Here is a 288,358-nt window from a genome sequence, read left to right on the forward strand (position 1 = left end):
GAGACTATGTAGAAAAATAGTGCAAAGATGTAGTTGTAAGATGTATATATTAAAATATTTTTATTTAACTTGGTGTATTTTTTTAAATCAACCGGAGGTTACTTTCTGAACGGCCCTCGTACATCACATGTACCGATTTCCGTCCCATTGGGATAATTCCGTGGTGGTGCGTCGCTTTTCTCTCTCTCTTAGGCGTATTATCTGAAAAAAAAATTGTTGGATTTTAATTACTGAACGATCCCTGTATAAGCTGCTTCCAGCTGTATGCTGAGCCTGTACGGTGAAAGCGAGTGTGTTGTGCCCGCAGGAGACGGTGCGGATGAAGGTGGCGCTGAAGGGCCAGGCGGCGGGCGTCGCGACGCTGAGCTGGAACGCGACGGCCTTCCTGCGTGGCCACGAGCTCCGCCCGGAGGACAACCAGCGGGTGGGCGCGCTGCGCCTCGACGCACCGGCGGGACTTGCGCTCACCGGGTAGGCCTCGCCTGCGCTCCCCGACAGTCCCCAACTCCACACCGTCGCACGGTTGCCTCCACTCTCCGTTAGACTCCTATATAACGGCCTCAGTCGTCCGCCATGTGCGCGTGATTAGCCGAGCGGTCTAAGGCGCTGCAGTCATGGACTGTGCAGCTGGTCCCGGCGGAGGTTCGACTCCTCCCTCGGGCATGGGTGTGTGTGTGTTTGTCCTTAGGATAATTTAGGTTAAGTATTGTGTAAGCTTAGGGTACTAATGACCTTAGCAGCTAAGTCCCATGAGATTTCACACACATTTTTTTGTCCGCCATGTTTTCCCCGTCTCTGAGGATTCAGCAGTGTTTACCTTGTTGGTGGTTAACCTATTCGCACAACGTTTTAGAGTATTTCATTAAAATATTTGATATTGCTTGTACGAGGTAAACCAAACAGTAATTAATATTAATAGAAATATATAGAATGTCGTTTCTATATAGAAACATAGATTTGGAACTTGTAAATATTAAATGTAGTGAGTTAGGATCTCGGTACCAATGTCGTCACATATGGGTGTTACACAGCAACAACCTGTGACTATTTATTAACTTTTCCTGTATATAGCCGCTTGTAAAAGAGCTGTTTATTTTTTATTCAAAAGGATGTACATTACGAAATGCCGCATCTTCATTGTACAGAAGTGTATGGGGCGAGTATAATTCCATCTTGCAGTGAAACGAATTTTTATTAAAGCACCACTAACCATTAAAATTGCTGCACCACGAAGATGACGTGCTACAGACGCGAAATTTAACCGACAGGAAGAAGATGCTGTGATATGCAAACGATCAGCTTTTCAGAACATTCACACAAGGTTGGCGCCGGTGGCGACACGTACAACGTGCTGACATGAGGAAAGTTTACAACCGATTTCTTACATACAAACAGCAGTTGACCAGCGTTGCCAGGTGAAACGTTGTTGTGATGCCTCGTGTAAGGTGCAGAAATGCGTACCATCACGTTTCCGACTTTGCTAAGGGTCGCATTGTAGCGTATCGCGCCGGCCAGAGTGGCCGAGCGGTTCTAGGCGCTGCAATCTGGAACCGCGAGACCGCTACGGTCGCAGGTTCGAATCCTGCTTCGGGCATGGATGTGTGTGATGTCCTTAGGTTAGTTAGGTTTAAGTATTTCTGAGTTCTAGGGGACTGATGACCTCAGAAGTTAAGTCCCATAGTGCTCAGAGCCATTTTGTAGCGTATCGCGATTGCGGTTTATTGTATCGCGACATTGCTCCTCTCGTTGGTCGAGATCCAACGACTGTTAGCAGAATATGGAATCGATCGGTAATACGGAGGGTAATACGGAACGCCGTGCTGGATCCCAACGGCCTCCTATCACCAGCAGTCGAAATGACAGACATCTTATCCGCATGGCTGTAACGGATCGTGCAGCCACGTCTCGATCCCCGAGTCAACAGATGGGGACGTTTGCAAGACAACAACCATCTCCACGTACAGTTCGACGACTTTTGCAGCAGCATGGACAATCAGCTCGGAGACCATGGCTGCGGTTACCCTTGACACTGCATCACAGACAGGAGCGCCTGCGATGGTGTACTCAACGACGAACCTGGCTGCACGAATGGCAAAACGTCATTTTTTCCCATGAATCCAGGTTCTGTTTACAGCATCATGATGGTCGCATCGTGTTTGGCGACATCACGGTGAACGCACATTGGAAGCCTGTATTCGTCATCGCCATACTGGCGTATCACCCTGCCTGATAGCATGGAGTGCCATTGGTTACACGTCTCGGTCACCTCTTGTTCGCATTGACGGCACTTTGAACAGTGGACGTTAAATTTCAGATTTGTTACGACCCGTGGATCTACCATTCATTCGATCCCTGCGATACCCTACATTTCAGCAGGATAATGCACGACCGCATGTTGCAGGTCCTGTACGGGCCTTTCTGGATACAGAAAATGTTACTGCTGCCCTGGTCAGCACATTCTCCAGATCTCTCACCAACTGAAAACGTGCCGAGCAACTACAGCGTCACAATACGCTAGTCACTACTCTTGATGAACTGTGCTATCGTGTTGAAGCTGCATGAGCAGCTGTAACTGTACACGCCAACCAAGCTCTGTTTGACTCAATTCCCAGGCGTATCAAGGCCGTTATTACGGCCAGAGGTGGTTGTTGTGGGTACTGATTTCTCAGGATCTATGCACCCAAATTGCGTGAAAATGTAATCACATGTCAGTTCTAGAATAATATATTTGTCCAATGAATACCCGTTTATCATCTACATTTGTTCTTGGTGTAGCAATTTTATTGGCCAGTAGTGTAATTTCATGTCATATAACCAGCATTCATTTTATGTACTTCATGACAGATTTGTTGCTTGCTGAGTTATGGTAAAAAAATTATTCTTTAAAGTAATGCTACTTGTGCAGGTACCCTCACAATGACCAATCTGCTATAAAAATATCAGAATTTTCACTCGTTTTACCGTGCCTATATAAGAGATTGCGTTAAGCGTTATTCAGTTTGTTGATGTATGTTTATGATAAGACGTATAAATACATCAAAAATATTCCTATCCACTTGACCAATTGCGAAAAAATCTGAGAAATCGCTAAATTTTGAGACGAACTGCTTCAGTTTTCGACTGGGAAGAAATGCAACTGCATACAGCTGGTTTCATGTTTATAATTACTTCTATTAACTTACATTGAGAATACACAACTTAGCGTCGAATGGTTCCAATTGTCTCTCCGTCAGTTTATGGTCCATATTTTTCTTCATTCAGGGTGACTGGGAAATCTAAACACGTGAAAACAATTTTTTCATTAGTTAATGCAGTTCACAGTTGTGCAACTACCGTTATTTACGAAGTATTTTTAAGTACATTTAATTAGAAGTCTCTTCTCGCATCGTGACTCGTATGTAAATGAGTACGAATATCCTATACTTTGGGGAAAACATGGCGGACATTTTAGCTCACGTTGTAGGAGTCGTACTGTCGGCCTTCCAGCTCACATTATTCGGCCCAAGAGCCAGATCGCTATAAACAACGAATTCAACGGGAAAGTCATGTGGACCGTGACACCTTCCAGACACCAGTTTACCAAAACCGTTTATCTTCGTGAGAATAAAGTGAAATACACTCAATCAATTGCAGAAATCAAAGGTTTATTCAGGACCCCTGACCTAGGTTTCGATGTCTTTAGAAACTTCCTCTTCAGAAGTATCAATGTTTAACTCTACAATAGTTGATATTGTACACATGTTGAAATATAGATACACAGAAAAAGTGAAACATAACTCACTACCTTACAACGGATTACATTATCCAACCAATAAGTGTGAATAACACTGGTCCACATTGGGTTTTTTGCAGGAACCAAAGTAGACGGTCTTTGTAGATTTCAATGCCCTTAACACGAACATGTGGATAAAAATTCTCTGCTACCTCACGGTTACGGGATTCTACGTTGCACGTATATTACTGTCGTAATGAATACAATATATATACATCAGTTAAACCTCACGAGTTTATTCGTGCCGCTTATATTCTTTCCTTTTTGGATGGTGTCTGGAGCATCTCTCTGTAGTATCTTGCAGAAAAAACCAACATAGCAGTAGCCCATCATCCTGTGTACCGCTGTTCCATGAGGGAAATCTCCTGGTGGAACCGCTCGCCCTGATCTTCACTGAATACACCATACTTTACTGAGAATACATCGAGGTGGAAGGACAGGACGTGCATCTTCAGGGTCATGTTGCATCAATCACCTTATAAGGATGAATTTGTTTGTCCACAAGATCACTGTATTTTTCGGTTCTAGTGTTTCCCAAGAACAATGTCGTCATGTTACGAAAACACTGCCAGGCGTGCAGCTGATCAGGAATTAGAGTGGACTCAGTGTGCATCCGCAAACAGCTGTCGTATCTGTGGATCAATTAATATTCCCTTCATGATCTTCTCTTTGCTGGATAGTGGAAACTTATATAAATAATGAAATGCTGCTCCATTCCTGTGCACAGTCTTAATAAATGCTGTCATGAGTCACAGCTTAATGTGTAATGGTGGGAGAACATTTTTGTTTGGATTCCGTAGAGATTCTTCGGAAATATTTTTTGACCTAGGCGCCAGAGTCGTTCCTGAAGGCCATCCCTTCTGTATTAATATTTCTCTCTTCCGTGGCTGTCCCGTTCATACAGGTAGCAGCAATTGTTATTGTAACCTCCTTGTAAAGCCAACAGCATTACAATGACTATGAAATCTCCGTGTACCAGCCATTCACGCTTACTGTAATTAACACAGTTTACAACTGCTTTCAACATGGTGTAATTTTCCGTAGCTAAGGTAACATATGTGACAGGAATGATGGCCCTTAATACTATTCTGTAATAGTGCTGCCCTCAGGCTTGTTTTTAAGCCATCTATAACGACTCTCCTCTTGCCTGGTTTGTATGTAACGTTGAGGCATTTCAACAAACCTTCAATGTCACTGCATAATGTGGTGTCATCCTCAGAACTGAAATGACACTCAAATTTTTATGTGACTCTCCCGAAACACACACATGTACTGTGACATCGAGATGGCTCCACTGCTGCAGTCGTGAGGCCCAGAGTTCCGTTTTACGCTTTGGAGGATCTAAATCCCTAATGAGGTCACTGAGTCCACATTGCGTGGCTTTGTGTGATTCTCCAGGTGACGAAGTTGGTATAAATGTAGGGTTAGTGTCACTAGAAATTATTGCACTTTTTCAGCTCAGTATGTCTATTCAGTATCACCACTATCACTGATTGTCATTGGTACATGTGGGGGAACAGGAACTAGTAAATGGCAGATGGGATGTCAGTATATCTTCCTCTTGGTATTGACTCCTTTCCTCAGGAGACGTAACATACAAAAATAAGAATCCCATGCATGATTTGTAGGTCACCCCAAATAGTAGGCACACAGAACTTAATGTAGACTTTTTACCATTTACCCAAGCATTCAGTGTAGAAAAACATGTGGCATAACACTTGTATGGAGCCCACAATTTATCTTGCCCCCCAACTCGACAACCTGAAATACAAGGAATATGCTTCTTTCACTGCATTAGTCAATGGTCGCCTTCTTGAACCTCAAATAACATCGGCACAAATGTAATAAAAGTTATCTGGTTTGTCACTGCAGGTACGGCACGTTTTTGTGAAAGCACACATAGGCAGAATAACAATGTTCTTGAATTTCAACGCTTTACCTGACATAGATTCACCTCCAACCACAACGATGCTCGTTCCAATAAGAAGTGAACTAACGCAGTACAACAGCAAGCAACTGTGACACACGACAACTAATATCGCGTCTGGTTTCTACATTCGACAATGCTCATGTGACTGGATGGTGCGCATATGAGTCATGGTATAAAGCAGTGTTGCCAGTTTATCGTGGAAGCGTCCACCTCACTAACTCACAGCATAGGAAACCTTGTCACAATGCCCTTGCATGTAGCTCTTATAATGTCCCATAAGTGTGATTGTGAAATGTAAACACATTATGTACTTCTAACCCTGAGATAGGAGACAAGTTTAACCTTGATATACGTTTTCAGTGTACATAAATCTGTAACCCAAAAAATAAAAGGGGAAATTTGTGGACCAGTGTTTTTGTTGTATGGTAGTGAGGTGTTTCACACTTTTGAATAAATCTTTCACTGCTGCAACAGCTTGGCTGTATCTAACTTTATCTTCATGAATATTCCATTCTAAAATTATAGCATTTAGCCAAATTCAAGATTTTAGAACCGTTTATACTTTATACGTATTGTTTCCGAACTTTTTAGTCAACATGTAGAGGATGTTGGAATAAAAGAGAGCTCCAATACTACCTGTCGACTTTGACCACTGACGTCTTCACAAGCCCCGAAATGTAACAGAAGCATGTCTTCTAAATGGTGACCAGGACATCAATAATTCTCATGCAGTGAAAATACGAAACATGAATTACGGAATTTTGTAAATTTTGCATGGTAATAAATATTTAACATAATCGGATAACTGTAGGAAGTTGTAAGTTATGGGCGGGAATGAACTAAAATCTAAAATAACAATAAAATCACAAAAAACCGAAAATATACACATAAAAAACCGAAAAACGTAATACCATGGTTGATATAAAAAAACGCAAAAAATTAGCAAACTATTGAATCTAAGTCGCACTGAAATCATTACTTTGACCTATGCACTCAACTAAAAAGCATGACACCAGTACAGAAACCGAAAATCCGTCACTAATCCAGAAAGGAAAAGTGCGATACCAACACAGTTGGCTAAAACCCGCGACAGTTAAGGAAACGCGGTATTAGTAACATCACTTGACCTACTCAGCTCCACTAAAAAGCCGGATGCCAATACAGAAATCGAAAAACCGATACCAATACAGAAACCCAAAATGCTGTACCAATACAGTTACACAAAACTCGCGACAGTTAACGAAACACGGTATCGAAAACAGCATTTGACATACATATTCAAATGAAAAGACCGATAAAAGAAAAGTCTGTGGCGAAAGCCCGTGACCGGGCTATTGGTCTCGCTCTAGCATGAGTACAGCTTTCCATCGCCGCGACACAAAGAAATAATAGTTCAACAGCACTATAACGCACAAACTGAGCCTCTATCTCTCAAACCGAGTATCATGCCGGGCAAAAATTGTATACCGGGAAGGAAAATATATTTATAAGAAATTACAAGTACACGTAAGTTATAATCACTGTTTAGGCTCGTGATTAGGACAACCAAACGTAGTCTCGTTGTCGTCTGTTCAAATAGTTAAATTTGTAAACGTAATAATATCCCCATGCCACCACAATTCAAAACGCCCTCTACAAACTCAATGAAAACTACAACTTAGAAACTACAAGTACCGTCAAGTAAAAAGACCCAACGTTGCGCCGCTCAAAGCCGACATCAACATCAAAGGCTTAAATTGACCCAAATAACGTAACGTGAAAGGTAAGGGTCTCACACGCTCATGAGTCCATGAAGGTTGAGTAATGCAAGACAGACTTAAACGAAGAAAAACATCAAGATTTCTCGTTTTCAAACGTGGGCGGAAGTTCAAATGGTTCAAATGGCTCTGAGCACTATGGGACTTAACATCTGTGGTCATCAGTCCCCTAGAACTTAGAACTACTTAAACCTAACTAACCTAAGGACATCACACACACCCATGCCCGAGGCAGGATTCGAACCTGCGACCGTAGCAGTCGTGCGGCTCCGGACTGAGCGCCTAGAACCGCGAGACCTGGGCGGAAGTGATCGAAACAAACAGTATTCACTCAAATGACATCCTTGCATAGCCCTAGTCTGCACACTGTTACAATCATACTGGTAAGTGAAATGCTGATAATGTTGAGTGCACACTTTGATTTTATATCGTGTAAATTATGGCTTTATGAAAGCAGGGGTTATTGTTATTTTAAAATGGTTACTGTCATTATTACGAAAATCCTTAGTATGTGTGTTACTTTAAAATGTTTACTGTTATAATAACGAAAATCCTAAGTATATGTGGCATGTTATTACTGAGGTGAAGGGGTGGCAGTTGTAGTGGACATGGATGATCTGTACTGAAAGTAAAGTAATTTACATTTTGAACACCTACAAAAAAAATTCTGGAAGGGATGAATGGATGTAGACGCCTCTCTGATCTCCCTCCCCACCGCTCCCCCCACGCCACCGACGCGCCTTACCATATAAGATGAAGGTAAATCATGTTTTCACATCTGTAAAAGTATCCTAAAATACGAATACACTGCGACCACCCACAGAACTGAAATCTATATCGGCACCTGCTGCTGAAGACATGCGATAAGGTTCGGCGCTGTCGTTTAATAAACAAAACAATAGCTTACTCAACAAAATTTGTGATTGTATTCAGGACTTCCGAGCAGATAGAACACAACACTTCGATTTTAACGGTACAAAATCGACAGTAGCCCAAGGGAATGATATAGAGTCATTACTGTTTAAAATACGCAAGTTTATTCGAAAAATGAACACGTTTAATTAATTTTTATTCCGCAAAATATGATTTGGATGTGAATAATCTGCTGTCCGCAACCGAGAAAAATGCCTGCGAGAGGAATGCGGCAGCATGTTGGGCGTGCACTGTGGCGTAGTCTGTAGCAGAAAATGCCCGGAGTTCTAAAAATATTGTCGTCAAAGCAATTATGTGAACATTGTGTAGCTTACTTGTTTACATGTATACTATGTGATTATACTAAATCGTCATACATATTCACTTTGCTCATACTTCTGTAATAATAAAGGTCGAATTCTTCATTTGTTTGGCCATTGTATTAGTAGCTGCTGAACAAATAATGCATTAATTCAGCTACTGTGTTATGTTTGTTCTACCAAGGTGGATCCTTTCCCTCCCCTATACTTTTGCTAGTCATATACTTCTCCAGCATATGGTGGACAATACCTTTAAGTTCCGACCAAAGATGCTCAATGTCTTTGTGTCCCGCGGTGAATACTGGTACTTGGAGCTGACTATGAAGATATTCCCGGATGGTGCAGTGGTTAACGCACCTGCCTGGCAAGCAGCAGATCCCGGGTCTGAATCCGCATGTGGTACACGTTTCCACTCGTCCCACTGAGTCCGCTTAATGCCCCGCTGCAGCGGACACCAGTGATCCCCTTCGATTTACATATAATGTTTCACAGCTATAGAGTCTGCGTTTTGTCTGTTCTTTCGGACATAGAATTAATAGGTGTCGGTGAAGCACGTATAATTCACGATTTACGTGAACAATTACGCATCGAATTACACATGTTTGGTATTTAATGTATAACGCCCTCAGACCACGATCTTAGAATAATCGACAGACTGGAGCTGCGGTCACTGCTAGACTCTCGCTGGGTGACAGTGTACTGTTGGCGCTGTTGGGCGGGGTTGCCTTCAGTCTAATCTCGTTCAGATATAAAAAAATCCAGAGAGGGCAGTTGTTTATAGTGACTTGGTCGAATATTGCAAGGGAACATACTGATTGAATGCGAGCAACGAAACATGACACAGCAGGGCATCGGGTCTGCTAGTAGGGCAAAATTTTTAGGTTAGCCAATATCACTCACCCTTGGAACTCGCAAGGCGGAAAGAAGTGAGGGTACGGACTGTTTCCTGCTTCCCCTCCACCCCCCCCCCCTCCCCCGCGCCGCAACTCATCCCTCACTCGTAATTTTCAGAGCAGCTTCAGTAGGCACCACTGAAACGATAAGGATCTAAGAATCTGTTTACTACTGCTAGAGCGCAGATACTTGGCTAATCGACCACTAGAGTACTCGCGGGAACAGACAGCCAGTCCGTGCAATATGGCTGCCATGCAACGTAAGGTTTTCTGCGTTTTGAGTTTGGAAGGAGTAAGTTCGCAGTTTCAATGCAGAGGGCACTTTCCCTCCGATTCTGTATATTGATCCTCCAACTAAGAGAAACAGAAGCTGTTGCTTTAAGTAATTTCAGCAAACTGGATGTCTCTCCAAAGGAAGACACGCGGGTCATCTGCATGTGTCAGATGAGGACAATTCGTCAGCTGGAGAAACGTTGAAACTTTATAAACTGTTTTTTGTGATGTTTTTAACTTTATGTTTCCATCTGATATAGATTATTCGTATCCGCTTTATATTTAGTGAAATAAAAATTCTTTAAAATAGGTCCATCGTATTGAATAAGCCTGTATATAAATTTTGTAATGGAAGCTTCACCAGACTGAGCGCATATGATGCCCTTCTCTGGAGGAAGAATGCAACGTGAGAAGTCTCTAGCGAGACGCAGGACAGGAAGACTGCAGGGGATCGAAGATTTGTGTTGCAAATGTTAGTTGATCCTTAAAGTAAATAATTATGAGATATTGTGCACATTTAGGGGTAGGAATCCGAAGCTGTCCTATTACATTAAAGGCTATAAATCACTTAAACGAATATACAACAAAAAGTAAAGTATAACAGTAAAATACCGTGAAAGAAGTGGCTTATCAGACACTCGTTTGAACCATTTTGAAGTATTGCTCATCAGTATAGGACCCTGATCGGGCTGGATTAACGGAGACACAAGTAGGAGCGGCACTGTACACGACAAGATCTTTTGGAATGAGCGAAGTGGCAAAGGCTACAAGAGAGGTGTTTTGCATTATGGAGAGATTTACTGTTAAAATTACGATAACATAGGGACCAAGAAGAATCGGGCAGAATATTATTTCCTCCCACAAATGTCTCACAAAATGACCACGAGGAGAGAATCACGAGAAATTAGAAGTCATACGGACAGAGCGTTAACAATGACTACGTAGTTGCGACACCATTTTAAAAAAATGACCGCTTTTAGACCCGTCACGTCTAGAGACTACAAAGGAGCACAGCTCTAGAAATTAAAAAAAATTGAAAAACCACTGTTTTGACAGCAGTTTACCAAAAATATGATCGGATAGTAGTCAAATACTATGTATTTGAATGTTTGAGTGATACTGTACACGAATCTTCGTTATTAATCATAAAAGAAGCACCCATGACGAATTATTACCCACCCCCAGCCCACATGATGCTAAAACCATGTAACAGGTTCTAACACCGAGTAACACCCTCTCTAGCCTTGATAATGGTCTCAGTTCCGCGAGGTAGTGTGTCCACAAATTTCTTTAAATACACCATATCCACCCGAAGCGACTTATTGATGATTAGATTGTGGGGTGTTGAGTACTACCTTCAGCCACTGTTCCAAATAGCTCCCAGACATTTTCTGTGACATTCAGATCGGGAACTTCAGCGGAACAATAGAGGTGCGACAAGTTACCTGTGTGTCCTGCAGCGCAGGAACGTATGAGTACAGCTCAGTCATCACGACTATTGTCGTCTTGAAAGACTGAAATGTCCACAGCAAACCCGCCATGAACACGTAAACGAAGTAGCAACAGCTGGTTGCCAAGAATACTGAAATATACCATCCTAATTCATATTCACAGTTACCTGAATGGGTGGCCCTAAGTTATGATATGAAGAACCCCCGCGCAAAACAGTACAGTACCACAATGAGATTTTCACTCTGCAGCGGAGTGTGCGCTGATATGAAACTTCCTGGCAGGTTAAAACTGTGTGCCGGACCGAGACTCGAACTCGGGACCTTTGCCTTTCGTGGGCAAGAGCACTTGCCCGCGAGAGGCAAAGATCACGAGTTCGAGTCTCGGTCCGGCACACAGTTTTAATCTGCCAGGAAGTTTCAGTAAAGTACGACGTCTGGTCTGTACTACACCCAGCACACACTGCGGGCTGAGCATCTCATTGGGCCATATATGCAACTGACGATTGGCATCGTTTTGGAAGAGGCAAAATGGCGACCCGTCGGACCATAGTACCCTCTTCCAGTCAGTCACTGTCCAGTTCCTGCGTTATTTGGCCCATTGAAGACGAAAAGCTTTTTGTGCCGCCATGAGTAATGGTCTTTTACGATTTACCGACTCCAGATGACAACTGCATGCACTTTCCTTCCCAATGTTCGCTCGGAAACGAGTTTAGATACTCTTGCATTTACTAACAGCAGCACTTCCTGTCAGATCTGGAATTGTCATTAAGAAGGCGTGAAACTCGTCTCCAGTGCGGATGTTTTGATGACCACTGATATGATGCTGTTTCAAGCCTGCGAATAGCACAATTTGGACAGTCTGCGTTGATAAACTAACAAACGGAGGATCAATTCAAGGTGTCGTCGCTTGCACATACAAACACGATGGGTCTTTTCTGCCATTCTGTCATGTCTCGCCGTCACCCCATCTTATGCGCTGATTCCATAAAACCGACTGGCGTGTTCATAGCATAGCACTGTCATTACTTACGTCAGCGGTGGAGGGTCACATTACCGCACGGTACCAGTTCGACACTGCACACAGCGTTTCAAAAGCCCCAGAGTGCTCTTTTAAGAGGGGTGGCTAATATATTTCTTGTAGTCTTACGTACACCAGCATTTATAGACAGGTGCAAGTAGGTAACCAGTACAAGGCAGTCCATCGTAAGTACTGTATGTGTTCAACCAAAACAGAATTACAATATACACCGTGGTATATGTTACGTACGTTTAATAAACTGATTACAACAATGAGCCGAAACCAGTTACTGGGAATTGTGCAGCGTTTGTGATCAAGACGGACATTTATGAATAAAGTACCAAACATAATCACGGAATGCTTTACAGACTTTACGACTTCCGTTAGTAAATATCGTAGCATTAGATTTCCTCAGCAACATTCTATGTCAGTTTATAATTCTTGTGCTAAGTAGAAATTACACAGGTGTGCAAGAATATGTAATGGCTTGACGTTCCGTTTGCATTGGATTCCAGCAGTGAGTCACAGCATTAGTCCCACCCTATCTGGCCTTCGATGTGTCTGCCCTAAACAGAGATCGCAGGCCAAATCGACTCATTTGGGGGAGAAACAAAACTTCACAAATGCACGAGCGTAATAGAGTTTTCGCATTATCAGCCTGTCGACCTATGTGTTGCTTAAAAATGTTATCGTTTGCTGCAGTACAGTTGTCGTTGAACTTCGATCGTTTTAATAATAAAACTCATCTACAGAGAGGAGTTTGAGGAGCCGCCAGGGCAGCCAAGAGCAGTCCGCCTTTAGCCGCGGAGCAGCTCGGACTTGTTTACGTCCCGGCTGCGAACGTTCGCGGAAGTAGCGGTGTTTACACCGTCGTCACTCGCGTGTGTTACTGTTTGAATCGAACGCAATGACACACAATTTCGGAAAAACCACGGCACAGTTCACGTTCTGTAACGAGTATGCAAGACGGAAGGCTTTCGAAATCGAACGTTTCTTGAGGGACGAAGTGCATCTTAATTACACGGAGATTATTGGAATTCATTTATCAATCGTGAGCAGCACTCTTTACGTAAAGATGATTGATGACGCAGCATGCGATAGGATCATTGAAGCCGCCAAGCGAGTATTCCAGTTCCGACACTCCGATGGTCATATTGGCGAAGTTTTAGTTGCTCATTCGGACCTGGGCGTGCGTGCGATTCGAGTCTTCGAGCTGCCTTTCGAGGTACCCGAATCATTGGTCACTGAATCACTCCAGCCATATGGCAGAGTTATTGGTCATACGGCCGAACGTTGGGCAAGTTTTAGCACGTATCCAGTGCTCAATGGTGTCCGACAGGTGCGAATTGCCCTTACGAAACATGTGCCATCGTACATAAACATCGGCGGCTGTAGAGCTATTGTCATCTATGATGGACAGCTCCGGACATGCTCTGGGTGTGGTGGTGAAGGACATCTTCGATCTGCGTGTATGCAGAAGAGACTCGTGCAACTCCCCAGCGGAGACTTCCAGCATCCGACTACACCAACGTCACTGCCGATGACTTACGTGACGGCGCTTCGCGGGGAGGCGACGCCGAGGTCGGAGCGCACTATCGAACCGACGCCGCAGTTGATTGAGGCGCCTTCGGACCCCACTGACGACGGAATGGCTCCGACCAACCTCCAATCTCAGACACTACAGGTGGTGCAGAAAGAGGATGACAGCATCATAATAGGCATGGAAGCTGAAGTGGAACGGCTCCAGGGCGTTGTGGCGGCGGCGAGAACGCAGGAGATGCAAGATTCGCGAACACCAAAGGCCGAGGTTAGGGCCCGCAAACAACGCTCGCCAAAGCGCCGCAAGAAGCGCCGACTAAACTCTGCGGAGACGCTCCCTTCTCTTCTTGGGAGCCCAGATGAGTCTAACACTATGGACCTGTCTGACTTGGAACCACAAGCTTCGGATGTCGCAGACCATATGAATTCGGACAGTGAAAAGATGTCATGTCGTTCAGACGACGCACCCGCTCAGGGGCCTGCTACCCCTTCTGCGGCGGAGTCTAAAGCTGCGAAAGAACAACAGATGTCACACATCAATGCGCACAAGAAAATTTAGAGCACCCCAATAATATCAGCTGGTATGAGCAGGACGACGAAATCACCGATGTGGACCATTCTATTGGTGGGGACTCGCATCCGTCCGCATCTCAAGAAACCTAATGCCGCAGGTACACGTCCGTCGGGCGACCCTCTGCGGATGTTCAAAGGGACTATCGACACGGTGAAACTTTGTCATTTTAACATCATGTGGAGATGACAGCTACTCGATCCCAGGCATACAGAATAGGGACAGTGAATGTAAATACCATTAGATCGCCCGTGAAACAGCAGTTGTTTAGGGACATGGTATACGCGTCGAATGTGGATATACTGATGGTGCAGGAAATTTACATTCCTGAGTTCCAGGAAGTACATGGATACATCTCCTACACCTCGCCGCACTCGAACAACGACAGTGGAACGGCGATATTGGTCCGGGCCGGGATTCCGGTTCGCGACCTGGCTTATCTACCTTCGGCACGAGGACTGGCGATAACTGTTAATGGAATTCGCATTCTCAATGTTTATGCCCCTTCCGGCACAGACAACAGACGGGCGCGTGCGAGATATTATTCGGAAGAGATTGTGCCCTTATTTACCGGCAGATTCGATCATTTCATTATAGGTGGCGACTTCAGTTGTATTTTAGTCCAAAAAGACCAGACTCCACATTACAATACCTGTCGTGAATTGCATGTGCTATGCCGGGATCTGGAGTTAAGTGACACCTGGGACATGATTCATAGGAACCGTGAGGGATATACTTTTTTTATCAATCACTCAGCGAGCAGACTCGATCGAATATATGTTTCGGTTGGCCTACAGGATAAGATGGTCGACGCGGAACGATGGCCTGCGGCATTTACTGATCATCTGGCTTACATTTGTACCATATCACTCCCTAGGCAAAATGTGTGGAGAAGCCGCGGGACATGGAAGCTCAATTCGTCACTTTTGGCGGACCCAGAATGTCGTCAGAGAGTCGAGGAGGTATCGGCCACATGTCAACGCCGTCTACCAACATATACCTCCGTGCTTCAATGGTGGCTCGAGTTTACTAAGCCGGCAATAAGAAGAGCTCTAATACACTATGGTCGGGATAAGACGAGATGGCAAAGAGACACTCTTGATTATTATTACACCATGCTTCGTGAGCTGTCCTTCCAGGTGCCGTCTGCAGAACATCATGCGGAAGTTCATCGTGTCAAGGCACAAATCCTATCGATCACTCGACGACGACTGGGTGGCATCCCAATACGGGCAAGATGTCTCGACACCATCTCTGGGGAACGTACCTCGATGCACCATGTGTCGCGGGAACACAAACGTTACCGCCGGGCATTGGTAACAGTGCTCCACGGTTTAGATGGCCGTCAACTGACAACACAACAGGACATTGCAAATGAATTTTTAGAGCATTTCCGCCACCTCTATGCCGGTACACCGACGGACCGTCGGATGGGGGAAGAGATACTGCAATATCTGCAAACGACACTGACAGAGACGGATAAGGCAGCGCTTATGGAGCCACTCACAGAAGACGACATAAAGGTGGCACTCACAAAAGGAGCGGCCTATAAATCACCAGGGCCAGATGAGATTACGCTAGAGTTTTATCGAGAATGATGATGCCACAGTTGGTGTCGATGTACAATGAGGCGATGCGTCCGGACATGCGTCTACCGTCGGATTTTGTGACGGGCTTTCTTCTTCCTATCCCGAAGATGGCGGGGAGTCGCAGTGTTAATCAATGTCGGCCTCTCACTATGCTAAACACCGACTATAAAATCTTTGCACGACTACTAGCGTCTCGTCTCAAGCTGGCGATATCCAGGACAATATCCCCTGATCAGGCTTGCCTAGGGGTGCGAAGCAACATCTCGGCGTTAAGTGAATACCGTGACGTTATCACCCTTGCGGAAACGTGTAAAATGCGAGCAGCGATGATATCTGTGGACTTCGATCGTGCGTTCGACAGGATAAACCATGACTTCTTGGCGTCAGTCACGAGCCGAATGGCAATTCCACCTGTTTTCATCTCCATCGTTATGAGGCTAATACGAGGGGCTACATCAAAGGTGATTGTAAACGGTCGGGAAGCGGGCTCGATTCCTATTAACAGCTCAGTCCGACAAGGGTGCCCACTCTCCATGATGCTGTTTGCGATAGCGCTTGAGCCGCTGATGTGTGTTATGAGGCGCTCACTTACTGGGATAGCGCTTAATGAGAACTCTTTCGTTTGTCGCGCATATGCGGACGACCTGATCCTTCTTGTCAGATCAGGACATGAAGTGCGTCAGGCTGTTGAACATCTAGACTCTTACGGGACGGCGGCAGGCAGTGTCGTTAACATGACGAAATCCAAAATTATGCACATTGGACGGGGTCTGGAAGACGTACCGGGACCATTTCAGGCGGTGGAATCGCTGAGATGTCTGGGGATCACATTTACCCGTTCACTACGGCGGTCAGCGGCGGCGAGTTCTCGGCGGCTTCTGCAGAATGCTCGTCTGACGATACGCAACAACTCACTGAGAGCCTTTGACATGATCCAACGTGTGGCATACACTAACGTTCACATAGCGTCACGACTGCCCCATTTAGCGCAGATCCTACCAACACTGAAGGGTATTGCAGACCGCCTCATGGCTGCCTTTGGTTACTATGTTAGTACTGGGATGTTATTTAAGATCTAATATGACACGTTAACGCTACAGTTCCGGAACGGTGGCCTCAACCTCACAAACGTGCGAAACAAAGCTCTGGCGCTTTACATGCGAGCGATGATACGAAATTGGCAACAACGAAAGCATACTATAACGTCAGCTCTGATAGAAGTACTTGTTTCGCCGTCATACGAACCCCCTATTGCAGTGGGCAATATTTCACCTTCTCTTGTACACATTGCCTCATTTCTTCTTGATTACAGTTAAGTTCGTCTGAAAGTACCTTCGACGAGAATATCCATGACTCAGGAGATCTATAGGTGCTTGATGGATCACCATAGCCGCAACATAATGGAATTCAAATACCCGTCGAGAACGTAGAACCACATTTGGTGTGCAATGCATACTCCATTATTGTCAACAGCCGCGAGATTGATGTGGTATATTCTTATAAACCGTAAACTTGTGACCAGGAGTCGATTACATACAATTCATATGGTCGATTCTCCCCTTTGCACAAACTGTGGACTGTTAGCAACGGAAGACATTGGTTTAGTGTGTGGCGCAGCGAGGGACGTCTGGATGCTGACGCGTCGAATACTGGCCTTCCTTCGGCGCACTAAGTACACAGAAATCACATCGGATGTACTTTTTCTACCAGACAAGACCTTTTTTCCCAAACAAAAGACATATGCGGTCAATTGGATCGCTGGCCATGCGACGAAATATTTGTATTCGTACGATATTAAGTCCGTGATGGATTATTGGATGTATTTACAAGAACAACACAAGTTCATACGGAGTCATACGAAATACAGGACTTACTTTTCCAATTTTTTAGGAAGTGTTTTTCACAATCCACCCATCAACTGGGTGTCCCAGAACTGAGAAGTCTCCTGTAGCAGAACGACTAGAGACAGTACTGCGCGGTTCAATTACATCGGCATACAGCACACTGAGAAGACAACTGGCCCCTACCTGTTGGCCCCAGTTATGACTAGATTATGTTAACTTGAAAAAAAAAACACACACACACACACACACAGACACACACACACACACACACACACACACACACACACACAACGATGGTAAACACCTAAACCCCCTCAGATAATGGTCCTTCGAATGGTCGACGCAGGAGAAATACATGCCGCCCACAATGGCAGAAATGGTCAAGATTATATGGCTTTCTGCCAGATTTATGATGCGACACCGCTTGCTGCAGGGATTGTGATGCAGATGATAACTTCATTTTCACTCCCGCCCGTGACTAGGATTGTCATTTAATTTATTCATGCTACAAACAAAAAGAAAAAAAAAGAGGGCGGCCTTTACGTTGATTTTATGGTTTCCAAATTGTTTTTGCTGTCTCGATACTTTTCTTATCCGTAGGACAGCACAATCGTACGAATAAAGATTGTTTGTGTTGCCTGCCTTCCTGTTCCCCCCCCCCCCCCCGCCCCCCCCCAAAAAAAGTGGTCGCATTGTTGGACCATAAAGCGGAGGAACCGCGTTTTTATTTTTATTTTATTTTTTCTTTAAAAAAGTTGGAAAAAAACCAAAAACAACAAAAAAGATAAAAAAAGTTGGTAGAGCACTTGCCTGCGAAAGGCAAAGGTCCCGAGTTCGAGTCTCGATCATTACTTTAAAAAAAAATTAAAAAAAAGAGCGCTAACTCGCTGCTTCCTGGACTTGGGTAGGCGCGCCGACCCTGGATCGAATCCGGCCGGCGGATTAAGGACGACGGCTGGTGTGCCGGCCAGCCTGGAAGTGGTTTTTAGGCGGTTTTCCACATCCTCCTAGGTGAATACCGGGCTGGTCCCCACGTCCCGCCTCAGTTACACGACTCGTAGGCATTTGAAACACATTCACACTATTTCACGATTTACACTAGAAGCAGACAGCTGGGGTACACTACTTCCGTCCTGGGGGTATGGGGTGGCAGCAGGAAGGGCATCCGGCCACCCCTTAAAATTAACAATGCCAATTCCGTACATAACCCCGCCGACCCTGCGCACAATGTGGGATAAATGCAGTAGCAAAAGAAGAAGAAGAAGACAGAGAGGAGTTTGAGAGATTGCCACATTGCGATCATTCCAACCCACCGCTTCAGTTTGCTACATACATAAACACAAAATGGTTCACACCTCCACAGAAACAAAAAAAAAAAATCTTACAAAAATCGAAAATTGATTTTCTAAGTTTACTGTAACTACTGCTCTGCAGAACGTAAGGGCGAAATAGATGAATTAACAAGTCGGTGGAAGTGAATGAAAGTGTAGGAGCATGTTTCCAGAAATATCCAGCTCGTGCACAGAAAGGTGGACGGCACATAACGTGAAGTCGACATGACTTTAGCGCCAAATGCGGCTGGCCCCGCAACACCAAACCGGTTGAAGCAAGTTGGAAAAGATACTGTGTGTCAATCAGGGAGCAGTTACGGTGCACCGTCGTGCTGTTCTTCATTACAACATGGCCTGTAGACAGTATTTGGATGGTTTCCCAAGGGGAAGAACCATCGGGAAACGAAGGAGTGTGATATGTGGCGACTGGTATTGTTCACAGCGTTGTTGCACATGTATGGGGAGCGTTCCGAATTACAAGCACCGCTGCCCGAAGTCGACAACGATGAGCTACAGCAGCAGATGACCACTACATTGTGCAACAGGCAAGAAGGGACACACGTGAAACACCGGATGCAGTTGCAACTTCACTGAATAGGAGGAATGCATGACACGCAACCTCGCGCCCCAGAGTGGCACGGCGACTGCATTGGGGTGGTCTGTCCGTCGACCAGTACGTTGGCTTCCGTTGACACTCGCACATCGGCGGTACCGTTTGCGATGATGCCAAGAGCATAAGGACTGGACCAACGAGGACTGGGATTGCGTGTCCCTCTCGGTTGAGAGCAGATTCTGGACGTACCCTCATATGAGGAGAGATGGGAACACTTAACGCATCCAGGAGCATTGCTGAACGTGATCGTTTTGGTGGTCCAGATATTAAGCTGCGGTGTGGCGTAATGTTGCACAGGTGTGCTGACCTCCAAATCTTTGAATACGCTAGACTCACTGGTCAACGGTATTGTGATAATGTATTCCTTCCCCCTACGCGTCTTTTCAGGGACACATTCAGTGCTCGCTTCACTTTTGTGGATGACAATGCGCGACAGTATCCAACAGCGCAGGTGGAGGCGATCCTGGAACGAGAGGATATTCGGCGAATAAACTGGTTCGCCCATTCCTCCAATTTAAATCCCATTGAGCACGTGTGGGATGTGATGGGAAGACGTATTGCAGGACGTCCATATGGACTGGCGACCGTCCAACGGTTGTCAACCGCGCAGCTGAAGGAATGGCGCCTCCTACCACAAGAACTCCTTTCCAACCTTGTGGCCAGCGTGGGAGCACGTTGCAGAGCATGCATTTCTGTCCGTGCTGTTCACACATCCTATTAAGAATCTTGACCCATTTTCTATCACGTCCAGGGTGCCTTTATGAATCACTGTGATTTAAAAGCAATTATTGTGTTTGTATTAAGGTGTCATTTCTATTCGTCTCACTGCGAATTTATTTCCGTTACCTTCTAAATTATACCGTAACAGTTCTTTCTATGTATGGCCCAAGTTCATCGAGCTATGTTGCTTGGCAGTGAAACATCATGTGAAAGTTACTTTTGTCATTAAGTTTTGCACACCAGAGTCCGCAGCTCGTGGTCGTGCAGTAGCGTTCTCGCTTCCCTCGCCCGGGTTCCCGGCTTCGATTCCCGGTGGGGTCAGGGATTTTCTCTGCCTCCTGATGACTGTGTTTTGTGTGCTGTCCTTAGGTTCGTTAGGTTTAAGTGGTTCTTAGTTCTAGGGGACTGATGACCATAGATGTTAAGTCCCATAGTGTTCAGAGCCATTTGAACCATTTGCACACCAGAGTATAACATAATTTCTGTTACGTTCATTTAAATATGAATTTAGACAGCAAAATGATATTCAAGATGCAGGAGGAAAAATGACTTCATAGAAACCGCTGTATGGTTGAAACTTCCTGGCAGATTAAAACTGTGTGCCGGACCGAGACTCGAACTCGGGACCTTTGCCTTTTGCGGGCAAGTGCTCTAGCACCTGAGCTACCCAAGCACGACTCACGCCCTGTCCTCACAGCTATACTTCTGACAGTACCTCGTCTCCTACCTTCCAAACTTTACAGAAGCTCACTTTATGGTTGATGAAATTAACAAACTTATCTTTTCTCATTCCAGAGGCACAGAGCCACGCTACATTTCTGCTGTTTCGGATGGCAGGGAAAGTTACAAATTCACACAGTTCTTCAGGGTAAGTATATCACGTAAATAGCCGTCTGCGTAACACTTAAAAACTTCATTACATTGACTTGCCTAACAGTGTCCCACAAGCTACTATTGTTCATATTTATATATCAGATTATTTACCCTCCTTGGCTCTTGCTAGTAAGGCAGAAACGAGGCTTATATTACGTTGGTCAATTTCATGTGTGCTTTATATGTGGGCAAATCACAGATCAATACAATACGTTGCGACTGTTGTTGAAACATACGAACATGGTTATGTCTTTCCTCATGACAATGACGATAAATAATCCGAAAGTTATCAGTTTACCCATTCGATGTGGAATGGGTAATCTAGGGTCACATTCAATATTTACAGAGCGAGTAAATATACCGACATGCGATTTTCACTAAGTTATAGCGTACGTCTCTTGGCACCCGAAAATTTTTTTAGCTTTTGTACCTGTCGGTGTATTAAACTGACTTTTTTTTTTAATGGACCTGTACACTTTTTTCTATGGCACTGGAAAGAGCCTATGGAGAGAAGTTCAACGACATAACATGTGTGAAACTTGATGAAATAGTAACAAGATGACAGCGTCGCAAACGCAGACCGCTGTCCTGCCATCAGGAGAAGGGGTCCCACTAATGTTTGTTCTTTAATGCAAAATGAATGCGAATAAATAATTCAGGAACGGTTCATGTGTTCACTAGTGCACTTGAAGCGCATCAGTCGGTGCTCTGCTGTTGCCACGGTCAAACAAGATGTTCGGATTTCCACAATGTATAGGGCAGTTAAAATGTCATTATGGTCTTCGTTTATGGCGATTATCGGCACACTATTAGAAAAGCGGTGCAACCGTATGCTAAATTATATCCTGTACTCACCGAGATGTCACGATCTACCTTGAAAAATACTATTTGAAAAATTCATGCAAATGGATGTTTGACAAACATAATGCACCATCGCAGAAGATGAGCCTCTGATGAGAAAATATGACTAAGCCTTTAATAGCGGTACCAGGTAATCCATTTCAGTACGAGGCATTCCGACCGTGCGAGCGGTATCAATCAAAACAGTCGTCTGCGAATAGTACAGTCCAATGCATTTTATCTTGTCCACATTTCTTTTGATCAACAGTTTCATGGTAATGACTGCCAAAATCGGTTAGAGATCTAGTAATGATGTCAACGATAACTGCAACATGATGCGGCGCTTCTATTCAAAACTTTTTTACAGGTGAAGCATCGTTTACAAATCAAGGGCAGTTTAATCTTCTGGTAATATAAAAATCCATGCTGGCTGAGAGAAGTGGAGAAGCAGCTACTTTGACCTGTCAAAGTGTGGTGCGTGCATTTCAAAAATCGCAGCGTTGGTCTCTGTTTTACTGATGAGACTCTAAATGATCACAGGTGTCCCTAACAGGTATGTCGCAGTTATTGGATATCCCACAAGACATAAGACAATCCATATGGTACCAGTGTTCCTGGTTTACCACAAATTCCTCACAGAACATTTGGGGACTGTCGGTTCGGTCGTTTAGGAAACACAAAACGGCCTGAACGTTTAGCAGACATATCGCCTCCGCACTTATATCTGCGCGGAAAACTGAAACTAGAGTGGGCAGTATCGTCAATGTGGTATCGATTTGTAGTACGCATCCATGTTCGAGGTCAACATTTCTAGCACTTGATATGAGTGATAATAATGATCACACGAACCTTCACTAGTAGGAAAAACTTCTGTGAGTTTTTTCCGCTTGACGTCACGATAGTGGCCTGCGGCGTTATTGTCTTGTTACTATTTGATGAATTTCCACTTGTAATATCTCTTTATATTCGATGAATTATTCTGATACAATTCTACCCTTGAATGACGTTTACTAATTTTCTATCTTCATACTCGCAGAATACATGAGCAAAGTAGTTTCATACAATAGCTATGCCATGAGCGCATAATTATTCTTTGTAGTACTCTCTCTGGTGGTTGTTAGAGATTGTCTTCGTGCCGATTAGCCTGAGCATTGTTTGAAGAATTGTAATCTGAATATTGAGATTTATGACAAAAGATAACTAATACGAAATTGTACGAGTTAAAGGGATATATATATATTGCTCCTTCATACAAAAGGTCTGTAACCATTTACGTTATTTGACAGTTGAGAATTAATGATATTCTGATATTCATCGATATATTGCGTAGTGGTTAATCAGGAGGGAACTTCCGAAAGACTGGATACGAACCTGCATTTAATATTCCAAGAGCTCCATTACTTCTTCGGAAGGTTAAACTTCATCAAAGCCAAATATCCGCTCTGAGGTTTCCCGACTGATTATACAACGCTCCCAAAAATACGAGGCATTTTATTTGTACAGATTAGCAGACTGCTGCAAAGCACGAGCCTGCAGAGAAGAAGAATCATCGCCTGATTTCATTCCAACAAGTAAAATTTCTGAATCATTTTGAGTGACTGAGCTATGACTGTGTTTTCTATTATGAATGACTGATTGCTCGAACGAATTGGGAACTACATAATTACATAGATAGGAGGAAAAATTGCACACTTATCTCGTCTATCCAATTCCACGGAAAACATATAGTTAGATTAAATGAAGTCAATTCAAAATTAGTTAAAATTAGCTTAAGTTACTACACGAAGTCGCACAAGGAGCCTGTGACCAATATCTAAACTCTGAGCACGTCTTATTTCTTTGGATTCTTAGGTGGTTAAAATCACCAGATTACTTGCTGCTAAAAATTATATTTGCTTACGAGTTTCGGGCATACACTATGTGATCAAAAGTATCCGGACACCTGGCTGAAAATGACTTACAAGTTCGTGGTGCCCTCCATCGGTAATGCTGGAATTCAATATGGTCTTGCTCCACCCTTAGCCTCGATGACAGCTTCCACTCCCGCAGGCATACGTTCAACCAGGATGACAACTTCCACTCCCGCAGGCATACGTTCAACCAGGTGCTGGAAAGTTTCAAGGGGAATGGCAGCCCATTCTTCACGGAGTGCTGCACTGAGGAGAGGTCTCGATGTCAGTGAGGCCTGGCACGAAGTCGGCGTTCCAAAACATTCCAAAGGTGTGCTATTGGATTCAGGTCAGGACTCTGTGCAGGCCAGTTCATTACAGGAATGTTATGGTCGTGTAACCACTCCGCCACAGGCAGTGCAATATGAACAGGTGCTCGATCGGGTTGAAAGACGCAATCGCCATCCCCGAATTGTTCTTCGTCAGTGGGAAGCAATAAGGTACTTAAAACACGAATGTAAGCCTATGCTGCGATAGTGCAAACAAGGGGTGCAAGCCCCCTCCATGAGAAACACGGCCACACCCTTAACACCACCGCCTCCGGTTGGTACTACACACGCTGGCAGATGACGTTCACCGGGCATTCTCCATACCCACACCCTGCCATCGGATCGCCACATTGTGTACCGTATTCGTCACTCGACACAACGTTTTTCCACTGTTCAGTCGTCCAATGTTGACGCTCCTTACACCAAGCGAGGCGTCGTTTGGAATTTACCAGCGTAATGTGTGGCTTACGAGCAGCCGCTCGACCATGAAATCTAAGTTTTCTCACCTCACGCCTAACTGTCATAGTACTTGCAGTGTATCCTAATGCAGTTTGGGATTCCTGTGTGATGGTCTGGGTAGATGTCTGCCTATTACATATTACGGCCCTCCTCAACTATCGGCGGTCTCTGTCAGTCAACAGACGAGGTCAGCCTTTAAGCTTATGTGCCGTATGTGCCCCTTCACGTCTCCACTTCGCTATCACATCGGTAACAGTGGGCCTATGGATGTTTAGCAGTGTGGATATCTCGCGTACAGACGTACGACCCAAGTGACACCCAATTACCTGACCACGTTCGAAGTCCGCGGAGTGTACCATTCTGCTCTCTCACGATGCCTAATGACTGCTGAGGTCGCTGACATGGAGTACTTGGCAGCAGATGGCAGCACAATGCACCTAATATGAAAAACGTATGGTTTTGGGGGTGTCTGGGTACCATGAAAGTGCAAGCACAACGTGTAGATGACATTGAGAGTGAAACAGTTAAAAACTTTCACACATAAATTTACATACCGTATAACGCGCCTTAATTTGTAGTACAGCCCCACATAATCACATTCTTCTCATTGATGTTAAATTTATGGTGGGTTGCCGTTACAAAAAACTAACTACAAGTACAACACCTGCGACAACGTGGCATACTGTGTGGTTGACAGAGCGTTGCCTCTACTGTAATGTGGGAAATTCAGAAAACATTAATCAGGCTGCTGTTCCGCAGTGCAGATCCAGTATTTTCATCATTGTGCCACTTCACTTTTTCTCTATTTTCTCATTGACTTCGACAGCTTGTTTGTTGACATGATTCGTTTTTGGCACATGCATTTGAACTATAAGAACATTTTAATTTACATATAAAGATCATCTAAACGCTGTTATACGAGTAGCTATTTAATAATTTTTCTCCATGTTAGTTGCTCTTCTTCCAGCATATTTTCTATGTTTAGGCAGTACCCGTTGTTCCAATGATATTTTAAAAGTCTTTGAACAAACTGTGTCTGTTGTAATAAATTGTAGCTATTTCAACAACTTTTTTTTTATCTTTCGGAATGATGTGCTCGTATCTGCTTTTGATTTAGTCCTATTATAGGATGTTCAGTGTTGTGTATACGCCTGGATGTTTTATTCGTATATGTATGTAATGGCAATGTACAGAGTTTAATTCTTTACCATCTGTAAATTTAAGCTGCGGGCTGCATGTGTGATTTCAATACATGAAGTGAATCTGTAATTCATTTGTCAACAGGTTATTAACGCTGGCGCGTACCGTCTGCAGAGTTTCAACTTCAGCTTGCATTTACCTCTGGGGCTTGACTACGAAGGGCGGCAGTACGGTGGGATCCACTACGAAACGCCGAAGGTAATAATGAGCCCTGAGCAGACTTACCCTCTTGTACGTCTGTGAAATTCTCTCTCCTATGCTGAAACAAAAAATATGGCATCAGGTCGGTAAAGAACTTGCGATTATTTCCCAGGCCTTTCTAAGAAACAAAACTGAAGTACTAAGTAAAACATACCGGAACGTGAATAGTTCTCGGATAAGTAAACAAGTTAAAATGGAAAACTGATTGTTTCATAATGATTATTTTGTGAATAATATGTGTCTCTTCACGCCATGACCTCAAAATAAAGACACCTGTGACGTGTTTCTGATTCTCTGACCACTAATTCACATCGATTCAAATACCCAGCTCACTGATATTTAAGGGAACTGAGAAGCAAATCCTTTCCGGATGCTTCTGTCGTAATTGTAGAACTTTCGGCGCACTAGTGAATCAGTAAGTTCAGGAAAATCAAAGATGCTGGTATAAATTGTACTGGTGTGTAAAGTGTTATGGTGAATGACGACATTTACAATGAATGTGATCGAGCGATACCATCGTAGGTATTAGAAATCTTGCGGGCACCCCAATTTGACGCTGGGGTATGCCAAAATAATACAGACAAAGAAAGACTCGAATTTTGATACAGATTACCAACAATCAGAAATAAATATTTATCAAATTTTCGTCCACGTAAGACCAATCTCTGCTGAAACAGGTGTCATAAGTGGACAATAAAAACAATAAGATGTTGTCCATAGGAGTACAGTGATGGGCAGTCCGTCGGTTGAATGATGTGAACTCCACACTGAAATTACTTTTGTCCTGTTCCAATACTTTTTATCAATGACGGACACGTAATTGCTGATCTAGCGAATCTCTCCAAACAGTCTTTTTCCCTAGCGTTTATCCTGTCTAGTACACAGTGCAGTGTTTGAGGATTTGTCAAGGAGAGTCGTGTGCACCATTTGTGTGTTCTGTATGTTATCGTATTTTAAGCGTTTTTCTATCGCATTTCCTGAGACAGTATGTGGGGAACAGCACAGCGTTCGGCTAAACGAGCATGCGAAACGGTCGTTAATCCGCCACACAGATTCAATGCTGGTCTGACCAATGGCCCTGTTTCTCAGGTATTATGAGCAGGTCAGAATTTCCACATAGCACTTTTCGAAATGTGTACTCCGCGGAAAATCTTATGTATACTTATAAGTGGCGCTTTTTGCACAAGATCCAGCCTCTCAAATTATGCTGCGCGAATTCTTTTCTCTTCTTTGACAACAGTTCCAACTTTCTGTGACTTGAAGATTCCACTCTTTTGAATCTTGTTGGAAAATTTTTATCTGTACATTCGTTCGGGTTGTTGGTACTACATCCTGCTGCAATATACAAGACTGTAAGTTAATGTGACTCATATTTCTCTCCTTTGAAAAAGTCATGAGTGACGAATAGCGGCAAACTCCGTGGACATATAATCGACGATTGTTATCGTCTCCCTACCCAGGACCACCAAAGTCAGTGCGCCGGAAAGTTGTTTTTTTCTTTTTTGTACAAATTGAATCAGTTGAAACATACGTTTCGTACACAAATTATGCTTATAAACCACCTAATCAGTAGAATGTGGACAGCCTAAAGTAACTTGAAATTGGCCACTATCTGTCACGAGAAACGGACCTGCCGGAATAAAAGGAGACGGTAGTATGGGTCACCAGGGGAGAAGCAGTAACAGCGGAATGGATTGGCCAGTAGAGCTCAGTGACTTCACCTGAGTAACAAATTCATCAGGGATTTTTCAACCCCTCTAAAGCTGCCCAAGTCGACAGTTGGTGATGTGATTACGAAGTGGAAACGCGAAGAAACAAACACACCTAAACCAAGGCCAGGCAGACTCCGTTTAGTGACCGGCTGGGACCGTCGAGTACTGCAGAGGGTGGCTGAAACCAGAGGGAGGCACTCGTGAGTTCCAATGTGCTGCCAGCAGCCCAGCTAGCAAAATGACTGCGCGTAGGGAGTTAAAAAGAATGAGACACACTTTTCGAGCAGCTCATAAGCCACACATTTCTGTAGTCAGTGCTGAGCGACTCCTTAGTGCAAAGAGCGACGCCACTGGACATGGGCTGACCGGACACTAGTGATTTGGAGAGACGGATCACGCTACTCTCTGACTTCTCTCCAGACCACAGCGTTCAGCATCACTGCCTTCTCTCGTCTCTCTTGAGGTACAATGGACAGCCATTTCTCCACAGACATTCAGTAACCGCACTGAAAGCGTCCCTAGCAGAGTTGAGATCGTCATAAGAGTGGAGGGTGGATACACCCCATATTAATGTCCTCTAATACACTATGTGATCAAAAGCATCCGGACACCTGGCTGAAAATGGCTTACACGTTCGTGGTGCCCTCCACCGGTAATGCTGGAATTCAATATGGTCTTGGTCCACCCTTAGCTCGACCATGAAATCCACCTCTCGCCTATCTGTGGATCTTGCTGCAGTTTGGAATTCCTGTGTGATGGTCTGGATAGATGTTGCCTGTTACACATTACTTCAACTGTCGGCCGTCTCTATCAGTGAAGAGACAAGGTCGGCCTGTACGCTTTTGTGCTGTACGTGTTCCTTCACGTTTCCACTTCACTATTACATCGGAAACAGCGGACCTAGGGATGTTTAGGAGTGTGAAAATCTCGCGTACAGACGTACGACATAGGTGACACCCAATCACGTGACCACGTTCGAAGTCCGTGAGTTCCGCGGAGCGCTCCATTCTTGCTCTCTCACGATGTCTAATGACTGCTGATGTTAAGAAGTACCTGGCAGTAGGTGGCAACACAGTGCACCTAATCTGAAAAACGTATGTTTTTGGAGGTCTCCTGATACTTTTGATCACGTAGTGTAGGTATTCGGTAACTTTTGATTAGATAATCTGATAATGTACGTACCACTACGTAGCTTTCCAACGCAACAGATTCGATTGATCAAGTATGTCCGTGTTCAACTGCCATGAATGTACTCCTACCGCAATGTTGAAAGATGACGGAAAAGGTATAAAAATTTAGTCAAAATAAATCTTCCACTTCTTCCAAATTTTTAGTTATGATTCCTTTAATTAATTGCTCTTTGCTTCCAGCATTTCCTTTCATGTCAGACGCATTTAGCTGTACACAGACGCTTCATTTACAGTTCTTGCTTTCTCTAACAGACGAGCACGCCAAACAAAGTGACGTGCGCTACCTCATCTGGTTCTCCGACGAGCGGTGCGCCATCTTCCCAGGGGTCACCGGGCTGGATCTCTCAGGTGAGACCAATTCTTAGTAGTATGGAAAAATACCAAATTTCTTGCATAAAACATTTTTCGATGACCGGAGAGGAACCAACGCGGTAGACACGCCGGATTCTTATGTATGAAAAATCAGCGTCTGACCATGCAGGTTTAGATTTTCTATAGTTTTGCTAGTTCCTCGTTTCTTCTCAGTTCCTCACATCTAAAAAGTGGGCCAAAAGAGCTTTCTTTCCCCACCCTTCTCCATGTGTATTTTGTAAAAGTTGCTGCGGAACTGCAGGGGCTACTATACCTTGATTGTAAAAAGCAGTCTAAGTCGCGTTTATTTAATGTTGCGTTCACTTTCGGTCAGTGGTTAGTATTACTCATAAAAGTACAAAGGGTCATAAGACATAAAATAACATCACAACAACAGCATAATACAATAAAAAGTGGGAAAAGGACTTGAATCCTGACATTTGAGGCAGCATCGACGGAGTCGTCGAAGTAATTGCTGATGGTATCAGTCAAGTAATGAGCAGGTATCATCTGAATAAGGACTACAGTCTGGCAGTTACAAAGGCCTAGCCATGCCTCCGTTACGTCACGTGGAATGTAATTTAATTTAGTAGAACATGTTTGTTGGCGTCCAGCAATCCACGCTACTCTATCCTGTGCAAGCCTCTTCATCTCCAAATAACTACTGCAACCCACAGCAGCTTTAACCTGCTTACTGTACTCGTCTCTTGATTTCCCTCTGCAATTCGCACCCCCTATCACCTCCCAAACAGAATTCCTCCTAACACATAACTGCCGAACTCTTGTTGTCTCAGAATGTATCTTATCAACTGATCCGTCTTTTTTTACTCAAGTTATGCCACAAATTTCTTTTCTCCCCATTTCAATTCAGTACCTCCTCAGTAGTTATGCGATGTGCCCATCTAGACTTCAGCAGACTTCTTTAGCACCACATTTCAAAAACTTATATTCTTTTCTTGTCTGAACTGCTTATCGTCCACATTTCACCTCTGTACAAGGCTACAATTCAGATAATACCTTCAGAATAGACATCCTAACATTTAAATTTATACTCGATTTTAACAAATTTCTCTTCTTCTGAAATGCTTCTTTTGCCACTGCTAGTCTACACTTCATATCCTCGCAACTTTACCCATCATCAGTTATTTTGCTGCTGAAATAGCAAAACTTTTCTATTACCTCTAGTAGCTTATTTCCTAATCCAGATCCTTCAGCATCTCTTGAATTAATAGGACTACATTCCATTAACATTGTTTTGCTTTTGTAAACTTTCGTTTTGTATCTTCCTTTCAAGACACTGTCCATCCCGGTTCAACTGCATTTCAAAGTCCAAAGTTGTCTCTGACAGAATTTCAACTCTATTGGCGAACGTCAAAGCTTTTATTTCTTCTTCCTGACTTTTAATTCCGTTTCCAAATCTCCTTGTTTTCCTTCACAGGCCGCTCAAAGTACACTCCGAATAACATCGTGGATGAGCTAAAATCCCCTCTCACTTGTTTCTCAACCACTGCTTCTCTTTCATGCCCTTTGACTCATGTGACTTTAGTGTGGTTTCTGTACAGCTTGTAACTAACCTTCCTTTCCCTGCATTTTGCCCCTGCTACATTCTGAAATGTAAAGTGTGGATTCCAGTCAACATTCTCAAAAACCTTCACAAAATCTACAAATTGTATGTGTGGGGACCTGCCCACTCGTCTCGTATAGTGTGCCTAAAGGATGCTGCGTTCTCGGAATGCTATACAACAATTCGAGCAAATCACATTAACAGATTTTATTCCAAAAAAAGAAGGCTGACAATACTTAACTTTCAATTTACAACGGTGTCACAAGCAATGGGCGCCATGTAAATAAGTCAGAGTCCTTTTCTATATACACACACATCAAAAAAGTTTTGCATCACCCCAGTTCCCTGAACTCCTGAAAGTACGAGGGCTGTTTTTTAAGTAAGGGCCGTTCGCGCGTATAGGCCCGCAGTTCGCGCGGACGCCGCAACAAGTCACCGCGCCACTTGCCGGCATCCTTCCCGTTCACACCGATGCAAGTTGCAGCTCTGTAGCTGACGTGTACGCATCGCTGTGCTACTTTATAATGTTTACGATTATTGAATCGCGCGCCGCGTGTGAGATACGGTCAGTGATACGTTTTTTGACCGCGAGAAGCCTATCAGCTGCAGAAATTCATCGTCAGTTATCAGAAGTTTATGGCTTGAATGCAATGAGTGAAGGTAAAGTGCGTCAATGGGTTAGAGAGTTTAAAAATTGCCGTCAAAACGTCCATGATGAAGAACTCTCAGGCCGGCCCTCTGTGATCACTGATGATTTGGTGGCTGCAGTCGAAACAAAGATTCGTGAGGACAGAAGATTCACAATTTCCACTCTTTCTTTGAAATATCCACAAGTTTCAAGAACGGTTTTGTACAAAATTGTGTCTGAAAACCTAAACTTTAAGAAACTGTGTTCTCGGTGGGTACCCAGACTCCTCACAGAGGACCACAAAGGGAAGAGATTTGCCACTTCATTGGACTTTTTGATTCGTTACGAGGAAGAAGGGGATGACATGTTGAGTCAAATTGTCACTGGAGATGAAACATGGGTATCCCATATCACTCCCGAAAGCAAGCGACAATCGATGGAATGGCGACACACAACCTCACCCGTCAAGTTCAAAGCCAAACAGACGCTGTCAAAGCGCAAGATTATGGCAACTGTGTTCTGGGACCGGCGCGGTGTTTTGTTAGTGGACTTTATGCCACGAGGAACGACAATCAACTCAGATGCCTACTGTGCAACTCTAAAGAAGCTCCGCAGAGCAATTCAAAACAAAAGGCGCGGCATGCTGAGAAAAGGAGTTTTGCTCCTGCACAGTAACGCTAGGCCTCACACCTCACGAAAGACTCGGGATTTGATTGATTCTTTTGGCTGGGAAGTTTTGGACCATGTACCATACAGCCCCGACCTTGCTCCTAGCGATTTTCACCTTTTCCGGTACCTGAAACACCATCTTGGCGGGCAGCGCTTCAATGACGACGATGAAGTGAAAGCGGCCGTGAACTCTTGGCTGTCGGAGCAGGCAGCCGAATTCTTTGAAGAGGGAATTGAAAACTTAGTTGTACGGTATGACAAGTGCTTTAATAAACAAGGCAACTATGTAGAAAAATAGGTAAAAGTGTGTAGAATCAGAAAATAAATGTTTTTTTACAAAAGTATTTGTATCTTTTTTTAAAAATAAAAACGGCCCTTACTTAAAAAACAACCCTCGTAGATGCTGACTGTGGATATTGTATCACAGACACAGTCCTGTTGACTGTTCAGAAATGTCACTAAACCGTCCCAAAGATGTAAACAACCATGCATAAGTAGCACCTATTAGACAGAGGGGGTCCGACAGCCTATCAGTTCCAGTCATTCCACCAGAAAGGAGGTTCACGGCTCTTGTTGTCTGTAGTTCAACCATGCCTAAACAGTCAATACCGATCGCGTCCGCATTGTTACTTTGTGCCAGGAAGTGCTCTCAACAAGGGAAGTGTCCAGGCGTCTCGGAGTGAACCAATGCGATGTTGTTCGGACATGGAGGAGATATAGAGAGACACGAACTGTCGATGACATGAATTCCTCAGGCCGCGCAAGGGCTACTACTGCAGTGGATGACCGCTACCTACGGATTGTGGTTCGTATAGCCACAGGGCGTCGTGTTACGACTCAAACTGTGCGCAGTAGGCTGCATGATGCGCAACTACACTCCCGACGTCCATGGCGAGGTCCATCTTTGCAACTACGACAACATGCAGCGAAGTACAGATGTGCCCAACAGCATGCCTAATGGACCGCTCAGAATTAGCATCACGCTCTCTTCACCGATGAGTGTAGCATATGCCTTCAAACAGACAATTATCGGAGACTTGTAGAGACAACCCGATCAGACTGAACACCTTAGACACAGTGTCCAGTGAGTGTAGCAAGGTGGAGGTTCCCTGCCGCTTTGGGGTGGCATTATGTGGGGCCGACGTATGCCGCTCGTGGTCATGGAAGGCACCGTAACGGCTGTAAGATACGTAAATGCCGACCACCGACCGATAGAGCAACCATTCTGGCAGCATAATGGCGAGGCATTCGTCTTCATGGACGACAATTGGCACCCGCCATCGTGCACATCTTGCGAATGAATTCCTTCAGAATAACGACATCGCTCGTCTAGAGTGTCCAGCATGTTCCCCAGACATGGACCCTATCGAACATGCCTGGGATAGATTGAAAAGGGCTGTTTGTGGATGACGTGAGCGACCAAGCACTTTGAAGTTCAAAATGGTTCAAATGGCCCTAAGCACTATGGGGCAATCTGGACTTGATGAACTTGTGAATAGTATGCCACGACGAATAGAAGCATGCAGCAATGCAAGAGGACGTGCTACTGGGTAGTAGAGTGTGTACAGCAATATGGACCACCACTTCTGAAGATCTCGCTGTATGGTGGTACAACATGGAATGTGTGGTTTTCATGAGCAATAAAAAGAGCGGAAAGGATGTTTATGTTGATCTCTATTCCAATTTCCTGTACAGGTTCTGGAACTCTCGGAGCCGAGGTGATGCAAAATCTTTTTTGCTGTGTGTAGATTGGTCACCATCTCGATATGGACAAGGGGGAAAAGGAAATCGATAGCGGACTTTGTAAAGGAACTATGTTGACTTTTGCCTTTAATGATTCAGGGATATCGGAATACCTAAATCAGTGTGCCTCGCATTTTGTTTGGGATGCCCATGTCCTGCATGCAGGTGTACGGCTATACTCACTGAGTTGTATCTCTCGATCAGCCCTTTTTCGGGACGAGTTAATGAAACATCCATATACTGGTTTGAAGACAACAGTATTTTTATCTAAATGGTCCTTTTCGAGGTTGCATTTCCTTCCTTCCTTCCTTAAGAGATGTGACATAATCTGCCGCAGGACCGTAGCTAGGATGTGTAGAGCTCTAGGCTGCGGGCCCTGCCAGCGTTAACTAAACCGCAAAATTTTCATTTTAGAGCAGTTTTTGGAATTAAAAAACCTGTAACACAGCGTATCAGTATTTTCATAATTAACTGTATAAAATTGTGCTGCTTTTAATGAATTGCTGTGATAAAGGAATTCAAATCATTGAGGTATTAAACACGAATTATTAACTGCGCTGTGAAGAATTATATGTTTAAAAGATCGACAACAAAAGTGGAAATTTATGTGCTTGTAAAAATCACTATTTCAATATTAAAAGTGATGTATTATAACTATAAGCAATTGGCAGTAGTATAAAAACTACTACCAAAAAAGATGTTTATAAAAATGAACTCATCTTAAATCTTCAGAATTTCATGCTACAACGCTTACATGACCCTGCAACACCGTCACGAGCCGTTTAACTATTTCGCACACATATGGATCTTAAGACGATCGTTTTCTGGAGTATTTCGTTAACGAACAAAGTTATCTGTAAAGTTTGGTACCTCATTTGTGCATTTTCCAATTTTCGCTTAGCTACGAAAATTCGGAGAATAGTCCATTGTGGAATTCTCAGTCTTGTTTTCGCCCCGCTTAAACACTTGGTCAACAGCTGTCGCGGTTTGCATTGTCCTCAGTCAATCTATAAAATAAGCGGCTTTTTTTAAAAGAAACTAATGCAGCCGTTAACATAAACTTTTTGCACATTATTTATTGATTCTTGGAGAACGTTTTAGGAATTTTTTAAGAGATTCAGTCATCATTAAGCCCCACATTCGAGGTGTTTAAGTTGCTGTGTCCACAATGAGGTGTGTCTGTAACGGACGTCCTGCAGTTTGCAAATCTGACCTGAAATTAAAAAACAACCATACTAGTTTCTTAATCTCTATCATATTGTGCACGGAGTAATAGCACAGTTTTTTTATAGATTTGACCAAATAATTAACTGACGTATGTTTGAATCAAAGGTGTAGTTTTGTCGTTTTCGCTCGGTCACGTCTTGAGCAATAGCTACTGAGTAAATAAAAAAAATTACCGTATTGCTCCTTGCGGACATGTCCCAGGAGTAATTTAGCCAAATTTCAGAAAAATATCTTTATCAGTGTGCCCGCAATCCGTTCCGTCAATTACAGATACAGTATATTTTAAGCTTACGGAAGGGATCGCGGGAACGCTAATAATGACATATTTCTGAAATTTGGCTGAAATACTCCTTGGGCGTGTCCGCAAGGACTAATAGGCTACCTTTTTATTTTGATTTGTTCATTATGAAATCGCCCCTTAGAAATTTTAGTGAGTTACTGTGCTGGTAATCCTCTTACGTTATTTGATTTTCAAACAGCTGAGCAGAACTGGACGTACTCAGACATTTATCTCTTTACTTATTCTGATCAACACTAAACTGACACACAATATTTTTAGCGCAACGCAATCTGACTTTCAAAAATCCGTACAAAAGAATGGCCCTGACTAACAATAACCTATACCTTTCATGAATCACTTACCTCACAAAAATCTTCGTTACTCGAACTACTGCAATACAGCGAGCGCCAATACTGCCAGCTAAATTAAGGATTCTAACTCCTGAAGGCACTTACTACTGATAGGCATAGTTAGCAAATGAAAGATTTTGATAGAGAGCACACAATGTATTTACCTTAATAATGTTCAAAAGTGATCATATATATATATATATCAGTTCATGATATCCAGTATTACAAATTTACTCTTTCTGATGGACACACATCCACATCGTCCGTTCTCAAAATTCTGCCATCTCTCTTCCCACATCCACCACTGCTGGCGGCTCACCTCCAACTATGCGCTGTTCACACCCAACTGCCCAACACTATAATAGCAAATATTCCAACAATGCAAACCAGCCACAGACGGCACACAGCACAGTCAGTGATTTTCATGTAGAGCGCTACGTGTCGTTACCAACATAAAAACCTAAACAGCCTATTTACATAGCCCCAATGCTCCCCACAAAAAAATTAACAAATTGTTTTGGGCAGTGGGCAATAATGATTTGATACAATTTTTCATAATTACAATAACAAAGATATCAAATGCACACACTTATTGATGCAATGTTGGTCAAAAGCAAAAATTGTTCTCATTAAGACAGTGCTGATCATTCATCACAACAGCAATTACAGTTTTCTTTCTTTTTCTCAAAGTCTGAGCAGTAAAGGAAAATGCACATGGAAGTAGTGGATTTCTATGCAGTCTTGAAGAAGCAGTGTTGTGCTTCCAACGGAAAGACAGTGCTGTCTCTTGACATGTAGACAGGTAATGGACCACAACAGAGCAAACCCACAACAGAGTCAGTCGAAGTTTTGAAGAATATTGGTAGGTAGGTCATCACAGAGCAGACCTACTGTAGTCCTGGTAAAGAGTATGGTACCGGTGGGCCATCAAAGGTGCAGACCCACTGCAGTCCTTGTAGAGACGGGCAGCAGCCATCTGTTGCGACTGTGCAGGTGCACAATCACCATCGAAGAGTCTTGCAGACAATATAGCAAGTGCATAAACCACCACTTGTGCACTCACAAAGTTTTTGGAATTGTCCTTAGAACCAGCAATGCTGTTAACCAGTCCCTTGTTGAATTATTGACACACGTGCAAACACTAACAGTCCCAACTTCTCACATATTGTGCATATACTATGACCAACAGAAAGGTGTGCAGTGAAATGAAACTTAATTTGAAGCACGGGTGTCTATACAATTATAAATTTACAATGTAAGAATACAATTACAAAGGTACAAAATACATCACTGAAGTACGTAATAGTACAGATAACATTTGTAGTTGGTTGGTTGGTTTGGGGAAGGAGACCAGACAGCGTGGTCATCGGTCCCATCGGATTAGGGAAGGAAGTCGGCCGTGCCCTTTCAGAGGAACCATCCCGGCATTTGCCTGGGGTGATTTAGGGAAATCACGGAAAACCTAAATCAGGATGGCCGGACGCGACATTTTTAGTAATATGGGCTTTACAGATGAATAGAAATAAACATATACATCAGGTTTACAGGGATTATGACATAAGTAAATACATAAAAGATCAGAATAGCTTTCGAAAATAATGTCTAAACATCTTTAGAAAGTAAATAACATATTATTAATGCAAATTATATTTGAGTATAACAGTATTCCTCATCATAGTGAATTTAGCTTAGTGTTAGAAAAATTCTACAACATAAATCTTATTAGCTAAACACATAAAGACAGGAAAAACACAAATACACAAGGGTACACAAACACATAGCGGAATAACACAAAAGGAAAGGACAGGGTTTGTTTTCAGTGTAACATTTGGTACTGCAGTCCAACCCAAAACTTCATTCCATAGACCCTTCATCTTATTTCAACATTTGTTCCTAAAAAAAAAAAAAAAAAAAAAAAAAAAAAAAAAAAAAAAAAAAAAATCCTATCCGAGCATGCTTTCTGTATTTTATTCATATCCTCTTTCAAAATAATTATTTCTCATTTTACAATACTCATTTTGGCCCAAATCTTTTTCATATAACTTCTCACTGCATTTCTTCCAATTCATCACAACTCATTCTCTTATATAGCCTATCCTCTCTTAAGCTAACTTAATTTACTGAGTTCAGAAGCATAAACTAAGGGACAAGGCAATGCAGCAGTACAAAATAATTAACACGACAGCAATGACAAAAAAACAATTTAAATAATAATCTTTTCTAAATGTCGTAAGGAACCGCGAGGTGAAATGTTTTGTGCAGATCAGCACGGCAGCGTTTGGAAGCGAGCTGCGCGCCTCTGCAGACTGCTCCAGGCTGGACAGGACGCGCTGCCAGACGTTCCAGTGCGTCGCGGGGCCGCTGGAAGCGGACGGGGACAGCGTCGACGTCAGCGTCTCCGCCGTCCTGCTCCGACGCTCCATAGGTACGTGCTGCGCTGCACACGAGCTCTCGCCTCCCCCCTACTGTAGTGCGAATGGTAGGGTTTGGGTTCGATGAATGCCTGGAAAACATTACGAGCCGACATAGCTTGTAATACAACAAATAAAATCATATGCCCACCGGATCAAGCGTACGAACATTTAATAAATGGGCAAAAAGCTATAACCATGCCTTGACACGTATCAGTGGACACATGAAGGCATAATCTGAAACTGCCATGGGTGTGCCAAATGACTGGGAAACTAGCTAGTAATTTGAAGAAAGGACCACAGAAAAGCAAGTATGAATACCAATAGATTCGCCAAAGTGCACGATGGGTGCTACTAGCTGGATGCTAACGTTAAATCTGTGCAATTAAACCCTAATGCAAATTAATTTGCTTTGGATCCACCTTGGCTCACTGATTGAATCGCTGGCTCAAGCTTACCATTATTGGATGGAATGAATGTGGAACCCAGCTGGAAATTCTGAGTCCAGCTTGCCCTCTGTAGTCTGCTGTCAGCTGGAGACATCTCTCTCTCTCTCCGACACTCTGGAGCAAGACTACTCGTCAGTGTCCCTGAGGCAAGTGCGTTCTTATCAATCTTTCTTTACCAAGCGTTCTTTTTTTCTGGTGCTTTAGGGCGCAAAACTACTAAGGCCGTAAGTCCCCGTATCCTAACGTAAGAAAAAAGGTGTACTAAATAAAAACGTGAGGCGACAAAGAAAAAAAACAACCTACTAACTTTAAAAGAGAAGCAGCTAAGTCAAGGATGTCCACGGGTAAAATTTCTCAAAACCTCGTTGAGATGGCGGAGGTCCATACGGGACGCTTGAAGTTTGCTTCACCATACAGCTGCGGCGAAGCGAAAGTAAGACGCAATAAATAGAAAGCATATCATCCGTTAATACATCGGAAAAAGTAGACTGCAAACATAGACGTAAAAATAAACAGTGAAGAAATGGGCAACGGATCAGAAAGTGGCGCATCGTCAAGGGCTGAGAGTAGTAGTGGGGCAGGGTCGCCACTTAATAAATGGTGGTGATTGAAACGACAGTGTCCTATACCATGCCAGGCTAGAATCACCTCCTCGCGACCGTGCTATTGGGAGAGGTTTAATGTCCCGGAGTTTGTTTCCTTGGAGAGAAGACTATTGTGCACTCCAGAGTAATACTACACGCCGACAGACAGCGACACGAAGATCATCCGAGGAGAGAATGACTAGCAGGCCGAGGGAAGAGCTGCAGCCTTTTCTGCTGCAGCAGCAGCCTCGTTCCCTGGCACACCGACATGACCAGCAACCCACATGAACACCACATTGTCTCCCTGCACAGTAAGCGAGTGGAGGCTGTCTTGGATCCGTTGTCCTAAAGGGTGGACTGAGCACGCACGCGATGGCCCTGAAGAGCACTGAGAGACTCTGAGCCGATGACTCAATTTGGAATGTACTGGGTGGCCTGGTAAAAGTCGCAGAGCTCTGCGGTAAAAGAGCACTGCTCAAGAAGCCAATACTGATAATGATCATCGCCAAGTGCAAAGGTACACCCGACACCATGATCAGTTCTTGGAACCGTCGGTGTATCCGAGGACACTGTGCGAAGTGCGAGACTCTCGCAGCGATACACTAGACCAGGAGTAGTGTTCTTAGCAAGCGAGTGGAGTCTGAAATGAACACATACCTCTGCACACAGTCAGGGAGTTGAAGAACTCGTGGCACCCATGGCAACGTGGCAGGGAGTGTGAAGAAGAACTGTCGAAGAAGCATACGAAAGTGAAAGGGAAGGCAACAGGGAAGATTGGTGCAGTCAATACTGGAGATCGAGGGAATCGTCAAAAACCGGAGCATAGGATGGGTGGACGGGCATAGAAGGTCTGTCTTCTACAGATGGCTCGCTTAAGGACTGACAAGAACATCCCGCCAGTAGGACAACGGTAAGTCAGCAGCTTCAGCATAAAGACGCTCAGTGGAAGGCACCAGGGCTAAACGTATCCCACAATAGTGGATGGTGTTAAGGCGACGTAAGATAGACGGACGTGCGGATGAATATACGATAAATCTGTAATCCACTTTCGAACAAACAAGGGACCGGTATTAAGGGAGGAGGATGGTCCGATCCCTTCCCCACGAGGTACCGCATAAAACACGTCGAATATTGAGGGAGCGAGTACAACGAGGTGCCAGATAAGCGTGAAACGTGAGTCCCAACGAACGAAAGAACGAACGAACGAATGAAGGAATGGGCCGAGACGTAGAGATGGGGGAGGAACTCTCGGCGCCGCTGGAAGTTCGTACAGACAGTCTTATCAGCGGAAAAGCGGAAGCCATTGTTGATACTCACGAGTAAAGATTATCAAGACATCGCTGACGACGCTGCCCCAGTAGATCGGTTCGATGAGAGCTGCAGTAGATCGCAAAGTCATCATCGAAACGAGATCCTGAGATATCTAGCAGCAGACACTCCATAATAGGGTTAATCACTACGGCAAATAAGACGACACTGAGCACAGACCCCTGAGGCATCCCGTCCTCTTGAATAAAAGTGTACCTTAAAATCACGGTCTTTTAAAAATTCCCAGATAAATGGAGGCAGGTGACCCAGGAAGCCCCACTCGTACATAATACGGAGGATACCCGTCCTCGAACAGGTGTCATACGCCTTCTCCAAATCAATAAACACGGCCACAGATTGGCACTTCCACAAAAAATTGTTCATAATATGAGTTGACAAGGTTACGAGATGATCAACTGCACAGCGATGCCCAGGAATCCACACTGGACGCTAGTGATGAGATTCCGAAACTCGAGCCACTACACCAGGCGACCATTTTTCATGCGTTCCATCACCTTGCAGACGCTGCTGGTGAGGGAATTGGGCGGTAGCTGGAAGGAATGTGTTTGTCCTTACCAGGCTTAGGTATGGGAATGACAATAGCCTCAAGCCAGCTCATAGTTCTTAATGCACGAATTTTAGAGTCCATGTTTACTAGACTTTTTTGCTTGGGATGATTGTTCTTGTCGTATCGCTGATTACTGACCACTCCTCTTGGGATATACTGTGTGGACAATTCACTGCATCCAAGTGGCACAGGTAGTCCCTTACAAATTGGCTATTCTCTTCAAATGCAAACTGTGCTGTTAATGTATCGATTTAACCTGACTGAAAGGGTCTGGAAGAGATAAAAACGTCAAACTAAAAATCTATCAATGTTTTTGTGATGTATATAAGTTTATTCCGTTTGATCAGAGGATTAATAAATTTTAATTGGTTTTTGTCTAGGAAAAGTGTTGCGAGAGTTATCAGTGTGTATAGATTGACTTTAATTAACTGATAGTTATTAAAACATCATGTTTTAAATGAAACTAGTTATCGGAATCGAGATACTTTGAGCTCGAGCTCTCACTGAAATACCTCAATAGCTCCAAAAGGCTCTTATACAACAGTATCGCCGGCCGGAGTGGCCGAGCGGTTCTAGGCGCTTCAGTCTGGAGCTGCGCGACCGCTACGGTCGCAGGTTCGAATCCTGCCTCGGGCATGGATGTGTGTGATGTCCTTAGGTTAGTTAGGTTTAAGTAGTTCTAAGTTCTAGGGGACTGATGACCTCAGATGTTGAGTCCCATAGTGCTCAGAGCCATTTGAACCATTTTGAACAAGAATATCGAAATTAAGATGTGGAGTGTTTTCGTATCAGGGTTTGGGGGATTACTTCTTGGAAGCTACCCACCAAAACTTATTACGTCACTACGAACAAGAGCTGGTTCTGACCACCAATACACTGCAGTAATGTTAGCATAATTTCCAAATAAGAAATATATATAAAAAGTTGAACTACTCGAAGAAAGCTGACAAACACAAGTTCGATACGGAAAGGGAGGGATAACTGCAAGCAATTTTGCGTAGTACCTAAGAGTGTGTTATGTTACATCAAAACCAACATTTGTTACGTACAATTTTTTACAAAGGACTTTTCATCTGTAGTTCGAGAAATTGTAATCGGTCTTAGACTGACAAAAAGTGTGGATAATTCAATAGAATTATATCACAGTACCATTAAGTACAAGTGGATCTTCCTCTTTTGTACCAAATACATATACTCTTCTGATTTACTCGTATGAACTATATTTCTTTGGTGAGCACCATCCCATAATGTTCGCTACTAACAGCCCTGCAGAGTTCGGGTAGTCAAGAATTTCTAAATATTGTTATTGTGTGGGCTTATTGTTCAGCAGTACACTCGTCTGTAACGTAGTCTCTTTGCCATTACCTTTTCTCTTTCCGTGGTTGAACTATCCACCAGTAAAGTTGTGGCCAGCACCTCAATTACGTACGATATTACAGTGCCTGTGTTGTTCACATTTTCGACGCAATATTCCTTTGGATACGCATGCATGTCCGAAGGAACATGCACTGCGGCGGCTACAGCCGTTTTCAAATATGCGAAATGAATTCGCAGCTGCGAATATGGTCAACCGTCAGCTTTGTAATGGAGTGACCACAATGGAGATTTGTGCCGCGTCAGGACTCGAGCCCGGATTTCCCGTTTATCACGAGCAGTCGTCTTACCATTAGGCTATCCGAACACGCTCCATGGCCAGACCCAATCTTCCTCATGTCTTCAACCAAGTGTCAACACGCTGTTCTTTTACATTCATTGTGTACGATGGTTGGAACTGACAAAAGTGCGGATAATTCAATAGAATTAGTGGCAACTATTTATTCACAGCCGATACAAAAGAGTTACAGGTTTGCACCTTTTACTGTCCTTCAAAGTAGTTACCAGCGTCGTGTAGAACCCGTTGCCAGCGATGTGGAAGGCGTAATATACCGTTACCAGAGCCTGTTCTGCTGATGGTGTGAATGGAGCCGTCTGAAGTTATGGTGATTCTCGTGTACAACTGTGATGGTGTTATCCTAACGCATTACGTTCTTCCACGGCAGACGGTCAATGCACAATATTACTGTTCGTTTCTGGAGCATCACCTGCGACCAGCTTTGCGAAAGAATCAGCAGACACTTTCTGCGCAACCCACCCATCATTTTGCACGATAATGCGCAGGAGCATACAGAGCAAGCTGTGGCTGCTCTGTTCGGTCGATGGGACTGAGAAGTACTGTACCATCCACCATACCCCCCGGACTTAAGTCCTTGTGACTTTGATTTGAATCCGAAGATGGAGGAACCACTTAGTGGAACTGGCTTCATAACTGTTCCAGAGATTCGACAGGCAGTAGACCACTCCATTCGCACCATCAACAGAACAGGCTCTGCTAACGGTACACTACGCCTTCCACATCGCTGGCAACGGGTTCTACACAATGCTGGTGACTACTTTGAAGGACAGTAACAGGTGCAAACATGTAACTGTTTTGTATCGGTTGTGAATAAGTAGTTGCCACTATTTAAGTTCCAACCCTCGTATATTCCAGTAGAGAAGAGACATTTTAATTGGAAATCGTATAAATTATGTACGATTAATTGAAAGTCATTTAGATTATGTATGATTATCTGTGACTCGACCACCATCACATTGCAGGTACTAACGTTATACGACCATTTTTTGTCAATATTGCCACATACCATAATCAAACTCCATTAAATTAATAAAACCAGCCGATCTACATTAGTGCTCAGTTATGAGGGTAACGTAAGTGATTACCGGATCTAGTTGCTAGATTTCTATATTGATTTCTTATTCAGGAGGATTGTTTAAATGTGTAGTTTGGAATGCTATAGGCTTGCCTATCCTTTGGACAGACACTGCCGCCACATCAGGGGAAGGAGAAGCCAGGTGGAGTTGAAACCAGTATATTACGTTTGGCCAAAGCTCCGCTGGAGAGCACCATCCGTTCTTGCGTCCTAAATGACGGAAAGCTATTATGTACTGTTTCTGAATTCGCGAGTCCGCTGGCGCCAAGGAGGTGCGTCGCGAGCTGACAACGACGGGGAGTACAGTCTCGGAACGCCCTGTGCCCTGCATGTAGCCTGTATCCTGGGAACCGCTAGGCTCATTATGGTGCAAAGAGAGGACTCCTGAAGTGGAACCAGAGTAGAGGTCCATCAGCTCTTCTGTGCTTAAGGACACGCCACCCGCAGAATCCAGGCAGACGTTAAGTTAATCGAATTGTTTTCGACCCAACTAAGAAAAAGTAAAAGCAGCTACTGTGAATAATACACTGAGATGAGAAAGTAATGGGATAGCGATAAACACATATACAGATGGCAGTAGTATCGCGTACTGAAGTACAAAAGGGCAGTCCACTGGCGGAGCTGCCATTTGCTCTCAGGTGATTCATGGGAAAAGGTTTCCGACGTGATGCTGGCCGCACAACAGGATTTAACAGACTTTGAAGGCGGAGTGTTAGTTGGAGCTATACGCATGGGACACTTGATACAGCAAATCTTTAGGGAATTCAATATTCCGAGCTCCACAGTGTCAGGAGTGAGCCGAGAATACCAAATTTCACCCCAAGGACAACGTCGCGGCCGATGGCATTCACTTGACGACCAAGAGCAGGGGAAATTACTCAGAGCTGTCAGTGAACACAGACAAGCAACACTGTGTGAAATAACCTCAGCAATCAATGTGGGGCGTACGACGAACGTATCCGATAGGACAGTGTTGCGAAATCTGACGTCAATGAGCTCTGGCGGCAGACGACCGACGCGAGTGCCTTTGTTAACAGCATATCACCTGCAGCACTTCTCCTGGGCTCGTGACCATATCGACTGGACCCTCGACGACTGTAAAACCGCGCCTAGGCAGATGACTCCCGATTTCAAGTGGTAAGATTTGATGCTAGGGTTCGAGAGTGGTGCAGACCCCACGAAGCCATGAACCCAATTTGTCAACAGGGCGCTGTGCAAGCTGGTGGTGGTTCAAAAATAGTGTGGTGTGTTATGTTCAGCTACTTGGAGACCACTTTAAGCCATTCATGGGCTGCACGTTCCCAACCATGTCACCAGGCCGCAATTGTTCCAGATTGGCTTGAACATTCTGGACAATTCAAGCGAAAGATATGGCCACCCAGATCGCCCAACACGAGTCCCATCGACCATTTGTGGGACATAATCGAGAGGTCAGTTCGTGCACAAAATCCTGCACCGGCAACTCTTTCACAATTATGAACTGCTATAGAGGTAACGTAGTTCAATATTTCTGAAGGGCACGTCCAACGACTTGGGTTGTTGCACTACCCCGAGCAAAAGAAGGTCCGAAGGATATTAGGAGGAATCCCATGACTTATCACCTCAGTGCATAAATAAATTCTTCAGTCGGAGAATTGAACTCGTTTGTGTGTACTTGGAGAAGGCCTGGTTGGCTGCAACATGAAATAGAGCAGATGGTGGGTGTCAGACATTGCATATTTCTAAGTTCCACCACTAACAAACCCAACAATTGGTTAATCGTATTAAAATTTAGTATGTAACGGAGATTGCTGGATCGTTAGAACGGACGTGATAGGTCGGCGCTCGAAAGAATCACTGTCATTTGTGAGCAAAATCATGAACAGGGCTCACACGTAACATATACAGTAAAAATCTATAGAACTTACTTACAAACGAGATTCCCCAGGGGATGCTTTAGCCGACAGAGGTACCTCTACTCTGGGCTCCGAATGAGAGCATCCTTCGCTACACGCCGGACGACGTATAAATTTCTGCCACCAGAGCCGTCACTCGTGGGTAGCGATAATGTGTTATGATGAGCAATTTACATATCGAGTTATTGGATGTATGTGAAGATTTTAGATTGACATTAGGGTTTTCACCCTTTTTATTCATGTACGTTTATTAGCAATCCTGAGCTGAATACGTGCTCAATCAAGATACGTAGCTGGTGCATACACGATTCTTTCCGTAGTTTTTTCTTTCCTCTCTGATTAACATTCGGGAATCACTGTGTGACTTCTGCGAAGTTAGTTGTTTTCCTAGGTGTTCTGTTGACTTCAAAACATTCACTTCCTCTCATTATCCCATCTTTGCCAAGGTGCTGGTATTTTAATCCCATCGTGATCTGTTTTACGACTAAATGAACGTAACAGTTTCCTGTCTTCGTGCACTTGTGCTTGACTTGAAATCTACAGGGAATTGTAATGAATGGGGTTTTATAGTAACCGTTCGTTTGTTTGATGAACTCCCGATTTTTATCATCTTGTGAAATACAGCTACTATATTTTACATATGTTACGTCTAGTCCTGCTTAATAAATTCAATTCACTAAATTATCTATTGCACGACACCTGCAGTCATCCAAAGAGGAGCGATCTGATTATCAATAATGTCGGAAGGTGTAGATCACTCAGGTGCATTGAGGCCTCAGCCATAACCTCACATTAAGTAGACTCGGTCTCGCAGATCATAGGAAACTTCGTTACTCAAGGGACAACTTGTTGGGACTAGAAAGTCAAGTAGGATCGACATCTGATTTCCTTCTTTAAATGTGCAAGGGCTCAGCTGCGAGAAAGTGGGGGCAGAGTGGGGAGAGTAGGCAGTAATTTGCCCCCTCGTTTGACTATTTTATAAACTGTTCATTTTCTTGACTTTTGTTTGCTGTCATATTGATTCGGAATGAAACTATTTCTAGACAGCATTTCCAGACATCTTAATTGCCGAGGTGCACATGTCGCTGCAATAAATGGTTCAAATGGCTCTGAGCACTATGGGACTTAACTGCTGTGGTCATCAGTCCCCTAGAACTTAGAACTACTTAAACCTAACTAACGTAAGGACATCACACACATCCATGCCCGAGGCAGGATTCGAACCTGCGACCGGAACGGTCACGCGGCGCCAGACTGTAGCGCCTAGAACCGCTCGGCCACTCAGGCCGGCTCGCTGCAATAACCATGTGCCTGTGTGACATGTGTCGTGCCAAGTCTGCTACTGCATTTCTTAAGTGTTACTCACTCATTGAACACATTATGATGAAAATGTGTCTTGAAATTAAACAGTTTATGAATAACACAGCTTTTATTACGAGTGTACTTATTCGCCGCATGATGCGATATGGCAGACCAACTGCCTACCCGTGTTTTCGACAGGCACCAAACGCTCGCCACACTCCGTAACTCACGGGGGATTTGCACGTCATGTGGATCTTGGGCTTAGCGGAGAACGGTAGGGATAACTTCCGATCTATCGAAGCGCCGTTGATATTTGTACGCTCACAAGGCCAACTAAAGCAAATGAGCGAGAGGGCTCAAAGGAAATTTGCTTATGAGGCCTCTGCAGGGGATTTGCCTTTTTTATGCACGCCTCCCCTAACTGTGTTACCAAACGGTTAATTCGGTTCATGGTCGATAGTTCACTGGGTATGGCCGAATGGTAGGTTGCTTATATAACGGTTTTCAGGTGCAGCAAAAATTTGAGTTGCTATATTTCAAGTCATTACGGCCTTGCCGCAGTGGATACACCGGTCCCCGTGAGATCACCGAAGTTAAGCGCTGTCGGGCGTGGTCGGCACTTGGATGGGTGACCATCCGGGCCGCCATGCGCTTTTGCCATTTTTCGGGGTGCACTCAGCCTCGTGATGCCAATTGAGGAGCTACTCGACCGAATAGTAGCGGCTTCGGTCAAGAATACCATCATAACGACCGGGAGAGCGGTGTGCTGACCCCATGCCCCTCCTATCCGCATCCTCCTCTGAGGATGACACGGCGGTCGGATGGTCCCGGTAGGCCACTCGTGGCCTGAAGACGGAGTGCTATATTTCAAGTCATTATTGACCAAATTTAAAAATTTAAATTCCGTTCATAATCTACTCATTAAGAGGTATAATCATACATTAAATTTTTAACACAGCAAGACAAATATTACAACTGAAATTGTATATAAGTCTTGAGGCAGCATTGCTCATGACACGCAGATTAACCAGACTATATTCACCCAGTATTTGTGAATGGGCGCAACTGGCGACTTCCAACAAATTTTCTACATAATTTCAAACATTTTCGAACTATTTTCCTTCTGTCACCCTGCCCCTCCCCCTCACAAAATGGCGAAAGGATAAATTTTGTCGATTATTACATTTTTATAGCATCAGGCATGACTTTTAAATTTATTGCTCCTTCACTACTAACTATTCGCAACAAAAAAATGGCTCTGAGAACTATGGGACTAAACATCTGTGGTCATCAGTCCCCTAGAACTTAGAACTACTTAAACCTAACTAACCTAAGGACATCACACACATCCATGCCCGAGGCAGGATTCGAACCTGCGACCGTAGCAGTCGCGCGGTTCCGGACTGAGCGCCTAGAACCGCGAGACCACCGCGGCCGGCTATTCGCAACATTTTGCACACATTAACCATACATACCATTGTAAATACCTGCAAACTTATATCACTGTGCAACACATAGTTCAGGAGATAGGTGCCATAAACACTGATATGCTTGAAAAATTAGCTTGTGCTTAAAACACAGTGCAAATTACCCACACTACATCCAGTATTTCATATTGAGAGCACTTTGTACACAATTTCAATCCTTTTCTAAACTTTTTTGTCGTTTACCTTCTCTTCAAATACTTAACAACTTAACTCATTATTTTGTGAAACAATGTGGCCTTCGAATTCTTCTTTATGCGGGGATTCGATTCTTTAAAAAATCAGCGTTTCCTCGACGAAACTAAAATGATAACGAATGTATTACTGTTGCAGAGGACGTGCTTTCCCGCGCTGACGTGGACGTCATTGGCCGCGCCAGGCTGCACATGCCACAAGGTGTGCTGCTAACTTCAGAACTGTAAGTATTAACGGTTTTCTTCAGGACATTACATCAATTTAGATACCCGTAACAGTCGTTTCACAATCTTTGCATATAGAATTACGGATGGTTTGCTTACTTTTAAGCATTTCCCATGAAGTATTCCATGAAATTCTCTGCGAACTACAATTTGCTGTCACTATATATCGGCGCAGAGTCTTGTGACGGTATTTACTTGTCCACTGGCAAAAAAGCACACTGACAAGGGAAGCGTGTCACCTCGCACGCTCAGAACGCACAAAAATGTATTTATCATATAAGCCTCTCATCCCGATAACAGTGTTAGGAGACATTCATAAGCAAAACTGCACTTCCTACAGCGGGAGACGTTTGAATGATGACCCATTCCAGGGCTAAAAAAAGAAAACTCCACTCGGCCCTTCGAGCAACACCTCAGTGGAGAGCTGGGGTTTATCCGTTTCACGATACTTGAACGACCTCTAAAGTGAGGAACCAGAACCAACAACCAGCTAGTGCTGTTAAGGGACTCTGCAAGGCTTAGGGTTATACGTGGTTTACAACGTACTTAGAAGTGCGTCCCTGTTCAGCTTCATGCACGCTAAAGTATTACTTATATGGAGACCACAATCTAAATACAGTAAGTGAGAACCCTTAACCGACATAAGATACATCGGTCATTAACTACGATTCAATTTGGGATTACTTTAAGGCCTCTAAAGGTGAACTGCAAATGACAGCCACTAACAGATTAAAAAGAGAAAAACAACATTAATACTACAACAAAGTTAATCTCCTGGATACTCCCATAAATGTCCAATTTAACAACATCGAAAACCAGTAACCCCCCAGATAAAACTAATCTGGAAACCCACTGAGACACAAACAATTATTCAAACTTAATAGTAAAATAATAAATATAAGCACCAACAACTAACGACATATTAAAAGAAATTGGTGATCTAAGCTTACTCAATTCCGGATGCGCTGGAATATAAAGACGAGCAACGTCACTCTGTTACTGTTTATAAACACACAATAAGGAAATTCTTGCAACCAAAGGCATGCCCCTTCAACTGATACGCTTATATGGGAATCGAACCAACTCCTCATGAGTATTTCTACCAGCGACGGACTTGTACCAGTAAAATGGCAGCGATGTATAATCGCACCATATTTAATAGCTGCCAAACGAATCGGTGCATCACTTAACACTACTTTGCAAAACCACTGTAAAATTTACAGTTACAGTAGGGTATAAAAAAGGCATTTTGTACTTAATCTGTATGTACCTAATAATTGTAATCAGTTAATGCGCAACCAATAAATTGTATCTTGTAAGAGGTCCATGATTAAGGAATTTATTGCTAGCGCACTCGAGCAGATGTAATTTCAATGGATTGCTCATGCGCTGCCTGCGATATGTAAGCTATAAGAGAATCTAAGACCAAAGAGCAGTCTTGACTGCACTAGGAACTGTGTGTTAGTTGTAGTCGTAGTAGTAGTAGTAGTAGTAGTAGTAGCGAGCAGTCTGGTGTATCGTGTTGGCTGGGCAGGTCGTGTAGAGCGATGGCGGAGCCTGAGCGTTGTAGTATAAGGTAAAAGCAGCCTCGCGCATATGTAGCACTGTTATATCAAGTCCATGTAAATGTTTTTAAAAAATCTCTTAGTAATAATCTTTCTCATAAAAAGTAACTTTTGACAATCATTCATTTCAATTTAAAGAATTTACTAATTTCTCCAAACCTTCGTCATCCCGATTATTGAAAAGAAATATCAGTTGTTTCTTTTTATACATGACAAATCTATCGGACAGCATTGCACTGAGCTGCGCCAGAAAAATTTCTTATAGGAGCAGATATATATACGCGTTATCCGGCGACCTAATTGAAGTAAGATTTTTCAATTTATTCAGAATGAATTTTCAGGGCCATGACGCAGCACTGCTGACGTCCAAAATTTCCCAGTTTAAATTCACAGTCAATTATTGAAAGGTTATAAGTGAGTCGCAATATAATTGAGAGGTTAGTCACATTTTATTATTGATAGGTTACGCAATTTATTTTTTGGGAGGTTACACTAAATGTGAATATTATTCATAATATTTATTTTGTGGGAAGGTTACAATCTTCCTTTGAATAAAAAGTGGATTAGTAATATTTGGGTTGGTTTAGTAGCAATATAACATTTCATCCCCTCAGTATAGTAGTGTTAAAACACATAAATATTTAAAGAACAGCTAGAGCTACGCAAACCACAGAATAACATTGTCAAACGAATTCCTCTTAAGGAAAAGCACACAGGTACAACAAACATCGCTAAGAGTGGCAAATTCTTAGTCCCTGCTTGTATTCGTTTAATAACACCTAACGTCAACAGAAAAACACAACAATGTTGAACCTGCCAATATGACAGCTGGAAGCATATTGTAGTAATCAATGATCTACGCGGTTCTTTCGTGGACATCGACAAGAAAACATCAGAAAACAAAACCACTCGCTTCAACTCATCATCATCATTTCCTTGGGCCTTTGTCCCACTCCAACGCGGGGTCAGCCATGTTACTATGGATTTGGCAATTTTAGTGTCAGAGGGTGGCCGAACGCCCTTCCTGTTGCCACCCCATACCCCCCAGGACAGAAGTAGTATACGCCAGCTGTCTGCGTCTAGTGTAAGCCACGAAATGGTGCAAACGTTTTCAAATGTCTGCGAGTCGTGTAACTGAGGCAGGACGTGGGGACCAGCCCGGTATTCACCTACTGGGATGTGGAAAACCGCCTAAAAACCACATCCAGGCAAGCCAGCACACCGGCCCTCATCGTTAATCCGCCGGGCGGATTCGATTTGGGTCTGGCATGCCTACCCGAGTCCAGGAAGCAGCGGATTAGCGCTCTCGGCTAACATGGGGGGTAAAACCGCTCACTTCAACTCTAAAAGACCATACAGTGCCGACAGCCCACGGCACAGACCACCGCGAAGGCTCCGGCCGACTCACTGGCCATTCTCCTGGCTAACGCAAAGGGCACTGCCTGCTTACCCACTACGCAACAGTTTGAACAGTTTGAAACAGCGGGTCTTTTAAATTAACGCTGCAGCACACTATGGCAGATGGGCGGTGGAAAATGGCATACAGCACAGTAGGAAATTTGGTACTGTAAAGAAACAAAATATCGATATATGGGGCCAGAAACACACATATTTCAGTGTAGTGACATGTTGATGTATATTTGCAGGCTGAAGCGATGAATGAAAATTTGTACCAAGAGTGGGATTCGAACCCAGGTGTCCTGCTCACTAAGCAGATACGCTAACCACTACACCATCCTAGCAAAGTGAGTTTCGACAACTGCATGGATTGCCCTAGTATGCCACCCTCTGCAATCTAAATTACCATTCACACGTCAGGTCACTTGGCATTTCCCTTAAATTCGAACAGCATTAAATTTGGGTTGATTAGGGGGAATACTACAGTAGTGTGCGCAGTTGTACAACGCCACTGTGCCAGGGTGGCGTAGTAGTTAGCTCATCTACCTAATGAACTTGAGAAATGATTTCGAATCTCGGTCTCGGTACAAATTCTCACAACTGCATGGTCTACCCCCTCAGTTCAGATTGCCATTCACGCCTCAGCCCATTTGGCTCTCCTCCAAACTCGAACAGCATTGAATTTGGTTTTTTTTTAGAAAGGTGTACTAGGATATTCCTTGCAGTTGTAAAACGCCAATGTGCCAGGGTGGCATAGTCGTTAACGCATCTGCCTACTAAGCAGCAGATCTCGATTCGAATCCCGAGCTTGGTAATAATTTCCGTTTGTCTCTTCGGTCTCCATATATACATCATAGATGTTTGAAACTTGGAAAGTTCTCTGGAAACGTATAGTTTCATTTGACATATTGCTGTGTTTCCCTCTGCTGAAAATGATTCTGCTATCTGAAAAACAAACTTTTTCTACTGACCTGGTAGTATTGCGCAGCTGAAATGGAACAGAACATATACACGTTTGACTACAAGCACTTTTCAATAGTCACATCACTTTTGCAATGAAGCAGCCCAATATAAAATGCCACACTAATTATGTTTTGAAACGATGGTATTGGTTGCCTTTTGCCAAGCATATTGTAACAGATGGTTATACTTCAATGCAGAATGTTGATGATATAGATGTATCACACAGCGAAGCCTGATGATGGAATGACAATCGGGTAATAACTTTACGTGTGGTTTTTCATATTAAGAGTCTTGTAGTTTGTTGTTCGAATAGCATAATTATTTTAAGCAGAGGGAAATACAGCAATAAGTCACGACTTTGTGTGTTTTTGGCTCTGTTATATTGATATTTTGTTCCTTCCCAGTACCTAAGTTCCCTTCTTAGCTACAGAATGGGTAATCATTCAAATGCCTCTCCCAGTAAGACGCACAGTTCTTCATTAGAAAAATAGTCCAGTGGAGTTAGGAGGAGGATATTGGTGTTTAACGTCCCGTCGACAACGAGGTCATTAGAGACGGAGCACAAGCTCGGATTAGGGCAGGATGGGAAAGGAAGTCAGCCGCGCCCCTTCAAAGGAACCATCCCGGCATTTGCCTGGTGTGATCTAGGGAAATCACCGAAAACCTAAATCAGGATGGCCGGACGCGGGGCTGAACCGTCGTCCTCCCGAATGCGAGTCCAGTGTGCTAACCACTGCGCCACCTCGCTCGGTCCAGTGGAGTTAAACCTAAAAATTATACAAATCGGAAATAATTGCTACAAAAGGTTTTATTTTAACGGCTTCATTTGTGGTCCAATATGACTGTCCTAGGTTTCCCCCACGGCGGAGTTGTGGAAAATTGGTGGGGGGCAAAAATTTACCCGAAAAAGGGGTATTTTTCCGGTTTTGTGATTATATCTCGTAAATGACTCACAATATAGAAAATATAGTGGAATTAAAAATTGTAGGGCATGAAATTCTACATTGAATGAGACCACCCGCATGTTTTTTGGACCGCCCGTTCCATACTAGTGCTCTTCAAAACTGGACCAATTTTACATGTTGATGAAAAATTTTCGTTTCAAGTCTGCAGCTCGTGGTCGTGCGGTAGCGTTCTCGCTTCCCACGCCCGGGGGGTCAGGGATTTTCTCTGCCTCGTGATGACTGGGTCTTGTGTGATGTCCTTAGGTTAGTTAGGTTTAAGTAGTTCTAAGTTCTAGGAGACTGATGACCATAGATGTTAAGTCCCATAGTGCTCAGAGCCATTTGAACCATTTTTTTTTCGTTTTAACCCCTGTGTGTTGGTAATATCGTTGAAACTACTCATTTATCAATAAATTGGTTCCTACAAACGATATAGAGGAATAAATTCTGCGTTTGATGAGACCAATAGTGAAATGGACCACCCGTTTCTGTACGGCTAAGTTTGTACTTTCATTGCTTTGCATGTAAGCTACTTCACATTTACAAATCTAGGTCTCTAGATCAGTTTTATGCAGAGAACTCAAAAATAACATTATCATGAGTAAAGATTGAAAAAAAATTAAAAAAACTGTTCAAAGTCAGGGGTAAATTCCGTGACAAGAAATTTAAGATCAACTTTGGCAATCCCTTATTAAACGGCAAAGCCTTTTTGCCTTTGTGTATATGTTCTGCTTGGCAAGCCAGTGTAATAATGACAAAAGTGTATCTTTTGTAACTCCTAAGGTAATCGTCCAGAAAGTTACCTTCAAAAAAATCAGAACCCTACATTTGACCAAATTTGGAGGCAAATATATTTTATATGGGTCACCTCTGATTTTCATTTAAAATGCACTATTTGGAAGAGCAGCTTTTGCTTTACTAGAATATTGTGCGTAATGTGAATGTGCAGTTTAACAAGACACTGCAGCGAAAGTGCGACAAGTGTGGTGTTCGATAGCTACCCAGACGACCTGCCCACCAAGAACATCAAATATGCTGAGCGCCTCCGCCGAAGCAAAAGAAACACTGCTCCTGAGGTCATCTTTACCGAGTTCATGATGGTGACTACGACTCAGGAGCAATTCCTTTCCAATGACAGAAATAAAGCACGTCTCCTTAGTTTGCTTATTTCGAGGCTTGAAGATGAAGGCTTCTCAGTAAAGCAAGCTAATGAAGACGCAGACCACCAAATTGTTGCCACAGCGCTTGAGGTAACACAGGAACATGAGAAGGTTGTGGTTGTTGGTGAGGATACGGACCTTCTCATCATGCTCAATGCCCTAGCCACACCATCAGCAAATATATATTTCTTGAAACCTGGAAGAGGAAAGACCTCATCAAAAGTATTTGGTTCCAGCAGTTTCAAATTGGCAAACAACATCAGAAGGCCACTCATATTTCTCCACTCCGTAAGTGGATGTGACACAACTCCAGCACTCTTCGGTCAGGGCAAGAAGAAGGTGGTCAATCTACTGGTCAAAAATAAATGTCTTCTGGAAGATATCAAACTTTTCTTAGAGCATGAGACTTAAGCTGAAGGTATTGTCGAAGCTGGCCTCCGATTTGTAACAACCCTCTATGGAGGTACGGCAGGAGACACTTTAGACAAGTTGCGATTCGATCTGTTTTCCAAAGCGACTGAAATACAGATTCACCCTAGCACCCCTACCACCAACGACGGAAGCAGCTCAACAGTGTTGCTTGAGGACCTACTTACAAGTACAAATGTGGATAGGACACGAGACGGATCCGCTCCTCTGGGGATGACAGGCTTCAGAGTTTGGTCTTGGCCCCTTTCCTGCCTCCAAAGAATCAGTTCCACAGTCTCTTCTCTCAACAATTTCCTGAAAATGCAACGAGGGCTGTGCAGGTAGTTGTGTGTGTCGGAAGGGTGCTATTAAGTGCTCATTAATTTGTGTCAACTGCAAGGGGAACTCACGCACTAACTCCCTCCAACCAGATGAAACGGACGAACCAGATGTTGACGAAGACCTGGACTGTATATATGAGGTGATGAAAATTACTGACTTTGAGGAGCCGAGTCGTGCAATGACAGTCAGACGTCGACGTATGTGAGATTTGTGTGCATACCTACTTTTACCCTTTTCATCTCATACATTTATGTAAAATTTTGTAATTACGGAATATAATAACCACTACTTAATTTCAAGGAGTGTCTATCTCTTCCTGCCGCCTTCATATGAGTTGAATGAGTATCACTGTATTACATCGAGGGTTAAGAACGGAGACCACGTATCTGACAAAAAGACAAATTTTACAGGGTAGCTAAAAAATATACCTTTTTAGTAAATATTTTGATTGCTTTGATTTTTTTGTTTAGAGCATAATCATTTATTACTCTCAGGTTGTGCGTTGTATTTTTTTGCATAATTTTGTTATAACATATATTTCTTCAACTTGCAAGTTTTTTTTGAGCCAGGACTTTTTCTGACATCTGTCAGATACGAGGTCTCATTTCTTAACCCTCGATATATGAAAAACTTTTTTAATATTATTTTTCAAATTTTACAAAATTTTAATATTTTATTCTATCACTATATTAAATAAGTACAAGACAATGAGTTGCTATTGTTCTGTTTTTAAAAGAGTGTACATAAGAATTACTGAAGAACTACATTTGAAATGTCCTCATTGACAGTGAGAAATGGTCCAACTTTAATGAGGAGCTGTACACAATTGGGTGGGCCAATAAATTCACTTTTGGTTTCATCGAATGCAGAATTTATCCGTCCATATCTTTTTTATGAACGACATTATTGATAGGTGGGTTAGTTTCAACGATATTACCAAAAACAAAGGTTAAAACGAAAATTTTTCATGAACATGTAAAATTGGTCCAATTTAGCACTAGTATGGAAACGGGTGGTCAAAAAAATATGCAGATGTTTCATTCAATGCAGAATTTCATGCCCTACAATCTCTAATTCCACTTTGTTTTCGATATTGTGAGTCATTTACGAGATACAATCACAAAACCGAAAAAATACCCCCTTTTCCGGTACATTTTTGCCCCCACTACTTTTCCACAACTCCGCCGAGGGGGAAAACCTAGGATAGTCATATTGGAACACAAATGAATCCATTAAAACAATAAAACCTTTTGTATGCTTTTGGATGATAATTCTACTGGACTATAATTCATGCGACTGTTCTTGGGAAGCGCTGTTTATATTCTAAGCACATTTTCATGCACTTCTAGTGTGAGCTATCCTATTGAAGACTCCGTCGGCGCATGCACGGTATACCAGACTGTCACTGCGCATGCGTTGTTTGAACGCATGAGCTTCTTCAGCAGCTGTGTGCCCTGTTCCCAGCACCTTCCGTAGTGAAATCTCGCCTCATCGACAAACTCCACACCGTTAAATAGCAGAACGGCGCCAGATACGCAGAGAACGATGTTTCTAGTACGACGGGGTGCCGTGCGGTCTCTAATTGGAAAAGCCATCGTTCCGTGCGTTTTACCGTGTGAAGGTGATCGATCAGATATCGATGATGCGAGCTTCCATCACAGAGGGCGCGCGGAAGCCCGTGACAGAAGCGCAATCGTTCAAGCGCCGTACAAGCAATGACAACTCAATATCTCACGCATGCGCCAGCAGGATCTTAAATGTGGAAGCTCAGTACACTTTCGCCAGTGTACATCTAAAGATGGCTAGAAGACTCTGAGCCGACATATCGTGGCAGCATGTTACTATACCATAAGGCAGTGCGCCCGACTTTTCACTGAATAAATATGTACTTGTTCATATGCTTCATTATTTATTAGATTAGGAATTATTTTCTTATTTATCACCCTGTCAGAATGTCAGACAACGGTGATTATTCAGCAGTGTAGATACTACTTTAATTTCTATCTAATTTGCGATTATAAATACGCTCTTTTATTGTAAATTATCGGTTTATGTTCACTTGCTGGGGCAGCAATAGCAACCGCTTGGCAAGTTTCTTATGAGGTGTGATTGGAAAGTTTTAAGAATGGGTACACTACTGCTTGGTTTAGCGGACAGGTACACGGAGGGTGGGGAGTGAGTCATTGCCTTGTCCTTGAACTCCCTCTGACAGGAAACTGCGTTTCCTTTAGTCAGTTCGTTGTGGCAGCTGGCTGAGTGTGGGTCTCTTAGGGCTCGTTGCCGGATTCTGTCTGCGTGAAAATTGACATAAAATGGAGCAACGAGTTTCTGTGAAATTTTGTTTTAAAACCGGTAAATCAGCTTCTGAGAATTACGAACTATTAAAAACAGCTTTTGGAGATAATTGTATGAGCCAGTCAAACGTTTTTGCCTGATTCAACAGTTTTAAAAATGGTCACGAATCATGTGAAGATGAACCACGATCCGCCTGTCCTTCCACCTCAAAAACGAACGAAAATGTGAAAGTTCGCTACTTAGGGAGATGGCTGATGAACTTAATTTAAGTTTCAATGCAGTTCAGTCAATTTTTACTATTGATCTGAACATGCGCCGAGTGTCCGCAAAGTTCATTCCAAAAGTGTTGTCAAGTGACCACTGGCAACACGGACTTGAAGCGTGCCAAGAAGTGATTAAACAGACGAAAAATTACATAGATTTGTTAAATAGGGCAATTACAAGTGATGAATCGTGGGTATGTGGATATGATCCTGAAACCAAAGCATAGTCTTCACAGTGGAAAACTCCAGGTTCACCACGACCGAAAAAAGCATGGCAAAGTCGGTCGAAGGTGAAGACAATGTTGGTGATTTTTTTCGATTCTACCGGTATTGTGCATCAGGAATTTACCGCTGGAGGACAGACAGTTAACCAGGAATACTACAAATGTGTCCTTGAGCAATTGCCCGAAAAGGTGCGGAAGAAAAGGCCTGCATTGTGGAAAGACAGAAGTTGGCTGCTACACCATGACAATGGTCCGGCTCATCGTGCCTCCTCCATCGTTGAATTTTTGACCAAATTCGAAATTCCTGTGCTTCCACAACCGCCATATTCCCCTGATTTGGCTCCTGCGGACTTCTACCTGTTTCCTAAACTGAAATTTTTCTGAAAGGGAAGCGATTTGACTCGATTGAAGACATCCAGGCAGATACGGAGAGCGTCCGTAACACACTTCAGGAAAAAAAAATTCCAGGAATGTTTCCAAAATTGAAAACACCGTTGCAGTCGATGTGTTCAGTCAGAAGGGGACTATTTTGAAGAAGATGCATCGCAGTAGCATGTAAGTACCACCATTGTACAATTACAAGCCCATTCTTAAATCTTTCCAATCACACCTCATATGTGTCTTTCACAAATGAATCTAGAGCTGTAGGATGTGAATGTAAAACCTATTACTCAAACTTACACATAATGTGTGTAGTGCAGGACAACAACAAGACGTTTACTAAATGTATCAAGTACCATGTTTCAGGTCCAGCGAAACAAATACGACGACTACCATTCTGAGCCCCAACATCCAGAGGGCGGCATTGGCTCCTTGGGTGTGGATCGTTTTGGTGGTGGTCGCCCTGCTCATCTATGCTGCTATAGTGGCCGTCCTTTATAAGGTACTTACTTTAAAGCAAGCTCATGATTTTGCTGTGAATGTGGTATCATACAGTTGTTGATATCTCGAAAGATAGGGGGTGCTAATGTCTAATGTTGCTAGAGGTAATTGGTAATATCCCATTAGTTAGTCCACATCTTACCGTTTTACGTTTTCTTGAGTATTAGTTTAGCCTCCCCCTCCCCCCTCTCCACCACCACTACCACCACCACCCTCCCCTGTGCAACAGTCATATTCTCTGACTGTACCTTCTCTCTGGCCAGTCAGTAGGATGGTTTCCATGTTGTCGACGTGGCTTTTTCTCTAGGGCATTGCTTATTTGAACCATTTTTACATCTTTCCCACACCTTTTCCGCTAACATATGTTCGACATCAAGGACTGGGACAGATCTACATATATTTTCCAAATTTTTGAGTAATGCCTGTACGAGGAAGGACGTCCATTGTAGCGCACGTTCTACGTACTGTGCAATTCTGTCTGAAGCACCTCTTACGTGAGTGGTCGAATTAGGCGCCAAAAATTGAACACTGTTCATGCCAGCGCTACTAACTCCTGTTGCGTACCTTGGAATACGTGCCTGTCGAATTTGGGGCACACGGACTCCGAGGAATGGTTACCACTTCAGGCAGCCATTGCTGTGACGGGGTGGCATCCATGGGGAGAAGACCTAACTGGAGTGTGTGACACCATGGTGGATGATATGCGATGAAGAGGATCAAATTTTTGCACAAGGCCCCAGCAGTCTCATCAGACAGAAAGAATCGGTTCAGTGCGGAATGTTACAACCCAAAGGCTTTCCCTTACCTGGACATGTCATGGGAGGAAAATCAACTCTCGATATTTTGTCCATTTTAATCTCCAGAAAAGTCTTGGACCAGCTGCTTCAGTATTGCAGTGGGAGAGGAAACCTCAAGCATCCATAGCGGTTTTGTTTGTTTCTGAACGGTATACGATAGCAATCCGGGAATATGCAAATATCAGTATTAAGGAGGAGAAAGATGGAAGATTAGGGTTTGTCGTTTAATCAACAACGGGCTTCTTTAAAGTTAAAACTGGGAGAAGAATGGACATCTGCTCTCAAAATAGTGGACAATAAATTCAGATGTAAGGAAGGTTGCGTCTTGATTGCTCACTCATTGCAAATTCGCTCCTCTAGCTACGTTTAAGTTCAATCAGTAGCGGCTAGTGACTGGTACAATTTATTAAGCATATCCATTAGGTTGTTTTAGAACACTTGAATGTTTATTCAATATAAACACAGAAATCTGCAACCAGCTAGTTTTTTCAAATGTTTCAAATCTTCTCAAGCTCGTCTTCAGATGATGCAGAGGAAGTTAAATGACTATTTCATAGCGTAAAGGTGGGAGCTGTCTCTATGACAATAAGATGTAACATGCTTAACATGCTTTAAAATATCATCATTAATATTATTTATAGGGCGATTTGGACCAAAAAATGAATTCTGTGCTTTCTGTGACAGTATTGGCGACTTTGTTATTAATATATATGCACCAGCTTCCATTGTGATTGACAGTTGGTAACACATCACTCACTTTTCACAGGCAACTTACATAAATATCGATGGTTACGAAACATAGCCAGCATGCAGCATGTACGATACAGCAGGTGCTTGTTACAAAGAACTTCGTACGAACGAATAATGTTGTACGTTAGTAAGAGACACTATGCGGTCGACGCTTAAATCAAAACTAACAGTAGCTTGAATGCCCAAAAACGAAATAAAAGAAAGATATAATATTTGCGAAAAATTGTATCTCTTTCTTTGTACATGAAATTTACACTTGAAAGCAACAAGAACAAAACTTCAAATGAACTATTGTCTTGTTTTGTATTCTTACATTAATATGGTCTGGAATATTAGTGAAACCATATAATCCTTATTGCAGCTAAAGGTAATATGTTATGAGTTGTATGGATTAGTTTATCTGTAACAGCAGGATTGTGAAAGACATAAAGAAACGAACATTATAATGTCAGTTGCCTCCAGTAATGGATGCAATCCTGCTGTAGTAGGTACACTAATCCATACAACAAAATTAAACCAACCCACCTAGCTTGTAGGTGAAATATCATTACAAAGTTGCTTTTCTTTCCGAAATTGAGCTGTCTTTAGTGTTGCCTTGTACGATACGCAATTCAGACAAGAAGAGAAGCTTTTAGAATGTGATGCTGTAGGAGTATGCCGAAAATTAAATCGGTGGATTAGTTAACTAATGAGCAGGTACTGAATCTAATTGAGGAGACAAAAATGGCACAACTTAAGGAACTAATAGGCTGTGAGAAAGCGTCGTATGACATCATGGAATCGTCCTTCTGGTAATAGACGGAAGTGTGGGGAGGAAAAATTGTAGAGTGAGATCAAAGGTTGGCTGAAGCTTCATATGGATGTTATTCGCACATTAAGATGATTTTCCCGGATAGTTCAACACTGTGAACTACAGCAAAACAGTCTGCGTACTAAGGACAACAATATCAACAATGAAAGTTCCTGGCAGATTAAAACTGTTTGCCGGAGCGAGACTCGAACTCGGGACCTTTGCCTTTCGCGGGCAAGTGCTCTACCATCTGAGCCACCAAGCACGACCCCGTCCTCACAGCTTTACTTCTCCAGTATCTCGTCTCCTCGGTTTTAATCTGCCAGGAAGTTTCATATCAGCGCACACTCCGCTGCAGAGTGAATATATCATTCTGGAATATCAACAAGAACAACAACAAAAACATCTGCTACGTGAAATGAAATCAGTTTCCAATATGAATTTCCCATGGAGTGTGAAGAAAATAAACCGTATAAACAATGATTTATCGTCGGTGTTAATCCTGAACGTTGACTCGGAAGAGTGGTGCAAAGGCGACTGCGTCCGCTGAAAGTAATGTCAGAAGCCAATAAAGTTGGCGTTTGTGTTGTTCTTTATAAATGGTGATTCAAACCACTTCACCCATGGTCCGTTTCTTTTCTGTTGTGTTTAAGTGCATGGGTGGTTCGATGCTTCATCGTGGCAGATCGACGTATGAACGATGAAACTCCGTGTTTAGCAGTTATCGACTAACAGGAAGAATGTGTGGAGGTCGATGTTGTGACAGTGGAGGTGATACTGTTACTACAGTTAACTTGACCTTATAGTTAACACACATTCATAGTTCTATGTATATTCAGTAATGTCCATCGGAGGGACAATTCTGAGTTACCAAGAGAAGGTGCTCGAAGGTAGGAGGCAAAAATGAATCGGTACCAAAGCAGGTGTGTAGAAAACATGATTCAGAGTAGTTGATGCCCTGTGATGTAAGACGCGCAGTCAAATGAAAACCGAACTCCCACTACAGTTGGACAATGATTTGATTCCGTTCAAAAGCAAGCACCACACGCGTTAAAACATTTATCCTTCTGGGAGACGAGACAATCAGTTCCTGTTTTTCAGAACGCGGTGGACTGCTTTGACGGTTCTACAATCGCATCCATTCTTGCACTTCCTCGTCTGACTGAAACCAACGTCTACACATAGTATTCTACAGGTCGGCGAAGATGTAAGAATTACACGGTGGAAGATCCGGGCTGTACGGGGGATGTTGCAGTGCTTCCCAACCTAATCTCTGAAACGTACCCTTCTCTCGATTGGCAGTATAAGGACGGACGTTATCGTCCGACAGCGTTCCTGAGCGTTTTGGCTCTATGGTGCGTCGCAGTTTCTGCAAAATGTCTTCATAGCGCCTCAAAAATGTCTCCATACCGTAGCGGACTGATTGTGGTTCCACGCTCAAGGAACTCAACGAGCAGAGGGCCTCTGCAGTCGAAGAAAGAGGTCATCGTATCCTTACCGGAACTGTGGTGAACAGCTTTGGATTTCTTTTGTTGGAGAGATGTGAAATATTTCCACTGTTCGCTTTGCCGTTTGCTCTCGGACTGTTGAAATCCTGTCCAGCAGAATCACCCTGTTGCACTAAAACGCCCGCCCGCACACTGCCAATCGGACGAAAGCTATGATTCAGCGATTTGGTTGGGAAACACTCCACCATCCTCCATACAGCCCGGATATTTTACCTTGTGATTTTACATCTCTGGCTACATGAAGAAAGACATGCGCGGACATCGGTTTCAGTTGGACGAGGAAGTGCAAGAGTGGGGTGCGGTAGAGACCCGTCAGCGGCCGATTGCGTTCCATGAAACAGAAATTGACCGTCTCGTCTCCCAGTGGGATAAATGTCTTAAAGCATGTGGTGATTACTTTTGAATGGAACCATTACCTGGTCACGTTGTGGCGAGTGTTGGGTTTTCGTTTGACTAGCCCTTTAACGTAGTGCTTTCTTTGACCGTGCAAACTGCTTACTATATTGGCAAACAAATTTAACTGCTCTTTCATTCATCGTCAGTAGAAAATTCGAAAGCTTAATCTGAATTTTTCTTTGTTTACTTATATGATGGATACAGCTCAAGCCCGCATCTCGTGGTCGTGCGGTAGCGTTCTCGCTTCCCACGCCCGGGTTCACGGGTTCGATTCCCGGCGGGGTCAGGGATTTTCTCTGCCTCGTGATGGCTGGGTGTCGTGTGCTGTCCTTAGGTTAGTTAGGTTTAAGTAGTTCTAAGTTCTAGGGGACTGATGACCATAGATGTTAAGTCCCATAGTGCTCAGAGCCATTTGAACCATTTTTTGACACAGCTCACCTGACGTTGTTGATGGTCATGTGTGAAGTTACAAGAGCCTACAGACATGTGGAATATGTTTTTCATCAATGAAGTTGAAATAATTTCGCAGTGATCGCGGAAGTGAAGTTACACAATAAATCTGCAAAACAATGTACTTAACGAAATTTTCGCAATAATTGTGATGTGAACACAACAAGCGTAACTAGGACAGGTCTTACAAGAAATGAACATGTTCCTTTTCACGGGCCAGATATCAAAGTGTGTTAGTATAAAATGTTTAACAGATCAGAAACCAAAATACTGTACGGTATTGTTGACAAATGCCAGAAGATAGTCATACAGACCAAAACTAGCAGCACATTTTAATCACATTTATAAAGTAGCTGATGGTGTGGCTGCGTAAGTACGAGGGTTGCCCAAAAAGTAATGCATCGCATTTTTTTCTTCAACAATTTTTTATTGAACATAATGAGAATTACACACACGAAAGAATGGTGTTTTATCTACATACCATATTTTTCCACATAATCTCCATCCCGTTTTATGGCCTTCCTCCAGGGCGCAACAAGAGCTTGCATGCCCTATCGGTACCAATCCTTGCCCTGGTGGCGGAGCCAGTGCTGCACTGTTTGAATCACCTACTCAAAGTCCTCAAAATGTTTTCCATGAATGGCATCCTTTAATGACCCAAACAAGTGGACGTTCGAGGGGACTAGGTCAGGGCTGTAGGGTGGATGGGGTAACACTGTCCAAACCTGTTTTGCTATGTGTTCAGCAGTCCTCAGACCGGGGCCGAGGATTATCGTGTTGCAGCAAAACATCTCCTGGGTTCCTGTGGCGCCGAAGTCGCCGGAAGCGAGTCTTGAATTTCGTTAATGTGTTTACATATACTTCTGAATAAATGATATCGCCTCTTGCCATCACATCAATGAAAAACACACCGTCACAATCCCAAAAACGGTGATCATGACCTTACCGGCGGAAGCAGTTGCTTTGAATTTTTTCTCCTGTGGGGAATGGGAATCGCGCAATTCCATCGACCGATGAACCAAGGTTTCATCACCTGTCACAATCCGGACAAAAAGCCTCTCCCTCAGCTTCAAAACGTTGCAACAAATCAAGACAAATGTTTTTTCTGTGCGATTTGTGATCCACCGTTAGACATCGCGGGACCCATCTCGCACACACTTTTTATTATCCAAGAGTGTGGATAATTGCATCCACACTTCCTTTGCTGATTGACAGATACAGAGCCAACTGCCGAGTCGTAATGCGTCTGTCGTCGCGAATGACATCAGCTCGTTGCAATATGTCAGGTGTGACAGACATGGATGGTCTCTCGACCGCTGCAAATCGTGGAGCTCCGCCGAAACGCCTTCTGATGACCTCACCCTCCTTGCACAGCGACTAGTGTACTTCGTCGACAGCAGATGCTCCATAGACGTTGCACAAGCGTTCGTGAATATTCCCCACAGTTTCTTTCTCTGCAGTGAGAAATTCAGTGGCGGCACATTGCTTGTAACGTACATCACCTAAAGACACCATTTTGTAATTGTCGTGCAGCTACACTATCTGTCGGAAGTGACGGAAACTTGGTGCGCTTTCTCAGGAGACATACGTAACGTTTCGCATTCGTAGCATTGTTTTCGGCTGAGAAAAAAAAAATGTGGTGCGTTACTTTCTGGGCAGTCCTCGTATGTCTTTCATTAATGATTTCATTTAGCGATTTTCGATGCGGGTACGTGTTGATCTTCAAGATACAGTCTTTCCACACCTACTAGGAAATTTAGAAATCCATTTAACGGGGATTATGAGTTTTCTTCTTGTTTATGTATGTATTATATCTCAGGAATTTCTTGATACTAATATAGCGGTTTGTTATGTGGTTGCAGATGGGATTCTTCAAGCGAAAGAAACCCACAGCAAGGAGATCAGAAGCAGAAGGTAAGTTGATGGGTTATTTATCTATGAAAAGTAACTGATCAATCTAGGTTGTGCTCAGTTTTGTACGAAGCACAATGTCTTTAGATTTTAAAGTAAATACAGTACTTACACGATTAATACACTAGTAGTTGTGAAAACAGAAAGCAAGGCAGAGAGATGGAAGATTCGAATACAACGTTCCGTTGATGAAGAGAACACTATAGAGCAAGCAGTTGTTCAAATTGGACAAGGATGGGCCAGCGAGTTGTCGCGGCCTTGTGACCTGGGACGCCGACTGAACACCAACAAATCCAACATACAACACGTACTAATCACTGTCGGCTACGCGCAACCTTATATTAGGTTGGTGCGTAAGTTCGTAGCGTTTTTGTTTTGAGTGTTGGTATTTCGATTCCTATAGGAGTATTTATCGATTTTCGCTTTTTATTTGTAGTTCACTGTTGCTATTTGAGTTTACATATTGTCATTTTGTCATCTGGAGATAGTGAGCGGACCTGCGGATGCTAGAAAATGAAGTGCCAAGTGGAGAAATCGTAACATTTCCGACATAATTCTTCTGTTTGAGTTAAATAGGTGGTCGACAGCAGCGGAGGTAGCCAGAAACATTTTGGCCGTGTATGGCGATAATGCCATGTGACAGAGCACGGCAAGAAAACGATTTTCTCGTTTTTAGGATTGTTTCGGCGTTAGTGACTCGCCACATTCAGAAAGACTTTCGGTGTCTGATGAAGATCCTTTAAACCAGTTAATCTACAATGCCTATGTGAGTGTACTATAGGACTGGCAAATGTGGTGAACTGTGATCATTCTAACATCGTGCGATATTTACATGCACTGGGGAAGCTTCAAAAATTAGGTATATGGGTACCGCATGCTCTAAGCCAAAATCACAAAAATCGGCAGGCGCCAATGTGTGCATCTCTGCTTGCTCGTCGCCCGTGGGTCGTGATCAACACCGACCGCTCCTATCCTGTATCGTTTCTGGTGACGAGAATCGGAGTCCTTATGCTAACAAAAGGAAAAGAGAGGAATGACTGAACCCAAACAAAGCAGCAACTCCCCATACAAAGACCAGCGTGCATCCACAAAAGATGCATCTCGTGGAACAGCGACGGTGTGATGTACTACGAATTGCTTCCTCGAGGTGTAACTATCACTGTTGACATTTATTGTCAGCAACTGAGACGTCTTGCAGAATCAAACCAAGAATAAAGACCGGGAAGACTGCGTGAAGTGACGCTACTCCACCATAACTGAAGATCACAACAACAACAACATCGAACAATCTTCAAGAAATTTCATTTCTGTAGGAAAATGGGCTCCGCCACGTAGCTCGATGCATTCTATAGTCATTTCTACAGTTGTGGAATCGGAAAGCTACCCCAGCGTTGGCAGACTGTTACAAATAGTGAAGGAGAATATATTACTGATGAGCAAAGTCTCTGTTACGTGTATCTGTTGTGGAAATACGCGACGAACTTATACACCAATCCAGTACTAAAGACAGTGGATTCAGGCTTCGCTAATTAACGCGATATGTCGCACGAATAAAGCAAATATTTCTGATTAGGTGAAAAAACCGACTGTAGAAATCCCAGCGAAATATTGTTATAAAGCTCTGCTTTATACTATGGAAATATCGCAACTTATTATGAATGGGGGGAAAAGCGAAGGAGCATAAAGGTTCATGCATCGCGCCTGTCAGTATCTGGAGAGATAGGGCTATCCAAACAACGCTATCGACTCTTGACTCTTGAAATGTATCGCTCTCTATAAGTATCAGGATGTTACTATAAAACGTTGTAAAAATTCCCACACGTACTCAAAAATTTTGGTAAGTTATTAACAACAGAACGCCATTTCCTGCATCATAGTTTTCACGCAGAGACATAGTCTGCAGCTGCAATATGTTCGAAGGAGTGAAACGGTCCAACAGTTGTTCTTTATTCATAAATTCAGTTTAGAACATTATCGATTTTCGAATTATAAATGAAGTTTTCAGATATCACCTGATCATTCATATCTATTATAATGTCAATTGAAACGTAAAATATTTTACAGCAGTCTGTGTCTATACCCATCAGAGAGATCGGCCCTTCACTGATAGATTAACTTTTTTTTTCACGCAATGTTGCTTCGACTGTCTTAATAGCGTGATACTGTTTCCCCTCTCTTCCTATGTGTTACTACGTTCTTGGTCTCGCCGGCCGGAATGGCTGAGCGGTTCTAGGCGCTTGTCTGGAACCGCGCGACAGCTACGGTTGCAGGTTCGAATCCTGCCTCGGGCATGGATGTGTGTGATGTCCGTCGGTTAGTTAGGCTAAAGTAGTTCTAAGTTCTAGGGGACTGATGACCTCAGAAGTTAAGTCCCATAGTGCTCAGAGCCATTTGAACCATTTCTTGGTCTCTACATATTTACCACATCCAACATCTTCCGTAATCTGTTCGACATATTCTCTTCTTTACTTGTCCTTTCAGTTTTCCTCTCCACAATCACTTTGTGTGTTAGATCAACTGTTACTTGATGCCGAGAAAAATATTTCTCCCTTTTTTAATCGAAGTTTCTTGTATTTCTTTTCTGACCTATTGTTTCCATTATCTCTTCCGCTGGTAGTTCATCTGACCAGTTTTAACAACTTTATACGGCAACGCATTTCCAACACTTTCAGTTTCTTATTTTTCGTATGTTACATGTTTGAGTTCAGTAATTCGATACAAAGCAGTATTCTTGATGAACACTTCCAGGAACTTCTTCAACTTCATATCAGTTTTTTATACCAGTAGACCCCCTTTGTTAATCTATAGATAAGATTTATTCGCTTGAATGTACCTATTTGTGGTATATTTCTTGCTTTGGTCATCTTGCGCAATCTCGCATTCCAGGTACCGTACATGAATTCTTGCGTTCGTTCAACAACTTTGTATCTCCAATATTGATATTAAGCACCTAAATATTCCCCAAGAACTCTCTACGAGGCTACCTTAGCTGACTTTATCCTGATTCCACGTACTGTGCTAAGTATACTTTTCATTTCGTGGAGCGTGTTTTCTCTTCTTTGTGAGGTAGGATACGATGTCCTCCAACCTCTCCATTGCTATCTGTTCCTCCTGAATTCTTACTGCTCCTCTGATAACGACCTTTGATCTGTTGTCGCCAGAAACGTGATTCATTCAACCAAGCGACACGTTTCCAGTGATCCACAGTCCTAATCTCGACGGTCACGAATCCATTGCCATCGCAATTGACGATTTCGTTGGGTAAACATGGGAATACATAAGAGTTCGTCTGCTACGGAGCCCCACGAACAACAATGTGCGCGGAACGGTGTGCTCCTGATACTTGAGCCTGCATCAACATTGAATTCTGTCGCCAGGTTGCCACAGATTGCCGCCTGTCCTCCTTCACAGAACGGGCAAGCCTTCGACCTCCACGATCTGGAATGAGGCGGCGACGTTGCTTCTCATGATTTCACCTTCTAGTGCTCATGACTGAACATGCGAACAGCTTCACTGTTTCTTATCTGCTCGATCCACGCCATAACAATCTGTCCTTTATCGAAGTCGTTTATATCAGTAAATTTGTGGCCTGTATGTTTCTTTGCTAGGATGATTATCCTCTCGCCTTAGCTCTGCTTGCATACAGGGTGGTTATAATTAAACCTTCACTACTTTAGCCAGTGTAGACGGAAAACTATTTACCGTATGGGTACCCAGCTTCATACGAATGATGTTCAGACTGTGCGCTACGGGATTTGCGTTGTTATTAGTGTTAGTGTCATGAATTTCCGTTAGGTACGGCGACGTGGGATTGAAACACAGACATCAGTGTGCATTACAGCTGCAGACAGACAACGTGGGTCTGGACAAGGTGAACAGGGCTTTACTCGTAAAGCTGTGTTATCAAAACGACGGCAATAATCCTGCTGCTCTTAGCGAGTGTCGACGAACGATAGGAATACGGGAGGGGTTCTCTTTCTGCATCTAGTTGAAAATCATGATTCGGAAGTTTGAATTAACTGACGAGTTGGGAGTTAGCCCTGGGAGAGCCCGACGGCCAATTGCACCACAAATTGTTAAAGAACTTACTGTTGGCACGGTTGAGGACGCTGGACCCAAAGTGCGTTCTTCAAGCTGTGCACGAGCTATCACGACAGATGCACATTCCGTAGTAGATCGTTCGAAAAGTGCTGTGAACATTAGTGAAATGTTATCCCTACTGCGGTTGCAGTTGAAGATAGTCGTCACATCGAGCAACGTTTGTAGATTGGAAAGTTAACATGGTACACGATTAAAAAATGTTACTCTCTCATGTGGAAATGAAAACGTTTCCTTCAATGTCCGCAAAATAACACCACCGCCTCCGAATTTTACTGTTGGCACTACACACGCTGTCAGAAGACTTTATTTCTCTTCTGCATGTGCTTAAAAACGTTCCCACAAAATTCCATTGTCCTCGTTTCCACATGGGCCCTCTCAGGTAGCGAATGTTTAATTAGAACCACCCTGTACTACCCCTACCACACCACGTGTGGCATTCTATCTCGCAGTAGGCAGTGGTCATAGACTTTGGTTCATCAGTGTTTGTTGAATTTAAATGTAAAGACAAAATTATGCTATCATTAGTATACAGAGAAAGATGCACCATTCTTCAAGAAGCACACTATGTGATCAAAAGTATCCGGACACCTGACTGAAAAGTTCGTGGTGCCATCCATCGGTAATGCTCGAATTCAGTATGATGTTGGCCCACCCTTAGCCTTGATTACAGCTGAACATGAATTAAAAATTATGCAATGACAGCTGCCGGCAATTCCTAGGCTTTACAAAGGAATCTAGAAGCAAGAACATCGATCATATCGATCATCTAGTGCAAGATCCCGAACGTAAGTCTCTCACAGTTCCTTTTTTTTTTTTTTCCTTGTAAATTGTGATATGTCACAGAGTAAATGCCGCAGCACAATGAGCGCTCAACTCTCTCGCAGTCGAATTAAGCATGTGCATTGAATAAATTGACACCATAACTAATGACGCTGTATTGTAACATATCACCCCGGACTCCAAAATAAAAAAAAAAACAACGAATGGTCTCCTGCTATAGGATCATTACAATTGTTGGACGGTAGCAGATGATGTTTCAAACGCTGTCATACATTAATGTAACTTAACATCAGAAATTTTTAGGTTGTACTATTAAGAATTATGAAATGCTTGAGGCAGGTATTGAAAATGTGAAGTTCATTGTTAATAGTGTTTTGTGTTCATTGTTAATAGTGTTTTATTGTTTAAAGCACAATGATACAAGACATGCAGACTTACATTACAAAAGTTATTTTGAAAAAAGTAAGGCATTAGAATTCTTGTCCGTTCTTTAAAATACATTACAAGGTATGCAAATTTTGTTTTATAAAAAGTAAGGTATATAGATTCTTCTCCTTTAATCTGTTGGTGGCAATTACACGTAACATTAGGGTTGCCATCCGTCCTGATATATCGGGACTGTCGGCGTCATGGATCTTCTTGTCCCGACAACACCAAATTTTGTTCCGGTTTTGCAAAATACTGTTATGAGCTTGTCTCAAGTACTGAAGTAGCGCAATCTGTTAGTGCAACACGTAAAAGCAGCCTCAACTAATTTTATTCATGTCAGCAAGTTCAAGCTGAGTATCCTGCACCGACGATACAAGCATCTTCTAAATATAGCGCCATCATTCGAGATAAAGTAGAGCGTCGATTATCCGAAGTAATTGGCGGACATGGGTGTTCGGAAAACTGGTTTGTTCGGATAATCGAACTGTACATGTTTTTTATATCCGTAATTGTCGACTTCCCCACCTTGTACTCATTGGATAAAGTGGTTGCAGATTCACCTTCTTCTAATCTTTTAATAATCTCGTACTTGTCCTTCATAGAAAGGACAACACGTTTACGTTTAAGCATTTTGTACCGTCAAGTTCACTTCTTCACGCAGCAGCACACAAGTGATCGTAACAGAGAACAGAAGGTGACTGTTTGCACCGTGAGAAGCTCTTCTAGGGGGCGCGCAATCCTTCAAACTGCGCGGAGAGGCACGCCTCAACTCCAAGCTGGCGCAGCTGTTGCTGTGAACAGCTTTGATACTGCCGCTACTTCTACTGACAGTGCCAAGCCGACAGAGGTGTGCTGATTGTTGAAACACACCGACTGGCGACTTGGCCGGTCAGCAGCGCCTTGTGAAGGCCCCATTAGAAGCAATGTTCCGCCAGCGGTGGCCCAGTGCGGCGACCACTGTGGGAAACTTGGTTTGGGAGTGAGGGGGATGATGGACGGTAGGGTGGGAGAGTGCTGTAATACCAGACTTCTCCAGTAGAACGGGGCTGGAACTACTAGCAGCGCCACGCGAAAGAACCGGACGGTTCCCATTTGAATAGCGATCTGAAAAAACGTTTCTTTCTAAACGTATATCAACAGCGAGTGCAAGTTCGTAACGTTTGAAGCATTTCCTACGGGGTATCCTCCTCCGATGATCCATGGACCCTGTCGTTGGTCGGGAGGCTTGCGTGCCTCAGCGATACAGATAGCCGTACCGTAGGTGCAACCACAACGGAGGCGTATCTGTTGAGAGGCCAGACAAACGTGTGGTTGCTGAAGAGGGGCAGCAGCCTTTTCAGTAGTTGCAGAGGCAACAGTCTGGATGATTGACTGATCGGGCCTTGTGACATTAACCAAAACGGCCTTGCTGTGCTGATACTGTGAACGGCTGAAAGCAAGGGGAAACTACAGTCGTAATTTTTCCTGAGGACATGCAGGTTTACTGTATGGTTAAATGATGATGGCGTCCTGTGGGGTAAAATATTCCGCAGTTAGAGTTTCAGAGAGAGCATTAGAGAACGATTGACAAGAACAGGGTCACGAAATACAATAGTAGAAAAATGGGTAACTTTGAGAAATGAAATACTGAAGGCAGGAGAGGATCAAGTAGGTAAAAAGACGAGGGATAGTATAAATCCTTGGGTAACAGAAGAGATATTGAATTTAATTGACGAAAGGAGAAAATATAAAAATGAAGCAGGGATGGCTAGACGACAAATGTTAAGGATATAGAGGCATATCTCACTACAGGTAAGAGATTGTAGTGGACTGACAAGACAGCCAGTCGACAGTGACGGGTAACCGAAAGGCACGCGCTTAAACTCACGCAGGCTGGCGTGAGGTCTGAAACAGGATACGTAATGAATGCTATAAAGAAAAGTACGTAGCTGCTGGAATACTTAACTTTAATCCACAATTGGTGAACATTGGTCTTGTTACTGTACATGCTTCATTAGATACATGGCAAAGGATAAATGGCGCCTTGCTAGGTCGTAGCCATTGACCTAGCTGAAGGCTATGCTATCTATATTCTCGGCAAATGAGAGAGTCTTCGTCCGTGTAGTCGCTAGCAAAGTCGTCCGCACAACTGGGGTTAGTGCCAGTACGTCTCTCTAGACCTGCCGTGTGGTGGCGCTCGGTCTGCAATTACTGACAGTGGCGACACGCGGGTCCGGCGTATACTAATGGACCGTGGCCGATTTAAAGCTACCACCCAGCAAGTGTGGTGTCTGGCGGTGACACCACACAGATAGTGCCTACAGGAAAATTAAAGAGATCTTTGTCGAAAAGAGAACCACCTGTATGAATATCAAAAGCTCAGATGGAAACCCAGTTCTAAGCAAAGAAGGGAAAGCAGAAAATTGGAATGAGTATTTAGAGGGTCTATACAAGAGCGATGTACTTGAGGGCAATATTATGGAAATGGAAGAGAACGCAGATGAAGATGAGATGGGAGATATGATACTGTGTGAATAATTTGACAGAGCACTGAAAGAACTAAGTCGAAACAACGTCCCGGGAGTAGACAACATTTCATTAGAACTTCTGATAGCCTTGAGAGAGCCAACCATGATAAAACTCTACGTCCTGGTGAGCAAGATGCATGAGACAGGCGAAATACCAACAGACTTTAAGAAGAATATAGTAATTCCGATCCCAAAGAAAGCAGGTGTTGAAGGTGTGAAAATTACCGAACTATCAGTATAATTAGTCATGGCTGCAAAATACTAACACTAATCCTTTACAGACGAATGGAAAAACTGGTAGAGGCCAGCCTCGGGGGAGATCAGTTCGGATTCCATAGAAATGTTGGAACACGCGAGGCAATACTGACCCTACGACTTGTCTTAGAAGATAGATTAAGGAAAGGCAAACCTACGTTTCTAGAATTTGTAGACATACAGAAAACTTTTGACAATGTTGACTGGAATCTCTTTCAAATTCTGCAAGTTGCAAGGGTAAAACATAGCCAGCGAACGGCAATTTGTACAGAAACCAGATGGCAGTTATAAGAAACGAGGGCCATGAAAGGGAAGCAGTGATTAAGAAGGGAGTGAGACAGGTGTAGCCTATCCTTGCTGTATTCAATCTGTATATTGAGCAAGCAGTAAGGGAAACAAAAGAAAAATTTGTAGTAGCAATTAAAATCCATGGAGAAGAAGTAAAAGCTTTGAGGTTTGCTAACGACAGTGTAATTCTGTCTGAGACAGCAAAGGACCTAGAGGAGCAGTTGAACGGAATGGACAGTGTCACCAAAGGAGGATATAAGATGAACATCAACAAAAGCCAAACGAGGATAATGGAATGTAGTCGAATTAAATTAGGTGATGCTGAGGGAATTAGATCAGGAAATGGGACACTTCCAGTAGTAGATGAGATTTGCTATTTGGGGAGTAAAATAACTGATGATGGTCGAAATAGAGAGGATATAAAATATAGATTGGCTATGGCAAGGAAGCCGTTTGTGAAGAAGAGAAATTTGTTAACACCGAGTACAGATTTAAGTGTTAGGAAGTCTTTTCTGGGAGTATTTGTATGGAGAGTAGCCATGTATGGAAGTAAAACATGGACTATAAATAGTTTAGGCAAGAAGAAAATAGAAGCTTTTGAAATGTGATGCTACAAGGAGATGCTGATGATTAGATGGGTATATCACATAACTAATGAGGAGGTACTGGACAGAATTGGGGAGAAAAGAAATTTGTAGCATAACTTGACTAGAAAAAGCGATGGGTTGGTAGGAAACATTCTGAGGCATCAAGGGATCACCAATTTAGTAAAAATCACAGAGGAAGACTAAGAGATGAATACAGAAGCAGATACAGAAGGATGTAGATTGCACTAGTTACTCGCAGACGAAGGCCACAACAACTACTACGGGTATGTAGGGCGTGAAGTGTATAGTAACATGTACCTCTATGACTAAAGTGTTATTGTCGACTGTTTATCGTCTGATAAACGTATCATAGCTTACGAAAATGCCTAAGGATGATTATATAATAGAGAGGTCTTTTGTCAGGAAAGGACGTACGCATCAGGAAGCGGTATGTGAGATTTGTAGCTGTTTCTTCTGAGTAACTCACGGAGGTAAGGTAGATGTGGCATCACATATCGACAAAGAATCATACAAATAGATTCACAATAGCATCGACCTCAAAGCCTGCGTCTATATTCATGATTAAAGAAGAAACTCAGGAACAAGTGCTCCCTGCTGCTGCAGAACTAACAACAGTTTATAAAGTTGTTTAGCGTCAACAATCCTGAAGTGCTCTTGACTGTACCGTAAAACTGAATGCTGCAGGGTGTCCTGACTCTTAAGTCGCCGTAAAGCAGTCTACCGCCGGGACCAGAGCTACAGCGGTTGTGAAAGATATTCTCGCACCACACTCCGCGTCCGAATGCATAAAACAATTCCAAGAAGTTTCATTTTACGGCATAGACACTGACACACGAACAACAAGGCTCAAAAGATGTTTCCTTTAGTTTGAAACGTCCCCTTCGAAAAATTAATGAATTACTGTGCTGATAAACCCCTTACGTTATTTGATTTTTAAACAGCTGAGCAGAACTGAACGTACTCAGACATTTCGTTCTTTACTTATTCTGATCAACACTAAACTGACACACAAGGGACGTCGAACAGATGTGCAGAACTATAGACCTATATCTCTAACGTCGATCAGTTGTAGAATTTTGGAACACGTATTATGTTCGAGTATAATGACTTTTCTGGAGACTAGAAATCTACTCTGTAGGAATCAGCATGGGTTTCGAAAAAGACGGTCGTGTGAAACCCAGCTCGCGCTATTCTTCCACGAGACTCAGAGGGCCATAGACACGGGTTCCCAGATAGATGCCGTATTTCTTTACTTCCGCAAGGCGTTCGATACATTTCCCCACAGTCGATTAATGAACAAAGTAAGAGCATATGGACTATCAGACCAATTGTGTGATTGGATTGAAGAGTTCCTAGATAACAGAACGCAGCATGTCATTCTCAAGGGAGAGAAGTCGTCCGAACTAAGAGTGATTTCAGGTGTGCCGCAGGGGAGTGTCGTAGGACCGTTGCCATTCACAATATACATAAATGACCTTGTGGATGACATCGGAAGTTCACTGAGGCTTTTTGCGGATGATGCTGTGGTATATCGAGAGGTTGTAACAATGGAAAATTGTACTGAAATGCAGGAGGATCTGCAGCGAATTGACTCATGGTGCAGGGAATGGCAATTGAATCTCAATGTAGACAAGTGTAATGTGCTGCGAATACATAGAAATATAGATCCTTTATCATTTAGCTACAAAATAGCAATTCAGCAACTGGAAGCAGTTAATTCCATAAATTATTTGGGAGTACGCATTAGGAGTGATTAAAAATGGAATTATCATATAAAGTTGATCGTCGGTAAGGCAGATGCCAGACAGATTCATTGGAAGAATCCTAAGGAAATGCAATCCGAAAACAAAGGAAGTAGGTTATAGTACACTTGTTCGCCCACTGCTTGAATACTGCTCAGCAGTGTGGGATCCGTACGAGATAGGGTTGATAGAAGAGATAGAGAAGATCCAACGGAGAGCAGCGCGCTTCGTTACAGGATCATTTAGTAATCGCGAAAGCGTTACGCAGATGATAGATAAACTCCAGTGGAAGACTCTGCAGGAGAGACGCTCAGTAGCTCGGTACGGGCATTTGTTGAAGTTTCGAGAACATACCTTCATCGAAGAGTCAAGCAGTATATTGCTTCCTCCTACGTATATCTCGCGAAGAGACCATGAGGATAAAATCAGAGAGATTAGAGCCCACACAGAAGCATACCGTCAATCCTTCTTTCCACAAACTGGAATAGAAGGGAGAACCGATAGAGGTACTCAAGGTACCCTCCGCCACACACCGTCAGGTGGCTTGCGTAGTATGGATGTAGATGTAGATGTAGACAATATTTTTAGCTCAACGCAATCTGACTTTCAATAATCCCTACAAAATAATGTCCCTGACTAACAATAACCTATACCTTTCATGAATCACTTACCTCACAAAAATCTTCGTTACTCGAACTACTGCAAAACAGCGAGAGCCAATACTGACAGCTAAATAAAAGATTCTAACTACCGAAGGCACTAACTACTGATAGGCATACTAAGCAAATGAAAGATTTTGATAGAGAACAACAATTTACTTACCTTAAGAGTGTTCAAAAGTCATAATATATATATATATATATCAGTTCATGATATCCAGTATTACTAATTTTCTCTTTCTGGGGAAACGCGTCCAGATCGTCCGCTCTTAAAATTCTGCCATCTCTCCCCACATCCACCACTGCTGGCGGCTCACCTCCAACTGTGCAACGCTACGCGCTGTTCACATCCAACTGCCCAACACTACAATAGAGAATATTTCAACAATGCCAACCAGCCGCAGACTGCTCACAGCACAGTCAGTGATTTTCATACAAAGCGCTACGTGACGTTACCAACATAAAAACTTAAACAGCCTACTTAGAAGTTGTTCAATACTTCACTGAAACTGTCGGAATCCAGTAGAAGCTGTTAAAGTTTGATACGCTGAATAACGTAACATCGGAAACAATTGCAAAGTTTTGTCCAGACACTGTAAGACAACTACAATTTCCATTAAATAAGTGAGTTGCTTTTTGTGAGGACAATCCAATACCGACTTCGGAGGGCTTCATCGACACGGCCAGCGGAATGTGTTTCACCAAATTAAAGAAGAACTAGGAAAAAATGGCGAAGAAAATGGATGCTCTGCCCATATTTTCCCGAATACTCTACCAAGCTCTGCTGGAGTCTTAACTGCCGATATTGAAATAGTCGTCATGAAAATATTTGATTATATTTCACTATACGTGATAATGACAGAGAATCTTAAAGAATTCTGCTTATGCGTTGATGTCAATCATCAGACTTTTTTATCTCACTCAAAAACAAGATGGCTGTCGTTAAAGCCAACAGTTGAGAGAATTCTTAAGTTTAGGAATCCATTAAAATAATTTTTTGGTCGAAGACAGGCCACCTAAAATAATTTAAGATTATCTTCAGTGATGCGATAAGAGATTTTTACTTCATGTTTCTACAGTCAAACATGGCTCTGTTAAAAAAAAAAAAAAAGGCGTGGAGGAGGATATATTAACCGACACTAAAGATGTCGGAATGAAAATAAAACTGCTATTTTTATTGACTTGCAAACCAAGATGAATTTGAACAAATTAAAGAATGAGAACCCTAACTAAGAAATAATTAGTTTGATTTCGAAATTTGAGGAAGAGACAATGGCTTTCCATACCGCAGCATTTGATTACTTAGAGAAATGGGCTATTTCTTTTAATAAATATCAAATATTTGATCGGGTGATGCTATCTGAAACCCGAGACTGGGTGATGATTGAAAACACTGTTATGTACCCGACTAAAAACGGTGTGGAGATTTCAGGCGACAATTGTTTTCAGGAATACGCGTATCTGAAGATCTTTTAGAAACTAGGCATGACTCGAAAGAATGCAAGTCTAAACCCTACGTTGAAGAAAGGTGGATTTACTTTCTTAAGGAAACCGAGTCTTGAACAAATGCCTACTGCTAAAATTATGCGAGTATTTGTTTTCCATTCCGGCACACAATGCCACTGCGGAAAGAGTATTTTCGCTGATATCGGTCCAGTGCCCTGATGAAATAAATCGGCTGCTGCCAGGGACTGTGGAATCAGTCTTACAGTGCCAGTTTAACTATAAGCTAACTTGCATAGAGTTTTATAAACACGTAAAAGGGAAAAAAGACTTGCTGAAAAAACTGAAATCTTTCGAAAAAATATGGTTTACCAACTACTTCTTCCGCAACAACTTCCAAGTAGTCGTGTTCTAAATAAAAAGTAATTACATTAAATACATTTTGTACTTAATTTCTATACCCCCTTTCAGAGTGAGCCGACCAGGTTCCAGCTGGATAGGGCAACCCAATTTTTCCCAATATTCTAATACACAAGCGTGCTTGTCTGCTGCAGGTTTTTTTCAAAATACTGGCGTAACTCAGTTATGGAATCACTGACTGGTGTAACGACACCGACGTTGATTGGACAAAAATAGTGCTGAAGTGTTGGCAGAAGAGCCAACACTGTGTTGCTAGAGGAGGCCGAAATGCACGCGTTTAATTACACGCTGACTGGCGTGAGGTCTGGAACAGTTAAGGGAATTAATGGTAGCAAATAAAGTACGTAGTTGATATAATACTTAACTTTAATCCACAATTGGTGTACATCGCTCTTGACGGTACATGTTATAATCTCAATATCAAATGCTATGGCGCCTTGCTAGGTCGTAGTAAATGACGTAGCTGAAGGCTATGCTAACTACCGTCTCGGCAAATGAGAGCGTAGTTGTCAGTGATCCATCTCTGGCAAAGTCGGCTGTACAACTGGGGCGAGTGCTAGTACGTCTCTCTAGACCTGCCGTGTGGCGGCGCTCGGTCTGCCATCACTGACAGTGGCGACACGCGGGTCCGTCGTATACTAGCGGACCGCGGCCGATTTAAAGGCTTCCACCTAGCAAGTGTGGTGTCCGGCGGTGACTCCACAAGTGCATCATCCGATTTCAAACTGGTAGACGTAGCAATAGCGGTTCTAGCATTGCTCATGGATGCTTCCGTTACAGGTACTGGTGTTGAAGTGAGGATAGTAGCATACTCTTTCTGAAGTAATTGCGCAGCGTTGTCTGCCTCTTGGAATGTCCTGAAGCCAAGTTTTTTAAACCTAGATTCAATATTGGCAAGGATACGAACAGCCCGTGTATGAAATTGTTTCAGTCTTTCATCGATTCATTTAATCAAGGAATCCAGAACACTTCGTGCTTCATTAAGGTGGTTTACATGTCTGACAGCTTTGCACAAATACCTTGTTTAAGAGGTATAATTAAAGAAACAGCGACGTATGACTCCCCTGAGATTGTTGTTGTTGCTACTTCGGAAGATTCAAGAAGATCTATTATCTCTTGTATAGCTAAGCAGTTTTTTGCTGCGAGTAAAGGCGGTGCTTTTGAACTTTCATTGATCGCAACAGGAAGCTCATTTCGTACTTCAAAAATTCTTTTGAGCCTGTGGTATGAGCTGCTTCATCGAATCGGCACCTCTTGTATCAGTTTCAGTTCTTTTTGTTTGCTCTTTTTTGAGCATTGCACAGTTTCACTGGCGAGTGTAGTGTTATGAAAGGAAGTCACAATAGACTTTATTTTCAATAAAACTTCGGAAAATGATTCTGCTTCGAAACAATCTTGTATTGTTAAGTTGATGCACTGGACAAAAAGGGTGAATGTCAAATCATTAAGATTTCGGCAGTTTTTTCATGACTGCAGCGTTGTCTGTAACCACTATTACTGTCTTATCACTAATATTGTACTCCTGTGAGATTTGATTGATGACCTGGAAAAAAAATCAGTAATGTTAAAATCATTTGCCAATATGTCCGAAATTTCGCATAGTGTTCTCAAAAAAATTGTTTTTTCAGTATCTTGTTATCTGAAAAGTTACTGTCGTATACAGAAAAATAATTCTCATGAAAATTAGGTCTATATGTTACTTGTCGATGCTCAGTGTAGCTTCAGCGTCTTAGAAGCACGGGAACAGCAGGAAGAGTAAGAAGGAGAAGAAGAAGAAGAAGGCGGTCACCACGATGAATAGGTATACGAGAGGGGAAATGTTTCCTGGTCTGCCGTGCAATGCTGCTACCTTAGGCGTGCATGCTGATGAGCTGCCGCAGATGTGATATAAACTGCCTACAGGAATAACAAGGTTTAGTGAAAGCGTACTGAAAAAACCAGGGGTGGCTTCGTTGCTCCTTGTATTTTTTATGAGTAGAGATGACGGTCAATACAAAAGAATAGTGCCATCACTCTACTGTAGTGCTACAACTGCTACAGCGCCGAGGTCAGCGCCACTCGTGATCTTAATACAGTCGACACGAAGTGTATAGCTTGCAGAAGTTTTCTTGGGAATTGTGGCGTTCGCCGAGGGAAGCGCACGGAAAAGCATAAAGAGGAAAATAGTGATGAAGGGCAAGGAAAGGGGCGGGGAAAGACGGCAGTGTTAGTATCTTCACCCGTCATACCGATTATTCCTATAATAAATCCGGGCCGCCCAAAGTTTGCTCTTGACAGATATTGATGGACGGAGTTTCGTCGGCTTCGCTGTAGATGCGATATAACAGCTTCCAGTACACAATAACTGAGAGTTTTCCACTAACGTTCGAAAGTTCCGATTCAGTTATGCGGTCAACTTTACAACTTGCTATGATTAGCCTTTTTTGGCCAGAAATGTGCATTAATATTAACGCTATTTTATACTCACCGGTAGTTTTAATTTTGTTCCGATTCGCTAACACAGTGGACAACACTTCCGTATAAATCGCACCCCAAAGCACTTTGTTTAAATATTCGGAAGACAGCAAGACAGTAATTGTAACACCACGACCAGATGATTTTGCTATGCTATATTAATTTTGGTGCAGACGGTGTTGGGGTGCGCGTTCGTTTCTCACTTGTTACTCTGTTATCGTACAAACTTGAAATGCATCTCTCTAAGTGTAAGCTTTGAGCGATCCGCTATAGTGACGCGCGTAAGTAACAACGTTTCGAGAAAGCGCTTTATAGAGACATCTGCTTTCAAATGTGTTGCTTATTTATAGTAATGAGTAAGAAAATAAATTAAACGTGTCGTAACACAATTATTCAATGATTTGTTAAGGCTGGCAGTGTCCGCAAACGGAACACAAAAATGACGCGATGGCTTCTAATTTCTATCGACAAGTGGGAGAGGCGGGAGGGGGGGGGGGGGGGGAGGTAAAACTGCTAGCAAAAACTTTACAAGCTACACCGACTCAACTTGCATGGATCACAAGAATGAACTGAAACACAGCATGGCATTGACAAATTAAAAAAAGAAACATTTTAAAAACTGTTACTTACATGTGCCACGGATTCTGCGCTATGATAACCTACAATTTCTGTCACTTTTAATATGGGTGAAGCTGATTTTTCGTCCATTAAAGAGTAGCAAGTCAATGCCAATATGCCTTCATTCGCGTTGCTTGTCCATATCTCCGCTGTAAGACTAAAAAAATTGCATTTTGGAAGGCCTTTTGTAAAAATTCGAAACACTTCATGGCGACTGTGCTCTTTGTCTCACTGCTTTTTAAATTTGATGGTCGGAAGCTCTGTATGGGAGCATATTGATAGCGATCATCTGTACATAAAGAGAAACAAGTTCTTTTTTTTTTTCTTTGAACTGGCGTCGTACAGCTGATTTCTGTTAAAACATTTTTATAGAGCTTTTACATATTTTTGGTTGCACCTCTTGCACTTGATCTAGCTCACAAGCTGATCCCTAAAATTTCAGTTCTATCACTAATCCATGGTTCTCCCGCCGGTTAGCCGTGCGGTCTAACTCACGGCTTTCCGTATTGGGAAGGAGCGCCTGATCCCCGGCACGGATCCGCCCGGCGGACTTCGGAGGTCCGTTGAGCCAGCCAGTCTGTGGATGGTTTTTACGCGGTTTCCAATCTGCCTTGGCGAAAGAGGGCTGGTTCCCTTCATTCCGCCTCAGCTACACTATGTCGACGATTGCTGCGCAAACAAGTTCTCCACGTACGCGTACACCACCATTACTCTACCACGCAAACAAGGGGCCCCCACCGGGGGCCGAACAGTACAATAACCCTGAAAGAGTGGTTCAGTGTGGGGCGGCAGAGGGGTGAAGTGGACTGCGGTAGTCGCCGTGCGGTTGTGGACCACTGCGCATGCGGCGGGGACGAAGCCTCTCCGTCGTTTCTAGGCTCCCGGTTAACATACACTCCTGGAAATTGAAATAAGAACACCGTGAATTCATTGTCCCAGGAAGGGGAAACTTTATTGACACATTCCTGGGGTCAGATACATCACATGATCACACTGACAGAACCACAGGCACATAGACACAGGCAACAGAGCATGCACAATGTCGGCACTAGTACAGTGTATATCCACCTTTCGCAGCAATGCAGGCTGCTATTCTCCCATGGAGACGATCGTAGAGATGCTGGATGTAGTCCTGTGGAACGGCTTGCCATGCCATTTCCACCTGGCGCCTCAGCTGGACCAGCGTTCGTGCTGGACGTGCAGACCGCGTGAGACGACGCTTCATCCAGTCCCAAACATGCTCAATGAGGGACAGATCCGGAGATCTTGCTGGCCAGGGTAGTTGACTTACACCTTCTAGAGCACTTTGGGTGGCACGGGATACATGCGGACGTGCATTGTCCTGTTGGAACAGCAAGTTCCCTTGCCGGTCTAGGAATGGTAGAACGATGGGTTCGATGACGGTTTGGATGTACCGTGCACTATTCAGTGTCCCCTCGACGATCACCAGTGGTGTACGGCCAGTGTAGGAGATCGCTCCCCACACCATGATGCCGGGTGTTGGCCCTGTGTGCCTCGGTCGTATGCAGTCCTGATTGTGGCGCTCACCTGCACGGCGTCAAACACGCATACGACCATCATTGGCACCAAGGCAGAAGCGACTCTCATCGCTGAAGACGACACGTCTCCATTCGTCCCTCCATTCACGCCTGTCGCGACACCACTGGAGGCGGGCTGCACGATGTTGGGGCGTGAGCGGAAGACGGCCTAACGGTGTGCGGGACCGTAGCCCAGCTTCATGGAGACGGTTGCGAATGGTCCTCGCCGATACCCCAGGAGCAACAGTGTCCCTAATTTGCTGGGAAGTGGCGGTGCGGTCCCCTACGGCACTGCGTAGGATCCTACGGTCTTGGCGTGCATCCGTGCGTCGCTGCGGTCCGGTCCCAGGTCGACGGGCACGTGCACCTTCCGCCGACCACTGGCGACAACATCGATGTACTGTGGAGACCTCACGCCCCACGTGTTGAGCAATTCGGCGGTACGTCCACCCGGCCTCCCGCATGCCCACTATACGCCCTCGCTCAAAGTCCGTCAACTGCACATACGGTTCACGTCCACGCTGTCGCGGCATGCTACCAGTGTTAAAGACTGCGATGGAGCTCCGTATGCCACGGCAAACTGGCTGACACTGACGGCGGCGGTGCACAAATGCTGCGCAGCTAGCGCCATTCGACGGCCAACACCGCGGTTCCTGGTGTGTCCGCTGTGCCGTGCGTGTGATCATTGCTTGTACAGCCCTCTCGCAGTGTCCGGAGCAAGTATGGTGGGTCTGACACACCGGTGTAAATGTGTTCTTTTTTCCATTTCCAGGAGTGTACAATACAATACAATCCATGGTTCTCTAGGTTTTCAACATGCTTTGTTTTTAAGTGATCTCTTGAATTAGTCGTATACGCTGAATGTTTATATTCTTACTGCAGATGGTACACTTCACAAACTATTATCCCCCACTTCCTTGAAAAAATTCCATGCCAATGATTGATTTTTCGATTCATTTTCAAAACAATAACAAAAGACTATTTATGAACTTGTCACATAAACAAAGTGATCCTGGAAGCGCGGGATTTCCTCGACCAGTAGAGACTGTCGGTGGCGCGCGAAAACTGCTGACCGTTTCATGTCAGCACCATTCGAAACACTTCATGGCGACTGTGCTCTTTGTCTCACTGCTGACAACGACAGCGATCAACAGTTGTGCCACTATAGTTGGCGTGATGAAGAATAATCCTGTTGTGTGGCTTTTAAATAACGAAATGAGAGGCGAAGAAGCCATCATTGGCACACTGAAGTCACAGAACTAGGAGCTTTACAGGCAACATTCTTACTCGCGACACTCGAACAATTATTAGTCTGGACGCAGAATGCTGTAAACCAGAAAAAATGAAAAAGTAAAAATAATGGTGAGCTAATTCCCCCGCTGCACAAATTTCATCAAGGGGTTTCAGCATTAACAGGAAAGAGCTTATCAAATATCTACAGGATTAGGAGTTTTTGCGAAAAATTCCCAGACATTCATGGTCAACTCTTGGCAAGAAGAGATTATTCATAGAATGAAGGCTTTCACGACAGGTGTTGTCATCACTTAACACTTCCGGGCTGAGATGCCGTGGTCCATACATAAAACTCTCCCCTGACGTTTCGCCATCGACTGCGGAAGGCATCCTCCAGGGACAATGGGCGAACTGTGTGGACCACGGCATCTCAGCTCGGAAGTGTGAAGTGATGAAGAAGAGATTAGTTTTGTCTGACATCCATTGAAACATTCACATGTCGTCCGAATTACTCATGAATATGTATTGCAATACCATGGAAACAGATAGCATGTAAATACAGCTGTATATTTTAATGATTATGTCCAGCCACCATACAAATAAAAAAATTTGAGACTAAACAGGTTGTGCTTTTACTATATTCAATTTTCCGGGAATCGGTGCGTCCTTGAAGGAACAAGCTGTGCTAATCGAACACAACGCAGCCAACCAACATATGAACGATATTTGTGCTTCTACAAAAGTGGGTATGATGCAGGCGCTTTAGTTTCGCGTCGATATTTTGTGTTTTCGAATCACCTTAAACATCAACACGTACAACTGAAAACACTTGTAAGTACAATAAGGACTCAAAAGAGGGCAACAGTGGTTTTTTAATTAATAACAATAATAACCGTATTTATTTTAAAATACACTGTGCAATACAGTCACAAACGCGTAACAAATCTTTAAAATGTCATTTTTTTCCTCTGATAATTGCGTTTTATTACAACACCCTTTTTACGTTTGTATTCCTTGCTACAAAAAAGTATCCTCACACATTTGAAGATGACCAACTACATAATGCATATTCATGAATCCATCTTATTTACGTGTATAATTTGTACCATAAGCATCTGATCGGTACAACATGCAAACGACTGTGAGTTATCACTGAATGACAAACGAGAAAATTCCCTCTCCAACGTCCCGTCCCCCACAGCGGCCAATCTATCAACAACATACGTATGGTGATTAAATACCTCCATACAACCTGTTTTCCCTCTGCACTCCACACGCCATGGAGGTAATAGGATCTGACAATTTTTAGCGAGCCAATTAAAGAAGAATTAACTTATACAAGATATGATTCGATAGTTAAACCAGACTATCGATAATGATGATAGCGGTACACTATCGATTAACCGATAGTTCATCGATGTTTAAGTAACATTACAGTACACAATGTATAACACATTGTGGGCCAATATTACAGTGTGACCCATCAGCAGCCAGTCGGTAGCAGGATTACGTTTTCACCCACTGCTGTTTGAGAGTCACTGCAAATGGATCTAACCACCTATTACCATCTCAGCCTACACTGATAGCATTAATTCGTCTTTGTTCCATAGTTACAAAAAGCTATTTAACAAAATAAACAACGTCACTGTTAGAACTGTTTACACTTGTCACGATGAATCTAGTCACTGTCATTGACATCAGCTTAACCGTCTCTGTAACTGAAAACTTACCAATTCCATCTACATCACTCTTCCAATCACAGACTTAATCGACAACAACGTAGTGTAGCGTTCGCCAGACCATTTGACGCACTGTGATGCTATGAGAGTTCGATTCATTGGAGACATAGACAGCCGGTTTCTCAACTTGTTTTTCATTCTGAATATCTTGCTGAAAACAAAAATTATTTTTTTTTGAAAATTTTGAAATTGGTATGTCTCATCTCTCACTCATCCTCGTTTACTAAATAATCTAACTAGTTGTCGATATGGGTGGTAGCAGTAAAACCAAACAGATTACAATCTCCTGGCAATAATATTCCGCTGTGGAATGCGAAAGTGACAGTATTGCCAGGGTGAAGTCCGCTGTATCACCATACAAATACGCACCATCGTGGGATGAGATTTCTCCAACCTGGAAAGTATGCACATTGAGCCTTAATTAGTCCTGTTTTTATATACGATTAAAACATAGCACCACATTTTTACCCTTCATATACGGATTTTAATTAAAATTATTTTTGAAGTTCGTACACAGCGTGTTATTATGTAAAGCTGAATGTACCTTGTGATAAAATCTGTCAGGTTCAGATTCCGAAGAAACTTCTGTTGGAGGCACATCCAAGGGCAAAGAGCTCATTCATCATCCACTTTCTGCGTTTCAGGTGGTACAAAATGTGCCAATGAAGTAGGTGCAACTTCTCTCTCTGTATGAGACAAGGCTATTTTTGGAGATAATACAGATAAATGGTCGGCCGTGTGGCCGAGCGGTTCTAGGCGCTACAGTCCGGAACCGCGCGGCCGCTACGGTCGCAGGCTCGTATCCTGCCTTGGGAATGGATGTGTGTGATGTCCTTAGGTTAGTTAGGTTTAAGTAGTTCTAATTTCTAGGGGACTGATGACCTCAGACGTTAAGTCCCATAGTGCTCAGAGCCATTTGAACCATTTGAGGAGATAAATGTTCTAACAAAGGGTCATTAAATGTAAACCGCATCTGAATTCCCTTACATCGACAAACTAAGAAGTTGTGGCATCTCTCACTAAATTCTCTTATAAGGTGAGGCACGGCCATAACATCGTTCGACTTCTTTGCTTCCAGAAATTCTACATCTAAATACGTACTGTTAATGTCTACTGTTAATCTCAAAAAACTGGTCTCATTTGCAACCCCTACACTGTAACCAGAGAGTCTTTGTGAACATAATCCTGTTTTATGTAGGTTAGAAAAAGTCTTTAAAATTTTTCCAGTTGTTTCTCTAAGTTTAGCATTACATCTTTGAACGTTGGAAGTAAGCAATCATTGTATTAAATTTGTTGCAAAATCCACTTTAGAAACAGAAAAAACAGTTTCATAAATGAATCACGCAGCAAGATTAGAGTGTCTTCGAGCTTATTAAAATTTTCTTTTGCTCACTGACTAATAAGAAATGAAGTCAGTCCATCACACAGCTCCAACATTCCTTGGGCAACAGTAAGGAAAGAAAGCTAAAGAGTCTGCGCTGGATATAGTATTTTACGTCCTTTTAGCTGCATATATTTTTGAAACTGAGCTAACTGACACGGCCGTTTTCAACTAAGTTTTTAGTAATTATGTTCATCTCTTGCAAGTGCCTGTGCGGTGGTGCTCTTCGGAGGTAAGCCGGTTCGAATCCTGACGGTGGATGAAATTTTTCCTGCCAGTATTTTACAGGCAAGCTGAGGAGAGGTGGTGGCGCAAAGTTCCAGATCACTAATCTTTGCGCCAGTGTCCTGGGTTACAGTCCTAATCCCTCCGCAGTGTCTCGTGAACCAAGGGCATGTGACACTGTTAATAGTGATCCGACCGGGGGATGGAGACGTTAAGCTAGACGACCCCCGTGATGCTTTTACAGGGGCGTACGCTGTTTGCTGGCACAAAGTGTCACCCTCTCCCATTTCTCATCACCATCATCCTAGGACACAAACATGAGATTAACACGCGTCCGTTACACCCATCTACACTTTTCAAATACGCATACACATACAACGCGTGTGCGGAGGAAAAACATGCTTTCCGACAGGCCGCTTAACCCATCCCCTTGGGATAACACCGTCAACATTGTCATACAAAATTTTACACTTACATCGTTTTATCTAAACGTTCGGACATCTTATCAAAGTAGCATGCTTGCATTTCTTGGTTATGTCCAGTTTTGGTCATTTTTGTACAGCAAGGTCAGCCATAATGTGTAGTACAATTATATTATTTTACAACATCTCCGCATAAATTTACTGTTTTCCAAATGTTTTCAGTGCTTCATTGTTGTGTGTTCTACGGGTGCAGATCTTATCCAAGTGCAACCTTTATAGAGCAACGTACGCTGCCGTTATCGATACATTCGGCGCTGATTGGAAATTAACACTTTTCATCTTGCGTTTTCAGCCGGCCGGTGTGGCCGTGCGGTTCTAGGAGCTTCAGTCTGGAACCGCATGACCGCTACGGTCGCAGGTTCGAATCCTGCCTCGGGCATGGATGTGTGTGATGTCCTTAGGTTAGTTAGATTTAAGTAGTTCTAAGTTCTAGGGGACTGATGACCATAGATGTTAAGTCCCATAGTGCTCAGAGCCATCTTGCGTTAATCAAGGAAATTTTCATTTCCTCTACTTCAGAAAGATACAATAAACACAACCAGGCCACCACAGATGCAGTGAAAGCCGAAGCGAAAAACCCGTGGATAACTTAGGAGATACTGCAGCTCATCTTTGAAAGCAGAGGATGAAAGATCGCAACGGATGTGACAGGAAATAAGAAGAGGCGAAATCAGAATGGATGAGAAACAAACATTGACAAAGTGACTTCCTCAATGGCTGGAAAAAACGACTGCAGCTGCTTTGTGATCTGAATACGCCAGTGACGGCCGAAACCGGTAATTTTCTGTTGTAACTGTTATGATTGTACCGAAACATCAATTATTTTCAGAACACACAAGTAAAGAATTTGCACAAAAGATGGTTTGCAGATAAAACTGATCTCCCACAAAGGAAAACGGAACACGAATTGTGGAAAAGATGTTAAGCCATAAAGCGCAGATAGTAAACCTCTTACAAGTGTAGAAGGAATGGCACGTATTTAGGAGGATGTTCCTTTCATTCCGGCGGAACGCTCTTCATCCGGTATAACGTACTGGATTCTAATGGTGAAATATTCATGGGGCCAACCATTTCTTTCCAGTGAATTCTTCCTCTTTTGAGCGAGGGCAAACGTCTTCGCTTTCTATTTCATTCTTTACTCCAGTATGGTTATCATTTGGTCAGTTGTGTAACAGCTACCTTGGTGGTGCAGCAGTCCACCCCTTCAATTATTGGGACTACAAACTGTCTGCTCATAACTGCTTAACGATTGATTTAATATGTTTGTGAAACACGTTGGTGAGTGAAGACAGAGAGAAATCAGTTACTAGACATTAGTTGTGCGAACGAGGATTGGTGTCAGGAAACTATGAAGTTGCAGTGTACGAGGTCTGTTTGTTTGCCCACAAAATTTTTCTGCGTTAACCTTTTATTTATTGTGCCTGGTCTCCTTCGAAATACTCTCATGTATCATTGATACGCCGCTACCAACGGCGTACCCACTTCCGGAAGCAGTCTTGATACGCCTATTGCTTGATCGCGCGAAGCGCCGTCTGCGAATTTTCGTTTATCTCGTCTATCACTGCAAATCTTCGTTCTTTCGACGGGGTTTTCAACTTTGGAAATAAAAAGAAAGTCCGCTGGGTGCAGGTCCCGAGAGTACGGAGGATAAGGCAGCACAGTGACTTCGTATCTTGTGCAATAGTCACGCATGACTCATGAGCCGTGGGACCAACTTGGCTGCAACACGATGCATTCCAAGACGCTGTGTCAGGATTCCACGACATGATCCAACTGAAACGCTACATTCCTCTACAATCTCTCAGACAGTCACACTTCGATTGGCTCGCACAATTACGTTGACGATCCTGACAAGAGCGTCGTCAGTAGACGTCCAAGAGCGTCCTGAACGAGGGTCATCCTTAACTTCCGTCCGACCATTTTTAAACCGTGTGAACCATTCGTAACACTGAGTACGGCTTAACCTTCCGACAGGCGCGCCTACCGTTATCACACGAGCAGGCACGCGTTGTAAAATTTGCAACATGGTCTTTTGTCAGTAAGAACAAACTTGTCTTAAACAACCTATTATATTTATTGAAGAAAGCAGTTCACATTCATTATCTTCAATATTTATAACAAAAGTTTTTGCTCTTTTACTTCTTTAAATAACGATTTAGCCAATTTTTCTGACATATGTTCACTTTCATAACAACTTTCACAGACAATTTGTTTGTGAATTAGTTTCAGCAATGTTCAGAAAAATGAAAAAAATACCAAATGTCCACCTCCCTGTAATTCTTGAAACGGAGTATCACGAACACAGTTTACCTACAACATAAACACCTTTTGTCATGTTGTAGTCAATTATGATTTCAGGTTCGTGTGTTTCTTCACCCACTGTCGTCATGTCATGCACAATAGCAAAAAGTATAACAGCATGGTTTTTACAAGGAACATATGATATTAAGGTATTATCCTTCGGAAATTCTAACATTTCATTTCCAATTTCTCTTATTTTATTTGGGAGAAATTCTTGGAGAATTTCGCGTCCGTTCTTCGTCATTCTACCAATGCAAGTGATAGTCTGTTGCAGCAAATATTCAGAAAGGAGGTATCTTGTGAACCAATTTTCAGTTGTAGGGTTCCTGTTAGAATTTTCTATAGGCACCACCCACCTTTTCACTATGTCCTCAGGAGCATTAGATACCAGATACTGCCATTCAGTTGCATGTCGCAATAAACTTCCAATAAAATGTTTTTGCATCACAAGGTGCAAATATTTTTGTGCCATATTTAGCTGATTTGCTGGGTATGTACTGAATCCATTTACAGCGGTCTCCGTAGGGGTGAAGCACTTCATCTATTGTGGTGAATTCACCAGGCTGTAAGAGCGCTGACAGTTAGCAACAGAAGGGTCCAATACTGTACGAATTGCGACCAACTTATCAGTTTTTCTCCTGTCATTCCTCGTTTCCATATCATTGCAGACCTAAGCAGTTGCATTCCTCTTCCGTCTACCACGCAGAGTTCCAGCACATTAGCATGGTGGCATTTTCTTCTTCTTAAAAAAAATCCCGACACAGCCATTATTTCGTCACTTTATTATCTCTTTCACGCGAGAATTGATGTGCGTCTTGCTATTTGTTTATATAGGTATTTGTATAGTTTACGATTTCATCATAAAAGACGGGATCAGTTATTTTCAGAAAAGCACTAACTTCATCAGTTGTACCCATCACCTTTCTCTTCGGATCTGGTAGAATTTGCATAACGTTTTTTTTCTGCTGGTTTTTGATGTTTTGGCACACTCGCTTTTACACCAACGCGAAACTTTTTCTTTTCAATAGAGAGCTCTCGTACATCTGCTAGCTCTTCGAGGTGATCACCATCCTCACCTGCAAGTTCAAATTCACTGGCATGGTCCGGGACCTGTTCAGTGTTTTCATCACTCAAATCTGCTTTACTTTGCCCCAGGTCTGAAAAGTCTGGATAGACTTTATCATCACTTTCTTCGACCAGTTTGCAAATTTCTTTGTCTGATGCACCCTTTGAATTGGAACAAAATATCAAAGAAATGAAATGAATAAATACATTCAGATGTCAATGTAACCAAAGTAACGTTCAATGTGCATCTATAAACTCTACAAAAACGAATCATTGTAGGTAACTTTTAACTAGACAGCGGCATTGCGTTGTTCGCACCTCAGGAAAACGGTCTGCATGTTTGCATTGTGTGAGTGGGGCGCGTGGTCCCGCTCGTGTTTCACGCATCACTTTGCGGAAAAATACCCGCAGCTAGGAAAGCACCTTTAAGCAGGACAGACGGCAATGTCGCAGATATGGTGATAGAGTACGCTACTAATGTGGACACAGGTGTTCCGGAGTACAGCGTTCGGCACACATTGTTGAACAGAGGACTCCGCAGCTGATCATCCCTATGCGTTCCCATGCTGACGCAACGACATCATCAATTATGACTGGAGTGGGCTCGGGACCATGAGATTGGACCGTGAATCAATGAAAACTTGCCCCCAGGTAGGATAATTTCAGTTCACAAGGCCACAATCGGGCTACGGTGGTCTGAGAAGCGTGTTAGTGAAAAAGTTGGTCACTAAATTCGTCTATTGTGAAACCGATGCAGCGCATCTGTGACGTAATTGGGTGTCAGCTCTGCGTCGACATACCACTGGCCCGCAAATTACGGGAGTTGTCTGACCTGAGCATGGGAATCTATTGCCACAAACCTCCAGAAACCCACCAGGGAATTTTTGAATGCACGCCTCGCAGAATCCCTACTCTGTTGGGGTCAAAGGTGGGCCAACACGATATTATGGACGTGGTCATAATGTTTTGGCTCATCATCATGTAAGATGTCCGAACGTTGCGACTAGTTAGAGCGTTTGACGCGAGAGCAGAGACGATATATCAGCAGTCTGTTATAAACAGATGTTAAGTGAGGGTGGCAACACCGTCTTTCAATTGGCTTGATAATCAGTGCAAGACGTATGAGTCGTTGCATAACAGAGATTACACTGGAATTCTGATTTACGGTGTAAACAGTGCCTAGGGTAGATCTTCAGTATCGCAGAGACAAAGCTTCCATATGCGCAAATCGCTGCATAGGTCGACCTCAAGTGTTTTACGGATGCAAGTCACCTCCCCTCGCAGGGCGATCGAAAATATCGTGTGGCTCAGATCGCCGCCCATCTGTGGGTGGGGCGTCAAGAACCCATATCTATCAGGACTGCACGCAGGCAAATAAGCGCAAAGGCTACAGCAACCGCCTTACCACTGTCAATACAGTTTCTTCCGTTGGCTTGTTGCCACTCAGTTTAATAAAAGAAACATCATACATAAAGTAAGTCCCCAGACTATCGAAATAAAATGGGCAACGCATTGCGGAAAGCTAGTGAACGAAGTGAAAACCACGATGTGACTGCCATGTGCGACAGTTAATGCTTCCCAGTTGTTTGCACCGTTCCTTTTGCTCCGGTTGAAAGTAGCAGCTACACTGATTGCAAGTTCCTGTCTGAGATAAGGTTTCTGAACCCACAGAACGTAACGCCGATCTAATCACATTATCACCCTGTCTAGTGTCAAGAGCAGGCAGGTATGGGTTTCGCATGTCGATTGTTTTACAACTGCGTAAATTGCTACGGCCTATTCAGAGCAAACTTGATCTAGATGTGCTGCTGATACTCGACAATGCTAGCGCACATTTTCCCAAAAAGCTGAGATAAGTGACACAACGTATACACCGGATAGTCCTGGTACTGCATCTACAGACTTCCATCTGAAGTTATTCCCTGGCCCTTCAGGTAAAACGGCAGTTATGTCTGGTATGAATCCCAGATGATGGACTGCTACGAAAAATGGAAGTTTTCAAAATAGTCTCACTACATGCTTGGAAAATTTAGACAAGGCGGTATTTCTCCATATATCCACCTTCCGATAAATCAAGGTGCGACAGCTATTACCTGCCTCCTACATAGGGATGGTATTTCTTCTGTTATTTGCGGTGAGAGCTAGGCCACATCTAATTCTCAAGTTCATATCTCTTTAGTTAATTAGTTTATCTTCGTCCAAATGTTATCTCGTTGTTTACTTAATTGGTTCAAATTGTTCAAATGTCTCTGAGCACTATGGGACTCAACATCAGTCCCCTAGAACTTAGAACTACTTAAACCTAACTAACCTAAGGACATCACACACATCCATGCCCGAGGCAGGATTCGAACCTGCAACCGTAGCGGTCGCGCGGTTCCAGACTGAAGCGTCTAGAACCGCTCGTCCACTGAGACCGGCTTACTTAATTGAAAAACTACAGTAACCCGCCACTCTTTATGTAACTTTGTTGACGCCATGCGCGTTTCAGGTTCCACTCATTTTGCGTTGACCAAATACACTTATATGCTCATAAGTAGGGTAGAGTGTTGAATATTGGAACGTTTTCCAGACTTTAGCATCTAGCCAGTAATGTAGTGGATGTTTAACATAATTTTTACTCTATTTTCAAATGATAGCATTCACTTTTAGCGCGCTGTAGTCTTTTTCTAGAATTACAAAATATCTCCACAAAATTAAGGCTATTCGAAGTGTGAAAAAATGGTACAAGGAACAACATCGTCCTGTACCTAGGAACAAATATTCTACTGAAATTTATATGTGTTACAGTCGAAAAAATCTTGCCAGTACTGTATTAAATAGTCTTTTACATTATTACTTTACAACACACAAATAGTCAGTAAGTGAAGTCAAATTAAGTAGAAGTAATCTCGAAAACCAGTTACAAGTAATATACACTTTGCAATGGAAGCTGTCAGGAACTACCAGGAATATCCATTTTCAAGACAGGTATATTCGTTAAGATATTCAAGAAACTCAGATCATTTACAACTATCACATGTTTCCCAGCAGAACAACTACCTCCGTTTCAAGGTACAAGATGGTGCATGACCGACGAAGTATGGCTCATCCGTCCACACGTTACATAAGTAGTTTTAAAAATATACAGAATTTTCATCATCATAAAATTCTTTAACTGGAGAATTAACATAGTTTTAATATATTATGTAGCACTGAAGAGTGTAGAACCAAATGTCGTTGTCGTATTCTGTCCGAAACTGATTTAATTAAGTTCTCTATGCGAGGCTCTTCATCCTTCTCAAATGGTTCAAATGGCTCTGAGCGCTATGGGACTTAACATCTTAGGTCATCAGTCCCCTAGTACTTAGAACTACTTAAACCTAACTAACCTAAGGACATCACACACATCCATGCCCGAGACAGGATTCGAACCTGCGACCGTGGCAGTCCCGCGGTTCCGGACTGAAGCGCCTAGAACCGCACGGCCACCACGGCCGGCCATCCTTCTCAGTCTCCTTACTATATTCATCTCTTGGTCTCCCTCTGCGGTTTTTACCCTCCACACCTCCCTACAGCAGTAAATTAGTGATCCCTTGATGTCTCAGAAACTGTCCTATCAACTGATCGCTTCTTTCAGTCAAGTTGTGCCACAATATCTTTTCTCCCAATTCTGTTCAGTACCTGGTCATTAGTTACGTGATCTACCCACCTAATTTTCAGCATTCGTCTGTAGCACCACATTTCAAAATGTTCTATTCTCTTTTTTCTAAGTTGTTTATCGTCCGTGTTTCACTTTCATGCATGGTTGAAATGGTTCAAATGGCTCTGAGCACTATGGGACTTAACATCTGAAGTCATCAGTCCCCTAGAACTTAGAACTACTTAAACCTAACTAACCTAAAGACATCACACACATCCATGCCCGATGCAGGATTCGAACCTGCAACCGTAGGAGTCGCGCGGTTCCGGACTGAAGCTCCTAGAACCGCTCGGCCACCACGACCGGCCTTTCATGCATGGCTACACTCCATACAAATATTTCAGAAAAGGCTTCCTCACACATAAATTATTGTTAGATGTCTTCTCTACTTCGACCATCATCAGCGATTTAGTTGTCCAAACAGCAAAACCTATCTACTACTTAAAGAGCCTCCTTGTCTTACGTGTGTTGATTTTCATTTTATATCCTCCTTTCAAGACACTGTGCATTCCATTCAACTCCTCTCTGTCTCTGACAGAATTACTATGTTGTCGGCAAACGTCAAAGTTTTATTTCTTCTCCCTGAACGTTAATACTCTTTTTAAAACTTTCTTTGACTTCCTTCATTACTTGCTCAAAGTACAGATCGGATAAGAGCGGAAATAAGCTACAACCCTGTCTCACTCCCTGCTCAACAGGTGCTTCCCTTTCATGCCCCTTGACTCTTATAACTACTGTCTGGTTTCTGTACAAATTGTAAATAGCCTTTCACTACCCACGTTTTACTCCTGCTATTTTGTTTTTTGTTTTTTTGAAGTCTTCAGACTCCTGACTGGTTTGATGCGGCCCGCCACAAATTCCTCTCCTGTGCCAGCCTTTTCATCTCAGAGTAGCACTTGCAACATACGTCCTCAATTATTTGTTGGATGTATTCCAATCTCTGTCTTCCTCTACAGTTTTTGCCTCTGCAGCTCCCTCAAGTAGCACTGAAGTCATTCCCTGATGTCGTAACAGATGTCCTATCATTCTATCCCTTCTCCTTCTTCCTTCTCAGTGTTTTCCACGTGTTCCTTTCCACTCCGATTCTGTACAGAACCTCCTCATATATATACCGAAAAAAATTAGGGCATTCTTTCAGAGGTTTCCAATTCACTCAAGATTTACTGTTGTAACAGTGGATATAGAGAACATGAGGTGATTGCATTTACAGATCAATAGTGCAAGCGTTTGTGAAGTACCAGGTATCGACCAGTGCTGGAACATCCACATAGTACGTGGTGTAAGATACACGGGTGGCAAAGTAGGCGCTGACTCTGGCATCCAGTCAGTCATACACATGGCATATACTGTCTTGGGATACGTTATGCCACGCCAGCTCGATCTGCTCACGTAGTTCTGTAAGAGTAGTTGGTTGATGGGACGCACGAGTCGCTTCTCGTCCCATCATACCCCACACGTGCTCGATTGTATTCGAGTGCGGCGACCATGCTGGCCAGGGTAGTTACTGCACGTCTTGCAGAACACATTGAGTTTCACGAGCAGTGTGTGGACGAGCATTATTCTGTTGGAAGAAGGCTAAAGAAAGGATCTAACAACATTCTGCTCGTACCGAGCGATGGATAGCCTTCCCTCCAGAAACACCAAAGGTGAACTCGAGTTGTAGCTTATCGCATCCCAAGGGACCGATGACCGTCGCAGTCTGGTCCCTTGAATCCCCCAAACCAATCAGCCTTATCGCATCCCAGACCATAAAGCCTGGGGTTGGGCCATTGTGTCTTGGACGAATAAGCTCTTCGAGACAGCGCTCACCGGGTGTACCCCATAAGCGCAAACCACATCACTTGCGTGCAGGCAGAATCTGCTATCGTCTCTGAAGACCATGGCGCACCATTCCATCTTCCAAGAGATCCTCTATCGGCATCAGTCTACCTGAGCACGCCGAGGCTGTGGCATGAGTGGAAGACGGGCTAGAGGTGAGGGTGCCCACAGCCTCAGCGCTACAGGGTTCACAGCAGTTCGTGCTGAGACATCTGGGCTCAAAAGCCCTCTTATGTGTGCTGCGGTAGCTGTACGATCTGCCACTGCTGCCCTTACAATGCGACGATCGTGGTGGGCGTTTGTACTACTTGAACGTCCAGAATCTCGCCTACAGGCCTGAGAATGTTCGCGTGACCGCTGATACCAGCATCGTTGCACAAGTGATGCACCATGTCGAATTTGTGTGGCCTCTCGGAAGGCCACAATTTGATCCCTTTCAGACTCGCTCGGCTGGCTGTAAGAAGTACGAGTGTGTCTCTGTGGCATGATCGCCTGCTTGCTTGACACGTTTGCACCACACTGAGCCTTCCGGCTGTGAGCATCCCTATTGGACACAGCTGCCGATCAGGTAGCTATGCACTACGCTGTCCTTTAGCGGACGACGCTGATATCATTATCAGTACATCTACTGTCCCCCAAGTGGCATATGCCGCCATTGGATCAAAATCGACGTCGACTTTCTTAGGTTAGATTAGATGAGATTCAGTTTTCGTTCAATAGACTCAAAAAATGTGATGGTTCTCGTGGGTGTGGACCATTCCCATGTGTACTAATTTTGTTCCCGGCAGTGTACATACAAATAACACACAAAACATAGCCTCATATCTCACAACAACAAAAACACTAGAAAATGGCGGAAACTGCTTATGTTGGACTGTAGTGCGAATTCCGTGATGTGATTTTAAAATCGGTCACTAAACTGAAACACCAACTAGAAAACCTCGTGTGTTCCTAAATATACTACTGTCAAGGTACAACGCTCTCCCCTACACCGGACAAAAAAAAAAGTCGTTGGCAGGAGATTTCGCGTTACTTGATAATGGCACCAATTCGTCGAGCAAGACGGTCCACACGTTTCTGTAGGTACCCCACAAGCAGATGAAGCAATTCGTTGTGGTTTTTTCATCCCGTAGTGCTATCAAATTGCAGCATATTAACTGCTTACTTTCACCTGCTGTTTCAATAGCTCTACGCCTTTTCTGTGGTACTAAGATCAAGTTATTAAAGAGTCAAGGTGTGAAAGGATGCATCAGTATTCCTCAAACCAGGAACGTATGTGTGGAGCCCTGTGAACACGGTTGTTGCCATACTGAAAGACGGGAGCGGCCACAACATACACATCACGCAGATGTAGAATGGAGAATGGTGAAATAAATGGTTCAAATGGCTCTGAGCACTATGGGACTTAACATCTGAGGTCATCAGTCCCCTAGAATTTAGAACTACTTAAACCTAGCTAACCTAAGAACATCACACACATCGATGCCCAAGGCAGGATTCGAACCTGGGACCGTAGCAGTCACGCGGTTCCGGACTGCAGCGCCTAGAACCGCTCGGCGACAGTGTCCGGCAATGGTGAAATAAATAAGCTCACCGTAACCTCGTGAGTGGGCCCGAGTCATAGTTCAAAATACATCCCCAAACATCACAGACCCAACTCCAACCTGAACCTCACTCTCCACACACTGCAGGTTAAACGACTCATTGCGCCATTGGTCATACGACGCCTTGCAACATTCGAACATAAGCAAAATCTCGACGCGTCGGACTGCACCACACGCCTCCAGTTACTGCCTAGTTTCTGGGTTGTTTGGCCTCTGAAGACGTGCAGTTTTATACCCCGCAGTGAGCAATGGCCGTCTGCGAGGACCCAACTCCGAATGTCTATTGCATGCAGTTCCTATCGCAATATTCGCTCGGAAGCTGGTTGAGATGAACCTGCATTCACCGATACCAGCAACTGCTGCCGGAATGGAATCTGATTCTCACTGACAAAGCGTGACACTTGTTAACAGTCCCTGTTCTACGACCACTATTCGTACACCGTTTGTTACATGGCTGCGGTGCGTAGGCCGTTCATTGTTGGCAAGTTGGACTGTCCACGTTGATACACCAACAGATTGGGCAATTTCATTCATGGTTGTGTGGTGGGCACATCAAAACTCGACAGCTCCTTTCTGTCAACCTGTCATGTCTCCACGTGGACACATCTTGCTGCCGTTGTTCCATACAGCACACTGTCTTCCACACGCCATTTTACTACCATGAGTTATGTCTGCAGTGGAGGATAATGTCACCGCCTGGTACCAATTCTGCAGCAACCAGTGTGCTCTTTTATTCTAGTGACTAATATCTGGTCCGGTTAGCTAAGCATCATACTGAACGTTACTGCAATGCTGTACAAAATAACAGTTCCTTTAGATAAGACATTTTCCGAGTCTCCTATTTACATCCAATTTAGAATTACTTACACTTACTTTTATTGAGTATCTTGAACTTCTTGTTTCGAATTTAAACCTAAAAGTGCAGGCATTATAAAATCTGATCAAAAGTATCCAGTCACCTGTTACTGGACAGTCGCCTTTTCCACGGCTTGAACTCTGCTGGAGAGACTTTCAATGAGCTGTGTGAATGTCTGTGGAGGAGTGGCTGCTCACTCTTCTTCAAGTACTGAAACCAGGGAAGGTAATGACGCTGGACCCTGAGGTCTGGAGCGAAGTCGGCGTTCTACCTCTTCCCAGACTTGTTCCATTTGGTTCAAGTCGGCATTGTCGGCAGGCCAGTCCATTTCAGGGATGTTATTGTCCATAAACCATTGCCTCACGGATGCTTCTTAACGACAGGGTGCATTGTCATACTGATACAAAAAAATCATCTTCGAACTGTTCCTTTACTATAGGCACTACACACTGCTGTGAAAAGTGTTCATATCCTTCCGCAAGTAGCTTTTCCTTAAGCGCAGTAAGAAGACCACCAGTGACCACAAAAAACAACATCCTGCCGTAACACCACCTCTTCCGTTTTTCACATTATGGCAGGTAATGTACTCCAAAAGTTCGCTAGACCCAAACCGTCCACCGGATTGACACAGGGTACAGCGTAATTAATCACTCCAGATCATTCGTTTCTAGTCATCCACTATCCAGTGCCGCCGTTCTTTAGGCCACATCAAGCGTCACATAGCAGTGACTACAAAAATGTGTGACTTACGAGGAGCTGATCTACCCTTGAACCACATCCTTTTTAACTTCATAGTCACACTCATCACTTCAGCTGGACTGCTGGCAGTACATTTGAACTCACGAGTGATTCCTCCCATTAACTTCTGCGATATTTTACAACCAGCCTATGCAGTGTTCGAATCTCCCTGTCTGCCGCTCCATGAAGTCTGCCTCGTTTAGGTTTGTGATGCCGCTTTTCCTTCGCATTTCCATTTAACAGTCACATCAACAGTCGACTTTTAGAAGGCTTCAGATGGTCCTGATGGATTTATTAATCATGTGACACCCAGCGACTAGTCCATGCCAGAAGTCACTGAGATCTCCTGACGAATTTATCCTGCTGTCAACATTATTCAGCTGACAACACAATGCTCCCTTCTTCTTTTAGACCAGCGGATTCGCTCTCGTCACACCTAGTGGTCAATTTCGCATTACACAGGGATGTCCTGAAACTTTTGATCAAATACGGTATGTATATGAATGCGAAACAAGGAGTGACTAGGTACAGAACGAACGTAGTTGGCCTAACTGGGAGTTAAAGGTAAATACATGGTGACACAGGAAAACGGGAACATTTACACAATCCAATAAAACTAGAACCGATGAAGGAATGAAATTACATTCATAGTTATTGAAATCTTACAACTTCGCCATTTACAAAACATTGATGGCATTTATCATTCGCTGCAGTCATGGACTGTGCGGCTGGTCCCGGCGGAGGTTCGAGTCCTCCCTCGGGCATGGGTGGGTGTGTTTGTCCTTAGGATAATTTAAGTTAATTAGTGTGTAAGCTGATGACCTTAGCAGTTAAGTCCCATAAGATTTCACACACATTTGAACATTTATCATTTTTTTAAAAATTATGTCCTTTAGATAGCGTCCTCCTGTACGAATACATTCGTGAAATATTCTGTTGAGATTCCTCATTGACTGCTGCAACATCTCAGCTGGGACACTGTGAACTGAATCCCGAATTCTCTGTTTTAGCTCATCCAGGGTTCTTGGTCGAGTCGTGTAGACTTTGCTCTTGAAGTAGCCCACAAGAAAAAATCACAAACGGATAAATCTGGCGATCTATGGGGCCAAGGAATGTTGCCAAACAATTCTCGCACACATGCCATCGATTGCCGTGCACTGTGTGATGTTGCTCCGTCCTGTTGAAACCAGGCTTCCTAAACGTTTGTAAAGTTGTTCAATGCAGGTGTAAGGAAAGTTCGTAACAGCTCCGCGTAACGATCGACATTGACAGCTATTGTGTTTCCCTGTTCATTTATGAAAAAATACGGTCCGATAATCCCATGTGATGAAACACCACACCATATTGTCACTTTACTATCGGGTAAAGGGCGGTCATGAAAGTCATTAGGATTTGTGTTTGCCCGGTAACGGTAGTTCTGTTTATTCACATAACCTGTGAGATGAAAATGTGCCTCATCTGGCATCCACGATTGTTTAGAAATTCATCGTCATTGTTATCATTTCTTGACAAAATTCTAATCTTAACTGTTAATCGTTGTCTTTCAATTGTTGCACTATCTGTAGTCTGTACGGATGAAATTTTAAATCAAAATTAAGAATTCTGCGAACACTCTCCCGGAATATTCCTACCACTGCTGCTTGCTTTTGAATGGAACACCGTTGGCTCCGTAGGACGGACTCGCGTACATAAGTGTTCGTTGCAGAATGCATACTTCTTGGTCGTCCTGTTCATTTCTTCTTAAGGGCAGATCCAGTCTCTTCAAAGTTATTGATCCAACATTTTATCGCGTGTTTCGACGGAACGGCATCATGACGTCGTAAATTCTAAAAACGTCGAAACTCCATCTGTTACCAAACTATCATTGTTTTCATGAAACATTTTCATGGCTAACGCACGCTGTTGTTCGTTCCACTGACACATGATTACTGAAATGGCGGACTGCCACGAACCCGCAGTGCTGCCACCTGCCCATGGCTGCCATTACTCATTTCAGACATTCCCGTTATTCTGTGTCACTCTGTATACGACACGGGAAAAGTGGCACTTACCTTTCTGAATACCCCTCGTAGACGAAGGCAAATAAACTCAATTTCTGAACAAATCAGTACAACAAGAAATCTCCGGAAAACTGTGCTTCATTGTGGTCGCGATTACAGAGCTGTTTACGGAGTTCAGACGAATCTAAACCAAACAGCTCCTTACGTCTGAATTCTTGTGACTGGAGGAAATGCCAGCTGATAACGCCGATACGTGGTAGCTTTCCGGCGGAAAATAAAAATGAGTCCGCCGGTAGAATCTACAGCGCATCACAGGTGTGGCTCTAAGGTGGTGACGGACAAGTCCCATTCTTTGTCGTTTCCTATCTGCGACACGCAATACGCCTTGAGGCACATGTATCCGACGTAAGGAAACCACTTCCTGCTAGCTTGGCATTTGACGGTGCGTACGACTCTAGGTGGTTCCCTCCGTCTACGTTTAGGAAGATTAAACACCACGACATACGTTGATGTTGTGTCTATTAGTAACATACACTGAGGTGACAAAAATCGTTGGATACCTCCGAATACCGTCTCGGACCTCATTTTGTGAGAAGTAGTGCGTCAACTCGACGTGGTATGGACTCAACAAGTTGTTGAAACTCCCTTACAGAAATATGGAGTTATGTTGCCTCTATAGACGTCCAGAACTGCGAAAGTGTACCAGTGCACGATTTTCTGCATGTCTCGACTAAGTCCAATAAAAGTTTGATGGGATTCATGTCGGACAATGTTCTTCAAGCCAATCGCGAACAACTGTGGCTCGGTAACATGATGCATTGCCATCGATAAGAATACCATCGTCCTTTGGTACTGTAAAGTCCATGGAATCGCTGCAAATGGCCTCCAAGTAGCCGAACGTAACCATTTAGTCAATGATCGGTTCAGTTGGCCCAGAGGACCCAGTTCATTCCATGTAAACACAGTCCACACTATTACGGAGCCATCGCCAACTTGTGTCTTGTTGACAACTTAGGTCCTTTGATTCGTGAGGACTGCACCACATTCGAACCCTACTGTCAGCTCTTAACAACTGAAATCGGGACTCATCCGACCAAGCCACGGTTCTCCAGTCGCGTAGTGTCCAACCGATATGGTCACAAGCCCTGGAGAGGCGCTGCAGGCAATGTCTTGCTATGAGCAAGGACACTCGCGTCGGTCGTCTGCTACCATAGCCCATTAACGTCAAACTTCGCTTCACTTTCCTAGCAGATATGTCATCATACGTCCCACCTTGATTTCTGCGGTTATTTCACTCAGTGTTGCTTGTCTGTTAGAATTGACGATTCTAAGCAAACGCTATTGATCTCGGTCGTTAATCGAAGACCGTCGGCCACTGCGTTGTACATGGTGAGAGGTAATGCATGAAATTATGTATTCTCGGCGCACTCTTGACATCGCTGATCTCAGAATACTCAATTCCCTAACGATTTACGAAATTGAATGTGCCATGTTGCAAGCGTCTGTTTCCATTGTACGGCCATAACCACGACGGACATATTTTCACATGAATCGTCGGAGTGTAAAGGATAACTCATGCAGTGTACGGCCCTTTTATACCTTGTGTACACGATACTACCGCCATCTGTAAACGTGCATATCTCTCTCCCGTGACTTTCGTCACCTGAATGTACGATGAATACAGACTGCTTATTTACTTAGTTGTTAGTATTTTCATGACGCAAACAAAAGAACGCTAATTAAATGCAATGTATGAAAACTGAGAGGGCTCAGAGTAATTCGTCAGAAGTACTGGATATTTTCATTGAACGAGGTAAGCGTGTGGCTCTGAGTACTATGGGACTCAACTTCTGAGGTCATCAGTCCCCTAGAACTTAGAACTACTTAAACCTAACTAACCCAAGGACATCACACACACCCATGCCCGAGGCAGGATTCGAACCTGCGACCGTAGCGGTCTCGCGGTTCCAGACTGTAGCGCCTAGAAACGCACGGCCACTCCGGCCGGCTAAGCGTGTGTCTAGGGACAATTTCCAAAATGGAGGTAGATAACTAAACTGTCTATGAAGTTGGAAAGAAGTGCGGCGTGGTCAGACTTCGCTGCCCGCTTTCGCAACGAATGAGTCTCCTATTGCTCTGTGCGTTGATAGCGTAAAATCACCTGTGAGGTGAATCTAAGAAATGCAGACTTTCTTTCTGGAAATAAAATTCCCCTGTATGCGGGACTGCTTCTCATTCTTCCTGTAGAGCATGCTACCCAAAAATCATTCTGCTGCCCTGTAGATGTAAATGAGTGTACCGAATTGGCTCTGTCAAGTCATCTACTGGGTAACAAGGCTTGTCTGAAGTTGTACTGAGAACGCAGTGGTTACTTATTTCGGTCCTACAGTATCAGTGGAGTAGTGTGTTTACATTTCGCGGCGTGCCGTTGCAACTGTAGTGGCTATAAAGTTCTGGCAAAGTTGTTTGTGCACTGTTATACAGTTATTAACTTTAGTAGTTTCCAACGGTGTGTAGCGCTGTTTCTGGTGAAATAACGGTGTGATAAATTATTGGAAACGTTCGCTCACTGTGTTTTTTAGAGTTATCTGTGCGCTGAAGTCGTTTAATAAAGTCCGTGAGATAGTTTTCAGCTGATGTTTCTAATTGTTTTAGTGAAATATTTCTGTAAAATTTTCATTCACTGTTTTAACTTCGTTGAGTGTTCCAGTGGCCACTTGAATTTTTGGTTTTACCTAACGAATTGCTTGAAATTTTGTTGGTATTGGTATTAGTTGTGGTTTAGTAATATTAATAAAAGTTGTTGCTTTCTTAGTAGAGAGAGAATTTCGAAACCACTATTAGTTCTATAAATAGTTCTACTGGTGTAATTGAACTTAGGTAACGTAGTCGTTCAGTTTTTTTCAGTAATTGTAAAATTTTACCATGAGTGAGAAGTGTGGGCTTTGTCGTAGGTTTGTGAGTAGTTTGTAACGGTGTGGGATTTGTTCAAAGAATTTTCATTGGGGGAATGCAGTTGGGAAGCCAGTGGACATTCTAACGAGATCCTCTCTTGGGAATATAGAATCTGTAGCAAAAGTAAGTTGATAGAGGAGAAGGAGCGTAAGATCTGTGCCCTTCAGGTGCAGTTACAATACGAAAGGAGGAACTAGATAGGTTGAGGAGGGTGAGTGGTGCTGGGGAATGGGAGCTGGCAGTTGGCAAGAAGGCAGTTAGAAGGAAGAGATATTCAGACAGTTGTACTTTGACTATATGCAATAGATTTGATCAATTGTCAGAGTTGAGAGGGGAGGAGCCTCTTGTAGCTGTAGGTGTAGGAAACATACAGCAGTCCTCAGCAGTTAGGAGACCTAAGTCAGTTGCAAAGTCTAACAGAAAGAAGAAGGTTTTGCTGCTAGGTAGTTCGCACGGCAGAGGTGTGGGCCAGCTGTTGCAGAGACTGCTGGGGAATGAGTACCAGGTCACCAGCATTGTGAAGCCTAGTGCAGGGTTGGTTCAGGTGACTGACAGCATAGGGGAGTTATGTAGGAATTTTACGCAAAAGGATCAGGTAGTGATTGTGGGTGGAGCATGGAATAGTCTTGATAGTGACAGGGAATATGATGTAGGTGGTGACCTGGTAAAGATAGCTCCTCAAACTGGTGACACTAATAAGCATTTCGTGCAACTGTTTCAGCGTCACGATCGGCCTCATCTTAAAGCGGCTGTTAGGCGTGTTAGTATGGGCCTGGAGAAGGCACGGATGGCAGAAGGCATGAGTCAAATTGCAGTGATGCTACTTGAGTCTATCAGTAGATCGGGTTTCACTAGACATGGCCTGCACCTCAATAGGTATGGGAAGGGGAGGCTGCGAAAGCTTATAGGTGGCAGTGTAGTGGGTGGTGGTGAGATCAATCATGGAAAGATTCCTGTTGTAGATGGTGTTAGAGCTGCACCTTTTCTAGAGTGAAGTCGGCTGATAGGTATACCTCCTTAAAGGAAGTCCCTCTAACTAAGGAATCACCTTCAGAGGAGGTCAGGTATCCAAGTATAGAAGGAATTAGCGTATTTCATCAATAGATAATAAGAGGGATAAAGTTAGTGAACTGCTTATAGATGTTGACTCTGACATTATTGGTATATCGGAGCACCACTTAAATAATTTGACAATTCAGCGGCTTCCTTTACCAGGATACAGATTAACTGGCTGCTTTTCAAGGAGCTCCTTGCGGAGTGAGCGAGTGGCCATGTACGTAAAAAGCAGTATTCCGTTTGAGTCCATAGACATATCACGGCACTGCACTGAACAGATATTTGAGTATTGTTCAGGGGCAGTTGAATTTAGTGAAACTTCTAATTGTTGTTGTTTGTAGATCCCCTAACTCTGACTTCAGATCATTTTTGTTCAAGCTAGGGAGGGCTCTTGGTTCACTTTATAGGAAGTACCAAAAATTAGTTATGTTTGGTGACTTCAATATTAATTTTGTATTTGATTGTTCAAGAAAAAGGATGTTGGTACATCTCCTAAACTCATATGGTCTGATTTACATTGTGTTTTCTTTTTCCAAATAGGGTGCAAGGGAACAGTAGCACAGCCATAAACAATGTTTTTATTCATTCTTCATTACTAGATGAGCATTCTATTAGTAAAACGGTGAATGGCCTTTCAGACCATGATGCAAAAATTTTAACACTAAAAGGCTTTTGTACTGAAACAAATGCCACATATCATTACAAACTATGTAGGAAAGATAAGCCAAGCGCCATAGAGTGTTTTTTAAATCTCTTTTAAGGAACAAGAGTGGCAGGTTGTTCACAGTGCCGATAACATAGATGACAAATATAATGCTTTCCTTAACACATTTCCCATGCTCTTTGAGAATTGCTTTCCATTAGAACGTTCTAAACGGGTACTAGCAGTAAAAAGCAGCCTTGGTAGCTGACTAGTCGGATAAGGATATCATGTTGAACAAATTGGGGATTGTATGAAAATGTTGGAATAGTCACAATAAGGCTACAGTAGCCCATTACAGACAGTATTGTAAGGTGCTTAAAAATGTTATTAGGAAGACAAGAGTGTGTGGTAAGCAAATAGAACAGCTAAATCACAGGATAAAATTTAAAAAAATTAATACCATATGGTCAGTTTTGAAGGAAGTGGCTGGTCACCAGCCCAAGGTGGACGATATGAAGCCAGTTCGTAGTAAAAATATTTCTGTTACTGGTAAGTCAGATATATGTACATTTTCTGTGCATTTCTGGGGAATTAAATAAAAAGTGTTTCTACAGGGAATCATATAACTCTCTTGGCAAATGCCTTTTCGAGAGTCATGCTTGAATTACTCGTCTGTGCTACTGACAAGGGGAAGATTGAGTCAATAATTAAATCACTGAAGACTAAGGACTCTCATATATATGATGGAGTGACTAGCAAAATATTTAAGCACTGTCCTGCATATATTTGCCCTGTACTTAGCCATAATTGTAATTTTTCCTTTAAGAATGGTCAGTTTCCAGAACGATTAAAGTACTCAATAGAAAAGCCGCTTCACAAAAAGGGATAATGTAAACAATTTTAAATCTATTTCTATGCCATCAGTGTTTGCTAAACTTTTTTGAAAAGGCTATGTATGTAAGGATAATTGATCATTTTATATCACATAATTTGCTATCAAATGTACAGTTGGACTTTAGAAGTCGTTTAACAACTGAAAATGCTATATTCTCTTTTCTCTGTGAGGTACTGGATAGATTAAACAAAAGGTTTCGAACGCTAGGCACATTTTTTTGACTTAACTAAGGCGTTTGATTGTGCTGATCACAAACTATTGCTCCATAAGTTGGACCATTACGGAATACAGGGAGTAACTCACAATTATTTCACCTCTTACTTTAACAACAGACAGCAAAAGGACATTATTCACAGTGTTGAAAATAGCTGCTATGTGGGGTCTCAGTGCGGTACAGTCAAATGGGGGGGGGGGGGGGGGGGTAACTCTTCCCATTCTAATCCCATTCTAAAAGACATTTTTGGTTCAGAAACGGGCGGTTCGAGCAATAAGTGTGTAAGTTCGAGAACCTCTTGTCGACTCCTATTCACTAGTCTGGGTATCTTGACATTGGCCTCTCAATATATATATTCTTTACTGTCGTTTCTTGTTAACAATATCAGCATATTCCCACGAACTAGCAGCTTTCACCGAGTTAATACTCGGCAGAAATCCAATCTGCATTTGGATCGCACTTCCTTAAGTCTTGTGCAGAAAAGTGTGCAGTGAACTGCTGCATCCATTTTCAATAAGCTACCACAAGAATTCAAAAATCTTAGCAGTATTCCACGCGCTTTCAAATCCAAAGTGAAGAGCTTCCTCGTGGGTCACGCCTTCTATTCTGTTGAGCAGTTCCTTGAAAAATTAAGCTGATTCTCGTGTTATATTGTTGATAGCGTTTACTTAAACTTATGACTTGATTATGTTTGGATTCATAAACATTTTATTTAATCTGTTATTACTTTTACGTTGTTATTTCATGTACTGACACGTTCCATGACCTTGGAGATTTGTTTCTCACTTTGGTCCTACGGAACTAGACCTGTAAACAAATAAATAAGTAAATATATGCAGATAAACCTTAGATTTCAAAACCATATTAATTTTGCTTGTATCTGTCAACAGTATAAATAAACAAAAAAGAGAAGAAAGCTTGGAAAAGGCAATATGGATACTTTTCGGTCTTTCTTCAATGCTTTGTGAATGTGAGCATGAAATCAATAGTTCCACAATCACGAGAAGACGTACCAAACGTAATGTCTGTCAGGACTATTAACGGATGCACAGCACAGAATTAGCGATTCAAGTACAGAAATAATCTGTCGACGACGATATAACAGTTACTGTTCGTAGACCGCATACACTGATGTCCAGTGGAACCTACAAGCAGACTGCCCGCAATGCAAGGAAGCGAGTAGTGTTGCCCGCAGAGGCAGGAGTTATCGTCCTGGTCACCTCCCACTACACTGCCCGACAAAATAGTGAGGCATCTAGTAGGATTGGAGGAAGCGAAATTAAACTGCACAGGTTGAGATAGCACTGATGTTATTTCAGTGATTACAAATTCGATTCAAATTTACAAATAATGAGTCCACTTATCAGTATGATGTTGCACCCTTTCTGACCTAGATATATGGACTGATTCGGTTGTGAAAGGTGTTACAAAGCCCTTGTACCCTCTTCTGAGGAAAGCTCATTGTCAACATTTCTGTCGACCATGTTTGACCACCACATGGGAGCACTGACAAATTCTCCACCAAGCACTTCGTAACCACTTCAAATTCACAGCTGCCATCCGAGGACAATTAATGGACGCCCTGCTCATTCTGTGTCATCCCGCCCCATTGGTCGGAGAACAGCAGCAGACAGACTAGGAAACTACCGTCCCACGCACAAGCTCACGTTATCCTCACGTTGTCCTCGGATGGCAGCTGTGAATTTGAAGTGGTTACGATGTGCTTGGTGGAGAATTTGTCAGTGCTCCCATGTGGTGGTCAAACATGGTCGACAGAAATGTTGACAATGAGTACGCCTGCTCTCACTTTCCCGTGCAGTCCAGTATCGGGCCACTGTCACATGCGAATACACTACAAATCTGGATACTATACGATTCGACCAGCCGGCCAAATGGAGACCCACAATGAGGCCTCTTTCAAACTACATCAGATGCTGAAAACACTGTCTCACACTGGCACACGACATCTACGTGTTCTTCAGTGAGATTATTCAATGTCTGGCGCTATTCACGCCCTTTATATAACCTACCAGACATGGGAACAGCAGTAATGCACCGTGGTGTACACGCCGACGGTGTGTACATGTAATAAGTTACATCGGTATCTTACCATGTCTTACAGGTGCTTCACTTTTTTTGACATGAAGAGTATTTCGTACTAGATGGCAGAATCTCCACTGCCGTAAAAGGACAGATTGGTAAATCAGCCAAGAACTCTGCCACTCAAATCTGCAATGCTGATAACCAGCGGCATAGGTAGACGCCATAAGAAGAGTAAATCATCGACTTTACTATGTTTACACATAAACAAATACAGGTAAACATACACTAGACTTTCACATTCTTATATCATAGAGGTTTTATCCCAGGATTAAAGTCCCCCTGTTCTGACCAAGGATGTATGAATGGTCATCAAACAGACGGACGAAACTATAGACATATATCTGTGGCGTTCGATGTAGCAAAATTTTGGAATATGTTTTAGGCTCGAGTATTTTAACATTTCTCGAGACCAAAAGTCGCCTATGTAAGAATCAGCATGGGTTTCGCAAACACAGATCGTGTGAAACATAGTTCTCTCCGTTCGTCCACGAGATTCAGAGGAAAGTAAATACTGGAGCCAAGAATGATGCCATATTCCTTCGATACGGTTCGAAATTGTCGCCTACTGAACAAAAGGACATGGTAGATAAGCTCTGTGATTGGATTCAAGCGGTATAAGGCGCTACAGTCATGGACTATGCGACTGGTGCCGGCGGAGGTTCGAGTCCTCCCTCGGGCATGGGTGTGTGTGTTTGTCCTTAGGATAATTTAGGTTAAGTAGTGTGTAAGCTTAGGGACTGATGACCTTAGCAGTTAAGTCCCATAAGATTTCACACACATTTGAACATTGGATTCAAGAGTTTCTAGCAAACAGAAAGCATCATGTCATTCTTAGCGGAAAAGAATCTTCAGATGGAAAAGTAACCCACGGAAATGTTACTGGACCATTAGTTTCAACAATATACAGGATGAACGATAACTACACCGATAAAGTTTGAGAGGTGATAGTATGTACGTACAAAAAAGGTCTAGTAAACATGGGTTCTAAAATGTGTATCCTAAGAAGTAGTTCTTTGCTTTTCATTATTTGGAGAAGTGATAGTATGGAGCAAAACAAGCAAAAAGGTCTAGTAAATATGGGGTCTTAACCGCGTACCTCAAGAGCTTTGTGCACTTGTTCACCGTCGCTATTCTGAAACAATATTTTCTGCTGTACAAGTGTCCATACCTCTTAAGGTATACAGTTTAGAGTCAATGTTTACAGCAAATTTTTACTTCTTTTGATCTATACTACCTCCTTCTACAATATGGAAAGCAAAGAGCTCTTAGTCGAAGAAATGTATCTTACAGTATCAAAGATGAACAAGTAATCAAATGTTCAAAAGTGCGTGAATTCCTAAGGGAACAAACTGCTGAGGTCATTGGTCCCTAGACTTACACACTACTTAAACTAACTTATGCTAAGAACTACACACACACACACACATGCCCGAGGGAGGACTCGAACCTCCGGCGGGAGGGGCCCGCGCAATTCGTAACATAGCGCCTCTAACCGCGCGGCCACTCCGCGCGGCAAAGAAGTGCTCATTGCTCTTAAGGTATGTGTTTTGAAGCGCATGTTTGCTAATCTTTTTTCTTCTTTTCGTCCATACTATCACCTCTGAAAGTTGTTCCGCACACATCTGGTTCGGCCTGCATACAAATGACCTAGTGGATAACGTCGGAAGTTGATGCTGTTGTACATGGAGAAGTCGCAACGCTAGAAAATTGTAGCGAAATTCAGGAAAACTGCAGAATGTCATATATAATGTACTGCGCATAAGTATTCAGAAAGACCTGTAACTGTATGACGGGAAAGCGCCGTGGTGATGCTCATCCATATCCAGTGTCAGTCACTACAAGAGAGGGGGAGGCGTTGTGCATCACACTGGACGTTCCTAGAAGCGTCAACCAATACGTTACTTCGTCTGAAGTCTCTCTCGCGAAAAGACCATGAAGTTGAAAATCAATAAGAATCGAGCTGACATGGAATGTTACGAAAAATCATTCTTTCAGCGCATCATTCACGACTGGAACAAGAAAGGGTGAAATTGAAAGTGATAGACAAAGTACCCTTCCCCACACATCGTTAGCTGCCTTGATGTGAACAGCTGTGCGTGTAAGTGTAGGATTTCTGGACTGTTTCTTTGTTTGAAGTACAAATGTCAGAACTGGAAGCCTCGTTTCAAATATTCTTATTTGGTACTCACCTGCTCACCTGCCCCACTGCCAGCTCGACCAATATTTGGCTGAAAATACGATGAGTGTACAGCGAGCCAGATCTCAAACAGCCTCCTGTACTGAAATTGTGGGCAACAACGTGAATGAGAGGGTGGGGGAAGGAAAACTGGGTACTTGGTGGATGTTTACCGGAAGACAGATTCATAAAAATATTTCTCTGGTATCGTCCAGAGATCTTGGTGCCACAAAAAAGTCGACAACGCGAATCGATATCACAGACATTAGCGAAAGCTCGCTGCAGTCTGCAACAACCAATGGAAGGCACGTCTCCCTTCCAGCATATCAGGACTGTCACGCTGAGGTCAGTACAGAGTCGTGCATGCAAGAGCTCAGCGCCAAATGAAACATCAGCTACACCAGTCAACAACATCATGTAGTACAGTGATAGTTAAATTTCTGATAAAATATACTTCCGTAAATATTGCATTTTGTAGTACAAGGCGACAATTTGTTAATCTGTGCATCAAGTAATGCTTTCGTAGTTAGTTACAGCTGTAAATCATCCAGTATTCGTGTGGCAAAGAAGTGTGGTAAATCTAAGTAAATATTTTATTCAATTATGTAATAAAGTGAACTAATATTTCATGTGGTCTAGTTTGGCAAGCCTTCTCCCAGATCAATCAAAGAACCAACAGTGATGGCATAACGAAAGTAGTTTCGTCTGGCCACAATAATTTCAGTGCAGAGTCTGGCAACGTTTAGGTCCGTAACGGTGAGTTCGATTTACACTCATCATCTCACACGCCAGACGTCAGACAACACTGGTAACGATAGACAAAGATTAGTGATAGTGCTCTCGAGTAAGCGATATTTTTTAAGGTGATAGTCACTGATTTTTGGCATCGTGATTGATTCCTGACACTAAGTAGAGATCGTATTTGTGCGCATTACACTTCATGACTGAAAAACGACATGGTTGACATGTGACAAATGGACCTTTTATCACGACAATTTTATGGTCTACAGAGTTGGAGTCGCGACGGTGACAGCTTTGCAATTCTGATGTTTCCTCGTCCAATCTAAGTTCATGATTTAGCTCCAAATAATTCGTTTCTACCCTCTATTTTCAAGAATCCTCTTGGTGGGAACAAATTATATCAACAAAAGGACGTTATCGCCTCCGTAAGGTATTATTTTGCAAATTCTGACTAAATATGTGAGGGTGTACTGAAAAACATTGCCTCTAATTTTTTTGTGTGAAAACTGTTAAAGCTTTTTGAAAGCAGCAAGCCTTATTGACATTCTGCATCAATATTCTTCATGTCTACAGATTCATTTCCCAACATAGTATCCATGGTCACGAACACCTTTCTCCCAACAAGAAACCAGTTTGTTGGTACCGTTACTGTGGTGTTGTTGACAGAGTCACAACCTCACCTTTGCTTGTACCGCTTCATCACTATCAAAGTGAACTCCAAGAAGGTGTTCCTTGAGTCGGGACTGTACGGAGGATGATCGATGACAATGAATCCAAGGCGTCGGATTGTTGCAGATGTCGCAGCACTCGTCTCTGGTCTCTCAGTGTCATGCTGAAGGAGAGGGTGCTCCATGTATGGACGAAGAGCGCATATTCTAAACTCGGTTACAGCACGCTATTTCGCTCGCCATGTTACACGCTACAGTTCGGAGCCCCCTAGCGGCAGAAGGTTGTAACTTGCGTCAGCGAAGCGATGAAGTCGACCGAGTAAAATGCATGACATGTAATACCTCAATCAATATTGAGAACAGAATAAAAAATTCGGAGGCACTATCTTTCAGCAAGTGTGGGAAGGGGGAGGGGTTGTAGGGAGGGAGGAAAGACAGGGATGGCCTGGACAGGGATCATGGGACAGATCTGGTCGGAAATAGTAGTGGTAAATGGAGCCTGTGGTTATATGTGTCCTTTAATGTTATATTAAGTGGTCAATCAGTTTAAAGAGTGTGTGGTTTGCCATGTTGATCTGATCATTTATGCGTTTTTTCTTTCCTGTTATGGTTTTTTGGATGTGGTCGTTTTCTTGTACGGTGAGGTGTTTTTTGTTGTTGTTTATCCTCATGATTTCCATGTCCGTGTCTCTGGTTGTAACTTTATGTTGGTGTTGGTGTAAGTGTTCTTCAAAAGTTGAATGATTTGTCCTATACTTCCATGCTCTTACATGTTCTTTGTGTCTGGTGTGAAATGTCCTCCCGGTCATATCTACGTACCTTCCATCACATGTATTGCATTTCAGTTGGTATATTTTTGATTCCTGATACAGATAAGTTTTTTTTTCTGTTGTTTTTGTAAGTACTACTGAACTGAGTTGTTGGTGTGATGTGCTATTTTTATACCTTGTTTTTTGAAAATATTGGATACTCTGTGTGTGTATTTGTGGTTGTATGTCATTGTGTACCATCTTGTACTTTCTGTTTCTTTCCCTCTTAGTGTTGTTTCTATTCTTGTATTCTGTGTATTTGTTTGTGCGTGATTTTGTCCTTGTGTTGGTGACAGTTGGGTGTTTGTTCTTTTCTCTTTCTTGATTTTCTTGTTCAGCTTTTCTGCTAAGTTCTCTTTGTATCCATTGTTTGTAGCTATTTGTATTATATGATTCTTTTTCGTAATTGTCTGTATCTAATGGCACTGTGTTTAGTTTGTGGAGCATGTATCTAAGTACTGCCTGCTTTTGAGAATTGGGTGTTGTGATGTCTCATGTATAATGTCTGTTGTCGTCGGTTTTCGGTATATGGCAAATGTGTGTTGATTGTTTTGAATCTTTATGGTGATTTCCAAGAAATATGTGGTGTTTCTTATAGTCCTGTCATCTTGTAATTTGTATTTTTCTGATAAGATTTTCAACATGTATCCTGTAAGTCGGTAAGTGGGAGCGTTTCCATAGTTCACAATAGCTCTGACGAGGAGATCTTTCTCGTGTAGCTTTAGTTGGCATCGGAGGGAAGGTGCACTGGGATTTGTTTGTATCAGTTTTCCTTTTTCAGTGTTTTCTATTGTATGTTCAATGTCTTTCAGAGTGTTTCTAATCTAACCTGAATGTTGCCGAGCTAGTTACGTACGTAAGCTTATGAGTATACGCTAATGGACTAAAACATTACGGACGACTTCCCACCGAGAGATCTCAAACCGCCAAGTGCCGGTCAGAGGACGTAACGCGGTAAGGAAAGTAAATAAGCGGAGGAGAGACGAATGGAAGATGATATGGGCCGAAAGCAGAGAAATAAACTAACATCAGAGACTTTGAGGGAAAGCAGATTGTTATGGCCTGGCGTGTGGGAACGAGCGTCTCGGGAACGGCGAAGTTGGTCGGCACTTCGCGTGCTACTGTCGGAAGCTCTATGGAAACTTGTTGAAGGACGGTGAAATCATGAACAGGCGACCAGGCGTTGAACGCCCATACATCAAAGGACGGGAAGATCGAAGGCTTGTCTGCTCTGTAAAGCAGGATAGGTGACATCCTTCTACAACACCACGTCTCAAACGCTTAAGTTCTCTTCTATTCCTGGTTTTGCTGGTTTAACACTGCTTCATACTCCTGGAAGCTACAACTGACGAAAACGGGCTTCTTTAAGGGAAGGTACCAGTAAAATTTCATCCTAGTTGCAAAAAAAAAAAAAAAACGGAGTGGACTTATAATTTATTCCATAGCTCTTCTTAACCTGCTGGATTCATTGGGTAAATCCAATTTTCTAAACAAAATTTTTCATTTTTGAGTTTTGAAAAAAAAAATCGTTATTTTTTCAAACCTATACGTGGTGTTGTCGGTTATCACAGAATGAATTCACAAAAACGTTTCAACACAAAAAATTTTAAAATTGTCAGAGAAGTAACATTTTTTTCTTTCGATCATTTTGATTTTTTTCAAAGATATTGAATAATAGTTACCTTTTTAACACTAGCTGCATCCGAAAAGTGTAAATCAATATCACAAAAATTTTGTGTTTATAATATGTGACAAGAATTTATCGTAAAATAAAATTCCTACGACATTATACAATGTTCGCCCCGGTATGAAAGTAAAGTAAATAAAAGACGACTTGATACGTTTGAAAACTGCATCCTTTACTTTCGATTACGTATTACATCACACATTCCCGTCTCCGCAGCGTTCGCATGGGCGGGCGTCGGCCGTGGGTATAGCTGGCCACGCGAAATGAAAGTGGGTCATTTCTGGCCGCCAGAATAGGTAGACTACAGGGACGTTACCTCTAGAGCGTACGTATGTATCGTGGTATCAATGAAACTATGTAAAGTAACTGGGCTGTGTTCGAACGTTGATTACCTGCTCGACCTAAGAATTTCACACCCCGCCGCCATCCATCCCGGACCGGAAACCTTTATAAATATTTACTTTCCAGTTTACAACTGAGTCCGCCGCGAAAGTAAACCGGCAGTCTCGAAATTACAAAAAAATGTAAACTATAGTTACACTTATTTATTAACATTGATTTAGAAAGTAGATATACTCTCCTGGAAATGGAAAAAAGAACACATTGACACCGGTGTGTCAGACCCACCATACTTGCTCCGGACACTGCGAGAGGGCTGTACAAGCAATGATCACACGCACTGCACAGCGCACACACCAGGAACCGCGGTGTTGGCCGTCGAATGGCGCTAGCTGCGCAGCATTTGTGCACCGCCGCCGTCAGTGTCAGCCAGTTTGCCGTGGCATACGGAGCTCCATCGCAGTCTTTAACACTGGTAGCATGCCGCGACAGCGTGGACGTGAACCGTATGTGCAGTTGACGGACTTTGAGCGAGGGCGTATAGTGGGCATGCGGGAGGCCGGGTGGACGTACCGCCGAATTGCTCAACACGTGGGGCGTGAGGTCTCCACAGTACATCGATGTCGTCGCCAGTGGTCGGCGGAAGGTGCACGTGCCCGTCGACCTGGGACCGGACCGCAGCGACGCACGGATGCACGCCAAGACCGTAGGATCCTACGCAGTGCCGTAGGGGTCCGCACCGCCACTTCCCAGCAAATTAGGGGCGCTGTTGCTCACGCCCCAACATCGTGCAGCCCGCCTCCAGTGGTGTCGCGACAGGCGTGAATGGAGGGACGAATGGAGACGTGTCGTCTTCAGCGATGAGAGTCGCTTCTGCCTTGGTGCCAATGATGGTCGTATGCGTGTTTGGCGCCGTGCAGGTGAGCGCCACAATCAGGACTGCATACGACCGAGGCACACAGGGCCAACACCCGGCATCATGGTGTGGGGAGCGATCTCCTACACTGGCCGTACACCACTGGTGATCGTCGAGAGGACACTGAATAGTGCACGGTACATCCAAACCGTCATCGAACCCATCGTTCTACCATTCCTAGACCGGCAAGGGAACATGCTGTTCCAAGAGGACAATGCACGTCCGCATGTATCCCGTGCCACCCAACGTGCTCTAGAAGGTGTAAGTCAACTACCCTGGCCAGCAAGATCTCCGGATCTGTCCCCCATTGAGCATGTTTGGGACTGGATGAAGCATCGTCTCACGCGGTCTGCACGTCCAGCACGAACGCTGGTCCAATTGAGGCGCCAGGTGGAAATGGCATGGCAAGCCGTTCCACAGGACTACATCCAGCATCTCTACGATCGTCTCCATGGGAGAATAGCAGCCTGCATTGCTGCGAAAGGTGGATATACACTGTACTAGTGCCGACATTGTGCATGCTCTGTTGCCTGTGTCTATGTGCCTGTGGTTCTGTCAGTGTGACCATGTGATGTATCTGACCCCAGGAATGTGTCAATAAAGTTTCCCCTTCCTGGGACAATGAATTCACGGTGTTCTTATTTCAATTTCCAGGAGTGTACATAAGGCACATATACACACATGATTACAGATGTACGCTCAGTTTATACACATAAAAAGACATATTCATATAAAATTAATGTTTCAGTTAAAATGGTCACAGTAAAAAAAAAAATGCTACTCCTCCGTCCATTTTTCACATTTTTGGCTCAAACTTGTTTTGCGAATATATTCCTTGATAACCAAGAAATCTACGTATGGGTTTAAAAAAGTAATGGTTTCTTCAAAACTCAAAAACTAAAAAGTGATAAAAAATTTGTTTAGCAAATTAGATTTAACCACTGAATTCAACCAGCCAAGATAAGTTATGAAACAAAAATTCAGCCATCTGCGATTTTTTTATAGCTGGGTTTAAAATTTCACTGGTATCACCCTTTAACAAGAACTATACCCGCGACTGACAAATTATAGCACACAGTATTAATAGATAAAGATGCTTCACTAAATGTGAGGTCAAGGACAGAGTGTAACTTCTTGCGTATTTGGGTTTTCAGTGCCATGTGTATAAACACACTTCGAACACTCCTATTGAAGTTTTAACTGCTATTATTTAGAGTTTTATCAATGTGTTTCTCTTTCGATGTATTAAATGAATGGATATCACGAATTAGACGGCGGTAGAGGCAGTAAACGTTGGATAAAGTAATTTCCTGATCGACCTTTTAAGGTAATATTTTACCGCCAAATGTGCTACGTTTATTTTCTACTACATTATTATCTGTCACCGCAAATTCCGTCGATGCTCGTATACACTTCAGGTAGTGTAAGCAATGACGTAAGTGGGAAGCTAATTTTACCGCCGGAGTCAGCATGACTACACATTCCCTACGTCCACTCGGATGCAAACAAGCATATCAACTACGATTTCTTTCGGAGTTAATATGGAAGATCAACCAACAATGGGACAATAAGGTCGTCTTCATAACCTAGTCTTGATTTCAATGTCCTTTGAGGTAACACGTTCTTGCTAAGTTTAATTAAAGCAACAGTAAATTACGAGTGGCACATATTTATACAGGGTGCATCGAATGCATTTAAGGGACCTTATGGGGTGGGATTCTTCATGTCAAGTATTAAGAGAAGCATATATTATTACTTATACACTAGTGGGTAGCATATCGGTAGATGTAACTGATAGTCTGCAGTATTTTACGAATGGATCTCCACGTGCCGAGTAATATGTATTCATGAGAGCTCGCACTAGTTCAGATATAGAAAGAGACCCCAATTAATTAAATTCTTAAATAAATTCCTACATGAAATTGACAGCATCACTATGGTTAACAATTTGATAGATTACATTTCTTTACATTAATTTTGTTTTGATATATGTATTTATTCAGTTGCAGTTCCGCTCCACCCTCTCCCCCCTCTCTCCCAAGGAAAAAACAGAGCGTAAATACTCATCCAGATTCCTCGCCTAGTGCAGAACAGCATCCCGGAATCTGACCTAGGTGTCCAAAACTAAAGCAACAAACAGAGATAGTGAAGTAGAAACAACGTAAAGAATACAGCACGTAATCAACTGCAAAGAGCATAACGGCAGACAAAAATGTTCTTCGCTTTTTTTTTCAACTTAACTCATTTGCACACACAATCTGACGTCTGGTTAATGTGCTTGATATAGGGTGTGACGATCTTTGGCACCAATACGGGCCTGACAACGACGGGACATACTGTGAATGATGTCATCAATCTCATGTTGAGGCAATAACACCCATTCTTCCTGCTGAGCTGCTCACAAGTCTTCGAGAGTGGTTGCTGGATGATGACGTGATGCAACCAGTCACCCTAGTGCATCCCAGAAATGCTCTGTGGGATTCAAATCGGAAGAGCGAGCAAGCCACGCCATGCGTGCAATATCGTCCGCTTTCAAAAAAAAAAAAAAAAAAACGTCAACAACCCGTGCTCTCTGAGGTCGAGCATTATCGTCCATCGATATGAAATCTGGGCCCACAGCATCTCTCAACAACCGCGCATGAGAGCCCAACACCTCCTCGCGGTACCTGACAGCGGTTAAATCTTTCTGATTCAACCGTATAATTTCATGAAGAGGTATCCCTGTCCACACCATTAGAAATCCTCCTCGATATCGATCACTTTCTACAATGTTTCGGTCCAAAAATCGTGTTCCATGTGCCCACCCAGGTGCGAATCCATCGAGAATCACCCTCCAGCTCAAATCGGTACTCGTGGAAAGAACAATGCTCACCGTTCGACCGCCCAGGTAGCATGTTGACGGCTCTAGTCTAGACGTTCCCTTCTTTGAAGGCAGGCCAGAGGTAAACAGATAGCAGGTCTCCAGCAATAAAGGCCACTCTGCCTCGATACAATACGTCCAGGTGATGCTGCGAGGTCAGATGCCAATTGCAGTTCAGTAATAAGGCGGTACCGACGTGCCCTTACAGCCAACGTTACACGTGGTCTGCCCTGTCCTGGTCTCTGGTATACAGTTTCGGTTTCTATAAACTGTCGCCTCATCCGAGAAACAACAGAACGATTCACATTAACCCATCGGGCCACATCAGTCTGCGACTCTCCTGCTTCCATTCTTCCTATGGTTCTCCACAGCAGAGAGTCTGTAGGCGTCATATCTACGCCATAGAGCACCGTCTGAGCTGTGGATGTGGGACTGCTCAGCAAACACTACCCCGCTTTATAGGTGCCCTGACGTCATTGCTGGCGTGGTTGTCCGTCGACAGGAATGCCATCTTCCGTGCAGATCACAATCGTAACGATACCTGTTGACAGTCTGTGTGATTAGATCGTAAATTAGTCACGGGTCGGGGAAATAGCAGTTTCTTGCTTTAATTTTAGACACCAGTGTATGATACTAACATCACAAGAAAACTTATTAATTTCTCCTAAAGGTCGACAGCCACTTTGATCTCTTGAAATTCTGAGGAGTCCTTTCTTATTAAAAGAGGCACCCAGATATAAAATACTTCCATTCCCGACGATCCCCAGTTCGATTACTCCCTCTTCCCGGATGTCCGCGATCGAACTGACACCTCTGTCCCTCCCCTCGCACCTGGTTTCCAGTGCTTGGACAACACTGCACACACAGAACTCAATGCCCCTATCACTACACAGGATCTCATTACTACACTCCGCACAAAACGCAACACCGCTCCTGGTCACGATCGTGTCACCTACCGTCACCTTCGTGAAGCTCCTGTCGCTTTCCTCTCCACTCTGGCCAGGCTCTACAATGTAGTCCTGTCCACCGGTTACTACCCCGACCTGTGGAAAACCTCCCGTATCTTGATGTTCCTTAAACCTGGCAAACCGCCGTCCGCTGTCTCCTCCTACCGTCCCATCAGCCTTACCTCGGTCTTCAGCAAGGTCCTGGAATCTATCCTCACCCGACGTATCCACCACCATCTCCGCCAGCACCGCCTCCTTCCCGTTACCCAGTGTGGCTTTCGGCCGTCCTTCTCTTCCGACGACCTTCTCCTTCACCTCACTCATCTCCTTTCCGACCAGCTTAATTCCCGTCGCTCCGCGATCTTCCTCTCCCTGGACCTCGAACGTGCTTATGACCGCGTATGGCATTCCGGTCTCCTCTTCAAGCTCCAAACCTTCGCCCTTCCCATTAACTACGTCCGTCTGATCGGCTCCTTTCTCTCCCACCGTCCTTCCTACGTTACCCTCCATAACACGGATTCCTACACCTTTTTCCCCTCCGCCGGTGTGCCCCAAGGCTCCGTCCTCTCCCCCCTTCTGTACCTTTTGTACACGGCGGACATGCCGCCGCCGTCACCCCCCGTCCAACTTCTCCAGTTTGCCGATGACACCGCCTTCCTTGCCATTGCCCCCACCCTGCAGTGCTCCCAACACCTTCTCCAATCCCATCTTGACCGGTTCAGCGCTTGGTGCAACCAGTGGTTGCTCAAGGTCAATCCCTCCAAAACCCAGGCGATCATTGTAGGCAAAACCACCACTTCCTTCCGCCTCCTTGATTTCTATCTCACCATCTATGGCCGTCCTATCGCCCTCATTCCCACCCTTAAGTACCTTGGCGTCACCCTCGACCGTCGCCTCTCCTGGACTCCCCATATCCGGACAATCCAAGCCAAGGCACGCTCCCGACTCTGTCTCCTCAAGCTCCTTTCCGGCCGTACGTGTGGTCTGGACCTATCCACCATCCTCCACACCTATATATCCCTCATCCGCCCTATCCTTTGTTATGCCCATCCGGCCTGGATCTCCGCCCCCCCCCCTGCCTTTTATAAATCCCTACAAATCCTTGAACGCCATGCTCTCTGCCTCACCTATCGCATCCGTCTCCCCTCCCCCACGTGGATCCTGTATGATCTCATCCCCTTCCCCCACCTGCTCCTTTTCCTTGAAAGGATACAGATCCTGTACACCTCCCGCAAACTCGATCCTCCTCATCCGCTTCTCTCACCCGTCCTCTCCCTCCCCCACCCGTTGCCGCGCCTGTATTCCCACGTCCCACCCAGTCTCCATCTCTCCACCCTCCTTACCCTCTCCCAAGGTGGCATCCGCCAGCTCCCCCTCCCTGATGATGTCCTCCTCCCCTCCATCTACCTCTTCTATCAACTTTGATCCTGCCCCCCCCACCACTTCTGGTGTCCTTTCCTTTAGGCACCCTCCCTCCCTTCTCTTCCCTTCCCTTCTCTTTCCTTTTCCCCCGTCCCCTCCCTCCACCCCTCTTCCCCTGGGCTTCCCCTCCCCCTTCCTCCCTCCCCCTATGTCTCCTGCCCATGGCATCTCTGCTCTCCCCTCTCCCTCTCCCACTCCCCTTCCTCCTCCTCCTCTCTTGGCAGATCCCCGGACTCGAACACGCTCAGTGAACATTCGCGCGCCGGAGATCATCGCCATCAGTGTCTCGTGTGTGTGCCTTCGTTTGTGTTTAGTGTTTGTTCGCCGTCACGCCACCACTGTTCACGTGTACCGTCGCCGTCATCCGTGTTATGTGCGCCGTGTCAACTAGTGTTAGTGATGTTTCTCGTCCAGCATGAACGGCTCCATGTTTTTTGTTTTTTAGTGTCTACATTTATTGCCCGCCATTTTGATTGTATTCTCTGTGCCACCTATATGTATTACTTATCGTAAAACTCAAGGCTGAAGAGCGGCGTCCTCTGCTGCCGACAGCCCGCCTTGTGTAAGGTGATCAAAATCACAATAAAGAAAAGAAAATATAAAATACATCGTCCTGCACATCGGTAGGCAGGATGGGAAACCTTGACAAACGAAGACATTATCTTTTTTCTCTGTCCCAGCAGGCAGAACTTTGTCGCTGCCATTCTCAGCAATTGGCAGGAGACATATTATTTGGACTAGGAAGCTTACACAGTAACGGTCACCCCAAGTTAATGAAACTCGGAGTCGCAGCCTTCTCAACCCACTTCCCTTGTGCGGCCATCAACGGTTGCTCTTTTGGAAGACGCCAACAGTTATCGCATTCGTCTCTGGGCACTTTCCGCTTAGAATCTCGTTAAATTTCTTCTGTTCATTACCTCGGACAGAGACGTGTAATGACGCCTGCAATAAAGCGCCATTGTTTTGACGCGGCACTGATATTGGTTTTAAGCAGGAACGTTGTAGCATCCGGATGAATGCTGCAAGCTACCTTCGACATCGCCAGATGGCAAGAAAACATCGCAACCACACACCTTTTGTCGCTTCGACCGAACCCTCCTGAGTGCAATGATCTCGCTCTTATCTGTCTGGGACACAGGTTATTCAGAAAATGGGCCCGCTTTAATTGATTTGTATTTCACGAAAAACACTCGAAGGGAAAGAAACGACGCAACACGAAGGAATAATCCGAGTGGGAGTGAAATTGGTAGATGTGATGTACATGTACAGGCAAGCAAATTATTACAATTTCTGAAAAATTGGATGATTTATTCAAAAGAATGAACTTCAAAAACTCAGCAAATCAATAACGCATTTGTCCAACGGTGGCTCTTATGCAAGCAGTTATTTAACTCGAATTGATTCACAGAGTTGTTGGATGTCCTGAGGGGTATCGTGCCAGATTCTGTCCAGTCGACGGGTTAGATAGTCTCGACCTGACTGGAGGGCCCTGCAAAAGTTCTCAGTTTGGGAGAGGTCAGGCAACCTTTCCGGCCAAGGCAGGATTTGGCAAGCACGAAGACGAACAGTAGAAACTGTCGCCATGTGAGGGCGGGCATTGGGGCTCAGTTCTAAGCGGGAGTCATCAGTGAAGACCTCCAAGAGTCAATGGGACTGCAGGCCGAAGACGTTACTGGAGACGCCCGGACAGCGATGGAATACCAACGCCATACGGAACGATAACCGTGAGTGATGGTCTGGAGCTCCATTTCTTTTCATAGCAGGACACCTTTGGCTGTCATCTGAGACACCCTTACAGTACAGCGGTACGTCGATGATATGCAACGCCCCGTTTTGTTGCCCTTCATGGCAAGCCATCCTGGGCTTACATTTCAGCAACGTAATGGTCGCCCACACATGGCGAGAGTTTCTACTGCTTGTCTTCGTGCTTGGCAAACCCTACCTTGGCCATCAAGGTTGCCGGATCTCTCCCCATTTGAGAACGTTTCGAGCATTATGGGTAGGGCCTCCAACCATCTCGGGTTTCTAACGATCTAATCACTTGGACAGAACTTGGCACGATATCCCTCAGGAGGACACCCAACAACTCCGTCAATCAATTCCAGCCGAATAACTGTTTGCATAAGAGACACAGGTGGACCAATGCGTTATTGACTTCCACGGCTTGTGATGCTCTTTCTCTTGAATAAATTATCTAATTTTTCTAAATTGTAATTATTTGTTTGACTGTAAAAGCACATCACATCTACCGACTTCCATCCCATTCTGATAATTCCTTCGTGGTGCATCCCCTATTTTTTTGTCTTAAAGCGTATAAATTGTACATGAACTATCTACATCCCAATGAAAGCGCGATGTTTCAAAATTCTCTTAGCACAGGTTACAGCCCTCGCTGTCTCCCCCATTTTCTCATGGCAAACATCTAAGAAGTAGCCATGCTTGCCCTCATATGCGAAGAAGCATGTCTTATGCTACAGAGTTCACCACAACTGTGACACGGTTCCTCAGGTCGGCCAGATTTGTTGACAGTGGTGGGACGTAAATAGCCTCCTTAACATAGCCCAACAAGAAAAAGTCACAGTACAAGAGATCAGGACATCTCGGTGACCAGAAGTGTAGAGCCAGGTCTTGATTTCTCATGCGACCTATCCAACGCCGAGGAGGGTACCGTTTTTAAATTGCTCGGACTCGACAGTGCCATTGGGGCGGGGATCCATCCTATTTGAAAACGAAGTCTTGCGGATCTTTGATAAGTTGAGGAAAAGTCATCGTTCCAAAATGTCCAGGTATGTTATTCTGTTTACAGAGCTTTCACGAACAAGAATGGTCCATACCCTTTTTTCCATGATACAGCTCAGAACACGTTTAACTCGGCCGAGTCACTTTCATTCAACAGTGTTGTACTGGGAATTTATAGAACACATATGCGAACACTTCGTCTACTCATTTTTCCACTAAGATTAAACGTAGCTTCATCGGTTATTAATTAGGTGTGGTAGAAACATCATCCTACGTCATTTTTAGCATATCACAACAAAATTCAGTACGCAATCATTTCTCATTCTCAAGTCGTAAGTAGTAGGGCTTGTACAGCAAACGCCGTCCCAAAACTCGCTATACAGTTGTCTGCAGTATTCCTGGTACCATACTAGCTCTATAGGTCGTCTTACGCTGCATGAAGATCAAGGGCTCAGATGGAAGACCAGTCCTAAAGAAAGAAGGGAAAGCTGAAAGGCGGATGATGATGATGATGTTTGGGTTGTGGGGCGCTCAACTGCGCGGTCATCAGGCCCGTACAAAGTCCCAATTTTTGCACAGTCTATTTTTTTTTCACAATCCAATCTAGTCACTGTCACAAATGATAATGATGAAAAGATGAGGACAACACAAACACCCAGTCTCCGGGCAGAGAAAATCCCCAACCTGGCCGGGAAGAAAGGTGGAAGAAGTATATAGAGGGTCTATATAAAGGAGATTAACGTGAAGGCAATAGTATAAAAATGAAAGAGGATGTAGTTGAAGATGACATGGTATATATGACACTGCGAGAAAAATTTACAGAGCACTGAAAGACGAAAGCCGAAACAAGGCTGCAGGGGTAGACGACATTCCATCAGAACTATTGGTAACCTTGGGAGAGCTATCGATGACAGAACTCTTCCAACAGGTGTGCAAGATGTATGAGACAGGAACATACCCTCAGACTTCAAAAAGAATATAATAATTCCAATTCCAAAGAAAGTAGTTGCTGATAGGTGTGAAAATTACAGGACTATCAGTTTAGTAAGTAATGATTCCAAAATACTAACACGAATTCTTCGCAGAAGAATGGAAACCTGGTAGAAGCCTACCTTGGGGAGATCTGTTTGTATTCCAAAGAAATGTAGGAACATGCGATGCAGTACTGACCATACCACTTATTTCAGAAGATAGATTAAGGAAGGCAAACCTTCATTTATATCATTTATAGACTTAGAGAAAGCTTTTGACAATGCTGACTGGAATATTGACATTGAAATTGTGAAGGTGGAAGGGGTAAAATACAGGGAGAGAAAGGCTGTTTGCAACTTGTACAGAAACCGATGGCAGTCATAAAGATTCGAGTGGCACTGAAGGAAAGCTGTGGTTGATTAAGGAGTGAGACAGGGTTTTAGCCTATCCCAGATGTTATTCAACATGTACATTGAGAAATCAGTAATGGAAACCAGAGAAAATTTCGGAGTAGCAATTAAAGTTCAGAGACAAGAAATAAAAACGTCCAGGTTTGCCGATGACATTGTTATTTTGTTTGAGACAGCAAAGGACTTGGAAGAGCAGTTGGACAGTGTCATGACACGACCGCTACGGTCGCAGGTTCGAATCCTGCCTCGGGCATGGATGTGTGTGATGTCCTTAGGTTAGTTAGGTTTAAGTAGTTCTAAGTTCTAGGGGACTTATGACCACAGCAGTTGAGTCCCATAGTGCTCAGAGCCATTTTTTTTTTTGACAGTGTCATGAAGGGAGAGTATAAGATGAACATCAACAGAAACAGAACAAAGATAATGGACTGTAGTCGAATTAAACTGGGTGATGCTGAGGAATTAGGTTAAGGATTAAGACACTTAAAACAATATATGAGTTTTGCTATTTTGACAACAAAGTTTCTGATGACAGCCGAAGCTGTCACAACTAGACTGGCAATGGCAAGAAAAACGCTTCTGAAGAAAAGAAATTTGTTAATATTGAGTATAGATTTAAGTGTTCGGAAGTTTTTCTGAAGGTATTTGTCTGGAGTGTAGCCATGTATGGAAGTGAAATATGGACGATAAACAGTTTAGACAAGAAGAGAAGAGAATCTTTTGAAATGCGATGCTACAGATGATGGCTCAAGATCGGATGCTTAGATCACGTAACTAATGAAGAGGTACTAAAGATAATTGGGGAAACTAGAAATTTGTGGCACAGCTTGACTAAATGAGGGGATCAGCTGATGGGTCGCATTCTGGGACAGCAGGGGTCACTTCTTTGGAGGGAGATCAAGAGGTGAATGCAGTAAGCAGATTCAGAAGGATGTTAGTTACAGTATTTATGTTGAGATAAAGAGGCTTGTAGAGGATAGCGTATCATGGACAATTGCATCAAACCAATCCTCTGGCTGAAAACCACAACAAAAACGACATGGACTACGAATAAATTTGTATTCCTCTCACGTCATCCTCTGACTTATGCAGTCAGCCTACGCTTTTTTTCTTTGCTGAGGCATCCAGTTTGTTGAAACTGCTTAAAACAACAGTATATGCTTTTCCTAGTTTTGGTTATATGTCGAATCAGAGGCGAAATTCCCGCTGCACCGTAACTAGCGACTCACTTCTCGCAAATACAAGAACACTGAAAATGTGCTGGTGCATCATAGGCATATTATTCACAACTGCCCATTGGCGCGAGTACCCTAGCGCAGGTTTATGCAACTACCGCCGCCCGAGCTGTCTTTTACACTAGTCATTAATAAAACAAAATTTTGGATCTCCTTCTTTCCTTCAGTACGTATACTGTTCATGTCTTTTTCATATGTCGAGAAATGCAAATTAATTAAATTGGGTCCATCTTTTTGAATAAACCTGCAGTACAGAGGTTAAATACACTGATTAGCCAGAACATTATGTCCACCTTTCTAATAGCCAATATGTCCCCCGTCGGCACGGATAACAATGACGACACGTCGTGGCATAAAAGTAGTGAGGCCTTGGTAGGTCATTGGAGGGAGTTGCTAACATATCTGCTCACACAACTCGCCTAATTCCCGTAAATCGAGCGAGGGGGGCGACGAGCTCTGACGCCACGTTTAATCACATCCCAGATGTGTTGGATCGGGTTTAGATCTGGTGAGTTGGGGGGCCAGCATATCAATTGGAGCTGTGTTCCTCGAACCACTTCACCACATTTCTGTCCTTGTGACATGGCGCATTACCTTGTTGAAAAATGCCGCACTGCCATCGGAAAAGATGATCGTCATGATAGGGTGTACGTGGTCTGCAGCCAGTGTACGATATACCTTGACCATCATGGTGTCTTACGCGAGCTTCACTGGACCCATGGATGCCCACATGAATATTCCCCAGAGCAAAATGGAGCTGCCGCCACCTTGTCTCCCGCAGTACAGTGTCAAAGAGCTGTTCTCCTAGAAGGCGACGGATTCGCACCCTCCAATCGGCCTGATGCAGAAGGTATCATTCTCAGACCATGCAATGCTCTGCCACTGCGACAACGTCCAGTGCTGATTGTCACATGTCCATTTCAGTCGTAGCTGCTGATGTCGTGGTGTTAACATTGATCGGCACATGTATGGATCATCGGCTGCGGAGGCCCATCATTGCGAGTGTTCAGTGCACTGCGTGTTCAGACACACTCGTACTCTGCCCAGCATTAAAGTCTGGTATTAGTTCAACCACGGTTTGCTGCCTGTCCTGTTTTATCAGTCTGTTCAGCATACGACGTCCAACATCTCTAATTAGGAGTGACTGCCCAACTGCACGATGTCTGGATGTCATGTTGAAGACACTCATCACAGCACTCCTCGAACATATGATAAGTCGTGCTGATTCCGAATTACTCGTGTGGAGCCTCCAGGCCATCACATTCTGCCCTCGGCCAAACTAAGATCACGCACCTTCTCCATTCTACACGCTCACTGATTATGCACCGTGAGTGTATTTGACTAGCAGTCTTTTCTCATCAGGTGACACTGCTATCGCGTGGACGGGTTCATATCGATAATAGGTTGGTGGTCATAATGTTGCGGCTGATCAGTATTTAATTCCTAGAGTAACGGTACGTTGTCTGCCACTCTGTAGCCACTATTTGTTTAGTAATTTATTAACACTGCCTGATTGTTTTCAAGCCTCATTATTTTGCTTATGGTCTTCTAGACAGAGTCCTTTCAGACATCTGTTTTTACGTGAAGCCTATTCTCGCTATATGACAATTCTTCGTTTAATATTGTCACGTCGCAACCACGCTCAATTCCCAATCCGAAATCAGGGTCGTCAATGAAGTACAAAACACAGAACTAATAGCATGTTTGTTCCGATGATCTTGGTACAGCAAGAATAAAACTGAAGTCCTGGAAGGAGAGTGCCGCCATTTACACAGATATCGAATAATCCAGAACAATCAGACATTACAAACATTTGATATTTCAAGAAGCTTCCAAAAATGGTAACTACTGAATAAAAGATAATACTGGTGATCCGGTTTGCGCTGGCGACCAGCAGTACCCCAGCTGACGATGCTAGGCATTACGCCACATTGGGTGCAGCGCAGCTGGTGTCAATACACGAATATTGTAATGCTAAGCTTTTTTCGTTGAGTATTGTAATCACTATCAACTACTCAATTTTTTGAATAATCGAGATAGAACCCCTGCAACTAGGAAAGAGTTTGCTCTGACAGCAAAAAAAATATTGATCATCGCCTTGTTGTTGTTGTGGTCTTCAGTCCTGAGACTGGTTTGATGCAGCTCTCCATGCTACTCTATCCTGTGCAAGCTTCTTCATCTCCCAGTACCTACTGCAACCTACATCCTTCTGAATCTGCTTAGTGTATTCATCTCTTGGTCTCCCCCTACGATTTTTACCCTCCACGCTGCCCTCCAATACTAAATTGGTGATCCCTTGATGCCTCAGAACATGTCCTACCAACCGATCCCTTCTTCTGGTCAAGTTGTGCCACAAACTCCTCTTCTCCCCAATCCTATTCAGTACCTCCTCATTAGTTATGTGATCTACCCATCTAATCTTCAGCATTCTTCTGTAGCACCACATTTCGAAAGCTTCTATTCTCTTCTTGTCCAAACTATTTACCGTCCATGTTTCACTTCCATACATGGCTACACTCCATACAAATACTTTCAGAAATGACTTCCTGACACTTAAATCTATACTCGATGTTAACAAATTTCTCTTCTTCAGAAACGCTTTCCTTGCCATTGCCAGTCTACATTTTATATCCTCTCTACTTCGACCGTCATCAGTTATTTTGCTCCCCAAATAGCAAAACTCCTTTACTACTTTAAGTGTCTCATTTCCTAATCTGATACCCTCAACATCACCCGACTTAATTCGACTACATTCCATTATCCTCGTTTTGCTTTTGTTGATGTTCATCTTATATCCTCCCTTCAAGACACCATCCATTCCCTTCAACTGCTCTTCCAAGTCCTTTGCTGTCCCTGACAGAATTACAATGTCATCGGCGAACCTCAAAGTTTTTATTTCTTCTCCCTGGATTTTAATACCTCCTCCGAATTTTTCTTTTGTTTCCTTTACTGCTTGCTCAATATACAGATTGAATAACATCGGGGAGAGGCTACAACCCTGTCTTACTCCCTTCCCAACCACTGCTTCCCTTTCATGTCCCTCGACTCTTATAACTGCCATCTGGTTTCTGTACAAATTGTAAATAGCCTTTCGCTCCCTGTATTTTACCCCTGCAACCTTTAGAATTTGAAAGAGAGTATTCCAGTCAACATTGTCAAAAGCTTTCTCTAAGTCTACAAATGCTAGAAACGTAGGTTTGCCTTTCCTTAATCTTTCTTCTAAGATAAGTCGTAAGGTCAGTATTGCCTCACGTGTTCCAACATTTCTACGGAATCCAAACTGATCTTCCCCGAGGTCGGCTTCTACTAGTTTTTCCATTTGTCTGTAAAGAATTCGTGTTTGTATTTTGCAGCTGTGGCTTATTAAACTGATTGTTCGGTAATTCTCACATCTGTCAACACCTGCTTTCTTTGGGATTGTAATTATTATATTCTTCTTGAAGTCTGAGGGTATTTCGCCTGTTTCATACATCTTGCTCACCAGATGGTAGAGTTTTGTCAGGACTGGCTCTCCCAAGGCCGTCAGTAGTTCCAATCGAATGTTGTCTACTCCCGGTGCCTTGTTTCGACTCAGGTCTCTCAGTGCTCTGTCAAACTCTTCACGCAGTATCGTATCTCCCATTTCATCTTCATCTACATCCTCTACCATTTCCATAATATTGTCCTCAAGTACATCGCCCTTGTGTAGACCCTCTATATACTCCTTCCACCTTTCTGCTTTCCCTTCTTTGCTTAGAACTGGGTTTCCATCTGAGCTCTTGATGTTCATACAAGTGGTTCTCTTATCTCCAAAGGTCTCTTTAATTTTCCTGTAGGCAGTATCTATCTTACCCCTAGTGAGATAAGCCTCTACATCCTTACATTTGTCCTCTAGTCATCCCTGCTTAGCCATCTTGCACTTCCTGTCGATCTCATTTTTGAGACGTTTGTATTCCTTTTTGCCTGCTTCATTTACTGCATTTTTATATTTTCTCCTTTCATCAATTAAATTCAATATTTCTTCTGTTACCCAAGGATTTCTACTAGCCCTCGTCTTTTTACCTACTTGATCCTCTGCTGCCTTCACTACTTCATCCCTCAAAGCTACCCATTCTTCTTCTTCTGTATTGCCGGCCGAAGTGGCCGTGCGGTTAAAGGCGCTGCAGTCTAGAACCGCAAGACCGCTACGGTCGCAGGTTCGAATCCTGCCTCGGGCATGGATGTTTGTGATGTCCTTAGGTTTAACTAGTTCTAAGTTCTAGGGGACTAATGACCTCAGCAGTTGAGTCCCATAGTGCTCAGAGCCATTTGAACCATTTTTCTACTGTATTTCTTTCCCCCATTCCTGTCAATTGTTCCCTTATGCTCTCCATGAAACTCTGTACAACCTCTAGTTCTTTCAGTTTATCCAGGTCCCATCTCCTTAAATTCCCACCTTTTTGCAGTTTCTTCAGTTTTAATCTACAGGTCATAACCAATAGATTGTGGTCAGAGTCCGCATCTGCCCCTGGAAATGTCTTACAATTTAAAACCTGGTTCCTAAATCTCTGTCTTACCATTATATAATCTATCTGATACCTTTTAGTATTTAGTATCTTATCATCATCGCCTTAACACAGTAAAATGTTCTCTTGGAGCGCTGTGCGCGGTGTAGAGCTGGTGCCACACAGTCGTGACGTAAGCCAGGGCAGTGGCGTGGAATGTACACAGTGCGTCCCAGTTCCGTTAGAGCTGCTCGTGTAAAATTCCAAACTACAACACTATTTCGCGGCGAGCTGTGGCGTTACGATCCTTGAAGTTTCAGCAAGAGACTGCCTTCCCTTCAATTACAAAGGAACTATTGTCTCTCAAGACCAGTTACGACCTCACAGAAAGTATTCCATGCTCACAACTCCAGCGAAGATTTCAGCTCACTGCCGTAATGACTTCCTAAGATGGTTGATATAGACGTGGCATACAACACACACTTACATACATCCACATCTCATGAGTTAAGACGTATTTCTTCAGTGACTGGTGCTGCATAAACTGTCGAGTTAACAAAACCTCACAGAAAGATGTCAAACAGATTTTAGTCTAAGGAACACGAAGAAACCTGTCCGCAAGTACGGTACCCACCCAATGACCAGGCTAGTGTGCAATAAGACGTAGTCTGTCGCTAGCTGAAGTGTGGAGGTGTGCCATTGTGCCGTCGTGTATGAAGAGCATTCTTTAATGGAATTACAGTGAAAGTCACCCAAGTAATCACGCACGAAATACCCGTACGAGTAAATCGCACCTGAGACTTCTTGGGTATTAGAATGAGGATTTAAATGTTCCGCCAAGCACTAATGTTGGAAATTCCATACCGCATCACGTCCCATGGTTGTGTCATCGTTTCATAGCTCAACAACGGTAACTCCCGCAAGTTGGAAACCAAGCATTTGCGAACCTACATTATATAAACGTTTCTTTGACCGAGCTTAAGTATTGTCCACTATTTTTCATTCCCCATGCAGTTTCGCCTACGTAAGGCGTCTATGTGAGGCACTACGCATTAGCGATTATTCATACTTCAGAAATACGCAAAGGAAAAGAAAATATGAGACGGAACAAAGCTTTTTTTCTTTCCCTGTGTTCGTAAAACGACTATTATGATCTGTCTTCTTGCAACAACACAATTCTATGGGCGTTTTTGCTGAAATAAGTTTCTATAAAGTTGTGGCGTGATTAGTGGGCGTTCATCTATTTTATTTGAGAATATCGATGTAGAAACTGTGTGAATTTGAAATCCGTGAGCACTTTATTTTTCACTGCTGTTTGCACTGTCAGCTAAAAAAGTAATAATCATCCCCTTAAAACAATAAAATATTTTCTTTGGAGCGTTGTGCGCGGTGTAGAGCTGGTGCCACGCAGTCGTGACGTCAGCCATGGCAGTGAAGTGGAATGCACTCAGTGCGTCCCAGTTCCGTTAGGACTGCTCGTGTGAAATTCCAAACTACAACACTATCTCGTGGCGAGATGCGACGTTACGATCCTTGAAGTTCATCAACAGCCGTTTAGCAGGTCAAAGCGCTAGCATCGGTGCACCAGGCGTCCTCGCCACGAACGTGATAGTATGTGCCCGACAAACGTCGAGAAGCGACATTGAAGCAGCGAGGTGACGCCAAGTTTTAAGCTTTATATTTGCGGGAGAGAATTCGTCAAATTCGACCTGAATACCGAGAGGCTGGTTCCTTGTTGCTCCTTTACGACAAAGCCCCAGCCCACAAAGGAAAGATCGTGCGCGAGGTTTCTGCTAACAAACGAACCACAGTCCTGGATTAGCCGCCGTACTCGCCGGATTTGGCCCCAGCATACTTCTGGTTGTTCCCCAAACTGAATCTGGCAATGAAAGGACACCATTACGATGCAGTTAAGAACATTAAGGAAACTGTTCTACAGTACTAAATGCAGTTCCAAAAAGGATTACAGTGACTGTTTCAGATTTTAAAACGATTTCAGCCGCGTACTGATTCAGGGAAAGAACACTCTGAATAAATACAATAATTTTGTAAACATAATCCACTGCTTTATTTTTCATAGCCAGAGTCCTAAAGGGACTGGGACACACTGTGTATACACCAGTAAATTGAATGGAACCAGGAAAGTGAGATGTGTCGACGTGCAGATGTAACAGAATGGTAGACGGGAGGTATTGTATTTGGACGTGCCCAAGACCACACCATGAATAAAGTTGCCCGATTTGTTTTTGTATCAACGTGGACTATCCAACGTGCACTACCACACCCAAGCTGACTGCCCCAGTTTTCGTATCCCATGTGGCCTGAATGAACTTGTCCCAGTTAGTGGACGAATATAGATTGACAGGCCGTCGGGGTCTCATGTTATTATTCTACCCAATATCAGATTGTGGGAAGGCATGCTTTACGAGCCTACTTGCAGGAAGTCACTGATTTAAATAAGTACTGGTGGAAGGTGGTAGAAATCAGAACATAAAATAAAACATTTGGAAAGTAGCACAAAACATATATTCTGTATCAAGCACAGAACAACCTATTGTAGCACAAAGACATACATTCTGTAACAAGCACAGAACAACGTATTCTTAACCATGGGCAGCCCCCACTGACGTAGACACATTCCCAGAAAGACGTACAGAGATAGCATTCACCTGTAGCTACATAAGTTGAATTGAGAACTCTTCGGAGTGAGAATACTGTACCATGAGAACTAGGTTTCAGCAACAAAAAGGGGGTGGGGGGTTGAATTCGATGAACCTTACTCCATGGCTGGCGCTGCTGCTGCCCCATAATATTGTGAAATACTTGCGATCGCTAAACGACCGAACTGGCGATCGACTCCGAGTATCATTATTAGTCGGTACCCGAAGTCATGAACCATTAAGCTTTACCGTCGCATGGTGAAGTATAATTTTGGAGAATAGGCGGTCGCGGGCGAAACGACAGGTAGTGGACCTTCCAAGTCGTTCCAGAAAGAGCTGAAGTGGCGGTGCTCAGGGCTTTTGTTAGCTGATCGACACCGCACACTAGTGGATATACGGCTGAAAAAGTAGCTCCTGTGCTAACTTTCTTGGTGGTCAAGCGACTAGCAGTCGCCTACTGGGCCATAGATATGACTCCTTCCTTTTTGCCCCAAAAGTTTCCGAACCCAACGCAGCCTCGGCCGTTCAGATCGCAGGATGTTTTGTGTTCTCAAGATGAATCTTGTTAACGGCCACCTCCATTTTGAACAGTTTATTAATTTCTCTCAAAACGACACCAGCAGACAAGGTTTCTTTCGTTTTAGTAGTTCGCAGTTGAATCCTTAGATACTTCAAAAAAAATTTATATGCAAAATATGGGTAGCACAGCGGTTTGCTCCTCCTCAAAAGGTCCCGAACCTGTCACCTGATTTCATATTCATTAATTACTTGTCAACTCATCCTTTGTTTTCGGCCTTGTGCGGCCACCCAAGTGCTCGTAGCAGCACGTGACATTCTTGGGAGAGTTCATAATACGATGTGTTACAAACACGTGTCCTCACAGCAATATACTGTGGCGCAATAACAGTGCAACTGATAGGGGACTAGGGATGTGTGACACGCCTTCTTAGTGACAATCACTTTCAAACCAGATACGAATTACTGCTGTCAGTGAATAAAGATCCATCACAACCCATTTCCGAGTGAAGATTTTGAAGGGAACTTAATGGACTAGACAATGGGAGTCGGGTACCTCGCAAAAGACCGTTGCTCACAGCAGCACATTGAATCAAACGGCTCAGAAACTGAACAATAGCAGACTGGAGACGAATAGTGTAGTCCGTCGAGTCGCCATTTTAGCTCTTTTGTGACGATGCAAGGCCTCAGGTACACCGATGGTCTAATGAGGCCCTTCACTCACACTGTGTGGAGGGATTATTTCAGGCAGTAGGTGGTTCCGTCATGTTTTGAGGGCGTTTTGATACCACGACGGAGTCAGTCATTGACGTCAGCTTGAAAAGGGTGTTTAGTTCAACCATTCTTGGAGATCAAATGTTAGTCTTTCAACTACATTTTCCTGGTCTTCCAAGATGTCAAGGGCCATGTTCAGTGAGTTGCATACATACGTTCTTGATTTGAAGAACACTTAAGCGTCCTGCCAGGTCTTGACTAATTGCCCCAAATCACTCTGGTTTGCTGCCACAGATAAATTTGTGAGACTATTTGGAACAGGGACTGAAATATAACAATCAACACCCTCACAATTTGGTATCTGTATGGGATTTAATCTTCAGTGAGAGGCTTCAGCCTCATACGACATGCCTGAAGAAACTTGTGGCCTCTGTTCCTTGTGTAACTGAGATCACACAAAGGCTAAAGTTGTGCTACATGGTATTAACGAGGACATGATACGAGTGCTTACTTCGGTCAATTGCGCCTTCCTTTAGAGGATATTCGGTATTTCCCGTGACTGTCGATTCATTCCAATCAGAGGTCTATACTACGCATCAACCCTTCCGCAACACAGTGATAACATCTGTCGAGCGTACGTTCCGTACACATCATAACATAAAATAAACGAGACATGCTGGCGTCTGTCAGCTTTGATACTTGCTGCTGCTAGTGTTTGACGCACGATACACGGATTTTTTATGCGCTGCTCCTGCTACTGTATATTTAGCAATACATACCTAATATGTATATGTTAGCTCATTGAGAGGCGCACGGAAATGAGAGGTGCAGGTCATTGAGAAGTGCAGGTAAAGATTTATTAACTGTGGATCTTTCTGTAGATTTTCTCCTGAAAATTAAGGATTCTGACCGTATGGCTTTCATGCCAAAAGTCGCAAGTTTTAAAATAAAAAAAGTTCAGGATTACAGCTGCTACAAAGTTCATACAACTATTTCAACCAACTCTACTGCAGTTTGAGTTACTACTGCATGTTTACAGTTCTTTGCCCCATTATTATTGTTTGGGGTCAATGGCCACCTAATCTGCCTCCGTGCTATTGGGTTTCCGTCTGTGTGTGGCATGGCTTTCTGCAATAATAAACTGGACAACAAAATTAAATGATTCCTTTATAGAGACCTTGTCATTTCCTCTCCTTGTGAGAGAAATTCGAAATTTGGCTCGAAGGTACCTACACTCTTCCTCTGTATTTCTGCAAAATAGTTGTGCCCCCGATGTCACTTTCGCTCTCGGCGACGCTTCAGACAGCACAGTGTTGCCACATGAAAGGAAATAGCCAGAGCTCAGAAAGTCATGTGAAATGTAAAGTAGCCTAATAAAGTCACACGGGCATCACATTTCACTACAATTCAGCACTCTGCCACCATGAACGCGTCACAAAATAGTAAGGTACTCACACTATTCCTGCGCAAACCGCATCACTTCTCTTGACATCTTTGCGATGGAAGTCAGATCACGACGTCCAATGTTGAAATCACGCAGCTTTCTTATAAGTGGACGAGGGAAACATTTCGGACGCTCCCCTCCTCAGAAATGACACGAAAAAGCCGTAGAAAGTTTCATACCTTTCACTTAGGACATTCATTTTCGTGATCGAAACCGACAGTTCGCAAAGTGCATTCATTGACACTACTGACAGCTCGAAACAAGTCAACTTTTCTCTAAGAACATTATAGAGCTGCAACCCCGTTGAGCATGGTCTCGTCCCTTTGGAGTGTAGTGTGGCTGCACTTATTGCTTTGGTATGCAGGATGGAACCACTGGAGACCGTTCAAGATCATTTAACGAAGTTTCAACGTTATCCGCAGCAGAAAAGGGTGTTAATGGTTTTTCGTCCCTCCTCTTTCGAGAACTCTTGCGGGATGTGCGTGAGGAGGGGGGAGTGGGGGAGGGAGGGGGAGGAGGACAGTAACGTACATGTGAGTAAAATGGCAGATCATTCGTCTAGCACCCCCTAGTTTGGCTACACCCTGTTGGGCGCTTTAAAAATGTCAGTGTACAGACACATTATTCACCAATTCCTAGGCGTCGGAGGGGTCGGCAACTCTTTAAACACCGCTCAGGCTCCACATGCGGCGAGCAAGTGGTGGTGAAGCAGCATAATGCCACTCTGCTGTTTTGTTTTGATGCACAATCAAATTATTCTTCAGACAGTTCTCGCACAGTGTGGTGTGTTTCTTTATCCTGTTATCATAATTGTTTCCAGTGCATGCTAAGGATACTGCAAATATCGACTTGCTCATCCAAGTGCGAGGAACTGGAGTGTAAAATAAAAAGCGAACAGCGATCATTCACAAATCGTGACTTTTATATTAATGCATGATGCCTATCGAGGTATGGGGTCTCTTTTCACATCAGCCTACATAATATTTCAAATTGAGGTTACTACCGGTCAACAATAAATAACCGTATAACAAAGCGGCACATTGTGACAACAATTTTTATAAAACTAGGACAACCTCAAAAAATTCGTTACTGTTTCCTGTAGTGGTCACACGGGTTTAAAGCACACTATGGTCAAACAGCAGGGGAGTGCTTGTTTTGGTTTACAAAATGGTGTGCCTACACACGGATATTTTTAAAATGTCCAACAATCGTGTGTGGCTATGGTGATGAGAGGGTGTTGTTGAATTGAAGATGGTGGTTGGGGGGGGGGGGGGGGAGGTTCGGAGGGACCATTTGCCGTTTTACTCAGTTGCCTGTCAGTGTTCAGCTGCCCCTTCCACACACACCCTCCCATCCCCATCCCCACCCTTCCCGCCATTGCACACGCCAGAAGAGTACCGTACCTGAAAGTGGAGGGACAAAAAACATGAACGCCTTGTCTGCTTCGGATCAAGTAGTCTCTGGCAGTTATACCTGGCATACCAGAGAAAAAACTGCTGTCACACTACACTCCAAACGGACGAGATAATATTCAGTGCAGCAGCAGCGCCCCCTCCCTTGTCCTTAGCGAAGGGTGAAATCGTTCAAGCGGTGTCGGCAGTGTCAAAAATTGTCAAGAACGTCGTCTTGTTGCACATTGCACTGCAAACTGTCGGTTTCGACCGCGAAATGTGTGAAAATGAATGTCCCAATGGAAAAGGGTGGTTTCAGTTACCTTTATGAGACCTCCTGAGGCCTTTTTCGTGTAAATTCTGATCAGGAGTGTGTCCTAAATGGTTTCTTCGTCCATCTGAAAGAAAACCGCATGATTTCAGTGATGTGCGTCGCGATCTGACCTTCGCAGGGGCTTCAATAGGAGGATGGAGGCATGATTAGGAAAGGCATAACTATCTTCCCATGACATCGAAGTGGCGTTGGACAGAATTGTGGCGAAATGTGGTGCCCGTGTGGCATTATTAAGCCACTCTACACTTGACAAGACCTTCCGAGCTCTGGCTGTTTCCTTCCAGGTGACGCCTCCTCGCTGTTTGATTTGTCGCCGAGCGCGAGGGTGAAGTCGCAGGGCGCCACGGTTTTGCACACAAACAGGGGAAAGTAACTTCGAGACCAGTTTCGAACTTCTGCGTCCCAAAGGGGGGAAGTGACGGGGTTTCAAAAAGTGACCCCTTAATTTTATTGCGAATGTTATGTCCGCCCGAAAAATCATTTAACAATCACGAAGACACTACACGTGTGAATAAGATCGACATATATGAACAAATTGTCATCTGCATACCACCGTGTAGTTTACGTCCTTACTGAGCTCGCTAATCTTAATTCTAAACTTACGAGCATAAAACAGCTGGAGGCTACTGCCGAATCTGTGAGCGTCTGTAGAGATTCTTATGATGTTTTACAATTGATGTAACTATTATTTGATGATTGTCACACGTCCTGTTCATTTCCGTCCTTTCCTCTTAAGGAAAATGACGGCACTGGCGACTGTGTGAATAAAACGTTTAATAAATTCTGGTTGTTTATGCTTATCGATTCGTTTCTTAGTTTTACAGTTTAGTATCTGATCGAAATGTGCAAATAACTGCTTCAAGTATGTGGCCATTCTAAAACTTTTCTACTGCTTAGTGGCTTAATATTATCCCAACTATGCCGGAACCAACAGATTCATTACATTATGGAACGTGTGTACATGACCTTTCCCCGTTTTATTGTTCGGACGTGATCTGCTCGATTTCTAATAAATTTCGATGAACTAAACCTTTGTAAAAATACGATCTTTCAGATTTTGTATAAATAACTCTCCGCACAGTGGAATGAAAATTGGCTCCCCTTCGAGCGCGATGATCCAATCTACATCCAAAGAATAACTGAATAACATTACATATTCCCAACATAGTGCCGGTGGAACATCGACCTATAAAATCCCGATAAAATATGGTTTAGTCTATAGTCGCAATTTATTTGTTTTGCCTACTGGCTACCATTTCGGCACACGTACCATCCTCAGGCCAACCCCTGGTATGCAGTCGTCACCCTCGGTTCCAAGTAGCTTTGTCTGTCAAAACTAAAACATGTACTTTTGCAGCTTTGAATAACATTTAACGTGAAATTAATGAATCAGATATTTAAACAATAAGAAGATAAATTATTGTCAGCTCCAGAGCACATTTTCTACCCCTTTTACAAGCAAATGAGTCTTCTATCAGACAAAAAATTCAATAATGATTGCTGTAGCTTTTTGTTTTGCTAATCGTTTCAGACACATCGTATGCTCCCCTAAATTTGTCATTTTTACGTTCAGTTACACATTCTCTCGAATGAAAGATAAGCCACTTAGGTCGAATGTTGACGCAAATATTTTCTGCAAGTCTATACCATTTGGACAGTCTTATTCTCATCATACCTGCAGTGAGTGTTAGCACGCACCTGCGGCGTCTCACAGAGCCACCCTGAAGCTTCGATGAAGTTCACACAAAGAATGTGGCGAGCGAGTCTGGTATTACTCCAACGTTAAACTAGCCGATGACTGTTTCTGCGCGTGTGTTGTGAACTTTATAAAAAACTGTGAGGTCGATTATCAATAAACAACGGTATTCTTGGAAGTGGAAGCGTTTTTAAATATTTACGTTTGGTTCGTGACGCTAGAGACTCCATGCTTCATTCGAGGAAAGACGACTACAGGCGTTTCTCCTGCCATCTGGGAAAATGAGTACGTAGTTGTAACGTCATATTTTCCAAGGCAGCTGTCGACTTATAAGATTTCAACGCTATAAACACGGGACTGACTTCAGCAGCACATATGAAAAGCAATTGGTAAGCTCCGTCACCCGAATACTTCTTCACAATGTTTTGTGGAATGTCACCTACGACGTTGTCAACAGCGATTTGTCTTGAAAGGAACATATTAAGCCTAGCAGCTGCTTCGCTGCTTCGCTGCTTTTTGGGAGAAGTACACTGTAGAAGGACACTGCGCTTCGGCCTCTCATTACCTTTCATTCCAAAATCATCCTTAATAACATGTACATACGTTGTGCTTTAGGAACGCCCATCGCTGCTATTTACACGTTACTTATACGAGATGCGTCGATTAGAGTAGCAAAATCGCACCACAATAGCTCTGACAGGTGACGCATTTGTTGAGAAGTCTGATTCTTAGCATTTTAATATACAATTAATGTGTCGCAGCAGCAAGGAATCACGTTATACAATTACGAGGTAGTAATAAGGTATGGGTACGGGGTGTGAAAACTATCAGTTGTTTGAAAAGCACTTTGAAAGACTTTGGTACATGTGTGTGGTTTTGAAAAACTGCAATTCCTCTACAAAGGACATTGTGGCGGCTGCCTTATCTAAATATTGATTAACGGAATCGCCTCTAGTGTTCTGAAGATTATAGTTTGTCACGGATGAAACACCGCAATAAAAGGTCTAAAATAAACTTTCCCGGAGGCATTAATTTACCTGTGTAAAAATAATGAGTGAAGCCCTATAATACGTATCGAGTGGGCTCAGTACTTAACTGGAGAGACAACTCAAAAGTGTCTTTGCATAGAAAAGCGTCACAGTGTTTGTCGAGGACGCCATATTGGCGAGGGGCACTCGGGATTGTTAGTACTCCTCGTTCTTGCGGCTTTCGAGCGATTCTGTTTTTGAACTACAAACTAAACCTAGACAGCGTCATGTAGTATCAGTAAATAGTAACTGCATTTCTCCTGTTTAGTACGCTACTGGGCATTAAAAGTGCTACACCACGAAGATGACGTGCTACAGACGCGAAATTTAGCCAACAAGAAGAAGATGCTGCGATGTGCAAATAATTAGCTTTTCAGAGCATTCACACAAGGTTGGCGCCGGTGGCGACACCTACAACGTGCTGACATGAGGAAAGTTTCCAACCGATTTCTCATACACAAACAGCAGTTGACCGACGTTGCCTGGAGAAACGTTGTTGTGATGCCACGTGTAAGGAGGAGAAATGCGTACCATCACGTTTCCGACTTTGATAAAGGTCGGATTGTAGCCTATCGCGATTGCGGTTTATCGTATCGCGACATTGCTGCTCGCGTTGGTAGACATCCAATGACTGTTAGCAGAATATGGAATCGGTAGGTTCAGGAGGGTAATACGGAACGCCGAGCTGGATCCCAACGGCCTCGTATCACTAGCAGTCGAGAAGACAGGCATCTTATCCGCATGGCTGTAACGGATCGTGCAGCCACGTCTCGATCTCTGAGTCAACAAATGGGGATGTTTGCAAGACAACAACCATCTGCACGAACAGTTCGACGACGTTTGCAGCAGCAAGGACTATCAGCTCGGAGACCATGGCTGCGGTTACCCTTGACGCTGCATCACAGACACGAGCGCCTGCGATGGTGTACTCAATGACGAACCTGGGTGCACGAATTTCAAAACGTCATTTTTTTCGGATGAATACAGGTTCTGTTTACAGCATCATTATGGTCGCATCCGTGTTTGGCGACATTGCGGTGAACGCACATTGGAAGTGTGTATTCGTCATCGCCATACTGGCGCATCACCCGGCGTGATGGTATGGGGTGCCATTGGTTACACGTCTTGGTCACCTCTTGTTCGCATTGAACAGTGGACGTTACATTTCATATGTGTTACGACCCGTGGCTCTACCTTTCATTCGATCCCTGCGAAACCCTACATTTCAGCAGGATAATGCACGACCGCATGTTGGAGGTCCTGTACGGGCCTTTCTGCATACAGAGAATGTTCGACTGCTGCCCTGGCCAGCACATTCTCCAGATCTCTCACCAATTGAAAACGTCTGGTCAGTGGTGGCCGAGCAACTGGCTCGTCACAATACGCCAGTCAATGCTCTTGATGAACTGTGAAGCTGCACGTGCAGCTGTACCTGCACACGCCATCCTAGCTCTGTTTGACTCAATGCCCAGGCGTATCAAGGCCGTTATTACGGCCAGAGGTGGTTGTTCTGGGTACTGGTTTCTCAGTATCTATGCACCCAAATTGCGTGAAAATGTAATCAGATGTCAGTTCTAGTATAATATATTTGTCCAATGAATACCCGTTTACATCTGCATTTCTTCTTGGTGCAGCAATTTTAATGGCCAGTAGTGTATATTGGGCCATCAAAAAGTTTCCGTTTGGAGGCCGTACATTCCAGAATCGGTATGCCAATCAGAGAAAATCGCCGTGAGCATTGAAGCACTCCACCTACACACCAGACTGCAAATAAGTGTTTCGTAAAACAGTGTCCCGCTTGCGTGAAGAAATCGGTAACAGCATGGTGCACATCCTCGTTCAATAGGAATCGTGTAGCCTTCAATGCATTTTGTAAGGGACCGAAAGTGTGATAATTGCATGCAGAGAGATCAGTACTATAGGGCGGGTGCTCGAGTTTTGTTATCCGTAATAGATTACGCTGTCTCACAGATCAAGCGGCTCCTTTTGCCGAATCGCGACCAGCACAGAACTTGATGCACCATTCCACAACGGTGCTTTTCGACAGACATCTTTCTCCGTACACATTCTTGATTCTCCGATGAATATCTGCTGGCGTTAGTCCTGCGGCAGCCACGAACAGAATAACAGCACGTTGGTCCTGTTCGGATACATTTGGCAATAACGTCGCCATAGTTTATGTTTCCGCGTTTAAAGCATGTGGTAAAGACAGGAATGACACACTAACCTCTTTCCTATATGTCGGTGTTTTTATAGCTGCATCGGAGTCGAGCTATGCTGCATATGCGCTGCGGCAGTGCCCTCAAACGTAAATTCAGAATGCAGTCAGAGTACGATGCCGAAGAGAGCTGACTGCATGCGTGTGCGGCTGAGGCAGCCGACTCTGCAGCGCAGGAGTTGGCCGATTGCCGTCTGGCGGAACTTGCCTTGCTGGCGGCCCCTCCAGCCACTCCGTTTAAGACGACTTGGCTATGAACGGCGCACAACCGATGACGACGGCCCGGGCTTCGGATACACTATATACAGGCATCGGAAGCGAAGGGGACGAGGTGTCCAGGCCCCAGCCGTGGACAGTAAACCCATGTCATCGAAGACCACGATCCAGATCAAGTCAAGGCAGGGTGACGTTGGAAGGGTCATTACTTTGTCAGCTTACACTCCACCTCCTATTAACATCACAATACCGAGGAACTACCTAGAATGGTGCGTCGTCGACGAGGGTAGACGTCAGAGGAATCAGCTTGTCAGAGACAGGGCCGCCAGGCGCTGAATGTTAACCTTAGGCCATAAACGGTGCGACTGTTCACCCGAGGGAGAAGGCACATCTCCACTGGGCTATACATCGGACGCTGGCGACTGGAGACGAAGGCAGAGAATGACCATCTAATAAAAATGCCACCGATGGTTAAAAAGTTGCCGCGTTCTGGGTTCTACAGCCCTTCTAAGGGTTGTGATGAGTTTGTTAGTTTGGATTCAGTGGGGCACTTCGATGAAAGCCCGATGTTTCCGAATGCGATGCCATCTTTCTGGAGCGACTAACCCCACGTACTTCAAGTGGCAAGATGTCGGTCGAAGAGTGGCGATATTTTTGATCAGTTTCCGTGTGGATGCTTCGTTGGCTTCTTGGTGAGTCTCGATGTGCAGTTCTTGATGTAAATCACTGATGCCTGCCCACCTGCGGGTCTCCTATGATAATCCTCAAATACCCATGTTGTAAGGTGTGAATTGACTTGAGGGTTGAGTTGTAGATGGTACCCCACGAGGAGCAGCCATATAGGATGACTGGTAGGATCGATTTCTGGAAATAAGTGCAGTTTGGTGCGGGTGTTCATGTGTGTAATGGCGAGCGGCGGATAGAACTGGTGCACTAGCCGTAGGATATGAGTCCTCTTGTTGCAAAGATATGATTCGAAACGAAGGATCTATCAATAGCTTCACCCAAGTACTTAACTTCGTCCAATCGAGGGAGTTCGACGATTCCTATCATTAGGTAATTTCGTAGATCAGAACGACCCCCATTGAACATGACATCTAAGTCTTTTCAGCGTTCAGCTGACTGTGGTTGGCTGTTGCTATTTGTTCTGTTATTTCGAGTTGTCTCTGAAGGCGCCAGACTGCGGCGTTGATACATTGGTTGCTGGTCAGAATCTCTGTATCGTCTGCAGAGGGTGCTAGAACCACTTGGGGGAGCACTGGAAAACCGTTGACATAGAGCATAAAGAGCAAGGCCGACGGGACAGATCCCTGAGCGATTCCTTCGATAAGATATTCCACGCTGGAACGTTGGTTTTCTATTTTAACGAAGCAGTGGTGGTTTTGTAGGCAACCGTCAATAACTTTCATGCAGTAGTCGGGGACGGCTCTCTGGTAGTGAAGCTTGCTGAGAAATTTATTTTTCCAAACTCGATCACACTCCTTTTCGATATCCAGGAAGTCAGCCACGATGTATTTGACGCAGATAATATTGTACGCAATGTATTCTGGTACCTGAAGTAATTGCAGTTCTGCCAGTAGTCGCGGTCGAAAACCAAACCGATCAGATCGTATGACATTGTGGTCGAAGACTACTTGCCGGAGCGGAGACGTTAAAGAATAACCCATTCAAAGACTTTTGTGGGAGCTGAAAGTAGGCTGATAGGCCTGTGGTTGTGGGGCAAGCTCAAGTCTTTCGCCGGTTTGGGGATTGGCACGTCGAGGGCAGCTTTCCAAATCGTCGGGAGTAGCCGAGAATAAGACAGCTATTGCAGATTCTTGTCAGCAGCACCACAGGTTTCCACAACTCACCTGTGATTAGCGGGTCGAATAGGTGGCCCGTCGGTTCTCGGAGCGCTGTTTTTGGTGGCTGCAGGTATTTTAAGTGCTCAGACCAAACTCCATTCGTCGCGAGACTGAAGTGTAATTGTAATATATTTCCATATCTCCTGTCGGTATTCCGTGACTCGGAAGTGTACATGTTTTTGAGCGTTTTGAGATGCTGCAAAAGTGGGGAAATTTCATCTCGATGTGGTACATGCCGTTCGGAGTGATCGTCGCCCAGCGAAAGACCCGTTTGATTTTGACTGTAAGTGCCGTCACTGCCTCCTACACGAGGGATGAGGTGGGCACATCTGCAGTGGGTCAGATGTCGTTGTTCAAGAAGCTTTGGAATTGGTTCCAGTGGGTGGCAATCCTTATTGGTGACCAAACATGTTCCAATGCCTCCGATAGTTTGCCATGACAGAGAGGTAGACCGAAATAAAATCGTTAATCGCCTGCAGGTACAGATCCAATCGACGATTGTTTTAGGTCGCAATACCCAGCACGTCTGGAAGATGGTGAGGGTTGACAGGGACGTGCGTCTGATCTTCCGATCCGTAAGTAATCGCTTCCAGTCGTTCTTCAAATGCGTATAGCGGGATTCCTCTCGGATTTGTGCACCGCGAGTTCCACACAAAATGCTTCGCGTTAAGATAGGAGGAATTTGCTGTGTTGATAAAACTGAGTTGTGAAATACCCTTCCACTAATGACCTTGTGGGGCTGAGATAGGCACCAATAAAGGCGATGTGTCCGCGATGGGTTGAGATGGTTATGGCTGACACCTCCAGTGATTGGAACTGTGGTGACACTACGCGATTGACCCCACTATGAAGATGGCTGCACCAGCACCCCTGCTAATGGCGCGGTCATTTCGGCAGCCAACCATGTTGCGGGTGTTGGTTATGCTGCTCAGAGATGTCTCTGTGTAAGGGAAAGGATGTCTCTGTGGAAACGCTGAAGAAATTCCTCTAATTCCGGTTTTTTGTTGTAAACTCCGTTGGGGTTGTACGTACAGAATGTGAGATCTTCATTTCTGTTTGGTCTATGGGCCATTTGTTGCAGAAAACGGTTTCAAGGTTCCAATGAACAAGATAACGATTTCTGAAATGATGTCTGATGCATTGTTGAACTGATGCCTCGTTTCCCGTAGAATTTGAAAAATGTTTTGCCGTCGGAGCGCCGCCAGGAAGTCAGTGAATCTCAAAAATTTTTTTGATCTCCGAAAAATCGGAGGTTGACTGCTCCGATGTTTTTGGGGTTGTTTGCTGCTGACGCCTCGTCCATGCGCGAGAGCGTTGGGCGGTGATGACAGACTTCGTCTGAGTTGGTTGTGGTGGAAAAGTGGTTTGGTCGCTGAGGTTAGGCGGCGTGAGACCTGCAGTCGGTGGTTGTAATCAGGTGTGTTGCTTTTACTTGTGCTGCAGGGAGGTGTATGGCTTCCTGGAATGTTGTACACTCCCTCCAGATGACAGAGTGTTCGCCTTTGCAATTGACACACTTCGCTTTCTCGAACAGGTTTCTGACAAGCGTTTGATGTGTTATTACCCGCACTTTGTACACACCGTGGGGACAAGGAATAATAATTTGCCATGTGGAAGTATGTAACGTCTACGCTCAGGAGTACGTTAACTCTTTAAAGCCTGTACTATGGTAAGTTGACGGGCTTCACCTTATAAGAAAGGATTTTAGTAAATATGTTGACCGCGTGTACCTGAATGGAGGCAAAATCTGACTTACACCCACTCAGTAACAACAATGATACGTCAAGCAAGTCTAAAGTGCAACTACACGTTAGGACGGGCAAGAAACATACACAGCAGATGCTACCAATTGTTAATAATACGGTCGCCAGCCTGATTAGGCATTAAGTGAGTTTTTTCCTTGTACAAGAGGATGTACGTACAAGCATAGCAACACGTAGTAATACTGCATTATATGGTAAATTTTAGAACCAGAAAAATCTACTGAACTAATATTTTCCCTTTCTGTACTAATTTGGACAAGCTATAAATACACAACATTACACTATAATGATTACTACAAACTGCGTTTTGTCTATTGATCCGACTGAAATCGGGCATAGGTTACCCTAGAAATAGCACTTTTGAAACACACATACAATGTCAATTTTAAGAAGGGTAAAACTGTGATAAATTTATTTTTTATATTAACTTTAACTTTGCTAGTCAAATCAGTTCAGTACACTTCAGAATTTAAAAGGAAAAAAAAGGGGCGTTGGGGGGGGACCCAGAAACTGTAATTGTCACTGTATTGAAATTCTTTGACTATTGATCTCATTAAGCACTCAAGGTCTCCAATATATGAATTACTACTCTTTTTGTCTTATTTCTTGCTTATTTAACTACCATTATTTTTGTCTCAAATTAATTATACTTCATTACTAAACCAATTTCAACATTATCTTCCAACTTTGTCAGACCTATGTTCTTTACTTGTATATTCATTAACAATAAAGTTTCTTAAACATCATTCTAGCATAGATAGGTCTGCAGGTAATTCTTATTAATATAAACTTTAAATCTTCATTTCGGGACACTCGGATTGCACAACATGTGGAAAGGACCCTGTCTAGGTTAGTGATGAGGATAGTTAAATGATAGGACAATTCTGGTAAAAGTTAAGTTGTTATTGAACAGTCGGGAACAAAAGTAACACTGGTCCACACGAATACAGTACTAAATGTTTCAACCTGTTCGTGTCGAAGCGGCGGTTGGCGGGCGGCGAGATGGCGAGGCGCACAGCACACGTACAATCACAGCTATGGCTCTTGATGTATCGGCACTTTTCTTCTTCTTAGCGTCGCAATCCTTTTCCATTTAGTGCCTATGGAATATAGCCATGCTGTATAGTCGTCGGAAACAGCACATCCGAGGCTCAATGAAATCACGTTTTCCAGGAGAGCCTCCTCGATCCAGAGCGTGTTTCTCAGACCGATGCCCAACTCCGGCTACTACTGCTGAGCCCGTTATGCCGTGCCGCGCCCGTGTGCATTTTCCCGCGCTCGCCTGCCATCCACCTTTTACCGCTCCCCTACAGACAGGGTATTCACCAAAGGTTTTGCACTCCACATATCCTAATACATTGCCTACGTATGGACCAGGCGCACAATTACAACTTTAACATCTTACAATAGTTTCAACATTTCTTACATTTCCATTTTGTTATAATATTGCTTGCAATTTGACATAAACATTAATATTCACATCGAAAGTTGCTTACAATTTCTTTAACATAATGACACGAAAATAAAAAGAAATGAAATCAAAACATTGTTTACACTAATTTATCGAAAATCAGAAGAAAAAATTATTATATGTACAGTTGTTGTTACACATGCCCCTGTTTCCAGTAAATTTTACTAAGTACAAATTTGATGGGAACACTAATTTTTATATTTATACAGTGGTTCTGAATCTTTGTGTGAATGTCCTAAAAAAAAATTTATACCACAAGCTTCCTTTCACTCACATTATATAGGTCTACACTTTTTAACATATCAAGAACATTTACTTATCATTTACTTAAGTGCCTTTGGCACAGTCCAATCTCCTATCACAACATTATTTAAATAGCAAATTACTCATTTTTACTAAATTTCTCAAAGAAGTAATTTCAAAATCTGGAACACAAACATTTAACTACAAAAGCAAATGCAAATATCTATATACACTATAAGACAATTTGTTGCTGCTTGCATTGAATGGCAGTCCATTTCCTTACTTACTAAAAAAAACACACAATAATATTCAGAAAATTTACTACACATATTTGCTGCCTATTATTCAGATTTGGGCAGTCCATTTCGCATCATTTTACCACATCACCTGTACCACACTTACAATTCTCCATTGACTATTTATCTGCCCTCATTGGTGTTTGGCAGTCCTTTATATTATGACTCATATACTGCCCACTTTGTTTTTTGACAGTCCCATCTTTTATTTGGCTTGCAGCATTTACCCTTTCTTTTCATCCCTTTTCTCCATACATCTTTACATTTATAGTACATTTGGTAATCTGAAACTCACATAAGTACATTAGCACACTGATATTGGTACACGTATATTTACAAAGATTAGTTACATTTGGAATAAATTAGTTTCAGCATAAGATACAGCACATTTACTGCAAATTGCTCTCTGAGTGTACTTAGGTCACTCACTCCTAGGAACATACAGTTTCAGGTCCACAACATTTCTTACACCTAAAGGTTTTTTGGATTTTGGGTAGATCAGGTAGTAAGCATTATCGTGTGGAATGTTCTGTATTATATATGGCCCATTGTAAATATATTTAAATTTGGAAATTTCATGGTTCAGTTCACTAGATTTTTCGTGGGTTTTTAAAAGAACATAATCCCCAATTTTAATTTTGAAACTTTCAGATTTTTTCATGTCTTTTAGATCTAGATTCAGCTTTTTGCTTTGTCCTTTTTCTGACTAATTCTTTCTTTTGACTCAACCCCAAGCTTGTACAAGGTGGAAACTCTAGTTTTTCCTCAATTAAACTTTTACTTCTGCTGCCTAACAAAATTTCTTCCGGTGGGAACCCAGTAGATTCATGATGTAAGGTGTTTATGATATTCTCAAAATCCGATATAAATCTACCCCAGGCTCTATGGTTATGACTGCAGTACGTTCTAAACAATCTCCCGATTTCTCGCATGTACCTTTCAACCCACCGGGTTGCTAGCTGGATGGTAGGCTGCGATATATTTAACCTCCACATCATTTTGTTCCATTCCTTCTTTCCAAATTTTGGATATGAACTGGGGTCCATTGTCAGATAGTACTGCCTTGGGTTTCCCGATGGTCCCGAAGTATTCTACCATCCTACTAAATACAGCTTTTGCTGTTGCTTTTTTCAAGGGGTATAATTTCACAAACTTTGAGAATACTTCCAAAATTACTAAAATATATGCACAATTTCCCGAAGTCTTTGGGAGGGGACCATATAAATCTACCGATAATAATTCTAGGGTGTCTTCAGGTAATGTACTTTGCATTGGACCTCTATTAGTTCTGTTCGGTACTTTGGCCCTTTGACAGACACCACACGACTTAATTCGTTCCTTTACCCTCTTAGTGACACTACCAGCAATCACTACTACATTATTCAGTTTATCCAAACATTTCTTTGGACCACTATGCCCCAATGCTAAATGAAAATAGTCTATGACCTCGGTATCGAACTGGTGTGGCCAACATACTCTCCATTCCTCAGTGGCTAATTCTTTCCTCCTATATAAAATGCCTTTAAAGATTTTGTAATACATCTTAATTTGAGGATACTGCACACTGTCAAAATTTACTTTCACAGATTTCCATGTCGGATCCTCATTTTGATGGTATCTCATATTTTTACATATTTGTTCAATTTTCCTTTTTCCTGAAACCTCTTTCATATACCTTATCTGAAAAGTACCCTCTTCATCATTTTCATTGGGCACTTCACTCATACCATTAGGCAATCGAGATAACGCATCTGCCACATAATTCTCAGTACCCTTAACATAGCAAATCTCGTAATCAAATTGTTGCAGGTACAAAGCCCAACGAGTTAGCCTGCCATTAAGTAAACGACAATCCTTAAGAAAAGTTAAAGCTTTGTGGTCAGTATGTATGATGAGTTTATGGCCCCACAAATAATTTCTGAATTTCTTTAACCCCCATATAATGGCTAAAGCTTCCTTTTCTGATATAGTGTAGTTTCTCTCGTATTTTGTTAGAGTTCTACTTGCAAATACGATAGTCCTGTGTTCGATTTCCTTGCCATCACAGATTTCTTGGAAAACTTCTATACCAATTCCATAATCACTGCTGTCAGTACTCATATGGAAAGGTTTTGACAGTATGGGGTGATGCAAAATTTTGTCATTCAAAAGTTCACTTTTTAAATTTTCAAAATCTCTCGCGCACCCTTCGGTCCACACAAAAGCACTATTTTTCTTAAGTAGATTATTCAAATGAGGACTATTAAAAACTTGCCCCTTGACGAATTTTCTATAGAACCCACATAAACCCAAAAAGGCTTTCAACTGTTTTCTATTTCTAGGAGCTGGACACTCTGCTATTGCACTTAATTTCTCCGGGTCCTTGCCAATACTGGTCGTAGTAATAATGTGCCCCAGAAACTTTATCTCCGATTTCACAAATTCACATTTCTTCCACTTAAGCGTCATGCCACCTGCTTGTAGAGCAACGAAAACTTTATGCAATAATTCACAATGCTCTTGCCATTCTTCTGTAGCAATCAGTAAATCATCTACATGAATGGTTAGCCGGGAACTCAGTTCTCTCCCTAATACAAAGTCCAGTGCCCTAATAAATACTGCCACCGAAGTGCTAAGCCCAAATGGTACTACTTTATACTGATAGCATTTCCCGGCAAATAGAAAAGCGGTATATTTACGGGATTCTTTACTCAAAGGAATTTGCCAGTATCCGGCGGTCATGTCCAGACTGGTTAAATACTTCACATTATAAAATTTTTGAAGCATTTCGTCCAGATTTTCAGGTCTGTCTATTTCCTTTTTTACAATTTTGTTCAAAGTCCTGGTGTCAATAACTACTCTTACTCCCCCATCCCTTTTGTTCACGATGATAAGGGGGCTATTATATTCGCTGCTACTCCGTTCGATTACACCCCATTCTATCATTTTATCTATTTCCACTTGCACAGCCTGCCTCTTTGATATGGGTATCGAAAACGGTCTTACAAAGAAAGGTTTATGCTCTATTGTCTCAATCTGGTATTCAAAGTTCTTAACTAGGCCAGGTTTGTCCGAAAGTACGGTGCTGTTACTTTCTAAAATATCAAGCAATTCTGTTTTCTGTTCGGGAGATATTCCCTTCAAATTTTCCACCATTTCTTTAAAATCATGCCCCTGCTTGTCACTCTCATTTATTAACCTCTGGACATGGTACACCTCATACTTGTTTGTCAAACCATCATTCCCTTGGTCAATCTCCAACAATAAAGAATCAATTTCTGAATCGAACACCTTCCCATTTTCCTCAAATTTTACTTCTAAATTCCTAGATGTACTATCAATTTTGATCACTTCCTGGCTACAATCAATAATAACCTTTTCTTTATCCAACCAATCTATTCCTAGAATCATTTCGGTACTCAAGTCTGGCACAACCAAAAAATCGTGTTCAAAGTTTTGTCCTTTTATACTAAATTCAACCAAAATCTGGTTCTTTACCGGCTTGCTAGTTTTGCCAGTAGCACCAACAATTTTTACACCCGTCACTGACATAATTACTATTCCAAGCTCATCGCAAATGTGTTCGAAAAACGACTGGGAGATTGCACTTATCTGAGATCCCGTATCAAGAAGTACCTGCAATTTCACATTATAAATTTCAACTGGTATTACAGTTTGTTTCACCGTCGAATGTTTTTCATTGTTGTGATCTTCCCTAAGCAAATCCGGGTCGACGATAACATCGTCCCAAGATATGCTTTTAACATTCACCCCACCTATATCTGGCGTTTTCTTTAGTTCCGGGAGTTCAAAGTCATTGATTACTTGAACTCTTTGTAAAATAGACCCTGAGTCGTCAGGTGGCTCTTTCCTTTCTTTGTTCGGTCTCAACATCTGGATTTTGTTTTGAAACTTCGTCATCATTAGGTACAATATCGCAATTAGCTGCATCCCCATTATTTTCACCAGTACCGAAATATTCGTCATCTGAACTATCGTCCGAATCCGATCATTCTGGATCGCTTTCAGGTTCTAACATAAAAGCTTTTCTGAGACAGGCACTAAGTTCTTCCTCTGCGTTTTCGTCAGGTTTAGATTTTAACTCAGTATCCTCTTTCGGCAAAACGTCCTCATTATCAGCTATACTCACATCTACTTTTCGGTAGTAGCTCGTACTGTTGGCGGATCGTTAACAGAAGTTACTTCCTCGTCAATGCTTAGTATTTCATCCTCCAATTCCTTCCTATCTTTAATCATCGTCCTATCGGCAGCACGCGTACTCAGCGCGGCGCTGTTTACTCTCTCCTCTTCAACTTTGGGCCACGTCACCTTATCGACGTCCCTATTATCTCCTTTTTCACTAATCAACTTCTTTGCCTCATACTCCTTCTTAAAATCCTCCCACTCACATTGCTTTAGGCCCTTGTACAGATCGTCGATCTGCACACACCAATCAGTTACTTCTGCTAGATCATTCTCGCCATTTACTTTTTGCTAACACTGCTAGCCGCGCCTCTCTGTGTCTCCACCGTTTCATCTACTATTTCCTTCGCCACGGAATTACCACTCGTAATGTATGCACCAGTACTTACGGCAGTGCTCGTATCTAATGCTGCCGCATTGCTATCCGTTTCTCTCTGAACAGCTGTTTTGCTAGGCTGGGCCGTTGCCCTCTGATGCTCCACTCGCCTGTTAACATGTAGCGCTCTGCGCGGCAACGATGACTGATTTATGCCCGCACCTGACGCTTGTTTCGCAACAACACGTTGCGTCGTTCCACGCCTGTCTCTAACCTGTCTCATAACTTTACTGTCGGTCCGGTAACATTTCTTAAATCGGGGCCGGTATATACTGTCCGCATCCGTTTGGCCCGCAACGTTCGCGGAAATCAGTTTCCCGCGTCGTTATTATCTTGCGCGGTATACCCTCTACCGCGACCTAAATAACTTCCCCTTCCTCTTCCTCTGCCTCTTCCTCTTTGTATCACGTTGACGCGAAACCCTTCGCCGTCATTTCTCTCGTCATTATTACGATTATTCCTGTTACTAATATTTTGATAATTGGCACGACTTTCGCGCCAGTGGTCTTCGTCTTCGACCCTTTCGAGAAACGCTTGGAAGCTACGATGATTGCTTCCCACGTATCTCTTCGAATCTTCTGGAAGCTTTTTATATAACTCCCATATTATTTCAGAATCGGATCTTCTTCCTCTTAAATGCGTCAACTTCCGGTACCAATATTCGCAGAAATCTTTTAAAGAATTCCTGCCCCTGTTATCATGAAGTTTGGCCATGATAAACTCGCGCCACAAATGATCCTGTTTTTGTTCGGACCAATATTCTTCCGTAAACTTTTGCTTAAATTCTTCGAACGTCATTCGTTCGGTATTCAAATTAATTCCCCAGCGCTTAGCGTCACCTGCTAAGGCGCTAATTACTTCGTTTATCTTTTCCTGATCAGACAAGTGTTCAGGAAATATTATCTCGCAATTTTTGATGAAATCTAACGGATGCCATCCGTTATGTTTCTTGGCGGGATCGAAGCGTTCCTCACCTTCCAATAGCTTCGTAAGTGGTGTGCCATTACAGACAACACCAGGCCTATCTTTAATTTTACCCTCAAGATCGAAAATTTTGCCTTGAATTTTCGATGTATTTTGTTCACACTTTAGTACACATCCGGTCACCTTTTCGCCTAATTCTCTTTCAGTGTCTGAAACTGCCTTTTTCAACTGTGATATTCCGTGTTGACATTCGTTTACGATCTCAGTTTTAAGACCGAAAACTTTTTCGTCTACTTTCGTTTCAACAAGAGGCTCTACTTTCTCTTGGATGTTGAGAATTTCAACATCAAACCTACTGTTGATGTTGTCAATTTCCCCCTGCATAGTATCCATATTTTTGTTAATTGTGTCAATTTCAAATTTTATAGTATTTACCACAGAACTTAAATTACCCACTTTTTGTTCTACCTGTTCTATTTGTTTACTAATTTTAATTCCTTGTTCTTCGACCTGTACTTTAATCTGATTACTTTGTGTTTTAAGCTGCTCGTCAATGTGTGTTTTAAGCTGAATAACCTGTGTTTTAAGCTGATCATTCTGTGTTTTGAGCTGCTCTGCAACGTGTGTTTTAAGTTGATCATTCTGTGTTTTGAGCTGACTAACCTGATTACTGACTTGTTTCTGAAGCTGATCACTCTGTCCTACAATTTGTTTGATTAATTGTTCAAATAAATCGTTCATGCTTAAAATTTTCATACTGTTTTGTTCTACGGAATCAGTGTGTTCCGATCCTACCTCAAAAGTTTCTTTCGGTTCTTTCTTTATCTTTGGAGAATCAAACATGTCAGTGGATTCGTTCACGTACCCACTATTGTTTAAAAAGTCATCCCCTACTTCTTGTTTTATCTCTTGCTGTGTTCGAGGCAATCTCGACATTTCAATCTGTTCATTAACATGTTCGTGATATTGTATACGCCAATTGCCTTTCGCTAACGCCATCTGTTATCTGGCCGCGTAAACTCCTGCTATTGCCATGCGCCTCTTCCATTACGCTCGGCACATCTTCTCTGTCTACTCTCCCGTCCATACTGAATGCAAATTGCACTACACTATCGTATTTTACGTTCACTGTTATTTATTTTACTAAATAATATTGCAATTCGTGCCACTGAACATCCACTGTTCGGTATTCACATTAATTTGTGACCGATAACAATTGGATGTCCTGTCACCGGGAAGCCACTTGTAACGTCTACGCTCGGGCGTACGTTAACTCTTTAAAGCCTGTACTATGGTAAGTTGACGGGCTTCACCGTATAAGAAAGGATTTTAGTAAATATGTTGACTGCGTGTACCTGAATGGAGGCAAAATCTGACTTACACCCACTCAGTAACAACAATGATACGTCAAGCAAGTCTAAAGTGCAACTACACGTTAGGACGGGCAAGAAACATACACAGCAGATGCTACCAATTGTTAATAATACGGTCGCCAGCCTGATTAGGCATTAAGTGAGTTTTTTCCTTGTACAAGAGGATGTACGTACAAGCATAACACGTAGTATACTGCATTATATGGTAAATTTTAGAACCAGAAAAATCTACTGAACTAATATTTTCCCTTTCTGTACTAATTTGGACAAGCTATAAATACACAACATTACACTATAATGATTACTACAAACTGCGTTTTGTCTATTGATCCGACTGAAATCGGGCATAGGTTACCCTAGAAATAGCACTTTTGAAACACACATACAATGTCAATTTTAAGAAGGGTAAAACACTGATAAATTTATTTTTTATATTAACTTTAACTTTGCTAGTCAAATCAGTTCAGTACACTTCAGAATTTAAATTAATAGAAAAAAAAGGGCGTTGGGGGGGGGGGGGGGGGACCCTGAAACTGTAATTGTCACTGTATTGAAATTCTTTGACTATTGAACTCATTAAGCACTCAAGGTCTCCAATATATGAATTACTACTCTTTTTGTCTTATTTCTTGCTTATTTAACTACCATTATTTTTGTCTCAAATTAATTATACTTCATTACTAAACCAATTTCAACATTATCTTCCAACTTTGTCAGACCTATGTTCTTTACTTGTATATTCATTAACAATAAAGTTTCTTAAACATCATTCTAGCATAGATAGGTTTGCAGGTAATTCTTATTAATATAAACTTTAAATCTTCATTTCGGGACACTCGGATTGCACAACATGTGGAAAGGACCCTGTCTAGGTTAGTGATGAGGATAATTAAATGATAGGACAATTCTGATAAAAGTTAAGTTGTTATTGAACAGTCGGGAACAAAAGTAACACTGGTCCACACGAATACAGTACTAAATGTTTCAACCTGTTCGTGTCGGCCGGCCGAAGTGGCCGTGCGGTTAAAGGCGCTGCAGTCTGGAACCGCACGACCGCTACGGTCGCAGGTTCGAATCCTGCCTCGGGCATGGATGTTTGTGATGTCCTTAGGTTAGTTAGGTTTTTACTAGTTCTAAGTTCTAGGGGACTAATGACCTCAGCAGTTGAGTCCCATAGTGCTCAGAGCCATTTGAACCATTTGTTCGTGTCGAAGCGGCGGTTGGCGGGCGGCGAGATGGCGAGGCGCACAACTCACGTACAATCACAGCTATGGCTCTTGATGTATCGGCACTTTGCTTCTTCTTAGCGTCGCAATCCTTTTCCATTTAGTGCCTATGGAATATAGCCATGCTGTATAGTCGTCGGAGACAGCACATCCGAGGCTCAATGAAATCACATTTTCCAGGAGAGCCTCCTCGATCCAGAGCGTGTTTCTCAGACCGATGCCCAATTCCGGCTACTACTGCTGAGCCCGTTATGCCGTGCCGCGCCCGTGTGCATTTTCCCGCGCTCGCCTGCCATCCACCTTTTACCGCTCCCCTACAGACAGGGTATTCACCAAAGGTTTTGCACTCCACATATCCTAATACATTGCCTACGTATGGACCAGGCGCACAATTACAACTTTAACATCTTACAATAGTTTCAACATTTCTTACATTTCCATTTTGTTATAATATTGCTTGCAATTTGACATAAACATTAATATTCACATCGAAAGTTGCTTACAATTTCTTTAACATAATGACACGAAAATAAAAAGAAATGAAATCAAAACATTGCTTACACTAATTTATCGAAAATCAGAAGAAAAAATTATTATATGTACAGTTGTTGTTACAAGAAGCGTTGGGATGCATTGGGGTGGCCATCTTTCGAGCGGTATGTCTCAATCTGGACTTCCGTATCCGACAAATTTCTTACTTCGTAAACCGACTCGATGGCTGATCCAGTCGGTAGGGCGACAATACACCGGCTGGGGGTCAGCTTGTTCGTCTTTTCGTCCCTGATCGTGAACTGATGGACTGCGGCCTGCGGCAAGCCGATGGCACGCAGTTCTTGCTCCACTTCTCCTTCTGCCGTCAGTTCTGGACAGTATTTCCCTACCATTATCAGCATCGTGTGTATTGGCACTGTTTGGGTGAAAAACGGGATTTTCGTAGGTTGGAAAGTTGCAAGCCCAGTCGCTGGTCTTCTACTGTTTCGAAGTGGTATTTAATTGTGTCTCCTTTACCGATCGCTTTGATAGTTCGTTTGAATTGCTTCTTGAGTTCAGCGTTGAGAGTGAGATAGAGCCCTGTACATTGTACTGTTATTGGCAAACCTTCGCCAGTGACGTCTTGCTTGACCGAGTAAGTGCATTTGCAGTGTCGGAACTTGTTCCTTCCGTGTCTGGCTGTGGTGTCACATCCACTTGATCCCTCTCAGGTTGCAGAGCGGCGAATTTGTGGGGCAGAAGAGACTGAATTTGACTCTTTGTTGCGTCGTCCATCTTCTGTGAGTTTTTCGCCACTTGTAGAACAATTTGACTGTTTGCCTTGACCTACCATGGCGGCTGTGACGTATTACGTCAGGGCTTGGCTTCATGGAGAAGTCTTTCTAGTTTAGTAATGAGCTAAGTATACGCGTCTGATTGTTATTAATATTGTTCCGTCGTAAACTAAATGATAAAACAAGGAACAATTTATTGCTGTAGTTCCACACGACAATTTTAAAAAAACTGCACCCTATGCAAACTGACCAAAATTAAAATAATCTCACTATGCTTTAGTTCACTTTGTAAAAGAAACGATTGACAACTGGATCAACAACTAAATTATATATTCCTCCAATAACATTACAGGCACTGCGCCTTGAAGTAACATTCCTCATAGTCTCTTAAAACATTAATGTTAGCTGCAATACCCCTAGCCTGACTCAACTATGAATACGTCATCCCAAAATGCAGACAAACTGTGAATGACTGATACGCAAGGTTAATTTCTTTGTTTCTGGGCATCCACAGCGGATTGCGGACGTCGTGAGATTTGACCCTGTATTCCGCTCCTCCACCTCACCCACATCCATCTTCTGGTTACTGCATTTCCCAGAACTTTAAACGTGGCTGCTAGGAAGTTCTATGTCAGTTACATGTAACACATTTTTCCAAAAACCTGTAATAAGAAAGATTTTTCCTCACTTGTCGGCCTTCTCCCGTCAGTCAACAACAATTTGAAATTAATATTTTATTAATTTATACTTAAGACTATTATTTTACGAGGAAGTAAAATGAAACGTATCTAATTGGACCGTTACATAATTGCTTTGCATAATTGCTTTTAAAACACTAGTGTGGTCTACAATGAAACATTACGAAATTGTGTGGGGCCTATGAGGCTAGTGTAACGGAGGATATCGATCATACGAAGGAGGACTGCATGGATGGACACAAACTTATCCGACTACAAAATGTAACAGATAAGCTGAAAACTCCTAAATGGCGGGTAATTAAAGACTAGTGCCTTATATCACACAAAAATTTCGTTATACATACCGGTTAATCTACAAGTATTATTTTTAGTCCCGTACTTTGGCTCCCATACAGACTACTTGAGGGAAACAACAGATGCTACAAACACAGCGCGACATTCTTCCCGCTTCTTTCACCGACTCGAACAGGGCTGAAAAGTAAATAATATGTGGTACAGTATAAAGATATCTCATCAGCTCACCGCCGCGCGGGATTAGCCGCTGCAGTCATGGACTCTGCGGCTGGTCCCGGAGGAGGTTCGAGTCCTCCCTCGGGCATAGGTGTGTGTGTTTGTCCTTAGGATAATTTAGGTTAAGTAGTGTGTAAGCTTATGGACTGATGACCTTAGCAGTTAACTCCCATAAGATTTCACACACATTTGAACATTTCATCAGCTCACCGTATAATAATTTTGTACTGTGGCAGATATAGATGTCTTCTAGTGTTGTCTCTTTCTTATATTTATCGCGTCGAATATGGTCCGCTGATTTGGCTAAATTTAGCATAATTTTCACTTTAGTGGCTGGCTGATCTTCCTGTCTCTACGGATAATCATTTGTTTGCATTTGAAACGAAAACTTTAGTCCATAATTCTGTATAATCACATTGTAATTTTATTCTAGCTGCACAAGATTACAATAACTGCTTAACAAATAGAAACTCAGAGCTCTCAGAAGTGTCAGTATGAGTAAATAGCACTCATCGACGTAAACAAGCCTGCAGTTCCGAATATGTACCCTTGGGGCGCCGGTGCAGACACACTTTATGTATACCATGTGACAGAGTTACCCAAAAAATTGGCGTTTCTTTATGATTGGACCTGCAATGAGATATATGTCTTTGAAAGAACATTGTAAGTAAGGTCTAAGTATCACTGCTTAAAACATTTATTGATTATTACGACAGCTGCTTCGGAAGATTTCCGTTTTCAAGTATGCCTACGTTGTGTAACATCTGGTGTGACTGTATCTGGTGACCGTTCTCGTTACATTTCACACGAAATTCTAAAATATTGATTTCACGTCGATTTTGTGCTGTTCATATAATGTGGCGTAATATTTTGCAATAATATTGTAGATATTTCCTGTAATTTTTTGACAGTTCGCACCATAGATATTTTACATTTACATACTATGTTTTATCTTTGCATATTGTGTAAATAAAAAACATCTATTGTACTGTCAAAAAATTACAGGAAATATCTACAATATTAGATCAAAATATTACGTCAAACTGTATTAGCAGCACAAAGTCGACGTGAAACCGATGTTTTAGAATTTCATGTGAAGTATAACGAGAACCGTTACCTGATACAGTTACACCAGATGTTACGTCAGGTCAACGTAGACATACTTGCAAATGGAAATCTTCCGAAGCAGATGTCGTAATAACCAATAAATGTTTTAAGCAGTGATATTAGAACCTTACTTTGAAAAAAATGGTGATTCCAGACTTGTATACTTGGGACACTGGTGCACACTTTCGTACGATGAGTGTGTCGTGTAATACCAGCTTAACATATTTTAAATGCTTGTTAACCGTATTACCGGAGGCGGAGATTTGGGAACATCCCAGCTATTGCATAAAAGAGCGTGAAAAACCGTCAGAATTCACAGGCTGGCCGCTGTACCAGGCCAGTGGTCGTTAATACGCCTAGCAGATGCCTATCCGTTTCTGGCTCATCTCCCGTCTCGCAAGACAGCGCGCTACGCGTTAGCGATATGAGCAGATGAGATGTATTACAGACCTGCAATAATTTAATCTCTTCTCAGCAATCCTGATACAGACTTTCAGAGATTTTCTTTAATCAGGTGGTTCAGAAAATAAGGCCAGCGCTCATTTAATTTTTTTTTATCTCGTGTATATAAAATAGCGCATCTTCTTTAAAAGCCTAGGTACAGACGATATCGGTTTGTACATGTCAAAACACAATGTGGATAGTAATCGGTTATTATTATGTGGGACGATACTTATTATATTTATATGTGTCATGCTACTCTGTATATCTGTTAAAGTGAATTATTAGGTTGGTGCGTAACTTCGTGTCCTTTTCCCATATGTTTAATAAACACAACAGATACACGTAACAGAGACTTTAGACATCAATAATATATTCTCCTTCACTATTTACAACAATCTGTCAACGCTGGGCTAACTTTTCGATTCCGCGAGTGTAGGAATCACGTGGATTTGACGCGATGAACTCGTCGAGCCGTGTTCGGAGCGCATTTTCATCCTGAGAGGAAGTTCCTTGAAGGATGTTCGTTAGAGTGCGTAAAAGGTGAAAATCTGAGGGTGCGAATAAGTTGGGTGCGATTTGACCTTCCAACGCAACTTCTGTACAGGGTTTTTTGTCAGTGTAGCAGAATTCGGGTGGTCGTTATTGTAGAGTAGCATCACTTCAGGCAGTCTTGTTTGTCGTTGTTCTTGGACTGCGTGCGCAAAAGGTCTTGGTTGTTGTCAATAAATATCAAGAGTGATGGTTACACCTCGGGATAGCAATTCGTATTGCACCACACTGTTGTTATTCCACCAGATGCTAAACGCTATCTTTTGTGGATGCGCACAGGTCTTTGTACGGGGACTTGCTGCTTCGTTTGAGCTGAACCGTTCCTTTCTTTTCCTTATGTTAACATAAAGACACCATTTCTCGTCTCCAGTAACGATAGTGGACAGGACTGGTCGGTGTTCCTCGCGAGCCAATCGATGACGAGCTAGCACAGACGCAGTTATGGCCACCCGCTAATTTTTGTGTTGCGGGTTTAGAGCATGCAGTACCCATATACCCCTTTTTCTAAACTTTCCCACTGCATGAAAATGTAGCATAATGATGGAATGAAAGCGGTTCATCATATCTGCCAGTTCTCGGGTAAACTGACGTGGATCATTGTAGATTATTGCGTATAAACGATCTTCATCAAACCCCGAAGGTCTTCCTGAACGTGGAGGGTCACCAATGTCGAAACGATACTCTTTAAAACTATTTTCTTGCCGTGTTCTGTCTAATGGCATTATCCTCACACACGGCGCAAATGTTTCTGCTGCCTCCTATCCCGTCACTTCTCTACTGAACTCAAAGAGAAGAATCTGTCGGAAATGTTCCAGTATCTCCAGTTGGCACTCCATTTTCTACCGTCCACAGCTCCGTTCACTATCTCCAAATGACAAAACGATAAAACGTAAACTCAAATAGCAACAATGAACTACAATTAAAGAATGAGAATCGATAAATAAACGCAAAGCAACCGGAATTCCATCATGTAAAAAAAAAGCGCTACGAACCTATGCACCAACATAATGATATTTCGTTGTTTTGATGGTCATGATGAATAACTTACTTATTAGCACTTAAAAATATCCTGCTGGACTGGGAGAGGTTAGCTGAGATGCAATAAACTTAAATTTTAATGTGAAATGACAGCCTTGGTGGAAAAAGCATTGTCAACTTGCGAACTAGATAACCTTTGCCCTTTTCTCATCTTCTTTATGCCGTTTATTTTACGAGCACATCTAAAAACGTGAGATAACATTCTGCTTTGAGCTAAGAACTGTTCAGGCACTCCCGTCTTATGCCACTGACGTAACCGACATAAAACACCTGACTACTTCGCAGTTACAAGGCTCAGTCTTCTGAGAGATAAATTTCGATGCTTTTCAGTTACTGCGTGTGAAGTACCAAAATATCTCAGTCGGCAGAGCCATCTGACCTCAATTTAATATGCAAAAATAAAAAAAATGAAAACGAATTAACTAGGTAATTGTTGCATCTAAGGAGCTGTGGGGCGTCGCCGTAGGGGCCGACCGGGGGGGGGGGGGGGGGTGACTGTTTGGGAGGAGGAAATGGTACTGGAGCAGAATTCGTCGCCGCCGCTGCTATGCGAAAGGCTCGGGTTCAATTCCTGATAGCGTCAGCGATTGTTCTTGATGGGAGTACTGCTACAGTACGCACTCAGCCTCGTCACGCCAATGTCAGGGAAGGGTTGTAAAATACGTGGAAGTTGTTACCTGTGGCAGAGTGTATGTCCTGTAATTACACTTCTGGCCATTAAAATTCCTACACCACGAAGATGACGTGCTACAGACGCGAAATTTAACCAACAAAAAGAAGATGCTGTGATATGCAAATGATTAGCTTTTCAGAGCATTCACACAAGGTTGGCACCGGTGGCGACACCTACAACGTGCTGACTTGAGGAAAGTTTCCAACCGATTTCTCATACACAAACAGCAGTTGACCGGCGTTGCCTGGTGAAACGTTGTTGTAAGGCCTCGTGCGAGGAGGAGAAATGCGTACCATACCGTTTCCGACTTTGATAAAGGTTGGATTGTAGCCTATCGCGATTGCGGTTTATCGTATCGCGACATTGCTGCTCGCGTTGGTCGAGATCCAATGACTGTTAGCAGAATATGGAATCGGTGGGTTCAGGAGGGTAATACGGAACGCCGTGCTGGATCCCAATGGCCTCGATCCATGAGTCAACAGATGGGGACGTTTGCAAGACAACAACCATCTGCACGAACAGTTCGACGACGTTTGCAGTAGCATGGACTATCAGCTCGGAGACCATGGCTGCGGTTACCCTTGACGCTGCATCACAGGCAGGAGCGCCTGCGATGGTGTACTCAACGACGAACCTGGGGGCACGAATGGCAAAACATCATTTTTCCGGATGAATCCCGGTTCTGTTTACGGCATCATGATGGTCGCATCCGTATTTGGCGACATCGCGGTGAAAGCACATTGGAAGCGTGTATTCGTCATCGCTATACGGGCGTATCACCCGGCGTGATGGTATGGGGTGCCATTGGTTACGCGTCTCGGTCACCTCTTGTTCGCATTGGCGGCACTTTGAACAGTGGACGTTACATTTCAGATGTGTTACGACCCGTGGCTCCACCCTTCATTCGATCCCTGCGAAACCCTACATTTCAGCAGGATACTGCACGACCGCATGTCAGGTCCTGTACGGGCCTTTCTGGATACAGAAAATGTTCGACTGCTACCCTGGCCAGGCCATTCTCCATATCTCACACCAATTGAAAACGTCTGGTCAATGGTGGCCGAGCAACTGGCTCGTGACAATGCGCCAGTCACTACTCTTGATGAACTGTGTTATTGTGTTGAAGCTGCACGGGCGGCTGTACCTGTACACGCCATCCAAGCTCTGTTTGACTCAATACCCAGGCGTATCAAGGCCGTTATTACGGCCAGAGGTGGTTGTTCTGGGTACTGATTTCTCAGGATCTACGCACCCAAACTGCGTGAAAATGTAATCACATGTCAGTTCTAGTATAATATAGTTGTCCAATGAATACCCGTTTATCATCTGCATTTCTTCTTGGAGTAGAAATTTTAATGGCCAGTAGTGTAACATAACCAGCGAACATAAACAACATTCTCCAAAGTGATTTGTGCACCAGGTGTAAGCCTATAGAATCAGATAATTACACAACGACGCCAATATGAACGGTTACTAAGTGTATCATCTAGTGATGAGTAGCTAGGCAACTTGAAAAGGGAAATGGGAAGATAAAATCGTTACTATCGCAAAAAGCGAGCCGTTGCAGTCATTATTGAAAACCGTTACGGGTCGCAGCATCGGTCTTCCTCATCCATAGTAGATAAGAATAATTTAAAAAACCGCTATGTTGGCCAGAGAACTAAGCGATACCGACCGATCCCTGCTTAGTCTCTGCCTAAATACGTTTGTCTGCGGTAATGGGGGGGGGGGGGGGGGGAGCATGTGGCTAGCATTCTCCCTCCCTCAGTCGTTCTCTCGGGGACGAGCGGACTCACTTGATGCTACCGGGGGTCAAATCCAGGACGTCCGTGTGGCAGCCATTTGTGCTTGCCGCCTAGCTACCAACAGTGCTGCGTCAGCCAGTGACTATTTCATTTCAGCGAAGAAGCAAAGAATGCAGAGAACAAGTGTTCCACGCCTTTCGACGTGACTGTACTCAGACAGCTATTCAGCCTGTTACGTAGAAGGTAGGAGAAATCGTTCCTTTTTTTTACGCGCTAGTCTCCTCCGTCGTGCAGGAGCACGCTCGCAACAATTTCATACTGTTTGCCGCTGCGTTGCAATATCTTCGGTGTGAAAGGTGACGTGGCTCTAATTCGGGAGCCGCGATCGCCGCTTTCCAGTCAGTGGACGCCCGGAAAGTTCACCTCACAAAGTGTTCACCGACCGGTCTCAGCGAGTTTAAAATAGCAACTTTCCATCTCGAAAGCTGCTGCGAACCGTTTTGTCGCTGAAACTTTGTCAGAACCCGACATTAAATAAACTCCTACTCCTGGCACTCTATCTGCAGATATGCCAGTGTTGATCCAACAGCAACACTGTACACCACACTAGGTACTTTTCTGAGATGACTGTAAAATTTGAAATAGACAGTCTACTCAACCAATTTGCGCAATTTAACCAGCTATAACTACGGTTTGTATATTAAGATAAAGACCAGATTTACAGCTATTTCGGGAGCAACATCACATTTTTCCGAGACATTGTACATAAAAACACTTAATAGCTAAATTTGCCGATAATATTTTGCACCCTTTAGTGATGTATTTAAAACAATAATGTTAGTAGCAAACTGCCGGATAGCAGTACGTGTTAAAACGTCGCTTCCGAGACGGGGAGGTGCGCCGGTCCGAGTAGAATCCACCAGGCGGATTTGCAACGAGGTCGATGTACCGGCCAGCCTGATTGTGGATTTTAGGTGGTTTCCCACATCCCAGTAGGAGAATACCAAGTTGGTACCCCAGTCCCTCCTAGGTTACACGATGCGCAAACATTTAGAAAACTTTCCTACAGTTTCACGTGAATAACACTACACGCAGACACTTGGGGTACACACATTCATTCTTCGCCGGGGGTGGCGGGGGAGGGGTGGGAGGGGGGACGGAGCGGCGAAGATGCGGGACGGAAAAAGAAAAAGAAGAAAGAAGAATATAAGTAATAATGAAGTTTACTGACGAAAACGAGTATAATAATCTATAATGCTGTTTGTTCAAAGGAATATAAGCTTCGGGCTGGAGACACATCAGAATCTCGAGATCTATTCTGGAAATAAGGTAGCATCACATCCCTTGACCAGACTTTATTCTCGACGATGTTGTTCTGATACGCAGTACATGGCAATGATATGCGTCACTTGTCATCATAGTCGCCATTATTGTTCTAATGTCTTTTGGGAATGGATGCCCGTATAAAAGAAACCTGCGTCCCATCATATCACTTCCTGTTGGTATACTTCAAGACTATTACATTTGTGATTCTCTTGACTGCAAGAATTTACCAAGCAGCTTTTACTACGACTGCTGTTCTGAAATGTGAAGTTCTTACTGCATTCCGCGTGTCATTAATCAGCTGCACCACTTTTGAATGTTTATTCTGTAGTATAGGAACTATCAGTGATTAACATCCTGCAAACGTAATTTTTACTTTTTGTTTTCTCAAAGGATTTACTTTGTACACTCCTGGAAATTGAAATAAGAACACCGTGAATTCATTGTCCCAGGAAGGGGAAACTTTATTGACACATTCCTGGGGTCAGATACATCACATGATCACACTGACAGAACCACAGGCACATAGACACAGGCAACAGAGCATGCACAATGTCGGCACTAGTACAGTGTATATCCACCTTTCGCAGCAATGCAGGCTGCTATTCTCCCATGGAGACGATCGTAGAGATGCTGGATGTAGTCCTGTGGAACGGCTCGCCATGCCATTTCCACCTGGCGCCTCAGTTGGACCAGCGTTCGTGTGGACGTGCAGACTGCGTGAGACGACGCTTCATCCAGTCCCAAACATGCTCAATGGGGGACAGATCCGGAGATCTTGCTGGCCAGGGTAGTTGACTTACACCTTCTAGAGCACGTTGGGTGGCACGGGATACATGCGGACGTGCATTGTCCTGTTGGAACAGCAAGTTCCCTTGCCGGTCTAGGAATGGTAGAACGATGGGTTTGATGACGGTTTGGATGTACCGTGCACTATTCAGTGTCCCCTCGACGATCACCAGTGGTGTACGGCCAGTGTAGGAGATCGCTCCCCACACCATGATGCCGGGTGTTGGCCCTGTGTGCCTCGGTCTTATGCAGTCCTGATTGTGGCGCTCACCTGCACGGCGCCAAACACGCATACGACCATCATTGGCACCAAGGCAGAAGCGACTCTCATCGCTGAAGACGACACGTCTCCATTCGTCCCTCCATTCACGCCTGTCGCGACACCACTGGAGGCGGGCTGCACGATGTTGGGGCGTGAGCGGAAGACGGCCTAACGGTGTGCGGGACCGTAGCCCAGCTTCATGGAGACGGTTGCGAATGGTCCTCGCCGATACCCCAGGAGCAACAGTGTCCCTAATTTGCTGGGAAGTTGCGGTGCGGTCCCCTACGGCACTGCGTAGGATCCTACGGTCTTGGCGTGCATCCGTGCGTCGCTGCGGTCCGGTACCAGGTCGACGGGCACGTGCACCTTACGCCGACCACTGGCGACAACATCGATGTAGTGTGGAGACCTCACGCCCCACGTATTGAGCAATTCGGCGGTACGTCCACCCGGCCTCCCGCATGCCCACTATACGCCCTCGCTCAAAGTCCGTCAACTGCACATACGGTTCACGTCCACGCTGTCGCGGCATGCTACCAGTGTTAAAGACTGCGATGGAGCTCCGTATGCCACGGCAAACTGGCTGACACTGACGGCGGCGGTGCACAAATGCTGCGCAGCTAGCGCCATTCGACGGCCAACACCGCGGTTCCTGGTGTGTCCGCTGTGTCGTGCGTGTGATCGTTGCTTGTACAGCCCTCTCGCAGTGTCCGGAGGAAGTATGGTGGGTCTGACACACCGGTGTCAATGTGTTCTTTTTTCCATTTCCAGGAGTGTATGATCTAATTTCAGTGCAGAAGTAAATGAAAGACTCTGCGTCATCTAATATCTATTCTTGAGCAGTGAACCACCTAGTCTGCATTTTAAAGTGTGTCTTGATCTGTTTTCTACACTTGAAGTGATGATTTCTGAAGCATGCCAAAAATGTGATCTGTTTTACATGCGTTGTAGCAGCGAACCTTGGTTGAGGCGTCATTCCTTCTATGGTGATATCGGAGTAAATATTCACTGTAGTACTTCTTGTGGAAAGAAGATTAAATTAAAGAAGAAACTTGTAGATTGTCCTTTCATTGAGCTGCATGTTGTTGTGTTCATTTTGCCTTTCAGCACCAACTGTTAACCTACAGAACTAACCTTAAAGATTATCCAAAAGAATTTTGTGATTTTCACTGTCGAATTTCCTTGGTCAGATCAAAAAAAACATAGTAGGTGAAATGTTGTTATTCAGATATTTTTAACACAGGTGGTGAAATGTTACGTTCAAAGAACAGAGTAGAGGCTGTTCAGGAATCTAACTTGTAACTGATAAAGAATCTAAGCTTAAGGGTGTCCCAGGAAAGTAATGACAAACTTCGACATGTTGTAGAGAGTTTCTTGAGGAAGAAATCGTGGATAGGTACCCTCCTCCAGAAATGTCATCCAACGACGCTACAGAGCGTAGAAGTTATAGGCACCGGTGCCTGCCATTAGCCCACCCCTTCAACAGCAAACGTGACTTTATATGCTGACGGACCATAGGTGGAACGTCTCGTAGTGTTCGTTGTTATTCAGTAATTGCAACTGATTTCTACGATCGCTAGTGAAGAAGATAGACCTAGCTGCTGCCAAGACAATGCTTGTCTGCTATGAATACGGTGCTCTGTTACCTCGGTGGATGACAGTCGTGGACATGGGTTTGCTTCTGCATTTTATTTTTCTCCTGTATACCGAAAAACATGGTAGATTTTAGATGGTTCCATGAGAAAAATAAACTTTGGATGGAAACCAACGTCCAAAACTGGCAACCACCAAGGCAACAGAGCATTGCACTCTCCTTGTGGGTGGAAAATATCCCCTCGGTAAAGCCTTTCTACGCAGCAGCTAGCTCCATCTTCTACACCGGCGATCGTAGCAATCAGTTGCGATCATTGAATAATAAACAACTTTGTGACACATTCCGCCTATGATCCTTCAGTGTACAAAGTCGTATTTGCTGCTGGAGGGGTGGCCTACTGGCAAGTGCCGATGCCTATAACTTCTACGCTCTGCAGCATCGTTGGATGACATTTCTGGATACGGGTTGCTATCCTCGATTAGTATCCTCAAGATGCCCTCTACAACCCCTCGACGTTTGTCGCATTATTTATTAGACACCCTACATACAGATTTGTTTAAGCATTTGAAATTAATAACAGGCCGTTTCAAAGTGTTTACATCAAACGTCTAGGGGTGGTAGATCAGTCATGGAGAACGACTTTTATTAGAGACAAAGTGTTAGCTGCCACGCCCCAGTGACGCTAGGCATGCTTTTGTGTTGGTTATGCCCCCGAGAGGCGGCAGCCGCGCGGGGTAACCGTGCTATTTGGGGCGCCTTGTCACGGTTCGCGCGGCTGCCCCTGTCTGAGGTTCGAGTGCTCCCTCGGGCATGGGCGTGTGTGTTGTCCTTAGCGTAAGTTAGTTTAAGGTAGATTAAGTAGTGTGTAAGCCTAGGGACCGGTGACCTCAGCAGTTTGGTCCCACAGACCTTTCCATAAATTTCCAATTGAGAGGCGGGGTGGCATGGGTAATGTGCAACGCGCGTATGCAGTGAGTGTTGCCTCTAATACAGTCATCTGCTTCACATGTCAAGAGGAAGGCTCATCAAAATTTAAGTTCCTGACTCACTTCAGAAATATCTTTCTCCACATAGAGACACTCGTTCTTAAGTTTTTCTTATTGAAAATCATTCTATCAACCTACTGTGGTAGGTAGTAGCATGCAGCACACTCGATTATTAGACACTGATAGTTCGATGAAATCTCGACGTGTCAGGGTCGTCTCTTTAGAACAGTCGGTAAGTGTCACTGAACACTTAAAAAAGGTGTGCCGCATGACTTGATCTGTTATCTTAGACATTTGATGCAAATACTTGCAGATGATCTGATGATTTGGGGGAATAAGGAGGAGGAAGACCAGTTGGACGTATGGGAACGAACAGTACAGGAATATGGGGTGAAATTTAGCATAAGTAAGAGTGAGATGGTTATCAGAACGAGAAAGAATGGGAGAGAAACAACTGGAATAACAGTTGGTGGGGAAAGGCTGAGGTGAAAGGAGAGTTTTCAAGTACCTAGGAAGCCTGATACAGGAAGATGGAGGAAACGTCAGAGAGATAAACGAGCGGGGGAGAAAAGCAGAAGCATTTCGGAAGAGTGTGTGAAGCCTGATATGGAGCAAGGATGTACCCGAAATCAGTAAAAAGGTTATATACCGGTCATACTATGTCCCGATCCTGATATATGCATCAGAAACGTGGGTTATGAAAGGAAGAGAGAAAAGGCAAATACAAGCTAGTGAGATGAAATTCTTGAGAAACAGTATTGGAGGGACAAAGATAGACGGGTTAAGAAATGAGACGATGGTTCAAATGGCTCTGAGCACTATGGGACTCAACTTCTGAGGTCATTAGTCCCCTAGAACTTAGAACTAGTTAAACCTAACTAACCTAAGGACGTCACACACATCCATGCCCGAGGCAGGATTCGAACCTGCGACCGTAGCGGTCTCGCGGTTCCAGACTGCAGCGCCTAGAACCGCACGGCCACTTCGGCCGGCAAGAAATGAGACGATCAGAGAGTTAATGACGGTGGAACCATTTCAGGAGGAGAGAGAGAAATCAAGGCTGAGATGGTATGGACACGTTAAGAGAATGGAGGAGAAGATGATACCCAGGAGGATACACTAGATGAAACTGGAAGGAAAGAGACGAAGAGGAAGACCGCGAGCCAGATGGCTGAAAGGAGTAGAGGAATGCGTCCAGAAGAAAGGGGAAGACTGGGCCAAGGTGAAGACGGAGAGATGGTGGCAAGACAGAAGACGATGGAGAGGCCTATGTTGCATACAGACCCGGCCAGAGGGTGGAAACTGTCCAAGAGGATGATGATGACCTACACACACTGACGTGAAAAAGGCATGGGATAGCGATATACACATATACAGATGACGATGGTATCGGGTACGCAAAGGATGATAGGGCAGTGCATTGGCGGAGCTGCCATTCGTACTCAGGTAATTCATGTAAAATGATTCCCGAAGTGATTATGACCGCTAACGCAAATTAATAGACCTTGAAAACCGAAAGGTAGTTGGAGCTAGACGCATAGGACATTCCATTTCGGAAATCGTTAGGGAATCCAATATTCCGAGCTCCACAGTGTCAAGAGTGAGCCGAGAATACCAGGCATTAACTCTCACTACAAACAACGCAGAGGCCGACGGCCTTAACTTAGCGACCGAGAGCGGAGGAGTCTGCATAGAGTTGTCAGTGACAACTGACAAACGATGATACGTGAAATAACCGCAGAAATCCGTGTGAGATGTACGGTAAACGCATTCGTTAGGACAATGCTGTGAATTTTAGCGTCAGTGGGCTGTGACAGCAGACGACCGACGCTGGAACTTCTGCAAATAGCACATCACCTGCAGCGTCTCTTCTGGGCTCGTGACCATATCGATTGGACCCCAGGCGACTGGAAAACCGTGGCTCGGTCAGATGAGTCCCGATTTTAGTGGGTAAGAGCTGATGATAGGGTTCTAGTGTGGCTCAGACCGCACGAAGCCATGGACCCAAGTTGTCAACAAGGCACTGTGCAAACTAGTGGTGGCTCCATAATGGCATGGTCTGTGTTTACACGGAATGGACTGGGTCCTCTGACCCAACTGGGCCGATCATAGACTGGAAATGGTTATGTTCGGCTACTTGGAGACCATTTTCAGCCATTGATGGAGTTCATGTTCTCAAACAACGAAGTCATGTCACCGGGCCATAATTGTTCGCAATTGGTTCGAAGAAGATTCTGGACAATTCAAGCAAATGAGTTGACCATCACCATAGCCCGTCATGAATCCCATCTAACATTTATGGGACATTATAGAGAGATATGTTCGTGCACAAAATCCTGCTCCGGCAACGCTTTCTCAATCATGGACGGTTATAGAGGCAGCATGGCTAAATATTTCTGGGGAAGGGGGGGGGGGGTCGACTTCCAATGATTTGTTAAATACGTGCCACGTCGAGTTACTGCACTATGCCGCGCAAAAGAACGTCCCGACGCGATGTTAGGAGCTATCCAAGATTTTTGTCACCTCAGTGTACATGAGTTAGAAAAAGGTACTTCAGAGCTGTAAGAACTATAATTAGTCCAAGTCGTTAGCATTTTAGCGGCCTTCTGAGCTTCAGCTAAGTAATGCTGTCATCTGACAGACATAGACGGAATCTTTCGGCGTGGCATTTAAGGCCCATCAAAGCTCATAGCTCCACGCCCTGTGGTTCTTAACACTTCACGCAAGTCTGTCCTGTAAAAAAACTGTTCAATGCAGTAAATTATTGATAAGGGGAGGCGACAATAATTTTATTTCAAATGCCATCACCAGGTTTGACAGTCTGGAAAATAACGAGCAGCAATTTTCATATACGAAAAACAATTGGACACCTATTTCTTGGATTAAACTACTGTTACCAGTTTGTGGTATCTTCCGCAAGAACTTTGATAATCGTTTATAAATGGTAAACAATTCGAGTGGGGAAATTCATGTTCTCATTGCAGCATTTTCTACAGAGGTATTTGGATATTTTCAAAAAAAATTCCGTGATTCAAATGGTAGTCTTTTTTCTTGGTTATAAATAGTTTTTTTTTTGATAGAGTTGTTGCGAGGATTATGACAATTATTGGGATAATGAATCTAATAAAAACTCTTGTAGATAATATTAGGATTGTTTTTCTGGATTTATGTCAAGCTTTCTGACTGGAAGTCAGATCTCGAACTATACAGCCATTTGGTTATAAAATCAAGAATTTTATTCAAACGAACTGTTTAAACCGTTTGCGACTTGCAAAGTTACTCATAACGAACTGTTTACAGCGTTTGCGACTTTGGAAGTTACTCACACGCAAAAAGTACACAATTTTCTAGAGATTACGCATTACGTATTCCAAATCAGGCAAAATGGTGATCCTAACCTAAGAAAAATCGGCGTCAGTAACCCCATGCGGTTACGGTAACAAGTCGGCTGAATACCATTTATAAATAAAATTCAACTGTAATATTCTGTAGCATTTAGAGAGTATTAGACTTTATTACAGAAAAAGGTCTGAAATACACATAAATAAACTTCTAACTTTTGAGGGATACATCGAATTCTTGATTTCCACTGCAAGACCTCAATGAGCATTCATTAATGATATTTCTCTTTTTTTTCAGATGAAAACTTAGCCGAGGCTAAGAAACTCATGGAAGAAGACTGAGTAAGCAGAGCGAGGCAACTGACGAAGTTTTCATGACACATCGCTTTTAAGGCTAAACTAATTCTAAGAACTATTAGCAAATCAATTTTTTTCAAAAACATGGCTAATGTATGCTATACACTTCTGTAGAAACGACATGATTAAATTTTGAGTATATGACGTCCAGTCTTTTCTCCAAATGTATTTTGATTTTGACTTAAAATTGAAGTTAAGATTCCATTTTCAAGCAACGGGAGAAAGCAGCCCAAGTGCTCGTCTGTTAATCTAAGAATGAAATAAAAATAACAGAGTATTTTTATTTTCCTATAATATGCTCTTCAACTATGCGAAACACTTACTTTGAAACATTCAGATCCTTGGAAATCTTGTCAGTCGTCCTGTCATTTGGTGAATTTATAAGCTGAAATGATAATTAAATCGACACCCTAGCTGCAAATAGACGTTGATATACATCATTGGGGACATTTTGAAAATGTGTGCCCCGACCGGGACTCGAACCCGGGATCTCCTGCTTATATGGCAGACGCTCTATCCATTTTTTAAATCTCATTTTGTTCGTTGTTTAGTTCGTTTCATCTAATCGGGGCGGACGTCGCAAGACACCCGTTTCAGTTCGTCGATGATCCATTAACTCAGTTTTTTTATTACAGAGGGTAGCTAACTCTCTGACCGAACACGCTGAGCTACCGTGCCGGCTATAATGATGATGAAAGACACACAACACCCGGTCATCTCGAGGCAGAGAAAATCCCTGACCCCGCTGGGAATCGAACCCGGGACCCCGTGCGCGGGAAGCAAGAATGCTACCGCAAGACCACGAGCCGTGGACGTCCATTCGAGCCACCGAGTCCACAGAGTATAGTACGCCTGCAGGGGCTTATCCCTTGCACGCTCCCCGTAAGACCCACATTCCCAACATGTCCACACCACTACATCTATTAGGCGCACTATGAATATAGGGATAAGGGATAAGTCCCTGCAGGCACACTATACTCTGTACCCTCAGTGGCTCGGATGGATAGAGAGTCTGCCACGTAAGCAGGAGATCGCGAGTTCGAGTCCCAGTCGGGACACACATTTTCAACATGTCCCCAATGATGTATATCAACGCCTGTTTACAACTAGGGTGTCTATTTAATTATCATTTCATTCTAGAGAAGCTGCACGGTCATCAATGGTATCTGTTCTTTCGGGAACAGATGCTACGTAATATATAATTTATAAACTGTTCATTTGCTTGACCTGTTATTTGCTGTCGTATTGATGCCTCATCGGACTGTGTGTACACAGCATTTAGCGGCAACTTACTCCTGAGGTACAAATATCGCCGTAATAAATTCCGTAACTTTCTGCTCCGGGAATCGGAGGTGTTACCTAATTGTAGCCGCAGAGAGCATTAAGTTCTTGTAGTCGTACACCACTGTCAACTTGCATTTCCGTATCTGGCGTTTTAGTTTGTGTTGTTGAGACTGAGAGCTGACTCTTGACAGTGGCGAAGCAATAGGCCGCCTGTAGGTGAGGAAATGGTGCTGCTTCCGCGCCGGGACGTGGGTTGTAGAGCTGTTGGTGGCTTGAATCACATGAAGGTCCATTAATGAAACATCCCAGACTACAACATGAAGTTGCCGCCCTAATCTGTAAGTATTGTGTTGGGGATGCCAAACGTCAATAACTAGTTGTTCACAACTGCTTATGCTACAATACTCGTTTGTTGATTTGGGACGGCAATCATCGCTTCGTCACGTAAAAACTTTCCTATGACGGTTAACATGTAGCGGTTATCCGCCAGTGTGCAGTTAAGACTCAATATATCCATCCCCACCATTTCGCACATCTTGTACGCCTCCAGTACTCTTCGAAGCGGTACCTCTCAACTTCCTATCTTTGGAATCTCCACCAAAACCATTCAACTACTCTATGGTCTGTTGTTATCTGCCCTTCAAGTGCTGTTAACACGTGATCACGACCTTCTTTTAATACTTCTTCCTTTAGTGTTGCAGTTACCATGACATGTGGCCTGAACAGTAGCGCATCTCGCATAAGGAAGAGCAATTGCGTTTTGAATAACTGGCAGTCGACATAAGCGGTCTGTGCCTTTTGTTACTTTTTAAGAGTTTGGCGCTTGTATGATCCCAATTTTTCTGCTCAAACAATCCATACTGCCATGCTTCCTGCCGAATCTGTGCATTTCCTCAAAGTCAGATTCACTTAATTTTAATGCCCATCGAGTCAATCTGTGTGATGGATTTTTCAGTCCTAATAGTAACCTTAATGCTGCATGATCTACTAGAACTACGAATTTCATATCAAACAAGTGACAAAGCAAGTGATACGTAGCTTAGGCTAAACATCTCCATCTCCGTACTTGAGCAATTCTGTTTCGCTCTATTTAACCGCCTTGATGCATACGCTGCTGGTGGCTCATTGCTATCCACTTCCAGACACAAAACGCATTCCATCACCTGGGTTTTTGCATCACGCTTTTCCGTAATTTGAAAATACTAACATAGGACAAGTTTTAGGCCTTTTTTAATCCCTTAAATGCGGAATGACGGTCAGCTGTCCACTGAAAATTACATCCTTCTTCGACAAATGCTTTAATAGTGTGGCAACGTCGGCAAATCCTTTTACAAATTTCCTATGATATCTACATAACCCCAAAATGACTACAGTGGGTTCTCTGTTTGTAGCAGCGTGAAATCACAGACTTCATATACCAATCTTCGGTCTTCACGCCATCATGGCTAATTAGATGACCTAGTGAGAAGTTTTCTTACTTCGTATATTGATACATTCTAATGAAAGTTCTTCAATAAGCGACACTACAGAGTATTGCGAAGAGTATAAAGCTTCACACAATCCAAATGTCGTGGCAAGAAAGCATGTTACAATGACGATGGCGTAAAATTTCTTTTGAAAGCACCAAGTAGTGCAAACCAGTTGATTAATCTGGACTTAAGATTTTCATTTACCAGATAAAACAATTATATCTGGGGCTGTACCAAGCCAGTGAGTACACTGGTTGATGTGATTGTTCAATGACGCATGACAGATCAATCAAGAACAGATCTTACGCATGAAATTACATAACGCAAAATAAATGATCGGCATATCAATCTCAGGGGGTGGTTCTGTCTTCTATTATAGAAGAATTAATGAATGAACGAAAACAGTGTTTGGTCCTTTTATCATTGAACAATTCGCTTCCAACTCCTTTCATTCGGTCTCTGAAAAAGTCATAAAACACAATAAAAAATCACTTTTATGACGAGCAGATAATGAAGGTAGATGATTAGAATATAATATACCCAACTACATGCAATCAATAACATTATTATTAGTCAGCAATTCATGGTTTACACAGCTCACATCCTTTCTCGACGATCTCAAATCTGTGAACTGCACAAGTGAAAAAGGTAAGATATCTAAATACCAGTCTCTTCGTTTGTCAGCTGTGGCATAAAATAAGCGTTTAACAGAATTAAGGAAGCTTTTTTGTGAACTGAATGCTTTCTGTCTCTGCAAGAGAAGAGTTCGCTAATTTCCTGCTGAAAGAAAAATATTCCACAGAATACACACATTAACTCATTGTCCTTACTTTACCCACAGGTTAGCATTTTAAATATCACTAAAGAAAAATAATGCTACATAGTCCTTTTCGATGCTTGAAGTTATGGCTCAAACAACCTACACTTCAGGAATCCAGTCACATCAGGGATGTAGTGAATTTCAAAATAATACATGTCAATTTTTAACCAAAGCTTCATACGCCATGGAAGGAGTAAAAGTAATCGTACTAAGGCCTGGTTAGAAAACTTATAATTACAATTATTATTTGATATTCATTTTGACTAGCTCTGTTGCGCCATGTATGCTTGGATTGATACAGGTTTTAAGTCACTTCAGTGCTAGATGACAAATTAAAAAAAGTGAATAGCCTTTTATGGTTCATGCAAAACTAGTTTCAACGTTCTCTCCCTCCCCATGTGCTCGCAGCACACGGGGAAAAGAGCCAACAAAAACCAGAGTGACGGCTGTAAATTCTCATTTGCCTCACAGTTCGCATTTGACCATTTCACACAAATTAGTGACAAGTGAAAGATTATATGTTAATGGCTCACGACTACATTTTAAAACTTATATCCAGTTACACTTGTTTTCTTAGTGTACAAAAACTGCACAGTTTTCAATAAAATTTTTGGTAAGATTTAATAACATTACTTCCGCATGACGCATTTGGATTGTTAAAATGCAAATTGACCAGCTGAAGGTAGCTATGTTTCTTTGTTACTACATATTTTCTTTTAAAGGTTCTCTTCTTATGCGTCTGTATACAAAGAAAAAGTATATCGACATTGGTCGATCGGCAGACGTAGAATTGCAGTGTGGCTGCGAGAATGCGAGGCGAAGGTTTGACGTCAGTTGGCACCAAATGGGTGACCTCGATGTCGTTTGATGATCCGGCGCAAATCCTGGCGTTTTAGTTACAGGAAACAGCCGATGGTCTCACGCAGGTAAGACTGGCAACTCATCGTCAAACCGCTCATCATAGGACTACATAAAACAGTCAACACCAAATCATGACTTTACATACGCTACAATGCCCTGGAATGGAATCTGGTTAATACAAACATTTCATTAGAAAGTTTAATTTACTTATATACACATCAGTGCAATCTGCATTAACTGGAACTTGTTTTTTCCATAGACTGCTAACTGGTAACCCTGTTAGCCTACTGTATTACAGTACCTTAAACTGAACCGTCTCTCACAGTTCATAACAAAGTATACAACATTCTGCTCTCACTTTAGTATCTGAGGCTTGTAGATTGACACAAGACAACAATGGTGTCTGCAGCAAACACTATCGTTGGCTGCAGGCATGGCAGAAATTCAGTTCCTTTGCTGCAATTGTACAGTTCCCACGTGTATGCGTATAAGTCCTTGGCTTTTTGGCTTTTGGATTTAAGATCACCTGGTAGTTTCACGGAAGATAGGAGGCATCCGTGGATTAATCACACAATTATACGTTACTTCCAGTTTGTCTGAGGTGAGTACACATTCACCTTGTGCCTCAAAATGATTATAAATGTTTGTCCTTGAGCATGACGTTATAACATCACTCGCAAGAGCTTCGTGTACATAAGTAAACATGAGCTTTACTATGAAGCACTAAAAGTTCACACATTTTTAATCCGTAATTACTCTATATCTTTAAATTCCATGGATCGTAAAATTCCTTTTGTCATAGCAAAGATCATGCAAATTTACAGTAGTTAGTATATTATATACAAAACCCTCCTTTTCCGGAAAATTTGGCCATATTTCTGTGATTTAACTCAGTGGCTTGATGCTTACAGATAAGAATCTTTTACTTAAACAATAAAATTGCTTACTTCAATACTCAGGACACCACTGATCTATACACGCATGGGAGAAAAACTAACATGCCTCAGAACGAATCGGAAAGAAAAGTGGAAACAAGTCACAACATAAAGCGTTCACCACCATTACATTCAAAATCCAGTGAACAATTCGTGGCCAACTTTACAACTAGTGCCATGACATTAGGTTATTTACATGTGCGGAGATTAAGAATTCACTTAACCAGTCCTAGTGAAAATCATTTCATTCTAGTTAAGAAGTATAAAACACGTCATGTGCAATGGTATGTTAGAAAGCTTTTACTCTGCTTTTTGCATACCTTAAAACTGAGGTATCTAGCCTTTAATTATCTATGTAATACATGCTGTTTGAATAGATAATATTCTGGTCTCAACAGTTCCACTTTACAGCTAGAAGATACCATATATTTAACTGGTGCATCATAAAAGATCGTGAAGTGCCTCGGAAATTACATACTGGATTCAAAATGTGGGTCACTCATTAATTCACATTCACTATGCAAGTATGTGTTTTGAATACACAACTCGACACTTTCCTCTTTTCCAGAACTGTTCATATGGCAAAAATATTCTTAAGAAAATGCAAAATAAAAGCACATATGTTTTCACTTGGTATTTATACAAACATTTACAAGATGTTAACAAGCAAAAGTCAACTAATTGTCTCTCGTGACAGTGTATGGATTGTACACATATGTGCAAAAATTTAAGTCCTCATTGTCAACCATGCTTCATTTATAGATTACGAATAATATCTTAGGAAACCACCATATAGATGTACATACATCATATAGAAATGTGCAAGCAATGCTTTAATCTCATCCTAGAGCAGATGAATACTTCATTTGTAAGCTTATTTTGAGATTCTCAATAGGAGACAAAAGTTCATCATACTACACACACATACACACACACACACACAAACACACACACACACACATGCACAAATCATAGAAAACTCAACATTAAAAGTAGAAGACACGTAAAAAACCTTCTGAATTTCTCGTTTCACGGCCTCACTTCTTGTCCATAGGATGGAGAATGTTTTATTGCATTATGTTTCATGGGGCACCACTTCCATATGATACTGGTATCCTTTTATGATTCCAGGTTTACGGGCAAAAAGGCACATAATAATGATAAATCCCCTAGCTCCACTCTCGGTTAGTCACGTAAGCATTCTAATTCCATGGTTTTCTTGTGGATGTCAGTCGAGTTACATTGCACATCTGGTGCAGTACGAGAGCAGGGTTGGTAATTGTTGAGTACACAGCACCTTGGCTTTCACTGCCTTAATTTTTACCCTTTGGCGGAAACTGCCATTTTGTGCTTTGTTTCTCAATAAATCTAAAACAATGCTCCTTCCACCTATCATCTTACAAGCAATCCATTCTGATAAAACAGTTCTCAGCCAGTTCACTGACCATGAAAAATGCGCGTCTTCTGGCTCCGCACTCGAAAACTATTTACATTCTGAACTCGGCACCAATAGCTCCAGACAATGCACGGTTTTGAACTAGCAGAGTAAGCACATTAGTTGTCTCAATGGTTCAAATGGCTCTGAGCACTATGGGACTTAACATCTATGGTCATCAGTCCCCTAGAACTTAGAACTACTTAAACCTAACTAACCTAAGGACATCACACAACAATCAGTCATCACGAGGCAGAGAAAATCCCTGACCCCGCCGGGAATCGAACCCGGGAACCCGGGCGTGGGAAGCGAGAACGCTACCGCACGACCAGTTGTCTCAATATTCTTTTAAATAAGTTGCTGTTCTCTGCACGATTCAAACTCATCACATAACTCCTGTCGGATGTCAATGTCATCATTACACAGATAAAACTGTTCATTAGAACTGATGCGTCTATCACATCCCGCGACCATCATCTGGTAGCTCAATGAGGTTACGTCTCGTTCACGTCTCGCCTGTAGCTGAGGGCCATTCCTCTGTCACCTCAGCTATGTGAACTTTGTGGCTGTACCCAACTCGGAGCGGTCCCACGTTTGGTACCCGTCTATTTCTGTGATTATTCTTCTGAAGCTACGACTGGTTCCCAATGTTCGGTGGCCACTGATTGCCCTAATGCAGCAACCTCTGAGTGCCAAGTGGCCCACTGAGATTCATGTTATATGCCGGACTATATCTACTGTTGTTGTTCTTCAGCCGACAATAAAAATGCGGAGCATTCTGCATATTTACATTCTTGTTTGGGTTTACCAGACCAGCATGCGCTGCTGCCGCGTTGCCACTATGTTCATCATTATGACCATGATCGTTGGCAGGCCCAATGAAAGGCACAGACTGCGCAACGCTCTTGCTATCGTTGTTCTTAAAATCCTCTTGTGTGAGACCTGTAGAATCAAGGACTGATAAGAAGTACGCCTTTTGCTGATGTTTTGTTCAAAACATATCCTGAGGCGGTCTCGTTTGGTGTTATACACTTCAGGATTGAAGACTTCCTTTAGGAGTCGTTCTTGTCTGCATCCTGGCCAGTATTTATCCAAGAACGCTTTTTTGTTCTGATCATATGTACTGCAATTTTCTGCAGTTTCAGTCCCCCCTTCTCCATAGGGAATATTTAAACTGGCGGTGCTCTAGAAGACTTTCTTCTAAAAGTACCGCTGTAAAAGTGGATGCTGACCCCACCCATCCGAACTAATATTCAGTGAATGGGCTAACCTCCAGTGCTTCATCACGACTGACTCTATTATAAGAGCTTGTTGCCTCACACATTTTACTCAGGCAAAAAGGTATGGGTGACTTATCACGCACCATGCCTTTCATCGTGGTAATTTCATGACATAGGTCAGTGACCCGGGAAGTCGCGCTGTTCTGCCACTCGGATATGATGCTGTAATTACCTTCGGATAGCCTCATCTGCGATACCCAGTTCTACTGAAACTTCTGTACCAACAGACTGTACAGCTGCACGTACCTCAGTCTCCAGTTTTTCAGTAATGAGATAATCTTCCTCGCCCACTCATTGATTAAAATCCTCCGACAATTTTGTTCCTTGTGCAACAAGGCTTCCATTAATTTTGGATTCCTTTTTAGTGGCCAAATCACTAAACTGTTAGTTAACTGTTTGACATTATCCTCAAGCGTGACGTGAGATGTTTTTAAAACAGTGACGTCAGCTGTTAATTTTTTAACTGCTTCTTGTATTTCCTTATAGCTTTGTTTTAAATCGGATATCTCTGTCTCAGTGCTTTCAAAACAGTCCCTGATATGTGCTGCTTGTTCTTTGGTAACACGGTCAAGTGTTATACCGATACGTTCCGTCTGCTCTTTAGCAATTTGCTCAAAATTCACTTTTAATCGTTCTTTTGAAATTCGGTCAAAGGTGGTGTCGATGTGTTCACACTGGTCTTCAGCAATTTGTCACAGCAGTGTTTATTTGAATGACGTGCTCCCGTGTGAACTGATCAAAATTACTGTTCATCATAGTGGCTAATTTATTTCTATAAATGGGTCAGTAGCTTTACTAGTTAGAACTTCCTCACCAGACTGGGATTGCACATCTGATTCATATTCAGAAGTGGCGGGATTCAGGTTCTGAAGTGTCGAATCGGCAAGATTGCTGCCATCGACATTAGATTCCGCATCTACATCATTCATCATATACATTTCTGCTCCATTTCCACATTTAATCATACCACATGGCAATAAATTTTATTAAAATTGATTATTTTGTAACAAACAACGTAATTTAATGAAAACTGTATGCAGCAGAATTAATTTAAGGTACAAATCGACAACGCTGCTACGTGAAACAGCAAGAGATCATCTTCAATCCATCTTGCCTTCCTCCTGCACCAAAACTGCCATGTTGTACATGACATTTCACACTAATGTAATTTACAAATTGAAAACATTTTCACTTTAAAACTTACATTAGCTGAATATAGGTCATAAATCACTCAATACAATGTCTGAAAAATCGTAAAATGCAAAGGCAAGTGATAGAACTATGATGCCCTCACCTTTCCTATTGTAACTGCTGCTCCCTTGGATATCACAAAACTTCTTTATCATTTCCAATCTGATATTTTTCTTTTATTTTTACAGCAGCTTTCGTAATAATTTTTTCGCGTAATATTGGTTTTCTCTCCAATGTTGGTCAATGAACATGTAACAGAAAAAAACCCTATGTATGACGAACAGTAAAAATTTTAACATGAGCCATGACGGACGCCAGATGATTTTTTTTTTTCGTGTATTCAGATATTCCGATGAAAGTTTATCAATAAGCGACATTACAAAGCATTGCAAAGAATATAAAGCTTTGCATAATTTAAAAGTCGTGATACGAAAGCACATCACAATGACAATGGTGTAAAATGTTTTTTGAAAATACCAGACCAGTTGATTAATTTGGAATTTAGGTTTTCATTTACCTAATATACACCACCCATTAAAATAATACCTTGGGCTGTATCAGCCCAGTGAGTACGTTGGTTGATGTCATTGTTCAATCGCGAATGACGATCACTCAGGAACAATTCTTACGTATGAAATTACGTAAGGTAAAAAAAAAGTGATCAGAAAATCCGCCCAGAGGGGGTTCTATCTTCAATTAAAGAAGGCTAAAAATAGTGTTCAGTCATTATTACCACTGAACAATCTGCTTCCAACTACGCTCATTCATTCTCTGAAAAATTCCTAAAATACAATACAAAACACTTTCATGACAAGGAAATAAGTGAGGTAGACAGCTATAAAATCATAGACACAACTACATGCAATTAATAACATAATCATTAGCCAGAAGTTTACATTTATATCACTTCCGAAGTGCTCACACTAGTGAAAGCTATAAATGGAAAACGTAAGATATCTGAAGATCAGTCTCTTCCTGTGTTAGCTGCTATATAAAATAAACATTTAAGAGAATTCCAAAAGCTTCATTGTGAATATATGCTTTCTGTGGCTTCAAGAAAAAGAATTCGTTGATTTGCTACTGAAATAAAAGAAATATTCTACAGAATTTACACAATAATTCATTTTCCTTGCTTTATCCGTAAGTTAGCTTTTTAAATATCACCTAGGAAAATAATGCTACACTAGGTAGCTCACTTCTACGAGTGCAAAATAACACTTTTTAACTCTCAACGTTAATTGTATTGAACGCAACTGCTTAATCACTTCTTTCCGCCATTGCATGTCCTCCCTCATATCCATAGGAAAAACAGTAATATCATCTAACTAGACGATACACTGGCATGGTCTTAACCCACTCAAATGTGGCCGGTGCATTGATAAGCCTTAAAGGCATGCTCCGATATTGGAGATGACCCCATGAGTTGGTAAAAGCGATCTTTAGCTGGTGCTCTGATACTATTAGCAAATGGCAGTAACCAGTTTTCAGACACATTGACCAGGATATATACCTGTAACAGTTCGGCATTTGAGTAACAGTAGTTGCAACAGAACCTGTATTTCCTCATTCCATTCCGATGATTTTTTCACATGATGACAGTAGGTTCTCATCAGGAGGCATCACTCTCTACAATAATACCATCATTCGATTGTTGATAGATGAACTCTTCTACTATTGGTTGCTGGTGATGAGGAATTCTGTACAGCTTCTTACAGACAGGAGGATTATCCCCCAATAAGATCCCATATTGCGTCACAGGTGGTTACTAGGATTGGACAACAATGAAAACTGTGTCAGTAGCTTTTTTATAGCTACCTTATCCTTCCCCTTCAAATGCTTTACTTTCTTTGCATAATGCAGATGCATTGATCGTTAGCCTACGGAAAAAGTTCACATCTGACCCATGTAAATCATCCTCATCTAGGATGTCCAAACTGGCAATTTATAATGTGTTTGTCCGCAGCTCGTGGTCGCGCGGTAGCGTTCTCGCTTCCCAAGCCCGGGTTCCCGGGTTCGATTCCCGGCGGGGTCGGGGATTTTCTCTGCCTCGTGATGACTGGGTGTTGTGTGATGTCCTTAGGTTAGTTAGGTTTAAGTAGTTCTAAGTTCTAGGGGACTGATGACCATAGATGTGAAGTCCCATAGTGCTCAGAGCCATAATGTGATTAGCAACACCACTTCATTGGCGCCAAAATTATTCACCTTAACTGCATTCCCTGCATGCATGCCACACTCATACATACAAAACAACGCAGTATATCCAAGCAGAAATTGTGTTCCAATGGCTCTATAACTCACAAGGTACCACGAAGTAGGTCTGTACCTAAGCTTACAGAGAGTAGTTTTCTTCTACCTATTGGCGCTTTATTGTAGATAATGAGCCTTAATAATGGTGTACACACTTCAATCAGTTCCACCTTCGTGCTAAGAGAACCTTGTGGCAGTTTATTATTTGCAGCGGTCTCTCCCAGTGACAAAAATATTCCACTGGGCCTGACAACGTGCCATGATGCTTATTCAAGGAATCCAACCCCAGGATTGCGAAGTATCCCTCACTGACATGTGGCAATACTTCTATATGCTCTCGAAAATTCCCCTCTCCAATACAGAAATCACCACAATGATGCCATTCATTGTCCCTTACTTCACGTAATCTATAATAAAGTTTCTTCTTAACCAAGAGGTGCAGACTAACTATCGATACATGAGCCGCTGTGACCAGTAAAAACTTCTTTTGCCCAGATTTGCCATTCTTATTTCCAGGCTTTTATTGGCTTCATGATGACACTGTTTTTAAATGTTTCCAGTGCTTCCAGTGCTTGTGACAGCATGGACTTGAACATCTTGATACAGAAGCTTCAGTCGATGGGGATCCCTGATCTCATTACCCGCAATCTTTACTCCACGTTACGAGTGCATACATCCTAACTTGACACAACCTTCTCTCCTTCAGTAAAACCGTAATGTGCGCTAACGACGTCTGAATGTGCACATTTTGTCTAAGCCTGAGAATGACACTAATGTGAGTGGATTGAACGGCATATGTGTTCTTCTCCTATACGTGCAGAACTGGACTCACTCCTGCTGACACTAAATCTTCAGTGGTGATCTTTCCACGGCAGAGGTGGACAATAACAACACCCAAGATACCATTAGGATCTTTCACCATGCCTGTCAGCAGCTCTGTCAAATGGCTTGTGCTCTAATCTGACAGCGGACTGACAAGAGTGCACCTTGTGCAATATTTGACCACCAATGTCGGTCGATCACTCCTCACTTGAGGTGAGGAGCTGATGTTACAGTCCTGCTCACCCTTTACCATGGCATGATTCGTTCTATATTGGATTATGGATACATGCTGTGTGGTAATGATTCACCTCCGTAGATGAGTGGGCGGTGTGACTGATTGCCATGTGGAGAACCTGCGTTTGATCACTTGTACTTCCTTGGAGGTAGGACACCTCTAGGTGCACACAACCCCTTTAGCCCAACTGAGGAGCTAATTGATTGTGCAGCAGCGGCTCCAAGCCACGAAAACTCATAACGGACAGGAGAGCAGTGTCCTAACCCCCACACCCCTCAATGACGGCATTTTCAGAGGATGAAATGGCGGTCGGTCGGTACCGATGGATCCGCCAGGGGAACATTTATCTGGTAATGCTCCGACATCCGTATTAAGCACAATCGATACGCTACAGTACCGCACTATACGAATCTGTCTAAGAGTTCTGAATTCTTCGTCTGCCAATGTGCTTTTGGTGGACGTAAGAGAGATAGCCGTGCAATTGAGGAGGAATTTGCTGGTTCAGAAACTCACATGCAGTAGAGCAGCGAACACATCTTATCATAGCCTACATTAATTAAACCGCTTCACTGAGCAGAATGGGTACACCGTATTCGAGGGAGAAAGAGAACTTTACTATAAAGTACAGGCAGCAAATATATCTGATACCTCAAATACTGAAAGACTCTCCGCCAACATCTTTTAGTTGCAGATACGAAGTACTGAATTTTTTCTTTTTCTGAGTCATCAGTCTTCTGACTAGTCTGATGCGGCCCACGAAGAATTCCTATACTAACCTCTTCATCACAAAGTAGTAAATCCACCGTAAGTCCCCAATTATTTGTTGCATGTATTCAAATATCTGTCTCCCTCTACAATCTATACAGCTCCCTCTAGTACCATGGAGATTATTCCCTCCCTGTAATAAATATCCCATCATCCTGTCCCTTCTTCTTGTCTTTGTTTTCCGTATGTTCGTTTCTTCGCCGTTTGCAGAGCACCTTCTCATTCTTTATTTTTTCAGTATACCTAATTGTCAGCATTTTCTGTAGCACCACATCCCAAACGCTTCGATTTTTCCCTTTCCCTGTTTTCTCAGAGTCTGTGGTTCACTACCGTACAATGCCCTCTTTTCCAGTACTAGTCTGCTTTTTATGTCCTCCTTGCTTCATCCATCCTGGGTAATTTTGCATGCAAGGTAGCAGAATTCCCTAACTTTGTCTACTTCGTGATTACAAATTTTTGTGTTAAGTTTCTCGCTTTTGCCTCTCTCATTATACTGCCAAGCCTATATTCTACCGTAACCTACCTATCTGTTCCATCCCCTAAAACCGCGCTCCGACCCACTATCACTATTAGATTTTCATCTCCCTGTACAACTGAATTACCCTTTCAATATCTTCATATACTTTCTCTATCTCTTCATCCGCTGCTTATGACGTTCGCATGTATCGTTGTCAGTGTTGGTTTGCTGTCGAATCTGATGAGAACAATCCTATCACTGAATTGTTCACTGCAGCTCACTCTCTGCCCTACCCCTATTCATAGAGAACCCAACTCAAGGTATATCATTCTCTGCTGCTGTTGATATTACCCTATATTCGTCTGATCGGAAATCGTTGTCATCTTTCCATTTCAAGTCATTAGCCCCTACTGCAGCTAGGCAAAGCTTTGAGATTTCCCTTATCAGATTTTCTAGCGTTCAAAGTTCTGACGTTCCCCCACCCCCGCGACATCCACCTGAGCAACTAATACGGAATCTTTTGAGAATGGACAGATCATCATGACAACTTTTTCTATTACAGGTCATATGTCCTGAGGATACACATTGTGAGTCTTTAAGGGTCCATTATCCCCAGATAGCCTTTGAAATAAATGATTTACATGAGTTTTTTGAAAGACTAATGAAGCAATCAACTTAAACCTTTTCGCACATAATTTATTGAATCTTTGCCAATATTGTTCTAATTTTTTTTAAAGAAATTCAGTCATTATCAAGTCCCCAACCGAGGAGTTAAACTTTCTCTGTCCAAAATAAGGTGTTGTGTCCACGACGAAAGCCCTGCAGTGTGCAAATATTATCTGAAAACAAAAAGAGACAATATTTCTTAATCTGTAGGATATTGTGCACGGAGTAATAGCACAAAATAATAAAACAATAAAATGGCAGGCTTTTGAAACAAAGATGTAGTTTTGTCGTGTGTTTTTGGTCACATTTTTGCTATAACTAATGAATAAATTAATATAAAAAAGTAGCCTATTATTCTTTGCGGACATTCCGAGGAGTAATTCAGCCAAATTTCAGATAACTATCTTTATTAGTGGGCCCTCAATCCATCAGCTTGAGATACAATGTATCGTATTTCAAGCTGACGCAATGGCCGGCGGGCACACTAATAAAGAACCTTTTTGAAATTTGGCTGAATTAATCCTCGAGCATGTCTGCAAGGAGTAATAGGGTATTTTCTTAATTTTGGTTTATTCAGAGGCCCGCCATTTTATTATTTTTTTTAATTTCAAATGACTGGTGCTATTACTCAACGCGTAAATTTTATAAATTAAGAAAGTTTTTTTTTTTTTTCAGATAAGATTTACGGACTATAGGACTTCCGTCACAGACGCATTTAATTTTGGGCAGGGCTAGTATAACTCCTCGAATGAGGATGACTGAATCTGTTAAAAAGTTTAGAATCTGTTGTCCAAGATTCAATAAATAATACGCAAAAATATTTGCGTTGATTACTTCACTAGTTTTTCCAAAAATAAAAATCGAAAATATCACTTATTTTATAGGCCGATTGAAGAGAATGGAACTTTACTGCATAGGATTCCATTGTCTTCTTCGCCCTCGTGCCGTTGATCACTGCTGATTCTTCAGCCTTTTAAGAGAACTTTCCCACCCCAACGGCAAGAGAGTGTCCTGAACCTCGTCCGCTCCACCGTCCTCTTTGGTTCAAAATGGTTCAAATGGCTCTGAGCACTATGGGACTTAACAGCTGTGGTCATCAGTCCCCTAGAACTTAGAACTACTTAAACCTAACTAACCTAAGGACATCACACACATCCATGCCCGAGGCAGGATTCGAACCTGCGACCGTAGCAGTCGCGCGGATCCGGACTGCGCGCCTAGAACCGCGAGACCACCGCGGCCGGCTCCGTCCTCTTTGACAAGGCCGTTGGTAGAACGAGGGTGACTTCTTATTCCAGAGGTCAAAGACTGAATAACCAACCCAAAATCTTCTCTCAGCCCAGAGGGTTGGATTTATCATCCACTTCTCCTCGCTTCTGACAGCTGATTGTGTCAACGTGGTCGTGCACTGAAAACTCTAGAAAAACCGAAGCGGAACTCCAAAAGTACCCTTCATGCGCTTGATGTGCTTAAACTAATCTACCAGTGTGGATCATAACGGTAACGCAAACTTTTACTACGACTCAACGATCACTCTAGTATTTCACATAACCTATTGGTAGATCACCTGGTGTGACTAACGACCACCTTTACTATGCGTGAATACCAGTTATGGATTTCGTTGCTTCTGTAAAGAGCCAAGTGGTTCAAGATTAGTCACAACAGCTGAAACGTAGACGTTAAGCAGAAATACAGCCGAGTACTGCGCAAAGACCCTAGTTCTCACATACAAACCGATGTCACAAAAGTGATGGGATAGTGATATGCACATACAGGGTGTTACAAAAAGGTACGGCCAAACTTTCAGGAAATATTCCTCACACACAAATAAAGAAAATATGTTATGTGGACATGTGTCCGGAAACGCTTAATTTCCATGTCAGAGATCATTTTAGTTTCGACAGTATGTACTGTACTTCCTCGATTCATCGCCAGTTGGCCCAATTGAAGGAAGGTAATGTTGACTTCGGTGCTTGTGTTGACATGCGATTCATTGCTCTACAGTACTAGCATCAAGCACATCAGTACGTAGCATCAACAGGTTAGTGTTCATCACGAACGTGATTTTGCAGTCAGTGCAATGTTTACAAATGCGGAGTTGGCAGATGCCCATTTGATGTATGGATTAGCACGGGGCAATAGCCGTGGCGCGGTACGTTTGTATAGAGACAGATTTCCAGAACGAAGGTGTCCCGACAGGAAGACGTTCAAAGCAATTGATCGGCGTCTTAGGGAGCACGGAACATTCCAGCCTATGACTCGCGACTGGGGAAGACCTAGAACGACGAGGACACCTGCAATGGACGAGGCAATTCTTCGTGCAGTTGACGATAACCCTAATGTCAGCGTCAGAGAAGTTGCTGCTGTACAAGGTAACGTTGACCACGTCACTGTATGGAGAGTGCTACGGGAGAACCAGTTGTTTCCGTACCATGTACAGCGTGTGCAGGCACTATCAGCAGCTGATTGGCCTCCACGGGTACACTTCTGCGAATGGTTCATCCAACAATGTGTCAATCCTCATTTCAGTGCAAATGTTCTCTTTACGGATGAGGCTTCATTCCAACGCGATCATACTGTAAATTTTCACAATCAACATGTGTGGGCTGACGAGAATCCGCACGCAATTGTGCAGTCACGTCATCAACACAGATTTTCTGTGGACGTTTGGGCAGACATTGTTGGTGATGTCTTGATTGGGCCCCATGTTCTTCCACCTACGCTCAATGAAGCACGTTATCATGATTTCATACGGGATACTCTACCTGTGCTGCTAGAACATGTGCCTTTACAAGTACGACACAACATGTGGTTCATGCACGATGAAGCTGCTGCATATTTCAGTCGAAGTGTTCGTACGCTTCTCAACAACAGATTCGGTGACCGATGGATTGGTAGAGGCGGACCAATTCCATGGCCTCCACGCTCTCCTCACCTCAACCCTCTTGACTTTCATTTATGGGGGCATTTGAGAGCCCCTGTCTACGCAACCCCGGTACCAAATGTAGAGACTCTTCGTGCTCGTATTGTGGACGGCTGTGATACAATACGCCATTCTCGAGGGCTGCATCAGCGCATCAGGGATTCCATGCGACGGAGGGTGGATGCATGTATCCTCGCTAACGGAGGACATTTTGAACATTTCCTGTAACAAAGTGTTTGAAGTCACGCTGGTACGTTCTGTTGCTGTGTGTTTCCATTCCATGATAAATGTGATTTGAAGAGAAGTAACAAAATGAGTTCGAACATGGAAAGTAAACGTTTCCGGACACATGTCCACCTAACATATTTTCTTTCTTTGTGTGTGACGAATGTTTCCTGATAGTTTGGCCGTACCTTTTTGTAACGCCCTGTATACAGATGACGGCAGTATCGTGAATAACGGCACAAACAACTGTGGCAACTTTTCAATATGCGATATCTCGTAAATGGCTCGCACTCGAATTCTGCACGAACACCACTAACATTCTAGTTTACCCTACTTTTAGTTTGTTAACGCCAATAGGCGTTGTTCCATTTAAAAAAAAAGTGTATGTTTGCACAAGAATTACACTTTCTCAGTATTATCACAATCTGTCGATTGGCTAACAATACGAGCCCGTGATTACCGATCCATTCTGTGAAAACCGCACATCAATAGCACTTCTTATTTCCGTAATATTTGCGGTGCATTTTTAGGTAATTCGCCCTATGTATTGAATATACAGTGTGGTAAAAACAACTAAAAATCTTGTAACGGTGTTGTAGGGCAGGTTGACCCGAGTGATAATTGTTAAGAAAAAAGTTCGCCACGTTGTGCTGTTTCCAAGTTAATTGGCATTGAAGTTAACTAATCAGGCCGTTTCGCGCGCAAATTCAAGCCGCCCGCCAGATAGAGTTAGTGTCAGCGCACGAGACTGCTCAGCCTTTAGCTCTGGTTCAATCCTTACAATCGTTCCATGTCCAGTTTTTGCACCGCTGTCTTGTTCGGTTTTAGGGAACTAACGCAGAGCACGTTTGGAGACGCCGTCCCTGGCGGTCCGTTCGAATTTGTGCACACAACTGTCTGAGTGGCTAACTTCACTGCTAATTAACTCGGAAACTGTGCAACGTCTTGAACTTTTTTCCATAAAAATTATTTCTCATCACAACGTACCTTGCAACATCCTTAAAAGCTTTTCAGTCTGTATCTGACCACCTTGTATACTGTAATATCTACAGATATATCGTAAAACAAAGGAAGAAAGAAGATTAGGGTTTAACTTCCGTCCATACCGAACTCATTAGAAACGGAGCACAAGCTCGGATGGCGGAGGAAATCGGCCGTATCCTTTTAAAGTAACAATTCCGGTATTTGCCTGGAGCGATTTATGGAGCGTGCGGAAAACCTAAATCTGTATGGCCGGACACGGAGTAGAACAATCGTGCTCCAGAATGTGAGTCCAGTTTGCTAACCACTGCGCCACTTCCCTCGGTTTCATAAAATAGCTATTCATTTTGGTCACAAGTGTTTTGTAAGACATTAAACATGTAATAGGTTAGTAATGTAGCACACAAAACTTAGGAACTTATTTCCTCCATTCATATTTCAATTAAATGTTTACATTGTCCGTTTAACATCACTTGATGAATCCTGCGTAAAACAGCTGACCGAGAATTCAGGAACTGTGTAAATTTATCTGATACAGCAGATATATCGTACTGTATCTTTCATATCGTTATTTCCTGAAAATGACTCTACTTTAAACACACGCAATATCATTTTCATTGTGACTGGTTCTCAAGCAGCCTCACACTCCCTTCCGCAAGTTGTGCACAGAAATTTTATGTTTATATCATGTTCTCGTGCTTTATTTCATTCTTCCTGCAGAGATATTTCCTCAGCCTTTTCCTATAACTTCTTTTAATTCTCAAACAGTATTTTTTTTTTCGGAACACTGTTAGCGGTTCACATTTCACCTAAGGTCCTCTTGAAATTTTCATCATTTCTTCGTTAGCGATTGGTAAATAAAGCACAGCTTAACGTTAAGACTGAATGATATTTATGTCTCACGAACTCCACAGAATCTTAACAATTTTCGAGATCTCTTCATTCAGCGATCTACATCTGCATTTATACTCCGCAAGCCACCCAACGGTGTGTGGCGGAGGGTACTTTACGTGCCACTGTCATTACCTCCCCTTCCTGTTCCAGTCGCATATGGTTCGTGGGAAGAACGACTGCCGGAAAGCCTCCGTGCGCGCTCGAATCTCTCTAATTTTACATTCGTGATCTGCTCGGAAGGTATAAGTAGGGGGAAGCAATATATTCGATACCTCATCCAGAAACACACCCTCTCGAAACCTGGACAGCAAGCTACACCGCGATGCAGAGCGCCTCTCTTGCAGAGTCTGTCACTTGAGTTTGCTAAACATCTCCGTAACGCTATCACGCTTACCAAAAAACCCTGTGACGAAATGCGCCGCTCTTCTTTGGACCTTCTCTATCTCCTCTGTCAACCCGATCTCGTACGGATCCCACACTGATGAGCAATACTCAAGTATAGGTCGAACGAGTGTTTTGTAAGCTACCACCTTTATTGATGGACTACGTTTTCTAAGGACTCTCCCGATGAATCTCAACCTGGCTCCCGCCTTACCAACAATTAATTTTATATGATCATTCCACTTCAAATTGTTCCGTACGCATATTCCAAGATATTTTACAGAAGTAAATGCTACCAGTGTTTGTTCCGCTATCATATAATCATACAATAAAGGATCCTTCTTTCTATGTATTCGCAACACATTATATTTGTCTATGTTAAGGGTCAGTTGCCACTCCCTGCACCAAGTGCCTATCCGCTGCAGATCTTCCTGAATTTCGCTGCAATTTTCCAATGCTGCAACTTCTCTATATACTACAGCATCATCCGCGAAAAGCCGCATGGAACTTCCGTCACTATCTGCTAGGTCATTTATATATATTGTGAAAAGCAATTGTCCCATAACACTCTCCTGTGGCACGCCAGAGGTTACCTTAACGTCTGTATACGTCTCTCCATTGAGAACAACATGCTGTGTTCATCACACAAAAAATCTGTAGATAAATATATATTTATTTCACTACTGAAAATTCATTCGTGCTTTGAAATGGGCTAACGTTTCAGGATTACGAAACATAGACACATAGGACAAAAGGCTGAAATAGTCACTATTTGCCGTATGTCTCAACAGCCAGGATGGAAGGACTATAGAAGGCATCGCTGAGCGGTTGTCGCTGTATCCGGTGACGCACGAATGATTTGCACACTAGGCACCCACGCATTACGGAAACTGTACAAGGCCAGAGCGGAAGAATACAACCATTGACACTCCTTCCGGGAAAAGATACCAGCGTTCCCGGCATGACGAGCAGGCGTACAGACAGACGGGGCTGCCTCAAATTTGTTAAAAGAATAAACAAATGATAACATTACACAAGTAAACTCATTGTTTAACTGTTTTCGCAACTTTTCTCTCTTAACGAATTAGGCTTCAGATTACAAGCCCATACCGTTTTAAAGATATTAATGTCTTGGAGTGTACCGTGAAGCAAAGAATCTAGAACCGCCATAAAAATCATGTGATGATTCAAAATACATTAAGATCTTACGTTATGCTACAAAGAAATTAAATGACGATGTGAGACATTCATGGTGTCTCACGTCTGTGAGCACTTTGTTTCTTCACATCCGGCGGGGTAGTGTAGTGGTTAGCACACTGGTCTCGCATTCGGCAGGACGACTGTTCAAATTCGCCTCCGGCCATCCTGATTTAGGTTTTCCGTGGTTTCCCTAAATCGATTCAGGCAAATGTCGGGATGGTTCCTTCGTAAGCGAACGGACGCTTTCCTTCTCCGTCCTTCCCTAATTCGAGTTTGTGCCCCGTCTCTAATGACCTCGTTGTCGACGGGACATTAAATTCCTCCTTCCTCCTGCTTCGTTTCTTCACCTTTGTACCAAACAGCCTAATTTCCTTCACTTGGACATTAGGTATCGTTTTCCGTTAAATTTACGCAAAATCGATGCAAACTCTAACACTTTGTAAGCACATAACTCAGCACTATTTGTCAACACTGTCACTCATTCTCTTTCTTGTAGTCAATTATGTCAGTGTTTATTTTTCTTTTGTTGTTTGTATTACATCGGAAAGTCTACAGGAACTGATGAGCTGTCATCAGAAATATTAAAAGCCTTGGATAGGAAAGGAGAGGAAGAGCTACTGAAAACATGCAGGAAAATATACAGAAAGGGAGAGTGCGGTGCCAATTTCTTATAACCGATCTAGGACCCCTCGGAAAGGAAAACCAGACGAGAAAATGTGAGGAACGTAGACGTCAAATATCACTTGCGGCCAAAGTTTTACTGAGATTAATGAATAGAAGCGTGTTGTGACATCGCAAGTTAAATGCGCGATAACAATTATTGCAGTAAGCTACGTTGTAGTACAGCCCTCAATACTGGAGCCGGAGGCTGTGAAGGAGACAGCAAGCTGTGTCCTAGCAATGAGTCATGTGGACCTGTTGCAACTGCAGCGTGTGAACGCGCCAGCGTGTCACTTATCAGGAACTTATATTCATTCCACCTATGAATCTAAATGAACTATATTAAATATTATTCAATCATTTTCAAAAGCGGTACACTAGTTTTTGTTATTCAGGAGGAGATTTTATAAAAATTTCAATGTTGTGTCTATCGTAGTTTCGGAGATAAAGAAAATTACTTACCAAGCAAAATACCAACACTTAGGTATTTAAATTCAGTTGGGAACTATAATATTTAACCTTTTGTTATCATGTGAATACATAACCAGAACTCTCAATCGGCAGAATTATTTAATTAAGATTTAATTTAAAAACTTTAACTACTTTACATTTTCGTAATATAAAAATCATACAAAATTATTAATTGTGTCAAATATTGTTGTGGGAGTAAATGAGAGTGAGTGAGAGTGTGTATGTGGGACATACGTAAATTTCAAGATTAAATTTATGTAATACATTACATAATCATAGCGTGGGAAAGATGTTTGTGCCCACTTTCCTGATGACGTATGTCTAAGTGTACTTGCTGTTGTAAGGAGGCAGCCAGAATAACAGCTGAAAGTAAAATCATTTTCTAAATTTACTCCAAGATTAATTTTCTTTTCGTTTGGTTTTATTAAATATTATATCAGTAGTTGCATGTTGGAATCACGTAAATGCATGTGTGAAATATGATTGGCGCAGACCAGTTTCGGCGCGAGAATGATCTCGAACAATTATTCTGATAGATCAGCCAAAATAATCGGCCTATTAGAGTTAAGCAGTTCCCGCGCACTGCTAGTTAGATATGCTGTGGTAGAAGTAGCATCCAGGAGTCGCCTGGTTAGTACTGAATGTGCAGGTCATGTCGAACGTGTCCGTCTGCATAATGTGCAAAATGAAGAAGTTAGCCGACCGAAGTGGCCGTGCGGTTCTAGGCGCTGCAGTCTGGAACCGCGAGACCGCTACGGTCGCAGGTTCGAATCCTGCCTCGGGCATGGATGTGTGTGATGTCCTTAGGTTAGTTAGGTTTAACTAGTTCTAAGTTCTAGGGGACTAATGACCTCAGAAGTTGAGTCCCATAGTGCTCAGAGCCAGCCATTTTGAAGAAGTTATTGGTACTTCGCGTCCAGATTGTGTTGCCGTAGAAACAGTTACATTTACGGACAGTTTTGTGAAGTTTATAAGTTCTAGAATTGTTTTGTTTGAAAGATAAACGTGTGTGAACTTTCGGCCTGGCATGTTTCGTATCCGTATATGGAATATTTGGCGAGCAATTTCTTGAATAGAAATCCACTGAAAAGGACTGAATGTGAAACTCATATAGTAGCGGAGTATTGACTATGAAATCGCGTAATACTTCGGGTTGGGCTTAAGTACATTTCTGGCTGCTGTGCGTGCGATCTGGGCTGCATGAACTGTGAACTGAGAACTGTAGTTTTGTTAGTTAAGTACATGCGGGCTTGACGGCAGGTTTTTTGCATTTGAGCTAAAGGAAATACAAAGACTTGTATTAGAATTTTGACATTTTGCTGAAGGAAAGAAGCAACGACTTTCCGCCCGAAAAGTATTATAAGAATTTACAGGATAGCTTGCTACCAGAGTTTACACGGACTTTGTAACGCAAGTATTAACGGCGTTTTCTTCAACGCTGCTTTTACGTCGTCAGCGCAGTACACACGTCTGCAGAGAAACGGACTGGTGTTCTGCCACCGTACTGAGGTAGGTGGAACTTTTGCAGGGAGCAGTACGACGTGCGAGCAAAAACTTTTGTAACCCGCACCGACGCAGTGTATTGCAAGATCCAGTAGAAAACCTTGAAAAATACAAGAGATACTGAATGTAATTGACGAAATGAGCAAATATAAAAATACAGCAAATGAAACAGGCAGAAGGGAATACACTAACGTGACGAAAATCATGGGATAATGATATGCTCATATGTAGATGGCGCTATGTTGGGTACACAAGGTATAAAAGGACAGTGCAATGGCGGAGCCGTCATTTGTACTCGAGTGGTTCATGTGAAATGGTTTCCGTCGTGATTATGGCCGCACGACGGGTCTTAACAGATTTTGAACGCGGAATGGTAGCTGGAACCAGACATACGGGACATTCCACTTCAGAATTGGTTAGGAAATTCAATATTCCGAGATCCATGGTGTCAACTTTGTGCCGAGGATACCAAATTTCAGGCATTACCTCTAAGCACGGCTAACGCAGTGACCGACTGCCTTCGCTTAATGACGGAAAGCAGCGGCGTTTGCGTAGAGTTGTTAGTGCTAACAGACAAGCATCATTGCGTGACATAACCACAGAAATCAATGACGGGGTACGGTGAGTGTATCCGTTAGGAGAGTGCGGCGAACTTCGGCTTTAACGGGCTATGACAGCAGACGACGACATGAGTGCCTCGGCCAACAGCACTGCATCGCCGGCAGGGCCTCTCCTGGGCTCGTGACATACTAGTTGGGCCCTAGACGACTGGAAAACCGTACTCTGGTCTGACGAGTCCAGATTTCAAATGCAAGAGCTGATGATAGCATTAAAGCGTGGTGTAGATGCGACGAAGACATTACTCCCTCTGACTATCACCTGTTTAGATCAATGGCGCATGGCCTGGCTGACCAACACTTCCGATCTCATAAAGAAGTTACAAATTGGATCGATTCGTGAATCGCTTCAAAAAAATGAACAAATGGTTCAAATGGCTCTGAGCACTATGGGACTCAACATCTGAGGTCATCAGTCCCCTAGAACTTAGAACTACTTAAACCTAACTAACCTAAGGACATCACACAACACCCAGCCATCACGAGGCAGAGAAAATCCCTGACCCCGCCGGGAATCGAACCCGGGAACCCGGGCGTGGGAAGCGAGAACGCTACCGCACGAGCACGAGATGCGGGCAAAATGAACAATTTCTTCGACGCGGGATTCATACACTGCCCAAAAGATGGGAGAAAGCAGTGTACAGCGATAGAAAATACTTTGAATGATACATGTGTAACCAATTTGTTTCATAAAAGCCTCAAATGTTGTGGAAAAAACGGCGGAAGCAAAGTTGTACACCTTGTATTTTACTTAATGTCAACAGAGATATGATGTTCACTGGTCCTTATAAATAATACATCAACACACACACATCGAAAACCTCACACATCAATGTCACAAAACATAAAAAAAACGCATGAGCGCTGTTATTTCTTCGATGTTTGTAAGTCTATGTAGGTCTCATGCGTTCAGCTGACGTGACGGTAGCGTTGAGCAAAGAAGAGCTTAACAAGTGTATTTGTACTCGTACTAAACATCTGTCACACTACAATTTGGTAGTCGTGTAACTGGACGGGAGGGTACTTGGTATACTTTTCTTTACTCTTTCGGTAATATTACGAGCGACCTATTTCATGCAATGTATTGAATAGATGGCATGGTCGTCGGGGATGCGGTACAAATAATATCACATATCGTTTGTAACTTATAAAAAAAATGTTTCCAAATTCAGTCTCCAGATTGTTTTCCTTTATTTTAATATGACCGGCTTCGGTCCAGCTCCCCATGTTCGGATCATTTCTTACAGTTACAGAGTAACCTGTCGAATATGGAACTGGAGGCTCACGGTCACAGCCAGACATTGAACTTTCAGTTCCATATTGTCAGTCATAGCTATTGAACTCTGAGTTCCATATTCGACATTTTACCCTCTTAGTGTATCAGATGATTTGATGACTGGCGGCTGGCGCGAAACCGGCCATATTGAAATAAAGGAAAGCTATGTGGAGACTGAATTTGGGCATTTTTTTGTAAGTAACGACAGCAGAAACTCCATGAAGATGAACACGTCAACTTTTAAGTTCAGTAACTTCTTACTTCTAAATTACCAGCTCAGCAATGGAACGCATGTTTTTACCAGAGATCTCTGTAAGAGCGCTTAACGCTAATATGTAACGTGATGATTTAAAAACACAACTGTCTGGAGACATCGAACACAGTAAATGTTCTCAAATCTTAAGAAAAACTCTCCAGACTGTAGGAAAGGGGTAAGACAATGATACAGCTGAGACCGTTTCTGCAGAGTGAAGCGTCGTAGCATTTCTTCATAATACTTACGTTGATGACCGTGTTACTGATTGCTCAATAAATCATTTTGTTACAACAAAACTGCATTACACCACCATACATTATAGTGAGCGTAGGCTAAGGTAAATTCTGGCGTTCCTTTGTTAGTCTATAAAGTTGCCTACGTGATATCTTGTAGATAAAAATATACCTAGTGCTATACTTTATGATAAGACAGTTGGGACTGACTGCTTGACGTGGATGACCTCCAGCTGTATCTTAAATGTGTATAATAAATTATATATCAAGTCACAAGCCCAGAAACGAGTAAACTCGTCAGTAGGCACACGTTTGACCTTGCACAAGAAACTACAAGTGTTTTAAGCACCAACAAACGGTGTTTACATGGGGCTTTCATGTGGTGTCAGTTAACATTTGTTGTGTGGTGTTTAACAACGCTCTGCAGTTAGTCTGCTGGTTTACAGGTCAACCATCCAGCCAATCTAGATTGTTATCCACTATGTCCTGTCTGTATACAGATTTAATAAAACACACTGGCTCCAATAAATATGACACAGAAGTGCTGTATTGAAGCAGGAGGAACATGGTTTCCACGATACCGTCCAATTAGGACTGGTACCCAAAAACAATTTTATTCCATCGGTACTGCCTAACCTATGTACGTAATTTCGTACTTTACCACCTCTGCAAGTCCTAACTAGTTGGGGCTTGCTAAAGTACTTAGTCAACTCACAGTCACCAACTAGATAGGAATTTAAATGTATGTCCCTCAGAACAGGGTGAGACTAGCAAAAATATTTAGTTCAAGCTTGTTCCTGCTTAATCGATAAATAGTTTATGAACACATAAATAAGCATTACTTTATGCCACTTCTGCTGATATTTAAGTTAAAATAGCAACTTAACATCTTGAGACGTGATTACTACTAGGTAAAACAAAACAAAAACTGGTTATTCATGGTTCAAAGTAATAGCATTAGCTATAGCAGTGTAATACAAATTCCACGTTAACTAGAATTAATCATTTTGTTGATTAAAAGATTTTCAATGATCGCTCCCGGCGTTGCTTTAATCATGTGCAACAGCACAACCGGTGATTCACTGTCCAAGGAAGAAACAGGTGTGGCGCCGGCCGCGGTGACCGAGCGCTTCTAGGCGCTTCAGTCTGGAACTGCGCGACCACTACGGTCGGAGGTTCGAATCCTGCCTCGGGCAGGGATGTGTGTGATGTCCTTAGGTTAGTTAGGTTTAAGTAGTTCTAAGTTCTAGGGGACTGATGACCTCAGAAGTTAAGTCCCATAGAGTTCAGAGCCATTTGAACCATTTCGTCTAGAGGACGAACATTTCTTTTCTGTCATTTTGCAGAATTTATTATTATATTCTACACACTCTATTACGACAAAATATCTTACGTTAATATTTACTATCATTCAGCAGAATTTGCCTACAAACTGTAAGTCGAAGTGTCTTACGTTAACACTTATCACCATTCTTAAAGTCTGTTGCTAATGGTTTTCTGACTGTGGCCTAGAGACCTCAAAGCATAACTGGAATATTATTAAAATACATTTTATACTTAAATTTCCATCGAGAATTTTAAGACTCACCTTTATGTACAATAATGACGGAAGCTGAATAAACGAATTAAAATTTGTGCCTCGGCAGGGACTTGAAACCAGCTCGCCTTGCTTACTAGGCCATTACACCACTGCTGCGTGGACTACCAAAGCCCAATGTCCTCTGGAAAACGAACTTCAATTCATATCTTCAGTTTATTTTCCTGTTAAATCTTCACTATAGCCAGGACTCTCTGGCACTGGAATAGCACTCCTCTGTTGGACTTAATGGGGAAATCCTGTACCTAAGGCGATCATAAAGATTTCTTTCTTTCTTTTTTTGGGCCTTTGTCCCACTTCATTGCGGGGTCGGCCCTGCTATTTCGGATTTGGCAGTGTTAGTTGCAGAGGGTGGCCGGATGTCCTTCCTAACACCACCCCGAGCCCCCCAGGACGTAAGTAGTGTACCACAGCTGTCTGCGTCTAGTGTAAGCCATGAAATAGTGCGAACGTTTTCAAATGACGATGAGTCGTGTAACTGAGGCAGAATGTGGGGACCAGCCCGGTATTCCCCTAGCGGGATGTAGAAAACCGCCTCAAAACCACATCCAGGCTGGCCAGCATACCAGCCCTCGTCGTTAATCCGGCGGGAGGATTCGATCCGGGGCCGGCGCGCCTACCCGAGTCCAGGAAGCAGTGCATTAGGGCTCTCGGCTGCCCTGGCGGATAAGGTGATCATATAGATCTTATAATTAAATTTTCCTTGAGATATTTAAGTCTAACCTTATCTAAAATAACGACCGAAGCTGAATAAATGAATTTAAATTTGTGTCACGGCTAGGACTTGAACCTGGGTCTCAGTGCTTACTATGCAGGAATACTAACCTTACACCAGCGCAGCACTACATCTAAGATTGCTGCACTGTCTGTTTAAGCCCGATACTGTCCCCAATACAAACTTCATATCTTAAGCTTATTTTCCCCCTAAATCGTCACTATTACCAGGGCTCTCCAGCACTTCAAGAGAAAAATTTAATTATAATCTTGCCTAGTAAGCAAGGAGACCCGGTTCAAGTCCCGGCTGTCGCACAAATTTTAATTCATTTATTCGGCTTCGATCATTATCGTAAAATAAATTTGTTAACAAATACCCGAATGTTGTTCCTCTCACTACAGAGCAAAGGCCTAGAATGAAAATCGAAATGGTGGAGAGCAGTAGAGTTATGATTGGAAGAAAATAATGAATATTTTTTGAGCACATTACAGAATACATGATACACCACTCTAATGTCCAAGTGTGTTACGTTAATATTTGGAGAGCAACAGCACAGGTCGTTCAGATGCTTGTGAGTGTACTAAACTCAACATAAAATACAGGCAGCAAATGATGATCACTACATTAATTACGGACATTAATGTAGCGTTACACTTATGTATTGCATGTGAGGTGCCACTGTTACACCAACGTGTTGCAACTGTGAGGCACATGTGACACACATGTAATATATGTGTGATGCATATCGTTTGGATACTTCTGAGCACATTTATGCTTATAACAAATAAAGTCTTCGCAAAAGCGAGTTAAAAAGCACCACATGCAAATTAATTCTATGACGAGCAGTGGTCACGCAAGACCTAGACACATGTACAGACAATGCAGAAATGAAAGCGCACACAGAATCGAATTATAAAAATTAAACACAATAAATGTACACTCAGTTCGAATATGATAAGACTCCAGCTGCATAATATATTGGTAACATGAAAATTTGTACCAGACTGGGACTCGGATCTGTACTTCCCCTTTTACATGAGTGGTCACGTTAACCTCCTCAACCATATGAGCACACTTCTGGGAGCAACCCAAACTTGCACATGTCGCCAAGTGTCTACATCCTGTACTGCCACAATTGCTGTAATTCCTGCACATGGAGAGGCTTATGAGTATTGTCAAGGCCTTGGCTTGGCAAGAAATAGCATATTGTAGTGCCCGAGTTTTTACGATGTACTCTGCAACATACAGTGGTACAATAAAAATTAAAGTTGCTCATCAACAGTAAAATAATTTACAAATAGCGTATGTGTTAAGTTCTTATCATGATGTCAAAATTGAAGGCTTCACCATCTCACTGCTTCTCTAAAGTATAAGGGCAGCAGCACCACATGCAAATTAGTTATGATGGCACAGGACTCCAGTGGGCGTGGAACGTGGGGGCTCGAGGGGCAGGCAGACACAGGGTAGGGGGTGAGCTGCATGGGACAGTGACACAGAGATGTCAGAATTTCAGGAATGATGATGCCATGGCCTTTGGGATGTGATGATGTCGGAATTCCTGGAGTGACTATGTCTTGGGCTTGGTGCAGGTGACCAAAAGCGATGATGACAAAATTCCAGGAACGCTGATGCTGCTGTCAACAGATTCCTGGCTAGTACTGGCAGTGTCCCTCTACTCCAGTCCAACGCTACTCCCTTCTCTGGTTTCGGTTCCTGAGAAAGAACAGGCTGGCATTCCTCCACAGACGTTCAGGCGTCTCGCTGAAAGTGTCCCCAGCAGAGCTGGTGCTGTTATAAAGTTGAAGGGTGGACCGACACCATAGTAGTGTCCAGTTATAGGTCTCCAGATACTTTTGATCAGATAGTGTACTTCTTACTTTTAGCCAGAAGAGCAGCGTCGACTGCAGGCCATTGAGCTGGTATCTGTTCCCTGCACATTTTCACATCTCTTGCGCAGTTTCCTGTCACTTACTACATATATTACTCATGCTGGATTCTCGCCTGCCATCATTCTCAATATGAACTTCCCGTTGTTATTCGTCCATTTTTCTTATCACCAAACAAACACAGCGGCACTACCCAGTGTTAACGCTCATCACAAGTTCCAACAAGATTCTTCAGCAATTACGTGTATCAAAATGAATTGCATTATACAGATTCAAATTAATAACTACCAAAAAATATCATCATCATATCCACCTTAAAAGTGAACTGTTGCTATGTGAATATCGATTCTCAGTTACCACACTTACATAAATGAAATAATTGTACGGCATTACTGCCCAGGATTCTGGAGTTTTACGATCACCTGTTGCAAGTCTTTCTAGTTGACGGCCACGTAAGCGACTGTTGTGTCGAAGATAACGAGCTGAAATGGTTAGGTCAACACAGACACCCGGTGCTCGAACGAACAAGACTCTCGATCCGGTCGGGAATCGAAGCCAGGACCCTGCAATCTAGAGGCGGCCCCGTTAACCACTAGACCGCTTTTTGTCCCTGTCCTTCTCTTTGTCATTTTTCGTTAGCAGTTTTGTACGGATGTCGCTTGACACGTCTCACAATCCGACAATGAAAACTTCAGGATGGCCGGTCTCCCAGCTGAACACGCTGAGCTACCAAGCCGGTAGACCATGAGCTGTGGACACTTACAGAACTATGATCTTCAGAAGGTACACGCTTTCACTTACAGGGGAAACTCCCCATCGGAACCCCCTCAGTGGACAGCCCGTCAAAAACTGAACATGGATCAAGCATGCAAACAGGAAATGAGTTACAGAACTGTGAAAAAAGAAGCAAAATAGAATCAGTGAACGGTCCATGCGCAAGATGTGCAACATCGAGCGAATTTCAATAGCCACAGCGTTATGGTTAGGTGGTCACGGTGTTGGACTGCAAATGGGGAGAGGCGTGTTCAAATTTTCCTCGTGCCCCATTTTTTTTTCACAAAATTACTATCTGTCGGATCGGTCATTGACGTGTCTCTTCGTTGTAGTGAAATTTGTGTCTGTGTCGTGACGTAACGTCCGTTTGTAAGGGAAGGACCTCCAGACGTACTTATCTCCTATTTGTTCTACACAAGTACCACACGTTACGACTCTTGAGTTCCGTTTTGAAAGTTTTGACTCCTTAATTCTTTTGTTGTAACATAGTTCACCCCCGTTTAGTTGTTGTTTTCATTTCTATGAGAGGTCTAAACGGCCTCTCGCCTGCTCTCACTATTCTTCACATTTGCTTGTGACGGTAAAATATTCTTACCACACGACTCATATTCTATAAGCAGTGCATAGTGTGACAGATGGAAAGACTACAGAAGGAGAACAGACACGTCAGTGACCGCCGGACTGGAAGTTCATAATTTAGCTTTTAAAAAAAGCATATGGGAGATTTGAAGACGGATTTCCCCCTTTGTAGGCCAACTCTATGGTCACACAACCACAACGTCGTAGTTCTTCGGGTTCCCTCGATGTTACGCATATTCAGCTTAGAATGCTCACTGATTTTATTTTGCTTATTTTGTCCCTCGTTAGTGCAGTTAGGTATTGACAAACATTTCAGCTTACAATCGTGACAAACAATTTAGTTTATGTACACATAAATAAGCATTACTTTATGCCACTTCTGCTGATATTTGAGTAAAAATAGCGGCTTAACATCTTGAGACGTGACTAATACTAGGTAAAACATAAAAAACTGGTTATTCATGGTTCAAAGTGATAGTATTAGCTATAGCAGTGTAGTCCAAACTCCACGTTGAATAGTGTTAATCATTTTGTTGATTAAAAGATTTCCAATAATCGCTCCGGGCGTTGCTTCAATCTTGTGCAACAGAGCAGCCGGTGATTCACTGTCCAAGGAAGAAACAAGTGCGGCCACGTGCAGGCAGATCAGAGTGCAAGGTGATGCGTCCTTTGGAAGCACTGGCGTTTGCGAGTTATGAACGCTGTTTCCCAGTGGCTGCATCTTTCTCGCCACGATATTCTGTTTTCTTCCGGCGTCAGTAGACGCTGACGCCTTTTCTGAACTCGGATTTGGCGTAGCTGGCACAACATCACCGCTGACTTCACAGGTTAATACGAGCTTCAGGCACGTGTCCTAGGAAATTTTATTGTACGTTAATTGTGTGCTTTATAAGAACTTCCGGCAGTAAATACGGCAGGTGCCGAAGGCGGCTCCGCAGGGGCACGGCTGTTGACCACATGCTGACGCAGGCAATGAGTCCGCCTTTGTGGTCCGCTGTGACTCACGTCAACTTAATACTCCGTTTGCAGAACATTATCTTGTACATGATTTCTATTTATGCAGTTCCTCGATTGAATTACTAGTCCACCTGTTCAACATGTGCTACTTAAAAACCTATCATTGTGACTTTTGCGTTACGATTCTGACAAATTTTACAGCTATTTCAAGACCAACATCACATCTTTTTCAGAAGACTGGTTAACTGAAGAAACACACAAGAATCATCGCATTTAACAAGTAACTGCCAGCCGGGGTGGCCGAGCGGTTCTAGGCGCTTCAGTCTGGAACCGCGAGACCGATACAGTCGCAGGTTCGAATCCTGCCACAGGCATAGATGTGTGTGATGTCCTTAGGTTAGTTAGGTTTAAGTAGTTCTAAGTTCTAGGGGACTGACGACCTCGGATGTTAAGTCCTCAGAGCCATTTGAACCATTTATTTGAACAAGTAACTATCTCACATTTACATCTACAATTACGTTATTACTCTGTAAATCACAATTTGACAAAGATCTGATAGAACCACTTTCAGACTATTTTCGATTGTCCACTCTTGAATAGCACGTGGACAAAATAAACACATAAGTCTTTTCGTACGAGCTCTGATTTCTCTTCTTTTACTACGATGGTCATTTCTCCACATGTGGGTGGCAGCCAAGAAAATATTTTTGACTTACTGCTGCGCGGTGTGGAATCCGCGTCAGATAGGATTGCCGGAGGACACCGTTAGTTCAAAGAAGGGCAACTCGTTTTATATTTTCGTGAAACAGGGGAGAGAGTGTCACCGATAAGGTATGCGAATTGAAGTGAAAATCAATAAAACAAAGGTGTTTTTCGTTGCGGCAAGATCTTCCCGTGAAATTTCCACCAAACTCCTCCTCAGAGTATGAACACATTTTGTTGGCACCAGTCTACATAGGAAGAAATGATCATCGTAATGAAATAAATAAGAGGTCGCGCGGAAAGCCTTAAGTGTTCGTTTTTCCCGCACGATGTTCGAGAGTGGAACGATAGAGAAATAGCTTGAATCCTCTGCCTGGCACATAACTGTGAATAGCAGTGTAATCACGTAGATGTACATGGGAATGTAGAAAGTTAGAGCCTGAAATTTCGCAAACGTCGTTCTTTCAATGATTGTCAAATGGTTCAAATGGCTCTGAGCACTATGGGACTTAACATCTGTGGTCATCAGTCCCCTAGAACTTAGAACTACTTAAACCTAACTAACTTAAGGACATCACACACATCCATGCCCGAGGCAGGATTCGAACCTGCGACCGCAGCGGTCACGCGGTTCCAGACTGAAGCGCCTAGAACCGCACGGCCAGATCGGCCGGCAATGATTGTCACCCCTACTCGGTTATCATATCAGTGACACTCTCTTCCGCGTTTCGGGGTAATGCACAAGGAGCCGCCTTCAATCCCACCTCGTAAATATCCCATATCGCGGGGCAATATTCGAGAAGAGGAAATGTTGTAGGCGGTCCCTTTAGAAGGCTTCTTTCATCTTCTAACTGTTCTGCCAAAAAAAAACTCAGTCTTTGGTTCACCCTTCCCACAATTTCTATGAGATGGTTCCAACTGAAGTTCTTTGTAATTACAATCCCTAGGTATTTAGTTGAATCTATAACCTTTAAATTTGTGTCATTTACCGGGTAATCGAAATTTAACGCAATTTTTTGTAGTACTTATGTGGAGAACACGGCCTTTTTATTGTTCATGGTAAACTGCCACTTTCCGTAGCATGCAAATATCTTATCTACATAATTTTGCCATTCTTTTTATCTTTTTACGATGGTTCTAAACTCTAAACGACAGACTCATCTGTAAGCAATGTAAGACGGCTACTTGTCTCCGAAATAGGGTGGTCAGAAACAGTTTGAAAAGCTTGTAAAGGTGTTGCAGGGTAGGCTGTTCTGAGAAATAATTGGTAATAAAAAAAATAGATAAGTTGCGCAGTTTCCATATAATTAGCACTGAAGTGAGCCAATCAGGCCGTTGCACCCGCCAAATTCAAGCGGTCCGCCAGATACAATTTATTAGTGTCAGATGTTATCAGAGCGTGGACGTTAGCGCGCAAGACTGCTCGTCCTTTGGCTCCGGATCGATCCTTACTACCGTCCCATGTGTAATTTCTGTACCGCTCTCTTGTTCGGTTTTAGGAAACGAAACGAAGAACACTTTCGGTGACGACGTCTGTGGCGAGCTGCTCGAATTTTAGCGCTCAACGACCTGATTTTCTTAATTCAATGCTAATTAACTCGGAAACGGTGTAACATATCGAATTTTTTCTTTGCAGTTATTTCTCAGCACAATATACTCTGCAATACTCTTACAAGCTTTCCAGACTGTTTCTGACCACCCTGTATAGATGAAGAACATCAGAGATCTATAACACATCCTTGAAGAGCCCTAAATATCACTTCCGTGTCACTATTAGACTTCCGGTCAGGTACGATGGACTGCGACCTTCCTGACAGGAAATCAGGAATCAGTCGTACTGCTGAGTAGTGCAAATTCTTCATAAAATAAATAATTTGTTACGCCGCATATTAACCGTCCGTGTCACACGCTGTGTGTTTCTTTGTATCTCTTTCTTCTTGTTTTCTAATTTGTCCTTCCTGTACTAATACAATGTACATGGTACTCTTAAAATGACCAATAGCTCAGAGACGGTATCAATCACAATTTTCAGATACAAAGTGCACATAAACATGTGTGTTACGTAACGGGTTCCTAGATGAGCTGCAACGTGATGGCCGAGAATGTACTGCCGGTACTATCAACGACTTTTTTTTCGTGGACTGGCACAGATTAAGCTCAGCCTTGTGATTACAAATGAGAGGTTACTAGTACGTGAAGCACCGGTTCCGGTTTGGTACAACACAAATGAAAAAACTCGGAGCAATACGTGCTTAAACGTATGTCCCTCCGTACTGAAGCCACAAATGATGCCATAGATCTCGTGGGGTCCTTTGAAATAGATTTTTGTCCATAAAGAAAACTTTATAAAAGGGACGATCACAAAAAGCATTTTTTGAAGTAATTTAATGATTAAAAGCACACTAATAATTTACAATTAACTTTTCAAGACAAATTTTATGAGGGTGGCGGCCTTCACTAATTGAGCGATTAATCTGTCTCTTATTTACTTCTCGGTGGACATCGATTTTGCCCGTTTCCACCGATAGAAATCGATCTCATTAGCCAATGAGTCGATCACTCACTCAAGAGATTGTAACTCTAGACCAGGAGTTCCCTACGTTTTCTTCCGACGTAATACTTGGAGGATCCTCGTTCTTTGATAGAACAATATGTTTATGTTGAAGGTCAGTTAAATTTTTAAACATTACAAATACTTGTTTTATTCTGTGATTACTTCAGTTTTAAACCGTAACTAATAACACAATAATCAAAATAAAATCTTAAGAAATAATTAGTATCGTCGAAATATTGAAAAAATGCCGTCTTATTAATAGTTCTTTGCGGAGCACTTATTCTCTTCCTGCGGAAGACCAGTGTTCGTGGAACACAGTTTGGGGAACCCTGCTCTGGATGAACAGAATGTCCAGGGATTCTGTAATGCCGAGAGACTAAAGTGATTCTTACGGTCATAGAAATTAGTCTTACAAGGACACCAACCGCAATCAGACTTTTCTAAATTTTTATATTTATGATACTTGAAGTTCAGAATTCAAATGTCAATCATACAAAGATATTTGATGCAACTCTCAAAAATATCGAGAAAATCGAATTTGAAGACTTCCGAGGAATATTAATTTCCAAAAATTAAGGTGACTGCTGCCACAGACCGAGTGACTCACTCAGTAACGTTGGAAAATTGTAAGATTGGTGATTAATGGGGCGCTGATTCAGTCGTGAGAATGTCTTTTTTCCTCTTTTTCACGTTCAATACAAATGCCAGTATCATTTAAATATAAAATTCATCAAATGTATGCTAATTAACACATATCTAATCTTCATTGTTATGAAAAATGCACATCTTCGTGTGTGTAATTACGTATCACATGCAAATTCCAGTTTTCATTGCAAATATTAATTCTTAATTATCGATATTTTATAAAGGACTTTTAATAAATTTGTAATATGCTCTTTAAGTCAAAGAATCTTTATTAACAATCTTCTATAAAATATCGACATTAAGAATTTATATTTGCAATGCGTGGGATATGTAATTGGAAACAATAAGACATATATTTTTCATAAAAATTATGATTGTACATGTGTTAATGACCATAGTTAATTATTTCTATATTTAAATGTTGTATTCCACTGATCAACACTTGCCGTTTTCCAAGGCTACCGAGTGAGCCACGCAGTCCGTCGAGACAGTCACCTTAATTTTAGTAAACTTATGTTCCTGATAAAACTTCAAAGTAGAGTTTCTTGAAAATTTTGGGAGAGTTGTATTGATCAGTTTTGGTGGATTGATATTTAAGTTCTGAACTTCACGTGACCATAAACATGAAAACGGATGGGTGTGTGTGTCGTCCTTAGCGTAAGTTAGTTTAAGTTAGATTAAGTAGTGAGTAAGTTTTAGGACTGATGACCTCAGCAGTTTTGTCCCGTAAGACCTTACCACAAATTTCCAAATTTTTATAAGCCAAACCATTATGACCACCTGCTTAAGGGGGGTAGGACGTCAAACGGGCCGACTTGGAGCAAGAGAGGCACCACAGGACATTTTAATTTCCACTGTCTATACTTTTACAAATAAATTCATAAAACTTTAACAGCATGACCAGGAAGGATTCAGGATTCATACTCATAGCAGTGGAAGCTAAAAAAGTAACAAAACACATTTTTTTACATGTGAAACTTCATCATTTTTTCACTTACTGCTGGCTGCATTTGTTGCTGTAGGTACACATTTCTTCCTAAGTAAGAGAGATTCTTCGATGACTTTTGCACAGAATACAAACCATAGTTACAGGTGTACGAAACTCTAGAAGTTATTTAATTTATAAAAAATGAATGAACTATTACATTTTAAACTTCATGTTTAGAAAAAATTAAAGTTTTATAGTCAATTATCTCAATTTTTCCACAGTTTTTTAATAGATTTGTAAAATTCTAGAGTTTCATACACCTGTAACTACTGTTTGTATGCTATGAATAATTCATGGAAGAATCTCTTACTTAGGAAGAAAAGTGTACCTATAGCAACAAATGCAGCCAGTAATAAGTGAAGAAATGATGAAATTTCACATGTAAAAAAAGGTATTTAGCTAAGTTTTTGAACTTCCACTGTGATGAGTGTGAGTCCTCAATCCTTCCAGGTCATGGTGACAAAGTTTTATGAATTTATTTGTAAAAGTATAGACAGTAGAAATTAAAATGTCCTGTGGTGACTCTCCTGCTCCAAGTCGACCCGTTTGACGTCCCACCTCCCTTAATAGCTTGTTTGTCCATCTTTCGAACGAAATAAATCACTGATTCTGCGTATCAGGGATCCGACAATTTGTTGGTAGGTTTGAGGAGGTATTTGACATTAGATGTCTAAACACAGGTCATGTAACTCGCGTAAATAATGAGCCGCTGATTTGCGTATGAGGTTATGGGCCCGATAGCGACACAAATGGCTTCCATAGGATTTATATCAGACGAATGTCGTCGCCAAGACATCAACGTTAGTTCACTATAATGCTCCTCAAGCCACTGTAGCAAGATTCTGGATCCGAGACATGGACATTTATTCTGCTGAAAGATGACATCGCAGTCGGGGTAGACATCAGGCACGAAGTGATGCAGGTGCTTCGCAGCTGTCAGCGTGTCTTCGATCACCACCACAGGTCCTATGCAAGCGCTGGAGAATGTCTCCCATAGCACAATACTACTTTCACCAGCCTGCGTCCGTGATATGCTGCACTTTTCGAGCCGCCGTTCACATCGATTACGTTTTTTGTGGACGCGACTAACGACCTAGTGTAGCAAAAACATGATACATCCGAAAAGACGACTCGTTTCCGTTGACCGACGGTCGAATACCGATAGTCCCTTGCCCGCTGCAGTCGTAACTGACGATGTCGTTGGGTCAACATGTCTGTTGAGGACCTCCACGTTCAACAATGTACGATGAACGGTGTTCCCCGAAATACTTGTGCGTGCACCAGTATTGTGCTCCTTCGGCAGAGTTGTCGCAGATGACCATCTATCCTACTTTACAGAGCAACCAAGCCTCCGAAACCAACGTTCTGTGAAGAGTTGTGGACGTCCAATCATTCAGCGCCTAGTGGTGGTGTCCCTGTCCTACGTCTTTGCGTAGAAGCTCACGACAGTAGCACGTGAATATTCAACCAGTTTCGCCTTTTCGAGGTACGCGTTCAAAGTCTCGGCTAATAATAATCTGCTCTTTGTCAGAGTCTCTTAACTCAATGGATTTCTCCATCAGCAGCCCATATCTTCACAAGATTGATCCGCCGTCCGTGTCAGCTCCTCTTACGTACGTTTGTTACTATGTCACGTGCCCGCAACGCCACAAGGCGGCCTCCAACGATACGGTGGGACAGTGGTCATAATTTTTTTGCTTATCAGTGTATCTTACAGAAATTTCTAGTAGTCTAGGTGCTTTCCATTCGCAAAAAAATCTTTAATCACGTTCTTGAATCCTACCCACGCCGTTCTTTCCTCGTAAGTCATCAACTCCTCTTATCGTATGTATTTCATTAGATTCCTTATATGTGGTCCCACGAAGATTCTGTCTTTCTGTTTAGCAGCAGTCACGAAAGAGGTTTCCTGACAAATATACTTAAAACATTCACCATTTTTATTCAGTCCCTTTGATTCGTGATCCCGAGTTTTTTGTGGAGAGATAGCAGAATGATTTTCTCTCTTTTCGGGGAACTTGCTTGTATGACGTTCTTGTCTTCTGGATCCAGATTTGTTCTAGCCGCCCATTCCTTTCTAATCTTGTGTAAATAACGTCCACGACTATCCCACAGGCAGAAGAACCAGGGATATTTTGTGTAGCCTGGATGTTGTCCAAGAAGCATTCCTAAAACCTTTAGATCACCAAATGCAACTCATTCGTGCTTTGAATATTTCGTTACCGTTAATACCATCGCAAGGGTTTTGTAGTTTTTCTTCAAAACGTCAGAATACTCTACTGGTATCGGACGATACTTATTGGTAATGTGTACCAGTACGTCCTTGATATATCCTTAGGTTCCATGGATTAAAAAACCTCAATGCTTTTTTGTTGCATGTGAGTCCATTTGTTAATACTACTCCTTCAATTTTATTATGGTAATGATGATGGCTATCTTAAGTGAAGTACAAGGAAAATGCCATCCCAGGGGTTAGCAGTTTTTTCTCCTTTAAGTGAGAACCCAAAATTGTGACAACTCCTTTGAGAGATCCAGATCTCCTATTGAGTCATTTAGTTCGCCTTACGTAAAGATATTTGGTTTCAGCTCTTCTGTGGGCATCAAAATTCTAATCCCGTCTGCAGAATCAGATGATGATGACGATAATGATGATGACTGTAGAGTTAAAGATGGGGTAGGTCCAGGAATGTTGCGTCCGTTTGGTACCGGCCTAATGACTGATTTCAGATTTGGATATATGGTGCTTTTAATACTCTCTTTGTCACGACCCTCAGCCTTCACCATGCAAAAATGACAACCATCGATGTGGTTTGTTTGCTCTCGCCACTTCATAGGAATTGCAAAAGGTAATGATTTTCTGCCTCCCGTGGACCCATTTTCTGAACTCCTGTAACACACGTATGACACAAACAATGTGACGCGAGTGTTTCGCATTGGACGCCTAATTTGACACCAAAATAAGGTACACAGGTAAGCTTTATTCACGAATGCCACGAACGAGGTTACGTTCTCCCCCCCCCCCCCCCCTCTTCTTGCCTTCAAAAGCAAACGAGCCATAGATGAAAGAAAACCAGTTGGGATTGTTTACACACGGTCGTCTTGAAGAGCTCGCCATTTGTAGATTGACTGAAACGCAAAGGTAAATGTAAGAGTTACAAAAAGCACACTTTTAAACAAAGCTAAAACAGTAGCAGTGCTATTGTGTGAACATATCATCAGAATATATCGATTATTGTGATATTGACAACTGTACATAGTTTCTCGCTAATTTTAAAAGAAGCAGAATTACATAATCATGTAAGAATTGTCGCTGTTAGAGGAAATCTGATACCACATTTGTTGACAGCTCCAAGAAACAATCAAAAAAACTCCTACTTTTATGCAAGTCCCAAAATGAGATTAACCGGTGTAATTACTAAAGGAATTTAGCATTGTGCAAAGATACTTTCGTGTGACTTAACTGCGGTAGACAAACATAGTTACAGGGGCGACCATGATTGTACGAACGCTGTACCAGTTTTGTGGACATAGGTTGCATATGTGTAAATCACAACACAAGACGAGAATTTACTTACAGTTACAAGACAGCATGACAGAGGAAACAGTGAGAGACAAGCCGCCCTTGTCGAAATTTCATCCACGTCTATCAGCATCAGACACAAGTTTGATTTCGCAAGTGGCCCCTTGTTTGCCGCCGTTTTAGCCAGAGAACATAAAAACTTAGTTCACACAAGTGGAAGCAAATTTTTTTCTGTAGTGGAAGTTCGCTAGCGGTGTCAACCAGCTTGACCAAAACTTCGCACATATTGTGGAAGATACAGTCAGTCCACAACTTCCAGTTGTTACGAACACTTGAAGTCGGTGCAGTTGCAACAGATATGCAGATCATTCCAACAACAAATTGTTTAGTTGTTATATCATGAAAAGATGGTGGACAAAACCCCTTCACAGTATCCCCGGCTTTGAGGAAGCTTTGCATCTGACGCATCAAAGCCGAACTCATTGCCTCGGGTTTTGTGGATAAGCTACTTGCCGGTACAAACCATAACAAATTCATGCACGGAATTGAGCGTACATATGGTGTCAGAGGTTCCTACTCGAGTGCAGAAAGCGTTCTCACTTCCACCGGCAGCAGTTACAGAGTTCCCAAAATAACAGATAAGAGCGACAACAGAAGTAGTCGCGACATTATGACGCCAGAGCTCTACAGACATCCAGGAAGAGCTGCAATAAATAAGAGACACAATACAACAGTTGCCACGCCATGTCGAGACTTTAACGTTGCTATAAGAACAAGCGGAGGTCTCCAATAGACGGCGAGAGGTCACAAGACGAAAATGAGCGTATTTCTGCTCCCTTCACAACGTACTGCAGCCCTCGCTCAAAACTATGCCATATTTGCTGGTATCGCAATCGTCCTAAATCATTCGCTGTTAGTCTGGGCATTGTTTGTTTCAACGCAAGTCAGGTGGTTCAATAAAAAAAAATACTAAACTTAGTTTTTATGATGACTTGTGGAGAAAATGCCCACTTTGATGACTCAGTTTGTTTAGCATGAAAAAATAAATGAAACTGAAGTTTTGTTGTGTAGTATCGGAAATTCGTTTCAAGCGTTAAAATGTATAAAAAATAGTAAAACTGTTAAAGACTAAACTTTATGTTGAGTTCGAGTTTTTAGTTTATGTTTCCCTTTGTAACGACGTACTTATACTACTAAAAGTATGGTACTATGTCTTAACTTACCGACTTTTTCTTGTATCCACCTTCAGTAATCAAATTCATGTTAAATTGAACTCTGTCATCCGAAATTTTTGTTAGGTCATTTGAACTTTACACAATCGAAAGTCGCCAGTATTAAAATTTCTTAGTCTGTTACTCCATGGTCACATCGATTGTCTTGAAAATCCCCAACGTTTTGTCCCGCCTATAGAGGAGATTTTATGTGGAAATGGATGAAATGAATCTATTTTGCCGGCTAAAAAAAACGACTGTTGTCCATTCTGGATGAGGTTTCGGCTGATATTTGCGCTTTGTGCTGTGACATCAATGCGATTTGGTGCGAAGCATGTACGAGGGCCGTCCAGAAAGTAACCTCCAGTTGATTTAAAAAAATACACCAAGTTAAATAAAAATATTTTAATATATACATCTTACAACTACATCTTTGCACTATTTTTCTACATAGTCTCCATAGCGATTGAGGCACTTATCGTATCTCTTCACAAGCTTTGAAATTCCTTCTGCATAAAAATCACCCGCTTGTGCCTGGAGCCAGCCTGTGACCGCATCTTTGAGCTCTTCGTCGTCATCAAACCCCTGTGACCCGAGCCATTTCTTCAAATGCATGAAGAGGTGATAATCACTTGGCGCCAGATCTGGGCTGTAAGGTGGATGGTTGATAACGTTCCACTTGAAGGACTCAAGAAGGGCCGTTGTTCTGCGAGCAGAGTGAGGACGGGCGTTATTGTGCAAAAAAACGATACCGGAAGTCAGCATACCACGGCGTTTGTTCTGTATAGCCCATCGTAACTTTTTTATTGTTTCACAGTACACGTCTTGATTAATGGTCGTACCACATTCCATGAATTCAACCAACAACACCCCTTTGGCATCCCAAAACACCGTTGCCATCAGTTTTCTGGCAGAAAAATCTTGCGAGGCTTTTCTTGGTTTGGTAGGCGAATTTGAATGTGCCCACATCTTTGATTGTTATTTTGTCTCAGGGTTCACGTACTTAATCCAGGTTTCGTCACCGGTCACGATTCTGTTTAACAATGGTTCTCCTTCGTCCTCATAACATGACAGAAAGTCTAATGCAGAGGCCATTCTTTGAGTTTTGTGGTGGTCGGTAAGAATTTTGGGCACCCATCGTGCACAGAACTTACGGTAACCCAATCTTGCTGTCACTATCTCGTACAAGAGAGTCTTAGAAATCTGTGGAAAACCAGTAGACAACTCCGACATTGAGAAACGTCGATTTTCACGAACTTTTGCATCAACTGTCTGAACGAGTTCGTCAGTCACCAATGATGGTCTACCACTCCTCTCTTCATCATGAACGTTTTCTCGTCCACTTTTAAATAAACGTACCCATTCACGGACAACTCCTTCACTCATAACTCTTGGTCCGTACACGGCACAAAGCTCACGATGAATAGCTGCTGCAGAATATCCTTTGGCTGTAAAAAACCTTATGACAGCACGCACTTCACATTTGGCGGGGTTTTCTATTGCAGCACACATTTCAAACTGCCACAAAAACTAAACTAGCGCAGGTACGACGTTCACTCGACCAGGGCTTGATGCCGACTGACCTGTTGAGTGCGTGAACGCACAGGTGGCGTCGCTACTCCCCCCACAACCCGCACTGTGACCAATCGGAGGTTACTTTCTGAACCGCCCTCGTATTATATGGTCACTGTAGAGATAGACAGCCATACCAGTTCGAACAAAAAACTTTTTTTGTTGGACAGTACCATCAAGTCCTAGAAATTTTTGCCCGCCGGGAGATACTGGAGTGAGAACGTTATGTACGCTTCTGGATGACGAGACGTAAAGGCATGTTCGCCTGTTGGCTCGCAATGGTGGAAACCAGCAGCATGAAGGTATCGGTAAACAAGAGTCGTACTCATTGTCAGATTGTGGTTTCTGCCCGCTGCTGCACGTGACATGAACCGTTTCTCGGCACTGGCTTTTCGGTCACTACTAGCCGCTTTACGCCTTCCCCTTTTTTGACGAGTTCGAAGACCTTCTTCGTCTCCTCTTGATACCTTCATATCCGCATTTTCGCAGTAACTACTGCAGCGTCAATTGCTTCTGCAATACGAGCGATCACGTGACCGTATTCCCACATACCGACTACGTGCTCCCAGTTTGTCAGGTGTGTAAGGTATGATTTTAAATGAGCTCATCCTCGTTATTCGTTTCCTCGGGCTTAGGTGTTGTTGACGTAACTAGCGCATGATACTTGAGGAACTCTATCGCTGCAGCGCCGGAGAAAACGAGAGGAAGGATCTCGCTTTTATTGATAAATCCAAGATAGAAGAAGGGCTGTCTAGAGTTCCAATTGCCGGACACCTGTAGCCAAAAATTTCTTTTCATAGTTACTGGATCTTCAGTACTGTTCATTTAAATTAACTACAGCAATGAAAAAATTTTTTTAGAGCGGGAAGTTGACAAAATCATTGAATATTCCACGTGTTGAGTAATATCTCAGTATTCTCTAATACACCTATCTGGTAATATTCGTCTGTTTGTATTACTATCAGACTGAGGTACCGTCTGCAAGTTTGAAATGGGTGCTGTCATTTCATAGCGTCAAATGGTCTTCTGCAGTGAAAAGAGATTCAGAATGTCTTAAATCTCTGGTATATATATACTTCTTCGGGAACATCGTTCTGAAAATTTGAGATTTCGTCACTTTTGCTATATTACTCTCTTCACAATATGTATTAGATTTATTACATTATTACATTATTTTTACGTACTTTCCACCGAATGTTTTTATCTAGTGTGGGAAGAAGCACTGGCAGTCATTAGTCAACCACAAAAAAATTTCTAATTTATATTCTGACAGATTTATAAACAGTGAAGCAGATATATGTGTTTTTTTTCTTTTTTTTCGTAGTCTGCAATTCGCTGAATTGGTCGCAGATGAAGGAATTGTAATGCAGAGTAACTAGAAACCAGTATTCCTTCATTTATTAATCCATCTTTCGGCGTTTCGGTGTTATCCATCATCAGAATCCTGGTTTAGATAAGAACCAGAGGCTTACATAGTTACGTCGTTCACTTGCAACGAACATTTCCTCACAAATGTATTATGAGTAGTGTAACATTGGGAAATACGAGTATTAAGCGGACTGTTTTCCTTCCTGTGACTTGGTGATCCCTTGATGCCAACCATTGCCCTTAATTTAATAGAAAAACACGGATGGTGGACAAGGTAAAAGGGCCAAACGCTTGTGTGAAATAAAAGAATCCTCTTTTTTTTTTTTTGTTTTAAAGAATGTGGTGACCACTTCATATTTCTCAAAGTGCGCTAATGCACCACTGCAATATTGTTAGGAAACATGGGAAACTAAGAATGAGTAACACGTTGGACTGTCTGACGTGGAACTACATACTGAGAGTTGGCTCGTCTTGTTGATTTACTGGGAATCAAAGCTGTGATTTGCGTATTGTCCGCAGCCTGGAGACTATCACGTACCAAATTTTTTACGTAATCATACATCGAAGAGCCAAAGAAACTTGTACACCTGCATAATATTGTGTACGGCCCCCGCGAGTGCGCAGAACTGCCACAACATAACGTGGCATGGACTAACCATCTGAAGTAGAGCTGGAGGGAACTGACACTATGAATCCTTCAGGACTGTCCATAAATCCGTAAGAGTACGTTGCAAGGCACCCCAGATATGCTCAATAATGTTCATGTCCGAGGAGTCTGGTGGTCAGCGGAAGTGTTTAAACTCAGAAGAGTGTTCTTGGGGCCACTCTGTAGCAATTCTTGACTTGTGGAGTGTCGCAGTGTCCTGATGGAATTGCCCAAGTCCATCGGAATGCGCAATGGACATGAATGGATCCAGGTGATCAGACAGGATTTTTAAGTACGTGTCACGTGTCAGAGTCATATCTAGACGTATCAGGGTTCCAATATCACTCCAACTGCACACGCCCCACACCATTACAGAACCTCCACCAACTTGAACAGTCTCCTGCTGACATGCAGTGTCCATAGATTCATGAGGCTGTTTCCATACCCATACACGTCCATCCGCTCGATACAGTTTCAAACGAGACCCGTCCGACCAGGCAACATGTTTGCAGTCATCGACAGTCCAATGTCGGTGTTGGAGAGTCAAGGGAGGCGTAAGGCTATGTTTCGGCAGGCGTCAAGGGTGCAAGAGTGGGTCTTCGGCTCCGAAAGGCCACATCGCTGATGTTTCGTTGAATGGTTCACACATTGACACTTGATGGCCCAGCAATGAAATCTCCAGCAATCTGTGGAAGGGTTGAACTTCTGTCACGTTGAACGATTCTCTTCAGTCGTCGTTGGTTCCGTTCTTGTATTATCTTTTTCCGGCCGCAGCGATGTCGGAGAGTTGATGTTTTATCGGCTTCCTGATATTTACGGTACACTCGTGAAATGGTCGTACGGGAAAATCCCCACTTCATCGCTACCTCGGAGATGATGTGTCCCATCGCTCGTGCGCAGACTGTAACACTACGTTCAAACTCACTTAAATCTTGATACCCTACCATTGTAGCAGCAGTAACCGATCTAACAATTTCACCAGACACTTGTTGCCTTATACAGGCGTTTCCGACAGCAGCGCCATATTATGGCTGTTTACATCTCTCTGTATTTGAGTACGAATGCCTATACCAGTTTCTTTGGCTCTTCAGTGTAATGTAGATGCTGTATACTGATATTTATAGAATGGTGAGACAATGGAGATCTGGTCATCCACAGCTTGTTACAGCAGATGCCGGTGTAGTGTTACGAAGTGTACCTTCACTTATGCTGGGTAGCTTTCGAAAAAGATACTGTTTTTTTTAAAAAAAATCTGAATTTCGAGCACTTTCAACAACATCTGTGCAGGCGGACCTGCGGTGCTCAGTGCTGCAAGCCTTGCAAACAGCAACAGGACGCCGAATGTTAACGCAAATTGTTTGCAATAGTTTCACCTTGGTGGGAACATGATGCAGTTGATCAGCATCAGGATACTGCAGTCCTGTGACCGGGATGAGGATCATCATACACGAGACGCTCCGAACAGAAGCATGTTTAGTTTTTATCGAGGCGAAATTAAGTGCCAAACCTCGAAAGAAATTTTTAACTTTATCAAAACCGTTTTTGCTGAAGTTAAAAATTTGTTCGTAGGAAGTTCCAATACGCTGGCGTTGGATGGACGATATGAGCAAGTATCAATATGTACACAGTAGGCCTGAATCATCCAAAACGGCTCTTTATTGACTGGAAGACATAGGAAAGAAATTCCTCGCCTTTACGTCGTTCAACTGCTTTTGATGGACTAAAAGGCTCTATAGATCTTATACGATGGACGACTTTCTGTAAGGAAGAGGGTATTTGCTGAATGCCGTGACCCGAATTTGACTTCTACCTCATATGTCTAGTAAGCACTTGGAAGACTTTTACTGTTGGGTAAGCAACTCTCTAACATTCTGCGTGGTGTCTGTTTGTTCTACATCGTGTCTCCCTACCATTTTCGCCCAACGACGCTCTGAGCGTGTTTTTTAGGGAATTGACTAGTTTGAACCTGGGACCTGTTGCTGGTAAGGAGACGCTAGACCACACATAACATGTAGAGTTCAGAAGAGTTCAGTGAGACTAGCGATGATATAACCAAATACTTAATGATTTCCGCGTCAGCTCCACTGCACTCCCTGTAAAAGAATCTTAATACTAACTAAATTTAGTGGAAGGGATTCAAGGCTTTCCTATTTTTAGTTAGCTGGTAAAATAACGTCGAAACAGCAGTTAAGTTTACCATTAGAAATTTTATTCTACTCACAAAACATTGTTTATAAATTGCACTACTGATAAAAGGAAATGTTTTAATACAGGATGGTAAAAACCAACTGCGTTCAACAAAAATGTGAACGAATGTTCCCTGAATGGGTTTCCAAGTTCTACAATGGATCGAAGGATGACCTATGCCATATCACATCTATAATCTAGGTTTAAATTAAGTTTCACAAAAGAGAAAACTATCAAAATGGTCTACAGTGACCCTCAATTATCTTTAATTACTTATCTAACTTGTCGTAAATTACAGTGGCTGATGTGGCTTCTCAACAACTATATAACAGAAAAATCATCGCGTTTCAGATTTTTACTTCAAGTGGCAAATGTGAACACCATGAGCTTTAATTGACGATCGACACTAGTATTACGCAAAAAGGGGGTGTAACAGATGAGACTTCTGCAGTTCTGAGTGAAGCTTTATGCGCTGTTATGCGGCATCGCGTGCGTTCATTACCTTGTTTGTCAGGGGGCGGCAGGCAGCACAGCTCCGCTCACCTCGCCGTCTCGGAAGCAACTCTCTCCTAACTTCTCCTTACTACAATTTACCGAAGTTGGTTTAAAAAAAAACTATCTGGCTGTGTTTTCATCTGACCAATCAGGGTCTCAATGTTAACCTTAAGCTCCGCCTACAAAAATTCTGTCTATCCAATGAGAAACGTTATACTTTTCGTGGTGGGGCAATGTTTTTAAAGTTCGCAACGTAACAGAGATGCGAAAAAGTCTCACGCTAAAACTTGCAGCTGGTGTGGTCCTTTTAGTGTTATAGTAAGATCTATACTGTTCTTCTGGAGGGCTCTATCTTTTAACATGGGCTGGGGGGTGGTCCTGACGTAACAGAGACGCTAAAAAGTCTCACGCTAAAACTTGCGGTTGGGGTAGCCCTTTTTGTGTTATCGTAAGATCTATACTGTTCTTCTGGAGGGCTCTAGCTTTTAACATGGGCTGGGGGGTGGTCCTAGCGGTTAGCTGGCGACGTGGGTATCCGTCCCTTATCGTAGGGCCTTCCAGATTAACACGGTTCTGCTCTCGGCTTCTGTTCTCGTTTCTCCTCTCGGAACTGCGTCTGTCTCACGGTGGGAAGGTATGACATGCATTTAGGCATTCTTGTGTTAGTCTGTGGTATTCCATTTGCTCACTCGTTACTCGTATTCCTTCGGTTAATTTAATGTCACGATTTATTCGGAGCTATGTGACATACTACTGGATTTGCTTATCATGTCAGTGTTTTCATGGAAGGTGTTGGATTTGCCTGACACCTTACAACTCGAGCAACTGTTCTAGCTCAGAAAACTGAAGAAGGAAGGAAGAAAGATTCAGGTTAACTTCCCGTAGACGAGATAATAAAATAAGAGACGAGTGAAAACTTAGGAACTGGGACGATTCCAAAGGAACAGTAACGGCATTCCCCTTATATGAATTAGGAAAATGGAATTGTGATAGGTCGAGCAGGGATTGGAATATCGTGTTCCCGAATGTGAGTCCGGTGCCTTACCACTCTGCCATAAGTTTCTCTGCCATGAAATGATCGAATGCCATTGGTGGCCGGGAGGCCCCTTCTGGAGGAGTTCGGCATCCGAGTGCAGGTCTTATTTCGGTCGACGCCACATTGGGCGACTTGCGTGCCGGTGATGAGGATGAAATGATGATGACAACACAACACCCAGTCCAGGAGCGGAGAAAATCTCCAACCCGGCCGGGAATCGAACCCAGGCGCACTGCATGGGAGGCAGCTACATTACCATTAAGCTTAGCATGCGGACATCGTTTCTCTGAATCTATGTCACACGTTGTCGATACAGTGTCGACAGCACGTGTCTGAACGCATCTTATTAATGATCAGCAACTATGAAGGCTTTGCCTGTTTCTGTGCCACTCCACAACTGCTACAATTATCCTCTCGCATCTTGAGTGTCGCGAGAAACGATTACAGAGTAACTATATTAATTCTTTTCGCAACCGCAGGCATCATCTACAGGAGACAGAGCGACTATTCGGAATTAATTTATAGATAAATCTCCATATGATGCGTATAATTTGCTTCATTATTAGTTTTACTCTCCAGATGAGGGCATGTACAGATTTTCTTCGCCTTGATGGCAACCTGTTAAAATTTCCGAATTATCCACCATTGTCAGATATCAAGTAACAGCACACTCGGTTTCGAAATACTGGCTGGTTATAATCAAAGTGCAGCTACTCATGGAGGTTCAGTGTGAGTTGCAACTGTCGTACGGCAGCGAAACTTGGTGGATGTGCTAATGCGCAACGGATTTACGCTGGAAAAAAATTAGTTCCAATTTTGGCCGCCAGGTACTAATCTGGCGCTGTACACTGTTTATATGACGGTATGAAATCCAGACTGTCATCTGATATGGCTATCGAGAAGAGACGTTTTATGCGAATGCAGCAATTACAGTGCTGCATTGAGACAGTATCACCGACTGAAAGGTCTAAGGCGAGGCCCGATGACATTAAATATTTTAAAGAAGATGATAATGAAATTAGAAAACGCGGATGAGCTTGAGTGGCACCTGGAAGAGGAAGGCGTCGTACACCTGTGGTGTTTATTGACTAGGTTGTTGTTTATGTAACTGACCATGCATCTCTTGCCTGAGTAATGCCAGTGCTCTTGCAGTGTCTCAATAATTGTCCATCCCATGGTCAACTGTAGGGAAAGTTTTGAGATCTGTTTTACACTGGTACCCGAACAATATCCTGATGGTGCAGCAACTGAAACCTCATGATCTGTAGTAAAGTTCTGAATTTGATCTTCGGTTTCCGCCAGAGATCGAAGTTGATGACATGTGGCAGGGCAATATTCTATGGACTGACGACGCACATTTTACACTACAGGGTGCAGTGAGAACTCAGAAATGCCAAATCTGGGGTACTGTTAAACAGCGTCTTATGCACGAAGAGCCGCTGCATTTGCGGAATGTGGCTTTGTGGTGTGGATTCATAAACACCTTTACTTTCGGTCCGACCTTTTTTTAATAGAATATACGCAGAGAGCCTGTCAGGTCAACCGTGACGTCTGCGTCTTATCGAGATTTCGTTGTATAGCATGTGATTCTTGCTTTGGGAGAGCGCAACTGTTTTCATTTAAGATGCGGCAACATCTCGGGTTCCTCGCCCACTGATAGATTTGCCTAATGCAACCTTCCAAGAACGTGTTATCTCCAGAGATTTTCCAGATGCATCGCTTGCAGGTTCATCTGGTCTGAGTCCACGTATCTTTTGGGCTCTGTGGATATCTAAATGAACTCGTTTACCACGGACACATTCACTCATTACCTGATCTGAAGGCCAGTAAACAGGAACGCATTGCTCAGATTCCAGCAGATCTGCTGCGACCAATTGTTGATCATATCGTTTTAAGGATGCAGCATCTCTTCGATATCCTCAGTGTTCATACTGAAAAACGTTCGTAAGTGACATCAATAATAAAATCAACATTATGCCTTTCTCACTTGTTTGATCTTTTCTGCCAGCCTCCTATACATCTTTCTTTCATTCACAGCACCAGATTTGCACCCGGTGGCCAAAATCGGAACCAATTTTGTTTCAGCGTAAATCGGGTCGACATTGACCCATTACTGTACCTACCAAGTTTCGCTGTCTCACAATAATTGCAGTCCACACTGGACCTCTGTGAGTAGCTGCACTTTAGTTATAACCATCCGGTATGTCCTTTCCATATAACACACTGATTAACGGTAAATTTTAGCCACTTGCTTAATATGGTATTGGTTGATCTTGTAGTAATATAACAGCGATTCTGTGTGTCGGGGATTTGATAAGTCCTCGGTAGGTTTCCATAAATATGAAAGCACAAGTCAGGCAATTCCCGTAAATTGCGGGCCAATGGCTTGGGAACGAGGAGCTGGCACCTGTTAGCGTCATATTTGTACTCCATCGCCTTACACTGAGGCAAATTTGGTGGCCACGTGAGTTCACTATCATTCCCCGCCTATAGTACGATTATGGCACTGTGGCAAGGACGTTTATCCTGCTGGAAGGTGCCGTCGACGAATGGGAAGACATCGAACTTGAAAGAATGCAGGTGGTCCGCAGTAACGTTCATGTAGTCCAGGGCTGTGAAAGTGCCTTTGGTAGACTTTCCGGACTTCCGCTTCTAGCCAGCCCTGTAGTATAATATATGTTATTGATCAGTTTTTAAATAATGGCTTTCACTTTTTATGTGCTGCAGTCTTTTCCTGACATTACAAAAATTGTTCTGGAAAATTAAGGTTTTTCGAAATGTCAAAACATGTTACAAAGATACAACAAGCTCATGTACCTCGGAACAAATATTTCGCTGAAATTTAAAAGTGTTACAGTTGAGAAAATTTCCTCAGTAGTGTATTAAATAATCTATCTGTTACGTTATTACTCTACTACTCACAAATAATCAGTAATTGAAATCAAATTAAGCAGAAGTCTTACCAAGAACCAGTTACAAATAGTTCAAATGGCTCTGAGCACTATGGGACTTAACATCTGAGGTCATCAGTCCCCTAGAACTTAGAACTACTTAAACCTAACTAACCTAAGGATATCACACACATCCATGGCCGAGGCAGGATTCGAACCTGTGACCGTAGTGGTCGCGCGGTTCCAGACTGAAATGCCTAGAAACCAGTTACAAGTTGTATACAATTTGAGATGGAAGCTACTGGAAACTAACATATCCAAGCTAGGCAAAATTGTCATAACATTAAAGAAAGCTAGTTCATTTGCAAGTATCACATATTTCATGGTAAATGACTTCCTTCTGATCCAAGGAACAAGATGGTGCACGAGCGACGAAGTATAGCTCAACTGTCCACATGTTATATTAATATTCCTAAAAATAGATAGCATTTTAGTCATCATAAAATTCTGCTCTTGACAAATAGCTTTAATACATTACACAGCAATTAAATGTGTAGAACGCGTTATATCTACAAATGTTGCGTAAGACACAACCCCATGTCTAATAACAACAACAAAAACTGTCGAAAATGGCGGAAACTGCTTATAACGTCCTCCATTGCTGATTCCTTCTAAAATAAGTCGCTAGACAGAAGTACCGCCCAAAATAAGTCACGTGTTCCTAGCTACACTATCCTCTAAGTACAACACTCCTACTGCAAATCTGCTGGGTGACCAGCTGCATGTCTCTCATAGCATAGTATTGCACCCAACGGCCTGCATCCGAGGCGCGGTGTGTGTTTCCAACAGCCTTTCGTTTGAACGACGACGTATCCGGACATGATCATCGACCTAGTGTCAAAAGAAACGTGATACATCCGACCAGACACGTTTCCAATTACCACAGCCCAATCTCGATAATGCTGTGTCCTCTACAGTGGCAACTGGCTACATCGTTAGATCAGCATGGCAACGTTTAGAGGTCGTCCACTGCTCTGCATATAGATCACTGCCAATCCGGCTTCACAGAGCAGGCAAACATTCGTCCCCCACGTTCTGTGGTGAGGCGTGTGCGTCGAACACCATGTGGTCTACTCACGGTTTGACTGTCGTTCATCCAGTTTCCATAGATGCTCCTCATTTGCGGTCGGTATCGTCGCTAAAAAGATGGCTCTTTCGTCTCTGTGCAGCATATACAGGGTGTCCCAGAAATGTTGCGACAAACGTCGAGGGTTTGTAGAGAGTGTTTTGAGGAACAAATCGAGGACAGGAGCCCGTGTCCGAAAAATTCATCCAACATCACTAAAGAGCGCCGAAGTTTTAGGCGACGGTGCCTGCCGCAAGGCCACCGCTTCGGCAGCAAACGTTATTTTGCACGCTGACGGACCGTAGACGGAACGTCTGCTATGTTGTTTGTTTTGCAAAGGTCACGACTGATTGCCACATTCGCCAGTGGAGAAGATGGAGCTGCCGGCTGTGTACACGGGCCCTGTCTTCTATGAATGTGATGCTCTGTAACCTTGGTGGTTGACGGTTTCGGACACAAGTTTTTCCATTTGCAGATTATTTTTCTCCTGCATAGCGAAAAACATTGGAGATTTCAGAGGTTTTGCTCTTGCAGTAGAGAGCACCATTTCGGTGCCATCATGTAATAAACTGCTAATGGAAACCTGTGTCCGAAACCGTCACTCATCGAGGCAACAGGGCGTTGCATTCTCCTTGTGGGTGTAGAGTAGTCCCTTCGTAAAGCCACTTGTAACACCGAGAATGCAGGATCCATGGCACCTCCTACCGATGTACAAATTTTTGCTGAATTGTATGTAAATATTTGTAATTTAAATGCTCTCTTTTAATAAGTAAGGACATTGCTTCACTGTATGTGTAAATTTAGGTAGAAGTCTGTTGACATATTACTGTATTTATCTGTGTCTACTGTGAAACTTATAAACTCTGGAGAAACGCCAAAAGAATTGTTATTTGCATCGACTGGCAATAATAATAGCAGTGCTTGTGCGTCGTAAAATCTTTGGGTAGGGAGTTGTTGCGCGGAGCGCATGGAGAGAGGGAGATGGGTTCCAGCACTTGTAGTGTACGGAAGTGTGGTGTTAACGCTCTCGCAGTAGAGTTACCGGCCAGATGTCTAACAGCAGGAGTAAGGACAGTGGACGGGCGAAAGAGGCTGTATTAATTACGATTGTCCTTTCCAGTACTTAGCCGTGCTACACAATATGCTACCATCTTCAACAACAGCAGCAGTTCCAGCAACACAGATTCGTCGTCGGCTCCGAGTTTTGTCGTATGCACAGCACTGAAACAAGACTGTTCATTGGTAGAAAGTATTAACGGCTAACCCAGCAGCACAGATGAATGTGATTTGATTGATAAAATATGTTTAAATAATAATCAGTTAAACTCAGAGCGCTTGTGTTCTCATTGTCCTCAGCCATTGTCACCAAGCGGGGTTCTTGTTCCTTTTTTTTCCTTATATGATAACTGAGTGTCATAAGAAACAAATTGAATATTTACAACTAGTTTATTCAAATCAAATGGCTCTGAGCACTACGGGACTTAACGTCTGAGGTCATCAGTCCCCTAGAACTTAGAACTACTTAAACCTGACTAACCTAAGGACATCACACACATCCATGCCCGAGGCAGGATTTGAACCTGCGACCGTAGCGGTCGCGCGGTTCCAGACTGAAGCGCCTAGAACTGCTCGGCCACTCCGGCCGGCCAACTAGTTTATTAATGAATAATTTCAGTTTTAAGAATTTTAGCCTCAGTCTACTTTCAATTAACTGTTGTACAACAGAGGCTTCAGTAAATGAGTAAATTACCGCAATTTCATTTTTCAGCTCTGAGAATCAATCACTGGAAAAAATCCAAATCGAAAGAAATGCACAAATTAAGAGTGCAGAAGTTTTATTTATTTTACATATAGCTTGGAGCACATGGCTGTTTGGTTTGGTGCGTATTCTATTATTTATTTCTGTTCAAGTCAGTAAAAAAAGGGTCAGTTGTTCAGACAATGATTTGAAATCCAGTTTGCAAAATAAGTAACTGCAAAGTAAAAGTGCTTGCTTTTTTTCTAAATTTCTTTGATGACGTTACGTTGAGGCCACTGAAAGTCATTGTTCATGTAACGATGTTGAATACTAACATACAGTTTAATTGCACATTTTAAAATCATTACCCGACTTTTTTTTCAAAATTTAATGACACACATAACGTAAGAGTGACTTCTCAGTTTTTTTTATCACTACATACTCACTTAAAATTAGTGTCAAAAATATGTGACAACCTTCAGTTACCACGTCAGTGTTTAACAATACATGTTTTTTTCTTTCCCATCATCTTGTACAGGAATTTGGATGTAAATTGCCCTAGTGAGCAGGCGACCGTTAATTATTTCCTTTTCGTTCATTAGTGTAGCGTTTAGATTCATGATCAATGGTACCCCTTTTCTGTCCAGTGTTGTTCGTGAGTGAATGTACAAAATAACTTTCATTTTCCCAAATTATAGCCCTGTTCGGCTTAATTACTTTTAATTTTAGTAGAATTTTCCGTCAGAAGGGTCTGTTGTATACTTTCCTCCTACTTATCGGTATTATTCCTTCGGGAAAGATAGCCTTATCCAATAAGTAAAAATCCATAAAGCATACACGCGATCCACGACCATGTTTTATATCGCAAGTAGGGTAGGCTGATTAGTAAGGGAGAGGTTACACACTGACAACCTGTTCCATAAAATTTCGGGCGTACAGCCGCAAAAATTCAGTTTCTTCTTCTAATACTTCGGCTGAATACCGTCCAGCCATCTTCGGAGTGAGCCGAGGTGACTATGCGGCCAAAGATACACGCCCGAAATTTTATGGAACAGTCTTTTCGCTGCGAAAACATGAAGATGCACATCAAGTACCTATTCGGGGAGGAGATGGTTTTAAATGTTCGCCGACGTCTCTGGCGCCTTGTGTATCTTTGGCCGCATAGTCACCTCGGCTCACTCTGAAGATAGCTGGACGGTATTCAGCCGAAATATTAGAAGAAGAAACTGAATTTACGCCGCTGCATGCCCGAACTTCAAGGAACAGTCTTTACTCCGCGAAAACATGAAGATGCACACTGACAACCTGTTCTGCATTCTACGGATCTCAAGTGTTTTAAAGCAGGTCAACGTGGGCTGCAGTCTCAACAGCATTCGATGTTGCATAAAGTGTCTTCTCAAGACTCTTGCAATAGCTCCGAGACGCAGATGTCGTAGGGTATTGCAAGGTCGGCCAACAGGTCTGACAACCGGCCGTAACTGCATGAGGAAAGTGTACGATTTCTTGAGAGCTAGCAGCTGTCTCAGGAAACGCAGTTTCCCAACAAACTGTCGAGGCTCAGTGTGGCTACTCTGTACGCATTGCGCCCACCGCGAGTGTCCTGCTCACAGTACTGCAGATAGCGTGTCTATCGTGAAGTCAGCATCATCTAGATGGAGCCACGACCGTACTCTTCACACACGTATTCCGCTTCAATTTTCACACTTAACTTCGATACCCAGTCTTATAACGGACAAGCGGTATCTGGTGCAGTCACAGGAAATGAGGAGGAAGAGACAAGACTGACCGTTGTGGGGCTTTGGAGCGTGGAGAGGGAATACTGAGCTTCTTATCTTCGTTGGTTGTGGAGGAAATACCGTTAACGCCTAGGAGTACAAATACAAGATACCGCGACGACGTGTGCCACTTTTCAGACAGTTTTTCTTCACGGACGATAATGTACGTCCGCAATGAGTTGCTCTGCACAGTAAGTTGGGCTTAGGTGAAGGTATCCACAGCTATGGTTTCCTTAGAGCACGTGCGCAATGCTTTGGGAACACCAGCTCCATCCGTTTAGTCTCCAGCAGGAGCATTTCCATATCTCCTTAGAGTCTGAAAGTTACCAGTAACAATCACAACTTTTAGAATCGATTTTCCTTCAGCGTATGCTAAATCGCAGACATTCTGCAAGGATCTTTCTGTACCGGGTAATCGGTCACTGAAAATATCGCAGTCGTTTGCTAAATGGGACGGGATATCTCAGGTGGTAACACTATGGCGAGGGGTAGCGCTAAACAATGCGCTGCACGTTCTGGAAAAAGGGAGTTCTTGTCTGTCTGAAAGGTTCCGGTCGGCGTTTCTCGTAGGGCAGACGCACTGCTGTGGTTGAGTGATGTATTAAAAAGAATCTGAAATCACTTTCTGTTGATAATTCTTTGATTTCGTGTTACAAATGTTTACTGAGCTTCTGGTTTACACTGAGTGGTCTGGCGTCACACTATTGGCACATTTCCACCTCTTTAACCTGTATTTATCTATACTCAAAATTCGTTGGTCAGTGAGACAGAAAGTTTTACCAAGCATGATACAAAACCGGGGGTACGTTAGTACATCCGAATACTAGGACCGCTGAATTCATCACATCCTCGTCTATTAGACTGTGTTCAGCACTTTCTAACACGTATAAAATTCTTGTTATTTGAATCTTTCCTTTACGGTGCTTCCTTCTGGCTATGATTACGCTTTAGATAAATTTATATTCGCTTGAGTCAAAGTTTATGTTGATTATTCGTGATCCCTTGTGACTGTGTAACATTTTAGTATCTTTAGCGTAGAGTGTTCAGCCTGTAACCCGCATTGAGCTGTCACATGTATGTTATAGACTTTTGCCTTCGGAGGATATACCAGTCTTAACGTGCTAGTATTACAATTACTATATACGTTTTTCAGGACTGCAGTCAGCAGTCAGCTATTTCTTTACATGTTTTTCAGATCGGAAGACAAATCATCGGTTGGAAACGCATAAAGCTGCGATGAATCGCTTCATGCACGAGTTAATTGTTATGTGTCTTCAGTTTTTCAGATTTCTCATTAGAAAAGATTATATTCACAGACTGAACCAAACACATTTACTGCATGTAACTTGCCTACTACTAGGTGGGTTGCTTAAACGTTCTTGAAAACAATCTATGACAAGTAAACTTTACCTGTTTTTCAGTACATTATGTTACTTTAAAATATTGTAGTCAGATAACGTTATAACATAATTTGTTGCCGGCCGGTGGGGCCGAGCAGTTCTAGGCGCTTCAGTCTGGAACCGCGCGACCACTACGGTCGCAGGTTCGAATCCTGCCTCGGGCATGGATGTGTGTGATGTCCTTGGGTTAGCTAGGTTTAAGTAGTTCGAAGTTCTAGGGGACTGATGACCTCAGATGTTAATTCCCATAGTGCTCAGAGCCATAATTTGTTGAGTGTAAGCTTTATATAGAAGAGGGCATATGTCAGGATACATTTTTGCGTGTAATCCGAATTTAACAAGAGGGAACAGGTGGGTTACATGTTTTTCCCGGGAATGGGCTCTGCTGCCAATACAGCTTTTACGTTACTTCACAGAGAGCAGATCACGCCGCTAGCAAGTATGTATCGCAGCTGTACATAACTATAGTCTCTATTTTCTGTTTTGTTTTTGTAGAACAAACTTTTTTTTTTACAAACGTTCCTATTTTTTCAGTGCTGGGGCTGAAAATGTATTTTCTTATTACGACATGTAAGACAACGAAACCCATTTTTTAGGTACTTAGTAATTTGCGTTCTGTCCTTAAAACAGGGACTGAAGGTATTGCGGATGGAAGAGTGCAATGGATTTCGGAATGCAGCATCTTCCATACACCACACATTCCCATCAGACGTCTCATTGCTGATGTCATCCACCAGATACAGCGACAATCTTCCACACTTCCGCCTTCCTTCCGCCTTCCTCCCGTCGTGATCGTCAAGTAGTTTCGCAGAAGAAAAATGTAACCGTTATGGAATCTGACACACTAATAACTTAAAGTGGATGCAGCTGCGTCTCCAATTTAAGAAAAAATTGCCTACCGTTCCCTTAAAAAATAATGAATTTGTTAATGTGTTGTTTATTTCTTCTGTCCACGCATAAGATAAAGGCGCGTACCGCAGTTTTTTCAAAATATTATTGCTAATGCCATACTTCCACTCGTGTTTATTATAAAATACGGTACCAAGGCGCCAAGCGGCCAGAAAGCTGAATTGTTGACTTTGGTACCGGGTGAGAGAGTATAATATCGTTTATGATGGTTTTTACAAATGAGAGCGTATGTACCGTAATTAATTGTAGAAAGCATCAAACCGGTCACTTTTTTATTTCTTAAGGACCCTGGGTGGTCACCATGTTTGAGTAACGAAACACGAAACAGTGGGAAATAATATCGGCAGAAGTTGATTTGCCAATTAAGTATAAAACGACTTTCATACAAAGGGAAAAAACTAAAGCTGTTGTTTGCCCTTGAAACCAAATCTTCTGGTCGTATCCTGCTTTAAAAACAAATAATTCTGTGGCGAATCTGCCATTTCTCAACACACTTTTATTTTACATTTACTATCACATCTGCTAATAGCCATCATACCACCTGCCTTTTAAGTGCAAACAGTATAAACAATTATTACTATAGGTCCTTTACTCTAAAGGTAATAATTTAGCGTTATTTGCTGTACATCTTTCTAGAATGGGATAGTGTTCGGGACAGATATGACCTCATTTTGGCCATACCACTTATTTCCACTCACTCACAACCACATGATGAAAAAAGTTCTGATTTCTGTTTTACTATGTGCATTCCATTGGTTTATTATTGCGATCACCCTTAACGGTATATGTCTTTAAGTTGAGTTCCGCTTTCAGCACATGCATGTTTCCTTTGTCCCCAAAAGCCAATTCACAAATTCAGTCTTCCTTAAAAGTCGATATGCTTTAATTAAGGCACTCAGTTTTTACGGTTGCTGTATCTGCTGAATATTGTTTATAGCTCGAGAGTTTGTTGGATGACTTTGTGATGTCTGAAAGTGACAGGTTAATTGCTTCAGAATGATTGACATACGTACATTTTTGTGAACTATAACGTAATCAGCGTATTAAATTAAAGTTTGGAACACATTTCTGTCGATATCTTGAAAAGTAATAAAAAAGAAGAAAATTATATTTCTGAAAACTTACGTCCTAATTATTATAAAACAGAACTAAATGACAAATGGTGTGTTGTCGGTTTTTTCAGGTGGAAAGGCATTCTACATACAAAATGCATGAAGTTTATTTAACTGTGTTAATACAGTTTTCTATTAATAGCAATTTAGTGGTGCAAGGTAATCTTTTTTTACATTATTCTTGGCGCCATAGTAAGAACGTTGCCGATAGCCTGATGAAAATAATGGTATCATTCCTGTCGATGAGCGGCTGATCGACACTGGTAGTTAACAAAAGTTTTCTACATCAGGGATTCTTTCTGGTTCTGAATTACGACTTTTTTCGCATATATAGGATGAACATTAATAAAACCGGCAAACTGTGGGGACGGATTCCTGACTGGAAATGGTGGAAAAAAGGTCCTATGAACCTGTGTCCCTAAAATGCATCGTTGCCACGGTAGATGGCACTACCCCAACGAAAGTTCCTCTAATCACGTGCCGGTGTTCCTTGTGTGTTGCAGGCCGTGTGACTGATGCAGCCTACAGCAAGCAGCAGAATGGTCCGGCATTCATGGCGGAAACAAGTCGGGATGGTGTTGGTGTACTGCCAAGTCAGGTCAGGTGTCTACTATACGCAGGAGGCGGCTACACGGGTAGCAGGGGCTGTGTGGCGTGGACTGGGCGTTTTTTAGGTTAGAGGATCTCGAGAAAACACAAGATGGGCTTCAGTCACAAATGGTGCAGACTGAAAAAAGGAAGAACATAGATACAGGAACGATAGGTATAACAGTTGTAAATTGTCGTAGCTGTGTTTGGAAAGTACCAGAGCTCCAAGCGCTAATAGAAAGCCCTGATGCTCAAATCGTTATAAGCACTGAAAGCTGGCTAAAGCCGGATATAAGCTCAGCCGAAATTTTTGCGAAGAACCTAACGGTGTTCCGAAAAGATAGGCTAAACACGCCTGGCGGTGGCGTGTTTGTTGCTGTTAGAAGTAGTTTGACTTGTCGCGAAATTGAAGTAGATAGTTCCTTGAGTTAGTATGGGCAGAGGTCACTGTTGGCAAAATAAAATAATTGCAGCCTTTTACCGACCTCCCAATTCAGATGATATAGTTGCTGACAGATTCAAAGAAAACTTGAATTTGATTTCAAACACGTAACCGACTCATACGATTGTAGTTGGAGGTGACTTTAATTTACCCTCGATATGATGGCGAAAATACATGTTCAATGTGCTAAACGCATTCTCTGAAAATTATTTCGAGCAGTTAGTTCATGAGCCTGCGCGAATAGTAAACGGTTGTGGAAACACACTTGACCTCTTAGCAACAAATAATCCTGAGTTAATAACCAGCATCAAAACCGATATAGGGATTAGTGAACACAGGGTTGTCGTAGCGAGATTGAATATTGTAATCCCCAGATCCTCGAAAAATAAACCTATTCAAAAAGCAGATAAAAATTCACTTGAGTCTTCCTGAGAGACAATCTCCACTCATTTCAAATTAATAATATAAGTGTACACCAGATGTGGCTTATATTCAAAGAAATAGTATCGGCAGGAATTGAGAGGTTTATACCAAATAACCTAACAAACGACGGAGTTGATCCTCCTTGGTACACAAAACGGATTAGAACACTATTGCAGAAACAGTGGAACAAACAAGCCAAATTTAAACAGACGCAAAATCCCCAAGATTGGCGATCCTTTACAGAAGCTCGAAACTTAGCGCGGAGTTCAATGTGAGACGCCTATAACAGTTTCCACAACGAAACTTTATCTCGAAACCTGGCAGAAAATCCAAAGAGATTCTGGTCGTATGTGAAGTATGTTAGCGGCAAGAAACAATCAATGCCTTCTCTGCGCGATAACAATGGAGATACTATCGAAGACAGTGCTGCCAAAGCAGATTTACTAAACAAAGCCTTCCGAAATGCCTTCACAAAAGAAGACGAAGTAAATATTCCAGAATTCGAATCGAGAACAGCTGCCAACATGAGTAACGTAAAAGTAAATATCTTCGGAGTAGTGAAGCAACTCAAATCACTTAATAAAAGCAAGTCTTCTGGTCCAGGCTGTATACCAATTAGGTTCCTTTCGGAGTAGGCTGATGCATTAGCTCCATACTTAACAATCATATACAACCATTCGCTCGACGAAAGACTGGAAAGTTGCACAGGTCACACCAATATTCAAGAAAAGTTCAAAGAAAGGCAGCACGTTTTTATTATCGCGAAATATGGGAGAGAGTGTAACAGAAATGATACAGGATTTGGGCTGGAAATCATTAGAAGAAAGGCGTTTTTCATTGCGACGGAATCTTCTCACGAAATTCCAATCACCAACGTTATCCTCCGAATGCGAAAATATTTTGTTGACACCTACCTACATAGGGCGGAACGATCACCACGATAAAATAAGGGAAATCAAAGCTCGTACGGAAATATATAGGTGTTCATTCTTTCCGCGCGCTATACGAGATTGGAATAATAGAGAATTGTGAAGGTGGTTCGATGAACCCTCTGCCAGGCACATAAATGTGATTTGCAGAGTATCCATGTAGATGTAGATGTAGATGAAGTAGATGGAAACGGTCGAAGAGGCAGCAGGGCTGTAACAAAACAAGTACAATCACAGACGCCAACCACATCACACAACATTTCAACCCCATTTTGGGTGTTTGTGTGATCATGGGTCCATTCAGACTGACTCCTAGCAAGGGGTTGAAATGTTGTGTGATGTGATTGGCGTCTGTGAGGGTACTTACTTGTTTTTGTGTGGCCGTGCTGCCTCTCGACCGTTTCCATATGGTTGGCCATACACAAATACCATCTCGGCTTGTTCGCGACATCGGTACTGGACCATTCTGGTGCTTAATGTGTCAATCATACAGCCGGCGACGTACAAGTAACACACGGCACATGATCAGAGGAACTTTCGTTCGTCAGAGCCATATACCGTGGCAACGATGCATTTCCGGACACATGTTCATAGAACCTTTTTTCCCCATTTTTAGTCAAGAATCTGTCCGTGGACCAAATATACTGCAAATCGGTCTCCGCTATCCATGTGGGAGTATTCTGACTATACCCATTTCAAATGTTTATCATCTCCGTCATGCTTCATTTGTTTACACACTGTAAGTAAAATAAAACTCACCCCAGAAAATACAATTCCCGGAAAAAGTGAAGTACCCGAAAGGCGAGAAGGAAACGAAATGGAACTTCATGGTTTGATAGGTATGTTGTGCTATTTCAGTGATTACAAAATCGAATCAAATTTGCAAATAACTTGGCAGTGTGAATCCACTTACCAGTGTGGCACTGCACTCTCTTTGGCCTGACTGGCTGCACTGATTCGGTTGGGAAGGGTGTCGTACAGCAGTTGCATCGTCTCCAGAGGCAAGCTAGCTTACAAACGTAAGTGATTCTTGATATATCACATGTAGGCATTGGGATGGCATTGACGTCCTGGCCTCACACATGAAATATCAACTGAAGACGGAGAGCTTGCTGACCACAGGTGTACCTCAACATCATGCAGACAGTTCATAGATACGAGCGCCATGTGTAGACGAGCATTGTGCAGTTGGAAATCGGCACCTCAATACTGTCCGTGAGAGGTAACACTTGAGGACGCAGGATGTGCGTGATGTGCCAGTGTGCCGTCAGGGTTGCTTCAATCACCACCAGCTGTGACCTGGAATCGTACCCAACGTTGGTATCATCGCTGTGTCTCTCCAAAACATGGGAAGAATGGGACCTCTGCCCCAGTCTCCGATGATGGTCATAAGGGATAGTGCGGAACCGCAAAGCGCCTCTGAACACAATGTCATACCATTCATCAGCAGTCCGCGCTTCCCTGTCGGCACCACTCCAAATCCAGCTTTTTGTGTTGCGGTATGGACGACAATCTAGGCACGGGGCGGTAATTTCCTAGTCCGACTGCTGCTGGTCTCCAGTCAATGGTGCGGATGGCACAGAATGTTGCAGGGAATCCATTACTTGTTCTTAGGAGGCTGGCGCAGGTGTGGAGGGAGCAGTTATGAAGTGCTCGGTGCACAATACAGCGATCCTCCTTTGTGGTAGTCAGACGTGGTCGAGCGGAACATTCACGATGAGTATGTCTGGCATCACATTCCCATGTAGTCTATCATCGAATCAGTGTCGCATCCGAATGCTCCAAAAATCTGCAGGTCGCACGATTCGATCAGATGGCTAAAGGGAGACCCACAAAGAAGTCCGTTTCAAACGCTGTCAGGTACGCGGCATCTCGGGGTAGCTTACAGTGATCGCTCAACATTTGACACTGTCACACACCAAGTACATCCTACCATGTCTGGTAACAGCACTAAACACGAACAACTCTAATGACTCTCGTGGCCATTCTACCTGTCACAAGTATCTTATCATTTACACAACCGGCAATGGTATACACGTAGGAAGTTACACTGACATCCGTCAATGTCTTTTGGATGCTTTACTTTTTTTGTCAGGCAGTGTATTTTCAACTGACGCAGAATTGACCCTTGTTGATCAAGATAACAGAAGATGCTGCAAATGACCACCGTGACTTCGATGAAGAGCTACGCTCGATTTGTCAAACTGTGAGTCACGCATAGCAGCTCTAAATGGTTCAAATGGCTCTGAGCACTATGGGGCTTAACATCTGAGGTCATCAGTCCCCTAGAACTTAGAACTACTTAAGCTTAACTAACCTAAGGACATCACTCACTCCATGCCCGAGGCAGGATTCGAACCTGCGACCGTAGCAGTCGCGCGGTTCCGGACTGAAGCGCCTGGAACCGCTCAGCCACCACGGCCGGCCATAGCAGCTGTACCTGATGGACGGTAGCAATAGCGTTTTCAGTGTTCTAGAGTAGCTCTTCCAGTGTTTGAAGAATATTTGAGTATAAATAACACTTCCATTTGCCCCGTATGTAAAAATCACAGGAAGAGAGATCAGAAGTTCGAGTTGGTCAAGAGATAGTGCTGTCTCTGCTCATTGTCCTCTCCTCACCGAACAGCTTTTGTGTTCAGGACAATTTCGTCTAACAGTGTGTGCTGTTGCTCCGTCTTGCTGAAAGTATCCATATAGTCGCTTAGCTTCTGTGAGTCGATCCACCTACGAATTAAACACTTTCTGGGTGTACTGATTACCACCAACAGTTTGGTGAAGGAATCGTATTACGATCCGGACACGAGAGACTGGGCACGGAACACTAATCTTGAGGTTATATAACGGCCCTGAGGAACTCAACAAGCGAAAGTTCGTATGAACGCTTTAACCCACGCACAACAGAAAATTTGTAAAGACTGAGACGTAAGTCCTTTTTGATAACATTTCGTCGGACTTTGTTCCAAACTCTCCTTCATTCGAGCAGTTTTTCTGGTGTTCGAACGCTTTTCAGGTAGTTATGGTTTTATTCGCTATACATCCCATTTCGCGTCATTTTGCAAGTAAGTTTTTCAATACAGACTTGGCTGTGGGTTTTGCCAAATTACTTTTAATCTTTAATTCTTGCGCAAACAGTTCTGTACAAGTTTACCACTCGCTTCGATTATTATTCGGTAGTGAACACGCACTGTTTTATCATCTGCACCATTCTGTGTTGAACTATGCTGGTCACATCTACCTCTCTTACTCACTCAAACGTAATGGCACAGCGAAGTACTCGGGACAGAGAATGTGGGAGATGGGCATAAACTGGCATGTGACAGCAACCGATTAGGACATCGAAATGACAGGTTCCAGAACTGTCTGGGTGGGCAGTTCTCCTGTTCACTGAGAAGTCTCATTACCACGTCAGGCTTACAAATATTTCCCAGTTCAGTTCAGTTCTGAATAAATATGACCATCGTAGTTTATGAGTTCCATCTTCTGGTATTAGGACAACTTGCGGCGTTATTAGCATCATACGCAGGTTAGCACGATCGTAACAGCATTTATACAGTAGCTTGGAGTAATGAGACTACTACAGTATCACCAGTACCAACAGCAGCGTCAGCAACTGAAACACGTCTGTCAACTGTACAGAATAGACAGCTCTTCTGTTTTTGCCGCTGTCAACATCATCTTCCAACGATTTCACCGATTAATTACCACCAACGGAATGGAAAAATCTGAAGTAACCTCATCCTGTGTTCCCATAGTTAAAGACCCGCTAAACTTGCATCCCAAAGTTAATCAGTACGTATTATAAATTAAAGGCCCCCGCCAACTTTTCCTGTCTATATGTGAATGCTGATCTGAGGAACCACTGTGGGTATTTTGATACAGTTTTCACTGATACATAGACGGATTCACAAGGAAGATTTGTACATCACTACATGAAATAAAAATGGACGTACGTATGTACACTGAGATGACAAAACATCATGGGATTGCAATACGCACATGTACAGATGGCAGTACTATCGCGCACACGAGGTATAAAAGGTCAGCACATTGGCGGAGCAGTGATTTGTACACAGGTGGTTCATGTGAAAAGGTTTCCAAATTGATTATGATAGCACAGCGGAAAGTAACAGACTTTGAACGCAGAATGGTTGTTGGATCTAGACACATGGGACATTCCATTTCGGAAATCTTTATAGAAAGCAATATCCGGAGACCCACAGTGTCAGTTGTGTGCTGAGAGTACCAAATTTCAGGTATTACCTCACATCACGGACGACGTAGTGGTCAACGGCCATCACTTAACGACTGAGAGTATCGGCGATTGCGTAGAGTTGTCAGTGCTAAGAGACAAGCAACACTACGTGAAATAACCACAAAAATCTATGTGGCCCTACGACGAACGTCTCCGCCAGAACAGTGAGGTGAAATTTGTCATTAATTGGCTATGGCAGCAGACGTCCTACGTGAGTGCCTTTGCTAGCAGCACGACATCGCCCGCAGCACCTCTCCTGGACTCATGACCACATTGGTTAGACCCTACACGACTGGAAGACGGTCGCCTGGTCATATGAGTCCCGATTTTAGTTGTTAAGAGCTGATGGTAGGATTAGAGTGTGGCGGAGACCCCACGAAGCCACGGACCCAATTTGTCAACAAGGCACTGTGCAAGCTGGTGGAGGCTCCGTAATGGTGTGGACTGTGTTTACAGGGAATGGACTGGGCCCTCTGGTCCAACTGAACCGATCATTGATTGAAAATGATTATATTCAGCTACTTGGAGACCATTTGCAGCCATTTAGGGACTCCATGTTCCCAAACAAATATGGAATTTCTATGGATGACAATTCGCCCTGTCACTGGGCTACAATTGTTCACGACTGGTTTGACGAACATCCTGGACAATTAGAGCGAATTAATTTGGCCATCCAGATCGCCCGACATGATTCCCATCGAACATTTATGGAACTAAATTGAGAGATCAGTTCACGCACAAACCCCTGAGAGATTGCAGGGCACTCTCACTTCTTATTCAGTGTCATGCCGCTTAATGTTCTTATGGAAGATAATCTTTATACTATCTGACTTCATACATCATGATGAAATGGTGGGCAGTAGTTAGCGCTCTTGCTCGTGTGCTCTAGTGAAGGAATAGCGGTAAGCTTTACCTGTGTTGAAAGGAATAGGGTGACGATTTGAATGACTGCAGTAAAAGCGTACAGCGACTGAGGGTCGAGGGGAGCGTTTTTTCTGTGGAACCTGTGTGAAAACATTTTCAGACGGCCGAGTTCTGCGATCTCATTGTGCAGTCACATTGGATGGCGCCGGTCGATCGGGGGCCGCGTCCAGGTAGGCTGACTAGCGCAGAGGACACGCCGTTGCAATGGGCAAAGCTTTGAAGACGGTCAATAAAGCAGAGGATGGGCCCTTGTTAGGCAGGAAGCTGACGAGACAACTATGAGCTTTCTGCGAATTTCTGTGGGACAGGTCACTGGCGCCCAGACGTCCAGACTCTGTTACGAAACAGATTTGTGAAGGCATGAGGCTTTTAACGAGTTTATAGCCGTTCTTTGGAAACTTCGAAATAGACGCAACAGGGGAGATAGCGACCTTTTTATAGGGGGCTGCGGTTCCATCCTGGTCATGTTGTTAGCAAATGACACGGCGTGAATGCGTGGGGAAGAGGCCGTGAAGTTGAACCTTTCTTCCTTTTCTCCCAATTAACTTGAATGCCTCTGGTCAAATCTGGTCAAGGCTCCAACGTATGTTTCGCAAAACCCTTTTCTTTCGAATCACATTTTTCCTTTTGGAATAGTAGAGTATAGATGCTCGATGGTGGCGCAGTTTTTGTGATATACCACGGATTCACGTGTCTGAAGTCAGATGAAGCGATTAGTGTTCCGGTTAGTGTCGTGCGTCAATCCCCAGCTGACCACTTTGTCGACCATACACCCGATATTAGTGAAAGCTTTTGTCAAGTAAAAATGTGACGTTTCTTTAGCCATTTTTTGTCTGATGATGTTAAGAATGAATAGAGCCTGTGTTCCGATTAACATTACCTTTGCCATATTTATTAAAGTCTTGATTACAAAAGAAAGTAGCAAGCTTGCAACCCTCCACCTCCAGCACTTTCGAAATTATGGATGGCTGTAAGGGGAACATAGCTCAGTATTTCTGCAGGGGACTTCCAACGACTGGTTGAGTCTCTGCCACGTCGAGTTACTGCACTGCGGTGGGCAGAAGGAGGTCTGGCACGATATTAGGAGGTATCCCATGACTTTTGTCACCTCAGTATATGTTCCATGTATCATCCCAAACCACTGGACCGATTTCAACCAAAGTTGGTACACATATCACATATTGTCTGGAAAGAATCGCTGTGGGGGTAAGAACCGCGCACCTATCAAATGGGCGGGGGTAAAAAAGAAACCTAGCTCACGACGCGTAAATTCTCAGACTTTACTCATCCAGCATTTGAGAATGAGGGCACTTAGTGGCTTGCAACAAAATCTACACGTAATTTTGAGCCATTTCAAAACATTTTCTGCTGACAACTCCATCCCTCTCACTCTAAAAATGAAAGGAAAAAAGTTTACCGCTTACTACATTTTCACTGTTCATGCAGTAAAACTACCGCATCAGGCATTTTATTATTTCCTTACTGCAACTGTATTCACGACACATTTGTAGACAGTATTCACATGTACCTGAAAAATTATGTCGTTGTATGACACATTCTTTGGAAGATATAACGCCAAAAACATTGAGCTGCATGAAAACGAAAACGTAGGGTGAAATTCGCTGCAGATACAGGCAAAATACACTCCTGGAAATGGAAAAAAGAACACATTGACACCGGTGTGTCAGACCCACCATACTTGCTCCGGACACTGCGAGAGGGCTGTACAAGCAATGATCACACGCACGGCACAGCGGACACACCAGGAACCGCGGTGTTGGCCGTCGAATGGCGCTAGCTGCGCAGCATTTGTGCACCGCCGCCGTCAGTGTCAGCCAGTTTGCCGTGGCATACGGGGCTCCATCGCAGTCTTTAACACTGGTAGCATGCCGCGACAGCGTGGACGTGAACCGTATGTGCAGTTGACGGACTTTGAGCGAGGGCGTATAGTGGGCATGCGGGAGGCCGGGTGGACGTACCGCCGAATTGCTCAACACGTGGGGCGTGAGGTCTCCACAGTACATCGATGTTGTCGCCAGTGGTCGGCGGAAGGTGCACGTGCCCGTCGACCTGGGACCGGACCGCAGCGACGCATGGATGCACGCCAAGACCGTAGGATCCTACGCAGTGCCGTAGGGGACCGCACCGCCACTTCCCAGCAAATTAGGGACACTGTTGCTCCTGGGGTATCGGCGAGGACCATTCGCAACCGTCTCCATGAAGCTGGGCTACGGACCCGCACACCGTTAGGCCGTCTTCCGCTCACGCCCCAACATCGTGCAGCCCGCCTCCAGTGGTGTCGCGACAGGCGTGAATGGAGGGACGAATGGAGACGTGTCGTCTTCAGCGATGAGAGTCGCTTCTGCCTTGGTGCCAATGATGGTCGTATGCGTGTTTGGCGCCGTGCAGGTGAGCGCCACAATGAGGACTGCATACGACCGAGGCACACAGGGCCAACACCCGGCATCATGGTGTGGGGAGCGATCTCCTACACTGGCCGTACACCACTGGTGATCGTCGAGGGGACACTGAATAGTGCACGGTACATCCAAACCGTCATCGAACCCATCGTTCTACCATTCCTAGACCGGCAAGGGAACTTGCTGTTCCAACAGGACAATGCACGTCCGCATGTGTCCCGTGCCACCCAACGTGCTCTAGAAGATGTAAGTCAACTACCCTGGCCAGCAAGATCTCAGGAGCTGTCCCCCATTGAGCATGTCTGGGACTGGATGAAGCGTCGTCTCACGCGGTCTGCACGTCCAGCACGAACGCTGGTCCAACTGAGGCGCCAGGTGGAAATGGCATGGCAAGCCGTTCCACAGGACTACATCCAGCATCTCTACGATCGTCTCCATGGGAGAATAGCAGCCTGCATTGCTGCGAAAGGTGGATATACACTGTACTAGTGCCGACATTGTGCATGCTCTGTTGCCTGTGTCTATGTGCCTGTGGTTCTGTCAGTGTGATCATGTGATGTATCTGACCCCAGTAATGTGTCAATAAAGTTTCCCCTTCCTGGGGCAATGAATTCATGGTGTTCTTATTTCAATTTCCAGGAGTGTATGTGTACAAATCTATGTGAAGTATGTTAAATATTTGTGACATGTGCGTACTGTGGCAATGCTGCGAGTAAAACGCTCCTCCTAAACCCCTGTTTCGATTTCAGCCGATCTGGGTACACATATTACTTATCATCCAGAAAGAATTACCGTGGATGTAAGAAACACCAGCCAGCTGTTGGAGACGAGGTGATAGATTGGTGAGGGTGACAGAAGGTGTAAAGGAGGAGATGGAAGTATAAAAGAAAAAGGAGATGGGTACAGATAGGAGGGAGGAAGGAGGATGAAGGGGTAAATAGTGAGAGATGTGGAGACTGACAGAGAGAGAGGGATGAGGAATGGACAGAGACAGGGAGGGAAGAGGAGGTGGACAGAGAGAAGGGGACAAGGATATGGAAATTGAGTGAGGGTTGAGCAGATGGACAGAGAGAGGGGGATGAGAAGATTGACAGAGAGAGCGGATGAGTTGGAAAGAGAGGAGGGGACGAGGAGATGGACATTGAGTGGAGGATAAGGGTCAGAGAAAGGGGCATGAGGAGATGGACATTGAGTGGGGGATGAGCAGATGGACAGAGAGGGGGGGTTGAGGAGACTGATAGAGAGGGAGGAGGAGATGGACAGAAAGAAGGGGACAAGGAGGTGGACACTGAGTGGGGAATGAGGAGATGGACAGAGAGAGGGGGGTGAGGAAATTGACAGACAGGGGGATGAGGAGATTTACAGAGAGAGGGGGAGGAAGTGATGGACAGAGAGAGAGGGGGAGAAGGAGATGAATTTACGATTAGAGGGGAAAGAGGAGATGGACATGAGGGAGGGACGGAGGTAATGGACACAGAGAAGGTTTGGGGCAGATGAACAGAGAGGGGCGGAGGAGGAGGATCAGGTGGGCAGAGAGAGGAGGAACGTGCAGATGAAGGGGGAGGGAAGGAGGTGATAGATTAACAGATGATTGGAATACATAGGCCGGGTACTCAGCTAGTATTTACGAATGCTATTACTACTTAATTCTACGAGTTGAACGGTGGACAGGTCATTGCTTTTTGGAAGCTTTCACGTACCGTTCACATCATGGTCGCCGAGAACGAGAGAAAGGTGTGGTAACAGGAACCCCTGCGCTCTTAGTGGGAAACATTGAATGGTAGCGGCACATAGAAACGATTGCTACGTTCAGCAGCCTATAATAAGCCCGATGGAGGGCCATGAAAGGGATGACCTTGATGACTGTCGTTCGGCTGGCGTGTTAGGCGCGCCGCGGCAAGCCGCCAGTGACGCACAGCCGGATGAACCGGCAGTGGTTGGCGCCTTAGTCACACGCGTACTTCTCCACAGAGTCACACCGACTGCAGCGCAGTTTGTAAACGTCTTTCAGCTGCCAACTCTGCGTCGAATCGATACCAAATTAGACGAAGCACTGAAAGGTTAGCAAATAGTAACGAGCATCTATAGTATATCTAATGTCCACGAGATTATGTATAGTGAACAGCTGACGGTAGAAAACTGGGCAGTTGGTTAAAAAATAGTACATAATACGTGTCTTCGAAAATATTCTTTGTAAATATATTCACCACGGCGTTCCATGTACAAGGGGCATTCAACAAGCAATATAACACTTTTTCTGAAAGCAGGTTAGTTTTATTCATGATTCAAATATACCATACTATTCCCCACTCTTTTGGCTAGAAAAACATATTTTTTAACAGAATCTCCGTTCAGTGAGACAGCCTACGTCACCTTACTGGGAGGGCCTGTTTTCCCGCATGGTACCACCTGTGACGTCCCCTCTCCGCCGCGTGCTGGTGTTGTCGACGCCGCGGAACTGTTACTGCTGCAACTCGGTCGGTGGAGTCGAGACGCCATGCGCGATGATGGATGTCTCCGTCGGTTAACGAGAGACAAGATCTGAAATAGCTCTTAAGAAATCGTTCCTCGCATAATGATTAAAGTGTGATAGCGAGTCCGCACAGTTTCCTTATTAATGCGAACTGCGCACTCTGATTGTCTCTTATGGTTTGAAGTTGAATTATTACGCACCCGGTTAACACTTTAGTGCAGTAATTGATGAATCTTCCCTCATGCGCATCGTCCACATCACGAAAAGCGAGGAAAAAGTTCAATTGCAGATCATATTGGTCGTTGTTTGTTCGTTGCTAAGTAAAATTGTTCGCTCTATATGACGCGAGAGCCACAGATACTCTTTAACAATGTCTTAATTATGTTGCGTCGTAATATTATGTATATCCAAACCCTCCTTGTCACAACAAACAGTCCACAAATTTACTTCCAAGTTAAATAGTCACTGTTCATTAATTTTTGATGAGCAATTACCAAATATTCATAGAATGATGGAGGCGACACGTTGAATTTCCACTTTCGATTAACAATTTTATTGTTCCTTTTCGCTAAATACTTTATAAACAGCACGCCACACGCACGCACGGTTAATTAGCACTGGCAGTTCTGTTAGTTTCAAGTATCGTGACAATTACGACAGCTTTAACCCTCGGCGTAATTGTATCTTCTTCATGTATTCGTGTCAATGTCTCCTACTCGAGACTGTACGTGTATTATAGTCTTTTGAAACTTTGTCCATTCCTTTCTATAAGTTCACTTGTATGAATGTAGAGTCCAATATTGCCTACTTCCGGTAATAAAGTCCAACAACTCGGTATACACGGTCAGCATACTATCTCGGTTCAAGTTTCTAGTCCGAATATCAGTTCACAAAATCCGTGCGTCTATGTCACGCCACAACGACTCGAACGTAAAACAATCTCGTCGCGCTCCGTTCGCTCAACTATGACAAGAGCTGCTCTCGTATGACTTCATAGCACGATAGCTAGCAAGCGACTTACTTTTTCCGCGAATGAGTATTGTAGATGCACTGAATTTCTTCTTTGCGTTTACAACTCTCTTCCACATAAAAGTTATCTCTGACCGACATTTCTTTGGACTTAACTTTCATGGTATTAATTTGCAATTATTATTTAGATGTTTGGCAAATAACTAAAGATGACCTTTCTTTCTTCTTCCTTTCTACCAAAACACACTCTATAATGCTTAATGTTCGCGTTTATCAAGACTTTCTGGTGTTATATCATCGGCAAAGTTGTCGTACCTGTCAGGATAACTTTTCCCTACTTTACATCATGATGGTCTTTCCTTTATTGGGTTTTGGGGTTCATCAGGGTGTTACGCACCTCACTGGTTGACGTCAGTAGCTGCCCATACCCACTTAATCTTTCCCGTGGATGGCATCCTTCATTGGCATGTCCCTTCGTCGCTCTTTATGGTCTTCTGTTAAGTGACGAGTAGCCCAGCGGGAGCAAACCTTTGAGTAATTCGACTGGCGGGCGAGTGTGTCAGCACTACCAACAGATACCTCCAGTTGTGAAGCGAGGTATTTGATTGTGATCCGCCGATCAGCTAGAATGAGAGTGTTGCACGTTCCAACACTGCAGGAGTCACAGCTGTGTGCCGCCGGCCGACACGCAGGAGATCGGAAAGGCTTACACGACCTTGTTGCGATGATAAAAGACTCTCGCCCAACGAGTCACCGTGCTTTTGTTCACCGCCAGGCCTCCGTAAACATTCTGAAAGCGCCTAGGAATATCTGCGATGCTCTAGTTTTCTGCCAAAAGAAATTCAATGACAGCACTCTGCTTGGAACGCACTTCCGTTACAGACGCCATTTTGAAGGCTACGTATAGCGCCACCACCTATCGGAACTTCATGAAACTATAGACACTAAAGCAGGAATATTACACGATGTTCCACAACTGGCCGACAAAGAAAGTGTTGTATTACTTACTGAACGCCTCTCGTATTTGTGGTAACCAGATTTCAGTTACAACATAAGTAACTGGTTCGGTCGATGAAAAGTTCTTTCCTAGAAACTATAACTCTACGAAATAGCACCACGAGACAAAAACTGGTGCCTGCTGGCGGAGGGAGAGGTGGGGTAATTGAAGGATCAGACAGAGGGAGGGCTGCCCGCTCTTTCACACAAAAGATTGTACATTTGTTTGTTGTGAGTACATTACAGAGTGATGGAAATGTGAGAGTGAATGCCGATTGGCGGCGCTGAGGGCACGTGACGCGGCAAGGAAAGTATATAAGCGGCACGGAGACGAATGGGGATTCACTCTAGTGACGATACGGGCAGAAAACGGGCAAATTCACTGCATAAGCGACCCTGACAAAGAGCAGATTTTTATGTCCCGGCGCATGGGAATGGGCAGCTTGAAAACGGAGAATATTGTCGGCTGTTCGCGTTTTACTGCGGCGAGTATCCATGGAAAGTGAATTAACGACGGCGGAGCCCCGAGTAGGCATCAAGATGTTTGGCATCCACGCTAAGGTCGAGGGCTTGCCGATCTGTAAAGAAGGAAAGCGGCGATTTGACTCAAATGGCTCTGAGCACTATGGGACTTAACATCTGAGGTCATCAGTCCCGTAGACCTTAGAACTACTTAAACCTAACTAACCTAAGGACATCACACACATCCATGCCCGAGGCAGAATTCGAACCTGCAACCGTAGCGGTCGCGTGGTTCCAGACTGAAGCGCCTAGAACCGCTCGGCCACAACGGCCGAAAAGCGGCGATTTATGGCGGAAATGACGACAGAGTACAGCGCTACTGCAACACAAGTCTTTCGGAGCAGACCGTTGAGCACACATTGATGAACATGCGGCTTCGCAACAGACGACTCCTAAATGTTCTAATGACATCGTCAGTTACTATTACTGTGGCCACGGGATCATGATATTGGATTGTGTCAACTGGTCGCACGAATCCCGTTTCTTGCGACACCAGATCGATCGTCATCTCCGTATAAGCCGTCATCCAAGCGAATTACTGCTCGAAACATAACCTGCGCCACAGACACTGGACGACTGGGACAGTGCTATGCCACGGGGGACACACGCCTGGGGTTCCACTGGATCTGTGGTAGTAATCAAAGGTACCATGACAACCTTGTTGACATCTTCCCCAACGGCGATGGCATGTTCCAGCAGGATAACTGTCCATGTTACAAGGCCGGACTCATGATACAGTGGTTTGAGAAACACGGTAGTGAAATTGCATTGGTCTCGTGGCCACCAAACTAGCCTGATCTGAATCCAAATGAACACGTATGGGTCGTTATGGAGCCAGCTCTGTGCTCAAAAATCACCAGCCCACAGTTTAGGGGAATTTCTTGGTCTGTGTCACATACCTCCCGGTAGCTACAAGAGACTTTTCGAATGCTTGCCACGCAGAATCGCTGATGTATTGCGTTCCAAATGTGGAAAAGCATGCTATGGTCAAAATGTTTTGACGCGGCAGTTTATAACCGTATCTACTGGATCATCGAGCCCGCATTATTTGCATATAGAATGGATATCATAACTTCTCAAAACCATGTTCCGCATACTTATTTTACAAGATAAACGTCTCGAGGCGGAAAACATGCATTCTACTGGACCACTTGACTTTAACCAATCTATCACAATACATCGTAGCACTTAATTTATTTTCATAATATTTTGTTGTTTTATGAAGTACATTGACTTCCTTGTATGAGATACGTTTATATACCGTGAACTATTGGAGCATGTAACCTTGACAGTTCCTGCACTTGATTGCTTATTTTTTGCACCCATCTTCCAGTTATACTTACACAAATTCACAAAGGAGGCCCCATTTTCTGTCCCCTTACAAAACAACTTCTGACTCCTCTCCGTAATTTACAACACTCTGTTGTTGCTGAAGTTCCGTTTTAGGTGAGAGACCGAATTCATCATTTGCTCGACTCCTTGTCCTTGCCGTGAACATATGGCTGAATTTTCTGGCTTATATAAGGAGTGATCAAAAAGTTTCCGTTTGTTGGCGTTTCTGTAGCGTATGTGCAACGTACCGCCACTCCGAGGTAGATACACACTGACGCGCCAAAGAAACTGGTACAGGCATGCGTATTCAAATACAGAAATATGTTAGCAGACAGAATACGGCGCTGCGGTCGACAACGCCTTTATAAGACACAAGTGTCTGGCGTAGTTGTTAGATCGATTACTGCTGCTACAATGGCATGTTATCAAGATTTAATTGAGTTTGAACGTGGTGTTATAGTCGGCACACGAGAGACGGGACACAGCATCTCCGAGTTAGCGATGAAGTGGGGGTTTTCCCGTACGACTATTTCACGTGTCTGCCGTGAATACCAGCAATCCGGTGAAACATTAAATCTTAGACATCCCTGCGTCCGGGAAAAGATCCTGCAAGAAATGGACTAACGACGACTGAAGAGAATCGTTCAACGTGACAGAAGTGCAACCGTTCCGCAAACTGCTGTAGATTTCAATGCTGGGCCATCAGCATTCAACGAAACATCATCGGTATGGGCTTTCAGGGCCGAAGACCGACTAGTGTGTCCTTGATGACCGCTCGACACAAAGGTTTACGCCTCGCCTGGGCCCATCAGCACCGACAATAGACTGTTGATGACTAGAAACATGTTGCCTAGTCGGACGAGTCTCGTTTCAAATTCCATCGAGCGGATGGACGCGTACGGGTATGGAGACAACCTCATGAATCCAGGAACCTGCATATCAGCAGGGGACTGTTCAAGCTGGTGGGCGCTCTGTAATGGTGTGGGGCGTTTGAGTGATATGGGACACGTGGTACGTCTAGATAAGACTGACAGGTGACACGTAGGTAAGCATCCTGCCTGATCACCTGAATCCATTCATGTCCATTGCGCATTCCGACAGACTTTGGCAATTCCAGCAGGACAATGTGACACCCCACACGTCCAGAACTGCTACAAAACTGAATAAATCACGGAATAATGTAGATAGAGAGGTACAAATTGACACACATGCTTGAAATGAAATGGGGTTTTATTAGAACCAAAAGAAGACAAACGTTCAAAAAATGACCGACAGATGCGTTTCATCTGATCAGAATAGCAATACTTAGCATAACAAAGTAAGACAAAGCAAAGATGATGTTCTTTACAGGAAACGCTCAGTATGTCCACCATCATTCCTCAACAATAGCTGTAGTCAGTCGATCACCATAAACTTGCGACTTCAGATAACCCCAAAGCCAATAATCGCACGGACTGAGGTCTGGGGACCTGGGAGGCCAAGCATGACGAAAGTGGCGGCTGAGCACACGATCATCACCAAACGACGCGTGCAAGAAATCTTTCACGCGTCTAGCTATATGGGGTGTTTTTTTTTTTTGTTCTAATAAAATCCCATGTCATTCCAAGCATGTGTGTCAATTTTTACCTCTCTGTCTACATTATTTCGTGGTTTATTAAGTTTTCAAATTTATACTGACTTTTTGATCACACGGTATATAGCGTAGGCAATTATCGCTCGTACAACCGCCATCATTCACATGCTGTCGTAAACCATTTTATTCTCCCAGCCTGTCGGGAACTTTATGTCCCTTACCTGCTAGATATATTAATTTAATCGGTCGCCTTACAATGTTGAGGTGAGACGCAAGGTTTCACTGCAAGTTCTTCAGAGATTTGTTGATTGCCGTACGTCTGCCGTAAATTTCTGCTTAATCGAAGATTCCAGATGCACGTTACTGGAAAGTAACGAACGTCCTTGCTTTAAGAACAAAATGATGATAAGCGAAACAGCGGAAAGCGGATAACAATATAGTCTATTGCTGAGTGAGGAGCTTTTCATCTTTTTACCGTTTTGTTAAGTGAAAAGTTTATCTCGTACACAACAGCAGAATGGTACTGGCATGCGCCAACAGACACAGGTGTGGTGATAACGATTGCCTCGCTCCCTAGGACACAAACGGCCGAGTCCAGTCACGTACTTCCGGCGAAAGGCGGCGAGAACAGGCAACTTGTCATGCACACTCCCTGACTGCCACTTATTGTTTGTCCGGCTTCAGTGACGACGTGCAGCTCCCACTTCGCATGTAAAATCATGCTACGAAATCCACTGACACGCTTCGAATGAATCTCTAGCGCTCTTTTTCCCAGAAAAAAAGGGGCAAAGAAGATTCATCGTTGGCTGAGATTTAAAGCCTACGGATTCGTAACGACACGATGTATTTCCCTCAATGTCTGGTTAGTCCAGTCCTTTAGCGTTTACATTTGCGTTCTTGCTCTGCGCACTATAAACAAGTTTATGGCCAGCATTCTAACACACACTTGAACTCACCAATGCTAAGTTGGAAGAATTATTTCTTATGTAGCTCTGTAAGAACAACATTTAATTTGGAGTTATCAGAACAGTCCTTTTGTGAAGATTGTGAAGGGCTCTATTCGATATTTCTTGACTCCTCGCTGATGAATGATTCTGATTTTAAGTCAAGTTTTTCGTAGTAATCTACGCTATTCTTTGAGCGGTTCCCGTTTATAATTGTTCACAATTTGGCGTTGTCATCTAGTCGTAATTTTTACTTATTGTACTTGATCTCCTTCAAGCCTGTTGAACACTCAAAGAATCTCACTCAGAGTTGTATGTGCTCTGCCGTGTACCAGAATTTTACATTGATTGATCATATTAATTTTCATTTTTTAAATTGGAAGTTCGACTTTGTACAGCGTGATATCGAAAAGATATTAAGATACAGAGACCAGGGATTACGAACGTGATAAAGTTCTAACATATCTATCAACAATAGCATTCATTAAATCGCCACCGAGAGGGGTAGAATTTCAATATACCTTCCAAAAATCTTAAATCAAATTTTTCTCTCTTAAAGTTGTCTTCATATACCTAAATAATTCACCAACATTTTTTCCTACGTCCCATAATTCAGCAATCTCCAATAAAGATTCACTGATGTTGTAGGTTTTTTAATTAATGTGTACAAGCTTATATTGATAAACTGGACTAAATGAAAACCAATTCCATTAAAATGACGTTATGAATTATAATAAAAATGTCACGACTCAGACATGGACAATATGTGACTAGACAGACTTTGTAGAGAAGAGAGTCGCCATTGGTGGAATCACACGTGACTTGCTGATCACCTGCAACGCCAGTTTCTTGCCACGCGTCTCTCTCTATTCGTATGTTCGCAGTGCTTCCAGGAGCTGGATTGTTAAGTACGAGGGTTGTCCGTAAAATAAGGTCCCCATGGCGCTACAGTCCTGAAAAGCGCTGTTACGGTGGATCCCGCGATTCTGTAGTGTACCTTGGTTCCCCCACTCCAGAATCCCCTCCCTAGCGAGCTGCCTGCGGAGCTCAGTCTTGGTTTGGCAGCCGTAAGTGATTGGTCTCACCCTCGCTTCGCCCGCCAGGTGAGAGCTGCGCTCGGTGATCGGTTTCCTGTCTGCAAAAAACATTGCGCAGGCAGAAGTCCATTCCCAGCTATGCGAAATCTATGTAGACAAGTGTATGAGCGTTCAACACGTGCGCAAATGGCGCAGAGAGTTCAAGAACGGGCGTACTGACGACCATCATGACGAGACAATCGCAAAAGTGGAGGCAGCGGTGCTGTCAGATCGAAGAGTGACGGCTCGTGAGCTCTCCGAAATGATCCCTGATGTCAGCAAAACCTCTATTGACAAGATTTTGACGGAGCATCTAGGGTATGCTAAGGTTTGCGCGAGGTGGGTGCCAAGAACGTTGACCGTCAATGCGTTGAAGCGGCCCAAGAACTTATTCAAGATCCCTGGAGACGAGACTTGGGTGCACTACCGCACACCCGAAACCAAAGAACAGTCCAAACAATGGAAGCACTCAAGAGTCGCCGAGATCGCGAAAATTCAAACAAACGCAGAGTGTCGGCAAAGTGATGGCAACAATGTTTTGGGACAGGAAGGGGGTATTGTTGTGCGAGTTCTTCCCCACCGATACAACAATCAACGCTGCCGGGTACTGCGAGACACTGCAAAAATTGCGCCGTGCAATTCAAAACAAGAGGAGGGGTATGCTGTCCAAGGGAGTGCGCTTGCATCTGGATGACGCTCGATCGCACATCGCTATAGCCACCAACGAGCCCATCGCAAAATTAGATGAGGTATTGTCAAACACCCACCCTACAGCCCGCACTTAGCCCCAAGTGACTGCCATCGCTTCCCTGACATGAAGAAACACCTGGGTGGAACGCATTTCGGCAACAGAGAAGAGCCAGAAGAAGCGGTTCTCAGGTATCTTCTCTCACTTTGATTTTTTTGACTCGGGCATTCAAAAACTAATATACCGCATGCAAAAATGTATTGACCTCAGTGGCGGCTGTGAAGAAAAATAGGTTGAAGTCTGAACTTTCCAAAAATGTACGCAGTCATGAAATAAACGTGTTTTACACTGTGAAAAAATTGAGAACCTTGTTTTACGGACACCCCTCGTATTTTGGAAAACTCTTTCAGTTTATAACATAACGGACAAGGGCAATGCGCCCGTCGTTATGGAACGATCTGACTATGTCGCAAAGATCCGATTGATGCTGGAAGAGGAGAAGCATCAAAAACTTTCAAGGGACCCAACATCCAGGGCAATGAGGAAGACGTCGGAGCTTCTAAGTAGGTCCTCACTGCAAGAGAATGTCGGTAGAAAGCTCATCCATCAGGCAGCTCGTCCATCTACTTTGTATGGCCTTCCCAAAGTTCATAAGGAGCACACTCCTCTACGCACCATCATAAGCACCATTGGATCACCAACGTACAGACTAGCTAAGCATCAGACCAGCCTCCTTACTCCGCACGTTGGTTATCGTGAGCACCACATCAAGAACACGACAGACTTCATCAGTCGAATTAAATGCTTGCGTCTCTGAGAAGGAGATACGATTGTTAGCTTTGATGTGGTGTCATTGTTCACGTGGGTTCCCATCAAAGGCTGTTTAGATTTGCTCTCCCAGTTATTTGACGATACTGTTGTGGATTTATTTAAGCACACTCTGGCATCATCGTATTTTTTTGTATGATGGATATAATTTTAACCGGACGGACGGCGTCGCGATGGGAAACCCATTAGATCCAGTTATAGCCAACCTCTTCATGGAGTACTTTAAGAACATCGTCCTAGTTGCTGTTATCGTTACGTCGACGATATATTCGTTGCCTGGCGTCATGGGCGTGAAAAGCTGGGAGAATTTTTCAACCTCATCAACAGCATTCATGATAGCATCAGATTCACGATGGAAGTAGAGACAGATGGTGCCTTGCCTTTTCTAGACATCGTCGTCCACCTGAATGAAAAGGTGTCTCGGCCACAGTGTTTATCGGAAACCCACCCAAACAGACCGATATCTGCACGCTACCAGCTATCACCATCCTTCGCAGAAAAGTTCTGTTCTGAGGACATTGGGGCATCGAGTCGAAGCCTTTGCAGACGCTGAAAGCCTTCTGAAGAAAGTGAGACACACACGGTAAGTCTTCAAAGAAAACGGCTACAACAACCGCCAGATTTCGCAAGACATCCTGCCGAAGAAACATAAGCAGCATACCTCCGAGGAGGGCACGAAGAAGCTTGCGTTCTTGCCGTTCTGTGCCTCAATAACATGAAAGATTAGCCGGCTTCTAAAGAAGCACAAACTCAATACGGTTTTTAGGGCACCGGCTAAAATTCGACAGCTAATGAGGCCTGTGGAAGATGATATTGGTCTCAGAACGCCAGGAGTACATAAAATACCGAGTGGGTGTGGACAATTCTATATTGGACGTACTGCACTATTGAACAGCGCCGTGTGGAACGAGAAATGTTTTCGCCTACGGTATCTTGGGAAATCAGCGGTGGCGGAACATGCTTTAGAAAACGGACACCGTATTGCATTTGCCAAGACATCTGTTATTACACGGACTGCTAGTTTTTCGGACAGTGTTATAAAAGAAGCGATCGAGTTAAAAATTTCTGACAATATCCTCAATAAAGAGCGGCCCGCAGCTAAGCACAACTTGGAGCCCAGCCATCGGAAAGTTGAAGCGGGCGCGGCAAGCGCGCAATGAAGACATTACCGTATTTGGCGCTGGAGCGAGCACCAGTGACGTCACTGAAGACAGCGTGACTATCTGACGTCAGCAGCAATCATTCGACAGTCACCACTTGACAATGGCCGAGGAGAGCTCGGCCGAAAGCTCGTGGATTTTAAATTACTGCACGCGGCTGCAAGCCCGAGAAAATTTTATCGGTATAACATACCACGTCTGCAGATTTCTTTTCTTGGGAAGAAAAACATCGACTTCGATAATTTCAATGCACTAGTATCTATGAAACGTTTCTCCTGTTCGTTGTAATGTCATGTGTTGCTCAGTAAGCAGCATTCAAGAATATATATCGTGCCGTCGGCAGTTCGATTCTCGCTATCCCCAATTTTTTTACCGTTATTTGAAATGCCTTTATCGTAGTGAAATATCAGTTATCAATTCTTGAATCATAATATTTTTATGTTTAATTACTAGTCGCATGAAATTGCGAGAATCCGTAATAACGGCAGTTTCGTTTTCGAAAATCAGCTACGGTGAAATTGTTTTACCATGCTTTCATTCTTTGGCGTTTCTAAACATCATTAACTAAGTAGGTCTTCTGATTTTTTCCGCTTTAATGCATAGTTTCTAGGTCCACAATGATCTCGTCTGTACAATATTAAGCTAAGAAGGAAAAAAAAGCATATAAAGCTTGGAGGCCACTAACTTCAGCAACGAATATCCAAACAGGAAACGCAGAAATCGCTTCAGAGCGTCTAATATAAGCCATATGAATATTTTTTTCCCTTGTCGACTCCCATTATTTGCCGGAATATTGTAGTAAATGACTAATATACAGCACCACATTAAATGTATAGTAGCCATAAACTAAATAACAAGCTAACGTTTCTGCTATAATGTGAGTGTCAAGTCCTTGTCTTGTGATAGTTAGCAGGCAACAGTATTTCCCCACTCTCTATACGCGACCGTTACTTCGGCGCATTGCGGCTTGTGACGAGATATTAGACAGCGCGGCCCGTCATCAAATGCTAACACACATTCTCCCCGTTACCAGCAGTTGCGTGAAAAGGAAAAAATACAGTTTCTGACGTCACATAACTAACGCGTGTTTTAACGAATAACACAAATTGTAAAATGGATTGTACATACACTCGGTCGATGATTACACTGGTAGCAAGTGTCATCGACAATTTCGTGATACTACAGTATTCCCTGCGCTTCCAAGCCAGCTCGAAGATCTTGAATGGTGCTCTGATTCAAGTGGTCTTTTAAAAACTGAACATTTTGAAGCTACGTTCACAGATGAATGAAGTTTCTTTGACATATCATACGGGTAGTAAACTATACGTGATAATAATCCAGAATCACTCAGCGGTAATCATATTGTCTAGGATATGAATTTCAAAATCTTGTACATCCTCCTCTTGCTGCAATGTACTGCTACAGTCGTACATAGAGAGAAGTAGAGAAGTGTCGGATCTGATCTTCGGAGGTAGTGTTCCGTGCAGTAATCACATGCTGTAGCATTTAGAGAAGGAATGCTACTGCCAATACAGACAAAGCCAAACGCATTTCCATGGTGTCGCATACTTGCTCATTGAGGAAAAGGTCCAGCGAGCGTGCTGTTACCAGAGTTGATGGATATTTTGCAAAGCGAAGTGGTTACGTGAGAAGTGTGCATGGGGATTTGTCTCCTGCAAATCACATCTCCTTTACGTTGAAGTAGCTGCAACAGAATGGGCTGCCTAGACATACACTGAAAATGTGGTGTCACCGCCAGACACCACACTTGCTAGGTGGTAGCCTTTAAATCGGCCGCGGTCCGTTAGTATACGTCGGACCCGCGTGTCGCCACTATCAGTGTTTGCAGACCGAGCGCCGCCACACGGCAGATCTAGAGAGACTTCCTAGCACTCGCCCCAGTTGTACAGCCGACTTTGCTAGCGATGGTTCACCGACAAATTACGCTCTCATTTGCCGAGACGATAGTTAGCATAGCCTTCAGCTACGTCATTTGCTACGACCTAGCAAGGCGCCATTATCATTTGCTATTTATCTTGTGATGCATGTACCGTCAGACCGATGTTTACCAATTATGGATTAAAGTTAAGTATTCCAGAAGCTACGTACTTTTTTTACTAGACTCAACTCCTTTAACTGTTCGAGACCTCACGCCAGCCTGCGTGAGCTTAAACGCGTGCCTTTCGGCTACCTCATAGTGGCTTGGCTGTCTTGCCAAGTCACAACAGAAACGTCAACAAACGTTAGAAGTTATGATGCTAAGACCTGGTCAGACGGTTGTCCCTCACCTGCTCGAGGCGCACTCGCAACCATCACTGGTGCCAAAACAGACTCTCTTCTCAGCATCCAAACAAAACGTTTGCCATTAATCTCGCCAAATATGTCTCCACCCTTACTCTGCAAACGACTGTGAAGTGCAGTGTATAGGGAACTTCCCGTTCTGTCACGTATTAGGGTCTCTTTTCGCCCATTCACGTATGGAGTGGAAAAAGAATCAGTCATTAAATGTCTCTGGGCTGACTGTAATTAGCGTAATCTTGTCTTCATGATCCTATGGATAGCGATACGTAGGGGTCGTGGTACATTTATGCTTTTTTCACCCAAAACTGGTTCTTGAAGATTTGTGAGTAGACTTCCGCAGGATAGCTGGCACCTTTCACTACACTACTGGTGAAAGAATGTTACTGGCAATGCAGACGAACCCAAACGCAGTTCTTCGGAGGACGGTCACCTGCTCGGCTCGCAACAGGAAACCCCTCCTGGAAGCGAGTGGCGTGTCTGTAGTGGAGCGGTCGGCACAGCAGCGGCGACGCCGGTAGTCGGTGCGGGGTGTGACCGAGTTGTAGTGGCGACAGATGTTGAAGCAGTGTACGCTTGGAGGCGTGGGTAGCGGAGCGAGTGATGCGGCGACAGTAAGGGGAGCCTCCGCCGGTAGCCCCGGTACCAGCGGATGACGAATCGTTGGGTAGCGCCAGACCTGTGTAGGGACGTTGACCCGACTCGTCAAAGCAGCGTAACAGGCAGAAGGCGTCGCAGTGGCGGCAGTTAGAGGTGCAAGTACGGAGCGAGTCACCATGGTAGTCAGTCGGTGGACAGTGGAGGACAAAGCCTACTGTAGAGTTGCTATGACAAGCAGCAAGGACTGAGGACCTACTAACAATCGACGTAGGGCGTGGCCGTAGTGTGAGGAGTAGTGTTGTAGAAGTACCGTAGGGTACCATAGACTATCGTCAGTCAGTGCAGACTAAGGTAGTTTTCCTGGTAGCTTTGGTTAGTTACCGCGTTACCGTTATGTTAGGTGTGTCGCATACCTATTGGGCGTTACCTCGTAACGTTCGCTGTCTTTGTGTAAGCAATCAGTGTCTTACTAGACTGCCCTAAAAACCGGAAGACATGAACCGTCTAGAAGTTGAGTGAGCTTGTATAAAGCACCATTCAGCCTATGAAACATTTTATTCTGTGTAGCTATCCTCCTGTATGTTGCTTACGAGTAAAGAGTATTATAGCAAAATTGAAATTGTCCACATTTAATTCAGATTTTACTTGAAAATCATTGATTTGTAACGTGAAATAGAGGGGTATGTTGTAGTAAAAACAAAAAAAAAAACAATACAGATTTATTATACAGCGCTAGAAAACCCAAGTTCCTCAACAGAAACGTAAAATAAAAAACTACAAACCAAAAATATATCAAGCATCGCTTCAGTATTTCGCTGAACTTACGTGAAACATGTACCTGTTATTCATAAACAATTGTCAAATTTACCAATAACAACAGGAAATTCTTGGCTTTGATCATGATGAAGAACGTTCTATTGAGTACAAAATAGCAACTCTCTCTCTCTCTCTATATATATATATATATATAAGGATGTGTGGTTCTAATGCCCGCATCTCGTGGTCGTGCGGTAGCGTTCTCGCTTCCCACGCCCGGGTTTCCGGGTTCGATTCCCGGCGGGGTCAGGGATTTTCTCTGCCTCGTGATGGCTGGGTGTTGTGTGCTGTCCTTAGGTTAGTTAGGTTTAAGTAGTTCTGAGTTCTAGGGGACTGATGACCATAGATGTTAAGTCCCATAGTGCTCAGAGCCATTTTGTGGTTCTAATTATGTGCAAAACGCCGTCGGCTCGCAGTTTCTCTCTTACATGCTCATTTACGTTTCTTTCCCTGCCAACTATACCAATACCATTTCCTATGTGATTTATGTAGTGTAAAAAAACTACCGCACTATAGTTTTGGTAGAACACAACTCTAGTGTGGACACATACAAGGCAGGTTATATTTCCGCAAAACAGCTTAGTTTTACCGCATAACATCCAAGTTTCACTACCGGAAAATTGGACATATCTGTACCGCAAAATATCAGAAATCACTACCGAAAATATAAAGTGCACAACAGCTTACCTTTAAAACTGGCAGCGCAGCAGAGTGTTTACTCCAGTGAAACACTTGTTCCAGAGTGGAATAAGCTGGAATCGATATGTTGTTCTTTTTACGTACTCCAGCAACGATAATTCTCGACGTTTGCCGCACAATTCAGTAGCAACACGACGAGTTTCACGGTCAGGAATATTTATTTTCCCTTCATAATCCACTGTGTCAAAGCAGAGATAAGATTCACTTTGGAGTTACTTTAAAATTTCCGTAAGCTCTTGGATACAAGGAAGTGGTTTCAAAAATGGTTCTTTTCAAATTTTTCTGCAGATACTTTAAAACTTTCGTAAACTCTTGGATACTAGGAAAAGGTTTGAAAAATTATTGTTTTAAATGTCGATGTAATGACTCTACACACCATTTATAATTCTGCTTTCATCTGTTGGTGTTCTAGCCCATAAATTAGCGGGCAGTTTAGCATCTTCACTTGGATAATTTTCAAGTACATAATACTAAAAAAATTTACTGAGTGTGATTGGGAGAAATTTTATCAACTCTACAAACAAATCGCCGACTGTGTTTGGAGGACGAAACCTTAAACCAAACATATATATTTTAGAAACTTTGAGACTTCTAATTGAGAACTGATATACTCAGCACGAAGTTCAAGTTCGTTTGTCTTTCGATACCATGCCTGGCTTAAGCGAGAACTGCAGCCTTTAATGTTATCACGTGGAGACATTTTCTGCGCCACCACATGAACTGCAACTTCTCAATCTAAGATTAATGTTTCAGGGTTAAAACTTTTTGTGCACAACCTACAAATACCACATGCATTCCTACGCTGATACAGTTTTTCATAACACTGAACAAGACACAACTTGGACATACCCCAAGGTAGAATGTCTATGAAACGTGTAAAGCTGATAGAAGTGCTTTGATCGAAACGTAAAATGTCCCATCCGCTAATACATTATGCATATTACTACGCAGAAGTTGCAGATTTTGTTCGGATGTGGAAACTACTTCAGTCGCGGAAAAAATCGCAACACGAAAAAATAATTAATCTAGAGTAATTAAATTTAGGGAATACGTTTGGATGGGTAACATATTTAAGTGAATAACATTGCAGGATCACACTTACATGTAAGCGCAGCCGGCCATTGTGGCCGAGCGGTTCTAGGCGCTTCAGTCTGGAGCCGGGCGACCACTACGAAGCAGGTTCGAATGCTTCCTCGGGTATGGATGTGTGTGATGTCCTTAGGTTAGTTAGGTTTAAGTAGTTCTAAGTTCTAGGGGACTGATGACCTCCGATGTTAAGTCCCATAGTGCTCAGAGCCATTTGAACCATTTGAACATGTAAGCGCGAGATAAGCCATGGCACATGTGAAATGCTAGTGCATTAATAACCGGTGTAACCGCCAGAATGTTGAATACAATCACGCAAACGTGTATGCGTAGAGTTGTACAAGTGCCGGATATCAGTTTGTGGGATGGAGGCCGGCCGGATTGAGCGTGCGGTTCCAGGCGCTACAGTCTGGAGCCGCGCGAACGCTACGGTCGCAGGTTCGAATCCTGCCACGGGCATGGATGTGTGTGATGTCCTTAGGTTAGTTAGGTTTAATTAGTTCTAAGTTCTAGGCGACTGATGACCTCAGAAGTTAAGTCGCATAGTGCTCAGAGCCATTTTTTTGGGATGGAGTCCGATGCCTGCCGCACTTTCGTCGGCCGATACAGGGACACTGGAGTTGTCGTTCCATGATGTCCCATGTGTGCTCAGTTGGAGACGCTTCCGGTGATCGAGCAGGCCAAGGCAGCATGTCGCTTTGCGTAGAGCATGTTTCGTTACAACTGCGGTTTGTGGACGAGATTTATCCTCTTGGAAAACAGCCCCTAGAATGCTGTTCATGGATACAGCACAACACGTCGAATCATCAGATTGAGGTAAAAATTTGCAGCCGTGGTGCTTGGGATAACTACGAGAGTGCTCCTGCTGTCATACGAAATCGCACCCAGACCATAACTCCAGGTGTAGTTCCAGAGTATCTAGCACTCAGGCAGTATGGTTACAGACCCACAACTGGCCTCCTTCTACCCAACACACGGCCATCAATGGCACCGAGGCAGAACCAGCTTTCATCAAAAAACACATCAGACCTCTATCCTGGCCTCCAATGATCTCTCGCTTGACACCACTGAAGTCGCAAATGGTGGTGATTCGGGATCAGTGTAATCCACTCTAAAGGGCGTCTGGCTCGGAGATGTCCTTGAAGTAACCGATTGTAACGGTTCGTTGAGTGACTGCGCCGTCATCTGTTGCTCAAATTGCTACTGCAGATGTAGTACGATGCGTCAGAGCCATACGCCGAACACGATGGCCTCCCCTCTCGGCAGTGCCACGTGGCAATCCGGAGCCCGGCCTTCTTGCGACTGTACAATCTCGTGACTCCAATCGTATGCACCGTCCCATCAGTGGCCAACATCTATGAAATGGTTTCCGTAAATACTGTAAAAGCGATGTTGCGTCTGCAGCCATCACTACCGATATCGCTTTTACAATAATCCACGGAAACCAGTTCATAGATATTAACCACAGATGGGATCGCGTTTACGACTGGAGTTCACTCCCTCAGCGGCAGGTAAGTCTAAGATGATGTATCACGTCACTGAAACTGGTTGCAATACATCTAAATAACATCAAATCGACGGCTGCAGATATTTCATTTTATTACGTAAGTGAAGAGCCGAAGTTCCGCAGGCTATTAACCACAAGGATGGACATACAAAATCTTTCTTTTATGTCGTACAACTGCTTCTTGGAACTGCGATTTTTCCAATCAGTTTATATTATTTTCCAGGTCTACGAAGCAGAACCTTTCGTGTCGATTTGTTAAAATATCTAAACATGTAATTGCTCTAATGCCTCCTTTGCAGTACGAGGATGAGTGGGCACCTGTTTCCTTCGGGCTCTCTAAGTGCTAACGAAAATTAGTTGTCTCCTTTTTCTGTCTTTCATAGCTACCTGACCTAGATAATTCTGTTCGTATTATTTCACTAGACTGTGAAGTTAGTTCTTTGATCCCTTAATCGGACAGATTGGTTAGAATACCTGAAAAGCGAAATGGATAGACTGAAGATAAATGTAGTGGGAATTAGTAAAGTTCGGTGGCAGGAGAAATAGCATTTCTCGTTAGGTGAGTACAGAGTTATAATTACAAAATAAAATAGGGGCAATGGAGGAGTGGGTTTAATGATGAGTAAGAAAAGATGAATGCGGGTAAGCTTTATGAGCGGCATAGTGAATGCATTATCGTAGTCAATACAGAGAAGAAGCCCACACGATCCACAGTAATACAAGATCATAGGTCAACTAGCTCAACAAAAGATTGAAAAAACGTACAATGACAGAAAATAAATTATTCAGATAGTTAAGTGAGATGAAAATTTAATCGTGATGAGGGTCTGGAATTCGATAGTAGGAAAAAGAAGAGAAAGCAAAATAGTAAAATAGTATGTGAATATGGACTGGGGGAAAGGAATGGTAGAGGGAGTCGCCTGGAAGAATTTTGCACGGAGTATAATGTAATCATCGCTACCTCTTTGTTTAACAATCATAACAGAAGGTTGTATACGTGGCGGAGACCTGGAGACCCGGACGGTTAAACATTGATTATGTAATCATAAGACAGAGGTTTGGAAACCAGATTTTAAACTCCAAGTCATTTCCAGCGGCAGATGTGTATTGTGACAACGATTTATTGCTTATAACTTGTAGATTAAAACAGAAGAAATTTCGAAAAGGTAGGACATTAAGTAGGTGGAACGTGGATAAGCTGAAAGAACGAGAGGTTTTCGAAAGTTTCAGAGGGAGTATTTGACAACGCTGGACTAGAACAGTGGTTAAGAACACAGTGGAAGACGAATGCTTAGCTTTGAGACATGAAATAGAGAAGGAATCAGAGGGTCCAATAGGTAAAAAGACAAGGCCTAGTAGAAATCCTTGTATTCCACAGGAGATACTGAATTTAATTGATAAAAGGAGAAAATATAAAAATGCAGCAAATGAAACAAGCGAAAGGGGTTCTAAACGTCCAAAAAATGAGACTGATTGGAAGAGCAAAATGACTAAGCAGAAATGGCTACAGGACAAATGTAAGGATTTAGAAGCATATATCACTACGGGAAAGATAGGCACGGCATACAGGAAAGTTAAAGAGGCCTTTGGAAAAAAGAGAAACAGCTGTATGACTACCAGAGCTCAGATGGAAAACCAATCCTGAGCTAAGAAGGAAAGCTGAAAGGTGGAAGTAGTATACAGAGAGTCTATAGAAGAGATATGCACCTGAATGGATTATTATAGAAATGAAACGAAGATGAAGATGATACTGAGAGAAGAATTTGATAGAGGAGGGAAGACCTAAATGGAAACAAGGCCCCGCGAGTAGACAACATTCCGTTAGAACCACTGATAGCCTTGGGAGAGCCAGCCATGTCAAAACTCTTCATGTTATGCAAGATGTATGGAACAGGCGAAATACCCTCAGACTTCAAGGAGAATTAATAATTCCAAATCCAAAGAAAGTAGGTGCTGCCAATTGTGAATTTTACCGAACTGCCAGTTTAATAAGTCTTGACTGCAAAATACTAACACGAATTCTTTACAGAACGGAAACACAGGTAGAAGCCAACATCGGGGGAGATCAGTTTGGATTCCGGAGAAATGTATTAACAACCGAGGCAACACTGTTCTTGCGTCTTCTCTTAAAATGTAGGTTAATGAGAGGCATACCTACGTTTGTAGCATTCGTAGACTCAGAGAAAGTTTTTGACAATGATGGCTTGAGTACTCTCTTTGAAATTTTGAAGGTAGCATGGGTGTAATACAGGGAGCGAAAACCTATTTATAACTTTTGCAGAAACCGGATGGCACTTATCAGAGTTGAGGAGCATGAAAGGGAAGCAGTGGTTGACAAGAAAAGGAAACAGGATTGTAGCCTATCCCCAATGTTATTCAAATTGCACATTGAGCAAGTAAAATAGGAAACCAAAGAAAAAATTGGCATAGGAATTAAAGTTCAGCGAGAAGAAATACAAACTTTCATCTTTGGCGATGATATTGTAATTCTGTCAGAGACAGCAAAGAACTTGAAAAAACAGTTCAACGGAATAGACAGTGTTTGAACGGAAGACATACGATGAACGTCAACTAAACGAAAACAAGGATAACGGAATGTAGTCGAATTAAATCATGTGATGCTGAGAGAATTGGACAGAAGACGATCACTTAAAGTAGTACATGAGTTTTGTTATTTGGGCAGCCAAATAACTGATTATATCTGAAATAGGCAGGATATAAAATATAAACCGGCAATGGCAAGAAAAGTGCTTCTCAAAAAGTGAAATTTGTTAACATCTTATATTGATTTAAGTGTTAAGAAGTCTTTTCTGAAAGTATTTGTATGGAGTGTAGCCTATGTATGGAAACTAAACATGGACGACAAAAAGTTTAAAGACGAACATAATAAAAGCTTTTGGTTTGTGGTGCTGCATACGAACGCAGAAGGTTAGTTCGGTGGATCACGTAACTAACAAGGAGGTCGTGAACAAAATTGGGGCGAAAAGAAATTCGTGGCGCAACCGGACTAGAGGAAGGGATCACTTGGTGGGACACATTCTGAGACATCAAGGGATCACCAATTTAGTACCGGAGGGAAATGTGGGGAATAAAAACCGCAAAGGGAGACCAAGAGATAAATGCAGTAAACAGGTTCAGAAGGATTTGGGGATGCAGTAGCTATTCAGAGATGAAGAGGCTCGCATAGTATAGAGTAGCATAAGGAGCTCAATCAAAGCAAACTTCAGAGTATAGATCACAACGACTACATAGCAATATCTACAGCACTGGCTATTAAAATTGCTACACCACGAAGGTGACGTGCTACAGAGGCGAAAATTAACCGGCAGGAAGAAGATGCTGTGATATGCAAATGATTAGCTTTTCAGAGCATTCACACAAGGTTGAAGCCGGTGGCGACACCTACAACTTGCTGACACGAGGAAAGTTTCCAACCGATTTCTCATACACAAACAGCAGTTGACCGGCGTTGCCTGGTGAAAAGTGATTGTGATACCTCGTGTAAGGGGGAGAAATGCGTACCATCACGTATACGACTTTGATAAAGGTCGGATTGTGGCCTATCGTGATTGCGGTTTATCGTATCGCGACATTGCTGCTCGCGTTGGTCGAGATCCAGTGACTGTTAGCAGAATATGGAATCGATGGGTTCAGGAGGGTAATATGGAACGCCGTGCTAGATCCCAACGGCCTCGTATCACTAGCAGTCGAAATGACAGGCATCTTATCCGCATGGCTGTAACGGATCATGCAGCCACGTCTCGATCCCTGAGTCAACAGATGGGGACGTTTGCAAGACAACAACCATCTGCACGAACAGTTCGACGACGTTTGCAGCATCATGGACTATCAGCTCGGAGACCAGGGCTGCGGTTACCCTTGACGCTGCATCACAGACAGGAGCGCCTGCGATGGTGTACTCAACGACGAAACTGGCTGCACGAATAGCAAAACGTCATTTCTTTCGGATGAATCCAGGTTCTGTTTACAGCATCATGATGGTCGCATCCGTGTTTGGCAACATCGCGGTGTACGCACATTGGAAGCGTGTATTCGACATCGCCATACTGGCGTATCCCCCGGGGTGATGGTATGGGGTGCCATTGGTTACACGTCTCGGTCACCTCTTGTTCGCATTGACGGCACTTTGAGCAGTGTACGTTGCATTTTAGATGTGTTACGACCCGTGGCTCTACCCTTCATTCGATCCCTGCGAAACGCTACATTTCAGCAGGATAATGCACGACCGCATGTTGCAGGTCCTGTACGGGCCTTTCTGCATACAGAAAATGTTTGACTGCTGCCCTGGCCAGCACATTCTCCAGATCTCTCACCAATTGAAAACGTCTGGTCAATGGTGGCCGAGCAACTGGCTCGTCACAATACGTCAGTCACTACTCTTGATGAACTGTGGTATCGTGTTGAAGCTGCATGTCCAGCTGTACGTGTACACGCCATTCAAGCTGTGTTTGACTCAATGCCCAGGCGTATCAAGGCCGTTATTACGGCCAGACGTGGTTGTTCTGGGTACTGCTTTCTCAGGATCTATGCGCCCAAATTGCGTGAAAATGTAATCAGATGTCAGTTCTAGTATAATATATTTGTCCAATGAATACCCGTTTATCATCTGCATTTCTTCTTGGTGTAGCAGTTTTAATGGCCAGTGACCTCCACTCCAGTGGGGTCTGCCAACTGTGTTTGATATTTTGGTTTGTCTTGACATTATTGGGAACAGTCGTATACTTCGTGAAGCTATGTAAACTTTCGAAGGCATTAAGCATATCATGATCGTTCTTGCATGCGCCGCTTAGCTTGAAACGCATAAATCTGCGAGGCACGGCCATCAAATAAGATTCAAATGCACCCTCTTACAAAGGCTGAATATCGATAACCTGAAGATTTAGATTATTGATCATATTTCAGCAAATGAATATGGACTGGCTACCTCCTTCCAAAATACAGCGTGTGAGTTGGCTGACGCCTATGAGACCTATTACATACACGCATGCCATCTGTAGGTGCGTGAAACTTGAGCATTCCGTGACCACATTGCCCCTCCACTCTTAATGGGGACGCTCAGAGAATCAAATGGTTTGCAGGATGATTTTGACTGCTTCGGAACATCACAGATTGATTATTGATGACTCCCATTGCAGTAAGAGCAGGCCGCTCTTGCTTGCTTCGAACAGTCTCTGGCAGTGTAGCCTTGACTCAGACAAGTCGCTATGTCCACAAAAAGCACAATAAGGCTTCAAGGTAAGAGTGATCTTGTGCTTCGAACCACCTTGTTTGGAATTAACGTTAAGAGTGGCTGTGACAGGAGGTAACATGCTTGTGAATGGCGTGTCCTTGCGTGTCTTTTGAGCAGTGAGCGCACCACCGGCCTCCGTGCCTAAAAATTTCATTTAACGTAGTAGTTCCCTTCGAACAGTTTCATCCTCTTGACGTAGATTACGCAGGGCCAACAAATGGAAATGGAAGTGAGCGTTTGGCGTCATTGGCAGGGAGACCCCTTACAGGGCAGGTCCGGCCGCCTTGGTGCAGGTCTTATTACATTCGACGCCACATTGGGTGACCTGAGCGCCGGAAGGGGATGAAATGATGATGAAGGCAACACAACACCCAAGTCCCTGAGCGGAGAAAATCCCCGACCCAGGGAATCGAACCCGGGCCCGTAGGACGGCAATCCGTCACGCTGACCACTCAGCTATGGGGGCGGACAGCGCCAACTAATATCTGCTGGGAATGGGCGCAAACCTTTGGCGTGAGAACGTTTCCGTGGGCATTTACATCCTCACCCAAGTATTTCAGGACTTGGACCCGTCTATTGCACTCTATGAATGTTGTATTAATAGTTTGAGGACATTTAACAGGAATGGCTCGCTGTTCTTTTAAGTAGTCTATGTGAGCCTGCGTTTTGTAGTTGCGGTGTCGTACCTTGTCTTAAGAATTCGCTTAGAGTCTTCATAAGTCGAAGCAATCACTGGAGCCATCGACCAGTTGTTTGGGCTCGCCTCCGAGATATCCTGTTAAGAACACGCGTTTGATATTAGTAGACACAGAAGCACTACAACCGATATAGCTTTGAAACTGCTCCCAAAATCTGGCCCAGGTCTTAGTGTCTTCAGAGAAGGGTTCAAGATTAATAGATGGGAGCTTAATTGTCATAGGAAACTGAAGCACGTACGAGACTGGGACATTCGAATACATTGTCGCGGTAGAAGCAGAAATTTTTTTTTCGAATACCCTCTTTGGCCTTGAAACTCGACTGTTTCGCCTTGTCAAGATACTCGTGTTATGTTCCTCGTTCGGGAGATTGTTGCGTAAAGTGTCGTCAAGCCGAGTGTGTAATGGCAGCTTTTCTTCCACGCGCTGCTTGCCGTATTTAATATCCCGGAGCGTTGCGCCATCTGAAAATTGTTCGATTGCGGATACCAAACAAGACTTCTTTGGCGAGGTCTTTTCCTTTTCAAACCTTAACTCTTCGAGAGACATTTTTGTTATTAGCTACCAATAATACGCCACGCCAGCTGTCAAATATTCCACTGTTTCAAGCGAGCAAAGACTGACTATTTGAACTAACTCTTTTTTGTGCCAACCTCTTCATCTCAAAGTAGCACTTGCATCCTACGTCCTCAATTATTTTCTGGATGCATTCCAGTCTATGGCTTTCGAGTACAGCTCCCATCAGCACCACGAAAGCTATTGTCTGATGTCTTAACATATATCCTATCATCCTGACCCTTCTTCTTGTCAATATTTTCCATATACTCCTTTTCTGGGCAGAGCCTCGTCATTTCTTACCTTATCAGTCCACCTAATTTTCAATATTTGTCTATAGCACCACATCTCAGAATCTTAGATTCTCTTCTATTCCGGTTTTCCCACAGTCCATGTTTCACTACCATATAATGCTGTGCTCCAAATGTACATTCTCAGAAAATTCTTCTTCAAATTAAGACCTATGTTTCACACTAGTAGACTTCTCTTGACCAGGAATGTCGTTTTTGCCAGTGCTAGTCTGCTTTTTATGTTCTCCTTGCTCTGTCCGTCATCGATTATTTTGCTGCCTAGGAAGTAGAATTTGTAACACTTATACCGATTAGAGATAGATTTATATTATATAACGGTGTAGCTGCAATTATGAAGTGCGTTTTCTATGTTATTTAAACTCCTTGATCTGTGGCGCCGGCCGGAGTGGCCGAGCGGTTCTAGGCGCTACAGTCTGGAACCGCATGACCGCTACGGTCGCCGGTTCGAATCCTGCCTCGGGTATGGATGTGTGTGATGTTCTAAGGTTAGTTAGGTTTAAGTAGTTCTAAGTTCTAGGGGACTGGTGACCTCAGACGTTAAGTCCCATAGTGCTCAGAGCCAATTGAACCATTTTTTGATCTGTGGGAAGAAAATTAGAATTTGTAATGTACATATGAAAAAACAAAAGGATATGTTAAAATGTTAAATTATTATAATATGTGTATGTTCAAAAAAAAAAAAAAAGAAACGGAGGTGAAATAGCTCGATGAAAAGGTGGTTTTGGCGGTCGAACTGGGATCCCCTTTGTGTGAACGGCGCGCAGTATGTGGCTAGCCATAGCACGGGCTTCGACGGTGCTAAGAGACGCAATTGGAAGCTGCTTTATAAAGAATTTTGCATTGGATGTGGATCTGGATATTAATTGGTATTCTCGGCGTAAAGGAATGGCTCCAGTATGTTGAAAATCCAACACTAAGAAGAGATTTTATAGAACATTCAAATATCAAGAGCCGTGAGTACAGTTAGCCGCCATGCCGCTTGCCAGCAATCTTCGCCACTACTTCACAAACTTCATACATTTAGTAATGTATACGGGCATGGACCAGTTAATCTGTGTGTTGTTTCAATAATAATCACAAAAACATAAATTGTGTCCGGAACCATATTTTCTATCCTGATCACGAACCTATGCAGGGTCGTAACCTAAGTGCTATTAAAACCGAGTATCCTGATTTAAGTGAACAATTCTTACATTCAAGTGTTTAAAAGCGATTTTTTGTCTAATGTAAAAGGAGTAGTAAAAGTTAAGCTAAAACCACAAAAGTGAAGTTGGATAGGCTTTTGCTAAAATATCCTTAGTTTACCACAAAATGTAATTTTGTAGGATTACAATGCGAGATTGTGTAGATATTATTGTCTAGAATGCCTGCTTCACTGGTGATAAGAAGGCAAAGAAGTTATGCTCATTTTAAATAATAGAGTGGTTTTGATTTCTATCATGAATAGTGCCTTGTTTGAATTTAATTAAGCCCAGTGTTGTATTACTCGAAGTGAAGTGAATGATTAGCTTTTTGAATTAGTCTTTTCTACTGTAATAATCAAAGAGCGTCGACTAGTGAAACTATACTAGTTAATGGGCCCCCATCATATTCTCCACCTATTAGGAAAAAATGAAACTATTATGTAGAGAAGCTTAAACAGTGTATTTATGATATTATTCATCTTTATTTGTTTTTTTTTTCATGCCAGTTAAGATAAAAAAAAACCTCATGTCCAAATTCAGTTCGGCACTGCATACAGTAACATTTCAATATTTGATTAAGTAATGCTCTTGAGTGTAGCTGTCGTTAGTATGAGCTTGGTGCAAATTTACTTCCTATAATTTACTGGTCTGTGCGTTATTGGTAACTGCTGCTACACACAGTTCAGAGTGCACTGTGTCAGTTTGTATCCCGTGTGCTATTCAAAGCGAAATCTCAAGAAAGTAACTTCAGTAACCAATATTCAATTTCCTTAAACATATATTTCCAAATTAATGTGCCTAATTGGGCTGGCAACCGTTCTTTTTTTTTCATTCACTTATGATTTTATCACTTTCATTAACTCCCAAGATTAAAGTCCGTTTGGTCTTTCTGTTAATTTCACGAAATTCAAAATTATAGTCCGATACCTTTGTCCAGTACACACATGTACCGTCAATCTTCGAAATCCTCTCAGAGGGTAACATTAGCGTGTTTCACGGCAAGTTAGTGTTATAAATTACTTAACTTCATTTACTTTGAGACCATCAATCCTCATGTTACGTTTATCTCTTTTCTCATTTCTGCTGCTTGTAATTGCTACCAACTGCCTTCGATTTACTCTCGGTCCATATTCTCTACTCATTATCCTGTTCGTTCCATTCAGTAGAACATGTAACTCTTCTTTCCTTTCACTAAGCAATGCCATCAGCGAATCTTACAACTGATATGCTTTCATCATGAATTTTAATTCCACTCCTGAACCTTTTTTTTACTTCAAAAAAAATGGCTCTGAGCACTATGGGACTTAACTTATGAGGTCATCAGTCCCCTAGAACTTAGAACTACTTAAACCTAACTAAGGACATCACACACATCCATGCCCGAGGCAAGATTCGAACCTGCGACCGTAGCGGTCGCGCGATTCCAGACTGTAGCCCCCAGAACCGCTCGGCTACCCCGGCCGGCTCTTTTACTTCCATCGTTTCTTTTTAGATGTATATATTGAACAGTAGGTGCAAAATACTGCATCCTTGTCTTACATCCTTTTTATCCGAGCACTTCGTTCTTGGTCTTCCAGTCTTATTATTCCCTCTTCGCTCTTGTACATTTGCGTTTTACCCGTCTCTCCTTATAGCTTACCCCTAGTTTCCTCCGAATTTCTGACACCTTGTACCACTTGACGTTGTCGGACCTTTTTTCCAGGTCGACAAATCCTATGAACGTGTCTTCATTTTTCTTTGGTCTTGCTTCCATTATCAACCGCAACACCGGCAACATCAGGAATGCCTCTCTGGTGCCTTTACCTTTCCTAAAGCCAAACTGATCGTCATCTAAAGCATCCCCAGTTTTATTTTCTGATCTTCTGTGACTGATTTTCGTTAGCATAAGCTGATAAGCTGATTGTGCGATAGTTCTCGCACATGTCGGCTCTTTCAGTCTTTGGAACTGTGTCGATATATTTCCGAAAGTCACATGGAACATCGCCATACATCTATACACCAACGTGAATAGTCGTTTTGTTGCCACTTCCCCTAATGATTTTAGAAATTCTAATGGAATGTTATCTATCCCTTTTGCCTTATTAGATCCTAAGTCTTCCAAAGCTCTTTTAAATTCTGATTCTAATATTGGATCCCCTGTCTCTCCCGAATCGGCTCCGGTTTCTTCTTCTATCAGACAAATCTTCCGCCTCATAGATGCCTTCAATGTGCTCATTCCACCTATCACTCTCTTCTCTGCATTTAACAGTGGAATTCCCCTTGCACTCTTAATGTTACCACCCTTGCTTTTAATTTCACCGAACGTTGTTCTGACTGTTCTATATGCTGAGTCAGTCGTTCCGACAATCATTTCTTTTTAGATTTCTTCACATTTTTCATGCAGCCGTTTCGTCTTTCTTTCCCTGACTTCCTATTTATTTCATTCCTCAGCGACTTGTATTTCTGTATTCCTGAATTTCCTTGAATATTTTTCTGCTTCCTTCTTTCATCGATTTCTTTTGTTACCAAGAAATTATTCGCAGCTGCCTTCTTTGTATCTATGTGTTTCTTTCCAATTTCCGTGATTAGCCTTCTTAAAAACATCATTTCCCCTTCAAATGAAATGCTCACGGAGTTATTCATTATTGCAGCATCTATAGCCTTAGAGAACTTTAAGAGTATCTCTTCATTCCTTAGCAGTTCCGTATCCCACTTTTTTACGTATTGATTCTTACTCATTAATCCCTTAAACTTCACCCCCCCCCCCATTTAACTGAAATCTTCCCGTATCTATCTAAATTATCCAGTTATATCTCCTCCTCTTGTGATTCTTTAACAGAATATTGGCTATTACTACCTGAAATTTATTGCAGAACTCAATTAGTCTCTCTCCTCTCTCATTCTTATTAATAAGCCCATACTCCACTGTAGCCCTTTCATCTACTCCTTCCCCTACAACCGCATTCCAGTCCCCCATGACTATTAGATTATCTCCCTTTAAGTGCCGAATTGGCAACGGCCTTGCCACAGTGGATACACCGGTGCCTGTCAGATCATCGAAGTTAAACGCTGTCGGACGTGACCAGCACTAGAATGGGTGACCATCCGGGCCGCCACGCGGTGTTGCCATTTTTCGGGGTGCACTCAGCCTCATGATGCCAATTGAGGAGCTACTCGACCGAATAGTAGCGGCTCCGGTCAAAGAAAACCATCATAACGACTGGCAGCGTAGAGTGCTGATCACACACCCCTCCTATCCGCATTCTCAGCTGAGGATGACGCGGCGGTCGGATGGTCCAGATGGGCCACTTGTGGCCTGAAGACGGAGTGCTTTTTTATGTATTGAATTATCTGTTCAAGATCCTCATATATTTTCTCTATCTCTTAATCTTCAACTTGCGACGTCGGCATGTATACATGAAATATCGTTGTCTGTGTTGGTTTGCTGTCGATTCTGATGAGAACAACCCGATTACTGAACTATTCACAATGACACACTCTCTGCCCTGCCTTTCTATTCATAACCAATCCTACTCCCGTCGCACCATTTTCTGCTGCTGTGGATATTACCCTCAAGTTATCTGACGAGAAATCCTTATCTTCTTCCCATTTCACTTCACTGACCCCACTGTATCTAGATTGAGCCTTTGCATCTCCCTTTTCAGGTTTTCTAGATTCTCTACCAAGTTCAAGCTTCTGACATTCCACGCCCCGACTCGTAGAACGTTACCCTTTCGTTGGTTACTCAATCTTTTTCTCATGGTCACCTCCCCCTTGGCAGTCCTCTCCTGGAGATCCGAATAAGGGTTAATGTGGAATCTTTTGCCAATGAAGGGATTATCATTTTTTCAGTTACAGGCCACATGTCCTGTGGATACACATTATGTGTCTTAAGTGCAGTGGTTTACAAAACCTTCTGCATCCTCATCCTGTTGATCATTGCAGATTCTTTCTCCTTTACGGGCAGTTTCCCACTGCAAAGGCCGAGCGAGGTGGCGCAGTGGTTGGCACACTGGACTCGCATTCAGGAGGACGACGGTTCAGTCCCGCGTCCGACCATCCTGATTTAGGTTTTCCGTGATTTCCCTAAATCGCTCCAGACAAATGCCGGGATGGTTACTTTGAAAGGGCACGGCAGACTTCCTTCCCCATCCTTCAATAATCCCCTGAGACAGATGACCTCGCCGTCTGGTCTCCTCCCTCAAAACAACCCAACCCAACCCACTCCAAAGGCAACAGAGTGCTCTGAACCCCTGCCAACCCCTCCACTCTCTGTGACAAGGCCATTGATAAAGTGAGTGTGACCTCTTATGCCGAAAGTCTTCGGCCGCCAGTGCTGATGATTTTAATTCAAAATTTATGTGGTGGCGAGGTTTGAAACCGAGAACGTCGTGATTACCAATTAAAGACACTACCCCCTTTTTATTTCCATTTTGTGCGCTGCGTTTGGTCTGGGACACCCGTTTAAGTTCATCGTTGGTTCCTTTACTCAGTTTTCTTATTAGAGAGGGCAGCCAGCCCTCTGACTAAACACGGTGAGTTACCGTGCTGCCAGCCCTTCGACCACGGCTCGGACAGCAACTACAGAGGTAAAAACAAGTGGAGTTGTCATGATGTCAAACACTTGAAGCCAACGTCCGTCATCTTACCTTAAATGTAAATGTCGTTTGACTAGGGCCACCCGTCGGGTAGACCGTTCGCCAGGTGCAAGTCTTTCGATTTGACGCCACTTCGGCGACGTGCCCGTCGATGGGGATGAAATGATGATGATTATGACAACACAACACCCAGACCCTGAGCGGATATATGGTTCATATGGCTCTGAGCACTATGGGACGCAACTGCTGTGGTCATAAGTCCCCTAGAACTTAGAACTAATTAAACCTAACTAACCTAAGGACATCACACACATCCATGCCCGAGGCAGGATTCGAACCTGCGACCGTAGCAGCCCCGCGGTTCCGGACTGCGCGCCTAGAACCACTAGACCACCGCGGCCGGCCCCTGAGCGGAGAAAAATCTCCGACCCAGCCGGGAATCGAACCCGGACCTTTAGGAGTGACAATCTGTCTCGCTGACCACGCAGCTACCGGGGGCGGACATCTTACCTTCAGGTGGTTTCATTGTTTCGAGTCGTGAAAGTTGTTTGCTCAAAAACGCCAGCTTGCGTCGTTTAAGGGTTTACTACACATTTTGATAGTCCTTTCTTGGAAAATGTTTCGTCATGTATACAGTATATAAAACACAGATATCCCAGAAGAAAGCAAATGACTTTTGAATGAGTGCGAATAAAATAATATCTGCCCGCGGTAATGCACTCCACTGGTTGAAATATCAGGAAACGGAAGTTTCTTCCGGTAATCCATACAGATTGCTTTCTTTATCACTGATTTTCTGGACGTCAAACGTTCGAAACGTTTAATCTCGTAAAACTAGTCTGGTTTTCCGTTATGTAGTTTATTTTAAGTCTTAGATGTTGTTTCCGCTTATTCAAAATCTGTATCTGAGTTGTATCTTTGTCATGTTTATCTGCAAATCAAGTTCAGAACAGTCGACTTATATTTGTCATACACTGAACATGTCAGTTCTGCAATATCCAAAACTTATGTTCTACTTCGTCACAAAAATCAGTCGATATTGTTCATATGGCAGGGATTGCAGGATTTTTCTCTCAATGTAACAGCTGTAACTTTAGAATATTAAATTCTTCTGGTAAATATATCCGTTTGCTATCATGAACGCTTTTTAAGAGGAATAAGTCGTTTATTGGTGATGTACCGTGTGATGGCAAGAATGCTGTTTGACATACGTGAGGAAATGGAAATTTTTGCCGGACCACAACTCAAGCCTGGATTTCCTGCTTATCGCGAGCGGTCGCCTTAACAATTTCGATTATCCGAACACACTTCCAGAAATCTGCATTTGTCCTAGTGTCTTCCTTGTGCACGCACTATATTACCGTTATTTATGCACTGGTGACACATGGTTTTCTCTCGTAATTGCCTTGCTACGGCGTTTACAGACTATTTCTTGATCTCTCCATTCCCGTGTATCACTTGGGGAGAATGAACACACCTATAAGTCAGTGATAGTACCAGTGTTATTATTTGGGACGGAAACGTTAAGCACAACAAAAAGCGATGAAGAGAACCAGTTGATTTCTAAACGGAAAAGAGAATACTTGGACACGCAGAAAGAAGCAGAAACCGCAGTCCGGATTATACAACTCACCATCGTACAGAAAATGAAAGCGCGGAGAATACGCCTGGCAGGGCACACTTCCAATAGGCCAGACACTTGTCAGACGAAAGTTGTGCTTACAGCTAAACCTGATGGAACCCGTCAAACTGCACGACCAAGAAAGCGGTGAGAGGATGAACTGCAGGAAGACCTTCAGCAACTGGGTGGCCTTGGGTGCACTAGATCGCCATGTATGGGCGAACATTGTATGGTCGGCTAATGATCTCCAAGATCTGTGATCGGTGATTTGTATTTATGTAGAGCTTTCTGAGTAAGCTCTGATTTCTCTTATTTTATCACGATGGTTGTTTCTTCCTGCGTAGGTAGGAGTCAATTTCCACATCCGGAGGAGGAAGTTGGTGATTGAAATTTCGTGAAAAGATCTCACCACAACGAGAAACCCCTTTGCCTTAATGACTGCCATCTCAACTCGCTTGGTGACACTCTCCCTTCTATTTCGCAGTAATGCTCTTCTTCGAACTTCAGTCCTACCTGGTACGGACCCCATAAAGCATAGCGTTACTCCAGAAGAGGACGGACAAGCGTTGTGTAGGCAGTATCTTTAGCAGATTTGTTGCATCTTCTGATCATTCTACCAACAAAACGAAGTCTTCTGTTCGCTTTCCCGACAACATTTTCTGTGAGAGGGTTCCAGTTTAAGTTGTTCTTAATTGCAGTCCTTAGCCATTTAGTTGAACCGACAATCTTTAAATTTGTATGATTTATCGTGTAACCAACATACAGCAGTTTTATTCTACATCTACATCTACATTTATACTCCGCAAGCCACCCAACGGTGTGTGGCGGAGGGCACTTTAGGTGCCACTGTCATTACCTCCCTTTCCTGTTCCAGTCGCGTATGGTTCGCGGGAAGAACGACTGTCTGAAAGCCTCCGTGCGCGCTCTAATCTCTCTAATTTTACATTCGTGATCTCCTCGGGAGGTATAAGTAGGGGGAAGCAATATATTCGATACCTCATCCAGAAACGCACCCTCTCGAAACCTGGCGAGCAAGCTACACCGCGATGCAGAGCGCCTGTCTTGCAGAGTCTGCCACTTGAGTTTGCTAAACATCTCCGTAACGCTATCACGCTTACCAAATATCCCTGTGACGAAACGCGCCGCTCTTCTTTGTATCTTCTCTATCTCCTCCGTCAACCCGATCTGGTACGGATCCCACACTGATGAGCAATACTCAAGTATAGGTCGAATGAGTGTTTTGTAAGCCACCTCCTTTGTTGATGGACTACATTTTCTAAGGACTCTCCCAATGAATCTCAACCTGGTACCCGCCTTACCAACAATTAATTTTATATGATCATTCCACTTCAAATCGTTCCGCACGCATACTCCCAGATATTTTACAGAAGTAACTGCTACCAGTGTTTGTTCCGCTATCATATAATCATACAATAAAGGATCCTTCTTTCTATGTATTCGCAATACATTACATTTGTCTATGTTAAGGGTCAGTTGCCACTCCCTGCACCAAGTGCCTATCCGCTGCAGATCTTCCTGCATTTCGCTACAATTTTGTAATGCTGCAACTTCTCTGTATACTACAGCATCAACCGCGAAAAGCCGCATGGAACTTCCGACACTATCTACTAGGTCATTTATATATATTGTGAAAAGCAGTGGTCCCATAACACTCCCCTGTGGCACGCCAGAGGTTACTTTAACGTCTGTAGACGTCTCTCCATTCAGAACAACATGCTGTGTTCTGTTTTCTAAAAACTCTTCAATCCAGCCACACAGCTGGTCTGATATTCCATAGGCTCTTACTTTGTTTATCAGGCGACAGTGCGGAACTGTATCGAACGCCTTCCGGAAGTCAAGAAAAATAGCATCTACCTGGGAGCCTGTATCTAATATTTTCTGGGTCTCATGAACAAATAAAGCGAGTTGGGGTCACACGATCGCTGTTTCCGGAATCCATGCTGATTCCTACATAGTAGATTCTGGGTTTCCAAAAACGACATGATACTCGAGCAAAAAACATGTTCTAAAATTCTACAACAGATCGACGTCAGAGATATAGGTCTATAGTTTTGCGCATCTGCTCGACGACCCTTCTTGAAGACTGGGACTACCTGTGCTCTTTTCCAATCATTTGGAACCTTCCATTCCTCTAGAGACTTGCGGTACACGCCTCTAGAATGGGGGCAAGTTCTTTCGCGTACTCCGTGTAGAATCGAATTGGTATCCCGTCAGGTCCAGTGGACTTTCCTCTGTTGAGTGATTCCAGTTGCTTTTCTATTCCTTGGACACTTATTTCGATGTCAGCCATTTTTTCGTTTGTGCGAGGATTTAGAGAAGGAACTACAGTGCGGTCTTCCTCTGTGAAACAGCTTTGGAAAAAGGTGTTTAGTATTTCAGCTTTACGCGTGTCATCCTCTGTTTCAATGCCATCATCATCCCGGAGTGTCTGGATATGCTGTTTCGAGCCACTTGCTGATTTAACGTAAGACAAGAACTTCCTAGGATTTTCTGTCAAGTCGGTACATAGAATTTTACTTTCGAATTCACTGAACGCTTCAGGCATAGTCCTCCTTACGCTAACTTTGACATCGTTTAGCTTCTGTTTGTCTGAGAGGTTTTGGCTGCGTTTAAACTTGGAGTGAAGCTCTCTTTGCTTTCGCAGTAGTTTCCTAACTTTGTTGTTGTACCACGGCGGGTTTTTCCCGTCCCTCACATTTTTACTCGGCACGTACCTGTCTAAAACGCATTTTACGATTGCCTTGAACTTTTTCCATAAACACTCAACATTGTCAGTGTCGGAACAGAAATTTTCGTTTTGATCTGTTAGGTAGTCTGAAATCTGCCTTCTATTACTCTTGCTAAACAGATAAACCTTCCTCCCTTTTTTTATATTCCTATTAACTTCCATATTCAGGGATGCTGCAACGGCCTTATGATCACTGATTCCCTGTTCTGCACATACAGAGTCGAAAAGTTCGGGTCTGTTTGTTATCAGTAGGTCCAAGCTGTTTTCTCCACGAGTCGGTTCTTTGTTTAATTGCTCGAGGTAATTTTCGGATAGTGCACTCAGTATAATGTCACTCGATGCTCTGTCCCTACCACCTGTCCTAAACATCTGAGTGTCCCAGTCTATATCTGGTAAATTGAAATCTCCACCTAAGACTATAACATGCTGAGAAAATTTATGTGAAATGTATTCCAAATTTTCTCTCAGTTGTGCTGCCACTAATGCTGCTGAGTCGGGAGGTCGGTAAAAGGAGCCAATTATTAACCTAGCTCGGTTGTTGAGTGCAACCTCCACCCATAATAATTCACAGGAACTATTCACTTCTACTTCACTACAGGATAAACTACTACTAACAGAGATGAACACTCCACCACCGGTTGCATGCAATCTATCCTTTCTAAACACCGTCTGTACCTTTGTAAAGATTTCGCCAGAATTTATCTCTGGCTTCAGCCAGCTTTCTGTACCTATAACGATTTCAGCTTCGGTGCTTTCTATCAGCGCTTGAAGTTCCGGTACTTTAACAACGCAGCTTCGACAGTTTACAATTACAATACCGACTGCTGCTTGGTCCCCGCATATCCTGACTTTGCCCCACACCCGTTGAGGCTGTTGCCCTTTCTGTACTTGCCCAAGGCCATCTAACCTAAAAAACCGCCCAGCCCGTGCCACACAACCCCTGCTACTCGTGTAGCCGCTTGTTGCGTGTAGTGGGCTCCTGACCTCTCCAGCGGAACCCTAAACCCCACCACCCCATGGCGCAAGTCGAGGAATCTGCAGCCCACACGGTCGCAGAACAGTCTCAGCCTCTGATTCAGACCCTCCACTCGGCTCTGTACCAAAGGTCCGCAGTCAGTCCTGTCGACGATGCTGCAGATGGTGAGCTATGCTTTCATCCCGCTAGCGAGACTGGCAGTCTTCACCAAATCAGATAGCCGCCGGAAGCCAGAGAGGATTTCCTCCGATCCATAGCGACACACATCATTGGTGCCGACATGAGCGACCACCTGCAGATGGGTGCACCCTGTACCCTTCATGGCATCCGGAAGGACCCTTTCCACATCCGGAATGACTCCCCCCGGTATGCACACGGAGTGCACATTGGTTTTCTTCCCCCCTCTTGCTGCCATATCCCTAAGGGGCCTCATTACGCGCCTGACGTTGGAGCTCCCAACTACCAGGGATCTTGCAGACTGAGGGGCAACCTCTGGAACAGGACAAGCAGCCATGTCAGGCCGAAGATCAGTATCAGCCTGAGACAGAGCCTGAAACCGGTTAGTCAGACAAACTGGAGAGGCCTTCCGTTCAGCCCTCTGGAATGTCTTTCGCCCCTGCCACACCTTGAGACGACCTCCCACTCTACCACGGGTGAGGGATCAGCCTCAATGCGGGCAGTATCCCGGGCAACCACAGCTGTAGTCCGATCGGGGGATGCGTGGGACGAGCTGGCCGTCCCCGACAAACCCCCATCTGGACCCCCACAGTGATTCCCATTGGCAACAGCCTCAAGCTGTGTGACCGAAGCCAACACTGCCTGAAGCTGGGAGCGAAGGGATGCCAACTCAGCCTGCATCCGAACACAGCAGTTGCAGTCCCTATCCATGCTAAAACTGTTGTGCAAAGAACGTCTGAACTAATCTACAGAGAGCGCAAACAAATCGACACAAAATTTAAACGGTTATTGAAATACAAGATTGCCTAGTAAATGCAGTAATGCTGCTACTTGCGCACTGCTGACACACTGCTCGGCGGCGGAAGGAGACTACGCGATTTTACACAATTCAGGTACTAAAACGCGATGCTACAACTCTCAAATACTATAATACGCCCGAAATTTATGAATTAAACAATGCAAGTACCAAAAACACGCAAAGAAATTAAGAATTAAACTATGTAACAAATGAGTGAGCTAGGAGTATACGACTTGCGGCAGCAGTACTGAGTGGAGGACCTCACTGTTTATTGTTGAGGGTCAATAGCCATCTCTTGTGTAAATCATTTTATAATACGTGTTGATTTTCTAACGAGTTTATTAAAGGGGAAACGACAGCATCATCTGCATACAATCTGCCATTCCTTCATTGCCTAATTAATTATTCCAGCATGCTTCAGCAGATTTTCATTAGTTTGGCTATCCTTGTAGTAACAGTTACTCTCAGAATGTTTTCTAAACTGTATAACTGTCCGCATAAGTTGCAATATTCCGTATCCGCGGTAGAAGAAAATGGAAGGGTGGAATACCAATAGCGCTAATTGCAATACCTAGACATTATTACTTGTACTCACAAGTTAACTGATAAACATCAAAAGGATGCAAGGATGAACGTTTCAACCCCTGGCAGATGTTAGGGAATGGTTAACTATGAGGTAGTTCAAACCAACGAGGGGATTATTTCACTTTCTCACTAGCCACTTGCGAAAACATTCTGTTGGCACCCACCGACATAGAAATGATCATCACGATAAAATAAGAGGAATCAGGGCTCGCACAGAAAAATTTAAGTGTTCATTTATCCCCCGCTCCGTTCGAGAGTGGAACGGTAGTGAGACAGCTTGAAGGTGGTTCATTGAACCCTCTGCCAGGCACTTTGTTGTGAATAGCAGAGTAATCACATAGATGTAGATGTAGCCTTGGACCATATTCGGAATATTTGTGCCGGTTTGCGATGTGGCACGATGAAGTGGCAGCTGCGTTACGGCAGCAATTACCCCCTCATGACACTTTCAACTTACTGCGGCAAGAGGGTACATTTCAAATCTTAAATAACCTGACCAAATAGGTATCACGCAGGGTTCTTCAGGAATATTTGAGGGATAATCGCGACAATTAGCAAACCATGAGATGTACACGTGGTCACACCAACCCGTACCCCCAGGGCGTAAACTGCCCGACCGCCGTTACGAATTGGATCCGCCACGCTCTGGACTAGGGGGAGGGAATGCCAAAGACGTGACTTGACAATCGCACCAAACTTGACATAGGATAGGTTAGTATAGCAGAAATTAGTGGTAGGGTAGTATTAGATAGATTGAAGACTGCAGCGATTTTATTATTTATATTATTATTATTTATCATACACATGCAATTTACAGCGATATTTACACAATACAAAAGAAATATTTATACATAACAAAAGGAATGTACAAGAGATATCCAGAGAGTGTATCCAATCCAGTGGTGTTGGCGAGGCGTTGATTATGTCGTTCCAGCCATCACTAGAACATCTGTTGGAACATTCCTCTACAATGTGTTCAACAGTCTGTTCTGCTACTCCACAGTCGCACATCGGGGAGTCTGAGGGTCCCAATTTGTACGTGAAGGACTTAGTTCTTCCATGCCCACATCGGATTCTGTTGAGCACGCACCAGGTGCTTCCACGTAGTTGGAAGCCTGGTATGCATGTAGGGTCTTCGAGGCCACAGAGAATTATACTGGTGTCGTTTTTCCATGTCTCCTTTCACATATCTTCAATCTTGAATGGTTCGGGTTCTCGAGCTGTGCGGAATGGTTTCCTTGGTTTGAGACGCTTGCAGGGTTGATTGAGCAGTATTTCCTGGGCGGATAGTCTTTTGGAAAGCTTTACGTTATTAATCTTTTCCCGTTCGCGTGTCGTTGCTTCTTATAGTCTCAAATGTAGTGGGGCGACGTTACTGACAGCAGACAGCCAAGGTAGTGGTGTTGATATCAGGGTGCCCGTTACAATTCTCACGGTGTCATTCAGCTGAACATCAACCTTATTGGCATGTACACTCCTGTACCAGATAGGTGCGCAGTGTTCAGACACAGGATATACGAGAGATAAGGCCGCTGTACGGAGAGTGTCAGCGTGTGCACCCCAGGAAGTTCCACCTAGTTTCCAGATAATGTTGTTCCTGGTCTTTAACATTTCCGTTAGTGGCGTGAGGTGAGTCCTGTACGTAAATGATCGGTCCAGTGTGATTCCAAGTTACTTAGGATGAGGGTTGTTTTTAACTGATTTATTAAGAAGGTGACATTTAGTGGCTGGTTTGCTAATCGGTTGTTGAGGTGGAAAGCTGTCACTTCACTTCAGTTTTTGTAGGGTTAGGGCACAATCTCCAATTTGTGAAATAGTCACCAAGTACTCTAAGGTCTTGTGTGAGCACATTTTCTCCCTCCTCTAGGTGCTTGCTTTGATATGCAATGGTGGTATCGTCAATGTAGCAGAACTTGTAACCTCTCTACAGAAAACAATAAGCCAAGTGTAACCTCCCCACAGAAAAATTGTTAAAATATTAACATGAATAATGAATGTGATTCTATTTTAGTGTAACCTCTCTACAGAAATTCATTCACATTTAACCTCCACACAAAATTTGTTTCCCATTTAATGTACCCACAAAATTCTTTACTCATTTAATGTAAGCTCGAAACAGAAAAATTCCTAAACCTCGTAATAAAAAATAAATTCAGTAGCCTGGTAAAATTTGGACGACAGCAGTGCTGCGTCATGGCCCTGTAAGATTATTCTGAATAAAAAGCAAAAATTCTCAGCTCGATAAAGTCGGCAATTATCTGCTCTTACAATAGGTCTTTTCCGGCACAGCTCTGTGCAATGGTGGCCTATACATTTGTTATTTATGAAAGGAAGCAAATGATTTTTCTTTTGCAACAATCGGAATGACCATGCATTGAAAAAAAATATTAAATTCTTTGAATTGAAATGAATGCTTGTTATTATCAGGACATTTTTAAAAGATATACATGTGAGTTTACATATTATTACTAGATATGCGCGAGGCTGCTTTTTTTACCTTATACAATAATACTCAGGCTCCGGCATCGCTGCACCGCGACCGGGCCAGCCAACATGATACACCAGACCAGACCAGAGCAGACACACACACTTGCAACAACTTACTGCTACTGCTACACAGTTCGTACAGTCAACACTGCTCTCTGGTCAGCGATTCTCTTATACCTTGCATATCGCAGGCAGCGCATGACCAATACATCGAAATTACATCTGCTCGGACCTCTTACATAAAATTACATCTGTATTACATCTGCTCGGACCTCTTACAAACTTCCTAGATATAGTTTCTGGTATGTCATTTATGTAC

General features: G+C 43.2%; 1 protein-coding gene and 1 long non-coding RNA gene across 2 annotated transcripts; both read left to right on the plus strand.

The window, feature by feature from the left end:
• The first annotated feature begins 348 nt into the window (after positions 1 to 348).
• Positions 349 to 26,321, plus strand: LOC124616747. The gene is made up of 3 exons (XR_006979877.1): positions 349 to 471; positions 21,329 to 21,401; positions 26,208 to 26,321. It is a non-coding gene; the product is annotated as an uncharacterized LOC124616747 (long non-coding RNA).
• Positions 26,322 to 29,309: 2,988 nt separating this feature from the next.
• On the plus strand, positions 29,310 to 176,123 carry LOC124616338 (integrin alpha-PS1-like). Its single transcript, XM_047144645.1, has 7 exons — positions 29,310 to 29,321; positions 29,479 to 29,574; positions 38,301 to 38,463; positions 49,120 to 49,204; positions 59,515 to 59,650; positions 66,203 to 66,254; positions 176,002 to 176,123. The coding sequence occupies exons 1-7, from the start codon at positions 29,310 to 29,312 to the stop codon at positions 176,043 to 176,045; spliced, it is 588 nt and encodes a 195-aa protein (XP_047000601.1). The 3' UTR covers positions 176,046 to 176,123.
• Positions 176,124 to 288,358: the final 112,235 nt, after the last annotated feature.

Source organism: Schistocerca americana, chromosome 5 (assembly GCF_021461395.2).
Source record: "Schistocerca americana isolate TAMUIC-IGC-003095 chromosome 5, iqSchAmer2.1, whole genome shotgun sequence".
Classification (NCBI taxonomy): Eukaryota; Metazoa; Arthropoda; class Insecta; order Orthoptera; family Acrididae; genus Schistocerca; species Schistocerca americana.

Coding starts and splice junctions, on each gene's coding strand:
- LOC124616338 (XM_047144645.1), top strand. Junction 38,464..49,119: donor CCTGCTCCGACGCTCCATAG/GTACGTGCTGCG, acceptor TTACTGTTGCAG/AGGACGTGCTTTCCCGCGCT. Junction 66,255..176,001: donor AAGGAGATCAGAAGCAGAAG/GTAAGTTGATGG, acceptor CTTTTTTTTCAG/ATGAAAACTTAGCCGAGGCT.